General features: G+C 44.3%; 5 protein-coding genes across 6 annotated transcripts; 3 read left to right on the top strand and 2 right to left on the bottom strand.

The window, feature by feature from the left end:
* The first annotated feature begins 11,171 nt into the window (after window positions 1-11,171).
* On the top strand, window positions 11,172-22,400 carry abhd11 (abhydrolase domain containing 11). Of its 2 annotated transcripts, none has more exons than XM_078225031.1 (6): window positions 11,172-11,283; window positions 13,432-13,567; window positions 13,811-13,984; window positions 15,025-15,195; window positions 20,373-20,554; window positions 21,445-22,400. In XM_078225031.1, the coding sequence occupies exons 1-6, from the start codon at window positions 11,198-11,200 to the stop codon at window positions 21,581-21,583; spliced, it is 888 nt and encodes a 295-aa protein (XP_078081157.1). In that variant the 5' UTR covers window positions 11,172-11,197; the 3' UTR covers window positions 21,584-22,400. The 2 variants fall into 2 exon arrangements, with proteins under 2 accessions (XP_078081157.1, XP_078081159.1); XM_078225033.1 differs by having other exon boundaries at window positions 11,275-11,458; window positions 21,445-22,269.
* Window positions 22,401-52,580: 30,180 nt separating this feature from the next.
* Window positions 52,581-88,267, top strand: LOC144501924 (BICD family-like cargo adapter 1). The gene is made up of 10 exons (XM_078225958.1): window positions 52,581-53,059; window positions 58,067-58,282; window positions 71,270-71,386; window positions 74,591-74,737; window positions 75,839-76,024; window positions 76,195-76,353; window positions 78,792-78,914; window positions 80,605-80,735; window positions 82,636-82,756; window positions 87,272-88,267. The coding sequence occupies exons 1-10, from the start codon at window positions 52,820-52,822 to the stop codon at window positions 87,449-87,451; spliced, it is 1,620 nt and encodes a 539-aa protein (XP_078082084.1). The 5' UTR covers window positions 52,581-52,819; the 3' UTR covers window positions 87,452-88,267.
* A 15,233-nt stretch (window positions 88,268-103,500) lies between these two features.
* caspa (caspase a) lies at window positions 103,501-131,300 on the bottom strand. Its single transcript, XM_078225030.1, has 9 exons — window positions 131,255-131,300; window positions 126,404-126,676; window positions 123,962-124,009; window positions 120,177-120,295; window positions 116,923-117,099; window positions 115,607-115,841; window positions 112,539-112,667; window positions 108,534-108,643; window positions 103,501-107,114 (listed from the first exon to the last, which is right to left on the bottom strand). Exons 1-9 carry the CDS (start codon window positions 131,265-131,267, stop codon window positions 107,022-107,024), a joined length of 1,197 nt encoding a protein of 398 aa, XP_078081156.1. The 5' UTR covers window positions 131,268-131,300; the 3' UTR covers window positions 103,501-107,021.
* Window positions 131,301-132,884: 1,584 nt separating this feature from the next.
* Window positions 132,885-162,682, top strand: LOC144501845 (piwi-like protein 2). The gene is made up of 5 exons (XM_078225893.1): window positions 132,885-132,973; window positions 144,600-144,705; window positions 145,837-146,093; window positions 147,171-147,278; window positions 162,547-162,682. The coding sequence occupies exons 1-5, from the start codon at window positions 132,885-132,887 to the stop codon at window positions 162,680-162,682; spliced, it is 696 nt and encodes a 231-aa protein (XP_078082019.1).
* Window positions 162,683-192,260: 29,578 nt separating this feature from the next.
* Window positions 192,261-201,860, bottom strand: LOC144501921 (fibrinogen-like protein 1-like protein). The gene is made up of 3 exons (XM_078225957.1): window positions 201,828-201,860; window positions 195,924-196,003; window positions 192,261-193,664 (listed from the first exon to the last, which is right to left on the bottom strand). The coding sequence occupies exons 2-3, from the start codon at window positions 195,994-195,996 to the stop codon at window positions 193,054-193,056; spliced, it is 684 nt and encodes a 227-aa protein (XP_078082083.1). The 5' UTR covers window positions 195,997-196,003; window positions 201,828-201,860; the 3' UTR covers window positions 192,261-193,053.
* Window positions 201,861-265,198: the final 63,338 nt, after the last annotated feature.

Below are 265,198 nucleotides of genomic sequence, written 5' to 3'. Positions count from 1 at the left end.
ACTGTAGGGATTCTATGATTCTATGCTCTTTGTTCAATGCTGCCCTTAGAGCTTCACAGGTTCTTTGGCACTATGGACAATTTGAAATATGTCTTGGCAAGGGTTTTGTTCACCTTATCAACGTATCTGTTCTCTTTGTATTCTGCCTCCGGAGAGAACGCCTCGCCAGAGTGACAGCAGAATGGACACGGTCAGTTGGGAAAGAAGGCAGAGTCGGCCAAAGAAGACCTGGTGAAATACATTGAAGGAGAACCTGCAAGAGCTGGGAATCCCCTGGGCTGCAGCGAAAGAAGTTGCAAATATCTGGGGCCAGTGACCGAGTCTTCTTGCCCATTGTTCCACATGGGACTGGAGGAACTATGTCTAAGTAAGTTCTCTTTCCAGATGCGTTCTGATGTTGCTGAACATTTCCAACATTTTCTGTTTTAGCTCCTGGGATACTGTTTTGTCAAAGCTTGGGCTACTTCCATAGCACACAGTCAGCACATCAGTGACACAGACCTGAGGAAAACAATGGTTAACAACTCAATATTTATCACCCACCTTAGGGCTCGTCACTACTCAGCACACAACACAGACACTAACGATGATTCTGTTGAAAGTTGTGCCACCTAGTGGCCACACTTTTGAGTGTTTCTGTCTCAAACAAATCAAAACAATAACTTGTGTTTATATAGTTAATGTAATAAAATGTGCTTTACAGGCACATTATAAGATAAGACATCAAGTTACATAAGCAAATATTAAGGCTGATGACCAAATGCTTGCAAATAGAGATCGTTTTATGGAGAAAAGTGAGGTCGAGAGTTGCAGGGAGGGGCTGCCACAGTTTAGAGCCTGAGGGCAGAATCCTCCCAACCTGTCCATGAGGGATTTGTTGGAAGGTGGGAGCGGTGAATCTAGTGGGAGCCAAAAATTCAGAAACCCACGTACAAACATGTTGCAAATCTCCCAGTGGCAGGTTAGTGGCAGTTTGGTTTTCCCTCTGCCTGGTGGCATGAACACCATTTGCATTAATTTACATCTCGTGAATGTGCATTAAAACAGCTGCTTGCTGGAATCTCCTCACATAGAATCCCTACAGTGCAGAAAGGGGCCATTTGGCCCATCGAGCCTGCACCAAAAACAATCCCACCCAGGCCCTATGCCCATAACCCCATGTATTTACCCTGCTAATCCCTCTGACACTAAGGGGCAAGTTAGCATGGCCAATCAACCTAACCCGCACATCTCGCCTTCCTATCTTGCATCGCGCCAGCAGAAATTTATATCAGCCTCAAACCCATCTGAAAAAGATCGGTGAGCACCAGACGGACCTCAATTTACTCGAGACCTTGAGGTGAATGCAACATATATAGCTCTGTCACTCCTGAGCACTGAAAGCCACCATCCTTAGTTTTTTTAAAGTTTATTTATTAGTGTCACAAGTAGGCTTACATTAACACTCAATGAGATTACGGTGAAAATCCCCTGGTCACCACACTCAGGTGCCTGTTCGGGTACACTGAGGGAGAATTTAGCATGGTCAATGCACCTAACCAGTCTTTCGGACTGTGGGAGGAAACTGGAGCACCCGGTGGAAACACACACAGGCACAGGAAGAACATGCAAACTCCACACAGACAGTGACCCAAGCCGGGAATCGAACCCGGGTCCTTTGCACTGTGATGTAGCAATGCTAATCACTGTGCCACTGTGCCGCCCCGGTTAATGGAGATCAGTTTGTGCCCTCCAACTCCACACCGAGCTGGTCTTGATGGACAGCACTGTGCTGCGGAACTCATGGACCTTCCTGTTTCATTGGCTCAGATCAGTACTGTGCCCGAGATTGAGGAGTGCAGGGTTTTGTTTGCTGCCCGTGCCACACACCGTTCTCTGTCTGGACAGCACTGTGTTGTAGGACTCATGCAGTCTCCCGTCCAACAGACTGAAGTTCGACCAGGGGTGAGGGGGAGGCTGGTGAAGACAAGGGGGGCAATGGGGAAGAAAGGCTGAACAGGGGGGAAAGAGTGAGGGGGCACAATGGCAGGCAGAGAGGCAAGGAGGTGGATGAGAGTGATGAGCAATGGAAGGCAGAGGGAAGACAGTGGGCTGGGAGCTGGACACCGGCAAGACTGCATGAAACACTGACAACCAAAGGGATCAAAGGGAAACTACATTCTTTACTGGAAGGGGATACACTCCAGAATTGGGGGCTATGGATCATTAGTGTGGCACACTAGGGATGGTGCGCACCAGCACTCAAAGCCAGGGTTGTAGTAGTTTGGGAGAGTCATAGTTGTTTTCAGTCCTCTTTGGAAATGGAAGCTATGTCCTCAGTTACTGCCACGTGCCTGGGATTTTTGAGTGGCCAGAACATCTGCAGGGCAGGTTGCTGGGGATTAGGGCTATCCACTTAAAAGCTGGCTGATGACTCTGGTGCATCGCCCTCAGACTCAAGCTGAGGAGAGTTGTAATGATGCTCATGATTATCTCTTCCACCTTCCTCCGTCAGGAAAGAGATACAAAAGTCTGAGGTCACAGATCAACTGACTTAAGAACAGCTTCTTCCCTGCTGCCATCAGATTTTTGAATGGACCTACCTCGGATTAAGTTGATCTTTCTCTACACCCTAGCTATGACTGTAACACTACATTCTGCACTCTCTCCTTTCGTTCTCTATGAACAGTATGCTTTGTCAGTATAGTGTGCAAGAAATAATACTTTTCACTGTATGTTAATACATGTGACAATAATAAATCAAATCAACTCCACATGCTCCGTCATAGAGTAGACCATAGCCCTTCTGAAGGTGCGATTCAGATGCCTGGACCACTCAAGTGGCTCTCCGCAATATGCAGCAGACAGGGTTTCCTGCATGATTGCAGTTTGCTGTGTGCTTCACCATCTGGCTATGCAAAGAGTTGAGCCCTTGCCAGAGGATGAACTGAAGGAAGATGAGAGCTCATCGGAAGTTGAAGATGAGGAGGTGCAGGGAGCTCAGGGCTGCTTAGGAACAGTTTGAGCATACTGATGCCATGGAGGAAGATGTGGGAGATGTGCCTATGATATTGTAACAACTGACTAGTTCCATGAGTGGTAAAATTAAGTCAGGTCAGCTAGAAACATCTCCTCTAGCCTCTAAGCCATTTCCTGTCATCGCAGGGTGTCGCCGAACCATCGAAGGAAGAACGAGTCCTGCACGTTCCGAACTTTAAACTCGCTGGGACAAAATCTTAGCTTTAGTCAGCGCTGCCCAGCTATTGCGCTCACTCTGTAAACTTAAGTCCAGTGAGGAACAACAGCTATGTGAGACAAGGCTTGATGTTTTTGATGGCATTTAATGATGCAAACACTGCCACTAATGAGCTGCAGACCAGCATAAGGATCTCATAAGGGCGGCATAGTGGCACAGTGGTTAGCACTGCTGCCTCACAGCACCAGGGACTCGGGTTCAATTCTTGGCTTGGGTCACTGTCCGTGCGGAGTCTGCACATTCTCCCGTGTCTGCATGGGTTTCCTCCAGGTGCTCCAGTTTCCTCCCAACAGTCTGAAAGACACGCTGGTTAGGTGCATTGGCCATGCTAAATTCTCCCTCCATGTACCCGAACAGGCATCGGAGTGTGGAGACTAGGGGATTTTCACAGTAACTTCATTGCATTGTTAATGTAAGCCTACTTGTGGCAATAATAAAATAAACTTTAAACTTTAAAACTCATCTTAAAGTGCATGTCTTGGGTTCAGACGCTAACAGATGCCACGGGTGTATCATTGCTGATAAGATGCCCTCAACCATTGCTGCCCCTGGAGGAATAAGGGATCAAAACTTACCCACCAAGCACTCCTAACCAAGATTTACACATATCTCCCTTACAACACACAAGGGTCCGGAGACTAGGTGCAGTAAGGTTGACAACACATGAACATCATCTTACAATGAGACACTGTCACGAGTGGTAGAATGACTAAATCTCAAGATAAGATGATTTCAAAGTACAAAATCACAATGCCTTCAGTTGACTAGAACATTCACATACCCATCCAATGAGTTTCAACAAGTGTAAATAACAGTAATAGTACACCCGTAAACCAGAAGTGATGTCAATTTTTTACTTTCCTAAACCTACCGCTACACCTCAGTGCATCCCCAACATCTGCAGCAGAGGTGGAGGCAGCCTGCTGACTGCTACATCCTGATGCCTGTGGTGACCTTAGCGGACATTCTCTGGTGGCCCTGAGGCCTGGACGGCCCGGACGTGATAAGGACCTCCTGCTCAGGGCAGAAGCACCTTCAGTGCCCTGCGCTGCGAACAATGACAGAGGGGATTCTGAGTGGCCGCACCTCATTTGAGTGTCCAGAATGGATGCCGCTGAGGTGTTGGTGCCACACAGACCCTGCCAGACTGTTGCAGGAACTGGAGCACCTGGAGGGAGGTCAAGGTGCATTGTCCTCATGTTGCCCACATCCTGATGAGTGTGTGGCCATGGAATGCAGGACCTAGTGCGAATACAGCAAGATCTGCTGGACCAAGGTTTCCATGAAGGTTGCCAACCTTCCCATGGTGGCCTCGAGGTGCTCGCATGTCGGAACCACAACATCAGACAAAACACAGACAGACTCCTCTATCATTTGCTTTAGTCTGTTGAGAAACTCGAACCTCTGCCAATGTTCCGCTGCCTGGCATTGCATCGCCACCATTGATCTGGTGATGCTTCCGGAAGCTCCTCTTCTGACTGGGTCTGAGTAGGTGACTGGTGTCCAGCAGCCTTCCGAATGCCGGAGAGCTTGGCTGTCTCTGCCTCCGAGTGTTGCAGAGACATGTCAGTGAGGTGTACTCCAGAAAGTCACCCCTAGTCCAATCAAGAGCTACTTCCCACAAAAATGTTTGTCGCTCTGTGCAGGTGGAGGGGGCAGGTGAACTCTGTGACAGTTCTTTATGAGGCCCCTCAACCTTGGACATGCTTTGAGGGGTCGGGCTGCTACTCAGCTGCCTTCATGGCCAAGGTCTGCTGGTGCCTGCAAAAAGGAAGAAAGAGTTTTACTGGATAAGCTTAAGCTACGTCTGAATACATGTGCCTCAGTTTGATTGTTAGGATCTAACATAGAAACATAGAAACTAGAAGCAGGAGTAGGCCATTCAGCCCTTTGAGCCTATTCCACCATTCATTTTGATCATGGCTGATCATCAGATTCAATATCTTGATCCCCCCTTCCCCCCATATCCCTTTAGCCTCAAAAGTTATATCTAATTTCTTCTTGAAATCAGACACCGTTTTGGCCTCAACTACTTTCTGCGGTAGTGAATTCCACACAGTCACCACCCTCCGGGTGAAGGAATTTCTGCTCACCTCAGTTCTAAAAGGTTTGCCCCTTATCTTCAAACTATGACCCCTTGTTCTGGACTCCCCCACCATTCGGAACATTCTTTCTGAATCTACCCTATCTAACCCTGTTAGAGATCCCCTCTCACTCTTCTAAACTCCAGTGAATATAATCCTAACCGACTTAGTCTTTCCTCATATGACAGACCTGCCATCCCAAGAATCAGCCTGGCAAACCTTCATTGTATTCCCTCTATAGTAAGGACATCCTTCCTCAGATAAGGACACCAAAACTGCACACAATACTCCAGGTGTTTAAAGTTTATTTATTAGTCGCAAATAAGGCTTACATTAACACTGCAATGAAGTTACTGTGAAACTCCCCTAGAGAAACTCCCTAGTGAGGCTACACCTATTCCAGGTGTGTCCTCACCAACCCCCCTATATAATTGCGGCAGAACAGCCCTATCCCTATACTCAAATGCTCTCGCTATGAAGGCCAACATATCATTTGCCTTTTTTACTGCCTGCTGTACATGTGCACACTTACTTTCAGCGACTGATGCACGAGGACACCAAGATCTCGTTGAGTATCCACCTCTCTCAATTTACACCCTTCAAGTAATAATCTGTCCTCCTATTATTGCTACCAAAGTGGATAACCTCACATTTATCCACATTATACTGCATCTGCCATGCATATGCCCATATACTCAGATCCCTGCAGAGCCCCACGAGTCACTGATTGCCAATCAGAAAAAGACCCGTTTATGCCAACTCTTTGCTTGCTATCTGCTAACCAGCTTTCTATCCATCTCAAGAAATTACCTGCAATCCCACGTGCTTTAACTTTACATAGTAGTCTGTTATGTGAGACCTTATCGAAAGCCTTCTGAAAGTCTAAACAAACTACATCCACTGGTCAACCCTACTAGTTACATCCTCAAAGAATTCCAATAGATTCCTTCAGCTCCTCAATAAAACTTGTTCCTCTCAGAATTTCTGGTACATTATTCATGTCTTCCTTTGTGAAGACTGAAGCAAAGTATGAATTTAATTCCTCGGCCATTTCTTTACTTCCCGTTATGAATTCTCTCGTTTCTGACTGTAAGGGGCCTACATTCATTTTTGTCAATCTTTTTCTCTTTACATACTGATCAACACTTTACAGTCAGTTTTTATGCTCCTCGCTAGCTTACTTTCAAAATCTATTTTTCCCTTCCTAATCAATCCCTTCCTTGGTCCTTGATCTGATGAAGTGCTGGAACTGAGATCTGTACTAGGTTGTTGAGGAGGCCAAGGTCCCCTTCACCACAGGAGTGATCCTGTCCTCCCCCCACAAAGTTAGCTGCATCCTCTCCAAATTCAGTTAATGCGAGTATCTTAGCTGTCCCTTCCCAGCTCTGGGCTCAATCTTGCTTGTATGTAAAGAGAAAAAGATTGACAAAAATGAATGTAGGCCCCTTACAGTCAGAAACGAGAGAATTCATAACAGGAAATAAAGAAATGGCCGAGGAATTAAGTTCATACTTTGCTTCAGTCTTCACAAAGGAAGACATGAATAATGTACCAGAAATTCTGAGAGAGACAAGTTTTATTGAGGAGCTGAAGGAATCTATTGGAATTCTTTGAGGATGTAACTAGTAGGGTTGACCAGTGGATGTAGTTTGTTTAGACTTTCAGAAGGCTTTCGATAAGGTCTCACATAACAGACTACTATGTAAAGTTAAAGCACGTGGGATTGCAGGTAATTTCTTGAGATGGATAGAAAGCTGGTTAGCAGATAGGAAGCAAAGAGTTGGCATAAATGGGTCTTTTTCTGATTGGCAATCAATGACTCGAGGGGCTCTGGAGAGATCTGAGTATATGGGCATATGCATGGCAGATGCAGTATAATGTGGATAAATGTGAGGTTATCCACTTTGGTAGCAATAATAGGAGGACAGATTATTACTTGAAGGGTGTAAATTGAGAGAGGTGGATACTCAACGAGATCTTGGTGTCCTCGTGCATCAGTCGCTGAAAGTAAGTGTGCACATGTACAGCAGGCAGTAAAAAAGGCAAATGATATGTTGGCCTTCATAGCGAGAGCATTTGAGTATAGGGATCATGCATCAGCTTGTCCTAGAACAAAGAATAAAGAACAATACAGCACAGGAACAGGCCCTTCGGCCCTCCAAGCCCGCGCCACTCCCTGGTCCAAACTAGACCATTCTTTTGTATCCCTCCATTCCCACTCCGTTCATGTGGCTATCTAGATAAGTCTTAAACGTTCCCAGTGTGTCCGCCTCCACCACCTTTCCCGGCAGCGCATTCCAGGCCCCCACCCCCCTCTGTGTAAAATACGTCCTTCTGATATCCGTGTTAAACCTCCCCCCCCTCACCTTGAACCTATGACCCCTCGTGAACGTCACCACCGACCTGGGAAAAAGCTTCCCACCGTTCACCCTATCTATGCCTTTCATAATATTATACACCTCTATTAGGTCACCCCTCATCCTCCGTCTTTCCAGTGAGAACAACCCCAGTTTACCCAATCTCTCCTCATAACTAAGCCCTTCCATACCAGGCAACATCCTGGTAAACCTCCTCTGCACTCTCTCTAAAGCCTCCACGTCCTTCTGGTAGTGTGGCGACCAGAACTGGGCGCAGTATTCCAAATGCGGCCGAACCAACGTTCTATACAACTGCAACATCAGACCCCAACTTTTATACTCTATGCCCCTCCTATAAAGGCAAGCATGCATATTCCTTATTCACTACCTTCTCCACCAGTGACGTCACCTTCAAGGATCTGTGGACTTGCACACCCAGGTCCCTCTGCGTATCTACACCCTTTATGGTTCTGCCATTTATCGTATAGCTTCCCCCTACGTTAGTTCTACCAAAATGCATCACTTCGCATTTATCTGGATTGAACTCCATCTGCCATCTGACCTTCCTGTATGAAGGTGAAAGAAAGGCATGTGATCAGAGGATGGAGCAGAGGCTGGATTAAATGCATGTCTCCTTTGTGTGGTGAGCCCGCCCCAAAAGGACCAAAGGATGGAGTGTGAACAACATTACAGATGGGACGATAGTGATGCGAAAGTGTCTGTGAGAGTATGAGTGTTGATATGTGTCCTCTGCTAATGGATGTGAGAGATCTGTGAAAAGAGTAGCTGTTTGAGTACAATTTGGTGGCACGGTAGCACAGTGGTTAGCACTGCTGCTTCACAGCTCCAGGGACCTGGGTTCGATTCCTGGCTTGGGCCACTGTCTGCGTGGAGTTTGCATATTCTCCTTGTGTCTGCGTGGGTTTCTTCCGGGTGCTCCGGTTTCCTCCCACAGTCCAAAGATGTGCGGGTTAGGTTGATTGTCCTGCTAAATTGCCCCTAAGTGTCCCAGGATGTATAGGTTAGAGGAATTAGCGGGTAAAATATGTAGGGATACGGGATGAAGGCCTAGGTGGGATTGTGGTCGGTGCAGACTCGATGGGCCGAATGGCCTCTTTCTGCACTGTAGGGTTTCTATGAAAAAAATGATGCCATTCTGAGAGGTTGATACTGGAGAGAGCTGAGAGAAGGCCTGCTTTCTGCGCTACATTGCATTTTGGGTATGGTTGCCAGCCTTGTTGACCTCCTGGGCAATGTCCTCCCAAGCCAGAGATGGGGGCAAAACTCCATTTGCAAGTTTGCTGATGACACCACTGTAGGTCTCAAACAATGGAGTACAGGAAAGAGATAGAGAATCTGGTGAAATGGTGCGACAACAATAATCTTTCCCTCAATGTCAGTAAAATGAAGAAGACTTCAGGAAGCATAGTGGAGAACATGCCCCTGCCTATATCAATGGGGATGAAGTGAAAATAGTCAAGAGCTTTAGGTTTCTAGGTGTCCAGATCACCAGCAACCTCTCCTGGTCCCTCCATGCTGACACTATATTTAAGAAAGCCCACCAATGTCTCTACTTTCTCAGGAGGCTAAGGAAATTTGGCATGTCCACTACCAATTTTTACAGATGCACCACAAAAAGCATTCTTTCTGGATGTATCACAGCTTAGTATAGCTCCTGCTCTGACCAAGACCACAGGAAACTACAAAGGGTTGTGAACGTAGCACAGTCCATCACGCAAACCAACCTCCCATCCATTGACTCCGTCTACACTTCTCGCTGCCTCGGAAAGGCAGCCAGCATAATCAAGAACCCCATGCACCCCGGACATACTCTCTTCCACCTTCTTCCATCGGGAAAAAGATACAAAAGTGTGAGATCTCATACCAACCGACTCAAGAACAGCTTCTTCCCTACTGCTATCAGACTTTTGAATGGACCTACCTAATATTACACCCTAGCTATGACTATAACACTATATTCTGCATCCTCTCCTTTCCTTCTCCCCGAAGAACGATATGTTTTGTCTGTATAGCGTGCAAGAAACAATACTTTTCACTGTGTCCCAATACATGCGACAATAACAAATCAAATCAAATCAAATCAAAGTGATGTGATGATCAGGTGCTTTCTGAAGCCTTCCCTCAGGTAGAGGACATACCGCTGCATCCGGATTCCACAGATCAAGGTGTCGAGGGCATGGGGTGCTGCCTTCTGCTTGAGGGAGGTAACTTTTTGCGTCTGGCTTCCAGAAATTGTGGATGGTCTCCTGTTGACAGATGGGCTGGAGAGAGTGAGATGTATGTGTTGGACTGGTGTTTAAATATGGTGTGGAGATGCCGGCGTTGGACTGGGGTAAACACAGTAAGAGTTTTAACAACACCAGGTTAAAGTGGACTTTGACCTGGTGTTGTTAAAACTCTTACTGTGTTTAAATATGGTGTCAGGACCTTTGAACCCACCAGCTGATAGCAGGCAGACAAATCATTTCCTGACCTGCCAGCTGATTGAGATACTCGCTCACATGAAATTAATTCGGCTCCAAGCATGGAATCGGGCAGAAGTTCATGCCATTCCCCCAAGCTGGAATGTTGCCACTGGAACCGCCCACCACCACACTTCGACAAAAAAACAAATGGAGAATTCAGCCCCAGGTAATCAAAGACATGACCACCAACGGTGGAGCAATTAAAATCAGGGATGCTAAAGACACCAGAATTAGAGGAGCTCAGATATCTCTGAGGGTTGTGGTACTGGAGGAGATTGTAGAGATAGTGAAGGACAAGATTGTGGAAGGATTTGAAAACAAAATGTTTTTTAAAAAATTGAGGCACTTCTTAATCAGGAGCCAATGAAGTCAGAGAGCACAGCAGTATAGTTGGAGGGGATTTGGTATGAGTTAAGACATAGACAGCAGAGTTTTGGATGACCTCGAGTTTACATTTTGGCATTGTGCCTGGGCTGGTAATAACCTAACTGGACACATTCAAACATAAAGTTTTGGAGAAGGTCAGCATGCATTTGGAAAGTGACAGCACATTTCAAGGGCGTTGGGAAGACTGCATTCTATTGTGTCACCAAAGGAGCACTTCATAATTGTATCCCAATTGCAATTTTTGTTGCAATTAAAAATTTGGGAATTTGGGTTTGAGTTGGATTTGGTCCTGGAGGTGTCTTCAACCATCACTCTCTACATTCATTGTGACTAATCCTGGCCAAGTGGGAAGCAGATAGACTCATCCTCAGCCCTTTCCCCTGGATTATGAGTCACACTGCCTTTTTCCTTGTGTCCTATACTTATTATAACTAATAAACAAAACTGTTTAAAGGGATGCTTAAAAAGCACATAGCAATGTCCTGGAGATGAATCTGTAAGGCAGTGCAATCCTGGATGAATTGGTCTCTCTTGGCGCAGGTTGACATTCTTCATGTTAGCGACAGGTGGCGCTGTCGGGCGGCGGTGACATCATCAAAATGCGCCGGTAACCGCTGGTTACAGTGGGGCTGCTGCTGTGATTGTGCAATGTTGCTGCGAGGTTGGCGCTGGGCCGGGGTGTGCCGGCTGAGTCTGGGTCCGGGCCGAGGAGCCGGCGGGGCATCAGCGGGGAAGTGAGTGAGCGAGAGCGGGGCCCAGTGACATAGCAGTGCCGGATAGGGGGCTTGGCCGCTCGGATAGTGGTGCCTGAATGCGCTCCACTCTCCTCAGTGCGGGGCAGGTTCAGCACAGTTCCGGGGCAATGAGCTTTAGAGGTGTCTGATTGATAAAGCAGCCTGTTTTAGAAGGGTCAGTTTGTACAGGATACTTCAGTGTGATGGGAAATTGGAGTCAGCTTGGGTTTTGTGAAAGGGAAATCATGTTTAACCAATTAGTTGGAATATTTGAAGAAGTCACTTGTGCTGTGGATAAAGGGGAACCAGTGGATGTACTGCATCTGGATTTCCAGAAGGCATTTGATAAGGTGCCACTTCAAAGGCTATTGTGGAAAATGGTGTAAGGGATAATATATTGGTTTGGGTAAAAGATTTGCTAGCCAACTGGAAACAAGGGCAGCCATAAATAGATCTTTTACTGGTTGGCAAGATGTAACAAGTGGTGTGCCGCAGCGATCAGTGCTGGGGCTCAACTTTTTATAATTTATATAAATGACTTGGATGAAGGGATTGAGGTATGGTTGCTAAATTTACTGACGACGCAAAGCTAGGAAAGTAAGTTGTGAAGAGGACATAAGAGGTCGGGATAGGTTAAGTGAGTGGGCAAAGATCTGGCAAATGGAGAACAATGTCCGAAAATGTAACATTATCAATTTTGGCAAGAATATGAAAGAAGCCTAGTTAAGTGGCGAGAGATTGCAGAGTTGTGAGATGCAGAAGGGTTTAGTCGTCCTAGTGCATTAATCACAAAAGGTTAGCATGCTGGTGCAGCTAGCAATTAGGAAAGCAAATAGAATATTATCATTTATTGCAAGGAGAATTGAACACAGAGGTAGGGAAGTTATGTTTTAGTTATACAGGGCATTGGTAAGATGACATCCGGGAAACTGTGTGCAGTATTGGTCTCCTTTTTTAAGGGAGGATGTAAATGCATTGGAAGCAGATCAGAGAAGGTTTACTAGATTAATACCTGGAATGGATAGCTTGTCTTATGAGGAAAGGTTGAGCAGGCTAGGCTTGTATCAGCTGAAGTTTAGAAGAGTAAGAGATGACTTGACCGAAACGTATAAGATCCTGAGGGGTCTTGACAGGGTGGATGTGGAAAGGATGTTCTTCCTTGTGGGAGAATCTAGAACTAGGGGTCACTGTTTAAAAATATGAGTTCGTCCATTTAAGATCATGATGAGGATAATTTTTTTTCTCTGATGGTCATGAGTTTTTGGAGCTCACTTGCTGAAAAGGCAGTGGAAACAGCCTCTGAATATTTTAAAGGCAGGTGTAGGTAGATTCTTGATAAACAAGGGGGTGAAAGGTTATTAGGGTAGGCAGGAATGTGGAGTTGAGATTACAATCAGATCAGCCATGATCTCATTGAATGGCAGAATAGGCACAGGGATTGAGTGGCCTACTCCTGCTCATAGTTTGTCTCCAGGGGAATGGTCAGTGGGATGGATTTTAGGATCAGTTTGCACAAGATTGGTCAGTTGGATGCATTTAGAGGGTCCATTTGTAGGGATTGGTCATTTGGATAGATTTGGAGGGTCAGTTTGCAGGAAATTGGTCCGTGGGATGGGTTTGGAGGGTCTGTTTGTAGAATTGTAATGCATTAGACTTAAAATCTATACCCTATACCCATTTTGTACTGAGCATTCTGTTTTTTAGCTGGTTTGTTCAATACCAGACGTTTTTATGCCTGACATTTCCGGATCATTAATTTTGCAAACAGTTGCTACAGGACCATCCCTGTGCTTCACACTGACCACTCGGCAACAATGAAGCATTGGTAGCAACCTATGTTCTCATTCCTTTCCTCATTGTTTTGCAAGCTCATTACCATTTAGTTGTGGACTACACACATGCTTAGGATGGGAGCCCTAATGTGTCAGCAATGACTTCTTTTCCCCAGCGTCGCAGCACTGCTGGACTGGTATCTGATATTCTTGGATTGCACTAGTGACCACCTAACTGGGAGCTGGAGTTTATTTTTCTGTAACCTAGAACTAGTCATTCGATATCTGTGGCAGTCCAATTTCATTCTGTCATTCCCATTAATGATGAGAGATTTTCTGTGAGTTAACTGGCGAGTCATTCTTTTGCTTCCTTTAGACCAGTGGACCTGGCCTATGATGTAATGGATGGCAAAAATACAGAGACTCCCCTGGTCTTCCTCCATGGTCTCTTTGGCAGTAAATCAAACTTTTATTCGATAGCCAAGGCATTGTCTCAACGGACAGGCAGGATGGTGAGTTATAGGAGAATTGTGAGATTCAGCTACTTTCTTTCCCAAAGCTCCATATTTGAATGCCACCCTTGCTTCTTATTGCTTTAACAACCTCTTTCATGCAGTAAATGTCTGAATAATGCAGAGTCCGTGAATGTGTGAACAAATCCCAGTGCAATCGTTCAGTATGCTTTGTGAAAAGTGTAAAGCTAGATATTCAATCTATTTTAGTAGAATTTTGACTGTGTTCTCTTGTCTAAGTAGGTGGTGACAGTGGATAACCGGAACCATGGTGATAGCGGACACAGTCCAGTGATGACCTATGAAGCAATGAGCTTTGATATTCAGAACTTGATGGACAAGTTACAGCTACCAAAGTGTATTCTGATTGGGCACAGCTTGGGTGGCAAGATTGCTATGACGACGGCACTGCTACGAGTATGTTTGATTGGCAGCAGGGAATATGTCAAGTGAGCTGGTTACGATTAACTTTGGAATAGTGACGATCCTAGTTTGTGTGGAGTTTACACATTCCTGTATGGAGCTTTCACCTTCTCCCTGGGTGTTCCGGTTTCCTCCCACGGTCCAAAGATGTGCGGGTTAGGTTGATTGGCCGTGGCAAATTACCCCTTAGTGGCAGGGGGATTAGCAGGCTAAATAGGGCCTGGGTGGAATTGTTGTTGGTGCAAGTTTGATGGGCCAAATGGCCTCCTTCTGTACTGTAGGGATTCTAGTTTGCCCAACAGCCTGGTGCATGAAGTACTACCCTGTGCAACACTAAGCCACACTATAGTTCCCATGTTTTGATCTCTGATTTGTGCTGATTTTGTTTATCTGAGATGAATCACTATTTGGGGGCTTAGGTGAGTGCTTTACAGGGAGGATGATGGGAAAGATCAGCTAAGGTTCCTAATCATTATAGGTGTGGATGTCAGCTGAAATTAGTGCAATCTTCACCATGTAGACAGGTTATTTGCCCATGGGCATCATAGTCAAACATGTTCCCATCCATGTTTTTTGTTTACTTATCAGTGTCACAAGTAGGCTTACACTAACATTGCAATGAAGTTACTGTGAAACTCCCCTAGTTGCCACGCTCCGGCGCCCATTCGGGTTCACTGAGGGAGAATTTACCATGGTCAATGCACCTATGTCCATGTTCTATCATATTTACATACTCATTTTTATGGCAACGAATATTGATGAACAGTCAGGAGGTGGAACAATTACTTATTTTTCTTCTCCCAACCCAAGGGCGCTGATGCCAATTTTATCAGTCCTTTTGTTGCTCTCATTACAAAATGGACATTCAACTTCAGGACTATTTGGTCTATCTAGCTCAGTGCCACATTAGGCAGTGTATTTACCCATCGAAACATTAAAGGCAAAAGTTTTAAACTTGCTTTATAAAGTGCAGTAATCTTTATCTTTTGATGACAGCCACTGAATGGTGATAATGTTCTGTTGCCTCTGCTTAGCCAGAACTGATAGAAAAGCTCGTTGTGGTGGATGTCACTCCCAGTCAGACCAGCTCGCATACACCTTTCCCAAAATTCATCACTGCCATGAGGGCAGTAACCGTGGATAGTGACTTGTCGAGGTCTGCTGCACGAAACCAAGTTGAACAACAACTCCTACCATACATTGAGGTAAAAGTCTCAATCATATCTGTGTTGGTTTATACAAGCAATATTTGAATGTGAACAACAGAAGAAGGTGGAAGAAAGATGCTCCACAAGCAGAGCAAGGCAGCCATTGTATCTTCTGAACAATTCAGTTCTCTGCTTGGCATGTTGACGCAGAGCTGTCTGCCCTCCTGGGTCTGCGGTAAGTTTTTCTCAAGCTACTGTATCCTCTGGGCATAAATTGGGTTAGTCTCACATCAGTAAGTCTTCTTGGGCCTGGGTGAGTTATTCTTCCCATGATTCTTCCCCTGAGCTTGTGTGCAATTATTCTCTCCTTGTCATATCCCTCTAGAGCATGTGCAGGTTATTCTTGCATTTCTCTGTTTCCCCTGGATCTGTGCCGGTTATTCTTCCAATGCTTTGTCCCTAATATTTAGGATATTGCTTCTCTTATCTCCAACATCTATCATGATGCTCAGTGATTGTCAGGATAAGATTCCATGGGGAGTGTTCTAACTGTTCTTTCCATGTGAGCCCAGGGAGTGACTGTTGACAAGCTAGTTAGAATTTGTAAGTCTTGTATCAGATCTTGCTGTGAATGTCCTGCATAGATGCATAGGATGCCCTAGGCATACTGCCTGGGCTTGTGCATGATGGGTCACTGTGTGGGCAGTGTTTGTAGGATGCCCCCCAGCAGAGCAGTTGTACCTCAATGAATTCCGCTCCATGAACTGTGTCTCAAAGAAAGTCATTGTTTTCAGGAGAGATGGGGAAAAAGAAATTCCACTACCCGAATGGCTGATGGTCAATGATTTTAGTCCAATAGGGAGAGATGGCCTTGGTTCTAAAGATCAAAATGTCGAATCAGTTTGGGTAAAGCTAAGAAATAGTAAACGTAAGAAGTCACTTGGAGTAGTTTATAGTTTGCCCAACGGTAACCACACCGTACGATGGGGTATACAGGAAGAAATAGGACTTATGAGAAAAGTACTATAATAATCATTAATCAACTAATAGATGAGATGAATCAGATTGGCAAAGGAATGAGATCATACAGCGTTTTCAGGACAGTTTCTTAGAGCAGTACATTCCAGAGCCAAATAGAGAGCAGGCTGTTCCAGATCTAGTCATGCGCAATGCGACAGGATTATTTGCTGCAACTGTCCACGGTACTGGTGAGACCACATCTGGAGTACTGTGACTAGTTCTTATTATTTTATTTGAGGCAGCTTTGAGAAGGTCCACTAAGATGATCCCTGTTATGCAGGCGTTGTCTTATGGGGAAAGGTTAAACAGGTTGGGACTTTGCTCAGGAGTTTAGAAGAATGAGAAGTGATCTCCTTGAAACATAGGATTCTTAAGGGGCTTGACAGCGTAAATGCTGAGTGAATGTTTCCCCTCAAGGGAGAGTCTAGGACAAGAGGGCATAGTCTCAAAATAAAAGGGGCCAATTTAAGACTAAGATGAGGAGGAATTTCTTCTCTGAGGGTTGTGAGTCTTTGGAATGCCTTGCCACGGAGAGCTGTGGGGGCAGAGTCATTGTGTATATTTAAGGCTGAGATAGATTTTTGTTCAGTAAGGGAATCAAAGGTTACTGGGAAGTGCAGAAAAGTTGATGTGAGAGGTGTTGGATCAGCCATGATCATATTGAATACCGGGGCAAACAGCCTACTCCTGTTTCTATTTCTTATGGTCTTAATTGCTGACATAATAATGATTACCCAGGTATCAGTGATCACAGCATGATTGAATTTTGCATTTGGTTTGAGGGAAAGAAGAACAAAACAATACAGCACAGGAACAGGCCCTTCGGCCCTCCAAGCCTGCGCCGCTCATGTGCCCAACTAGACCATTCGTTTGCATCCCTCTATTCCCAGTCTGTTCATGTGGCTATCTAGATAAGTCTTAAACGATCCCAGCGTGTCCGCCTCACTCACCTTGCTTGGCAGTGCATTCCAGGCCCCCACCACCCTCTGTGTAAAGTACGTCCCCCTGACATCTGTGTTGAACCTTGCCCCCCCTCACCTTGAACCCATGACCCCTTGTGTTCGTCACCTCCGACTTGGGAAAAAGCTTCCCACTGTTCACTCTATCTATGCCCTTCATAATTTTATACACCTCTATTAGGTCGCCCCTCATCCTCCGTCTTTCCAGGGAGAACAACCCCAGTTTACCCAATCTCTCTTCATAGCTAAGACCCTCTATACCAGGCAACATCCTGGTAAACCTTTTCTGTACTCTTTCCAAAGCCTCCACGTCCTTCTGGTAGTGTGGCGACCAGAACTGGACGCAGTATTCCAAATATGGCCTAACCAACATTCTATACAGCTGCAATATCATATGCCAACTTTTATATTCTATGCCCCATCCAATAAAGGCAAGCATGCCATATGCCTTCTTGACCACCCTCTCCACCTGTGCTGCCACCTTTAAGGATCTGTGGACTTGTACACCCAGGTCCCTCTGTGTGTCTATACTCCTGATGGTTCTGCCATTTATTGTATAGCTCCCCCTTACATTAGATCTACCAAAATGCATCACTTCGCATTTATCTGGATTAAATTCCATCTGCCATTTCTCCGCCCAATGTTCCAGCCTATCTATATCCTGCTATATTCTCTGACAATGTTCATCACTATCCGCAACTCCAGCAATCTTTGTGTCGTCCGCAAACTTACTGATCACACCAGCTACATCTTCCTCCAAATCATTTATATATATCACAAACAGCAGAGGTCCCAGTACAGAGCCCTGCGGAACACCACTAGTCACAGACCTCCAACCGGAAAAAGACCCCTCCATTGTTGCCCTCTGTCTTCTATGGCTAAGCCAGTTCTCCACCCATCTAGCTAGCTCACCTTTTATCCCATGAGATTTAACCTTTTTGCACCAGCCTGCTATGAGGGACCTTGTCAAACGCTTTACTAAAATCCATATAAATGACATCCACGGCCCTTCCCTCGTCAATCATTTTTGTCACCTCCTCAAAAAACTCAACCAAATTTGTGAGGCCTGACCTCCCTCGTACAAAACCGTGCTGTCTATCGCTAATGAGATTATTCAGTTCTAAATGCGCATATATCTAAGAATCTTCTCCAACAATTTCCCTACAATAGACATCAAGCTCACTGGCCTATAATTATCCGGGTTATCCTTGCTACCCTTCTTAAATAACGGGACTACATTTACTATCCTCCAATCCTCTGGGACCTCACCTGTGTCCAGTGAAGAGACAAAGATTTCTGTTAGAGGCCCAGCAATTTCATCTCTTGCCTCCCTGAGGAGTCTAGGATAGATGCCATCCGGCCCTGGGGATTTGTCTGTCTTAATGTTTCCTAAAAAACCTAACACTTCCTCTCTTGTAATTGAGATTTTTTCTAACGGGTCAACACATCTCTCTGAGACACTACCAGTCAACATGTCCCCCTCCTTTGTGAATACTGATGCAAAGTATTCGTTTAGGATCTCTCCTACGTCCTTTGGTTCGAAGCATAATTCCCCTCCTTTGTCCCTGAGAGGTCCGATTCTTTCCCTAACAACCCTCTTGTTCCTAACATCTGTATAAAATGCCTTAGGATTCTCCTTAATCCTATCTGCCAAGGACATTTTGTGACCCTTTTTGGCCCTTCTAACTCCCTGTTTGAGTTCTTTTCTACTTTCTCTGTATTCCTCCAGTGCTCCATCTGTTTTTAGCTGCCTGGACCTCATGTATGCCTCTTTTTTCTTTTTGATTAGACCCACAATTTCACTGGTTATCCACGGCTCCCGAATCCTACCTTTCCTATCCTTCCTCTTTACAGGCACATGCCTGTCCTGCAGTCCTATCAACTGCTCCTTAGAGTGGATCTAAGACTAGTGTTTTAAATTTTGATGAGGGCAATTTTGAGGGTATGAAGACAGAGCTGGGTAATGTGAAATTAGATTAAGGGATAGCTCAGAGATACAGTGGCAAACATTTAAAGAGAAATAAGGGAATAAGCTGTTAATCAGACTTAGAATGTTTATAAACATTGCCCTTAGGAACAATGGGGGTATTTCAGATGCATTCAACCATGAAGGGAAAGATAAGTAAACTGAGTGGAGGCTGAGTAGAAAACAATTAAGCTGTCAATCAAAGCCTATTTCAAAAGACTGCATTATGCAGTTGAATGAAATCAAACCACTTTCAATGAAATAGAGAGCATTTCAAAGGATTTCAGCTTACTAGGAAGGCTCAGAGTCTTCATATAGAAGCTGAAAGAATAGAATGGGATTGAGTGAACAGCTGTGGAGAAGGGAACCCCCCCCCCCCTAGTGAATGTGACATCTCTCTATCAGAGGACTTCAAAGGGGTCTGTTCCCACCTGCAGCTTCTGATAGAAAGGGAAATCACTGATGCAGAATGGAGTGCTGCTGTGATTTGAAACCGTGCCAGGTTTGCAGGTGGCATGGAGATTAAAGTGACCAGGTAACTTCAAGGTTTTCACAGACGAGAGGCAGGAATGAAGATGTTGAGCTGCCTGAAATCACCAAGCTAGGGTTGATCTTCAGGTCTGCAAGGGCTAGAAGGAGCAGTCCAGGGTCCCCTATTCCAGAGGACAGTGCCAAGATCAACCCCTTGACCCAACCCACAGTACTCTTGGTAGACCCTTCTTCTGCAGTCTGGCAGCGGCAGAGGGACAAATGGCCAGTGGACTGACCTCTTTGAACCCCTCGAGCCCAAGGCACCAGGCCATCAGTGCCAGATGGCAGTGCACTATTGGCACTGCCAAGGCGCAGGAGCTGAAGTTGGGGGTTTAAGTGGGGTTCTGAAGGAGAAGGGGGTTGAGTGGGGGTCTGTGGGTTGTGGGGGGCCAGGCAGGTTCTGATTGAGTTACCCTCATGCCTGAGTTTTTCCAGAACTTGCTGTTTTTATTTTGGAATCCACAGTCTTTTGTTTTTGTTTTAGTCTAGGACTAGGGGACACAGTTCTAAAGCTAAGGGGTCTCCCATAATAGATGGAAATGAATGGCCTACTCGTGCTCCTAATTGGTATGTTTGCATGTTATTCCAGTTTGTGTCTGAATTCGTCATCAATTAAGCTTTGAATGGTAGTTATTCTGCCCTTGTTTTTAATATAAATTTAAGTATTGTTTAATGGTTCTTCGGCATTACGAGTGTTGGGAGTAAGTGTATGTCACCAGTAGGTTACCCTTTGTTAACATCACTCTTTTCCTTTACAGGATACCCGCATCAGGCAGTTTCTCTTGACGAATTTTGTGGAACGTGATGGCCAATACGTTTGGAGGGTTAACCTGGAGGCCGTTGCAAACCATATGGATTATATTATGACCTTCCCAAAATTCAACACTCCTTATACTGCCCCCACTGTCTTTCTGGGTGGAGGCAACTCCCCTTACATCAGGTAAGAAATTCCATAACTTCACCTAATTTGCTCATGACCCACTATTCAACCTCATTTTGAGGGCACTGAACCCTGTACCTACTAGCCTTCGCTTGGCTGTATTGGGAAGTGATACTTGAATACAGGAACCTTGGGTCTGTTGAAATAGTGATACAGTCTTTGTATAGAACAGCACTCAATAAACTTCACTGCAGAAAAAAAGCATAGAACATTCCATAATTTGGGATTCTTTAAAATCACCAGTTCGGCATGTCATTTGAGCAATGCTACAAAATTTGGGTTTGAACTAGGTGTTCTCTCAGACTTATCACTAGCAGCTCCCACAAGTGGACCCACATCTCTTACAATCACAAGTCTTTTTTGTCTAATATCTAATTATGTAATAGCAAGACCCAGAGGCTGTAACGATAAGGCCTCCTTGTGTAGTGGATAGAATTTCTTTGTCCCTCTGGGCTTTTTGGAAGCGAGGCTGCTGAGTACTCAGTGAATGAGGTAAGGCCAATTATAAACCAGCAAACTGGTTTATTCTACACAAAATACATGAATGAACAATGAGCTTACTTTTCATAATATTAAAAATAATAAATGATAGAAACCTTCCCCTTGATATTGGCCTGCTTTTAAGATAGCATCACCAACTGCCACAGATTTAGAAAATTAAACTTTCCCCTTCCTAAATCACAGAAACTGTAGCAAGTTATAGTTGACCTCAGCTGGGCTAATGTTTGAGGGTGCTAAATCATCATAAAACAGGAATTAAACCTTCTCGCCTGTATTTCTTAGTGTTATGCAATAGCGTGGAGGTTGTGCTTCAGCTGGTATGTGGAGTGTGTACATCATCGTTAACATTTGCTGCTCTGGTAATTAATTGTTTTGTGTTCTTTTCAAAGCTCCAAAGATTATCCTGAGATCAAGCGGCTATTTCCCAATTCCGTTATCCAACATATTCCTGGAACTGGTCATTGGATCCATGCTGAGAAACCACATGACTTCATGAATGCCATCTGTGCATTTCTGGGAACCAGTTAGCAACCAGTGGTGGGCTAAATAGAAACCCCTGCAGAGAGGTTCACCACTCAGACTCTCAGATTTCTGTCAACTGCTTCTATGGTGTTTGACAAATTGTATGGTTCATTTTGTGAGGTGTACATTTGAGATCAGTTAACTGAGTGCAGATTCATGACTCAATGTCTATACTATATTTTAAATACAATTATAAGTAGTATGTTTGAAATTAAAGTGAGTATATTTTAGTTCCTGAATGCAGGAAGCAGTTAAGGACTGAGACCAGATGCAAGCGATTTTACATAAGTGCTATAAACACATTGGGGGGAAATGAATTTACATAGCGCCGCTTCTAGTTAGGTATTGATGAAGAATGCTGTGAGAGCGGCACAGGTAGCCTGCCGCCAGGGAATTGGTGCAAGTGCGTAGCAGTGCTGCCCAAACAAATTCCCCACTGAGTTTGAAACTGGGATGTGTTGGATAAGCGTATCCTGCAAACAGAGCAAAGCCTTGCTTACTGCAGTTTACTGTCTGCCATCTGCTGCTGTTCTCATTTTCCTGCTTGCTAAAAGATAATTTGCAAAATTCAATCATAGACTGTATGAAAGCCCATGGCTTTAATTTGTACAAGCTCAGTCATTAATGCACTGACCATGGAATTCACTGGAATTCAGTAATTTGTTTCTTAATAAATTTGCAGTAATTACGATAACAACTTGTATTTAAGTGTCTCAAGGCACTTCACAGTAGTGTTATCAAACAAAATTTGATACAGAACTAGGTGGGATATTATGGCAGATCACCAAAAGCTTGGACAAAGAGGTGGGTTTTAAGAACCATCAAAAGGAAGAAAGAGAGCTGGAGAGGTTTACGGAGGGAATTCGGATCTTGCAGCTGAAGGCACAGCCACCAAAGGTGCAACAATTAAATTTGGGGATGCTCAGGAGGCCAGAATTGTAGGATTGAAGACATCTCAGAGGATTGTGCAGCATGATGAGGTTATGGAGGTAGGGAAGGGCAAGGCCAAGGTGGGATATGAAATCCAGGATAAGAATTTTAAAATCAAATTGTTGCTCCACTGGATGCCAATATAGGTCAGCACAGGGTGAATGGGACGGTGCAAATTAGGACATAGGCAGTAGAGTTTTGGATTACCTCAAGTTTACAGAGAGTAGAAAGTGGGAGGCTGTCCAGGGTGTATTGAAATATTCAAACCTAGATGAAAAGGCATGAATGAGAATTGAGGAAGCAGATGAGTTGAGAAAGAGGCAAAACGGAACAATGTCATGGAGAAGGCAGTCTTGATATGATGTGGAGTTGCCATGGTTGGACTGGGGTAGGCATAGTAAGTAGGCTCACAACACCAGGTTAAAGTTCAACAAGTTTATTTGGTAGCACGAGCTTTCAGAACGTTGCTCCTTTATCAGATGAATGCAGGGTTTGTTTCAATTACAAGATAATGGTTGGAATGCAAATCTTAACAGTAATCAAGTCTTTACAGGTGTGGCAGAAGTGTTCCCTTCCTGTCGGAGGATACTTCAGCAGTCAAGGGCATTTGAGTAAGCATTCTCCAAGGTGGCCTTCAAGACGCAGGACAACGGAGAATCCCCGAGCAGAAACTGATAGCCAAGTTCCGCACACATGAGGATGGCCTCAACCGGATCTTGGGTTCATGTCACACAATCTGTAACCCCCATGACTTGCCTGGGCTTGCAAAATCTCACTAACAGTCCTGGCTTGAGACAATTCACACCTCTTATCTGCACCTGTAAAGACTTGATTACCTGTTAAGACTCGCATTCCAACCATTATCTTGTAATTGAGTTTGTGTCTATATATGCCCTGTCTGTGAAACAAATCCTGCATTCACCTGATGAAGGAGCAGCGCTCCAAAAGCTCGTGCCACCAAATAAACCTGTTGGACTTTAACCTGGTGTTGTGAGACTGCTACTGTAGTCTTGATAATATAGATATGTAGTTGGAAGCTGATATCAGTGTTAAGTCTGATACCAAGGTTGCAAACTGTCTGCTTCTGCCTCAGACAGTTGCCAGGCAGAGGGATGGAGTCGGTCAGGGAACAGTGTTTGTAGAGACACTGAAAGGCCATGGCTTCAATTTTCCCAATATTTAATTTAAGGACATTTCTGCACAGGACTGGATATCAACAGTCTGACAACAGTGAGGCAGTCACAAGGTGATGTTGTGATACAGCTGGGTTACACTAGATTACACTGTAATCATTAATGGATCAACTTAAACATAGACCCATATCAACAATGCCACATTCTCAACCATTATCCCCATCAAAAATCCATTCATGGCAAGGGGATATTAGGCAGGGATTTATGGAGTTGGGGTGGAAACTAAAGGCCAAGACTGACAGAGTGGTTATCTCTGGACTCTTGCCTGTACCACGGGATAGTTTAGAGAGGAATAGGGAGAGGGAAGGTTTGAATTCATGGCTGAGGGGATGGTGCAGGAGGGAGGGGTTCAGGTACTTAAGCAATTGGGGCTCGTACTGGGGAAGGTGTGACCTCTATGAGAAGGATGGTCTACACCTTAATCAGAAGGGGACCAATATCCTGGGGGGTAAATTTGCTAAGGCCATGCAGGGAGGTTTAAACTGATTCGGGGGGGGGGAGGGATCCTGAGTAGTGGGGCTGAAAGTGAGGGATGCATGGATGGGGACTGCAATGCACGGCATTGCAGAGGTGGGGTGGAGCAGGGTTTGAAATGTGTATACTTCAATGCCAGGAGTATTCGCAATAAAGTGGGTGAACTTGCAGCGTGGATCAGTACCTGGGACTTCGATGTTGTGGCTATTTCAGAGACATGGATAGAGCAGGGGCAGGAATGGATGCTGCAGGTCCCGGGGTTCAAATGTTTTAGTCGAAGTAGGGAAGGAGGTAGAAGAGGGGGAGGGGTAGCATTATTGGTCAGAGATTGTATCACAGTGTCAGAGAGGAGGTTTGATGAGGACTTATCTGTTGAGGTAGTATGGGCGGAGATTAGAAATAGGAGAGGAGAGGTCACCCTGTTGGGAGTCTTTTATAGACCTCCTAAAAGTTCTAGAGAGGTTGAGGAAAGGATTGCGGAGTCAATCCTGCTTAGGAGTGAAAGTAATAGGGCAATTGTTATGGGGGATTTTAACTTGACTAATATTGACTGGAATTGTTATAGCTCTAGCTCGTTAGAGGGGTCAGTTTTTGTTCAAAGCGTGCAGGAAGGTTTTTTGACTCAGTATGTAGACAGGCCAACTAGAGGTGAGGCTATATTGGATCTGGTGCTGGGAAATGAGCCAGACCAGGTGCTAGACTTGGAAGTTGGTGTGCATTTTGGTGATAGTGACCACAATTCGGTTACGTTCACCTTAGTGATGGAAAGGGATAGGCATGAACCTCGGGCCAGTGGTTTTAGCTGGGGGAAGGGTAATTATGAGGCTATTAGGAGAGAATTAGGAAACATAGGTTGGACTAGGAGATTACAGGGACTGGGAACGTCCGACATGTGGAGTTTTTTCAAGGAGCAGCTACTGCGAGTCTGTGATAGGTATGTCCCTGTCAGGCAAGGAGGAATTGGTAGGGCTAGGGAACCGTGGTGCACCAAAAAAGTTTCTTTGTTGGTTAAAAAGAAAAAGGAGGCTTATGTTCGGATGAGACGTGAGCACTCGGGTAGTGCACTAGAAAGCTTTAGATTGGCTAAGAGGGAGTTGAAGAGCGAGCTTAGAAGGGCTAAAAGGGGACATGAGAAGACTTTGGCGGATAGGGTTAAAGAGAATCCTAAGGCGTTCTATAGGTATGTCAAGAACAGAAGGTTGGTTAGGGCAAGTTTAGGGCCAGTTATAGATGGCAGAGGGAAGTTATGTGTGGAACCGGAGGAGATTGGTGAAGCATTGAACCAATATTTCTCTTCGGTGTTCACGCAAGGGGACATGAATATAGCTGAGGAGGACACTGGGTTGCAAGGGAGTAGAATAGACAGTATTACAGTTGATAAGGAGGATGTGCAGGATATTCTGGAGGGTCTGAAAATAGATAAATCCCCTGGTCCGGATGGGATTTATCCAAGGATTCTCTGGGAGGCAAGAGAAGTGATTGCAGCGCCTCTGGCTCTGATCTTCAGGTCGTCGTTGGCCTCTGGTATAGTACCAGAAGATTGGAGGTTAGCGAATGTTGTCCCATTGTTTAAGAAGGGGAACAGAGACTTCCCCGGGAATTATAGACCGGTGAGTCTCACTTCTGTTGTCGGCAAGATGTTGGAAAAAATTATAAGGGATAGGATTTATAGTTATTTGGAGAGTAATGAATTGATAGGTGATAGTCAGCATGGTTTTGTGGCAGGTAGGTCGTGCCTTACTAACCTTATTGAGTTTTTTGAGAAAGTGACCAAGGAGGTGGATGGGGGCAAGGCAGTGGACGTGGTATATATGGATTTTAGTAAGGCGTTTGATAAGGTTCACCATGGTAGGCTTCTGCAGAAAATGCAGATGTATGGGATTGGGGGTGATCTAGGAAATTGGATCAGGAATTGGCTAGCGGATAGGAAACAGAGGGTGGTGGTTGATAGTAAATATTCATCATGGAGTGCGGTTACAAGTGGTGTACCTCAGGGATCTGTTTTGGGGCCACTGCTGTTTGTAATATTTATTAATGATCTGGATGAGGGTATAGTTGGGTGGATTAGCAAATTTGCTGATGACACCAAAGTCGGTGGTGTGGTAGACAGTGAGGAAGGGTGTCGTAGTCTGCAGGAAGACTTAGACAGGTTGCAAAGTTGGGCCGAGAGGTGGCGGATGGAGTTTAATGCGGAGAAGTGTGAGGTAATTCACTTTGGTAGGAATAACAGTTGTGTTGAGTATAGGGCTAACGGGAGGACTTTGAATAGTGTGGAGGAGCAGAGGGATCTAGGTGTATGTGTGCATAGATCCCTGAAAGTTGGGAATCAAGTAGATAAGGTTGTTAAGAAGGCATATGGTGTCTTGGCGTTTATTGGTAGGGGGATTGAATTTAGGAGTCGTAGCGTTATGTTGCAACTGTACACAACTCTGGTGCGGCCGCACTTGGGAGTACTGTGTGCAGTTCTGGTCCCCACATTACAGGAAGGATGTGGAGGCTTTGGAGAGGGTGCAGAGGAGGTTTACCAGGATGTTGCCTGGTATGGAGGGGAGATCCTATGAGGAGAGGCTGAGGGATTTGGGATTGTTTTCGCTGGAAAGGCGGCGGCTAAGAGGGGATCTTATTGAAACATATAAGATGATTAGAGGTTTAGATAGGGTGGATAGTGATAGCCTTTTTCCTCTGATGGAGAAATCCAGCACGAGGGGGCATGGCTTTAAATTGAGGGGGGGTAGTTATAGAACCGATGTCAGGGGTAGGTTCTTTACCCAGAGGGTGGTGAGGGATTGGAATGCCCTGCCAGCATCAGTAGTAAATGCGCCTAGTTTGGGGGCGTTTAAGAGATCCGTAGATAGGTTCATGGACGAAAAGAAATTGGTTTAGGTTGGAGGGTCACAGTTTTTTTTTTAACTGGTCGGTGCAACATCGTGGGCCGAAGGGCCTGTTCTGCGCTGTAATGTTCTATGTTCTATGTTCTATAAACATCAATCCTAAATTAGTTAAAGCTGCACATCTAATAAGCACCAACATGAGAGGTTCAGGGCTGGGATTTCTCAAAGTGTTAATGTGGCTTGTGGTATTGCTAAACCTCAGGGTTTTAGGGAAAGGATATACTTTTCACTTTTTGTATTCTGTCAGCAACAGAATTGCTGTCGTTGGTGCATGTTCATTGGATAACTGAACGAAGGAATATAAGCCCAGCAGTTTTTCCACGCATAGCATTGCTACAGTGCAGCACAGCAGGAGCGTTCGATTCAATCAACATGAGTTTTTTTTGTAAAATAGTCTTTATTGGTGAGCTCTACAATGAGAACCAAACATCGACAATTGACCACCAGAGGCTATGGTAGCCTAGTGATGGCAACCTACATGATACCATGGAATAAATCTTATAATTTGCAATGCCACAAAATGACCATAAAAGCTGCTTGATTGTCGTAAGAACTTAACTGATTCATTGACTCCAGTGCCACACTATGGTTGCCTCATAATGCCCTCGGGGGAAATAAGGATGGGGGGGGTAAATAGTTCCTTAGCAGTAATGAGCACACCCCAAATGCAAGGATATTTTAAAAATTGACTTACAGTACAATGAAATGGAGCCTTGGGCTAATATTCAGAATGATAGTGTTGTGTCAGTTATGGGATGTCTCAACTTTAAACTGATGTAGTATAGGAATTGTGTGGACTTCACACACTTTGTGCAGTTGTCCTTCCTATGGTGATACTATTGGATTATATTTTAGGCTGTTTGTGATTTTCATGTCAAAAGCACTCATAAAAATCTTAATTCCAAGTGATAAAATGCAATTTAATTTATTCTGCGAGTCACTAAGTTAGTGGGTCTGATTCTAATGCACTGGACTCTTAAATATGCAAAGACCTTTTGCTTTTGTGTTACTGTCATTTGCTGAATGGAGGAGGGAGTGTGTTGTGATAGGAAAATGCAGTATTCCATTTTTCTATCCTTTCCTTCCATGCCAATTATGTTCTTCCCCTGCATGAACATCCCCACCTTGAAAAGCATGGTGAAAAATTAAATACTGAGGTTTTATTATCTTGGTGCTGATGTGCATAGCTGCCAGGAGCAGGGTAAATGGGATGTTCTTATTATGGCTCTTTTGATGCAATGGGTATAATCTTTTAACTTTCCACTTGGTAAACAAAACTGAATGTAGAATGATAAATAATGTAATTCACCTAAAATGTTTAATTCCACTTTATAGATGGCATGATGTTGGGTATTCGCAACTAATGCAAAGCTCACAGCGAGCTCATGTGTAATACAGGACCATTAACTAGACTCGCAGTAGCAAAGAGGAATCAAACACTCATATATAATTCAAATTAATCCACATAAAACAGTTATCTCAATAAGCCCTTAATCACTTTCAATGTTCCATGCACTGTTTCCTTAGGGAGGGCGGTCAGGCGCTGCTGTGCCTTTGCACCCAGGTGATGACCTTCCACCTTTAGACGCTAAAGCGATTCCCCTCCTCGATGCTGTGCCTTGGTGATGTATTTCTTCTGCCAATTGCGCAGTCTAAACGATGATGTTCAGCTCCTGTTCACAGACTTTGGGGCCCCTTGAAGGCACCGCCTGTCTTTTACAAGGACTTCCTTAAAGTCTGGGACACGGTCGCCTTGCGCCACAGTTCTCCTCTGGAGTAGCGGCTGTCATCCAGGATCCCTGCTCCACCAATACCATTTCCAGTGGCTGGCAGAGAGTCAGGCTGTGGTTGTCAGAGTGACCAGGGTCGTGGACGTGCTAGGTGGCGAAGGAGTGGGCTGGATGACACCCCACAAGCTGGCTGAGCACATAGCAGTGGGAATTCAGCTTGCGACCGATGCCATCCATGACCTCAGTCGTGCTCGGACCCAATGTCACACGTGGCCTTGAGGAGGCGCAACTGTATAGTGGAATCCCGTCTAAGTGTACCCTTGCTCGGATGGAATTTCACATTGGCTTTAAACCCAGACCCTCCTTCCCAGAGCTGGGGCCCCACAGTTTGAGCTGCCTCACAGAAATGCTCTCTGTGCCTTTTGCCACTGCATGGAGGGATTTCCTGTATGGGCTGCTGCTTCCACTACCATGCCGTCACCTTGGCTGGCCTTGTTGCCATGCCCAGTGGAGGTCCCCCTATGGAGGGAAAACCTAGGGTGGAGGTTAGTGCATGCAGCAGTACTAAACAACCAGTTGCACCAGTTCATGGGCTCCCCAGAAACTTGCCCCTTTTGCAATTTTGTGGAGTCCGTGGACCACGTCTATGTTCAATATTATTGGCTGCACTCCCTTTGTAGTTATCTAAAAAATTGATTGATGTTGATGTTCTGTTTGCACTTCAGTCCCACACACCTAATTTCTGGGCACCCGGTGCAGAGGGGGGCGAGGAAGGTGGAGGACCTCCTTGTGAACTTGCTCCTGGGCCTAGCCAAACGTGTTATTAACAGGTCCAGGCCGCAGTGACCGAGGGTGTAAAACGATCTGACTGTCTGCCCCTCTACTGCGGCTGCATTCACGGCTGGGTGGCCCGAGAGAGGGAGCATGCAGAGTCTATGAGCAACATCGAGGCCTTGCTCATTGGGCACCCCAGGGATGGGTGTATTATTGACCGCTTTAACCACGTTTTGATTTAATGGTTTAAATTTCCTTTCTGCTTTGTTTTTTTGTTTCGGGTGGTTCCCTTTTTGGGGGCTGCCCTTCTTGCATTGTCCTTGAGTTTGCTTAATTTGGTTTATTTGGTTGGCATCAAAAAGAAATGTACTGGTTCCTGGTCATAGACACAGCATTACAGAAACTGAAGGTCCTAAACTTCAAACTGGAACCAACTACAGCCCATTCCAAACTACACAAATGTTGACTTTGAGTTGTAGCAGACAATTACAGAATGGTTTTTTTGTGCAGTTAATGTAAAAACATTTTATTCCACAAAACAGAATGAGTATGGGGTCAGGGTTGGAGTTAGGGTAATGAGGAGAGTTACAGATAAAGATAATTGAATTCTGCCTTGAGAGAAAAAGTGTGAGGATGGTGGGGGAGGGGGGGATGTTTTGGGAGCACTTGACGTAGGAGGAATTGAGAGGGAGGAAAATGGGTTTTTGGGGCTTGTGGAAGTGACTGGTGATGGAGACCGTTGGAGGGAGGGAATGGGATTGGAGGGAGGGCATTGAGGGAAGAAAGGGAGATTGGGAACAAGGAGAGGGATGAAGGGATTGGAGTTGGGGAAAATAGGATGGTGACATTTGGGGATAGGGACTGCAGATGGAGAGGGATGTGGCAGAGAGTTTGGGGCTGGAAAAATTTGAGATGGAGAAGGAAAAAGATGGAGGCATTAGGGAAGAGTGGAGATAAAAATCCTGGAAAGAAGGGAAATGGGCAGGGTGGGATCAGGGGAGAGAACAAGAAAAAATAGTAAGAGTAGTTTATTCAGTCCCCTGAGCCACCTCCACCATTCAATAAGATCATGGTTGATTAGACCTCATCTCCACATTCCTTGAGGAGAGGTGATGGTGTTATGGTATTCTCACTGGGCTAGTAATCCAGAGACCCAGTGTAGTGCGCTGGGGATGTGGCTTTGCATCCTACCACTGCCGATGGTGAAATTTGAATTCAATTTTTAAAAATTGAATCAAAAGTCTAATGATGATCATGAAACCATTGACCATTGTTGTAAAAAGCAATCTGGCTTTAGTCAACACACAGAGTGGCATGTGTGTCAGAAGGTGGATTTGCAGTTTTGGAGGAAAGTGGAGTGATGACCATCACTATATCATTAAGACAGAAAGGACCAAGTTCAAAAATTTTTGAGATGGAGAGATGTATCTGGGTGAAGGCTGGAGGTGAGTTAGGATTTGTATATTATGTTACAATTTTTTTTCCAATAAGCTACCTTCAGCACTCACTCAGCCACTGCTAACTCCAAGCTCACATCGCAGGCATTCTGCAAGCACAAGTACTGGAGAATTATGGTCGAGAAATCAGCTCTTGCAGCCAAGGCTGAGGCTGCTATACTGAAATGCTGCGTGTGCGGAGCAAATGTCCTAAAAAAAACAAGCACGGCAGTGGTGATCACCAGATGAGGCAACTTCAACCTGAGTAATATAATTAACTCGGTGTCTGAACCCTATAACTGATACTAATGACATTACAACGATAGTGTCGCAAAAAAATCCACGGGCACCATTGAGGCCTTGCGTGTCCATTGGGCCCTGCAGGGACTGGGATATACTATCGACCCTTTTAATCACGTTTTAATGTTTTAATTTTCCTTTGCACTTCGGTTTATTTTGTTTGGGGCGGTTCTCCCTCTTTTTATAAGGGGCTGCCCTTTTTACTTTGTCCCTCAGTTTATTTGATATAGTTTATTTGGTTGGCCATAAAGATGCCTCACAGCATGCTACTTTGTGGTGGGCCATTTGCTTAGTTACCCAGAAGCTTGAGGTGTTTTGGTGAAGCAATTGCCAATTGACAGGAGCCTAATTGTAAATCAGTACGGAGGTGAATTCCTGGATTTATTAAGGTCAACTGGGGCACAGAAGTCCAGGAATAGGACATAGCATTCCACAGCATGTATAGGGAAATGTCAGCCAAAGCCATTGGTGCACTCCTGACCCCTTTGATGAAAAGTTTATATTCTCATGAATCGAAAGAATACTCCATTACGGTTTACTATTTCAAATTCACTCTACTCTTCCTTCCTTTTCTCTGCTCCTCTCCTGAAGAAACTGATTCTTGTTGAAGAGGAAGGCAACCGCTGACACCTAGTTAAAGACAACATTGTTGTTGTCAATCTAGGTAGAGTTAGCAGGCAATTTTACTGTCAGCACATTGTGAGAGAACTTGATCCCGCTGTCTACCAATGATCATAAGCACTTCCAGCTGGAGTCACCAGGTCAGAAGCTGGATCCTGGGTGACTTCCTTCCCACATGGGGCTGCTGAGGCTAATTGTAGCATTGAACTGCTTTCCTGACAGCAGCTTCAGTGATGGGCAAACTAGGCTAGTGAGTGGGCCGCATGACTGGGCCGCATGACTGGCCCTCCACCTCTGGGCCGCATGACTGGCCCTCCACCTCTGGGCCGCATGACTGGCCCTCCACCTCTGGGCCGCATGACTGGCCCTCCACCTCTGGGCCGCATGACTGGCCCTCCACCTCTGGGCCGCATGAATGGCCCTCCACCTCTGGGCCGCATGAATGGCCCTCCACCTCTGGGCCGCATGACTGGCCCTCCACCTCTGGGCCGCATGACTGGCCCTCCACCTCTGGGCCGCATGACTGGCCCTCCACCTCTGGGCCGCATGACTGGCCCTCCACCTCTGGGCCGCATGACTGGCCCTCCACCTCTGGGCCGCATGACTGGCCCTCCACCTCTGGGCCGCATGACTGGCCCTCCACCTCTGGGCCGCATGACTGGCCCTCCACCTCTGGGCCGCATGACTGGCCCTCCACCTCTGGGCCGCATGAATGGCCCTCCACCTCTGGGCCGCATGGATGGCCCTCCACCTCTGGGCCGCATGGATGGCCCTCCACCTCTGGGCCGCATGGATGGCCCTCCACCTCTGGGCCGCATGACTGGCCCTCCACCTCTGGGCCGCATGACTGGCCCTCCACCTCTGGGCCGCATGACTGGCCCTCCACCTCTGGGCCGCATGACTGGCCCTCCACCTCTGGGCCGCATGACTGGCCCTCCACCTCTGGGCCGCATGACTGGCCCTCCACCTCTGGGCCGCATGAATGGCCCTCCACCTCTGGGCCGCATGAATGGCCCTCCACCTCTGGGCCGCATGAATGGCCCTCCACCTCTGGGCCGCATGAATGGCCCTCCACCTCTGGGCCGCATGGATGGCCCTCCACCTCTGGGCCGCATGGATGGCCCTCCACCTCTGGGCCGCATGGATGGCCCTCCACCTCTGGGCCGCATGGATGGCCCTCCACCTCTGGGCCGCATGGATGGCCCTCCACCTCTGGGCCGCATGACTGGCCCTCCACCTCTGGGCCGCATGAATGGCCCTCTACATCTGGGCCACAAGATTGAAATTTGGCATGTTCACTAACTATGACCTATGAATATGAGTGAATACGTTTAATAGATGCCAAATATTTCACAAGTTATAAAAATGCTTTATCTTATATTAATAGAACTGTCATCAACTTCAAGTGATAAAAGCAAAAATATTTGCAATTGGTTGGATGCAGAGGGAGTGCATATCACTTTAGTTATGCCGGTAGAAAAAAAGTTACATGGATGGAACCAGCAGAATGTGGCAACCCTGTGCCTGGGCAACAGTCAACAAAATGTCTCAAAATGCATTCAGAATAATGATGGGCCGCAGGGACGTAGCTGGCCCACCACTGAGCTAACAAATCAATTCTGCAACCATCTTGCCTGTGCGGCCTAGTATCTCAGACAATGATGCCTTTACCTACTGGGACATAAAGGAACTCTCTATACTGGAATAGCTTTTCTCCCCCTCGCCTCTCCTGAAGGCATTTCCCTTTTGCTGAGGTTTAGTCTCTGAATGCTAAACCTCAGTATGTTATTTAACCCTCACTGAGTCTGTCCAATCCTTGCCTGATGTCTACACATTTGCTCTTCAGCACAAGTTCTGGTTTGCAATCGAGAATGGGACACCTGACTGATGCATCACTTGTGTAATCCAAAGATACCAAGGCAAATTGGAATGCTTAGAGATTAAAAGGGAACATGCTCCAGCTAGTAACAGGTTTATATATAAGCAACATGTGAAGAAAAACTACAATAAAAATTGCCCTCTATCTAATAAATGCTGACTGCTCGTATACAGCTGGCTTCTTGATACCAGAATTCCTTATAGAATTTTCATCTATATTTTATTCTTCCTCCTCTTCCACTTGTCGCAGATCCAATCCCAGTTTGTGATGTGCTGTGTGTTCTAACTTGTGCACAACATGTCAAAATGCCAATGTCGTTATTCTGGAGGAAAAGATTTTCATTTCACCCATAGGGGGCAGACTTGATATGTCGGAGTAAATTTTGGTGTGATTAACTTGAATTTACTCCCAGCGGGTGACATATTTGGTCCGAATCCTCTGCATAGATTCGTTTGGAGGTTGGAGGAAAATGACTTTGAATATCTCCAGCTGAGAAGTTGCATTGTCTGCTGCTCATCTTCATTTGTTACCTGGCTGTAATAGATTGAGGGCAATTCAATGCAGCTTCAACTATAAAGACTTTCTTGCCAAAAGAGTATTTATGTACATGTAGAACAAGGAATGACTGGACTACAAGTGCAACTGCTCTTCTAGACTCCCAGGCTCCAATTGCCAGTCCCTCCTTGATCCATGGCCAGCATCCTTCTGCCGATTGGCACAGCTTCCCGCCAAAGCGATCCATAGGGCTCTTGCCGGTCACTTGGCCCTCAGAACACAACATCACCCCCCTTCAAACTGCACTCCTTCCCCCAAAATCCAAAACACACCTCAGGAGAAACAAGAACAGCATTAGTAGGCATAAGTGGAACTGATTCACTTCAGATCAGCCATGATCTTATTGAATGGCGGGGCAGGCTCGAGGGGCTAGATGGCCTACTCCTGCTCCTATTTCTTATGTTCTCACAGGCTCTTACACTTAATTCCCTGAGGAACTGGTGGTGAAGCTACTGTTTGTGACAAAGGAAACGGATTCAGTACATCTGCATGTGATATCTGCATACCTGAGCAATGTTGAAAGGTATGACTGTAGGCTACCGACAAAAGAGCCCATCTCTGCACCCTTGCAGAAGTGATAGGGACAGCACGGTGGCACAGCGGTCAGCACTGCTGCCTCACAGCACCAGGGACCCGGGTTCAATTCCCGGCTTGGGTCATTGTCTGTGTGGAGTTTGCATGTTCTCCCCGTGTCTGTGTGGGTTTCCTCCAGGTGCTCCGGTTTCCTCCACGTTCTGAAAGACGTGCTGATTAGGTGCATTGGCCATGCTAAATTCTCCCTCAGGCGCTGGAGTGTGGCGACTCGGGGATTTTCAAATCATAGAATTCCTACTGTGCAGAAGGAGGCCATTCAGTCCATCGAGTCTGCACCGACCACAATTCCTGTAACCCCATATATTTACCCTGCTAATCCCCCTGACATGGTCAATTTAGCATGGCCAATCAACCTAACCCGCACATCTTTGGACTGTGGGAGGAAACCGGAGCACCCGGAGGAAACCCACACAGACACGGAGAATGTGCACCCAAACTCCAAACAGACAATGGCCCGAGGCCTGAATTGAACCCGGTTCCCTGGTGCTGCCATACTGCCCAGTACAGTAACTGTGCTGTACAATAACTTAATTGCAGTGTTAATGTAAGCCTACTTGTGACAATAAATAGACTGGAGGCACAAGCTCAAAATGACAATGTCATTATTCTGGAGGAAAAGATTTTCATTTCACCCATAGGGGGCAGACTTGATATGTCGGAGTAAATTTTGGTGTGATTAACTTGAATTTACTCCCAGCAGGTGACAGATTTGGTCCGAATCCTCTGCATAGATTCGTTTGGAGGTTGGAGGAAAATGACTTTGAATATCTCCAGCTGAGAAGTTGCATTGTCTGCTGCTCATCTTCATCTGTTACCTGGCTGTAATAGATTGAGGGCAATTCAATGCAGCTTCAACTATAAAGACTTTCTTGCCAAAAGAGTATTTATGTACATGTAGAACAAGGAATGACTGGACTACAAGTGCAACTGCTCTTCTAGACTCCCAGGCTCCAATTGCCAGTCCCTCCTTGATCCATGGCCGGCATCCTTCTGCCGATTGGCACAGCTTCCCGCCAAAGCGATCCATAGGGCTCTTGCCGGTCACTTGGCCCTCAGAACACAACATCACCCCCCTTCAAACTGCACTCCTTCCCCCAAAATCCAAAACACACCTCAGGAGAAACAAGAACAGCATTAGTAGGCATAAGTGGAACTGATTCACTTCAGATCAGCCATGATCTTATTGAATGGCGGGGCAGGCTCGAGGGGCTAGATGGCCTACTCCTGCTCCTATTTCTTATGTTCTCACAGGCTCTTACACTTAATTCCCTGAGGAACTGGTGGTGAAGCTACTGTTTGTGACAAAGGAAACGGATTCAGTACATCTGCATGTGATATCTGCATACCTGAGCAATGTTGAAAGGTATGACTGTAGGCTACCGACAAAAGAGCCCATCTCTGCACCCTTGCAGAAGTGATAGGGACAGCACGGTGGCACAGTGGTTAGCACTGCTGCCTCACAGCACCAGGGACCTGGGTTCAATTCTCGGCTTGGGTCATTGTCTGTGTGGAGTTTGTATGTTCTCCCCGTGTCTGTGTGGGTTTCCTCCAGGTGCTCCGGTTTCCTCCACGTTCTGAAAGACGTGCTGATTAGGTGCATTGGCTATGCTAAATTCTCCCTCAGTGTACCCGAGCAGGCGCTGGAGTGTGGTGACTCGGGGATTTTCAAATCATAGAATCCCTACTGTGCAGAAGGAGGCCATTCAGTCCATCGAGTCTGCACCGACCACAATTCCACACAGGCCCTATTCCTGTAACCCCTTATATTTACCCTGCTAATCCCCCTGACATGGTCAATTTAGCATAGCCAATCAACCTAACCCGCACATCTTTGGACTGTGGGAGGAAACCGGAGCACCCGGAGGAAACCCACACAGACACAGGGAGAATGTGCACCCAAACTCCAAACACACAATGGCCCGAGGCCGGAATTGAACCCGGTTCCCTGGTGCTGTGAGGCAGCAGTGCTAACCACTGTGCCAACATACTGCCCAGTACAGTAACCGTGCTGTACAATAACTTAATTGCAGTGTTAATGTAAGCTTACTTGTGACAATAAATAGACTGGAGGCACAAGCTTATCCTCTATGAAAAGAGCTAACAATGGTTTGTGGTCTGAGATCATTGTAAAATGTCAGCCATAAATATAAAACTTCTTGACCACGTAGATGACAGACAAACTTTCCTTCTCTATTTGGGAGTATTTCCTCTCCGTGTCGGACAATGGTATTGAAGCAAAAGCAATGGTCCTTTCTACTCCCATCAGGTAGCTAACGGGACAAAACAGCTCACACTTCATTCGGTGAAGCATTGCAGGTTACTAATAAGGGGTTGTCTGGGTCAAAATGCACCAACAAGGCAGATGACTGCAGAGCCTGGTTAAGTTTTGCAAAATCTTCCTTTTGTTTTTCTCCCCATTTCCACTTTTGGTGTTTTTTAATAGTTGGTGAAGTGGGGCTAAAATGGCAGAAACATTTTTTAAAAATATGCCATAGTAGTTTACCATCCCAGAAATGATTTCAGCTCGGATATGTCTTTTTGCTGTGGACCTCCTTGATGGCTTTTACCTTTTCTTCCAAAGGATGTAATCCCTTTGAATCGACCCTGAATCCTGCATAGGTAAATCATTCTGATTGAAATGTAGAATTTTCCTGCTTCAGTCTAACCTCTGCTTCCTTAAAATTAATCAATATTTCTTCTAAATTGGATCTGTGCTCTTCAGGCAAGGGACCAGTGATTAGTACGTTGTCCAGATAGACCGTACGTTGGGGATGCCTTGCAAGAGACTCTCCATCACCTGCTGGAAAATGGCACAAGCTGATGAGACTTCAAAAGGCAACCTTGTAAACTGGTACAAACCCTTGTGTGTGTTGATTGTCATCTGCTTTTGCAAGTCCTCATCCAACTCCTGCTGCCAATTGGCATGGCTGAGGTCCAATTTAGCATACTTTAAACCACCAGCTAATTTAGCATAGAGATCTTAAAATCTGGATATGGGGTACCTCCAGCTCCACAATCTGGTCAAATGACTTTGTATCTGGAGCATCTGGCCATGTTAATGTTTTCACTAATCTGTAAGTCTGTGAGCCACAGACTGTTAGCAAAATAACATTTTGCTTTTCTTTCACAGTTATTTCAATTGCAGCAAAGTAATATCGCAGCCTTTCGAAACATTGTTCCCAGTCATCGACCTCTGAGTTGAATGGCTCGATCTTTCCCCTCATAGACATTGTGAAATGAGTGTATCTTACCTCTTCTTACTCTCGGCACTCAAGCCTCCTCCCTCTCTAGCTGGACACTGCGAGCGCTGACAATTGCAATGTTTGCCTTATTGCCAATGTAATAGACTTTATTGCCAATAGAGTATTTATGTACATGTACAACAAGGTAAGACTGGACTACAGTGTGACTGCTCTTCTGGACTCCTGGTCCACGCCCTCCTGCCAATTGGCTCAGCTTCCTGCCGGAACGATCCATTGAGTCCTCTCCGGTCAATTGGCTCTCGCAACAAGCCTCCCCTTCAGGAGCCATACTACTATGCTGGTAGATATCAGAGTCATGTATGGCACATAAGGAGCCCAATCAGCCAATCCAGTCAATCCCACTCGACTCCCATAGCTCTGCAGGTTTACTTCCTTCAAGTGCTCATCCAATTTCCTTTTTAAATTCATTGATTATTTGCACATCCACTACCCATAATGAGCAGTGAATCCTGGGTTATTACCTCTCGCTGTGTGAACAAGTTCTCCCTTACACTCCTCCTGTATCTCTTGCCTAAAATCTTAATTCTGTGTCTCCCAGTCTGTACTATTAGCTAATGGGAATCAACATTTCTTGTCTACCTTGTCCAAGCCTCTCACACAGCAATCAAATCTTCCCTAATCTCCTTTACTTCAAGGAGAATAATCCCAGCTTTTCAAACTTAATCCTGTAACTAAACTCCCCCATGCCTGGAAACATTATGGTAGATTGCCTTTAAAAAGATTTAGTTTGAGCATGTGTTTGTGGTAAATATAGTTTGCCGACCAGCATCCTCTTTACATACGGCTTCATTTTTTATTTTTGTGTGCTTGTGACTTCCTCCATTTGCATTCCTCGCTTTTTGCATCTATCACAAATCATGGAGTGAAAATTACTAATAAAATAATGTCATGACCCAAACCAAACAATGGACCTCTAACTATACTCGAGTACTTTTCAGATGTTTAGCTAATTGTATCTGTCTCGAGTGGAGTTTAATGTCTACTCAATGATTAGGCTTCATTTTATGAGATTAGAACCAATAAGACTGACTGTATAGGACCGAATATCGGGATAGCTGAGTTGCTGCAGTTTCTGGCTTTCCAGTTTTATTCACACGGATCTTTGTTGTTGATTTTTGTTCACTGTTAATATCATTTAAAGATATGTTCAAATCCGCTAAATGCCCAGTTGGACTCTATTGCAGCAACCACCGTAAAGATGCCCCGTCCCATGGTAAATACAAAAATGCTTTAGAGGCCAGGCTGTTGATTAGCTGTTGTGGTTGCTGGCTAATATCATGGCAAGTGTTATTAACATTACACATGGTGATGCTCTGCTTGGTATCTACTGAATTGATCTATACAGAACAGGTACAGACAATATGATATTTTGATGAGTTTATTGAGACTGCACTTCACTGTGCAGAGCTATGTTGGCTGTGCTTTGCATTTTACTCTGGCAAAAGTATCTGCAGAACAGTAGTGACGTGAAAAAGTACATTAATATATAAATACTTCTGTGCTAGACAATGGAAATGTGCCAATAAATGAAGTAGGGTGGTGGCTTTAATGTGGTTGTGTTCACTGGTATGATGAGGTTCTCTGATTGCTCCTTCGACTATTTATTCTAAACCAACGGATCTCAAACATTTTTGATTGAAGGGCCACTTTTCAAATGCATTAGTAATCATCCACCCACGATCTATTTTATAATAGTATGTAATACTCAGAATATGAATGTGCTGCATGAATAGAGTTTGTAAAAGTGTTTCTAAAATAACAGGTAATTAACTAGAGTACTCATTTGAAGACTGTTTCACTGATGTTGCCAGTGGAGATAGACCGGACAAACCAGGGATAAAGAATGTGACTCCACAAACATTGTAGTGCATGCTCCTAGGGAGGCGATGGCCTAGTGATATCATCACTGCGCTATTAATCCAGAAACTCAGCTAATGTTCTGGGATCCCGGGTTCAAATCCCACCACAGCAGATGGTGAAATTTGAATTCAATAAAAAATATCCAGAATTGGGAATCTACCGATGACTGTGAAACTATTGTCGGAAAAACCCATCTGGTTCACTAACATCCCTTAGGGGAGGAAATATCTGCCATCCTTGCCTGGTCTGGCTACATGTGACTCCAGAGCCACAGCAATGTGGTTGACTCCCAGCTGCCCTCTGAACAAGGGCAATTAGGGATGGGTACTGAATGCTAGTCAGCCAGTGACACCCATGTCCTGTGAATAAATTAAAATAAAATGCAAACTGAACTGTTTTTAATATGGTTAAAGATTGGCTGCACATGCAGTTAACAGGCAATCACTTCACTGATCACATCCAATTCAAACAACTATTGGCTATATCACTGTTAACTGCAGTCTCACCATGCTTAGCTGTTTAACAAGGCTCAAAGTAGGTTGCTACTTTATTTTAATAACTTATAAACTTACAAGTTTCCATTCCCTCCAATTCTCTTTCTCAGGAATGTGCCGTAAATCTGTGTGAACTCAGCCAAATTTCCCAGTGTTATTAATCATGCAAGGAATTTACATCATTGCAACATTGTGGAAGATTTAAGTACATCAAACTGACAGCTTTTCCACAATTACAAAACCCTAACTAACAAGAGATTAATATAAGCAGAAAATGCTGGAAATACTCAGCAGGCTAGGCAGTATTATAATGGCACCTGCTCCCTGCATGAGTCCAAATTGAGAAAACCCTGTCACAAGAGCAACTGGACTTTCCCCTCCGCACAACAGTAAATGCAAAGCTCATCACTTTAAACCACTTTTCATTAATTGTGCGGGGCCAACATTGACCATCATTAATTTATACGAAATAGGTGGCTTGCCTATTCTTTTCTTCCTTCCCTTTGTGTTTGTATTCTCTCTCTCTCTCTTACCCACTAAAGAGATTACTTTGTGGACCCCTAGAAAATCTCTGGATGCTGAAGTGTTTGCAGAGCTTAACTTGAAAACCAGTGTCATACAGTTGTTATGACCCATGGAGAATGTCTATGGCAGGTGCCTGGGCATGCAGAGGAAACATTAGTTCCAGTGAAGTCAATCCTGATGCAGGAGTATCAATCCTGGAATTTTTTGAAATGCTGCCGTCTTGCTCAAGAGAACAGACAAACAGTGTTCCCACCAAGTTTCATATTTGTCTCTCAGCAACTTGAGAGCCAACTGGAAAATCCTATCCAGTGCTGCATCCTGTGCTTCTGGGGGACATGGACATATTAGTTGTTTCCCCTTGTGGGAGAGTCTAGGACCAAGAGGGCATAATCTCAGAGTAAGGGGTCACCCATTAATGACAGATGAGGAAGCATTTCTTCTCTTGGAGGGTAGTGAATCTGTGGAATTCTTTACTACAGAGGGCTGTAGAAGCTGGGACATTAAGGATGTTCAAGGCTGAGATAGACATATGTTTAATTAGTAAGGGAATCAAGGATCATGGGGATAAGCTGGGAAAGTGAAGTTGAGGTTCCTGCAGCTTACCGCTCAACAATTACTTGTTAAATTGTGTCACCAGTTGGATTTATTGTATCCCCTACCAAGGATGTCCAGGATTTGAGACTGTCAGAGAATCCAGATCTTGCTTCACTCTATGACTTGCAGAATGAGTTTTTTTTACACTGCGAGTTGTTGTGCTTGAATTCCTTCCCTACATTACATGAGTATCACACAAACATCAACTTCTTCACAAATTTGGACAGAGAAGTCGTTTCCTTAAATAAAGGGAGGAGTAGTATGGGGAAGGGATTTTTCCAAGAGGTCCCAATGTTTGTGACCCAACCACCCAGAAACCTTTCATGATGAGCTACAGAACTTGCATTCAGTACAATGCTTATAGCCTCAAGTCTTAAAGCTCTTTGTAGCCAATGATGAATTTTGAAGTGCAGTTTCCTGTTATGGAAGCAAAAAGCAGTCATTTTGTGCATTGAGAAGTTATGTAAAATGTGAATGAGCTAAATACCAGTTCATCCAACTTTGGGTGGGATTGCTTCAGTGTTGTTTTGAATTATAACCTCTTAGCAGATGCTGCTGAACCACATGTTGTGTCCTTAAAGAAAACCATAGAATGATATAGCACAGAATGAGACCATTCGGCCTATCAAACCTGTGCTGTTTTTTTGAAAGATCCATTTAATAAATTCCAGTCCACAAAGCCCTGAAATTTCTTTCCCTTCAAATATTCAATTTTCAGGTAATGCATTCCAGATCATAGCTACTTGCTAACTTTAAAAACAGACTCCTCACATTGCCTCTGGTTAAGGTGTCCTTTCGGAGAGTTGGTGCAGACTCAAAGGGCCAAATGGCCTCCTTCTGTACAAAGAACAAAGAACAATACAGCACAGGAACAGGTCCTTCGGCCCTCCAAGCCTGCGCCGCTCCCCGGTCCAGGATTGAATCCTGAATCCAGGATCCCCGCCCAATTTTCCAGCCTATCTACATACCAATATCCTATCCACCGAGCTGTCCCTCACAGCTACGATGCTTTGTTCATTACAACCTATTAACTCACCCCCACCCCCCCATTCCAGACCTTGTGATCTCCAGGGAGAGGCGAAAACCCAGAGTGAAAAACCCCAGGGCCAATATGGGGAAAAAAAATCTGGGAAATTCCTCTCCAACCCCCTGAGGCGATCGAAACGAGTCCAGGAGATCACAATGGCCCTGATCGGAAAATGCTTCCCAACCCTAGTCATTTCCACTTCCACGAACACCATATGAATTCCCTGCCCCCGAGACAGGTTCCCAACTATCCGCAGCCTCACTCTGTACTGGCACCAGCAAGATGATCATAGAATGAAGCCTTGAAACGAGAAACCAGGAACAATTAGCCCGCGCCGCTCCCTGGTCCAAACTAGACCACTCTTTTGTATCCCTCCATTCCCACTCCGTTCATATAGCTGTCTAGATAAGTCTTAAACGTTCCCAGTGTGTCCGCCTCCACCACCTTGCCTGGCAACACATTCCAGGCCCCCACGACCCTCTGTGTGAAATATGTCCTTCTGATATCTGTGTTAAACCTCCCCCCCTTCACCTTGAACCTATGACCCCTCGTGAACGTCACCACCGACCCGGGGAAAAGCTTCCCACCGTTCACCCTATCTATGCCTTTCATAATTTTATACACCTCTATTAAGTCTCCCCTCATCCTCCGTCTTTCCAAGGAGAACAACCCCAGTTTCCCCAATCTCTCCTCATAACCAAGCCCCTCCATACCAGGCAACATCCTGGTAAACCTCCTCTGTACTCTCTCCAAAGCCTCCACGTCCTTCTGGTAGTGTGGCGACCAGAATTGGACGCAGTATTCCAAATGCGGCCGAACCAACGTTCTATACATCTGCAACATCAGACCCCAACTTTTATACTCTATGCCCCGTCCTATAAAGGCAAGCATGCCATATGCCTTCTTCACCACCTTCTCCACCTGTGACGTCACCTTCAAAGATCTGTGGACTTGCACACCCAGGTCCCTCTGCGTCTCTACACCCTTTATGGTTCTTCCATTTATCGTGTAGCTCCTCCCTACATTATTCCCACCAAAATGCATCACTTCGCATTTATCAGGATTGAACTCCATCTGCCATTTCCTTGCCCAAATTTCCAGCCTATCTATATCCTTCTGTAGCCTCTGACAATGTTCCTCACTATCTGCAAGTCCTGCCAGTTTTGTGTCGTCCGCAAACTTACTGATCACCCCAGTTACTCCTTCTTCCAGATCATTTATATAAATCACAAACAGCAGAGGTCCCAATACAGAGCCCTGCGGTACACCACTAGTCACAGGCCTCCAGCCGGAAAAAGACCCTTCCACTACCACCCTCTGTCTTCTATGACCAAGCCAGTTCTCCACCCATCTAGCCACCTCCCCCTTTATCCCATGGGATCCAATCTTTTTCACTAGCCTACCATGAGGGACTTTGTCAAATGCTTTACTAAAGTCCATATAGACAACATCCACGGCCCTTCCTTCGTCAACCATTTTGGTCACTTCTTCAAAAAACACCACCAGGTTAGTGAGGCATGACCTCCCTCTCACAAAACCATGTTGACTATCGTTAATGAGTTTATTCCTTTCTAAATGCGCATACATCCTATCTTTAAGAATCTTCTCCAACAACTTCCCCACCACGGACGTCAAGCTCACCGGCCTATAATTACCCGAGTTATCCTTCCTACCCTTCTTAAATAACGGGACCACATTGGCTATCCTCCAATCCTCTGGGACCTCACCTGTGTCCAGTGACGAGACAAAGATTTGCGTCAGAGGCCCAACGATTTCACCTCTCGTCTCCCTGAGCAGCCTTGGATAGATTCCATCAGGCCCTGGGGATTTGTCAGTCTTTATATTCTCTAACAAACCTAACACTTCCTCCTTTGTAATGGAGATTTTCTCCAACGGTTCAACACTCCCCTCCGAGACACTCCCAGTCAACACATCCCTCTCCTTAGTGAATACCGACGCAAAATATTCATTTAGGATCTCCCCTACCTCTTTGGGCTCCAAGCATAAGTCCCCACTTTTGTCCCTGAGAGGTCCGATTTTTTCCCTAACAACCCTTTTGTTCCTAACGTATGAACAAAATGCCTTGGGATTCTCCTTAATCCTGTCTGCCAAGAACATTTCGTGACCCCTTTTTGCTCTTCTAATTCCCCGTTTGAGTATTTTCCTACTTTCATTATACTCCTCCAGAGTTCCCTCCGTTTTTAGCTGCTTGGACCTAACATACGCATCTCTTTTCCTTTTGACCAGTCCCTCAATTTCCCTGGTTATCCACGGTTCTCTAATCCTACCCTTCCTATCCTTCTTTTTTACAGGCACATGCTTGTCCTGTAGCCCTAACAACCGTTCCTTAAAAGACTGCCACATACCAGATGTGGATTTACCCTCAAACAGCCTCTCCCAATCAAGAGCTGCCAATTTCTGCCTGATCCCAATAAAGTTAGCCTTCCCCCAATCCAACACCTTACCCTTGGGACACCACTCATCCTTTTCCATCACTATCCTAAAGCTAACAGAATTGTGGTCACTATTTGCCACATGTTCCCCAACCAAAACTTTGAAGACCTGACCGGGCTCATTCCCCAGTACCAGGTCCAGTATAGCCCCCTCTCTAGTCGGGCTGTCCACATATTGTTCCAACGAACCCTCCTGTACACATTTTACAAATTCCTCCCCATCCAGAGTCCCTGCCCTCAGCGATTTCCAGTCTATACCAGGGAAATTGAAGTCTCCCACTACAACAACCCTATATTTCCTGCACCTATCCAGTATCTCCTGACATATCCATTCTTCCACTTCCCTTGGGCTGTTGGGGGGCCTGTAGTACACCCCCAACATAGTGACTGCGCCTTTCCTGTTTCTAAGCTCCACCCAGAGTGACTCGCTACACGACTCCTCCGAATTGTCCTCCCTCTGCACCGCTGTAATATGCTCTCCAACCAATACCGCTACTCCCCCACCTCTTTTGGCCCCTCCTCTGTCTCGCCTAAAACACTTGTACCCTGGAATATTCAGCTGCCAGTCCTGTCCCTCTTTCAACCAAGTCTCTGTCACCGCAACCACATCCAAATTCCTCGTGCGCATTAAGGCCCCAAGTTCGTCTGTTTTACCTGCTACGCTCCTTGCATTGAAGTATAAGCACTCCAGACCCCCAGGCTCAGTGAGGTCGTCCTCCCCCAGAGTGCTCTTCTTCTTTGCCAGCCTTGTCCCAGCCCCAAGCTCGTCCCCAGCCACCACACTTATAGACCTAATAGTTTGATCCCCACCCCCCTGCCATACTAGTTTAAACCCCCCCGAACTGCATTAGCAAAGCTCCCAGCCAGGATATTTGTGCCCTTCCAACTTAGTTGTGACCCCTCCCTCTTGTACAGGTGCCATCCTCTCCTGAAAACCTCCCATTGGTCTATGAAAATAAAGCCCTCCCTCCTGGACCAGTCCTTTAGCCAGGCATTCATTTGAACCAACTCCCTATTCTTAGCCTCACTGGCACGAGGCATTGGGAGCAGCCCAGAGATGGCCACCCTAGTGACCCTACTTTTTAACCTATTTCCCAACTCCCTGAATTGCTCTCTTAGGACCCCCCTACTCTTCCTATCTACGTCATTTCCACCAATGTGTATAATGACATCCGTTTCTTTATCTTCCCCTTTTAAAATGCCTCCTATCCGCTCGGAGACATCCGTGACCCCAGCACCAGGTAGGCAGACTACCATCCTGGAGTCCCGTTCGCCCCCACAGAATCGCCTGTCTGTGCCTCTAACTGACGCATCCCCCACCACTATCGCTCTCCTAACCCCTCTCTTCCCTTTCCGGGCCACAGAGCCTGACTGTGTGCCAGAGACCTGGTCACTGTGTCTTACCCCTGGAGAGGCACACTCCTCCACACTATCTAAGACAATGTACCTGTTTTGGAGTGGGACAACCACAGGTGACCCTTCTTCTAACTGTCCACTCCCCTCCCCTCTCACACCTGTCACCAAGCCCTTCCTATTTTGAGACACCTCTGGAGTCCTCCCTTGTACTTTACTGTAGGGATTGTATGGTTCTAAATGTTGTTTGCACACTATCTAATACCTGGACATCCTTTCTAAAGTGTCATGCCTGGAATCGAACACAATACCTCAGCTGAGGTCTAACCTGTGTTTTACAATGGTTGAGCATAACTTGCTTGTTTTTGTACTCTCTATGGACTATTTTGAAAGTCAAGGATTCCAGATAAATTTTCAATTGCCTTCTCAACCTGTTCTGCCACCTTCAAAGATTTGTGTACATGAATTCCCTCACCCTCAACATCATCAAGTAACCCACCCTCACCCTGCCGCCTCTCCATTCCTGTATCTCCTTTAAGATTATATAATTGTTTATATTGTCTCTCCACATTCTTTCTATCAAAATCTTATCACTTCACATTCCATTACATTTCTGTGCCCTTCTGATGTTTGCTACTAGCCTTTTCACTGTTTAAGCAATTCCAAATTCTGTCTCATCTTCAGACTTTGAAATGATGCCCTGTACACCAAAGTCACAGGTTGTTAATGTATATCAAAAACAGCAGTGTTCCTAATATACATGCCCGAAAATAACCATTCACCTCTACTCTGCACTTTATATTCCTTGGTCAACTTTATATCTACATTGCGCTGTCCCTTTTATCCCCAAACTTTAACTTTGCTTACTTTAACTCTATGATATAGTTCTTCATCGAACACCTTTTGAAAATCCTTTGACACAAATATCAACTGCACTACTCTCAGCAACCCTTCCCATTATTTCATCAAATAACTCAATTATGTTACTCATACACAACTTGCATTTAACAAATCTGTGCTGACCTTCATTCATTGTCTAACACTTCTCCAAGTCCCAATTAATTAGTCTCTGGTTATTGTCTCTCAAAATTTCTTCACCACTTTTTAATAATGTTTGTTTATTCATTTATTCATGGGATGTGTAAGTCATGGACAAGACAAAAATTCATTGCTCTGGAGAAGGTGGTGATGAGGTCACCTTCTTGTATGGCTAGGGTCTGTAAGGTGAAGGTACTGTTAGGTCAGGCATAACAGAATTTTCACCTAACAACATTGAAGATATTTCCAAGTCAGAATGGTGTTTGGCATGGGGGGAAATTTAGAGGTGGTGGTGTTCTGATTGTCTGAAGCCCTTGTTCTTCTCGGTGGCAGAGTCTGCAGGTTTGGGATATACTTTCAAAGAAGCCTGGGTGAGTTTCTGCAGTCCATCTCGTAAAGGATTTGGAGACCAAATTGAATAAGGATTTAGATATCCATTCAGGTATCAGTTGAGTTTCTATGACAGTCGAAAGCTTAATGGTCACCATTGCTGATGCTAACTTTTTACTTTGATTTGTTTAATTAACTGAATTCATTGACACTAATCCATTGGTACTAAGATGACTGGCCTTTAATTATTAGGCTTATCCCTCTTCTATTGAATCAGATTGTAACATTTGCAATCCTCTGCCATCATCCCCACATATAAAGATAATTGGAAGATTGTAGTCAGAGTCTCAGCAATTTTCATCTTTTTTTGCCTTTGTAACCTGGGATGCATTCCATCTATTTTGTGTACTATCCCCTTTATTCCTCTTTTCAGACTTTCTCTAGATTTTTTTGTTTTCAGATTGATTTTCTACTGTATTTTGAACCTTATCATTGATATAATCCTCCTTTTCCTGTTTCATGTTAATTTACATATCTACTGTCATTCAGGGACCACCAGCTTTGAGTGAGTTTCCTTATTCCCTTATGAGAATATGTCTTCTTTGTGCCAGAGTGATTTTCTCTTTGAAATCTGCCCATTATTCAAATACTATTTTGCCCAGATATTTTTGATTCTAATCCAGCTGGAGATTCCTAATTAGCTCAATGATATGAGCCATTCTCCTGTTAAATATTTTTAAGTTTGATTCTCCCTTGCCCTTTCCCATAACTATTTTAAAGCTCAAGATATTATGATCACTGTTCTCCAAATGCTCCCTCATTGAAATACACGGCCCACCCCATTCCCAGAATTAGACACGGCACTGCTTCCTTCCTCATTGGATCGAAACACACTTGATCAAGTAAATTCTCCTGTACACATTTCAGGAACTCTCCCACACAACTTCGCCCAATCCCTTTACATTGTTACTATCCCAGTCTAAATTAGGTTAATTAAAGTCTCCCATTGTCACGTCTGTACAAGTCTTGCAAATTTGCTCCTCTACCTTCTTCTGAGTAAAAATTTCTTGGTCTGCTGTATACATTCAGTCGTGTAATACCTTCTTAATTCTAACCAAACAGACTCTGTCACTGACCTCTCAACTTACAAAATCCCTCCCTAGTATTGCTTTTTGATCAATTCTGCCAGCTTTTTTCCATCTCCTATCTTTTTTGGATATCTTGCAGCCAAGAATGTTACGTGCGCAGTTTTCCCCTTCTTTGATGCATGATAATGTGGCCTAGAAGAAGAAAATACAGATCCATAAGTTGTTGGTGATGGTGAAAAGTAAGCAGATGGAGCTGCTTTATATGCATTGGTGAGTCAGGGGTAGCACTTCACATTCAGAGGACAGCATGTGCCATTTATACCCTGCTGTGCAAAATCATATGTACACATTCACTCCGAATTTATGTGAATGGCAGCACACACGTATACAACATACTGATAAAAAGCTGTCTCTCAGAAAGTCGTAAGAACTCTCACAACACCAGGTTAAAGTCCAACAGGTTTATTTGGTAGCAAATCTCCACATCTCAGAAAGTCACCAGCCTTTATATGGCACTTAGTCGTTTTTCACAAATACGATGGGTTGACATGCCTAATAAGTAGAACGCAGTTGTTTTGTATAATATTTACATGTTAATGAACTATTTTATAGCATGCAGCTTATTTGTAATGTTAACAGGAAGCTTCCATTACAACTACTTTCCAATATATCTTTTCTCAAACTCAAGTTATACTTTTATTCTTCCTTCAGCTGTTGTTAGATTCTCTTGGTGGCATTCCAAAGGTCATTGAATTTTTTTGCAGACCTAATTTTGTGTCCAAAAGGTTGGAAAAGAAAGGTTTTGTCCCACCTGCAGCATCTTTCCAGAGGCACAGTTTTGAAGACACAGTGCATATCCATATAACCTTGGAATATAGTCATGTAATGTCTGTCAGTTCACGGAAATCTTTCCACAGCCACTGAGCACCATGGGATAATGTCTACCCCTCTAATGATGAGCAGAAATCACTATCTAAAGAATGGATTTTACTTTGTCTGGGCCACTTATTCTATCCCAGATTCGGAAGAAAGGCAGAATTTTGGTGTTTTCCTTTGCAATGGTAATTCCTGCTTTTCAAATATCACACCCTCATGGAGCTGCATTGATAGATGGAGCTTTCTCTTGGACAGATACTTCATATTCTATTGAGGAATTGTACTGCCCACTAGCTCTGTTCCGTGAAGTTGCGACTTGAATTAATTAAATGGCTGTTGGGCTGATGTAGAAATGAGAGACTGGCAAAGGCCAGAAATTGTGAGATTTCCATGTTAGCTTGAACTCCTGTATGGATAGATTTTGGTCCCAGCAGACAGCATGAAAAAAATTCAAGAGCAAAACTTTCTGGGTTCATTAACCCAGAGAATAAGGATTATTTGCCATGGGAAAAAATATAGGCAGAAACCTAACTGTTGTCAGTGCTTCATTTCAGACATGTTTTACAGATGTTTTTCTTTCCATTAATTTTCTCTCCTCACTGTGATACATTTCCACAGGAGTTTCAAACCGACAAGTACCTCAACAAAGGACAACTTTACACATGGGAGACTGGACAATGAGCTTTGGTTGATTGAGAAAGGCAAGAGGTGCATGTGCCCTTTCCAGCAACACTCACTGGCTAATAATTAGAAGTAAAAACAATGCTGAATCCCACCCCCTCGTGTTCTTAGCTCATGGATCCTGAGGACTGCCCAATTTAATTTTAAATAAAATGATGAACTAAAGTAGCAAATTTAAAGGATAATATCAGGCAGTCACAACAAACGGACCGTGCGATACCAATCAGTCATGCATGTGAGCCAGCAGAGATCAAGTGTTCATACTTCAAAATAAGCCAGGCGTAAACGATGTATTACATGAAGGAATTTTACTTCAATCGGCTGCTGGACTCCACTGGGATTGGAACGCTTTATCAGAACAACATCAGTAAAATTCCAAAGAGCGACAGACACAAAGAGACGGGCACAGAAACTGCTGCCAATAACTCAATGTTTCTCCAAAGAGAGCACTGTTGAAGAACAACACCTCTGCCCATTGGCAGAGTGGATTCCCTAAGCGACCAGAGCATCAACATTTTTATGATGTTAAAACCTTTGAAAAAGCTACACCTTATTAAATGAGGTATGCCTCAGCTTTCAACTGAGTACTAACCTCATAATTACTGCTGAACACACTTTTCAAGAATAATCTGAATGGAGGAAAGGGAGGTATGGGGTCAGAGAGGTTCAGGGAAGGGAAATCCAAAGTTTAGACCCTCCTTTACAATAATGGAGGCTGCAGATAGCATCATGCCATCATTACAGCACAGAAAGAGACCATTCTGCCCATTGTGTCCCTGCAAGCTTTCTGGAGAACATGTCAGTCAGTTCCATTCCCCACTCCATCACCTGATTTCTACAAATGTATTTCCCTCGAGCACACATCCAACTTCCATTTCAAATCATTGATTACCATTGCTTCTGTCATCCTTGCAGACAGAGAGTGAGATAGAGAATCTGGTGAACTGGTGCAACAACAATAATCTCTTCCTCAATGTCAACAAAATGAAGGCGATTGTCATCGACTTCAGGAAGCATAGTGGAGAAAATGTCCCTGTCTAAATCAATGAGGACAAAATAGAAATGGTTGAGAGCTTCAGGTTTTTAGGTGTCCAGATCACCAACAACCTGTCCTGGTCCCCCCCTTGCTGACACTATAGTTAAGAAAGCTCACCAACGCCTCTACTTTCTCAGAAGACTAAGGAAATTTGGCACGTCAGCTATGACTCTCACCAATGTTTACAGATGCACCATAGAAAGCATTCTTTCTGGTTGCATCGCAGCTTGGTACGGCTCCTGCTCTGCCCAAGACCACAAGAAACTACAAACGGTCGTGAACGTAGCCCAATCCATCATGCAAACCAGCCTCCCATCCATTAACTCTGTCTACACTCCCTGCTGCCATCAGACTTTTGAATGGACTTACTTTGCACGAAAGTTGATCTTTCTCTACACCCTAGCTATGACTGTAACACTACATTCTGCACTGTCTCGTTTCCTTCTCTATGAATGGTATGCTTTGTATAGCGTGCAAGAAACAATACTTAACACATGTGACAATAAATCAAATCAAATAAATCTGCTACTTCCAACAGACCTCCCCTCAATCTCCTTTCGTTCCAAGGAGAACAACCCCAGTTCCTCCAACCAAATCTTGGAGCTAAAATCTCTCATCCCGGAACCATTCTGGTAAATCTCCCCTGCACCTCCCAATGATCCGCAGATGTGTATTGGGGTTTGAGCGGCGGATAAACAGGAGGTTGGGGGAATGTTCTGGGGCTGGAGGTTAGTGTGGAGAGGGTTTTGATAACTAATGGACGTTGCTTATCCATACTGATTGTTGAGGAGTTGTGTTATTTGATTTGAGATTTAAACTCAGGTCACTGCTGTTAGACTCGCTCCCTGTGTTTTGGACGCTATCCTGGGCGTGTCTGGATTTCACATCAAGCTCTGTAATGTGCTTGTGTTGTTGCAGGTGAGTGGCAGCGCCGAGTCCTGGCTCTGATTCATTTCTTTCAGTCCCTCCCAGCAACGCGGAACTCCCTATTGAAAGGTGCGAGGAGCTGATCCTCTCACTCCCTCCATCTCTCATTTCACCATCTGCCCCCCCCCCCCCCCCCTGGGGAAGACGCCGATACAGCGACGCTCATTTCCATTCGCCCTACTCCATAAAACCAAAGCCCCCCTCCCACAAACATCCCAGAACCCGGGAACAGCAAACTCTGGGGGAACTTTTCAGCGACTCCACTTTGGGAGGATGCCTGCCTGGCTCTGAGGCTCAGCACCCTGACCGCTTGCTCCTGGATGAGCACTGGGGCTTTGGAGATGAAAACTGCCCCAGAGGAGGATTTGTTCCCCTTCACTCGGGAGCATTCTGGCGATGTGTCTGCTCTGCTGGAGCCAAGCGAGTTGCTGTCTCTCCTCAGACAGAGGGAGCAAGAGGTACATGTGGCGGCAGAGCTGGGGAAAGCTCTGCTTGCTGATAACAAGGACCTGAAGAGAGAAAACCAGAAACTCCGGGAGGAATTCACTCAGAAACTGGAGGTGAGTGGCCCGGGAAAGGGACCCAGCAGTGGCAAGTATTCTACCTATATATATATATATATATATCACTGAATCTCACTAGAATAATTCATCCTATTCTCCATATCTATTAAAACATTGGCAGGAGAAAGTGTTGTATTTACATTATGGAAGAGTTAGTTACAGCAGCACTAGTATATAAAACTCTCACCCTGCAGTCTGCTAGTGTTCTGTACAGTCAGCTATACCATTATTAAAGTCTTTCTGGATCATTGGAGGTTAATCGCTTTGCTACCAGCTTAATAATTGAGGGACTCTCTCCCTCCCCTCCGCCACAGATGGGAGATCTCTCAGTCACCTCCTTTTGGTTTGAATGTTATTTTGTTTTAACCTCCCGAGGGGATGAAGTGAATACAGAATTCAGCGGCCGGGCGAGCTGATGTGGCGATAAAAGAGGCTTGGGGTGAGTAGGTTAATTGTGTTGAGTTGTTACAGAAATCCAAAGCAGCTGCCTGAGTCCCAGTCAAGCCCAGTCAGCCTCCAAAGAGAGACCCGGCTAAACTTCAATAGTGCGCTGTATTGACAGAGAGACTGATGGTGAAAGAATGTCTGGACAGATCGAGTGGCCAAGTCCATCCCTTTCTCTGAGGCTGTTTAAGTTTATTTATTAGTGTCACAAGTAGATTTACACTGCAATGAAGTTGCTGTGAAAATCCCCTAGTCGCCACACTCTGGTGCCTGTTCCAGTACACTGAGGGAGAATTTAGCATGGCCAAGGCGCCCAACCAGCACGTCTTTTGGACTATGGGAGGAAATCGGAGCACCCGGAGGAAACCCACGCAGACACAGGGAGAACGTGCAGACTCTCACAGACTGTGACCCAAGCCGGGAATCAAACCCGGGTCCATGGTGTTGTAAGACAGCAATGCTAACCACTGTGCCGCCCTGCAAAGTCCATGAGGGGCCGAATGGCCTCCTTCTGCACCATAACCACGTCCCTTCACCTGGACAAGTATTAGGATCCCGATACCATAAATCTATCCTGCATATTTTAATCTCAGATTTCCAAACCTTTAGTTTTCACCATTTTTTGTTGGTTAGACTTATATAAGACTTGACACAAGTCTCTTTGGAGAATAGAAAGAAATATTTTCTTTGTCCCAGTGAAGGACATGGAGGTGATTCTGAAATCCAACTGGGAGCATTGAGCACTCAGCATTTGATTTGATAAAAGGTGATGAGTGTGCAGTGGAAGCATTAGCAAGAGGCTAGTTGTTTAATAGTTTATGTGCATTTTCGAAAAGTATTTTTTCCCTTACTGGATTTAGAATAGTTAACAATCAAACTAATGTCTTTAGTCAGTTCGAGTATTTTATTATTTTTTTGTAAAATCCTTGTTAGAATCAGTTCTCTGTTGATGTTTGTGGGGTATTTTGTGAGGCTATGCTCCTCCTGTAGCCCAGACTGGCACAGGCCTCACCTGCCTTGACTGGTTCAGTTAGTGCTATCTCTAACTGGGTCTCCTCACAGTTGCACTGGATTGATTACCTAATGGTCCTGCTTTGGAACAGCTAACTGCAAAATATCAGATGTATCCTGAACAACACAGCACGGGGAAGCATGCTGTAATATTACCATTCTGCTGCTTGAGTCTCTTCTGCCAGAAGATGCTTCCAAGGTCTTTGCAATTTTACCAACTACATTTAAATTCCGACAAGTGATGTTAGTGTTGAGCATTGGGCTAATTGAAAGTGATATCTAGGTTTTCTGTGCTACTAGTGTGCAGATTCATGGAAAATAATTTCACGGTGGCTATTTTATTACGAGAATTAACTTTTGTACAGATGTGACTCATTTTAATTCTTCTTCCTCTAAGTTAGAGCCAGGGAGAGGAGGTGGGCACGTATAATGGTTCAAACTGCTGCACTGTCTGTCATGTGTATAATGAGGTTGATTCACAAAGCTGGACTCAGAGTATTTCTCTTCCTGGGACATGGAATATCTTGAGAGGGAAACATTCAGACTATATCACCATACCTGAGGCATAGCTTTTTCTGGTTGGCCTGACGAGTCATGGAGAAGTGCAAGCCTGTCTGATAGAATCTGTAAGCAGCTTCAATAAATAAAAATGTATTTATTGAGCCATTTAATTACCTAACTTCCAGACATTCAAATTTAAGAACTATTTGCAGTAAAAAGGTAATCAGATCCAACAAGTCCATCCATTTTCCTAGATTTCCTCACTTCTTATCATATCCCCCCTATCCCTTCACTCCAGAAAAATAATCAATTATTAATATATTTGTATCTTTTAGTTTTGATGTCTTTTTCATATATCAGAATTTGTGACTAATTTGTCACAGAAAGAATTTGGAGGAAATGAATTACTGTTAAGTGTTTTTTTTTAAGTAAGCATGTTCACCCAAATTTTAAAACATGACACAGACATGTACTTAAGATAGCAAAGCTTTAATTTTGTTTCCCCATGAGGAGGCAAGTTATTAGCCAATGAAGGCAATTGATAAATACACACACATGCATTGTTTTGGCAAGTCTCGGGTATGTTATGGTAGTGAGGAGGGGAAGGAAAATAAAAGATGGAGACATAGCATGCCAGTGAGATCCAGCAAACATTGTAATGTCAGCTAGTGTTTAAGCTGGCAAGAACAAACTTTGGCCAGGTTCAGAAGGGGAATGAATTGTTGTATTTAAGTGAAGTTAGATGGCTTACTGATGTGGGGAAGGTTAGCATGTTTATTATTTTTGTATTATTATGCAATGACAAGTTGCACTATTTGAACCAAATGAATCTGATTATTACTGTTGTTCAATATGTTCACTTTCTATAAAATAAAGCATCTTATACTTTTGAACGTAGCATCTTCCAACTAAGTGTTCTTTTAATCCTCCCCAGAGATTGGAAAGACACATGTCGGAAAACATAAATTTAAAATTCAGACCATAAAGTGAACTATTGTTACAACCTTTGATCACAATATAATATAGTCAGATATTGGGCAATATGGACACACGTAAATTTTAAGAAGCTCAAATCAGTTACAAGAGTGACTGTTACTATTGTACACAAGAGGATATCTAAGAAAAGATCCTTGCAGAACTCTTACCCTTTAGGTAATGTATCTTCTTATTCCTAACTTGCTTATTTTCAATTGGTTTCCCCGCAATAGGAGCTCTTCCTCACAGTGAGCAACTCGCCTGGATTAGTTTCATCAGCCCATCATAGTCTGGAGAATGTCAAGAAATAATTATTGACTTCTTTCGACTTTTCCTGGAATCCCCATAGGTTTGAACCCAGCCAGTAGTCTTATTTGACATCTTAGAAAGCCAGAATACCACTAGTGCTCCAAGAATTATACTATGAGGAGAGAAAACATGAAAGAGATTTGTTTTCCCAGGAATATAGATGGGTAAGAGATTATTTGATTGTTAGGACAAATCGAGAGAAACCCTTTTCTGCTGTTGCGACAGAGGGATATAACTTTAAAAATGAGAGAACTGAGGAAATTCATCTTTTCACAAAGCATGGGGGAAGTGTGGAACTTACTTCCACTAAAAGCAGTAGATGCAAGTCCACTTATAAGTTAAAACCTGAAATCCACATTTTTTGCCAGCCAAGGTTATTAAAGGTCATGTATGGAGGCAAAGTAGGCAGATGGAGTAAAGAAACAGATCAGCTATGATTTCACTGAATTGTGGAATAGACTGGAGGCTCAATGGTTTACCCCGGTCCCCATTCTCCTAAACCGTATTATAGATTTCCCATAGTTAATCTGGTTTACAGCTTCCACACAAAAAGTCTTGGAGGTTTATCATGCACAATCTTCCTATACCAAAGCCATATTGGCTCCAACTTACTCATTTATTATTATACAGATAATCTTCAAGTTTGATCCTCATAACTGATCCATCACTTTACATAAAATTGAAGGCAGGGCTAGATGGCAACAATCTAATGAGTACTGCTGCATTACTCACACATGCAATATTGCCTGGACTTTGGGGGAATGAGTGGATGTTTTGAAAATGTGCATTATCGAATGAACCGAGTAAAAAGCCAGGGAATTTAAAAGGCATTGATTAGTTGCCAGCTGGAGTTCCACGTGCAGTTTGGCACAACGTGGAGTACAGGGCACAACGTGGAGTACAGAGCACAACCTCAAAGCTGATTCTTAGTCATGATGTGGAGATGCCGGCGTTGGACTGGGGTGAACACAGTAAGAAGTCTCACAACACCAGGTTAAAGTCCAACAGGTTTATTTGGTAGCAAATACCATAAGCTTTCGGAGCACTGCTCCTTCGTCAGATGGAGCAGTGCTCCGAAAGCTTATGGTATTTGCTACCAAATAAACCTGTTGGACTTTAACCTGGTGTTGTGAGACTTCTTACTGATTCTTAGTGCCAGAGGTTGAGTCATGAAGAAAGGCAGGGCAATTTGTTTTGTGGAGTCTGAGTGAGAGGTATCTGAGAGATGATCTTACAGGTGTATAATATGGTGAAGGGAAATCCAGAATTAAATTGCACAAATTGGACAAGGTTGACAATAAAAGGGATTTTAAAGATACAAGGAAGTTCTTCACACAAAGTACAATCACTATCCAGATACAACAGTTGGCTTTGAAATGAATAAATATAAATTGGCTACTGAAAAGGGAGGACAATCTGGTCTTTCTGGATAGATGTGTTATGATGGGTCAAATTGTTTTCCTTATCCATAATTATCTCATAATTAATATGATGTGGAGATGCCAGCATTGGACTGAGGTGGGCACAGTAAGAAGTCACCAGCAACCTGGTGTTCTGAGACAGCAATAAAAATAGAAGTTCACGTTCACAGTTTGTTCACATGATCACTTATTGTTCTGGTGAAAGTAGTTCCTAGTAACTCATGTGGATCTGATAAAATGCATTCTTTCAGTACCAATCCTTGCATTTAATATGTGATGACAGTAGTAATGTAATCTTATGTCATTTGGTTAAACATCCATATTGTGAAAATATTTCCTTCAGGAACTGGAACAGGAGAAATATGCATCACGTCTGAAACATGAGGGGAGGAAGAGCGAGTGGGAGGCTCAAGTAACAGAACTGGAAACTGATGTGCAGCGTTTACAGCTCGAGCTCCAGAAGAAGCAACAAGACCTACGGGAAGTTGAAAAGGTCAAAATAGACGTGGAATGCGATCTAAGTGAACAAAACCAGAGACTGGTGGAGCAACTGAACAAAGTAAGACTTGGGTGCATTAAACAGGAGTCCTTTAATCTTCAGGTTAATTACCTTGAATTTGAACAACTGGTTTTCCAGTGAGTTCAGCCAGTTGCTGGGCAGGGCTGTGTGGGATGTCTTGAGGAGAGGTACCTCTTCTTTGCCACTCTCTTTGTTTTTTCTTATCCTTCCTAAAACTGTGTCTATCTCTATTAGAGTGGGTGTACTGAGGCTGTAAGGTGAACATGTAAAAGTCTTTAGGCACAGAATAATCATGCAAGCCTATGACTTGCTGCCAGCAGCACTAGATGGAGTAACATGGTCAGGGTGGACTGGAAAGATCATAACTGACAGAGAACATTTATCAGAAGTATAGCCAGCTTATTGGGCAGTCAAGACTTGAGGTCTATTGTCAGATTTCTATTAAATGAACATCTGAGGAAAACAGAGACTTCACAGGTAAAGAGAATAAGCAACAAGATTCAATCTTGTAATACTGAGATCTGTTAGCCACTGAGTGAAACAATCTTGGCTTTGTTTCAAGGGTTGGGAGTAGAATGGCCAATTTTATTCATTTTGCTGTGAACTGTACTTCTAAGGAATCCTTTCGTCCAAGGGCTGAGTGAGCTCACTAAATAATCCTGCCATACTTGCGCCCTAAGCAGAGGGATTACTTAATAACCGGCCTGCATTCAGGTATTCAAGTTTCACCAGGTCTTCAAAATGTATTATTTTAATGAGTAGTGCAATAAGTGATTCTAACATAGGAACAGGCATAAATCATTCAGCCATTAGACTTGTTCCGCTACGCGTCTAATCTGCAGCTTAAATCAATTTACCAACTCTTAAACCATATCCCCTGATACCCTTACTTAATGAAAGTCTACCCATCTCCCTCCTGAAGATGTCAATTGGCCCCCAGCAACCATAATTTTTTGTGGGATATTTCCACTGGCCTTTATGTGATAAGTGTTTTCTGATAGTGGCTGCATTTAACACCAGTATTCTCAACTGGTCATTATTTGAATCCAAAATAAAGCTGATCTAATTATTGTGTTTACTAACAAAATACCTCGTGTCATTAGTGGGACTAATTGAAACAAACATTTCCTGGATTCAAAGACCATTAACTGACCAGCAGCAGTTTCCTTGAGAGCTTAAAATAACAGAATTAACAGTGCCATCTCTTCATGTTTCAGTACTTCAATGCAATTGTCTTCTTTTAAATGTTTCAGCTAACTCAAATAACCAAGTTCTTTCCATGTCTCTGTAATCGATAGACTCACAATGCCACTGTCGCCCTGTCCGGCTTCCTATCTTCATTCTCTATAAACTTCAACTCATTAAAAACTGTATTTCCTATACATTATCTTTCACCAACTCCTGATTTATCAGCGTTGTCCTACATTGGTTTCTGGTCCCTCAGCATTTGCAGCTAAAATTCTCATCTTTGTGTTTCAGTCCCTTTGTGGCCTGATCCTTCCACATCTCTGTAATGTCTTTCAGTAACGTAACCCCCCCCCCCCCCCACCCCTCCCTTCTCAACAAGATTCTGTTTCACTGAATCCCCCTGTCCCTTCACCCTATGAGTGTCCAAGCTTTCAACCATCTGGGACCATGTTTTGACTCTCCCTAAACCCATCTGCATTTGCAAGACTCTCCCTCCTTGACCAAACTTATGGTCACCTCTCTTATTATCTCCTTATTTAACTTGGCTTCATTTTTTTTTTAAACTGCTGTGGGCACCTCAGGACATTTCTTGCATTAAAAGCATTATGTAAATGCAAGTTGTTTTATACTTCAAATAGCTTGATGACTGCATTGTCCACTTTAGAAGGTGGCTCCCACTTTGAAATTTATTGGTGAACAGCAGGTAGCTCAGTGCCATTTGTTTTTCAATGCCAATGACAATAACCTATCTCTCTTCAATTCAATCAGTCTCACTTGTCCTCAAATGTCATCCTATATGTAGACTTAGAAAAATATCTTAATTGATGTGTTTGATCGAAATCATATTCTAACTGAGGAGGTAGACTTGTTCTGATGACAGACTGTAGCTAATTATTCTGTACTGGCTTTGGGATATTTTGCGCACATTTCAAGGGGCAGAGAGAGGTCCATCTAGTCAGCTACAGGAGAAGATGTGGGGTGCACATGCAGAAAAGGGTAACTGCTTCCTGTGCTTTCATGTCCAGCTTGATCCTAAACTGTCTGAATGGGTGCAATCGTGCATTGCTGGAGTAACAGGAACATAAGGAAATGAGTTTTAATTAAGTGCATTCCAGTGGAGATTCCATCATTAACTCCCATTAGGGAATGGACACTTTGAAGTGAATCATTTTGCTCTCATGCTGGCATTTTCCTGGCAGCCCTGTCTGGGTAACCAGTCTCTCACGAGTTTCTATGTTGGCTTCGCTCATGAGTTTTTATTGATGTCAAGTCCACCGTGCGTGGGTTGCACAATATGTTATTGTGCTGAAAAATCTTCAGTAACGTCATCGTGTTAAATACTTTTTGGCCTTGATTAATTCTGTGAACGTCATTGCACAAAGCTGCTAGCATTGCATTCCCCACCCAGTGCTGTAATGTAAACTGTCTTCAGGCAAGACTCTGACCTGCTTCTTTTTGTTATTTAAGTTTAAAATAGTACAGGTGTGGCTGCTGGGGCAATTTTGCGTGTTCCAAAAAATCATGCGTTTGAATAATAAAGAACCTAATGGTGACAGCAGGGACAGCAGAGTGATTAACTCTCTCACAAACAGCTGTATAATCCAGACTTTGTTTAAATTTAATTTACAATTTAGAAGAAATGCACAATTTCCTCGAGTCTCTTCACTTTTTAGTGGTTTGACACAACTGAGTGGCTTGCTGGGCCATTTATGAGTCAACCAGATAAGGATGACAGATATCTCTAAAGGGTTATTACCCTGAGTTTCTGGATTACTAGTCCAGTGACAATACCACTACACCCCTGCCTCCTTTAAATGCACTGCAGGAACTCACCAAGTCTCCTTGGACAGCATCTTCCAAATCCACAACCACTACTGTCTCGAAGGACAAGAGCAGCAAACACATGGGAACACCACCACCACCGATAAGTTCCCCTCCAAGCCACACACCATCCTGACTTGGAAATATATCACCATTGCTTCGTAGTTGTTGAATCAAAATCTTGGAACTACTTCCCTAACAGCACTGTGGGTGTACCGACATCACACGGACTGTAACAACAAGTCAAGAAGGCAGCTCACCATCTTCTCAAGGGCAATTAGGGCTGGGCAATAAATCCTGGCCTAGCCAGAAAGGGCCACATTCCATGAACGAACTAAACAAAACCCTTTTTATGCTTGAATTTAAATTTCAATTGAGCCCCTTCTGTAGAATATGAGCAAATGGAAAGTGGGATTGGCAAAAGACACAGCTGAGTGATTCAAAACCCAACATATTCAGAAACATAGGGTGGGATTTTACAGCTTTGCTCGTCCTGAAACCAAAAAATCCTGCCCAAGGTCAACGGACCTTCCCATTGTGTGCCCCTTGCCGCCCTGATTCCCGTAGCGGAAGGGGTGGTAACATTCCAGCAATTGTGTTGGGACAATGCTAACCACTGTGCCCCTGTATATGTAAATAGTGAATGTTAAAAAGTAGAATGAAAGACTTGAGGAGACATAATATGAATGGTTAATAGCTATTATACTAATAGCTAATATACATCATTATTGATGTCAGATTATATGCCTCTCGAACTCAGAAGGAGGTACCTCTGAAAGGAGTCTTGTTCTTAACTGTACATAGTTGGGGATAGTTAAGAAGTGTATATAAGTTGATGGATGTCTTATTTCCAATAGTCAAACACAGCCTGGACAATGTCTTCTATTTCTGATATTGCTTCTCACACAGGAGTAGAGTACAGGGATATAAATGAAATTGCACCACCATATAGTGCCAAAGTTACCATAGCCCATTGAAGGAGGGCAATCTGTACATGGTGCCAAAATTATCAGAGCCCATTGAATGAGAGTCCATAATCATATAATGTTGGAGTTATCAGACCCCCTTGCACTCATACTCATCTCTTTAATTTGTTGGTTGTGTACATACCAATGGTTCCCAACCTTTTATATGTCATGGCAGATGTCTCTACTGTAAAAAATGTTAAGGCATACTAACTATTTTCTCTGAACTGCCCTCTAGCAAAAATACTTATTTGGGGCGCTCTTCAGCCTCTGTTCTCACGGGCCCACTTCATTTAAGGTCTGCTTCTTGCAGCACATTCAGACTTTCTTCTTTTCTTAATCTGGTTGGTTCCTGTCTCACACCTCTATCTTCTTCCCTTACTGGGAGTTTTTTAACTTCTCCCTGTTCTCTCTCCTGGATTTTTTTTTACCTCCCTCTGTGTCTCTCGCTTCTCCCAGGGTTTTTGAGCCGTTTTTGAGTTTTTCTTGTGCAGGTGCATGGGACCTTTGTCCTCAGCTCCAAGATCCATTGGTCATGTGCATGGGCCTGACCGATGTAAAAACCTAATGTGTGCACGGACAGCTCTTTCCCAGCTGGTGCATGCACGGGAGGTCTAAGATTCATTGGGTCTTGGAGTGCCGACCATAGAGCTAAAGATGAAGTTTTAGTTTAATTACATGAATTTTGAATCTTTTTGAATTTTTTTTAGTGGCACATTTAGTGTTGGGGGTGCTGGGGGTGGTCTTCAGGGCACAGCAGTGTGTTGCGGCACACTGGTTGGGTACCACTGGCATACACCATGGCTTCCTGTAAGTAACCCTGAAGCTGAATCCAAAATAGCAGCCAGAACTGTATCTTATTTGCCAACGCCAAGTTGTGCCCAAGTATCCTTCCAATCATATTAGAATATGCTCCAACTTAAAATGGGAATAAATGGGCATAAATTAGGTAAGCAATTGGAGCCAAGGAAATACTAAATTCAATCCAATATATTTCTTCCCTTGAGGTTTAAGATTTTTTTCAACTCACTTCACAACCTACTGTTAACAATGATACTATCTGTATCGCGCAAGAAACAATACTTTTCACTGTATACTAATACATGTGACAATAAATCAAATACTGCACCCCCTGTGGGCGCTGCACCTGCTATATCCTGTATGTGAAGCAATATCAGAAATAGAAGACATTGTCCAGGCTGTGTTTAACTATTGGAAATAAGACATCCAGCAACACTTCTTAACTATCTCCAACTATGTACAGTTAAGAACAAGGCTCCTTCTGGAGGCACCTCCTTCTGAGTTCGAGAGGCATATAATCTGACATCAGTGATGATGTATATTAGCTTTTAGCATAATAGCTATTAACCATTTATACTATATGTTCCCTCAAGTCTTTCATTCTACTCGTTAACATTCACTATTTACATATACTGGGGCACAGTGGTTAGCACTGCTGCCTCACAGTGCCAGGGACCTGGGTTCAATTCCTGGCTTGGGTCACTGTCTGTGTGGAGTTTACACATTTTCCCGTGTCTGTGAGGGTCTCCTCTGGGTTCTCTGGTTTCCTCTCACTGACCAAAGATGTGTGGGTTAGTTGGATTGGCCATGCTAAATTGCCCCTTAGTGTCAGGGGGACTAGCTACAGTAAATGCGTGGGGTTATGGGGATAGGGTCTGGATGGGCGAGGGGCGGGGGGGGGGGGCGGTGGTGGTGACATGGTGGCACAGTGGTTTGCACTGCTGCCCCACAGTACCAGTGACCCGGGGTTCATTTCCCGGCTTGGGTCACTGTCTGTGCAGAATCTGTGTAGGTTTCCTCCAGGTGCCCCAGTTTCCTCCCACAGTCCGAAAGATGTGCTGGTTAGGTGCATCAGCCATGCTAAATTCTCCCTCGGTGAACCCGAACAGGCGCCAGAGAGTGGCAAATAGGAAATTTTCGCAGTAACTTCATTGCAGTATTATCATAGAATCCCAGTAAGAGTTTTAACAACACCAGGTTAAAGTCCAACAGGTTTATTTGGTAGCAAATACCATTCGCTTTCGGAGCGCTGCTCCTTCGTCAGATGGAGTGGAAATGTGCTCTCAAACAGGGCACAGAGACACAAAATCAAGTTACAGAATACTGATTAGAATGCGAATTCCTACAGCCAACCAGATCTTAAAGATACAGACAATGTGGGTGGAGGGAGCATTAAGCACAGGTTATAGAGATGTGTATTGTCTCCAGACAGGACAGCCCGCAAGTCCAGGAGGCAAGCTGTGGGGGTTACTGATAATGTGACATAAATCCAACATCCTGGTTTAGGCCGTCCTCATGTGTGCGGAACTTGGCTATCAGTTTCTGCTCAGCGACTCTGCGCTGTCGTGTGTCGTGAAGGCCGCCTTGGAGAACGCTTACCTGAAGATCACGGTAGCACAGTGGTTAGCACTGCTGCTTCACAGCTCCAGGGACCTGGGTTCGATTCCCGGCTTGGGTCACTGTCTGTGTGGAGTTTGCACATTCTTCCTGTGTCTGCGTGAGTTTCCTCCGGGTGCTCCGGTTTCCTTCCACAGTCCAAAGATGTGCGGGTTAGGTTAATTGGCCATGCTAAATTGCCCCTTAGTGTCCCGGGATGCGTAGGTTAGAGGGATTAGCGGGTAAAATATGTAGGGATCTGGGGATAGGGCCTGGGTGGGATCGTGGTCGGTGCAGACCCGATGGGCCGAATGGCCTCTTTCTGCACTGTAGGGTTTCTATGATTTCTATGATCAGAGGCTGAAGATCAGAGGCAGTCACGGGCATTCAGCCTCTGATCTTCAGGTAAGTGTTCTCCAAGGCGGCCTTCACGACACACAACAGCGCAGAGTCGGTGAGCAGAAACTGATAGCCAAGTTCCGCACACATGAGGACGGCCTAAACCGGGATGTTGGATTTATGTCACATTATCAGTAACCCACACAGCTTGCCTCCTGGACTTGCAGGCTGTCCTGTCTGGAGACAATACACATCTCTATAACCTGTGCTTAATGTTCCCTCCACCCACATTGTCTGTATCTTTAAGATCTGGTTGGTTGTAGGGATTCGCATTCTAATCAGTATTCTGTAAATTGATTTTGTGTCTCTGTGCCCTGTTTGAGAGCACATTTCCACTCCATCTGACGAAGGAGCAGCGCTCCGAAAGCTAATGGTATTTGCTACCAAATAAACCTGTTGGACTTTAACTTGGTGTTGTTAAAACTCTTACTGTGTTCACCCCAGTCCAACGCCGGCATCTCCACATCATCATAGAATCATGAAGTGCAGAAGGAGGCCATTCAGCCCATCAAGTCTGCACCAACAATCCCACCCAGGCCCTATCCCCATAACCCAGCATTTATCCTAGCTAGCCCCCCTGACACCAAGGGGCAATTTAGCATACCCAATGCACCTAACTCGCACATTTTTGGACTGTGGGAGGAAACCCACACAGACATGGGGAGAATGTGTAAACTCCTCACAGATAGTGACCCAAGCTGGGATTTGAACCCGGGACCCTAACCACTGTGTCATCATGCCGCCCTACCACTGTGTCATCATGCCGCCCTATATTAATTTAAGCCTATTTGTGACGATAATAAATTAACTTAAAACTTGAGCCAGTGGCGTCAAGCTCCAACTGTTCTTGACACTCTTTAAGGATGTGTAGGATGTATGTCCTCCCTTGTTTTTCCTGAAGCACATGAATCAGTAGACAGAGATTCCAGTTTCTTGGGTACAGTATAAAGGTGATGAACAGACGTTCTCTGTTTCTTCTTCTTATTTGTGGCTATGTTACTGACTCCCCCTTTTTGAAGAAATGAGGTTTCGTTAGCGTCTGCTAAGATATGCATAACTGTGGTGGGTCTGCAATCTTCTGAACCAGCCAATGTCGTTACTTGCTGAAAGTAGATGTTGCTTAAGTAAACAGTATCATAGAATCCTTACAGTGCAGAAGAAGGCCATTCAGCCCATCGAGTCTACATTGACTCTCTCTAACAGATTACCTTACTCAGGCCCTTTCCATTACCCCATCCCGGTAACCCCACACATCCACCATGGCTAATACACCTAACCTACACATCTTAGGACACTAAGGGACAATTCAGCATGGCCATCCACCTAGCCGGCACATCTTTGGAGTGTGGGAGGAAACCGGAGCACCCAGAGGAAACTCACACAGACACAGGGAGAACATACAAACTCCACACAAACAGTGACCTAAGGCTGGAATTGAACCCAGGTGCCTGGGGCTGCGTGGCAGCAATGCTAACCACTGTGCCATTGTGCCACCTGCTCTCTGAATGAAATTACACTCAAGAATGTCTTCAATGAACGCACGTAAGAATGAAGATAATTCTCAAGTGGAGTTACTGGTCTGTCTGTCAATACTGTGAGCTTTTGTCTTTCTGTTTGTGGTTGTTTGACCAGTGCACACTCTGCATTCATGTCAGTGAGAGTTTATTGTTCATTGGGATTGGCGTTCCCAGAGTTTCAGCAGCGAAGATCACAGCTGGGATAGAGCTGGATGTCATCTCAGGTTCTGAGATTATACCAGATCTTCCTGGGTCAAATTGTTGTTCTGCTATTTTTAGTGGATTCAGAAAAGTTCCACTTGCTGGTACATCTGAAGTGAGTGTGAGACCAAGAACTAACAGATCAGCAGTTTCAGTCACTTCCTCTTTAGCTTCATAGCAGAGTTTGGGAGTGAGCTTTATGTTCTGCACTTCTCTGATTGGCCAAGATCAGAACTTCTGGTTTCGCTTGGTGAAAGTCAGTCCCTGCACCAGGTTGTTTGATGTTTTTGATGTTTTTACCAGAATAGTCAAGTGGATTAGAACCCTGGTCACATTCATTAGTAATGTTCTGATTACCCTCATTGCTAGTATCTTGGTTATGACTGTCATCCACTTTCTCTTCAAAATGTAGTGCACCATCCAGAATATCTTCCTCCAGCGACATGGTCATTGTGGTAGTCTGGTCTCCTTCTTTATCCACTGCTCCTCAAACAGTAGTGCAAGTGGCAGAATGTTTTCCTCTGTCGGCACGGTAGCACAGTGGTTAGCACTGCAGCTTCACAGCTCCAGGGTCCCGGGTTCGATTCCCGGCTCGGGTCACTGTCTGTGTGGAGTTTGCATATTCTCCTCGTGGGTTTCTTCCGGGTGCTCTGGTTTCCTCCCACAGTCCAAAGATGTGTGGGTTAGGTTGATTGGCCAGGTTTAAAATTGCCCCTTACAGTCCTGAGATGCGTAGGTTAGAGAGATTAGTGGGTAAAATATGTGGGGGTAGGGCCTGGGTGGGATTGTGGTCGGTGCAGACTCGATGGGCCGAATGGCCTCCTTCTGCACTGTAGGGATTCTATGATTCTATTCTATGACTACAGTTGTAGTGCTTTTTCTATGGTGACTAGTTCAAACTATTCAGTGTTGACTTTGGTTTCTACTGCATCAGGTGCCTAAAGAAGTTGCAAATCCACACACTTCTCTGCTTAATAAAGAGCAATTTTGATTATGAATAATGCAGAGTGTTAGTAAGTTTTCTTCCATTACATTGAAGTATAATAGCCATCTGCCCTCGCAGTTTGAGTGGACCGTCCCCAGACTGTGCAGTCGAGAAGGTTGTAAAAACTCAGGTTTCAGCCACTGTACTGTATCAGAAAGATTGGATACTCCTGCACCCGTGTCCAACTTAAAACTGTTTCTGTGACCATTGACAATGATGTCCACATGCCAAAAGGTGCCCTTAGATTTTGCAACTTCACCCTAGAAAGAAACGTTTTGTATCTTCTATCTCCTGGATACTTATTGGTCTTTGAAGTAATTTGTCATTTCTAAACAATGAAGAATACTAGCACATAAAAAAAAAACTGCTTCTGAACTGAACTGCCCACCAAAATAGAAAAGCGTCTTTTATTCTTTTCTACACAACGGAGAAACGGATCAGGGATTGTTGTGTATGTGGTGTCTATCTGTTTAAGACACTCCAATAGTTGGGAAACATAAAAAAGCTGCAGAAACTGTTGAAGAAATCTTCCACCAGCTAAAAAGAGAAATGACAGAGTTTACAAAGGGTCCAAAAGGAGAAGCTAGTTTGCTGCCAAAACTTCAGAAGCACAGGAAAAGCACAGAAAAAGACACAAAGAGAGAGAGAGAAACAGCAGCTGTAATAGTTTTTTAAAAAAAGTAATGTGTCTTTTTCAACAACCTGTTTATTTTCATGTACAACTTGTCTGTGTGCTCTTTATGATGCCATTTCCCTGGAGGTGCTGCTTTACTGTGATCAGCCTTAGATCCGTACTGACTTGGCACGATATGGTGTCCACTCTAGTTCTGAAATGGGACATGAAGCCTCAACCTTTTGACTCAGTGAGAGTGATAGTAACTGTGAAAAGCTGACACCCTTAAGTAAATCTGGGTATTCCTGAAGTAATTCTGTCTGGAACATTAAATCAACTAAACTTACGCAGTGGGGTCCTATATGGAAGGATTTGACCACTGTCAATCCAATTCTGAATTTATCACTGCACAAATTTCTCCAGAGCAACATTAGTTTGCATTTATTGACAACTTCAACTACAAAACCACAGGGTGATTGGCATGGGGAAAGGAAAAATACCACACTGGTCCGATAGGATACTGGTTTAAAACTTAGGCAAAGGACAGGGAATTTATTTTGTATTCAAGCTTGCTACGTTTGGTCTAAGATGTAACAATATTTAAATGGGATGATCTCCAGTAAAATGTTCTTCAGCTTAATAAACACAAAATTAACACCGGGGCCACCACCTGCAGAGATGTGCTTTAGGGGCAGGTACCCATAGAGGTGTGATAGTGACACACGTACCCATAGAGGTGTGATATAGGGGCAGATACCCATAAAGGTGTGATATTGGGGCAGGTATCTATAGAAGTGTGATAATAGGGACAGGTACCCCTAAAGGTGTGATATAGGGGCGGGTGCCCATGGAGGTGTGATATAGGGGTGGGTGCCCACGGAGGTGTGATATAGGGGTGGGTGCCCATGGAGGTGTGACATAGGGGTGGGTGCCCATGGAGGTGTGATATAGGGGCAGGTACCCATAGAAGTGTGATATACGGCAGGTCCCACAGGGGTGCGATAGAGACGCAGGTACCCACAGAGGGGCGATAGAGGGGCAGGTACTCATAGAGGAGTGATATAGAGATAGGTACCCATAGAGGTGTGATATAGGGACAGATAAATGTAAAAATGTTATTTATGGGCAGACACTTGTTTAGCTGTGGTGTTGGGATTGGAACATGTTGAGAAATGGTGTAAGGGCAGTTACCTGTGAATGGCTACTCTGTAAATATAAGCACAGATGGTGATCCTTTGAACGTATATACTGGCTGCAGATATAAATGTGCTGGCAAGGCCTCTATGACAGAAGCACCACTTGGTTAGGGAATATTACAGAACAAGATAAACTGGAAACTACTGAAGGAATGAAAATTACTTCCTTTCTTGGTGTTGATCAGCCGGTTTTAAGCACATTCAGCCCTTCTCTCCATTCGAGACTGTGTATATAAAACACACAGATTTTTCCTTCCTGCTTTCCTGAAACGTTTCCCTGATATCTGCTCAGTACAGGACACACTGTCCTGGTGATAACATTAATTGTGTTTGATCTAAGAAGTAGCCGCCTCTGTCGGGTGCTGTTGTTTTTGAAATGGGACCTACACAGAGATAACAATAACATCAGTCCAACAGAAATCTTTGTGTTGAGTCATGAAATGGAGATACTGCCTGGGGGATAAAAGGGGAGGGCTGGCACTTTGTAAAGAGGCTGAGAAAACATAGAAACCAATTATATTCACAGCTACGGAGTTCTTTCCTGTGTGGTCACTGCCTCATTCCCCGCGTGGTCACTGCCTCATTCCCCGCGTGGTCACTGCCTCATTCCCCGCGTGGTCACTGCCTCATTCCCCGCGTGGTCACTGCCTCATTCCCCGCGTGGTCACTGCCTCATTCCCCGCGTGGTCACTGCCTCATTCCCCGCGTGGTCACTGCCTCATTCCCCGCGTGGTCACTGCCTCATTCCCCGCGTGGTCACTGCCTCATTCCCCGCGTGGTCACTGCCTCATTCCCCGCGTGGTCACTGCCTCATTCCCCGCGTGGTCACTGCCTCATTCCCCGCGTGGTCACTGCCTCATTCCCCGCGTGGTCACTGCCTCATTCCCCGCGTGGTCACTGCCTCATTCCCCGCGTGGTCACTGCCTCATTCCCCGCCTGGTCACTGCCTCATTCCCCGCCTGGTCACTGCCTCATTCCCCGCCTGGTCACTGCCTCATTCCCCGCCTGGTCACTGCCTCATTCCCCGCGTGGTCACTGCCTCATTCCCCGCCTGGTCACTGTATCCATTCCCCGCCTGGTCACTGTATCCATTCCCTGTTGGCTATGTATTTTTTTTCCAATTTTCTCTCTCTACTGAATGTGCTGATTCATGTTGAGTTATGGTTCTGCTCATGCTAGGAGCATCTCAAATATCCTCATTCACCAGAGGTGACTTCACAGTAAGCATTGACAGGCCAGGATGCATAGCCAACACTGACCTAGCCGTTACCTGACTCCCTACTCTTCCCAGTAAGAGTTATTTACTCGGGATCCATCATTCTGGATGATATTTTTAACACTTTCTCGTCCAGGAATACTGAGGTTAGTTGAGGTCCTTCAGTTGCTATCCAATTGAAATCAGTTAATTCAACACAGGTTAGAAAGTGGCCCTGAAGCCTTCACTCTACATGGCTCAATGTTACAGAAAACAATGCCTTTACAAACAAGTAATCAAGCAAATCTGTTCCATTATCTTTTGTAAATTTTAATATTGTTTATTGATAACTACAAACACAATAATGGGAAATGTGAGCTAGGATCATGTAACTAAGGCTATGTATGTAATGAAAAACATTCATAACGTATTTGAATTTCTTTTAAATAACTTTTGTATACAAATGAAACTGTGTTGATTTTGTGAATTGCGTATGAAGGAATGGATGTGATAGCCAAACCCGAGTAACTGATTTATCTCTTTATCCAGGCAGCAAAGGTGGAGCAGACCCTCAATCACGAGATCCATACTTTGAGAGACAGGTTTATGGGAAAGGAATTTCTGTGGAATGAGAATGCAACGAGGGCACAGAGACTCCATGCTGAGGTGGGTATGAAACCTGAGTCAGAGACTGCACCACAGCTGACTACAGAGCCAGCAGCCCTGGCGGGGACAGAGCCAGCAGCCCTGGCGGGGACAGAGCCAGCAGCCCTGGCGGGGACAGAGCCAGCAGCCCTGGCGGGGACAGAGCCAGCAGCCCTGGCGGGGACAGAGCCAGCAGCCCTGGCGGGGACAGAGCCAGTAGTCCACTGCCATATCCAGTCCTGTTGCCAAGTGAACCCACATGCCTGGGCTTCACAAGTGCCTGTCCAAGTCACCACAACCTTCAGGTTTTCTTTCTCAGGTTCCTACCAGGCTCTGCTGTAGACAATGAAATCTCACAATCAGCCACCCATAGATGCAGAAGACAGGTGACTTATACTTTGTTTGCCAGGGCAGGTAATTAAATCAACTTTTCTACAAATGAAGCCATTCAGAGTGAGTCTTCACTTGAACAGCAACCCTAGCCATCATTCGAGTGTCAGCAATGCACACACATGACAACCAAGGCACCCACACATCACCCAGTGTGTTCCTCAACCAGACTACTTCTGGTCCATCAATGCGTAGCTGGTGTCCAATCAAAAAAAGATTGTTTGTGCAGGGGTGTGCAAGATTCCCGGGCAGCTACCATGATGCTTTAATTTTGCACCCCCATCCTTCTTAACCTTCTCATACCTTGAAGCAGACTTACTGTCTGGCTGTTTGGAAATAAGGGGTATCCACTTAGAAAATGGCCAGTGGCACTTACGAGTAGCCTGAGTTCCCTCAGTTGGAACTTTAATAATCTACACGTTGAAGTGTTCAAAGTTTCAGATGCATCAAAGAAAGAACTTGTCTTTGTATAGCACCTGTCACATTCTCAGGCCTATCCAATTAAATACTTTAAGGATGGTCTGTTATTTTAAGTTTATTTATTAGTGTCACAAGTAGACTTACATTAACACTGCAATGAAGTTACTGTGAAAATCCCCTAGTCGCCACACTCCAGTGCTTGTTCGGATACACTGAGGGAGAATTTATCACGGCCAATGCACCTAACCAGCACAACGTTTGGACTGTGGGAGGAAACCGGAGCACCCAGAGGAAACCCACACAGACACAGGGAGAACGTGCAGACTCCACACAGGCAATGACCCAAGTGGGAATTGAACCTGGGTTCCTGGCGCTGTGAGGCAGCAGTGCTAATCACTTTGCCACTGTGCCACCTGTTTTGCAAACAAATGTGAATTTGCGCCCAGCAAGATCATGCAGGCAGCAATGAGATGATTGATATTTTAATATGTAGGTTAAGGGATGAATATTGGCCTAGCCACTGTAAAAATCACCTGCTGTTCTTTGGAAAGAGCATTGCTGTCAGATCTCAAAATGATTACTTGAATAGAAACAAAGTGCAGGGTCACGGGAGAAAGGCAGGGGGATGGCACTAAGTCATAATGCTTGTTTGGAGAGCCAGTGCAGACATGATGGGCCAAATGGCCTTCTGCATCATAACAATTCTGATCCTGTCAATGATCTTTAAAATCTATCTGCACAAGAAGACAAACACTCCGTTTAAGGACTGATCTAAAAGATGCCTCCTCTGCACAGCATTGTCAGCCTAGACACATTTGCCCTGTAAATCACGACTTCCCTATTAATATTTTAATACTCTTGCATATTTAATAGACTATCTGCTCCAAGACATTATTCAGCAATACTGAGGAATCCGGCTACTCAAAGGCTCAGTCTGGGTATAGGAACAATGATATAATCACATGCACTAACTTTGAAAGCATAATGCTGATTTCAAATTCAGATGCATCAAAGGGGCGGCACAGTGATTAGCTGCCTCACAACTCCAGGGACCTGGGTTTGATTCCTGGCTTAGGTCACTGTCTGCGCAGAGTCTGCATGTTCTCCCCATGTCTGTGTGGGTTTCCTCCGGGTGCTCCGTTTTCCTCCCACAGTCCGAAAGACGCGCGGGTTAGGTGCATTGGCCATGCTAAATTCTCCCTTGGTGTACCCGAACAGGCGCCAGAGTGTGGCAATTTTCACAGTCACTTCATTGCAGTGTTAATGTAAGCCTACTTGTGACATTAATAAATGAACTTTAACTTTAAATTGAGAATCCATGCCCTGAACTATTTCAGTTTACAAGTTCAGAAGGTTTATCTATCTGTCAACTGGGACTCAGTGGGTAACATTGTTGCCTCTAGTTTAGAAGTTGTGGGTTTAAGTGCTGCTCCAAACAATTGTTCACAAAGTCTATGTTGACTCTTCAGTGAGGTACTAAGTGAGTGCTGCACTGTTGGAGGTGTTGTTCTACTGATGAGGTGTTTAACTCACATCGTGTTTTCCGGATGTGAAAGATCCCAGTGCTCTGTATGAACAAGGGTGTCCTGGCCAATACTTATCACTCCATCAACATTATATTGTTGTTTGTGGAAATTTTCTGTTTGCAAATTGCAAAAAGTATTTCATTGTCTGTCAATCACTTAGTGACTTCCTGGGATGGTAAAAGATGCTATTTAAATGCAAGTCTTTCTTAAATAGATTCATCGAATTGAGTTATAGAGAACTGTTGGCGATATTAAATTGTGGACCACCAAGAGTTGATGTTAGGGCAAGTGATAAAAACTCATCAGTCAACTGTTCCTGTGGCCACTGGCTTTACTGAGAAGGTTTTGTGACACATTAAGTTTCTGAGCCAGGAGCACTGGGTTCAAGTCCTACTTTAGGACTTGATAAGCACAGGAGGTGTGTTCATAACTTGGCCAAACAGCTTGATTGTCAACCTGTAAAAATCCTTCCATTATACTGATGGCAGGAGATAAGAGTGGTCAAGTCTCCTGGTCAGCCATGCTTGAAGCAAAGTGGTGCCCCCTCAAGCTATAGCTTCTGGTGACAGGTTAGCGACCTGTTCCATGAAAAACTAGCTATAGCAACCGATGTACGCTTGTGCTTTGTCTGCCTCAGAGGACAAAGAACAGCACAGCTCTGAAACATGCCCTTCGGCCCATTAAGCCTGCACCTCTTCCCCCTGGGAAGAGAGAGAAAGGAAAGAATGTTTTACTGACAGTCATTTTTAGAAAGTGAATGGAAATACAGACCAGAGAACACATTTATGATCTTGCTGCACAGGGTTTATTGAGTAGTATCTTAATGAGGCTCTTTTAAGGTGGGCACATATTTGGAATGTTGATTAATTTCTTCTTTGTCTTTTGGTAGTTAGCTGTGCTGTCTGAGCAGAAACACAGTCTGGAGCAGCAGGCAGTCACACTGCAGAAGGAGAACTTCTCACTGAAAAGCTGCATTGACGCAATGCAAGAAAAATTCTCACAGCTGCAGCAAAAGAACACTGAGCAGCAACTGCAGGTGAGATCCATGAGATAGACGTGTAGGGTGGGATTTTCCAGCTATTCCCATTGGCGGGATTCTCCAGTCCCGCCGATGGTGAACTCCCAGGACTGCAAGATCCCGCCACCGGTCAATGGAGGGGCACTTCCGCCATCGCAATACACACCATGGGGGGGGGAGGGGTACAGAAATTCACACACGACACACACAAATACATAATATTATGCACACACAAACACACACACATAATATACACACACATAAAATTAAATTATGCACACACACACAAAATTAAATTATACATGCATAATATTACATACACACAATTAATTATGCACACACAAACACAGCTTTCCGCTGGTGTTGCCAATTAGTTAGATCCAGCTAATTCTCTAGAGAGGAAGTGGGACTTTAGGAAGTTTCTGCATTTGGGATAGTTGGCTGTACTGAGTGCATTTATTCACGTTCTAGACGGCCCTTCATAGTGCTTCTGTGAGCAAGAACAGTCGGCATCCAGAGCTCAAAGGTGAGGCCAACAGACTTCTCACTTACTCATGTGACTATGTGGAGTTGCTGTTTAATCAGCAGGTTAACACTTACTTTCAATGTGGCTGTACTCAACTCTTGTTTGTGCCATAGTTCCGGTGCTTACTGAGTGCGGGTGTGTGTGTGTTGCTAGCTGATCTCTGTGCTGTAATTTATCTTGGTTCCCCTGGCCTTGGGAAAGAGAGTGAGAATTCTGAACTGATCCTAGTAATTATCCAGTAATGCCTACTGGAATGCCAGTGTTGATTGAGTAAAGCTTTGGGCCTCATATGATGCCATTTATAGTTGAATAATCTGGTGATGATAGTAGCCTTGAACATCGAGAATGGCCATTTGACTCAGATGCCATCTAAATGTGTCCCCAGGAAGAGTCAGCAGCTTCAGGAGGAGGGCAGTAGAGTTGGAGGAAAAGGGAACATTTTGGTTGCAGTTCAGGAGTGGTCTTGATAGGCTAGATGGTCTTTTCTTGTCCAATCTGTCTCAGCTTTTGTAATCTCTACAATAATGCCATCTATTGCAAAGATCTTCTTTCTGAATATGCTTGATGTGTTTACTGTTCTTTTCTACCTGTAGCTAAACCTGTCACGGGAGAATGGCGCCCAAGTCCAGACTCTGAATCGGCAGTTACGGAGCCGAATACAGGAGCTACGCGAGCAGCTGATGATGCAGGAATCTACAAGTCACAATGACTCCCTTCATTCAGAAATTGAGCAGAGTCTGGAGACCCAGTCTGAGATCTGGGAGGCTGAGAAAGATCAGGTATAGCTAACTACTGGAGCCAATGTACTGGAATTGGCCTTTCATATTGCACTTTACATTTTGTAGTAATTTGGAGCTGAGATGAATGACCCTTTCTCCAGAGAGGAGATTTGCTGAACTTGCTGTTTCTAAACCACCTATCTGATGTACTTTTCTGCAACTTGTCTCAGGTAAAAAATGAAATTGTGAAGATCCACCAGCAGTTACTCAGCCTGGCAGCTGGGAAGCATGCTGACAGTTTGATGGGATGTCAGGTGTACAGTCTGCAGGAAGCCCTTTCCCACCTAAAAAGTCTGGTACACAGCCTGGTACATGGCCCAACTACACAGGTAAAAAACGCTCTCCACTTACGGACCATTAACTTCAGTGGGGGGACTGAATGGACCATTGGGAGTGTTGGACAGGGTTCACAGTGAGTGGCCACTTCTGGGATCTGATTTCAAATCGAACCTGGGTTGAGAGAATGAATGTCTCCTACTGGATCAAAGAGAATTTCATCAATCCTCTGACTTGGAGAGGAAGATATTAAAATCACTTCACAATAGCAGAAAGATAGATATTAAATAGTCCTTTTCAACACTCAGGGCAGCCCAAAGCACTTTACAATTAAGTAATTTTGAAGTGTAGTCACTGTTGTAATTCAGCAGCCAATTAGGATACTGTAGGTTCGTAGAATCATAGAACCCCTACAGTGCAGAAGGAGGCCATTCAGCCCCTTCAACCTGCACCGACCACAATCCCACCCAGGCCTTATCCCCACAATTCCATGCATTTACCCTAGCTAGACCCCCTGACACTAAGGGTCAGTTTAGCATGGTCAATCCACCTAACCCGCACATCTTTGGCTGTGGGAGGAAACTGGAGCACCCAGAGGAAACCCACGCAGACACGGGGAGAACGTGCAAACTCCACACAGACAGTGACCCAAGTTGGCAATCGAACCCGGGTCCCTGGCGCTGTGAGGCAGCAGTGCTAACAACTGTGCCACCGTGCCGCCATTCAGTTCCCTGTTTATTTTTTGTTAGTATACATTCACTCACGTAGGCTAGGCCAACATTCATCGTCCATCCCTAGTCGCCCTTTAGAAAGTGGTGGTGAGCTGCCGCCTTAAACCGCTGCATCCATGTGGTGTAGGTCCACCAGTGCTGCTAAGGAGGGAGTTCCAGGATTTTGACTCAGCGACAGTGAAGGAACAGCGATATATTTCCAAGTCAGCATTATGAGTGACTTGGAGAGAAACCTCCGGGTGTGGTGCCCTAGGTATCTGCTGCTCTGCTCCTCCTAGGTGGTAGAGGTCCAAGGTTCTCAAGGTGATGTCGAAGGAGCCTCCACCCGTGGTGGAGGGAGCGAATTTTTGTGGATGTGTTGCCAATCAAGCAGACTGCTTTGTCCTGGATGGTGTCGGGGATCTTGAGTGTTGTTGGAGCTGCACTCATCCAGGCATTACAATCAGGTAACATTACACTTGAAAGACGACATCTCTTGCAGTGTAGCACTCACTAAGTTCTGCACTGGAGTGTCAGCCATTTTTGTGCTCAACCACTGACTTGGAGGCCAGAGTGCCTGCCACTGAATCATAGCAGACACCATAAGGCTAGTCTGCTGAGGGGCTGAGGAACAGAAGAACTTTACTTCAGCATCTTGTTGCTCCATGTGAGATCTGGAAATGCCTCATTCAGACATTAGGTAATTGCAGTGGAAACTTTCAACAAATCTCCCTCTTCACCTTTCCACTGTTGTACCTGTTAGGTAGGCTTGTTCATTGAAAAATGGCAAGTCCAGTTATCCTACCCGGAGCTCTGCCAGTTTCATAAGTTTCTCACTCATTCTGCCTTTGCTCTGATCTGTCAGCTCTGAGAGTAAGGTGTTAGCTTGTCTCTGTCAATGGGAGAGTTAAGTACTGGTTTCCATGGTGTCCCGTTAGATAGGAAGGGAAAAGGTGCTGCAACAAGATTTGGACACTTTTTCATTGTCACATCATCCCCAGAAACACCACCTCCCTCACATTATCCCTGTCCAAGATGGTGACACGGCCCGTCCTCCCATTCCCCCCCCCCCCGAGGGAAGGTTCTGTTAGGCATGTTTGTGCCTAACCAACAATGGCTGGGCTTGCTAATTGCTTCAAAGTGTTACCTCAGCCAGGGCAGCACGGTGACAGTTTGGACTTATAGGAACAACATAGGAATTAGGAACGGAAGAAGGCAATTCAGTCCTTTGAGCCTGCAACGCCATTCAATCAGATCAGGGCTGATCTCTCCCTGGTCTCAAATCCACCTCCCTCATGTCTGACTGACACACGGGAAGGATCCAAGCCAGCAGCAGGTTATGGGCAGGTTGCAAACACAGCCATCATCTGCTGGTAATGGTGGCTCCAAAGGTGTATACATCCTGAAGATCGGCAATCAGGGGCCTATTTGGCAGAGTCAATGCAGCATGAAGATGAAGATGCAGCCAGCAGCACCCTGGAGGTGAAGGATGGGTACTGTGGGGAACTGTGAACCAGAAAAAGAGCTGACCCGTCAACTCAGAAGCCGGAACTCACCTGCCAGTGAGATTGGCAAGTGTAAGCACGGGTTGTCTCACCAGCCGCCTTTGTGGTTGAGGATCCATCTGATGATATTGGAGATCCTAAGCGAACACTCCAGAAATATAATCAGACTGAATAAGATTGATGTCCTGGAACAAGCTCACTGATACTCTTGTGACACTTGTTGGGATAAATGCCTCTTTTTATAGTTGTTTAACTATTTTCCAACATTTTAATAAGATTCTCAAGGAAGGCGATCAGAAGGAACTGCAGCAAGAGCTGAAGAGGGAAGAGCCACAATTCCAACAGGAACAGGCAATGAATGAAGAGAAGCAGCAGACGCTTGAGGAGCTTCAGAGACAGGTAATGCTTCATGGTGCCCCACATCACAGACCGGTTCCCTGGTCACCCTGTAAGCAAGTATATAAACCACCTGGTATAGTGAAAAGATAGGCAAAGTCCCAGAGTCAATGCCTAGACAGTGTAGGTGTAAAATAGACTCTGGGAATGGGAGAGCAAAACTATCCTGGGTTCCTATTCTCCCTTGCTGCTCTGCAAAAAAGCTAGAATCTACCGGTAAGACACTGGGGATGATTTTGAGCCCGCACTCTGCATCTGTAGGAATGGCAGTGCACACTCAAAGTCCGGAAAGCACAATTTGCGTCGGCAAGTTCCCGAGTTCCAATCTTCTGGCCTCTCACCGGTGGAGTGGCCTGAAACATGCCACAGGACCGCAGACAGCTCATTTTAATACATCAGCATGTCTTTAGTGAGTGCTCTGTCTGGGAATCCCCACCCCGCTGGATAGTCAGTGGGTGCAGGCATGACGACGTGTGGGCACTATTTATAACAGGTTCACAGTGAATCTGTCGTGGTGGTCTCCCTAGGGGTTGGTAAGGTGAGTATAGCCCCCAGGGGAGAGGGACATAGCCAGGCAATAGCCTGGCAATGCCCTTGGCACAGGTTGGCACCATGCCCATACCAATCTGGCACTGCCAAACTGACAGTGCCAACATGTGTCATAGAGGCAGAGCTCAGTGGGAGCCTCATAAGGGAGGATTCATTCAGATTTATATGTGGGCCAAGAGCCGATAAAGGAGCAGGTGATGGCCATTTGGAGGGAAGGGAAGTGGGTGCCGGCTTCAACTGTTGGGGGAGGGTGCGGAAAGGAGTCAATGATCGGGGGGAAAGCGGGGGAAGGGGCCGATGATTGGAAGAGGGGTGAGAAGTGCCCACTCCAATTGGGGGTGGGGAAGGGAGCCCCGAGACCTCCATGGTGGGCTTAGGGGGAGGTCTACGTTATGTTTCCTGTTATGATTGGGGCATCCTTTAAAGATAGCCCCGATCTCTGTGCAGCTGGGTTTGCCAGTGTGTTGAGGCCCCACCCCCTGCATGACGGCATGACACACGCCCCCTTGGTTTTTTTAGGCAGATTGTCATAAGATCTGGAGAGAAACACATTGGTGTTTCTGCCATTTCATGGTAAGATTCCCCTCGCTGTTTGGGATATTTCTTGCTGCTATGTGGTTTCTGGTGGAATTGTAACTGTTGTAAAAGAATGGATTTATATTTTCTGCCTGAAATACTAAACCACACATTGAGCAATGTAATTGGAGCTTTAATCAATGTGCTTTAATGTCAGAAGAGAACCCTCTCTTGCATCAGTGTGACAATTTTCCATCTCTGATACCAACCTACCAATGAGATTGGTGAATTCATTCTTTTGTTAATTTTGTGTTTTGGGCATGGAACTGGATTATGATTGCTTCACGCCATTTAACACAGGGCTCATAATATCCAGTTAGCCTCAAGGTCCTTGTCTGAAATGTCCCTCTAACTAGGTGACCACGCCCATTTAAAACTCAATCGCAGCCGCAATTTCTGATTGGATTGAGGATGAGTCGCGGTGAGTAGTGTGTGTTTGGCACAATGTACAGTCCAGGTCAAGGCTCCCACGAACTAGTTTGGGATGGATTTAGTGAGATAGTTTTTGCTGCTTGAAGAGTCCAGGTTGTGTTTTCACTTGACAATGTGATGTGAATGAATCCTTTAGTTGCAGTTGCAAAGCACGGATCTGGTGAATCTCAGGAAAGAAAATGATGGATTGAGGAGCAGTCTGGAGAATGATTCTGTTCAGCGGCACCTTCAACAAGCAATCCATGAACGGGACACAGCGATAATGAAGTGAGTGATGAGTTTGTTTTATCAGATTCCAATCAGATTCTCTATTATCTGGGATGTTTCTAGGACGTTTCTTAGTAAACTTGGTGTTGTATTTGACCCTGAGATGTGCTTCTGATCACATATGTTACATGGGAGAGCAGGCTTGAAGGGCCAAATGGCCTCCTCCTACTTCTATGTTCTATGTTTCTTCTATATCCATGCCACCATTAAGACCACCTATTTCCAACCCCATAACACTTCCCACTGCAACTGATCTGCTGCTGAAACCCCCATTCATGCTTTTGTTCCAGTGGACTTCATTATTCCGAGCACTCCTTTTTAAAGTTAAAGTTTATTTATTAGTCACAAGTAAGGCTTACATTAACAGTGCAATGAAGTTACTGTGAAAGTCCCCTAGTCGCCACACTCCGGCACCTGTTCAGGTCAATGCACCTAACCAGCACGTCTTTCAGAATGTGGGAGGAAACCGGAGCACCCGGTGGAAACCCACGCAGTCACGGGGAGAACGGGCAAACTCCACACAGACAGTGACCCAAGCCGGGACTCGAACCTGGGTCCCTGGCGTTGTGAAGCAGCAGTGCTAACCACTGTGCTACCGTGCCTCATGGCGAACCTCCCACCTTCTACCCTTCATTAACCTGACGTCATTCAAAATTCTGCAGCCTGGTTCTTAACTTCATTAAGCCCTTGGGCTCCTTTGCTTACTGACCTACATTGACTCCCAGTTAAGCAACACCTCAATTTTAAAATTCCCATCCTTATTTTCCAGTGCCTTCCTATCTCTGTAACATTTCCCAGCCCTACGGCATCTGAGATATTTGCGCCTCTTGCATAGACCTGATTTGAATTGCTTTAGCATTGGTGGCTGCATCTGTAGCTGGTGGGAATTCCCTCCTGAAGTCTCTCCACCTCACTACCCCACTTTCCTCCTTTAAGATGCTCCCCTCAACCTCTTTGATCGAACTTTTGATCACATATGCGAATATCTCCGTAAGTGGCTTAGTGTCAGATTTTGTTTGATAATGCTCCTGTGAAGTGTCTTGAGATGTTTTACTACATTAAAGGCTCAATATAGATACAAGATGTCGTTAACTGATATTATCTTAGCCATTGCCGTTCCTGCACTGGGGCTGATTTTATTGGATTTTAGTTGCGTGGCCGTGCTGTTTTTAAGTCATAATGTCGATATTGATGTGACCAATAGAATAGGTGAAAGAAAAAATACTTTTCATTTTTATATAGGGTTTCTCACAGTGACTAGATGAGCAGAATTTTCCTGTTCTGCCCACCGTGGGAATTGTAACAGGCGAAACGGACTATGCACATTGACCTCGAGTGGGATTTTCCGACCTTGGGGCGAGTGTGACCGAAAATCCCACCCAATGTCTCAAAAGTGCTTTACAGCCAATGAAGTCGTTTTGAAATGTAATCATGGTGTAAGATAGGAAATGCAGCAAATAACATGCACACAGAAAGCTCCCACAAATAGCAATATGATAATGATGAGATAATGAGTTTTAGTGATTTTTGACTGAGGGATAAATATTGGCCAGGACACTGGGGATATCTTCCCTGCCCTTCTTTGAAATAGGGATCTTTTATTCACCTGAGAGGTCAGACCTCAGTTTAATATTTCATCTTAAAGACAGCACCTCCACAGCACTGCACTCCTTCAGTACTGCACTGGAACGGCAACCTCGATTCCTGTGCTTCAGTCCAGTGGGACTTGAACATGGAATCAAATGTTTCGAGGTAAGAGCGCTCCAAACTGAACCACAGCCATCATTGGAAGGGTAAAGGAGGAGAGGCCTATTTAATTGAACACTGGAATGAATGAGAAACTTGAACTTGTAACAGTCAATCCAGAAAAAGCAACAAGAAATGGCTCTTGCTTTTACAGGAAGAATGCTGTGGAAGTGGAGCTGCTCAAGTGTCAAATGGATATGAAGTCATTGAACTCCCAGCTTCTGGAGACCATTCAACAGAAAGTGTGCCTATCACAGGAGCTAGAAGCTTGGCAGGTATGTCTTCAGCTAATACAAGGCATGATCTAATTGATGTCTTCAAGAAGTGAAGGATTGTGACAAAGTAACTAGTGATGTAAAGTTTCCACTAGCTATTAGAGCAACAACAAGAGGGTAGATGTTAGGATGAGGAGGTATTTTGGCAAAGTGGGTAGCTTCCCTGCCTCTGAAACTGAAGTTCCAAGTTCGAGTCCCACCCCAGGGCTTGATGGCCAAAGAAGGTGCATTCATAACACAGTCAAACAGGCAGTGTCAATGTGAAAATCCTTCTAAACACATGAGAGTGGAAGAGATTCCTGGTCAATCACACTTGATGTAGAGTGGTGCCCCTCATGCTATAAGCCTCTGGTGACAGACTAGTGACCTGTTCCAGGAATAACTAGCTATGGAAACAGATGGAAATCTGCCTTAGAGCATTACCAGGTGAATTGGAATGGAGATGTTAGGATAATCATAAAGGAGTTCAAAGGAGAGGTTAGAAAACACTTTTTCCCCTCACAGAGGATGGGTAGAATGTGGAATTCTTGGCCACAAACCACTGGGGAATGATCGTCCATAAATTCTTTCTCAAAAAAGAGAAATATTAATAGTTATGGTAAATGAGCAAGAGAGTGAGACTAGAGTTGGTGTCTTGTGGAGAAAAATGCTGCCCCAGACCTGATAGAAAAATTCTCTTCAACTCATCAATTACCAAAACCTATCTCAATGGTTGTTCATATTCCATGACCGGTAAAATAGTCTTGTGATGTACTGAACACATGGGTATAGAATTGTAACATGAATTAACATGTTAGAACAAGAAATGGGTCAAAGAATGAGATCACATTTCACAACATTGATTTGGAGAGAGTAGGAGGAGGAATGGACAGCAGTGTGGTTGGTGGGAATGGAAAAGATAGTGATTAGGGCGAGGGGACCAGCCAGGGTTACAATGGAAAGGCAAAGCTGAGCAGAGCAATACAGTGCAAAACAGTAGCGTAGAGCAGAAAAAGTACAATGATAGTGGGACAATTGAGAAAAGAGGGAAAGTAGGATTCAGCAGTGGAAACTTAACCAGGGTAGAATCTTTGGGAAATGCCAGTAAAATGCTACTGTCTTTATTTTGCCTCACAACTGCACTGTGACTTCACTCTCCAAGGCTTAGTCTCAATCAACCCTTGAAGGAAAGAATAAAATATGCCTTTGTCTCAATCACTCTGAATTTAGAACAGTAAACAGAAGAAAGTAAGATTAAATAATGAATAATCTGGCCACTATCTGCAACACGTCACAGAATCAGAATTGTTATGGTGTGAAAGGAGGCCATTTGGCCTATCGTGTCTGCACCAAACAAGCATCATGGATTAGTGCCATTTGCTTGCCATTTCCCATACCACTGCACATTGTTTCTATTCAAGTTATCATCAAATGCCTTCTTGAATGCTTCCACTACACTTCCAGGCAGCATGTTCCAGATGCAAACCACTCGTTGTGTGAAAAAGCCTTTTCTCACATCACACTTGATCTTTTGTAAATCACTTTAAATCTGTGCCCACTCATTCTTGATCCTTTTATGAATAGGAACAGTTTCTCGCTATCTACTCTGTCCAGCTCCCTTGTGATTTTGAACATCTCTATCAAATCTCCTCTTAGCCTTTTTCTCTGCTAGAACAGTCTAACCTCTACAATCTATCCTTAGGACTGAAGTTTCTCATCCCTAGAACAATTCTTGTAAATCTCTTCTGCTCTCTCTCCAATCTGTTCACAACCTTCCTATAGTGTGGTGCCCAGAACTGTACACAATATTCCAGCTGAGGTCTAACTAGTATAAGTTCAGCATAACCTCCTTGCTCTTGCACTTTATGCCCCGATTAATAAAACCCAGAGTACTATATGCTTTATTAACTGTTCTCTCCTCTTGTCTTGCCACCTTCAATGATCTATGCACCCAGGTCCCTCTGCTCCTGTACCCCTTTATGTATTTTGCCCCATATTTTATATTGTCTCTCCATGTTCTTCCTTCCAAAATGCATCACCTCACACTTCCCCGCATTGAACTTTATCTGTCACCTCTCAGCCCACTCCACCAACTTGTCCATGTCCTTTTGAAGTGCTGCACTGTCTTCTTCACCATTTACAATGCTTCCAAGTTTTGTGTCATCCACCAACTTTGAAACTGTCTCTTGCACACCAAGATCTAGATCATGAATATATATCAGGAAAAGCAAGAGTCCCAGTACTGTGCTCTGGGGGACACCACTACAAACCTTCCTCCAGCTCAAAAAATATCCATTGACCATTCCTCTCTGCTTTCTATTATTCAGCCAATTTTGTATCCATGTTGCTACTGCCCCTTTTACTCCATGAGCTATAACTTTTCTCACAAATCTGTTGTGTGGCACTGTATCAAATGCCTTCTGAAAGTCCATGTCCACCACATCAATAGCAATAACCTCATCGACCCTTTCTGTTACCTCCTCAAAAAAACTCAAGTTAGTTAAACATGATTTTCCCCTTTAGAAATCCATACAAGCTCTTCCTAATCAACTCACATTTTTCTATGGGACTACTAATTCTATTCCAAATAATTGTTTCTGGAAGCTTGCTGATAGTAAACTGTAATTGCTGGGGCTATCCTTACGTATGCACCTATGTATTGTGTAAATAGAGTAATGGTTTACCACTAATTAGAGCTATTCATGTCATGGAGGAACAGAAGATAACCTGTGGTTCTGGCCCCCATCTTACATAACCAACGTCACATGTTGTACGGCTAGTAATATTTTTGATGCAAGTGGAGCCACTTGTGCTCTGTAGCTCATACTTGCGTTATATAATCACTATCACTTGTGTTAAATAGCCTGTACTACTCGTGACATGAACTGTACCATTTGGTGGTTTATTTTCTATAAAACCATAAACCATCAGGCTACAATCTCAGCCTCTGTTTGCAGCAGTAGAATTAACCTTCTAGTCACTCTTGTTCCAGACTTGATCTTAAAGAGAAAGATAATGATGATTGGTGGTGTGTGAATGGAGGGATGATGAGAGGGCTAAGTGGATTGATTCCTTCATGTCTGAACAGTGCAGTGGAATATGTGATGATAAATAAAATAAGATAGATTCATAAATTGAATTATTGATTTGGTAACTAAACAAACAGATTGATAGAGTAACAATTGATAGGTGAACCAGTGTTAACATTGACTGTTAAGTGAAGAAATAGATTGAAACAAAATTGCTTGATTGGTTCAAAGAAGTAGCAGGCTGGTATTTGTTGTTGTTTCTCTTCCTGCACCTAATGGTAAGAAGTCTCACAACACCAGGTTAAAATCCAACAGATTTATTTGGTATCACGAGCTTTCGGAGTGCTGCTCCTTCATCAGGTGACCGGCAATGGTGCACAAGGCAAACTTTCATTTGTTCCCATAGTGAGGATTTTCCTGGAACAGGTACCTAGTCTGTCTCTGGAGGTTTATAGCTTGAGGGGCACCACTCCACATCAAGACCAGGAGTCTTTCCTACTCTTACCATCTGCCATTGGCATGTGAAAAAGATTTTGCAGGTTGATACTCAACATGTTTGGTCACATTATGAACACACCTTCCTTACTACCTAGTCCTGGGATGGGGCCCGAACCCAGAGTTTCAGGTTCAGAGGCAGGAAGGCTACCCATTGCGTCACACGACCTCCCTGGCATTTACACAGCACCGTTTATGAGCTTTTGTTCATTTATTCATTTTACAGTTGGGCATCACTGGCTGGGACAGCATTTATTGCCCACCCCTAACTACCCTCCATTTCAGAAGGCATTTGAGAGTCAACCACATTGCTGTGGGTCAGGAATCACATGTAGGCCAGACCAGGCAAGGACAGCAGATTTCCCTCTCTAAAAGACATTTGAGAACCAGATGGGTTTTTATGGCAATCATCAATGATTTTATGATCATCATTAGACTTTTAATTCCAGATATTTTTATTGAATTCAAATTTCACCATCTGCCATGGTGGGATTCAAACCCAGGTCCCCAGATCATTAACTGAGTTTCTGAATTGCTAGTCCAGTGATAATACCACTACTACCCCCCCTACTGCAGTATGTCGCAATGTAGTTCATAGCTGATGATCTTTTGAAATGCAATTTACTTTTGTTTGAGGCAAACACAGCAGCCAGCTTGTACATAACAAGCCCCCATGAACAGTAAAAAGATAAATGGCCAGTTTTATGTAGTGGGTCAGGAGTGAACCCCCTGCACTTATTAAAAGTCCTTCAGGATCTTACATGCCCACCTGACGGGGACCTTGGTTTAATGTCCCATTTGAAATACTGAGAAGATGAATTGATGCCTAATGATGGCTTCGGGGATAGGTAGCTGGATAGACTGATAGATGATTTGATAGATAAACATGTAAATGGACTGTTAAAAAATGGATTCACAGACCTTATAAACTGGTAGATGCACATGATTGGATTGTTGGCTTTCTGATGGGCAAAAGGATTTACTATTGCCTTTTCTGTTGTATCATTGAAAGGATGACATGCAGTTTGTGATAAGTCAGCAACTCAAAACCCAGCAGCAGACTGAAAAGGCCTGGAATGCATCCTCCCAAAACCATGAGTACAGGGATTCCAAACGTCGCCATTCCTTTCTTCACAGGACCAGGAGTCCGATTCCCGAAGGAAAAGGCTTCCTGTCATTGTTTAAGAGGTGAGCAGTGGTTGCCTCGGACATCTTTCCTTATTATAATCTTTATCAGCCTCTCCTGAACACTTGTATGTTATGTGACTGAGAGACTGGAAGATTGTTCTTCAGTATGTAATAAAACTCCAGCGGCTGTCTCCAAGATTGGTATATAGAATGTGTCATTAAATTTCTCGTCATAAATTATTGGTCAAGAGAAAATCTGAAGCCAGGGATGTAGGCTGCTGGTCAAATAATTATTTTGAAAAGAGGAAATGAGAAAAAAAATCAACAAAAATGTAAAAAGACTTGAAGCTGAATAAAAGTGAAACGTTAGTGTTGCAGAGATTCTGCAGGCTGGAATCTGCAGAAGTCGCAAAACAAACTATCAAGGAATGCTGTTAAACAGCAGGAGGCGGAGGAGCTGCTAAGACAGCAATGGATATGAAAAGCTTTCATTTTACACAATGTAACACTATCTACCCAGCTTCATGAGAGGCTGGAAGAAACTGATGAGGTGCTCAATTCTTAATTCCATAATTGGAGCTTAATTAAGGTTTCGTTAAAAAAAATAAAGAAGTGGCTTTCCTAATTGGCAATGTGTAGTAAGATACACACAGCTGATGATGGACAGAAGTTTCATCGGCATCTGTAGAAAGACTGGTTCAGATTTCAGGTGAAGAACCTTAATAAGAACCCAAGTGTTATACAGGGAGGTTAGTGCCCAAATGACTAACCTATCTTGCTTTTTACAGGTGTAATAAATTTGTTATGTATTTTTAGCCTTTTCTGTTTTTTTATTTCCAGCATATGAAGTTTTTTGTTTTTATTTAAACTGTAATATATATATATATATATATATATATACTTGATAAGAGTTGAGAGCACACTTTGCAAGTTCTCCAATGATTGGATGGTGCCATGTAATGTTTGTTGAATAAAATATTATTTATTACTTCATAATGAAGTGTGATTATTAAATTCTTAAGTGATGGGTACAAATACAAACATATTAATTGTTTCTGGTATGTGTACATATCCACTGTCAATAATGGATGGGCAGCCATATACACAAGAATATAATGTAAAGACACTCATACACACTCTAAATTTGTCATCATATGCACGGTAATAAATATTGGTGTAGAAAGAAAGAACTTAACAGTTATATCTACACTAAAAGACACTGTTTGCGGTGTTGGTCTTTTACATTGACTATAATTGCAAACCCATATATCCTGCCTATAAGAAAAATAATTTACTGCATCTAAAATGGTCACGTGCATTGTCTATAAGAGGTAGTCACAGTCACGTACATTGCCTTTTCAAAAAAGTTAAGACAATGACAAGTATGAGGAAGTCAGCATGTAAAATCTTTGGAGTGGAGCCAGGTTTCCATGACAAGGTTTTGACGTATACAACAGGGTGAGATTAGACTCCGTCAGACTGATTAGGTCACCACAAATTCAACATAACAAAGCACTGCAAAAGCCACAAACATTGAAGCCAGATGCTTACATGATTCAGGAATGTCAGCCATGTTGTTTTAATTTGTTCACGGGATGCGTGCATTGCTGGCAGGATCAGAATTTATTGCCCACCCCTAATTGTCCTTGAGAGGGTGGTGGTGAGTTGCCGCCTTGAACTGCTGCAGTGTAGAAACACCCAGAATACTATTAGGCAGAGTGTTTCAGGGGTTTGACCCAATGCTAATAAAGGAAAGACAATATATTTTCAAGTCAGAATGGTATGTAAATTGGAGAAGAACCTGCAGCTGGTGGTTTACCATGTGCCTGCTGCCCTAGTTCTTTTAGGTGGTAGAGGATGCAGGTTTGGGAGGTCCTGTATGAAGGCGCCGTGACAAATTGCTGCAATGCATATTGAAGTTGGTACACACTGCTGCCACTGTGTCAGTGGTAGAGGGAGTGAATGCTTTAGGTGATGGATGGGGCACGTGAGCTGCATTATCTTGGCTTGTGTCAAGCTCTGTCTTTTCCCCTTACCACCACTGCTTGTCCCATTTCTACCAGCAATTGTCTGTTTGTGCCTGTCACCATTCTCTACTGTACACCATCTGCCCCATGTCTCTATCAGGCATCTGTCCCATTTATGGACCAACTGTTCTGCTTCTTAGAGCTGCAATCTCCATCATACCTGGTACACTTTGTTCAACATTGGTGCATTCTTCAGGCAATAACAGTCACTGTAAGAAGTTTTTGTTTCATATGACAAACTAATGAGTTTAGACTGCTAGGGAACATTGTTTAACTTTCTTAGTGTGCTGCAAATAGCGGAACCTTAAAAAGAAAGAATGCATCTGGAGGAAACAGCGCAATGTATCAACACTGGGTAGCACAGTGACACAGTGGTTAGCACTGCTGCCTCACAGCGCCAGGGACCCGTATTCGATTCCCGGCTTGGGTCACTGTCTGTGTGGAGTTTGCACATTCTCCCTGTGTCTGTGTGGGTTTCCTCCGGGTGCTCCGGTTTCCTCCCACAGTCCAAAGATGTGCGGGTTAGGTGGATTGGCCATGTTAAATTACCCCTTAATGTCAGAGGGACTAGCTAGGGTAAATGCATGGGGTTATGGGGATGGGGCCGGGTGGGATTGTGGCTGGTGTGGGCTCGATGGGCTGAATGGCCTCCTTCTGCACTGTGGGATTCTATGATGATCTCTGAAAGCAGTTAATGTGAAAACAGCAAATTCTATTTATATGGAATGTAAAGAATATTTAAGGTGCTTTTCATAAATATCACAATCATGCATTTTCCTTCCAAACCCAGGGCACTATCGCCTATTGTAGGATTTTAATTGGTAGATATCGGTTAACTCCACAAAGACCAGAGATTGAGTGAGTGGCCTATTAATCTGCATTAGGCCTCAACTAACTTCCACTTCTGTTTCCTCATAATATGTTCACACTGTGAACATGGCAGCAGCTTCTTCTGCTGTGAAATGTGTTAATTGAAGCTTTGCTAAGATGGAAATACAGCAGAACTTAGTGTATAAGATTGGGAGTTACATCATTGAATTCATGTTTCACTGTGAGGTGAATGTGTACATTCCAGACTTTGGAGATACCACAGTCTGAAAGTTGTGGCTCTATGATCAGTGCACAAACCAAATTAACTATGCTCAGTTGTGAGGAAAGAGAGGTGAGGTACAGGGAGCTGTCATAAAACAATTGAGTTCTGATAAATAATTATCTATTTAAAGTTAGCCAGAGTTCTCTGACCTCACCCACGGCTGGGATTCTCCGGCCTCGTCCCGCGGCTGGGATTCTCCGGCCTCGCCCCGCGGCTGGGATTCTCCGGCCTCACCCCGCGGCTGGGATTCTCCGGCCTCGCCCCGCGGCTGGGATTCTCCGGCCTCCCCCCGCGGCTGGGATTCTCCGGCCTCCCCCCGCGGCTGGGATTCTCCGGCCTCCCCCCGCGGCTGGGATTCTCCGGCCTCCCCCCGCGGCTGGGATTCTCCGGCCTCCCCCCGCGGCTGGGATTCTCCGGCCTCCCCCCGCGGCTGGGATTCTCCGGCCTCCCCCCGCGGCTGGGATTCTCCGGCCTCCCCCCGCGGCTGGGATTCTCCGGCCTCCCCCCGCGGCTGGGATTCTCCGGCCTCCCCCCGCGGCTGGGATTCTCCGGCCTCCCCCCGCGGCTGGGATTCTCCGGCCTCCCCCCGCGGCTGGGATTCTCCGGCCTCCCCCCGCGGCTGGGATTCTCCGGCCTCCCCCCGCGGCTGGGATTCTCCGGCCTCCCCCCGCGGCTGGGATTCTCCGGCCTCCCCCCGCGGCTGGGATTCTCCGGCCTCCCCCCGCGGCTGGGATTCTCCGGCCTCCCCCCGCGGCTGGGATTCTCCGGCCTCCCCCCGCGGCTGGGATTCTCCGGCCTCCCCCCGCGGCTGGGATTCTCCGGCCTCCCCCCGCGGCTGGGATTCTCCGGCCTCCCCCCGCGGCTGGGATTCTCCGGCCTCCCCCCGCGGCTGGGATTCTCCGGCCTCCCCCCGCGGCTGGGATTCTCCGGCCTCCCCCCGCGGCTGGGATTCTCCGGCCTCCCCCCGCGGCTGGGATTCTCCGGCCTCCCCCCGCGGCTGGGATTCTCCGGCCTCCCCCCGCGGCTGGGATTCTCCGGCCTCCCCCCGCGGCTGGGATTCTCCGGCCTCCCCCCGCGGCTGGGATTCTCCGGCCTCCCCCCGCGGCTGGGATTCTCCGGCCTCCCCCCGCGGCTGGGATTCTCCGGCCTCCCCCCGCGGCTGGGATTCTCCGGCCTCCCCCCGCGGCTGGGATTCTCCGGCCTCCCCCCGCGGCTGGGATTCTCCGGCCTCCCCCCGCGGCTGGGATTCTCCGGCCTCCCCCCGCGGCTGGGATTCTCCGGCCTCCCCCCGCGGCTGGGATTCTCCGGCCTCCCCCCGCGGCTGGGATTCTCCGGCCTCCCCCCGCGGCTGGGATTCTCCGGCCTCCCCCCGCGGCTGGGATTCTCCGGCCTCCCCCCGCGGCTGGGATTCTCCGGCCTCCCCCCGCGGCTGGGATTCTCCGGCCTCCCCCCGCGGCTGGGATTCTCCGGCCTCCCCCCGCGGCTGGGATTCTCCGGCCTCCCCCCGCGGCTGGGATTCTCCGGCCTCCCCCCGCGGCTGGGATTCTCCGGCCTCCCCCCGCGGCTGGGATTCTCCGGCCTCCCCCCGCGGCTGGGATTCTCCGGCCTCCCCCCGCGGCTGGGATTCTCCGGCCTCCCCCCGCGGCTGGGATTCTCCGGCCTCCCCCCGCGGCTGGGATTCTCCGGCCTCCCCCCGCGGCTGGGATTCTCCGGCCTCCCCCCGCGGCTGGGATTCTCCGGCCTCCCCCCGCGGCTGGGATTCTCCGGCCTCCCCCCGCGGCTGGGATTCTCCGGCCTCCCCCCGCGGCTGGGATTCTCCGGCCTCCCCCCGCGGCTGGGATTCTCCGGCCTCCCCCCGCGGCTGGGATTCTCCGGCCTCCCCCCGCGGCTGGGATTCTCCGGCCTCCCCCCGCGGCTGGGATTCTCCGGCCTCCCCCCGCGGCTGGGATTCTCCGGCCTCCCCCCGCGGCTGGGATTCTCCGGCCTCCCCCCGCGGCTGGGATTCTCCGGCCTCCCCCCGCGGCTGGGATTCTCCGGCCTCCCCCCGCGGCTGGGATTCTCCGGCCTCCCCCCGCGGCTGGGATTCTCCGGCCTCCCCCCGCGGCTGGGATTCTCCGGCCTCGCCCGCGGCTCGGATTCTCCGGCCTCGCCCCGCGGCTGGGATTCTCCGGCCTCGCCCCGCGGCTGGGATTCTCCGGCCTCGCCCCGCGGCTGGGATTCTCCGGCCTCGCCCCGCGGCTGGGATTCTCCGGTCTCGCCCCGCGGCTGGGATTCTCCGGTCTCGCCCCGCGGCTGGGATTCTCCGGTCTCGCCCCGCGGCTGGGATTCTCCGATCTCGCCGCGGCTGGGATTCTCCGGCCTCCCCCCGCGGCTGGGATTCTCCGGCCTCCCCCCGCGGCTGGGATTCTCCGGTCTCGCCCCGCGGCTGGGATTCTCCGGTCTCGCCCATGGCTGGGATTTGAATGGAGATTTAGCTGCATGCCAAATTCTCCTTTCTTACTGGCAGCGGTGGCAGGGGGTACGAAATCAGAGAATTCCGGCCATTAACTTTTTTTCTCTCTTCACAAATGTTGTCTGATATTTTCCAGTATTTTCTGGGGTTTTTTTATATTCCCAACGACTATATTATTTTGCTTGTGTTTTTATTGTTAAACAATTTGATTTTCAGTTGCATTTCTGGGCAAGAAATGTTGTGATGATGAGATTCCAGTACAATAGAATGACTCTAGGGTCATTGATGCAGAGAAGCTGAGAGAAAGGGGCAAGAACATTTACAGATGAAGACTAAAAGGGGAAGAGAAGACTGAGGGGATTTTCAGGCTCTGGATAAAATGTATTAAAGTGTAAGATATTGTGAAGACATCAGTCCAACCAAGACAAAATGGTTAAAAAGACACCTAGAGTGAGCAAACTATCAAGGCTGGTGGAGCAAGTGAGTATTACCAAAACAACTGCTTCAGGTCAGAATAATACCAGAGGAACAGCCCTATGACCTCATGCAGTCAATCACCCTTTGAACCACCCTCCTAGGTATTGCCTTCATTACTGTGACTGGTTTCAGAAGGTGGCTCAAAGTGTAATCTGCAATCTGCTTACATAGCTGCTAATGAATTCCTGCTGAGTTTGGATAGTGAATGATGCATGAGATAACTGGAGCGAGCACACAAGGCAGGAGTGCCAGGTTTAGTGATCTTTGTTCTGATTTATTTCTGTGCTGTGTCTAGTCACAGTTTTACTGTACTGACACATTGTTCTGCATTAAAAGTGAATCTGATCCCCCTGACACTCCAGTGATTGTCTTTTAGAGACAATCCGTTTTAGATCCCTTTTAAAAGGATGAGGGGGGATTTTACTGAAACTTACAGGATACTGCGAGGCCTGGATAAAATGGATGTGGGGAGGATGTTTCCACTAGTAGGAAAAGCTAGAACCAGAGGGCCCAACCTCAGGTTAAAGGGACGATCCTTTAAAACAGAGATGAGGAGGAATTTCTTCAGCCAGAGAGTGGTGAATCTGTGGATTTCTTTGCCACAGAAGGCTGTGGAGGCCAGGTCATTTGAAGTCTTTAAGACAGAGATAGTTAGGTTCTTGATTAATAAGGGGATCAGGGGTTATGGGGAAAAGGCAGGAGAATGGGGATGAGAAAAATATCATCCATGATTGAATGGCAGAGCAGACTTGATGGGCCGAGTGGCCTAATTCTGCTCCTTTGTCTTATGGTCTTATTTTAAAGATTGAGATTTCAAGGCTTTGATGCTGCCTGTGTATTTCCTGACATCTTTGAATAATATGAACACAGGATGGGCGGCTCCAGTCTGACCCCCCACATTCTGAAGCAGTCCAAGTCCACCAGTACCGATGCTCAGTGGCAGCAGTGTGTACCATCTAAAAGATTCCCTGCAGCAACTTGCCCAGGCGCCTTCAAGAGCACCTTCCTAAGCCCATTACCTCTATCAGTAGAAGGACTTGGGCAACATATGAATAGAAAATCTCATGGTAATTGAGGTTTTGTGAAAGGAAGATCATGTTTCACCAATTAGAGATCTTTGAAGGAGTAACATGTACTGTGGGTGGAGGGGAGCCTGTAGACCTACTATACTTGGATTTCCAGAAGCCATTTGATAAGGTGCAACATCAAAGATAATTGCGAAATAAAAGCTCACAGTGTAGGAGGTAAAAAATCAGCCTGGATATAAGATTGACTGGCAGAAATTAGAAAGAATATTTATTATTTTAAAGGTGCTATATAGATGAAAGTTTATTGTTGGAATAGAGGTGATAAGTCTCATTGGGTCCAAACCATGTACCATGTAGTATCATTCTAGGGCTAAGATGATTTGCCGCCAACAACCACAACCATTCACCTTTGCACTAGATGTGATACCAATCAGTGAGAGCTTCACTATGATTCCCATGGACTTCAGTTTTGCTGGGGCTCCTTGATGCCACACTTGGAGAAAGGCGGCTTTGATGATAAGAACAGTGACTATCACCTTCCCTCAGAAATTCAGCTCTTTCAAAAGCCTCTAAGTAACTCCAAATGTAGTACTCTACTTCAGAAAAGAAGGGGACAGAAAACAGGAAACGATAAGCCAGTTAGCCGAACATCTTTCATTGGGAAAATACTGGAAGCAGTAATAAGGAAATAGAAGCAGAATATTTAGAAAATCAAAACACAATCAAGCAGAATCAACATAGTTTCATAAAAGGGAAATCATGTGAGATGTAAGAATATAAGAAAAAGGAGCAGGAGGTCATACAGCACATTGAGTCTACTCCACCATTTAATATAATCATGGCCGATCTTCTGCCTCAACTTCACTTTCTCGCTCACTCCCCTATCCCATGATTCCCTGAGAGACCAAACATCTGTCCATCTCAGCATTAAATATATTCAATGATGGAGCATTGACAACCATCTGAAGTAGAGAATTTCAAAGATTCACAAGCTTGAGAGTGAAGAAATTTCTCTTCATCTCAGTCCTAAATGGCCAACAATTTGTTCCGGGTTCTATCCCCATGTTTTGGAAGGAAAACAACCCCTCAGTGTCTATCCTGTCAAGCCCCTTCAGAATCTAGTATATTTCAATGAGATCACCTCTTGTTCTCTGAAACTGCAGAGAATATAAACCCAATTTGCTCAGCCTCTCATCATAGGACAACCTCTCATCCCATGGACCAATCAAATGAAACTTCACTGTACTGCCTCCAGTACATGCATATTCCCCCTTAAGTATGAACACTTAACCTGCACACAGTATCCCAGGTGTAGTCTCACCAATATCTTGTACAATTGAAGCAAAACTTCTTTATTCTTGTATTCCAAGCTCCTTGCAATAAAGGCCAGCATGCCATTTGTCTTCTTAATTACTTGTTGCACCTGCATGCTAACTTTCTGTGTTCTATGTATGAGCAATCCAAGTCTAATGTTTATATGACTTGTGGGTGACACGGTGGTACAATGGTTAGCACTGTTGCCTCACAGCGCCAGGGACCAGGTTCAAATCCAGCCTTGGGTCACTGTCTGTGTGGAGGTTGCATGTTCTCTCCGTGTCTTCATGGGTTTCCACCGGATTTTCCAGTTTCCTCCCACAGTCCAAAGATGTGCGGGTTAGGTTGATTGACCATGCTAAATTGTCCCGAGTGTCAGGGGATTAGCAGGGTAAATGTGTGGGGTTACCGGAATAGGACCTGGGTGGGATTGTGGTTGGTGCAGACTCAATGGGCCAAATGACCTCCTTCTGAACTGTAGGGATTCTATGATTCATATATGAACATATGAAATAAGAGCAGGAGTAGTCCACTCAGCCCCTCGAGCCTGCTGCACCATTCAATAAGATCATAGCTGATCAGTTCGTGTTTGTGTTGCACATTTCCCATCTTTGATTCCCTTGCCTAACAAGAATCTATCTACCTCCACCATAAAAATATTCAATGACCCCGCTTCCACCGCCTTCTAAGGCAGAGAGTTGCAAGGTTGCATAACATTCTGAAAGAAAAGATTTCTCCTCGTCTCTGTCCTAAGAGGATGACCCCCAATTTTATAACAGTGCCCCCTTGTTCTGGATTCACCCACAAGAGGAAGCATCCTCTCAGCATCCACCTTGTCAATACCGTTCAGGATCTTATATACTCCAATCAAGTCACCCCTCAATCTTCTCAACTCGAGTGGAAACTAGCCCAGTTTGTCTAACATTTCCTGATAAGACAATCTGCTCATTCCAGGTATCAGTCAAGTAAAGTCCAAAATCCTTCCTTAAATAAGGAGACCAATACTGCGTATAATATTCAAGGTTAAGTCTCACAAATTCCCTGTACAATTGAAGCATAACATCCTTACTTTTATATTCAATTCATCTTGTAATAAAGGATAGCATTGCGTTAGGCTTCTTGATTACCTGCTGCACCTGCATACTAACGTTTTGTTACTCATGCACGAGAACACTTAAATCTCTCTGAACCGTGGCATTCTGCAGTTCTCCAGTTAGATAACACTTTTTTTAATTCTTCCTGCCAAATAAGTAATTCACAATTCCTGACATTATACCACATCTGCAAGATTTTTGCCCACTCACTCATTCAACCTATCAAATCTATCTGTAAAATTTGTGGCCTGAATTTTATGTTTGGGCGCAGATGTGAAACCCACTCGCACCCGAGATTGCATTGTTAATGGGATATTACGCTAGGTGGCCAATTAAGGCCCATCCTGTGTATAACGCACCTGTTGTTTGGGTGCCTGTGCTAGTGGGCGTGGGAATGTGTCAGGCCCCGGGTCCAATGCAGATCCAGCAGGATGAGGCGGAGGGGTTAAAAGGAAAGCTGAAGGCCAGGGGTTGTGGAGGAGGCTGAGGAATGTCATCAGTGCCAAGTGCGACCTTCGACCTGAGATCTTGTCCCCCTCCTGCCTTGCCTCCCTGCTGGCTATGTACTAACTGAGCCCGTATCTTCTCTCTTACAGATCAATGATAGGGAAACTGCCTGCACTCACCTTGCCTCCTCTCCCTCCTGCCCCTCTTGACCTTTTCAGAGCAGGTCCCACCATTGAAGCAGATGCAGAGGACCCATGCTTTTCAAATGATGGAACACTGTTCTCCAAACCTCAGGAAAACCTTCCAGTGAGGATTGGAGGACAGTGTTCCATCATTTGAAAGGTATTGGTCCTCTGCATCTGCTTCAATGGTGGGACCTGCTTCCAGTAAGTCCTGAAATGCTGAAAGTAACGCCTCAAATGCTAATCAGTAACCAGGAAAATCAAGCTAAACTCTATACTCACACAGCTACAAATCACCACAGATAAACTGCCACTGCTCCGAGGGCCTTTAGTCCCGCCCTTGGGTGAGGAAATGCAATATTGTAATCAGCTTCCACCTGTGTGATGAGCTAAAAATCATGTGACTTTTTAATGGCCTTAGTTGGCCCTTTAATTGTCGGCGTGGCATATTCAATTCACACACGCGCTTGCTGACCTCAAAATCGGGCACATTCCTGATGAGATCCGGAAACACTCCTGACATCCTTTCACAAGAATTTACACACTTCTGAGTCGGGCGCAGACCCAGACCAAACACGCAAAATTCTGACCCATATGCCTTTTTCACAACATACTATTTTTGCGTCATGTGCAAATTTGGCTACCATGTCTTTGCTTCCCCCCCCCTTTTCAGTCACTGATATAAATTTTGTAAAGTTGAGGTCCCAGCACAGATGCCTGCGGGACACTACTCATCACGTCCTGTCAATCAGACAAAGACCCATTTATGCATACACTCTGTTTCCTGCCAGCCAGCCAATCTTCCATCCAGACTAATATGTTATCCAGTACACCATGAGCATTTGTGGCACCTTTAACGTGGCCCCTGATCAATTGCTTTCTAGAAATCCAAATACCATTTCCCTAGTGATAGTAATTTGCCAAGTTCCTCTCACCTTCCACTTCCCAGTTTGCAGTTATTACTGGAATGTCTCTTGTTTCCTGCATTGTGAATATAAGAGCAAAATATCAGTTCATTTCATCCACCATTTCCTTATTTTCTACTATAAACTCCCAAGAGGACTAATCCTCACTTTACTTACTCTTTTCCTGTTTAAGTACCTGCAGAATTTCTTGCTATCTGTTTTTGCATTCCTAACTAGCTTCCACTTGAATTCTAATTTCTTTCTCCTGATTAACATTTTACTCATTCTCTGCTGTTCTTTATATTCTGACCAATCACCTGACCTGACACTCATCTTTGAGCAGTTATATGCTTTTCCCTTAAATTTAATAATTTCTTTTATTCCTCTGACCATCAACATTTAAAAGTTTCACACCTTTCAAAAATATTCTTTTCTATTCTTAGGACCAAAGATAATAACATCACTTTTCCCTATAATATACTCCATCTGCCACATTGTTGCTCACTCATTTAACCTGTTTTTTCCTCCTTACAACCTCTTTGTGTCCTCCTCACAGCTTCCATTCCCACCTAGCTTTGAACTATCAACAAACTTGGCATATTACACTATGGGCAGAATTTTCCCGTCCTGCCCACCACAGGAATCATAGCAGGCAGGATGTGGACCATGCAAAAGTCAGCTGACCTCAGGCGGGATTTTCCGGCATTGGGGCGAGCGCAGTCGGAAAATCCTGCCCTCTGTCTCTTCATCTAAGTAATTAGCATAGGTTGGAAATAGCCAAGGCCCCAGCACTGATCCTTGCAGCACACCATTAGTCACAGTCTGCCAACTTGTTTCCTGTCCATTAACCTATGCTCCATCCATAAAAATATATTACCTCCAATTTCATGAGCCCTTATCTTGTCTTGTATTAACCCTTTGTATGGGCACTTATCAAATGAATTTTTTTTTGGCAATTCCAGTACACTGCAGCTACTGGTTCCCCATTATCAACCCTACTAGTTACATCCCCAAAATAACTAATGTTTGTCAAACATGATTTCCCTTTCATAAAGCCATGGTGACTTTGTCTGATTATATTATGATTTTCTAAATGTGTTGTTAAGACTTTCCTAAAAATAGATTCCAGTTCTTTTCCGGTGACTGATATCAGACTAACTGATCTGTAGTTTCCTGATTCTCTCTCCCTCCTTTCTTGCATAGCACTGTTACATTTGCTAACTTCCAATCTGCTGGGACTGTTCCAGAATCTAAAGAATTTTCGAAAATCATAACCAGTGAATCCACTTTCTCCGCAGCTATCTCTTTTTAGAACTCTTGGATGTAGGCCTTCAGGTTCTGAAAATGTGTTGGATTTCTCTCTAGTATTTTTTTCTGCTGATATTACCTTCATTTCCTTGCTCCTTGTAGCCCTTAAGCTACCCCCTCCTTCTGATACGCAACTTTTATCTTTCACTATCAAAACTGACACAAAGTATTTGTTCAATGTCATTGCCATTTACTCATTCACCGTAAGTTTTTATGTCTCTGCTTCCAAGGGCCCTACATTTATTTGAGCTACTCTCTTCCTTTTCAACCCTTGTAAAATTTCCTAAATCATTTGTAAAATATTCCTGATTAGTTTACTCTCATATTCTATTTTTCTCTTTATTGTCAACTTTTTGCTGGCCTCTAAAGCATTTCTAATGCTCAGACACACTGCTTTTCTTTGCAACAATATACGTCCTTTCTTTTAATTAAAAACCATCCTTAACCTACTTAGCAATTTGCAAATGCATGTTTTTTGCTGCATTTTTGTTTTTCAATGGAATGTATTTTTGTTGAACATTTTGAATTGTTTCTTTAAGTGTTTCCCACTATTTATTTATGGCCATAGCTTTTAGTCTATTTATCTAATCAACCATAGCCAGCTCTCCCCTCATACCTGTGCAATTTTTGTTGGTGATTTGAGTATGTCACTTTCAAACTTAAGATGAATTCAGTTGCACTTTGATCACTATTTCCCAGCCATCTTTTACTTTGAGCTTACTAATTAACCCTGCTCAAGTACACAATGTTATCGGATCAAAAACAGCTTTATCCCTAGCTGCTTCTGCAACATGTTATGATGAAAGTGAGGAGGTGTGGGATAGAGGGAAAGTTGGCCGATTGGATAGGTAACTGGCTCTCTGATCGAAGACAGAGGGTGGGGGTGGATGGAAAATTTTCGGATTGGAGGCAGGTTGCTAGCGGAGTGCCACAGGGATCAGTGCTTGGTCCTCTGCTCTTTGTGATTTTTATTAATGACTTAGAGGAGGGGGCTGAAGGGTGGATCAGTAAATTTGCTGATGACACCAAGATTGGTGGAGTAGTGGATGAGGTGGAGGGCTGTTGTAGGCTGCAAAGAGACATAGATAGGATGCAAAGCTGGGCTGAAAAATGGCAAATGGAGTTTAACCCTGATAAATGTGAGGTGATTCATTTTGGTAGGACTAATTTAAATGTGGATTACAGGGTCAAAGGTAGGGTTCTGAAGACTGTGGAGGAACAGAGAGATCTTGGGGTCCATATCCACAGATCTCTAAAGGTTGCCACTCAAGTGGATAGAGCTGTGAAGAAGGCCTATAGTGTGTTAGCTTTTATTAACAGGGGGTTGGAGTTTAAGAGCCGTGGGGTTATGTTGCAACTGTACAGGACCTTGGTGAGACCACATTTGGAATATTGTGTGCAGGTCTGGTCACCTCACTATAAGAAGGATGTGGAAGCGCTGGAAAGAGTGCAGAGGAGATTTACCAGGATGCTGCCTGGTTTGGAGGGTAGGTCTTATGAGGAAAGGTTGAGGGAGCTAGGGCTGTTCTCTCTGGAGCGGAGGAGGCTGAGGAGAGACTTAATAGAGGTTTATAAAATGATGAAGGGGATAGATAGAGTGAACGTTCAAAGACTATTTCCTCGGGTGGATGGAGCTATTACAAGGGGGCATAACTATAGGGTTCATGGTGGGAGATGTAGGAAGGATATCAGAGGTAGGTTCCTTACGCAGAGAGTGGTTGGGGTGTGGAATGGACTGCCTCCAGTGATAGTGGAGTCAGACACTTTAGGAACATTTAAGCGGTTATTGGATAGGCACATGGAGCACACCAGGATGATAGGGAGTGGGATAGCTTGATCTTGGTTTCTGATAAAGCTCAGCACAACATCGTGGGCCGAAGGGCCTGTTCTGTGCTGTACTGTTCTATGTTATGTTGTTCCAGGAAATAGTTACAAAAGCATTCTACAAACTCACCTTCCAGGCTGCCTTTACCAATTTGACTGGTCCAGTCTATACGAGGATAGAAGATGTACCCACAATTATTACATTGTCTTTGTGACAACAATTTCTTGTTTAGTACTCTGTCCAATGGTATATTGTTAGGATGTTTATGAATTACTCCCATCAGCATTTTCTGACTTATTATTCCTGATGTCTATCTATGCTGATCCTACCTCCTGATCTTCTGAGCCAAGATCCTTTCTCAGCAATGTCCTTAATGTCATCCTTTACAATTCCTTCATCCACATCATTAATTCTATTCTGCCCATCTTACAAAAATGAGAGATTTTACAGTGTTCTTTGGGGTGTAATACCCAGGTGGATAAAAGGGAACCAATAGATGTTGTGTAGTTGGATTTCCAAAAGGTATTCAATAAGATTCCACATAAAAGGTCATGGTACAAGATAAAAGCTCATGGTGTTGGATGTAATCTATTAGCATGCATAGAGGGTTGGCTAACCAAAAGCAAACAGCGAGTCGGGATATTTTCATCTTGGAAAACTAACTAGTGGAGTGCCACAGGGATCAGTGCTTGGACCTCAACTATTTATAATTTGAATTAATGATGTGGATGAAGTGATTGTGTGTACTGTAGCAAATTTGCTGACAAAAAAAGTAGGAAACAAGTTGAGAGGGGGACGCAAAGGGGCGAATTTTCCTGTCCCGCCTGCCACGGGAATCGTAGCGGGCGGGGGGCTGACCATGCAAAGGTCCGTTGACCTTTGATGGGATTTTAAAGTTTTGGGGCGACCACAGCTGAAAAGTCCCACCCAAAACCGTTATGAATAGGTTTAATGAGTTGGCAAAAAACTGGCAGCTGGAGTATAAATGTGAGAAAATGTGTGGTTGCTCACTTCGGCAGCAAGAATTGAAAAATAGAATATTATTTAAATAGAGAGCAACTACAAAATACAGCAGTATAGAGGGACTAGGGTGTCATTGTGCATGAATCACAAGAACGTTAATACATAGATATACCAAACAATGAGGAAGGCAAATGGAGTGTTGGTCTTTACTGCAAAGGGGATGGAGTACAACTGTACAGGGCATCGGTGAGACCAGACCTCATAGGATTCTGTTCAAATCCATCCCATTTAGCCCGATGGTAATATGACACAATATGGGTGCCCTTGGTGTGAAGATGGGACTTTGTCACAAGGACTGCATGATGGTCACTGCTAACAATATTGCCATGGACAGTTGCGTCTGTGACAGGTAGATTGCGGATGAGTTGGTCAAGTAAGTTTTTCCCTCTTCTTCCTGCTACAGGTGTGGTCTGGCAGATAAGTCCTTCAGGACTTGGCCAATAGTGGTCCTTCTGAGCCACTCTTGGTGATGAACATTGAAGTCTCCCACCCAGAGTACATTCTGTGCCCTTGTTGGCCTTAGTATTTCTTCAAGATGAAGGAGCACTATTTGAGCACTATCTGCCTTGTACTTACTATTTTCCGGATGGAGCATTAAACTGATGCTGTGTCCATGTACAAGTGTAAAAAATCCATCGGTAGCCATGAGCCCCAGGCAGCAAAGAATCCCACCCTTGACTCTGGAGTAGCCCCACGATAAAACTGTGTAACATGACATTCAATTACTACACCTGACAGTATGGTGCAGTCCGTAATATAGTTTACAATTTGTACCAAATTATGTGCTCAAAAATGCAGATTCTTTGTACAAGACCATAAAGTACACTTTTGAGAAAAGAAAAATTAACAAACGTTTTAGCCAGTTTTATTCTCCAAGAATATGGCTGATTTCTGAATCTTCTCTAACAGCATTAACATTAAAACAACCAACACTGTGATTAATGGAATTGAAATAATAGGTTTATTATAAAACAGAAACATTTTTTAAAAAATCAGTCAAGTTCACAGCGTTTTTCAACATTCAGATAAAAAAGTGAGAATACTGCACCTGCTGGATTTAATAATTTGGGATTTGTTGAAAAGGTTTTGGATAGAGTGAGTTTCACTGAACAGAATAATGAGGCTGGGGTCTTCAGCAGAAGACAGCAATGCAAACAGGGACAATGGCAAACTTCACTTCATGAGTGACCCCAAACATGCAAAAACCTGGCAGTGACTGCCCTCTGCTGCCCAGGGTTGGCATTGACACCAAACTACTTTAATTCCACAAGAGTTATTGCTGTGTCCTCATGTAAATATTGATCATACACTAACATTGCAAATGACATGTTGTACAGAACCTTGGTCTGACCTCACCTGCATTTAGTTTCGTGCACTGTACCTTAGGAAGGATATACCAGCCTTAGATGTGCTGCAGTGCAGATTCACCAGATTGACTTCAGAGGGTTAAACATTAGACCTGTTACATAAATTGGCTTGTACTCCCTTCAGTACCAGGAGATTGAGGGGGCTAATGTGATTCAGATGTTTAAAATGATAAAATAATTCAACAGGATAGGTAGGGAGAAACTATTTGCTTTGGTGGGACAATTGAGAATGAGAACTCATAATCTTAAAATGAGAGTTAGGCCACTTTTCCACCACAGGGTTGTAAAAATCAGGGAGCTTTCATGCCCAGATGGCTGTGGTTGCTGGACCTACTGGAGCTTTCAATGCCGAGAATTTTGTTAGACAAGGGTACCGAGAGATCAGGCAAGTAAATGGAATTCAGGTACAGACCATTCATGGTTTAACTAAAACATAAGAACTTAAGAAATAGGAGCAAGATTAAAACATGTGGTGCCTCAAGCCTGCTCTTCTATTCAATATGATTGTGGATGAACTTCTACATCAACTCCATTTTCCCACCCTGTCCTCATATTCCTTAATTTCTAAAGTCAATCAATCTCAGTTTTAAATATTATCAACTGACCATCTATGACCCTCTGGGGTTGAGAATTCCAAAAGTTCATAGTTCTTTGAATAAAGAAATTCCTCATCTCAGTTGACCCTTTATCCTGAAACATTGCCTTGTAGTTGTCTATTCCCCAGCCAGAGGAAATGGCCTCTCGGCATCTACTCAGTCAAACCCTGAAAAGAATTCTATGCATTTCAAAGGGGTGATCAATTGGGCGGCATATTGGCACAGTGGTTAGCACTGCTGCCTCTCAACGCCAGGGACCTGGGTTCAATTCCGGCCTTAGGTCACTGTCTGTGTGGAGTTTGTACATTCTCCCCATGTCTGCGTGGGTTTCCTTCAGGTGCTCCGGTTTCCTCCCACAGTTCAAAGATTAGGTTCGGTTGATCGGCCATGATAAATTGCCCCCTAGTGTCAGGGGATTAGTAGGGTAAATACATGGGGTTACAGGGATAGGGCCTGGATGGGATTGTTGTCGGTGCAGGCTCGATGGGCCGAATGGCCTCCTTCTGCACTGTAGGGATTCTATGATTGGATTGAGGATTGTCTGACTGTTAGAAAGCAGAAGGTTGGGATAAATGGGTCATTCTCTTGGCGATCTGTAACTAGTGGGGTCCTGCAGGGTTCAGTTCTCAGACCACAATTATTTACAATCTATATCAATGATCTATAAGCAGGAACATAATATAACATAGTGAACTTTGCTGATGACACTAAGATAGGTGGGAAAGCAGGCTGTGATGAGGAGATAAAAAGTTTACAAATGGATATTGACAGACTAGGGGAATGGGCCAGAATCTGGCAGATGGGAGTTTAATGGATAAATGCGAGGTTATACATTTTGGCCAGAAAAATAAAAGAGCAAATTAGTATTTAAATAGGAAACAGATTCAAAAGGCGTCTGCGCAGAGGGATCTGGGTGTCCTTGTGCATGAGTCTCAGAAAGTGGGTATGCAGATGCAGAACGTTATAAGGAAGGCAAATGGAACTTGGCATTTCTTGCAAATGGTCCAGAATATAAAAGTAGGAAAGTGTTGTTACATTTCTACAAGGCATTGGTGAAACCACATTTGAAATATTGTGTTCAGTTTTGGTCACCTTCTTTGAGGAAGGATGTGGTGGCGCTGGAGACGGTTCAGAAGAGGTTCACTAGATTCCAGGTTTGAAGGGGCTGTCGTATGAGGAGCGGTTGAGTAGCTTGGGCTTGTACTCGCTGGAGTACAGAAGAATGAGAATTTGATTGAGGTATATAAAATACTCAACAGGATTGATAAAGTAAAGGCTAATTGAATGTTCCCCTTTCTAGAACAGTCTAGGACACGAGGCCATAACTGTAGTGTAAGAGCGGGGATCAGCCATGATCATATAGAATGGCGGAGTGGGCTCAGAGAGCTGAATTACCTACTCTAGCTCCTAATTCCTATAATTTCTCATTCTCCTAAACTCCAAAGAATGCATACTCAATCTCTCCTCAGAGCAGAGTTCTCTCATCCCAGGAATCGATCTAGTGAACTTTTGTTGCACATATTCCAAGGCACGTACATCTTTCTTTAGCTAACGGAATTGTGGAACAGGCTTGAGTTGCTGAATGCCTATTCCTCTTCCTATGATGCAGTGGAAGTACAGAGGCTGGGGATTCCTGGGAAGACTCAAAAATGTAATTGTGCTACTTCTTGAAGTGGCATCAGCATTCCCCGCTGGCGTCAAAGCTTGAAAGTGGGCATTTTCTGCATCATTCTGTGCTGCATGTGGCAAGATGGGATAAGCAGTACAATGAGCAAGGTCCCCTAAATGGCAACATGGAAAGTGGAAAGCTAACAAAGGAAAACAAATAAACATCCGGTCCCAGGAAAAGTAACAAGAGACCAAGAAAAGGACAATCTCCCGCAAAAATAAAATTAATCTTTATAGTCTTAAAGCTAGTAGTACCTCCTGTGAGGAGATATATCACACCTGAGTGGAAAGGTGAACAGCTGAGGTTAGATGGATGACCTTTAACCTCAATTTTGGATTAACTTAGGGACAAAGAAGGTTCTCAAATAGTATGTTTCTCAATCGACCGAGTACAGCAGCATGTTTGATTGTCCAGCAGTGATATAGGTGACAGTAAATTACATACTTGAACAATGCACTGATCTACTGTGACCCTATTTTAGACTTGGTGAAGGAATACACTAATCCATTAGCAAAGCAAATAAAAGCACTAACGTTTTCAAAAATTAGGATCTGAAGCAACTGGTACTTGTATCCTTAGGCACCAAATATAATTTTTAGCTTATTCAGTGAAGCATAGCCTCCTTCCTCTATCACACAATTTCCCTCGCACCAGCGAAAGCTTGGAAAAATTACTCTCTAAAAAGCACTGAATCTTCTAGCATGCAAGTCGCAGATCTGAAGGTTAATTTTGATCTAAAGACTAATTTTCATCTATAGGCACTCTCTGCAATTCTGCTGCTGGGACCCAGGGTCACAGGTTGAGATTCGCTTCTGGGAATTGATGTGTTAAAAGCCAGGGAACAGGTAAAATTTCTTCATCAGCGTGCCTCTCTCCTTCACAGGTAGTTGTCTGGCAAAGCTCTGGAATGCCTGCTGGACCTGAAGGGGGAGACGTCACACAGTTCCAGTTACCAACTAAAGTTAACAGCAATAGTTCTCAGCAGAGCTAACCAACCTTTGGATGGGCTTCCCTGCTGCTTAGCATGGCATCATAATATAGTCCTCATTTCAAACACTTTCCTATTCCTAATAGTAATACTAGTGCAAAAACAGAAAATGCTGGAAACCTCAGCAGTACAATGAGCAAGGTGCTCTAAATGCCAGAATGGAAAGCTGAAAGCTTACAAGGGAAAACAAATAGATTTGGATGATCCAGACTTGAAATGTTGGCACTATTCTCTCTCCATAGATGCTGTCAGACCTGCACAAATTTTCCGGCATTTTCTGTTTTTGTTTCCGATTTCAGCATCCGCAATAATTTGCTTTTATCTTAGTAATACTGGTGCCCTTTTTCCATACCTCCCCCATCTTTTAATATCTTATTCTAGATTGTTCACACTTCTTCATTCATACTTCGCCACACACTGCACTTCCCCTACTGTAACCCTCATATTGCTGTTTAAATCTTCATGGGTGGAGAATAAGACTGAAGTCACATTTCTCAGTGACTTTGAGGAAGACCAGACAAGTGAAGGACTGCACAAGCTGCTCTGTCTGGGTGTCCCAGACATGATACACATGAGAAAACTTCCAATTTAAAAAAAAAAATTTAACTGAAGCTGTCACTCGCTGAAAAACTGCTTTTGAAGAGACAAAGTTCCATATAACACACATAATAGGCGGCAGTATTGCAGTCAAGGGGAGACAGGCCCCAATGAAAGTGTGACGTTCTTATAGTAAAAAGGGGGAAGTTGTGTGTCAATAATGCAGTGTATGGAATCATTCCTGCTGGCAGTCAGGAAACCTCCTGATTTCCTGTATAGCCACTGCACCCAGGTTCACAATTATCCATCTGTGGAACACAGAGATAACGCAACTCATTAAATATTAACTTGTATTCCCACCTAAAGTCAGGTGATGACTCACAATAATTTGGACCACTTTATCAGCAAACTCAGGCATTAAGATTCCAGTGTTGGACTCTGGAGGGTTCAGATTTGATTATTGGACTCTGGACACAGTGTGGTGTAAAGATAATTTCTTTAATGGTCTCTTTTTTTCTGGTATTCAGGAAACGTTGGGTAGGGAGTGGTGGTTGAAGGTTCACATATTTGGTTTTCCTCCCAAAATTGCTCTCTGTCTCTGCAACCCGGTCAGTGGTTGTGAGATGACGTGAGAAAAGCAGAGACAAGTCCCGTTACATCCCACATATGAAGGGAAACTCTTACAGACTTTCTGGCAAATTATTAGACAACAGCACTAGCAGAGTCTCTGAAGCAAGGACCTGTCCATGCTCCAGGGTAAGGGGTTGGCAAAGGGATCCCTTCAATCGCTGCAATAGTCGTCTTGCTGCCTTACCTTGAAGAAAAGCTCCTCAATGTCAAATTTCGATGCATTTTGCCTCATTACCTCGACTAACTTCTGGATAAATATGGTTCCTGCTTCAACATGCCTAAGAGATACATTTTCTGCAAAATGAAAAGGACACTAGTGTTAGCGAAGGATTCCTGTCACCCATAAGAGAGGAAGCAAAGCTGCCACGACATTCAACTGACACCCGAATTGTGCCACTTTCTAGCTGCTGTTCAGATTATTGGGGAATTAGTCGATCCTGTAGATTTAACATTACTGCTCGTGGCTTTGACTAGTACATTTGCCACGCCTGCTGCAATGCACTGTACCCAAAACCCATCTGCCTGGAAGCTGGAATTGTCTGCAAACCGGACATTTTTCTCTCAGCCCAGGGAATATGGTAAATGGAGAAAGAAAATGAATAATTACAAACTCTTTGAAATGCAATACGTGGTTATATGGGTGCTCACACAAATCACTATCTTAAATTCATTGTAACTACTGAACAGTATTTCTGGCACCCTCGCTCTCAACCCTGTATATAAAACACCGGGATTAAATACCAGGAACTTGCCTCAACGAGAATGTACCGCAGGTTAATATGGGTGTCCAGGAGGGATTGTCAACCTCAGAAACAAAAGATGAACAACCTCAGGCCAGTTCAGAAATTTGAAATTAACATGTTATCTTTATCATCTGCTGGCTCTCATCTGATCCATGGGTAACCCAAAATTCGGGAAAATCCAAAATCTGGCACAATCTCAGTCCTGAAAGTGTTGGATTTCAGAAACCAGACCTGTCATGCTAAATAAGACTAGGCGCTCCAGTCTGCAATTTTTCAAATTTACAATGCACTTTCCAAACTTATACCACCTCCTAAGGAAGATAAGGCATATCCCTCTAAATATATTTGAAATTTCTTTCTGATCAAGAAAAAAATTAAACACTCCCAGACTATTAACTGATCATTATAATTAAACTAAACAGCTCCATCTCATAAAAAAGACTTGTATTTCTACATCTTTCATTGTCTCAAAGCATATCAGAGCCCTTTACAGCCAATTAAATACTTTTAAAAGTGTAGTCACTATTGTAATGTAGAAAACGTAGCAGCTAATTTACACACCATAAGGTCCCACAAACAGAAATAAGATAAATGACCAATTAAATAGTTTTAGTGATGTTCAAATCATGCCTTGAGAGGGAAGACAGGATCTCACATTAACATGCTTTCCAAAAGGCAGCACTCCCTCAGGACTGCGCTTACAATGTCAGCATATATTTAATGCTCAAGTCCAAATCATCTGTCAGTGAAATAAGCAAAATACTGCGGATGCTAGAATCTGAAGAAAGAACAGACTATGCTGGAAAAATTCAGCAGGTCTGGCAGCATTTATTAGGAGAGAAAGCAGAATTAATGTTTAGAGTCCTTTGACTCTTCATCAGAACTGAAATAAGGGAGAACGTGCAAGAGCTTTAAGAAATTGAAACAAAAAGTAGCAACTTTCAGAACAAAAGATAGATGGCCTGGTGTTGCTTCATGCTCTCGTCTGGACCTAGAAAAATTACTTCCAATTTCCACCCCTCTCTCACTTTCACATGTCCATCTCTGACACTTCACTTCCCTTGCGTAACCTCTCTGTCTCCATTTCCGGTGATAGACTGACAACCAATATAATTATAAACTTATCGATTCCCACTGCTACCTCAACTACAGCTCCTCACACCCTACTTCCTGCAAGGACTCCATCGTATTCTCTCAGTTTCTGCACCTCCATTGCATCTGTTCTGAAGATGACACCCTTTGAAAGTGGTGCTTCTGACATTTTTGTCTTTTTCCTTAACCAAGGTTTCCCTCCCACTGCAGTTAACAGGGCATTCAACCAGATTCGACCAATCTCCCACATGTCTGCCCTCACCCCTTCCCCTCCCTCCCAGAACCATGATTGGGTTCCCCTGGTCTTCACTTATCACCCCTTTAGCCTCTGCATTCAAAAGCATCATCCTCTGCCCCCCCACCTCAGTCAGCATTCTATAGGGACCACTCCCTCGGTGACACCCTGCTAAACTTCTCCATCACTCCCAACTTCCCATCCCCTTCTTTTACAATCGGAGAAGGTGCTACTCCTGCTCCTTTACCGCCTCTCTCCTCACTGTTCAAGGCTTCAAACACTCCTTTCAGGTTAAGCGGCGTTTCACCTGCACTTCCTTCAGTTTGGTTTATTGTATTCACTGCTCCCAACGTGGTGGTCTCTACATTGGGGAAACTAAACACAGACTGGTGACCGCTTTGAGAAACACCTTTGCTCAGTCCACAAGCATGACCCCAGCTTTCTTGATGCGTGCCATTTTAACTCAGCACCTTGCTCTCAAGGACATGTCTGTCCTTGGCCTGCTGCAATGTTTCACTGAAATCGGCGCAAACTGGAGTAGCAGCATCTCATCTTCCGATTGGTCACGTTACAGCCCTCAGGACTTTAGACTGACATTTCTCCTCCATCTTAAACCACCTTTTTTCTTAATATTTCATACATGTCTTCCCTTCCCCCCCACATACACACACCAGACCATCTTTTGTTCTTAAAGTTGCTACTTTTTGTTGCAACTTCTTAAAGTTCTTGCACATTCTCCCTCCCTTCAGTTCTGACAAAGAGTCAAAGGTCTAGAAACGTTAACTCTGTTTTCTCTCCTAATAGATGCTGCCAGATCAATGAGCTGGTTGAGGGATAAATATTGGCTAGGGAGAACCCACTGACTTTTCTTCAAAAGAGTGCCATGCAACTTTTAAAATTGACTTGAGAGATTCAGCATCATGCCCTTGCTACAGGTCTAACCTTGTGGTATGGGTCTTCTCCCCTCCCTTTCTCTCCAAGTAACAGACCCATTTCAATCTCAAAAATGGCTGCTGGAAATCAAGGCATATCATGAATAAACATGAATCAATCTCTCAGATCCTTTTCATTTCTCTTGGAAAATTGCTGTTGCTCTCTGACTTCTGCTGTCTCTCCCAGATTGTTAGTGCCTCAAGAACTTGTATTTATTTGGCAACTTTAATGTAATAAAACGCCCAAACATACTTAACAGGAACATTATAAAACAAAATATGGCACCAAGTCACTTAAGGAGATATTGGGGCAGGTAACCAAAAGGTTAAAGAGAAGGTTTTATGGAGCGTCTTAAAGGAAGAAAGCCAGGTAGAGAGGTCCAGGGTGGGATTTCCCGGGCTTAAAGCTTTGGTGGCTGAAGATACCAATGACACAGCAAATAACATCAAGGATGAATCAGAGGAATGCAGGTATCTTGAGGAGATGTAGGCAGGAGGAGATTACAGAGATTGAGAGGTTTGAGGCCACAAAGGGATTTGGAAACAAGAATGACGATTTTAAAATCAGGATATTGTGTATTTGGGAGCCAATGTAGGTCAGTAGTGACAGGGGTGATGGGTGAATGGGACTGGTTGGACAGAAGTCTGGACAACGTCAAGTTTATGATGGGTAGAAGATGGAAAGCCAGTCAGGAGTGTGTTGGAATAGTAAAGTCTCGAGGTAACAAAGACAAAGATGAGGATTTCAGCAGCAGATAAACTGAGACAGGGACAGAGTAAGGAGGTATTACAGAAGTACAAACAGTGGGATTTGAGGTTGTATGGGGTAAGTGGTTATTGGGGGTCAAATTTGACACCAAGATTACAAACAGCCTGTTGCCAGGGAGAAGTGGATGGATATTGAGTAAAGCTTGTGGCAGGGACTTAAAAGACAACAATTTTGGTCTTCCCAATACATGGTTGAAGGAAGTTTCTACTTAGCCACTGCTGAGCACTCTGACAGTTTAGAGACAGTGGAAGGGTTCAGAGAACTGGTGGTGAGGTAGAGCTGTGTGTCCTCAGAATACAGGTGGAAAACAATGCTATATTTTCTTAATAACTGCACCACATTAGACTACTCTCAGAAATGAACTGCCAGCCATGCCACTGAGAAGCAGAACTTGCTCATATTAATAATGCGCAGTTACCTGGGGTAGTAGAACAGAAACAGATAAAATCACTTTCTTTGTGTATCTGGTAAAAAGGGCCATCTTCTTCATAATCAGCGGTGGGTGCTGGGCTTACAGAATCACTGACATAAACATAACCCTGGTTTGCTGCAAAGAAACCACACAAATTACTCAAGGATGTTAACCCATTTCAACTGAACAACACCCAACTTATCACTGACTGGATCATTTATTATTCTTCCACTCAATTAAGTTGCTTACTAAATAACACATCAGTTGCAGTTCTTGTGTGATAATTTGACTGATTACCTTTCCTTGTCTGCGTTTGATTGATGTGCCCTTGAATATAAAAGAAAGTGTGGAATATTTGCAAAGGAAGCGATATTTTTGAATTCACAGCAATGAAATTCTAATCAACAGTCAATACAAAGCAGACTCTGTCTGAAATGAAAAGCATTTGTGGTCTTGGAGGTCAGTACTATGATTGCTATCTGAGATAGAAAATAATTAAATACCAGGAATTCAAGCTTATCTCTGGATAGCATGACAATCTGAAACTAAGCTTTATATTGCCAATCACTTTCAATTCAACACATCGGAGGACATAAAATTTATCAACAAAAGATCTGAAATCACATTTAGTGGAGATTTGGGGAGGCAGTGGCGTAGTGGTATTGTCGCTCCGGGGACCCAGGTTTGAATCCTACCAAGGCAGATAGTGAAATTTGAATTCAATAAAAAACGTGGTATTAAAAGTCTAATGATGGTCATGAAAACATTGCCGATTGCTGTAAAAACCCATCTGGCTCACCAATGTCCTTTAGGGAAGGAAATCTGCTGCCCTCACCTGGTCTTGTCTACCTGTGACTCCAGACCCACAGCAATGTGATTGACTCTTAACTGCCCTTTGAAATGGCCTAGCAATCCACTCAGTTGAAGGGAAATTCGGGCTGAGCAACAAATGCTGGCCTTGCCTATCAAAGAATAAATAAATAAATACAGGAGCTTTTATTGTCTATAATGTATGCTGAATTTATTCTGTAAAATATACATGGCAGGGAGGAATGATATAGACAAAGGAGGGCAGCCTTCGGCCCTATGTTCAGGTACTAAAGATCCTCCAAGATGGAGTCTTGAGCTGAAATGCCAATTTAGTCTACATACCATGCAATATGCCATCTTCATAAAGAAGTCGAAACACATGATAGGAATGGCTGTCAGTCTGCTCATCATTAAAATATCTGCCTTCACTAATTAAGGAGGCTCCCTTGAGAGTAACCGGTTGTCTGGGGGTAAAAAGGTGTTGATGGAGATTTTTTAACACTACTTAAAGGGATGTCACCATTTCATGGTCACTTGCTGCTGGCATTGTGAAATGAACCTCTGAAAACATCAGGAGGCTTTCTGGGACTTCACTAACATTCTCGCAACATTTTAACCCAGAAATTCTTTGAGGCCTGTAACTAGAAAAGAAGTGTTGTGCTAGATGGATATCTGGGACGGAGACCCTTAGACTGGATGAGGAACGGGAAGGAGGACATGAGGGTAGGAAGAGCAGCAGCTGCTGCAAGAGAGGGATACGGGTGTGAGAGAAGGCATCCTTCTTCCTGAGGTACAAGATATTCTTCCTTCCCTGGACCTCCTCCACCAGGACCTCTAGTACTGCAACCAAGAACCCGTGTGTCCCCTCCATCTGATCCTGAGCCACCCTGCACATGTTTCTGTATGTAAACCAGAGCACTCCACACCTTCAGTGAAAGTGAGTGCAAGGAGCACACATATATGGCTGTCACTTTGACAACTGTGTCTAATCAGTATTGAATGTTAAACCTGGTTCAGTAACTGGAGACAAGTTCAAATTCTTCTAATCAGCAATTAGGACCAAAATTGAGTGCTAAATCCAGACTTTCAAACAGGCTAATCTTATTTGCACGACATGTACTTAGTACCTGTATTCGACTTCTGGAAAAATAACCTTCCTGGTCTTTTAATCCCTCCACTGTATTATGCACTAGAGCTGCTACTCTCTATAATAACACAGGCCTGTTATTCTCTGGAATGTAAATATGATCTGCTATTCCTTTACATATACACACGTAGGTTATTCTCTAATATACACAAGAGTTCTTATATGTATATCACTTACTATAATGTAGGAATGGCGTATTGGTTTGTGATTTAAATTCAACATACAAACAAATGAATTAGGAGGAGGAGTAGGCCACTCAGCCCCTCGAACTTGCTCCTCCATTCAATCAGACCATGGTGATCTGATGCAACTTCAACCCCATGTTCCTGCCTTTCCCTAATAACCTTTTATCCCCTTGTTAATCAAAAAATTTAAACATTGTCCATCCTACCCACCACTTCCCTGTACCTGCTGAAATGTCTGTTTTTGTCACTGAAAGATTGTTTCGTGCCTGCATTTCTTTAACCGAATTACTTAGTCTGTATATGAATTTTTAGATGAAAATACACTAAATTTTAGCCTTCAGTTTACTTATTTATTTATTAGTGTCACAAATAGGCTTAGATTAGAAGTTAAATCCCCTAGTCGCCACACTCCAGCGCCTGTTCGGGTACACTGAGGGAGAATTTAGCATGGCCAATGCACCTAATCAGCATGTTTTTCAGACTGTGTGAGGAAATCGGAGCACCCGGAAGAAACCCACACAGACATGGGGAGAATGTGCAGACTCCGCACAAACAGCGAACCATGCTTGGAATCGAACCCGTGTCCCTGGCACTGAGAGGCAGCAGTGCTAACCACTGTGCCACAGCTTGTGAATGTGTTTATTGAATAAATCACCATGATATGAAAATAACATTATTTTATTTTATTAAAATATATTACTGTCTAATATACACAGGATCTGATTCTCTCTCATAGAGGGATTTCTATCCATATTATATAAATTGGATGTATCTTTATACTATACTAGGGCTTCTCTTCTCAATAACATACTTTGGGGCAGCTATTCTTTTTCAAATATGCTATTTAATCTATTTGTTATTTTATATCCCAATCGATTGTGTACCCCATCAGCATGTGTGCAGATTGTAAAAGGTTTTAGAAGAACACTCACTTCCGCGACAGGCCTGGATGATGACAATTTTGGGCTTTCCTCTCAGTCCTCTGCAGTTCTTGTTGTTTAAAATATTGAAGACATTGTCAATGTGAAAAGTATCTTGTGTCTCTTTATTGTGGCGTTTGCCACAGATTTTATCTCGGAGTCCGTGGGACATGAGAACAACAAAGGTGCTGTCAGACTGCATGTGTTCCTCTCGATTTGAAAATGCCATCAGTACTTTCTCCATTTCCTGAAACACAGTTCATGGTATATCAATGCGTTTGAACAGGGTTTTTGCACCCTGAATTCAAATGGGTCCTATTTGCAATAAAGGTACAAGTTCAAATACATGATAATAACTAACTTTTAAGAACTCATGCAATTCAAATATATGACTTTTATAGTGTACTAACTGTAACGTGAATTCCTGTGCTATATGGAATTCTGTCAGGACATTTGGTAAGTGAATTGCAAGAATAATCCAGTTTAATAATTCAATGTCAAAAGTTAGTCTATTGTACGTATCAAACTGTTCTGTATCTGGGTAGCAAGATTCTATGTGGTGCAGTTTTTCACAATTAGAAAGGTAATGCCTATTACAGTCTACACTACTGGAAGGTAGAATTTATGTAGCAAAGGTTTATGCAATAACTATCTTAAGTACTTAGTTACCCAAAGTGGGACAATTATCAGATGTCCTGCAGAGAAGTGCTGTCTATGGATATTTGGTCCATGAGCTAAGACAGTGATGGAAGATACAGCTACTTGTTCTGAAGAAGAGGGTCTCAATTTAGCTATCATATATATTGAATTAGACTTTCCAATGTCATATTTGCTCACAGGTAATATTTTCCAATTATATTTGGTTTGTGCAATGAAGCACTGCATTACCGACAAATGAGATAATTTTTGACTGTTTGGCATGAAGTGTTTTTTCTCCAGGAGGCAGTAGAGTCCAGGAGAGTCCTCACTACCTGAATGAAACCAATACGATGCTGTGGATTCTGTGGAGCAATTCATTCTACATGTAAAACATTTTTATCTATTCTGTAGAGCACAGATTTTCTTGTGTTTTTTTTTAAATCATGAAGTTAACTCAACACAATGCAAAGGGAAAATAAAATAATTAATCCTGAGCTAGTATGGTTAGCAAATCCACTTTAACAGACAATGTAATTCAGTCATCACAACAAAGAACTGAAATGGCCTATTCTGGCCTACATCTGAGAGAAGAAAAGAAAGGATATTGTGGAACACAGTCAAGCCAAATACAAATGGGAATTTACTATGAACACTGAATTGAGTAGAACATTTCAAACATTAAACTTTACCTCTGCTGTTAAATTGTTGTGCGTTTCCACTTGGTATCCAAAACCATTCAACAATTTCTGCATTTGTTTTTCATCTACCTCTGCACCACTCCTCTTCATTTTAGGTTCCTCAAACTCGATATTATTAATCAACAAAGCCAAGCGTTTTCTGCCTTGTTTTGGCAATGTCATGTATACCTAGAAAAAAAGGTTATAGCTGTTATTTTCACTATTACTAATGTTCAATTACTCAAAGACATTGGAATGCTAGCTACACCACAATCCAATCAGGTAACCCAATCTAAAATTGAGGCAATTCAGTCACAAATCTCAAATATCCAACAGATTTAGATCCATAATTTAAAGCGTCAATTACATCCAATCACATATTTCAAACACCTGAGTAATCCAACCACAGGTTCCAGATATTGAACCAGTCACATAAACCAAGCATCTAATCAATCCAGTCACACACCCCAAGCAATGACCAATTATGTCATACATCCCCAACATCTAACCAATCAATGCACACTTTCCTGAAACTCAACCAATCAATGCACACTTTTCTGAAACCCAGCCAATCAATGCACACTTTTCTGAAACCCAACCAATCAGGAGGCACATTTCAGACACCCAACCAATCAAGAGGCACATTTCAGACACCCAACCAATCAAGAGGCACATTTCAGACACCTAACCAATCAGGAGGCACATTTCAGACAATCAAGAGACAAATTTCAGACATCTAACCAATCACGACACACATGTCAGACACCTAACCAATCAAGAGATACATTTCAGACATCTAACCAATCAAGACACAAATTCCAGACATCTAACCAATCAAGACACACATTCCAGGCATCTAACCAATCACGACACACATTTCAAACACCTAACCAATCAAGACACTGATCTAGCCTGTGATGCATCCCAAATATGGAATCAATCCAGTCACATTACCCAGTGCAATTTTAGAATTTCCTCTTGATGTGCTAGCAAAAAACTCAAAAATCAGAAGGATCAAAGTTGTATAATAGCCTTCATAAAGTCACTTCTAAGAAATCTCACAACACCAGGTTAAAGTCCAACAGGTTTATTTGGAATCACGAGCTTTCGGAGCGCTGCTCCTTCCTCAGGTGAGTGAGGAAGGAGCACTCACCTGAGGAAGGAGCAGTGCTCTGAAAGCTCATGATTCCAAATAAAGCTGTCGGACTTTAACCTGGTGTTGTGAGACTTCTTCCTGTGCCCACCCCAGTCCAACACCGGCATCTCCATGTTAAAGTCATTTGGACAGAGGACAGATTAGTTTTTTTCTGTTTCATTAAATCACATAAACTACAGCACAGAAGGTATCATAGAATCATAGAGTCTGCACCGACCACAATCCCACCCAGGCCCTACCCCCATATCCCTACACATTTACCCACTAATCCCTCTAACCGACGCATCTCAGGACACTAAGGGCAATTTTAGCATGGCCAATCAACCTAACCTGCACATCTTTGGACTGCAAAGGTAGCATCTGTACTGGTGCTAACTCATCAATCGCAGCAACCACTAGACTCCCATTTCTTGTCCTTTTTCTGTCTCCTTTTGTGGTCTTTCTTTTCAAAGACTACTCTTTCTGCCTCAATAACCATATGTAATAAAGCATTTTTTGTTTGTTTTACCTTGTTTAATATATAGATTGTGTTATGAGTACATGAGTTATGTGTCTCTCAGATATTTAATGATTGGCTTTGTCGAGAAAGACTAAAATCTATGTAGCATCTGAAAAGCCTTGAACTTCAGTGCATCTGCGATCTACTTTTTTTATTAACTCATGGGTCATGGGCATCACTGGCTGGCTAGCATTTATTGCCCATCCCTCATTGCCCGAGGGCAGTTGAGAGTCAACCATATTGCCGTCGCTCTGGAGTCCCATGTAGATCAGACCAGGTAAGATCAGCAGATTGCCTTCCCTAAAGGACATCAGTGAACCAGATGGGTTTTTCTGACAATCGACAATAGTTTCACAATCATCAGTAGACTTCTAATTCCAGATTTTTATTACTGAATTCCAATTCCGCCATCTGCCGTGGCGGGATTCAAATCAGGGTTCCCAGAATATTAGCTGAGTTTCTGGATCAATAGTCTAGCAATAATACTACTGGGCCATCACCTCCTCTAAACTTTTGGGCACTAGAAATGAGCAAGTTAGCATGCTGGGTGAAACAGAGGCAGTGCCCTGTCCCCAGAAACAATTTCATACAGTCCAAAGATGTGTAGGTTAGGTGGATTGGCCATGGTAAATCTGCGGTGTCATGGGGATTGGGGGGGGTGAGGAGGGGTGGTGGTGGTGGTGTTTGCAGGTCTTATTGATTGAATAGCTGAGGTACGTTTCAGCCTCACCTCCCACAAGTCATACTTCACCAAAATGTCTCAGGATTTTCAAACTAAGTAGAAAAGGCTTTATCCAAGGGATGGACATCCAGTGCTATCTTCTGGATCTCCATACCTGCCTCATTCATTCCCTTCTTTCCCTAACCATGGACCAAATCTGAAGTATTTAACCTAAGTGGTGTGACTGTCTCCTGGAAACTTTCTCCCTCCCTGAAGCTCGGACTACAGCTCACCAATTCTAAGCTGACGTTACTTGCGCTGCGGGCACTTATTCCAGAAATGGTTGTTGTGGATCACACTGATGTGTCCCAATTCTCACATGCTACAGCTGCAATAAGCCAGCCACTCTACCATCTCTATTGTATTTTATTTAACTAATTAGGTTTTTCAGTTTTGAATTTTGACCCAACTGTATTTATAGTTTCTAATCTTGATAATAACCTTGTTCAAAGTTGTTAAATTTAGTTGTATACTTTAGGTCTTGAATAGGACTTAACCTAGTCCTAATTAAACCTCTATTTGTTTGTTTTATCAGTTCTGACATGATACTAGAGGCAAGATGAGCCCAATGGATTCTTCTGTGTGGAAACTCTTATATATGGGATTTGATTTTAACTCACCCTGAATCCATTCGCTTTGACCAAATTAAAATCAGGCCCCATGGTTCTAAAGAGGCAATGCAACTCAGTGTCACGGGATGCTTTAATGTTACTGTACAATGGAGATTTACCTCAATCATCAAACAGAACTGGGCCCAAGTGCTCTTTAATTTGTTTTCATTAAGCTCAGGAGCCAATTCTCAAATTGTGTGGGCTTCAGTAATCAACTCCAGCACATTTAAGCGCCTCCCTGTCTACAACATTACACAAGCTCAGGGTGTCAGTACATACCTCACTCGTCTTCTGGGAAATTGCATCATAGTCCTGCTGTGTACATGGAGTTATCCACTCCTCAGACAGGGATATTTCTGGTGCTGCTGGAGTGGAAGTGGTTGGGATTGATGCAATGCCTGTAGAGCACAGAAATGGAATGAGAGATTCTGTGTTTCTGCAATTTCCTAACAGGCAGTGCACATACACTAAGAATGGTTCAGCGATTGTTTCAAATGGAATATATTAATATCAGCACTGTATTTGCAATACTAAAAGATTTTGGACGAAGAAATCCGCTGATGGATATCATGTCAGATGTGTAATTTACACATGCAGATTTTATGGCTCATTAGGTAGTGCCCTTGCCTCTAAGACAGAAGCTCTGGGTTTAAGACCAGGACTATGGAAGGAATTTTCATGATGCCAATTAACCTCCTAATCCTTCCAACATGCCCATGGCAGGCAGTAAGAGCGCGGAGATTCCTGGTCGGCCATGCTAGACGTGGAGTGGTCCCCCTCAAGCTTTAACCACATGTTGCTCTCTAAACAGAGAGAGATGCTTACTGGTTGCTCATGGACTAAGGCTAATTATAAATAAAATGCACTGTGCCTCACTCAGTTGTTTAACTTACACAGTTGACACGTAGAGGGCTTTATCTCACTAATGGTCATCAACCACTGCAAACACACAATGCTTGGAAGGAGAAAATTTAGCAACGTGTACAAGAGATTTACAACTGTGTGCAGCAGCAAAGGCAGTAGTACTTTGGACAGAACTCACTGTAATGAGGATTTTGAGTGGAGTGAAACAATAATCTTGCCTGGAAGAGACAAGCAACTGCAGTGGGCAAACACCATCAGAGATCAACAACTCAAAAGGTCCAGGACCTGAAACTAGTGGTGTTGCGCAGGGATCAGTGCTGGGGCCTCTGCTGTTTGTAATATATATATAATTGACTTGGAAGAAAACATAGCTGGTCTGATTAGCAAGTTTGCAGTTGATAAGAAGATTGGCGGAGTTGCAGATAGTGATAAAGATTGTCAGAGAATACAGCAGGATATAGATAGGCTGGAAAATTGGGTGGAGAAATGGCAGATGGAATTTAATCAGGACAAATGTGAGGTGATGCATTTTGGGAGATCCAATTCAGGTGGGAGCTATAAGATAAATGGCAGAACCATCAGGAGCATAGAAACACAGAGAGATCTGGGAGCACAGGTTCCTTAAAAGTGGCAGCATAGGTGAAAGGTGGTGAAGAAAGCATATGGCATGCTTGCCTTCATCGGACAGGGCATTGGGTATAAAAGTTGGCAAATTATGTTACAGTAAAATAAAACTTTGGTTAGACCACATTTGGAATACTGTGTCCAATTCTGGTCACCACACTATCAGAAGGACATGGAAGGTTTGGAGAGAGTACAGAAAAGGTTTACCAGGATGTTGCCTGGTATGGGTATTAGCTATGAGGAGAGATCAGGTTAACTGGGATTGTTCTCCCTGGAAAGACGGAGGTTGAGAGGCGACCTGACAGGAGTTTATAAAATTATGGGAGGTATGGATAGGGTGAACAGTTGGAAGCTTTTTCCCAGGGCAGAAATTACAATTGCAAAGGGGCACAAGTTCAAGATAAGGGGGGAAATGTTCAGTGGAGATGTGTGGGGGAAGCTTTTTTACACAGAGGGTGGTGGGGGCCTAGAATGCACTGTCAAGTGAGGTGGTTGAGGCAGTTACATTAGCGACATTTAAGATTTATCTGGATAGACACATGAACAGACAGGGAATAGAGAGACATAAGCGGTTAGTCTCGATAGGACGTGATCGGCGCACGCTTGGAGGGCCGAAGGGCCTGTTCCTGTGCTGTACTGTTTTTTGTTCTTTCTTTGAGGGATTATTGTTGGTGATGACTGACTGCTAGATGGCTCAAGATTTAGGAGTGACCAGTGGCTGCATGGGTCACAGTCTAGGGGTGACATGAAAACTGGATGAGTCAAGGCTTGATGGTGAGAAAGTGGTGGACAGGTCCTGGCCTGGGAGCGACTGGTTACTGGACATGTCAAGGACTGGGACTGGCCGTCTACTGGACGTGTCAAAGACTGGAAGTGACTGCATGCTGGACAAGCAATGGCCTGGTGGATGGATCGTGGCCGGCAAGTAATCAAGTGCTGGAAGGATTGGGGATAGAATGCTGCCCACTAAGGGCTGCAGAATGCAGAATGGTCAGATTCTTAAATCAGGCATTAATCCAGACAATGTGGTTTTATTCTGCTGCTTTGTTATTTGTACACAGTGCATAGAAGTCCCTTAAAAAGAATTAAATACAAATTAAACCAATTGATAAGTTCTGTCCGACTCATGAGATCTGGTGTGATAATATTACAAGTTTTAAGATTTCAGTTCCTATGAGTAATTTGCACTCAGTTACTTTCCAAGTTTACTAGTTGTTCTCAATGGGTGTGACAATATGCAGATTCTTACTTTTTTTAAAAATGGAATAAATAGTGGCATTAAATGATCAGATCAGCCCCATGATAGCGGGGAGAGAGAGATAGGAATAATTACCAGAAGATTTACTATCCAGGGACAGCTAGGAAACATCACACCACTGCTGATATTTTTCCCACAACACCAGATTAAAGTCCAACAGGTTTATTTGGTAGCACAAGCCACTAGCTTTCGGAGCGCTGCCCCTTCATCCACTCACCTGACGAAGGAGCAGCGCTTCGAAAGCTAGTGGCTTGTGCTACCAAATAAACCTGTTGGACTTTAACCTGGTGTTGTGAGACTTCTTACGATATTTTTCCCCACAGAGGATGGACACTTTGCCATGTGGGGTTATACCCTGGCAGTCTCCTTACAGGTTCGGAGTTGGGGGTCGCAGGGGTGGGAGGCTCCTGATCAGGAAGACTGTGTCCACAAAAGGCCCCCCCAGCAGCAAGGACCTCCTCTGCTGGAAGAACTGCCCTCATAATTGACACTCCACCCGCCCACCCACCTCCCCCCACCTCAGCAAAGCCTTGATCTTCCCCTCTCCCAAGGGCCTCCTCCACCTTGGCTGCTCTGGGGCTGCTGCAGTCCCAGCAGTGACCAGCACTCCCAGTGGCACTACTGGACTGAGCTAGCTACCAGGCATACCAAGGCTGGGCGATGTCTGTTCCAGATACTGTCTGACCTACTGAGTATTTGCAGCATTTCCTGATTTTGTTTCAGTTTTTGAGCATCTGCAGTACTCACTTTAGTCAAATAGAACGGAGATATCTAGGCAATGTACAGTGATACAAGGATTTTTTAAAAACTCTTCTCATGGGATGTAGATGTCACTTGCAGGACCAACATTTGTCTTCCACCTTTACTTGCCCTCAAGAGGGTGTGAGTGAACCATCTTGAACCTCTGCGGCTCACTTGTTTCAGCTTTTTTTAGCAGTTGGGTACAACTGAGTGCCTTCCTAGGCCACCTCAGAGAGTATTTAAGAGTCAATAACATTGGATCTGGAGTCACATGTAAGCCAGACTAGGTAAGGACAGCAGATTTCCCAAAGGACATTAGTGGACCAGGTGGGGTTTTACAAACATTGACGGCTGCATCGTCACCATTATTAGACTTGCTTTCCATTGTACATTTATTAATTAATTGAATTTAAATTTCACTCGCTGGTGGGATTTGAACCCATGTCACTGGAGCATTAGCCTGGGTCTCTAAATTAATTGCCCAGTGACATTACTGCTGGACCACCTAGTTCCACACACACACATAGGTAATACATCAACAAAGGCACAAATAAAATTCAAAAAGAAGATACAGCACCTGCTGAAGTCATGGACGTTTGCTTTGGAACAGTGGCTGATGCGTCTGCTAGAAGAACAGAAATACTATCATTACAGAATTCACAAATTACCCACAGCACAGACAAAAGCACTGAATACAGCTGTGTATGAGCTATTTTTAGATACAATGGACTTCCCAGATAAGGAGCTAACCCATGCATTTCTGCCAACAGACACATTTTATGTGGTTTCATGTGCATAGGTCAGTATATGATAACTATCCTATCATCATTTCCTCAATGTGAACCAAGCCAATGTCAGTACCTGTCCAATCAATGGGAAATATAACCAATCCTGATCCCATGCTTACCTGAGGTTTACACGTTCTCTTTTTGTAAATGGTAATCAGCATTGTGCTTATCTTTCCTTCTGAATTCCAATCATCATTTATGGCACAAAAAGAGGCTATTTAGTCCATCGAGTACATACAGTTCCCAGTGAAACAATCCAGCCAGTCTCACTGCCACTCGGTTCCTGTAATCCTGCAAATGTATTTCCTTCAAATTCCCATCCAATTTCCTTCTAGAATGGTTGAGTGTTTCTGCTTCCACCACCTTCATGGCCAGCAAGTTCCAGGTTATTAACATTCGCTGTGTTAAAATGTTCTTCCTCTCATTCTCCTGCAAACTCTCATCCAAAATCTTAAATCTGTGTCCCCTAGTCCTTGTACAATGAATTACTGGGGAGGAATTTTCTTTGTCCACCATACCTAAGCCTGTCATAATCCTGTACAACTCTTCAAATCGCCCCTCAATCTTCTTTGCTCCAAGCAGAATAACTCTAACCTTTCCGATCTAACATTGTAACTAAAACCTCCCTAATCCTCAAACCATTTGGGTAAATCTCCTCTACAATCTCTCAAGGAACCTCACATCTTTCCTAAAGTATGGTGACCGGGACCGAATACAATAGTCTAGTTGGATCCTAACCAGAGCTTTATAAAGATTCAGCATATCTTGTCTGCTTTTGTACTCAATATTTCTATTTATGAAGTCCAAGATCCCATATGCTTTGTTAACCACTTTCTCAACACGCCTCTCAATTAAAATCGATAATTCTGCCCCCGGTCCCTCTGTTCCTGCACTCTTTAGAATTATGCCATTAAGTCAAAATTGCCCCACACAATCCCTTCAGCCGAAATGCATCACCTCACACTTCTCACAGATGTGAGGAAATTCACTAAAGGACCATGTGGTTTGCCTTTTGGAAATGACAGGAAGGACTTCCTGTCCTTCTGTATTTTGCATATGCCTATTGTTGAGAACATGACCTGAATGTTCTCCCTGTGTAGCTGCACGTGGAAGCTGTATTGTTCTCTGTATTGTTTGACAAAAGCTTGAGAACCGAAATAGAGACAGAAATGCTGGTTCTAGCAGTACTTTTGGGAGGGAACAGATAATGGGCGGAATGTAATGCCCTTCCTCGAGGCATATTTGGAGGCGGGGAACATTAAGTCTGGTGAGAGGGTGCTGGTAGGAACCTGTGGCCTTCCCACCTTTGCCCTGATTAAATTCATGTGAATGGCCTTCCTGTCCTTCTGCCACTTGAGGCTGTTAAGTGGGTAATTAACACTCATACGCTGGTAGGAATTTGCCACAAGGGAAGCCCCGAGGCCTTCTGGGAGCTGTAAGGGGGGTAAAAGCTCAAAGGCACTCAGTGCCTGATCGAGGGAGCCCACATCAGGAAGAGGGGAACCAATGAGAGCCACCCCCTGCCCTTTCTACCAGCCCCCTTGCCCACCCCACAAGCTAGCTCTGCTCTCTCTCACCCACATTTACCATTTCACTGAGCATGGGCCTCAGGCCGACAACTACTGACAGTGCCAATGGCACTGACAAGAATGAGGGATGCTGGCTTCTGGCTGGCTGGCAGCTCTTAGGGCAGGATTTCCACCCGACTGACACTTAATATGATGGGCCTTCCCCAAAGAGGGCAACTTGGGGCATCGGCCAGCTCTCCAACCAGCAGCTGGGAATCCTCCCCATCGACTGCACTAACTTCTGCCCAATGCTTCAGGTCAGTGAAGTGTCACTGAAATGAAATGTTAACACTATTTCTCACTGCAGAGAGGCTGCCAAACCTGCTGAGTATTTCCAGCATTTTCTGTGTTTACTTCTATTCTGTTTGAACTTGTCTTTCCAGCAGCTGTAATTATAGGAGATTTTCTCCATGACTTCCAGGTTTCAGTGCATTTCACATCTGCAACCAATATGCAACCAATAGCGTGAGCACACAACCCCCCTGGTTTGGGGACAGTACGAGCACACAGGCCCCTTGGTTTGGGGATAGATAGTGGAAGCACACAGTTCCTCTGTGGGTTGAATGCACCTTCCCTTGTTACATGATAACCTCTTCCGCTTCAGAATGCTTTGCTGATACTTGGTCATCGCTCCCACATTCATTATATTTTTCTGTCACTTACTTTTCACCAGATAGAGGTCCAATTTTCTGCACAGTTCTTTGTCTGCTCCATTTAGACTCTCAATGAATTTTTCACTGGCTCCTGCTCCCTTTCTGGAAACAATGTCTACAAGACTTCTGGCTTTGTTTTTCGTTGTTGAGTTTGCCTGAAGTATATCTTCAGATTCGGAGGTATTGATCACACCTGCCCCTTGCATTTCGTCCACCAGATCAGCAATGACACCACTGCTGAGGCTATTCAGTAATTCCGTTCTCAGCCGCTTCAGTCTCTGGTCTGAAATGAAGACAATAAACTTAGTTGTTTGTTCTACTTGCAGATGACTTCGATACAGGTAGGTTGGATACAAGTTTAAAGGGTCATTGCTGGAGTATTACAAAACTGTTGCTTAGCTTACACAATCAGTGAATAAAGTATTATCTGTAATACTGTAGTACAGGATCAGTGAGTGGAGGATTTATATAATGTTACTGTGCAGAATCAGTGAACAGAGCATTTGTAAAGTGTTATTGCACAATGGGCAGTGAATGGAATATAACTAATTGTATTAATGTATGGGTTCAGGGAACAGGCTATTACCAACAGTATTACTGTGCAGGTTCAATGAGCAGCTTATTACAGATGATTAATAAGAATGTAGGTGGCTGTGTGTACACTACAGTTTGTGTCCATAGTAATGGCATATTTTTTAAGAATACACTCTCAGCAGAGTATCCCAGCCACCAGATCGAAATTCGGGTGCACATTTTCTAAGCATTGAAGCAGTACATGCCTGAGTTTCCAATATGACACCAAAGGTTGATGCCAGACATTACACTTCATAAAACAAAAATGAACAAAATGTTATCTCTGGATTAATGGAATAAAATAATAAACTAATTTGAAAGGGAACTTCAACATAGTGGTTATGACACGAGACTAATGGCCCAAATACGTGGTAGTGGGGAATTTAAATTCAATAAATACAATATGGAAAAAAGTTAATATTAGTAGTGGTGACCATTAAACTATCAGATTGTCAAGCACATTCAGCTGGTTGACTAATGTTCTTCATGGAAGGAAATCTGCCAACCTCACCCAGTCCATCTGTGTGTAACTCCAGACTCGTAGTAGATGATTCTTAACAACTGTCTGAAATAGCCTAGCAAGTTATTTAGTTGTATTCAGGAAAGTGACTCACCATTGCCTTTTCAATGGCAATAGGATTGAACAATAAATGCTAACGATGTCAGCTACATTTCATCCCTTGACTAAAAAGGATGAAACTTAGGGGACCTTAAAAAAAACTACAATGGAGTTCAGCAAATTATGCTAAAGTCTTAAATCGTGAGTGTGAAAGTACTTAATAACCAAGATATTTTGTAAATCAACATGACAGAAAAATCATAAAATGTAGACAACCATTAAACTAAAATAGAGCCTGTATATAGTTTCTGTTTTGTGATTAACATTAACCAGAATAAGTCAGCACAAAACAGAGGACAGCATATTACAGAGAGCAACATAACACCTTTATAAAGGAGTTTCCAGCTTATTGCATGTTGGGACATGTAATGTTTCACCAAAAAATGTCACTAAAGGTTTATCTGAAATGCCGATTAAACAGAGGCATGTTGTAAAGGAGGATGTTATCCATTCATCTGATTTGACACTCACTGCTCACAACCAGCCTCTAGTCACAATGTTGATTGCATTTTTTGGCACTGACTTTGGAGTATCAAGGCTGTATTTTGCAGACCATAGCCCCACTCACATAGCAAGTATCTTAGTCATGCTCTTTTGCTCGGGACTTTTGCTTAGCTCCAAATTTCTAAGTTTACTCCATCCTTCTCTATGTATAAATATCTCTGGGAAAGTTATGCCTTGCTAACAAGTTGTAACTGGGATTTGAATAGCATATCAAGTCAGAACTTCTGCTGAATAAATTCTTTGCCCCAAAAAACTAATTTTATCTTCGTGCAACACCAAATTTTTCAACTGATAAAAATTCCATAGATTTTTAAAAGTAATTTTTCAAAGTTTGTTAATGATATTTCAGCTTCTAATTTACATATCCCATTCTTTATTTTGTTCCAAAAACAAATTCTGAAAGTGAAGGATAATCAGGAGATTTTAAATCCATTAAATTTGGTTTGTAGTCTGGGAATTCCTGCTTGATGACACCATTGTTACTGGATGGCCAGAAATCCCCTTGACTCCAGATTCAACTTAACATGGGGAAAGGGGGAGTCCACACCACAGAGATAATCAGATCATTGGGGATAGCTTACTTCTAGCACCATTACTTTGCTGCTGACCTCAAAATCCAAGTCTTTGTTTTAAGTAATTAACTAACACAACTCGGTACGTGCCTTTTCTTTGATTTGATTCCTGAATGTGATCCCCTCTAACCCACTCCTTTAATATGATTTCCTCCAACCTGCTCACAGTGATCATTTCACCCATCTTCAGAAAATCCTTCTGGGCCTCCTTTCTCAATACAAATAATCCAGGTCTACACTAAACAATCTCTTTAAACACAATAAATCTCCTTCATTTATTCACTTAATGAGAACCCTTTGGACCCAAACACTTAAACACAATTCATATCAATGAACGTGGACTATTAATGTGGCTGGCAAATTATGAAAAGGACAATCAGATTTCAAAGACAGTTCAGACAAAAAGGTTCTAAATTTGAGAGGAAACTTTCTCTGGATTACTGATGATACCCGACATTGAAGGAAATAGTAAAATTGAATATTTTTTTCAATGTTCTATGACTTCGCTCTTTGTATCATATACAGATGGGACCAATAAAGAAAGATCTGATTTCCTCCATAGACAGACTTGAGGCTTATTTATTTAAAACCAACAAATCCGAAAGGAAGAAAAAGGACATGAGTGAACCAGATGGATTTTTAATGACAATCAACTATGGTTTCACGGTCATCATTAAGACTTTTTAAATCAGAGCTGCATTCTCACCCGGAGACTGACCCAATGAATAAAAACCCCACAGAAAACTTTCAAAATGAGTTCTCTATCTCAGATCACTCTCGCACAAGATCCTTCACAGCAGTGCTGAATTAGTTCCCCTCTAAACCACTCTCTCTGAGATCCCCTTAGATTTACTCACTCAATGTAAACTCCTCAGACTCTATGCCACAGTTTGGAATTGTTTTATTCTAATGGAAATAGTGACAAAAGCAGTTTTCCAATATTGCAATTTGAGCAGAAACATGACTCAAAAGGATTAGTTTCCTGAGACAGCTCCATTGTAAGTGACGCATGAAATATTTAAAATTCCCTCCCATAATCATTGCAGAGAATTTCCTGATTATCATCTTCCACTCCACAGGTCTCTGTATTTGACAGATTATTCTTGTCATTTCTGCTACCTTCACTTGATTAACAAGGGGGGGTGGGGGGAATTGAAAAGTTATCCGGGGAAGGCAGGAATGTGGGATTGAGGTAACAATCAAATCAGCCATGATCTTTACTGAATGGTGGAGCAGGCTCAAGAGGCCGAGTGGCCTAATTCTGCTCCTAACCCGTATGTACCGCAATTCCATCATCAAACACATCTTTTCCTTCCCCTTTCCGTACCTTTTCTCCCCCTTTGCTTTCCCTCCCTCCCCTTTTCTCAATTTTACCTCTCTCCCACCTATTCCCACCCCTCCCCATTTTCATCTGTCACAGCTTACTCTCTGATTTCAGCTTCTCTGCCATTTGGCCAATCACACCTTGTATTCTCTCTATGGATTGCCATTAGCAGTCTTTCCCCTTGATTTTGTGGTTATGACTCATCTTTCATTCCCTCACCTTGCAGTATAAATATCTCCCACTTTCTATGCCTTTTAGCTTTGACAAGGGATCAAAGCTAAAAGGCACAGAATCCCCTCCAATATCTGTTCCTTTCCCATTTGATTGTAGGAAAAACAACCCCTGTCCTTTCATCTCCTGCCATTCCACCTTTCAGGGCTCCTAACACCTTCTGGGTGAGACAGGGATTAAACTGTACTTCTCCTTACCCTGTATACCGTGCATGCTGCTCACAATATGTTTTTTATGGTGGATTAGGGGGATCACTGTGCTGAACATCTGTATTCTCTTTATAGGAACGACCCCCAACTCCAGTCATCTGGCACTTACCTGACCCACTTCCAATCTAGAGAAAATGTTGGAAAATCTCAGCAGGTCTGGTAGCATCTGCAAGGGCTTTGACAAAGGGTCATCTGGACTCGAAACGTCAGCTCTTTTCTCTCCTTACAGATGCTGCCAGACCTACTGAGGTTTTCCAGCATTTTCTCTTCTGGTTTCAGATTCCAGCATCCGCAATAATTTGCTTTTATCCACTTCCAATCTAGCCTTCCTATCCTTGGCATCTTAGTCAGGGTTCTGACAAAAGGTGTGGGATCATATTCCTTCAAATTTAAAACTATTTTTGGCGATTTAAAATAAAGGTTTATCTCTCTCTCGCTTGCATGCTATCTTTCCTTCTCTTTCTGTGCATAATTGACATTGAATTAACAAGACTCATTTACACTTTGTGGTTTAGACTCTGCTGGTCTTCAGGCTGAATGGTAAATCACACCGTTGTTCTGTTCACACAGGAACTCTGTGGAGGACACCACTTTTTAAGTAGAACGTGTTGGAGCAACTGTTAGCGGAATGAACAACCAGCAATGGCCAACTGAGGTGAGGGCCATTACTAACACCCAGTTTCTCAGTGAGCCAGTGACTCAGTGCGAAGCGGGTCCGGGTCTCCCAGCGAAGCAGGAAGAGAAGGAGCACAACTGGGCAAAGAGGCCGATCGGCGAGCAGACCACTCAGAGCTTTCCCTACACAGTGCACTCACACTCACACATTTACCTGCTGCCTCCATCCTGCCGCCTCACTCGCTCAGATAGAGAACCCCGATCGCTCAGCTTCCGCTTCCAGCCAACTTTCGATTTTGCTTCATTTCTGATTGGACATAAGTTTCAACTTTGCGCCAGATAGGAAAAGGAAGGAGACAAGATTCCTCCCGGAAAAGAGGAGCAAGCAGCTTCCACACTGGATTGGGGGGGGGTTACAGGATGGGGGTGAGGGACTGACACCTGGTCCCCTGGCCGCTCGGTGCTGAGCAGGAGGCCGGAGCAGCTGCGGGGGAGCCTGTCCTCCATCATCACCACATCCACTCGCTTCAGTCACTCAGCTCTTGTTGTAACCCCCACCCTGCCCACAGTGTGCCCCAGTCCACCACTCCCCCCTCTCGTGCCCCAACCGAAATCCCCGCGCCCCAGCCCCCGCGCCCCCGCTCACCTCCCCCCCCGGGCCCCAACGCAAATCCCCGCGCCCCTGCCCCCCCTCCCCCCCGCGCCTCTGCTCGCCAGTGTGTTGTAGCCCCCACTCTGCTCGTCAGTGTGCTGTAGCCCCAAGTAATTATTGCATGAATTGACAGTATTCTCAAACATACTGGCTGTAGCGCCCACCCTGCTCGCCAGTGTGCTGTAGCGCCCACCCTGCTCGCCAGTGTGCTGTAGCACCCACCCTGCTCACCAGTGTGCTGTAGCACCCACCCTGCTCGCCAGTGTGCTGTTGCACCCACCCTGCTCGCCAGTGTGCTGTAGCACCCATCCTGCTCGCCAGTGTGCTGTAGCCCCCACCCTGCTCGCCAGTGGTGCTGTAGCCCCCACCCTGCTCGCCAGTGTGCTGTAGCACCCACCCTGCTCGCCAGTGTGCTGTAGCACCCACCCTGCTCGCCAGTGTGCTGTTGCACCCACCCTGCTCACCAGTGTGCTGTAGCACCCATCCTGCTCGCCAGTGTGCTGTAGCCCCCACCCTGCTCGCCAGTGGTGCTGTAGCCCCCACCCTGCTCGCCAGTGTGCTGTAGCACCCACCCTGCTCACCAGTGTGCTGTAGCACCCATCCTGCTCGCCAGTGTGCAGTAGCCCCCACCCTGCTCGCCAGTGGTGCTGTAGCACCCACCCTGCTCGCCAGTGTGCTGTAGCACCCACCCTGCTCACCAGTGTGCTGTAGCACCCATCCTGCTCGCTAGTGTGCTGTAGCCCCCACCCTGCTCGCCAGTGTGCTGTAGCACCCACCCTGCTCACCAGTGTGCTGTAGCACCCATCCTGCTCGCCAGTGTGCTGTAGCCCCCACCCTGCTCGCCAGTGGTGCTGTAGCCCCACCCTGCCCGTCAATGTGCTGTAGCCCCAAGTAATTATTGCGTGAATTGACAGTATTCTCAAACATACTGGCATACTTCTGGTGCAGGGAATCCACTGAGTTGCCGTGATTCTCTATTTGAACCTGGTTATCTGTTGACACGAAAGTTTCAATTTCTTATTTACAAGGATGAGTTTTTATTCCCCGCCCCCCATTATTTCCATGGTTGAATTCTTCAACATTGCCCTGAGGAATGAACTTTAGGGCAAAGGGGCATATTGGTCGCCCATTGCTGGTTCGCGAAGTCAAGGGAAGCACAAAGAAGCAGGGTGGTGGGTGGGTATGATCCAGGATGTGGGAGACCAGTCAGAAGTGTGTTGGAATAATTGAGTCCAGACGTAAGAAGGAATGGCTGATGGTTTCAGCATCAACCGAGCTGAGGTTAGACCAAAAGAAATAGGAACAGGAGTAGGCTGTTCGGACCCTCTGGCCTGCTCTGCCATTCAATAGGACTATGGCTGATCCAACATTCCTCACGTCTACTTTCCTGCCCTTTCCTCATAATCCTTGATTTCCTTACTGGTCAATAATCTATCTATCTCAGCTTTAAATATACATAATGACTCTCCCTCCTCAGCTATCTGTGGTGAGGAGTTCCGAAGACTCTTAACCCTCTAGAGAAGAAATTTCTCCTCATCTCAGTTTTAAATTGTGCCTTTATTCTGAGACTATGCCCTCTGGTCCTAGCCTCTCCCATGAAGAAAACACCCTCTCAGCATTTATCCTGTTAAGCCCCTTAAGAATCCTATATGTTTCAATGAGATCACCTCTCATTCTTCTAAACTCCAATGAGTAGAGTCCCAACCTGTTTAACCTTTCCTCATAAGACAATCCCTTCATACTGGGGTTCATCCTAGTGAACTTTCTCTGAACTGCCTCAAATTAAATCATATCCTCCCACAGCACCAGCAACCTGAGTTTGATTGCAGCGTTGGGTGACTATGTGGAGTTTGCACATTCTCTCCGTATCTGCATGGGTTTCCTCTGGGTGCTTTGGTTTCCTCCTACAGTCCAAAGATGTGCAGGTTAGGTGGATTGGCCATGCCAAATTGTCCCCAAAATGTGTAGGTTAGGGGGATTAGTGGACTAAATGTGTGGAGTTATGGGGTTAGGGCAGAGGGTGGGCCTGGGTAAGAAGCTCTGTTGGAATGTCAGTGCAGATTTAATGGACCAAATGGCCTCCTTCTGCACTGTAGGGAGTCTATTGTAAAACTGTTCACAGTAATCCAGATGTGGTTTCACCAGTACCTTGTACAGTTGCAGCAAGACTTCCCTACTCTTATACTCCAACCCCTTTGAAATACAGGCCAACATTCCATTAGCCTTCCTGATTACCTGCTGCCCCGTGCTTGCTTCTGTGTTTCGTGCACAAGTACCCCCAAGTCCCTTTGTGTTGCAGCTTTCTTCAGTTTTTCTCCATTTAAATAACACTCCGTTCTTTTGTTATCCCTTCCAAAATGAACTACTTCACGTTTTCCCACATTATACACCACTTGCCAACTTTTTTGCCCACTTATTTAACCTATCAATTTCTCTTTGTAAACTGTTTGTATCCTTCTCGCAACTTGTCTTTCCACTTATTTTTGTGTCATCTGCAAATTTGGTTACAGTACATTCGCTTCCGTCCTCCAAGTCATTAAATATATTGTAAACAGTTAGACCATAAGACATAAGAGCAGAATTAGGCCACTCGGCCCATCTAATCTGTTCCGCCATTCAATCATGGCTGATTGCATCAGTGTTGCGGTCCCAACACTGATCCCTGTGGAACCCCACTGGTTACAGGTTGCTGTTTCCTGTTCATTAGTCAAATCTCTATCCATGCCAATATACTATTGGTGTGGAGATGCCAGCGTTGGACTGGGGTGAGCACGGTAAGAAGTCTCACAACACCAGGTTAAAGTCCAACAGGTTTATTTGGTAGCAAATACCATAAGCTTTCGGAGCACTGCTCCTTCGTCAGATGGAGTGGAAATGTGGAAATTTCCACTCCATCTGACGAAGGAGCAGTGCTCCGAAAGCTTATGGTATTTGCTACCAAATAAACCTGTTGGACTTTAACCTGGTGTTGTGAGACTTCTTACAATATACTATTGGCACATGGTTAGCACTGTTGCCTCACAGCGCCATGGACACAGGTTCAATTCCAGCCTCGGGTCACTGTGTGTGTGGAGTTTGCACATTCTCTCCGTGTCTGCGTGGGTTTCCTCTCACAGTCCAAAGATGTGCAGGATAGGTTGATTGGCCATGCTAAATTGACCCTAGTGTCAGGGGGATTAGCAGGGTAAATATGTAGGGTTATGGAAATAGGGGCTGGGTGGGATTGTGGTCGGTGCAGACTCAATGGGTCGAATGGCCTCCTTCTGCACTGTAGGAATTCTATGATTCTACTACCTCCAACACATGGGCTCTTATCTTATGACTTAAACTTTTGTGAGGTACAAAGAACAGGAAGAACAAAGAACATTACAGCACAGGAAACAGGCCCTTCGGCCCTCCAAGCCTGTGCCGCTCCTTGGTCCAACTAGACCAATCATTTGTATCCCTCCATTCCCAGGCTGCTCATGTGACTATCCAGGTAAGTCTTAAACGATGTCAGCGTGTCTGCCTCCACCACCCTACTTGGCAGCGCATTCCAGGCCCCCACCACCCTCTGTGTAAAAAACATCCCTCTAATATCTGAGTTATACTTCGCCCCTCTCACCTTGAGCCCGTGACCCCTCGTGATCGTCACTTCTGATCTGGGAAAAAGCTTCCCACCGTTCACCCTATCTATCCCCTTCATAAACTTGTACACCTCTATTAGATCTCCCCTCATTCTCCGTCTTTCCAGGGAGAACAACCCCAGTTTACCCAATCTCTCCTCATAGCTAAGACCCTCCATACCAGGCAACATCCTGGTAAACCTTCTCTGCACTCTCTCTAACGCCTCCACGTCCTTCTGATAGTGCGGCGACCAGAACTGGACGCAGTACTCCAAATGTGGCCTAACCAGCGTTCTATACAGCTGCATCATCAGACTCCAGCTTTTATACTCTATACCCCGTCCTATAAAGGCAAGCGTACCACATGCCTTCTTCACCACCTTCTCCACCTGTGTTGCCACCTTCAAGGATTTGTGGACTTGCACACCTAGGTCCCTCTGTGTTTCTATACTCTTGATGGCTCTGCCATTTATTGTATAACTCCTCCCTACATTATTTCTTTCAAAATGCATCACTTCGCATTTATCTGGATTAAATTCCATCTGCCACCTCTCCACCCAATATTCCAGCAAATCTATATCCTGCTGTATTGCCCGACAATGCTCATCGCTATCCGCAAGTCCAGCCGTCTTCGTGTCATCCGCAAACTTGCTGATTACACCAGTTACACCTTCTTCCAAATCATTTATATATATCACAAATAGCAGAGGTCCCAGTACAGAGCCCTGCGGAACACCACTGGACACAGACCTCCAGCCGGAAAAAGGCCCTTTGACCAGTACCCTCTGTCTCCTCTGGCTAGTTAACCCTCTGGCTAGTTAACTGAAACAGAATAGACATGGGTGGCACAGTGCTTAGCACTGCTGCCTCACAGCGCCAGGGACCTGGGTTCAATTCCTGGCTTGGGTCACTGTCTGTGTGGAGTCTGCACGTTCTCCCCGTGTCTGCGTGGGTTTCCTCCAGTTTCCTCCCACATTCTGAAAGGCGTGCTGGTTAGGGTGCATTGACCCGAACAGATGCCGGAGTGTGGCAACTAGGGGAATTTCACAGTAACTTCTTTGCAGTGTTAATGTAAGCCTTACTTGTGACTAATAAATTAACTTCAACTTTAACTTATTTTCTGGTTGGCAGGATGTGGTGACTGATGTGCCACAGGGATCAGTGCTGGGGCCTCAACTCTTAATTTCTGTAAATTATTTGGATGAAGGGCTCAAAAGTATGTTGTTAAATTTGTTGATGATGCGAAGATAGTTAGGAAAGGGGCTGCACAGTGGTTAGCACTGATGCCTCACAATGCCAGGGACCTGGGTTCAATTCCCGGTTTGGGTCACTGTCTGTGCGGAGTCTGCACCTTCTCCCCATGTCTGTGTGGGTTTCCTCCGGGTGCTCCAGTTTCCTCCCACAGTCCGAAAGATGTGCTGGTTAGGTGCATTGGCCATGCTAAATTCCCACTCAGTGTACCCGAACAGGCAAAGGAGTGTGGCGACTAGGGAATTTTCACAGTAACTTTATTGCAGTGTTAATGTAGCCTACTTGTGACACTAATAAATAAACTAAACTGAAACTAAAAACCACTTCTGCCTCTCAGCACCAAGGACCTGAGTTCAATTCCGGCTTTGGGTGACTGTTTGTGCGGATTCTGCATGTTCTCCCTATTTCGGCGTGCATGAGTGCTGCACTTCATTCCCACACTCCAAAGATGTGCATGTTAGGTAGATTGGCCATGCTAAATTGCCTCTCAATGTCCAAAGATGAACTGGATAGGTGGATTAGCCATGGTAAATGTGCATGGTTACAGGGAGGGAGAGCCTGGGTGAGATGCTCTTTCAGAGAGTTTCTGTGTTGTAGGGATTCTATAGAAAATAAGTTCAGGACATAAAGAGGCTACAAAAGGATATAGATAGGTGAGTGGGCAAAGATCTGGCAAATAGAGTATAATTTGGCATGACAAATAAATGGTAAGAGATTACAGAGCTCTGAGATCCAGAGGGATCTGGATGTGCTACACATGAATCACAAAAGACTAGTATACAGGTACAGAAAGTAGTCAGGAAAGCTCATCAAATGTTATTAATTATTGTGGAGAGGGATTGATTATAGAGGTAGGAAGTTTATGCATCTGTTACACAGGGCATTGGTGAGACCACATCTGGAGGGCATTGGTGAGAACACATCTGGAGGACATTGGTGAGACCACATCTGGAGTACAGTATTGGTCTCCTTACTTCAGGAAAGGTGTAAATGCATTGAAAGCAGTTCAGCGAAGGTTTACTAGATTATCACCTGGAATGGACAGGTTATCGGGACAGGCTAGACTTGTATCTGCTGGAATATAGAAAAGTATGATGAACTTGATAGAAAGACCTGAGAGGCCTTGACAGAGTGGATGTGGAGAGGATGTTTGCTCTTGTGGGAGAATCTAGAACTGGGGGGCCACTGTTTAAAAATATTGTGTCACCCATTTAAGACAGAGATGTGAAAAAGTGATTTCACTGAGGGTTGTGAGACGTTGGCATTCTCTTTGTCGAAAGGCAGAGTCTTTGATTATGTTTAAAGCAGAGCTGGACAGATTATTGATAAACATGGAGGCGCGAGGTTTTCACCGATAATCAGGAATGCAGAGTTGAGGTTAAAATCAGATGAGCCATGATCTGACTGAATGTGGAACAGGCTCGAGGGGCCGAGTGGCCTTCCCCTGCTTGTCATTCCTTTGTTTGTAAAACTATTTTTCTGTTGCCACTGTCAAGTTGTAAGTGGCTCATGACATAACACACCCTGAACCTGTTCCAGCACACTGACTGGAGTTCTTCCTGGTTGTTTTATTCTCCACTGCAAAGTTTCACCAAACAGTGTGATAAATCATCTCGGTGCTGCCGTATGTATAAATTCTGTATGTTTGCCCATGGGGGCACATCTGTTCTAGAACATTTTGTGGGAGATCGGTCTACATGTACCAGATTTCACGTGTAGGATTGGTTACACAGCTGATGTGACCTTGTCCTTGAGAGTGAGCTGCCTTCCAGCATTACTGCAGTCCATGTGGTGTAATACTCCCAGGTGAACCTGGCTGGCTAGCTAACACAAATGTTGTTAGAGAGTATTTGATTTTCTTATCTAAAGAAGAGGTCAGCGCCTTCCCATCAGCCAGTACTGAACTGAGAAAGGGAAAATTCTGTTGCATTTCACACACAGCTGGGAGTGATCGGAATTTTGATAAAATCTGAGGCCGATCTCTTTGACCAGACATTCAGTGAGTGTTTTTATTTCTCCACTAGCTCATGGCAGCTTTTGTTTGATTCCACTCCTGTAATAAAAATAGAAACTTGCTTTTATATCATGCCTTTCACAGCTTCACCTCACAAAGTGCTTTCCAGTTAAAGAAGGCATTTTGGAGTGTGTACACAGTTGTCATAAGAACAAAGAACAATACAGCACAGGAACAGGCCCTTTGGCCCTCCAAGCCCGCACCACTCCCTGGTCCAAACTAGACCATTCTTTTGTATCCCTCCATTCCCACTCCGTTCATGTGGCTATCTAGATAAGTCTTAAACGTTCCCAGAGTGTCCGCCTCCACCACCTTGCCCGGCAGCGCATTCCAGGCCCCCACCACCCTCTGCATAAAATACGTCCTTCTGATATCCGTGTTAAACCTCCCCCCCCTCACCTTGAACCTATGACCCCTTGTGAACGTCACCACCGACCTGGGAAAAAGCTTCCCACCGTTCACCCTATCTATGCCTTTCATAATTTTATACACCTCTATTAGGTCACCCCTCATCCTCCGTCTTTCCAGTGAGAACATCCCCAGTTTACCCAATCTCTCCTCATAACTAAGCCCTTCTATACCAGGCAACATCCTGGTAAACCTCCTCTGCACTCTCTCTAAAGCCTCCACGTCCTTCCGGTAGTGTGGCGACCAGAACTGGGCACAGTATTCCAAATGCGGCCGAACCAACGTACTATACAACTGCAACATCAGACCCCAACTTTTATACTCTATGCCCCGTCCTATAAAGGCAAGCATGCCATATGCCTTCTTCACTACCTTCTCCACCTGTGACGTCACCTTCAAGGATCTGTGGACTTGCACACCCAGGTCCCTCTGCGTATCTACACCCTTTATGGTTCTGCCATTTATCGTATAGCTCCCCCCTACGTTAGTTCTACCAAAATGCATCACTTTGCATTTATCTGGATTGAACTCCATCTGCCATTTTTTTGCCCAAGTATCAAGCCTATCTATATCTATGGGCGGCACGGTAGCACAGTGGTTAGCACTGCTGCTTCACAGCTCCAGGGTCCCGGGTTCGATTCCCGGCTCGGGTCACTGTCTGTGTGGAGTTTGCACATTCTCCTCGTGTCTGCGTGGGTTTACTCTGGGTGCTCCGGTTTCCTCCCACAGTCCAAAGATGTGCGGGTTAGGTTGATTGGCCAGGTTAAAAATTGCCCCTTAGAGTCCTGGGATGCGTGGATTAGCGGGTAAATATGTGGGGGTAGGGCCTGGGTGGGATTGTGGTCGGTGCAGACTCGATGGGCCGAATGGCCTCCTTCTGCACTGTAGGGTTTCTATGATTCTATATCCATCTGTAGCCTCTGACAATGTTCCTCACTATCTGCAAGCCCAGCCATTTTCATGTTGTCCGCAAACTTACTGATCACCCCAGTTACACCTTCTTCCAGATCGTTTATATAAATCACAAACGGCAGAGGTCCCAATACAGAGCCCTGCGGAACACCACTAGTCACAGGCATCCAGCCGGAAAAAGACCCTTCCACTACCACCCTCTGTCTTCTGTGACAAAGCCAGTTCTCCACCCATCTAGCCACCTCCCCCTTTATCCCATGAGATCCAACCTTTTGCACCAACCTAGCATGAGGGACTTTGTCAAACGCTTTACTAAAGTCCATATAGACGACATCCACGACCCTTCCCTCGTCAACCATTCTAGTCACTTCTTCAAAAAACTCCACCAGGTTAGTGAGGCATGACCTCCCTCTCACAAAACCATGCTGACTATCGTTAATGAGTTTATTCCTTTCTAAATGCACATACATCCTATCTCTAAGAATCCTCTCCAACAACTTCCCGACCACGGACGTCAAGCTCACCGGCCTATAATTTCCCGGGTTATCCTTCCTATCCTTCTTAAATAACAGGACCACATTAGCTATCCTCCAATCCTCTGGGACCTCACCTGTGCAGTAAGAAGTCTCACAACACCAGGTTAAAGTCCAACAGGTTTATAAACTTGTTGGACTTTAACCTAGTGTTGTGAGACTTCTTACTGTGCTTACCCCAGTCCAACGCCGGCATCTCCACATCATGACCTCACCTGTGTCCAGTGACGAGACAAAGATTTGCGTCAGAGGCCCAGCGATTTCATCTCTCGTCTCCCTGAGCAGCCTTGGATAGATTCCATCAGGCCCTGGGGATTTGTCAGTCTTTATATTCCCTAAAAAACCTAACACTTCCTCCCTTGTAATGGAGATTTTCTCTAACGGGTCAACACTCCCCTCCAAGACCTCCCTGTCAACACATCCCTCTCCTTTGTGAATACCGACGCAAAGTATTCATTTAGGATCTCCCCTACTTCTTTGGGCTCTAAGCATAATTCCCCACTTTTGTCCCTGAGAGGTCTGATTTTTTCCCCGACAATCCTTTTGTTCCTAACGTATGAATAAAATGCCTTGGGATTCTCCTTAATCCTGTCTGCCAAGGACATTTCGTGACCCCTTTTTACCCTTCTAATTCCTCGTTTGAGTTCTTTCCTACTTTCTTTGTATTCCTCCAGAGCTCCCTCCGTTTTCAGCTGCCTGGACCGAACGTACGCCTCTCTTTTCTTTTTGACCAATCCCTCAATTTCCCTGGTTATCCACGGTTCTCGAATCCTACCCTTCCTATCTTTCTTTTTTACAGGAACATACCTATCCTGCAGCCTTAACAACTGTTCCTTAAAAGACTCCCACGTGCCAGATGTGGATTTACCCTCAAACAGCCCCTCCCAATCAACAACTGCCAATTTCTGCCTAATCCCACTAAAATTAGCCTTGCCCCAATCCAACACCTTACCCTTGGGACACCACTCATCCTTTTCCATCACTATCCTAAAGCTAACAGAACTGTGGTCACTACTTGCCACATGTTCCCCGACCGAAACTTTGAAGACCTGACCGGGCTCATTCCCCAGTACTAGGTCCAGTATAGCCCCCTCTCTAGTCGGGCTATCTACATATTGTTCCAAAGAACCTTCCTGTACGCATTTTACAAATTCCTCCCCATTCAGACTGCCAGCCCTACGCGATTTCCAGTCTATACCAGGGAAATTGAAGTCTCCCACTACAACAACCCTATTTTTCCTGCACCTATCCATTATCTCCTGACATATCCGTTCTTCCACTTCCCTTGGGCTGTTGGGGGGCCTGTAGTATGCCCCAAACATAGTGACTGCGCCCTTCCTGTTTCTGAGCTCCACCCACAGTGACTCGTTACACGACCCCTCTGAATTGTCCTCCCTCTGCACCGCTGTAATATGCTCTCTAACTAATACTGCTACTCCCCCACCTCTTTTGGCCCCTCCTCTGTCTCGCCTAAAACACTGGTACCCCGGAATATTCAGTTGCCAGTCCTGTCCCTCTTTCAACCAAGTCTCCGTCACCGCAACCACATCCAAATTCCTCATAAGCATTAAGGCCCTAAGTTCGTCTGTCTTACCTGCTACGCTCCTTGCATTGAAGTAGATGCACTCCAGACCTCCAGGCCCAGTGAGGTCATCATCCCCCAGAGTGCTCTTCTTCTTTGCCAGCCTTGTCCTGGCCCCAAGCTCGTCCCCAGCCTCTACACTTGTAGACATAATTTTTTGATCCCCACCCCCCTGCCATATTAGTTTAAACCCACTCGAACTGCACGAGCAAAACTCCCAGCCAGGATATTCATGCCCTTCCAATTTAGTTGTGACCCGTCCTTCTTGTACATGTGCCCTCCTCTCTTGAAAACTTCCCAGTGATCCAGGAATATGATGCCCTCCCTCATGGACCAGTCCTTTAGCCAAGCGTTCAATTGTACTATCTCCCTATTCCTAGCCTCACTGGCCCTAGGTATTGGGAGCAGCCCAGAGATTGCCACCCTGGAGGCCCTACTTTTCAGCCTATTTCCCAACTCCCTGAATTGCTCTCGTAGGATCCCCCTGCTCTTCCTATCTACATCATTTGCACCAATGTGTACAATGACATCCGTATCTTTATCCTCCCCTTTTAATATGCCTCCTATCCGCTCGGAGACATCCAGTACCCCAGCACCAGGTAGGCAGACTACCATCCTGGAGACCCGTTCGCACCCACAGAATCGCCTGTCCGTGCCTCTAACCGACACGTCCCCCACCACTATTGCTCTCCTAATCCCTCTCTTTCCTTTCCGGGCCACAGAGCCTGACTGTGTGCCAGTGACCTGGTCACTATGGCTTACCCCTGGAGAGTCATCCTCCTCCACACTATCCAAAACAATATACTTGTTTTGGAGGGGGACAACCACAGGTGACCCCACCACTAATTGCTCACTCCCCTCCCCTCTCAAACCTGTCGCCGAGCCCTTCCTATTATGAGAGACAGCCACTGGAATACACTCTGGTATGTTACCCTTATGACCTTTACTCCTCCTAACTGTGACCCTCGTGTCTTCCCTCTGAGGCCCCGATGTAACCACTTGCCTATAACTCATGTCTATTTGTCTCTCATTCTCCCTGATTAGACTAAGGTCATCAAGCCGCTGCTCCAGTTCCGTGACGCGGTCCCTCACGAGCTGCAGTTCCACGCACCTGGCGCAAATGTGAACCTCCGGGTGGCTAGGTGTTTCCAGGAACTCCCACATCCCACACCGAAAGCAGCAAACTGGCCTATCACTCATAGCTACCCTTTTCCTTTATAGGAATGGAAAAAAAAACCTACCCCGCTTCGCCCTTTCCCCCGAAGCCCTGTGAGCCAAAGCCCTTACAGCTCTCACTCTGCTTCCCACTCACTCCACTGCCCACTCCCGACACTGCTCACTCAAAAGTGCGGCCTGCTTTTAATCCCTCCAAAAACCTTCCCAGGCTTCTCCTGGGCCTACTTCCTGTTTTGGAAAAAAAAACCTCCGATTTTTAACACAAATTTAACGGAAAAATAAATAAATAAATCAAATGCAGAAACACACTCCCTTACCCTCAGCCTGCACCTGTGGAACAATGATAGCGATTTGCATGCAGTGAGGTCCCACAATCAGAATAATCAGATAATGTATATTTGAAATGTTCGTTGTGGGATAAGTATTAGTAAAGACACCAGGGAAAATCTCCCCTGCTGTTGAAAATAGTGCATTGCAATCTAGAGTAGCAACAACCTCGGTCTGGTGTCTCATCTGGTTCATTAATGTCCTTTAGGGAAGGAAATCTACCATCCTTACCCAGTCTGGCCTACATGTGGCTCCAAAGTGACAGCAATGTGGTTGACTCTCAATTGCCCTTGGGCAACTAAGGATAGGCAATAAATGCTGGCCAGCCAGTGACTCCCATGTCCCACGAATGAATTTAAAAAGTGAATACATTTAAGTCTGAATTATTAATCGTGGACAATACAGCGCACTCTCACCACTGTGCTGGAATCATAGAATCCCTACAGTGCAGAAGGAAGCCATTCAGCCCATCGAGTCTGCACTGTCCACAATCCCACCCAGGCCCCATCCCACAACCCTGCTTATTTACCCTACTAACCTCCTGACATTAAGGGACAATTTAGCATGGCCAATCTCACCCACACATCTTTGGAGAGTGGGAGGAAACCAGAGCACCTGGAGGAAACCCACTCAGACTCGAGGGCGGGGGGGGGGGACACGGGACTGGATGCGCAAACTCCACACAGAATGCTGGATTATTGATACAAGTCTGTGGAGTGGGATATGAGCCCATGACTTCCTGAGAGTGCCAAGAATTCTGCCATTGATCCAAGACTAATTCCTGTTCAGATCATTTTATGACAAAAATGTGTCATGTTGTTGCGGGTAAAGTCAGCAATCCCACATTCTCAAGCAGAATCCTCTTAAAACATTGGTCCTAATTTCCTCCAGTTGCCCATCACATGATAAGATGTGGTGAGGCATACAGGAGCTTGATCCAGACCACCTCTCCATATAGCTGAAAACTCTGAGACTACACAATGAGATTACAGCAGAATAAATCTGCAGTTACATTACCGCGGGTAAGAGCGTGGAGTAAGATTGGATGCTGAGATGAAGGGGCTGCAATTTCTCTCTCATTCTGTGTTTCTTTTACCAGGTCAATGACCAAATGGTTCTCGAAGGTGGCACTTCAGATGCCCAATCAGGAAATCATTGACGGCTTAAAGATTTGTATGGTGGCATCCCTGAAGAAATATTATGAGGTAGCCAGCAAAGGAATCACAAGTCAACAAGCTGCGTACCTTTCAGTATTTCTGTATTGTAACCGACATTCTCTCACACAATAGGTTGGAGATAAGCTAGTCTCAATCAGAGGGTTCTCCCATCTGCCTTTGTCTCTATCCTCTTTCAATCCTTGTTCAGAATCAGTCTGCTCAGCTAGTCTTTCTGTGCAGAGTTTGCTCCCAATCAGAATGTCTTTTATTTCTCTGTCACCGTAAGCCGCCTTCAAATTAAACATGGTGAAACCAGAGCCTGTAGATGTGGGAGAATCTACCGGCCTCCCTGGGGTCGGAGAAGGGTTCTCTTTTGCCTCTGTCAGAAAGGAAGGTAGTCAGTGCTGACATTTTTTAAATTCATCCGTGGGACATCGATGTCACTGGCTGGCCAGCATTTATTGTCCATCCCTAGTTGCCCTTGGAAGGCAGTTGAGAATCAACCACATTGCTATGGCTCTGGAGTCACAGGTAGACCAGACTGGGTAAGAACAGCAGATTTCCTTCCCTAAAGGATATTAGTGAACCAGATGGGTTTTTCCGACAATCGACAATGGTTTCATGGTCATCAGTAGATTCTTAATTCCAGGTATTTTTTACTGAATTCAAATTCCACCATCTGCCATGGTTGGATTCAAACCCGGGTCCCCAGAACATTCGCTGAGTTTCTGGATTATACTAGTGATTGTACCACTAGGCCATCACCTCCCCCTCTGAAGGAAATAGTCTGGTGACGGAAGATTCACAGGCAATAGCTATGGTGACAGCAAGGAAATAGTTCTGAAATATAAAAGGGGCGTAAATGGCACATGGCACCATGAATTATTCAGACAGTGTACCCTTCCCTACATTTACAGTGGGTATGGGTACAAGGCATCTGCTTAGAATGGGCAGGGGTAGAAGCCACCAACTCTCTGCTGTTCCTCTAGTTCCAGTGTACAGTATCTCTCTCTTCTTGTCCCTTTTTCTCTGTTTTTTTTTCACCTCCCTCTCGTGTTCAACATGGGCAGGATGTGGCCCTGGATTGAAGTGGGTGAATGCTGGTGGCCTTGATTGGCTGCAGTGAGCAGAATGGCTGGGGTCTGACATACGCTGACACACTGTCTCTTCACCCTTCAGATGAACCACTGTCTCCCAGAGAAGGTAGCCATGTACCGGGATGGAGTATCTGATGGCCAGCTGAATACAGTAACAGACTACGAACTGCCTCAACTTTTGAAGTGTTTTGAGGTGTTCAGCAATTATCACCCAAAAATGATGGTGATTGTGGTGCAGAAGAGGATCAGCACCAATTTGTATGCACAGGCGGGCTCAGGCAGGCTAGAGATGCCACCTCCTGGAACTGTGATGGACCACACTGTCACCCACAAGGAATGGTGAGCTACAGTCACTCGTGACTAGATTTGGCATCAGTGTTTTCAGGGACTGTTAACACAGGGTAGGCCTCACCTCCTGCAGCTGATTCTGCACTTGCATCAGTGGAGCCCTGGGATCTGCTGCCTGGCTTGCTGTGTGAACTGCCCTCTGGTCTGGTCATGCACAGTGCAAGGTGTAAGAGGCAGAGCTCTGGAGAGTGAAATCATAGAAACCCTACAGTGCAGAAGGAGGCCATTCGGCCCATCGAGTCTGCACCGACCACAATCCCACCCAGGCCCTACCCCCACATATTTTACCCGCTAATCCCTCTAACCTACACATCCCAGGACTCTAAGGGGCAATTTTTTAACCTGGCCAATCAACCTAACCCGCACATCTTTGGACTGTGGGAGGAAACCGGAGCACCCGGAGGAAACCCACGCAGACACGAGGAGAATGTGCAAACTCCACACAGACAGTGACCCAAGCCGGGAATCGAACCCGGGACCCTGGAGCTGTGAAGCAGCAGTGCTAACCACTGTGCTACCGTGCCGCCGTGAAGCACAGGCATTAAACACGAGTTTTACTTGTGTAGCCGATGCTGACTGCAGATCTCACTGATGTGTTAAAACAAGGCCCCTGTACCTTGTGGTCATGGGAGAAACCTGGTGTTCAGAGTAATAACCTTTCCATTTCAAGCTGTATCCAAGATCTGGCAGTAACCGTTACTGACCAGCAGCAGAAAGTAAGATGTGAATCCAAAAATCAATTCTGTCAAACCTACCAAACCATTATCTCACACCCCGCTTTATGCTAGCCTTGTTGTCCAGCATGTGTTGTTGGGGTTCAAATCTGATCTATTGAAGTCTCTTTTCTTTGGCTTAATTTGTCTTCCTGTGTGTTCCAGTCTCAGAACCACTTCACCAACCTGAGAAGCAGCTGCAAGTTTCCCATACCATGGATTAGGCACACTTTCTGTCTTTGTATTCTCGTGCTATTAGCATTCTTCACTGCCTGACCAGTTCCATTGTGCATGAAGCAGTGTCTGTGTGAGCTTAGTTCCTCTCAGCACTGGTTGTGCTTTTCCTGTTTTTAAGGACCGACTTCTTCCTGTTGGCCCATACTGTTCGTCAAGGTTGTGGAATCCCAACGCACTACATCTGTGTATTCAACAGCCTGAAGCTCAGCCCTGACCACGTGCAGAGGTAAGGTGGGCAGGACAGAGCACGGCATAGAAAACATTAAAAAAGCTTTACATTTTACAAAGAAAAGTTTGAGGATGTGAGATTTCCACATTTATGTACAGGCTATCTCATTCTGTACTTCATAATTCTGGTTATGGAGAGAATGAAGACCACAAGTAGTGAAGTGGGTTTAAAAGACACTGCGTAACTGAACCACAGCACAAAGCCTTGTTAAACAAATTATAGTAAGAAGTCTCACAACACCAGGTTAAAGTCTAACAGGTTTATTTGGTAGCACAAGCTTTCGGAGTGTCGCTCCTTCGTCAGGTGATTATAGGTAGCTTTAATTATAGGTAGGTATAAATTATAGGTAGGTATAAATTATAGGTAGGTATAAAATGCAGAAACAATCAGCCTCCATTTTAAAGTTGTACATGCCATCTTTATCTTTTGTATGATTAATTACAAATTAACCAAACATCAGTGAAATCTGGGAAGCAGAGTTTATTCAATCAAAGGAATTTTTCTGACCAAGGAGTTGGTGAATGCACTTTAGAATTGTCAGTCTCAAAAATGTGAGACTCGGATACTCCATTACGCCTGGGTACAGGGAGTTAAAATGGGAGAAGTGAAGGCAAAGGGAGTCAGGTTTGTTGAAGTGAGATTTATGTATATGTTAGATTTTTCCTGGATTAAATGCAGTTCTACATTTGTGATGTAAAATTTTGTATAAACTGTGGAATGCAAATCTAAGTTGTATAATTTCATCACTTGCACTTGAGCTCATCTGTGTTTAAAATAACAAATGATGACAAAATGACATTTCACTTGTGGCACAGCTACAGGCCATAAAATGTCGCCTAACAGTTAGACTTTCATACCAGCTTCGAGGAATCTATTTCCATTTCAGTTATACTGAAGCCCCGAATCTTCTTACAATATTTTCACCAGTAGCCACTGTTGCTGCAGTATTATATCCCCAAATACTCGTCAGGTTTCCTAGGCACAAGTAATAAAGGAAAGGCTGCCTCCCAAGTTAGAGTAAGTTTGGATTTGTACATTGTCTTTAACATCCTCAGGATACCCTAAAGTACATGACCAGACTGCAGGGGGTACCTGTACCTGTAGCTGTGTCTGTGTCGGGCCCGGCCGCTCTCCACTGGGATTCCGCTCCTGGGGATTCCCTTTCCGCCGATACAATGTGTCATTGAACGCTTGGCTAAAGGACTGGTCCAGGAGGGAGGGCTTCATATTCCTGGATCACTGGGAAATTTTCAAGAGAGGAGGGCACCTGTACAAGAAGGATGGGTCACAACTAAATTGAAAGGGCACGAATATCCTGGCTGGGAGTTTTGCTCATGCAGTTCGGGTGGGTTTAAACTAATATGGCAGGGGGGTGGGGATCAAAAAATTATGTCTACAAGTGTAGAGGCTGGGGACGAGCTTGGGGCCAGGATAAGGCTGGCAAAGAAGAAGAGCACTCTGGGGGATGATGACCTCACTGGGCCTGGAGGTCTGGAGTGCATCTACTTCAATGCAAGGAGCGTAGCAGGTAAGACAGACGAACTTAGGGCCTTAATGCTTGCGAGGAATTTGGATGTGGTTGCGGTGACGGAGACTTGGTTGAAAGAGGGACAGGACTGGCAACTGAATATTCCGGGGTACAAGAGTTTTAGGCGAGACAGAGGAGGGGCCAAAAGAGGTGGGGGAGTAGCAGTATTAGTTAGAGAGCATATTACAGCGGTGCAGAGGGAGGACAATTCAGAGGGGTCGTGTAACGAGTCACTGTGGGTGGAGCTCAGAAACAGGAAGGGCGCAGTCACTATGTTGGGGGTATACTACAGGCCCCCCAACAGCCCAAGGGAAGTGGAAGAACGGATATGTCAGGAGATAATGGATAGGTGCAGGAAAAATAGGGTTGTTGTAGTGGGAGACTTCAATTTCCCTGGTATAGACTGGAAATCGCGTAGGGCTGGCAGTCTGAATGGGGAGGAATTTGTAAAATGCGTACAGGAAGGTTCTTTGGAACAATATGTAGATAGCCCGACTAGAGAGGGGGCTATACTTGACCTAGTACTGGGGAATGAGCCCGGTCAGGTCTTCAAAGTTTCGGTAGGGGAACATGTGGCAAATAGTGACCACAATTCTGTTAGCTTTAGGATAGTGATGGAAAAGGATGAGTGGTGTCCCAAGGGTAAGGTGTTGGATTGGGGCAAGGCTAATTTTAGTGGGATTAGGCAGAAATTGGCAGTTGTTGATTGGGAGAGGCTGTTTGAGGGGAAATCCACATCTGGCACGTGGGAGTCTTTTAAGGAACAGTTGTTAGGGCTGCAGGATAGGCATGTTCCTGTAAAAAAGAAAGATAGGAAGGGTAGGATTCGAGAACCGTGGATAACCAGGGAAATTGAGGGATTGGTCAAAAAGAAAAGAGAGGCGTACATTAGGTCCAGGCAGCTAAAAACGGAGGGAGCTCTGGAGGAATACAAAGAAAGTAGATAAGAACTCAAATGAGGAATTATAAGGGCAAAAAGGGGTCACGAAATGTCCTTGGCAGACAGGATTAAGGAGAATCCCAAGGCATTTTATTCATACGTTAGGAACAAAAGGGTTGTCGGGGAAAAAATCAGACCTCTCAGGGACAAAAGTGGGGAAATATGCTTAGAGCCCAAAGAAGTAGGGGAGATCCTAAATGAATACTTTGCGTCGGTATTCACAAAGGAGAGGGATGTGTTGACTGGGAGTGTCTCGGAGGAGTGTGTTGACCCGTTAGAGAAAATCTCCATTACAAGGGAGGAAGTGTTAGGTTTTTTAGGGAAGACTGACAAATCCCCAGGGCCTGATGGAATCTATCCAAGGCTGCTCAGGGAGACGAGAGATGAAATCGCTGGGCCTCTGACGCAAATCTTCATCTCGTCACTGGACACAGGTGAGGTCCCAGAGGATTGGAGGATAGCTAATGTGGTCCCGTTATTTAAGAAGGATAGGAAGGATAACCCGGGAAATTATAGGCCGGTGAGCTTGACGTCTGTGGTAGGGAAGTTGTTGGAGAGGATTCTTAGAGATAGGATGTATGCGCATTTAGAAAGGAATAAACTCATTAACGATAGTCAGCATGGTTTTGTGAGAGGGAGGGGCCGTGGATGTCGTCTATATGGACTTTAGTAAAGCGTTTGACAAAGTCCCTCATGGTAGGTTGGTGCAAAAGGTTGGATCGCATGGGATAAAGGGGGAGGTGGCTAGATGGGTGGAGAACTGGCTTGGTCACAGAAGACAGAGGGTGGTAGTGGAAGAGTCTTTTTCTGGCTGGATGCCTGTGACTAGTGGTGTTCCGCAGGGCTCTGTATTGGGACCTCTGCTGTTTGTGATTTATATAAATGATCTGGAAGAAGGTGTAACTGGGGTGATCAGTAAGTTTGCGGATGACATGAAAATCGCTGGACTTGCAGATAGTGAGGAACATTGTCAGAGGCTACAGAGGATATAGATAGGCTGGAAATTTGGGCAAAGAAATGGCAGATGGAGTTCAATCCAGATAAATGAGAAGTGATGCATTTTGGTAGGGGGGAGCTATACGATAAATGGCAGAACCATAAAGGGTGTAGATACGCAGAGGGACCTGGGTGTGCAAGTCCACAGATCCTTGAAGGTGACGTCACAGGTGGAGAAGGTAGTGAATAAGGCGTATGGCATGCTTGCCTTTATAGGATGGGGCATCAAGTATAAAAGTTGGGGTCTGATGTTGCAGTTGTATAGAACGTTGGTTCGGCCGCATTTGGAATACTGCGCCCAGTTCTGGTCGCCACACTACCAGAAGGACGTGGAGGCTTTAGAGAGAGTGCAGAGGAGGTTTACCAGGATGTTGCCTGGTATGAAAGGGCTTAGTTATGAGGGGAGATTGGGTAAACTGGGGTTGTTCTCACTGGAAAGATGGAGGATGAGGGGTGACCTAATAGAGGTGTATAAAATTATGAAAGGCATAGATAGGGTGAACGGTGGGAAGCTTTCTCCCAGGTCGGTGGTGACGTTCACGAGGGGTCATAGGTTCAAGGTGAGGGGGGGGGAGGTTTAACATGGATATCAGAAGGACGTATTTTACACAGAGGGTGGTGGGGGCCTGGAATGCGCTGCTGGGCAAGGTGGTGGAGGCAGACACACTGGGAACGTTTAAGACTTATCTAGATAGCCACATGAACGGAGTGGAATGGAGGTATACAAAAGAATGGTCTAGTTTGGACCAGGGAGCGGCACGGGTTTGGAGGGCCTAAAGGCCTGTTCCTGTGCTGTATTGTTCTTTGTTCTTTGTTAATTCCCGGCAATGTCACCAGAGCCGCGTCACCCGACCAATCACAGGCCGCCTGGCTTGTCCCGCCCCTTAAAGGGGCAGTGCCCCCAAACTGGGTCCCATCCATTCAGATTGGACACCTCTAAACCAGCCACCCTGGGGTGTGCTGAGTGCCCAGGCAGGAGGGCACAGGGACAGGGGTGGACCATGCAGCAACTTGCATTTACAGCAAACTTATCAAACAAAATGTGAGGCTGGATACTGAATCCTGAAAGGCCTAGATAGAGGACGCGGGGAAGATGTTTCCATCGGCAGGAGAGACCAGGATCCGACGGCACAGCCTCAGAGTAGAGAGACGACCCTTTAGAACAGGGATGAGGAGGAATTTCTTCAGCCAGAGTGTGGCGAATCTGTGGAACTCTTTGCCGCAGAAGGTTATGGAGGCCAGGTCTTTGAGTGTCTTTAAGACAGAGATAGATAGGTTCTTGATTAATAAGGGGATCAGGGGTTATGGGGAAAAGGCAGGAGAATGGGAATGAGAAAAATATCAGCCACGATTGAATGGTGGAGCAGACTCGATGGGCCGAATGGCCTAATTCTTCTTTTTATTCCTTTCATAGAAACCCTACAGTGCAGAAGGAGGCCATTCGGCCCATCGAGTCCGCACCGACCACAATCCCACCCAGGCCCTACCCCCACATATTTACCCGCTAATCCCTCTAACCTACGCATCCCAGGACACTAAGGGGCAATTTAACATGGCCAATCAACCTAATCCGCACATCTTTGGACTGTGGGAGGAAACCGGAGCACCCGGAGGAAACCCACGCAGACACAAGGAGAATGTGCAAACTCCACACAGACAGTGACCCGAGCCGGGAATCGAACCCGGGACCCTGGAGCTGTGAAGCAGCAGTGCTAACCACTGTGCTACCGTGCCGCCCTTTGTGGGACATGGGCGTCACTGGCTGGCCAGCATTTATTGCCCATCCCTAGTTTGCCCTTGTTTGGAGGGCAATTGAGAGTCAACCACATTGCTGTGGCTCTGGAGTCACATGTAGGCCAGACTGGGTAAGGACGGCAGATTTCCTTCCCTGAAGGACATTAGTGAACCAGATTGGATTTTCCGACAATCAACAATGGTTTCATGGTCATCAGTTGATTCCTAATTCTAGATTTTTTATTGAATTCAAATTCTGCCATCTGCCGTGGCGGGATTCGAACCCGAGTCCCCCAGAACATTCGCTGAGTTTCTGGATTAATAGTCGAGTGATAATACCACTAGGCCATCACCTTCCCCAAATTCTGCTCCGATATCTCTTATGGAGTCCTATCAGGAGGTAACAGGTTAGTGAGCAAGCTCTCAATTAAGGAGGGAGGTTTTAATGAGAGTCTCCAAGGAGAAGAGAGGGGGCGAGGTGTTTTAGGGGAGATTCTAGAGCAGGGTTGAATTCGCAGCCATCCAATCGTGGACCAGTTTAAATCAGAGGAAGCCCCAGATGGAAAAGTGCAGAGATGGCGAATACGACAGGACTGGAAGAGATCACAATGCGAGGAAAAGGGATAGACCATGGAAGGATTTGAGCTAGAGGATGGGAATGCAAAAGTCAACATGTTGTTGGACCAGGAGCAAGTTAAGAAATGGGTAGCAAAGTTCAGAGCAGGTTGGTAAACAGATCATTGGAACAGTCAGGGAGATGCGAGTTAAGAGGAATTGCTGAGGACAGGTTAGGAAGGGTGATGGGTAAGCCAGGTCAAAGGGACAGTGCAGTCCAGTCCACAAGCTGTTTAAAAAGGCACTGCTGTCAATTCATGTCCCCAGCCAAACTCGATCACAATGTTGGAATGTTCGTCATCTCCAAAGTGACAAGACCTTTCAGTCACAATGAAAACAATGCTGATGGTTGGCATTTCTGAATGTCATAGAACATAGAAAAACTACAGCACAAACAGGCCCTTCGACCCACAAGTTGTGCCAGTCGTGTCCCTACCTACCTAGTCTTATAAATAGACTTACCTATAACCCTCAATCCTATTAAGTCCCATGTACTCATCCAGAAGTCTCTTAAAAGACCCTATCGAGTTTGCCTCCACCACCACTGACGGCAGCCGATTCCACTCACCCACCACCCTCTGAGTGAAAAGCTTACCCCTGACATCTCCTCTGTACCTACTCCCCAGCACCTTAAACCGGTGTCCTCTCATAGCAGCCATTTCAGCCCTGGGAAAAAGCCTCCGAGAATCCACCCGATCTATACCTCTCAACATCTTGTAAACCTCTATCAGGTCACCTCTCATCCTTCGTCTCTCCAAGGAGAAAAGACCGAGCTCCCTCAACCTATCCTCATAAGGCATGCCACCCAATCCAGGCAACATCCTTGTAAATCTCCTCTGCACCCTTTCTATGGCTTTCACATCCTTTCTGTAATGAGGCGACCAGAACTGGGCACAGTACTCCCAGGTGGTGTCTGACAAGGGTCTTATAATGTTTTCCCTCTCTCTCTGTTTTTTTCCTTTGGAAATTTTCTTGTTTTCCTGAAGGGTGAAAATCTGCTGTTGTTGGGGCTGGACCAGAATCTCTTTGGTGCTTTGAGAAGCTGCCTTGTCTTCAAACTGTTCGGAGTGAATCCAGAGAACTACAGATTTCAGAATATAGTTAACATATAAAGAAAGAAAATGCATGGGTTTACTTTGGGTGCTCTGGTTTCCTCCCACAGTCCAAAAGACATGCTGGTTAGGTGCATTGGCCACACTAAATTCTCCCTCAATGTACCCAAAGAGGCGCCGGAGTGTGGCGACTAGGGGATTTTGACAGTAACTTAATTGCAGTGGTAATGTAAGCCTACTTGTGACACTAATAAACTGAAAAAAATAGCAATGGGAAGCCCTATATACAGTAAGTCTTATGTAGCTTTATTTGGTGGTATCGTTTCACTTCAGCATTGTGGATATAACGGGACTGACATTGCACTTGCATCCTTCTTTAGATAAGGAGTATTGTGTACATAGTACACGATACTCCCGATGCAGTCTCACCAAGGCTCTATATAATTGCAACAAGACATCTTTATGTCTGTACATGTAGCAGGATTTTTGTTTTTGTGCAACCCAATAGTATCACTTTGGAACAGTTTCTCCAGCTTCCTGAATCTCTCCTGCTCCCAGCTTAACTCTTTCCTGTCCCCAACTCTCCTCCTGTCGACGCTTTCTCGCTCCACAACTCTCCTCTGCTTCCCCTTCTCCTCCTCACCTGCCTGACTCTCTCCAGCTCCTCAACTCTCTCCTGCCTCTGACTCTCTCTCGAGTAGGGGTCCTCCACTTCTCCAAGCTGGACTTAAATGATTGTCATAAACGTTTTGCCCATTGGTTGAGAGTCTATGGGAGCCCTCAGTGTCATTTAGAAAAAATTAGACATAGCAAGTCTTCAGTGTGATTGAGAATCCCAGGGAGTGGAAGTCCTGCTTGCTGAGATCTACTGGTCAGAGATTGGCAGTAATATTGAACAAAAGTACCACCGGTGAGGTGGTGGCTGTTGTCAGTAGCACACACAACAGAGGCTTAATACTGTTACTGGACCTCAGGCCACAGCTGAGTGATGCAGGAGTGGGCCATGGGAGAGGGGGTCAGGAGCAAAGGCAGGTGGTTGTCCCTCAGTGTGCCCCTCCTTTCCTGATACTGGGTCCCTCAATCAGGCATTCAGTGCCTTTGAATGAGGGAGATTTCCTGCGAATCCACAAGCAATTCCGCTCAGGTTTGCTTGTCCTGTCCCCTACATAGTGGGACCCCCCCTCCCCCCACCCACCATTGGGTAAATACCAATGGAGGAAGGATGAGGCCTTCAAGTGGGCATTAATTGCCCAGTTAAGAGCCTCAATTGGCAGCAGGCTGTTGATGAGCCTTTGTGTCTCAGACATAATTGTGGTAGAAGTGGGAAGGCAGCATTCTCGCGTTATTAAATGAACTCCCACCACCAAACTCGCCTGGGAGAGGACAGTAAATTTCAGTGCCCTCTCCTAATTGTCGACTCTCTTCTGCTGGTTGCCTCTCCTGCTTGCCATTCCTCCCACTCACCACTTTTCTTCCTGACCTCTTCCCACTCTCGGTTCCATTTGCTCCCTTAGTCATTCTCTCTCGCAACATTTCTCCTGAGCCCTCACTCACAGTAGGAGAGGGAAGCAGTGAGCAGGAATCAGCAAATGGGAGAGACCAGGGTAGTGTGCGTCGAGGAGCAGGGGAGTGACAGAGGCCATTAATCGGGGGAATAGTCAGGAGTGGGAGATTTGAATGGGCGGAGGGGTGCAAGTGGAATGGGAGTAGGAGAATTTTAAAAATATTTTACAATTTATTTTACTTCAATAGTTATTTTGTTGAACATAGGAATTTGGGAATGTACAGTATTTCAACTTACAGGATATAATGTTTTAATGCTTTTTTCTGATGAGAAATGTCCTTCAAAGCCCAACTACTTCTACATTTGATTGTAATAGGAAAATCTGATTCACTTAAAGTTGCACTTTCCAGGAAAATTACTGCACTCAAGGTCCCAATGCTGAGACGGGGGAAGGATTTCAAAAAAAAAATTGTTGATATTTCAAACACTCAAAAGGTAACGATATGGTTTATTTAACTTTTTTGTTGTGAATGAAAAAGTGTTCATGTTTGTTGCCAAACTTATTTTTGGATGACCTGACAACACAAAATGGCAGTTAAAAGGATTGTCTGGATATATTTTATATGATTTCATTGGTTCCATGCCTCTTTGCTGACTGGTGCTTCTTGATTGGTAGTTTCAGTATCTTGGTACTTCATTGGTAGTTTTCGTTCCCGTTTTCCACCTGTTGATTTCTTTCTTCTTCATTCAAAAATTTCAGTCTTGAGATGTGACCATCATTTGCCAGGATGGCATTTATCGTTGATCCCTAATTGCCATGATAATATGGTAGTGAAACGTCACATCCCTTTTGAAATGCTATTCTTTGATACAACCAAGTGACTTCCTAAAACACTTATGAATCAACCACATTGTAAGGGGTTGGAGTCACATATATATATGCCAGATTGGGTAAATATAGCAGTCTAAAGAATATTGAAGGACAATCTGACAGTTTTAATGTCACTTTCACTGATGCCATCTTTTTATTTCCAATGTTAAAAGAACTTAACTCAAACTTTCACGGTGTGATCTGAACTCATTTTCTCTGACTCATTAATCCAGTAACATAATCACAACACAAATGCACTTAGCTGTGATTTGTTGCTATTTTGTAAATGGTATTCAACACATTTAAGTGAGATGCACTTAAAATAGACAAATGCCACGCACAGGTGTGGACAGGTCTTCATATATGTTTTTCATTCACCTTTGCTCCTGCCAGAACTCGTTACAACATTCAGACGATCTTTACACTGCAAGTTAACAACTCTGATGTTATTACTTAGTACTTACTAACTAAATGATATCAAGTCAGATTGCAGGATCCCACCATCCTGTTCCACCAACAGAGGACTATACTTGCAAGCAGGATTCTGACTCATTCAGCTTGCAAGTGCAGCTTTCTTGCTTAACATGTAGAATTACAGAATTAACCTTATCATGCACATGAATAGATTTCTGCCATATTTCTACCCATGTATATTGATCTCAGATTTCTAAAATGTGATCAGTTGGAGGGACATTTTCTTCTGTAGATTTGAAATTAAGGACCCTTAAACTTCTCATGTACACAACTCCAGATGCGAGTGTGTTTAAGATCACACTCAAATCCAAATGCATTAAAAGTGACCAGTTCACTAGTATAAAACAGAACTTAAACTATAAATTTAAACTGTATAACTAAGAAACTCAAATGGAGACATGTAGAAATCTTTATTTCCTCTTATTTCTTTTAGGTAGATACTGTATGGACAAATTACATTTTGAACATCTGACAAAGCAATGGACCATGAGTGTTGTAACTAACGCACATAGTCATCAATATCCCTGGCAAATTTCCCACGAGAATAATACTCATACTCTCTTTTCTCCCTTTGTTCATCTAATGCTTTTCTGGTTCTGTGCACTTGCCGCTTAGTTTTGATTTTTGAGTCCCCATAATCAATATCGGAATCTTCATCATCATCATCCTCATCCTCATCATAGTCCTCATCCTCATCTAGACTCCTCTTTACCTTCTCGTAGTAACCACCAGCAGGAATTCTTCCATCAATAGATCTCTTTGTCTTCTCATAATAGTCTTCAATATCTTTTATAGCTTTCACCTGGAATACTAGAAAACAAAACACTAATCTAAAAATAATTTAAACAAAGCTTAAATGTATTTTATAATTTAAAACCAATTCCTTGAATGATTTCCTGTATACATGATGCTGAACGTATTTCCCAAGATGCTTTAACAATATATTTTAATTGAGGGCTTACAGTTTGTTGTAAATGAAGTGTTTCCCCACCCCCATTTTCTGATTTTCCCTCTTTCTCTTCTGAAGATGAAGATTTTGGCAGATTTTTACAGGTACTAATCATATTCCAATTCCATGTTTAAATGGCTATTTTTGATGTCTGAGCCTAGATACTAAGTGTGGGCTGGCTATTTAACTGGGAAGCATCACAGCAAACATCAATCCTTCCATCATCCAACATTCATACTTTCTAACAAACATGACACAGATGCCGGCATTGGACCGGGGTGGGCACAGTAAGAACTCTCACAACATCAAGTTAAAGTCCAACAAGTTTATTTGGTATCACGAGCTTTCGGAGCGCTGCTCCTTCTTCATTCACCTGTTGGTCTTTAACCTGGTGTTGTGAGACTTCTAACAAGCAATATTAGAATATCTAGAAAGCAATACTGCTCAAAAGGTTATCCAAAATTGTTAATACATTTTATCCCTTTATCTATGCTTTTTGACTTGTTGTGCATTTTGTTTTTTGCTAGAGTTCAGTGTACTTGTTGAAAGATATATCACTCTGCAAATTTCTCAAATGCAAATGATACAAGGTCCTGCTGCCACATAGTCATGAATGATGGTGGACAACTAAACAAAAAAACCGAGAAGGGATGGGGAGGTTCCATGAATATCCTCACCCACAATGATGGTGAAAGCCAACATTTGAGTACAAAAGAGGCTGAAGTACTTGCAACTATTTTCAGCCAGAACTGCCAAGCTGATGATCCTTCTTAGCAGGCTCCAGTAGTCTTCACCATTACAGATATCCATTTTTAGTAAGTTTGATTTATTCCAGGGTACATTAAGAAATGGCTGAGTGTATGGGATGAGGAAACAATGGGCCCTAACAATATCTCAACGGCCTGTATTCCAAAACAAACCACATCTTGAGTTAAGCTGTTCTGGTGGAGATACAACTCTGACGTCAAACAGAGCAGGTGGAAATATCAGCCAGTTATTTTCTGTCCAGGCAGGACAAATCCAATCAGGTCAATGGTGGGGTGAGGGGAGGGGGTGGTGGGGGCTCAACACTGACCAGAAATTGAGCTTCTTAGATATTGTGACTAAAAGAGCAGATTGGAGACTGAGTATTCTGTCGGGTTCTCTCAACTCCTCAAAGTTTCTCTACCAGCTACAAGGGAGTATTATGGAATCATAGAATCCCTACAGTGCAAAAGAAAGCCATTCAGCCCATCAAGTCTGCATCGACTCTCCAACATCACATCTTATCCAGGCCCACCCTATCCCTGTAACCTCACGTATTTACCCCGCTAATCCCCCTAACCTACATATCTTTGGACTGTCGGAAGAAACTGGAGCACCTGGAAGAAACCCATGCAGACATGGGAAAAATATGCAAAATTCACACAGTCAGCCAAGGCTGGAATTGATTCCGGGTCCCTGGTGGTGTGAAGCAGCAGTGTTAACCACGGTGTCACTTTATTCTTCACTTGTTTGGATGGGTGCAGCTCCATTATGCTGGACAAAGTTATGAATGATCTCCTATTCCTGCATTGTACAATATGCAAAAATGATCTAATCATGGCACAATGAAATTCCAGGCAAATCAAAAACATCACCTGATAGATATCTACTGCTCCTTCACCTCTTGTTCTGTGCCTTCCAGCTTCCCTGCCTGGGCCTTACATTCCTCTTAGCCCATCCCAACTAACTGACTCCAGCTTTCAATGCTTGCTAAATCCACTCGCTGCTACTTCCCCATTCCAGTCCATCATCATTGGAGATGTTTTGAGGAAGCCATTGTTTATAGTGAAGGAGAATGGTCATAAAAGCTAAGGGGGTATTATGTTCTAAACAATATTCCCCAGTGACGAGGTAAGCATTGCTTTTGTTTGTTCTAATGTAATCATATAAAATCTGTTCCAAGGTTGGTGAGGCCAATTTGATTTTTGTTTGTTTGTATTCACCTGTACAATGTGAGGTGACTGAAGCTGCAGAATTCTGATTACTACTCTGCTTTTCTCTTCCCTATGGAGAGAATTTGGCTGCTGAAACTGAGCATTCACTTATCATAGGTTCAGTGTTTGGGATTCCACATTGTCTTCCAATGAGTGACATGCAATGTTGGTCATCTGTACTCTTAATATTCCGGACTGAAGGCTACTTGAGTACTTTCAGCTCTACTCTTTGAAAGGTCCAAGCAAACCACAGGTAGTAAAATTTGACAGGAATAACTTTTAGCTACCTTTCAGAGGCTCTGCTTCATTTTTAACTGCTATTCTGAAGCTTCAGAATCCAATGTAACAGCTGGACCATACATTGAAGAAACAAAGTTTAACAACTGTCATATCTACTTGCATGAAAGCTTGTTGCACTTATGTTGTTTGTAGCTATACTCTTTTTACAATGAATACAGATTGGTGTACCATATGAGCAGCACAGATATACTGCAAAGTGACCCCATTCAACATCTAAGGGTGTCTGGATTGCTTCTCTTTCTGCAGACAATATTTATTGTTGAATGTCCCAGATCTGACTGTGTAAAGGTATACCAGGACCCACATCTTTTTGAATTGATATGCCATTTTTAAATGATCTAAGGACTCTGCCAAGATATAATGCTCTGCACTATTTTGAGCCAAGGCCTTTTGTTTTGCTGGATGACATAAATACAAACAGGTGCTGGGTATTTATTATTGAGGGAAGCCTTTCTTTCTTCATAACCCCATTGCCTGCTGCAACCCTTCTAGTTCTCTGAAATGCTCAATTCAGCAATGTATGGATATTTGCCAGTTTTTAAACAAATAAACAATTGGCTGTTTTGCACCATGCAAAGACAGTTTTTTCCTTTTTGAGATTGACAATCCATGAAAATTTGTATTGAGTTTCAATGTGAAGAATCATGTGGCTGGAAGAAAATATAAGAGTGCTGATTTTAACTCCATAACAGGAGGCATATATTCAGGGACCAAGGCAAATGTCAAGGAAAGTGCTAGCTGGCCAGTGCTAGCGGGATTTCAGGTGATAGGAAGCTGCCACTGAAAACCCAAAGGAACAATCCCCTACATTCAAGCAGGTGGTTGGGAGAGGAGTTAGAGGATGTTATTCAAGGTGGGGATGGATAAAGGAGTCGAGGAGGCTCCTTTTCGGGCCGACTGGATTTTCTTCATCCAGCCATTCATTGTACACTGTAGGAATTCAATTTCTCTAGAACCAATAGACCATAAGCTAAGATATAGGAATGGAATTAGGTCATTCGACCCATTGAGTCTGCTCTGCCATTCAACAATGGCTGATACATTTCTCAATCCCACTCTCCTGCTCTTTCCCCGTAACCTTGATCCCTTACCAATCAAGAACCTATCTCTGTCTTAAATACACTCAATGACCTGGCCTCCACAGCCTTCTGTGGCAATGAATTCCATAGATTCACACCCTTTGGCTGAAGGAATTCCTCCTCATCTCGGTTCTGAAGGGCTTTACTCTGAGTCTGTGCCCTCCCATTGTCGTCTCTCCCGCTAATGGAAACATCTTCCCCATGTCCACTCTATCCAGGCCTTTCAGTATCCTGTAAGTTTCAATGAGATCACCCCTCATCCTTCTAAACTCCATCGAGTACAGACCCAGAGTCCCAGATGTCAAGCCTTTCATTCCGGCATCATTCTCATAAACCTCCTCTGGATCCTCTCCAAGGTTAACACATCCTTCCTTAGATAGGGGGCCCAAAATTGCTCACGATATTCCAAATGTCATCTGACCAGAGCCTCACTAAGCCTCAGCAGTACATCTCTGCTGCCGATGGCAGTAAGTACTTTTCTACAGCTAGCCAATCATTCTGTTTGACTGTGGCTGGTGACTGCAATACTTGTTTACAGGTGGGACATAAAAAGAAAATGATTGGCTCCACTGATGGGACCTTCATTTTAATGCATCACCTACATGACCTCATGTAACATAAATGCATATTCTCCACACTGCAGATTGAGATGGAAACCTGTTGTTATGATGTGTTGCCTATAAATTTGGCCTGCTAGTGAAGGCTGTAATAAAAACAGTAGTAAAAGAGAATTATTTCAGAATAATGTCCTAAATATGTAGAAGTGCATAGTGAATAAATACATCCCTAATTTGAGCACATTCTTGCCGCCAGGTTTAAAGCAAAACTGACAACACAGAATCGTGAAAATTTTGTAAACAATTTTTGCCAGGTAAAGGAATATTTATTTACTTGCCTGGTAAAGGTGCTTCGTAGAGAATTGGGCTTCATTAATCCCATGTCACATTCTTTGTCGTAGATGGATGCCGGACCCCAGCCTGAGAAAGCAGGCAGTTAAGTTTGAGGACCTCACCAATTGGTTTCCCATTGTGGTTTGTTCATGCACCATCCTCGAACCTTTCTGCAGCAGTTCAGTTAGTGATCTAGAAACCAGACAAAATAATCTAGGAAGGAAATATTAGGCCAACCAGAAGAAAGAATATTGTAGGGAAGGGTCGAGAGGGTGTATAAGGAATCGTGACCAGCAAAATTAAAAATGGTGTACTTCAGTGAGGAACTGTTTCTTTTATGTTGGTGCTTCACTAATTCTGTAACATTCTCTTCAGTAGGGGATGCAAGAAACCAATAAGACAATCAGGCTTGGGTAAAGGACAAAGGGATTCAACAGCGGAGATGCAGGTGAATGAAATCTATCTGAATGGAAAAGTGCCTGCTCGGATGCCTCAGAACTCTTCAGTTTGAATAAAAACAAATCTTCAGAATATCAAAACAATTGTTTGAAAAGCAAATCACAAGCCTAGATTGAAACTTGAATTATTAGCTGGTTTGTGAGACAAACAGAAGATGGGTGTCAAAATATGAAAGAACCACACTAATATGAGGTGCACAGGAAAGCCTTTTACCTAAAGGGTTGGAAATAAAGAAATTTGATTAAAATCACTCCCATCTCAAAACTGGGGTGAAAACTGGTTTAAGCTCCTTTTTGAGTGTCAAATGGATGAAGCGATATCTGTGTCTAGATAGACCCAATGAGTCCTCACCCTCAATAACAAAGATGGTGCTTACCACGAAAACCCACCCAAATTTAATCTGATTTGGATGCTATACCAATCTAAAATATCAATGTGGAAGCAGAAGAAGCACTCCTGCATCTTCAGCCATCAAATTGAGATAAATATAAATAAACTTGGTTTCTTTAATGGTCTCAAGCAGTCCCTTTAAGGACTTTTGGTTACGTTGCTGTAGAACTGGAAATACTAGTCAGAACTTGTACAGTGCAAGCTCAAATTAGTCTTTATGAATTTAGCAAACAAAACCTGAAAGAGGAGCAGGATTCTCACTTGGACATTGGGCATGAACTGTTCCACTGCAAAATTCATCACTTTCTGCATCCAAAAACTGGATAAAGTATATTCTAATTTCTAGCTCAGTGTCTCAGTGTAGTCTGTTAGCTAAACTATAGAAGGCACTGAGAACTCAATTAATATCCCTCACGAAGAGGTTGCTAGATTCTATATAGCATGGAAAAATGGCAAGCAGATATATGCCAATTGATATCTATCTATTGATATTTAAAGAATTGAAAAAGAAAAGTTTTTTAAGAATCTCCTAAAAGGAAATTGTCACTGCACAACTTTTTTAAACTTACAGCTTTATAACCAATGTTTATCAGACTGGACAAGGTTGTTGATTTCTACAAAAAACCAGGACAAGGTTGTCGTTTTCAATATTATACCAAGTGGAGCTTCATTTAAGTAAGAAGAAGCCTCAGCAAGGTCAAACACTTTTGGGGAAGTGGTTCTTACAACGATAACTACATTATTACAATATCAATGCAAAGGGAACAACTAGTAACCATTGTAAGTACTGTGGCTTTGCCCCTGGGTGGAAGAGAAAACGTAGAGGTAAAAAGAGAGAAAAAAGCATTCATGGTGAGCTCTACCTACTCAGTTGACAGTTAAGATTTACTAACAATCGAGAATCAGCAGTAGATATTATCAGGAAAGATAGTTTTTAAAAAATTCATTTGTGGGACATGGGCGTCATTGGCCAGCCAACATTTATTGTCCATCCCTAGTTACCCTTGAGAAGGTGGTGGTGAGCTGCCTTCTTGAAACGCTGCAGTCCACATGCTGTGAGTTGACCACAATGTCTTTAGGGAGGGAATTCCAGGATTTTGAGCTAGCGATAGCGAAGAAACGGCAATTTCCAAGTCTGGATGGTGAGTGGCTTGGAGGGGAACTTGCAAGTGGTGGTGTTTCCATGTATCTGCTGCCCTTGTCCTTCTAGATGGAAGCGGTTGTGGGTTTGGAAGGTGTTGTCTGAGGATCTTTGGTGTATATCTGCAGTGCATTCTGTAGATAGTACACACTGCTGTTACTGAGCATCGGTGGTGGAGGGAGTGGATGTTTGTGGGTGTGGTCCCAATCAAGCAGGCTGCTTTGTTCTGGATGGTGTCAAGTTTCTTGAGTGTTGTTGGATCTGCACCCATCCAGGCAAGTGGGGAGTATTCCATCACACTTCTGACTTGTGCCTTGTAGATGGTGGACAGGCTTTAGGCAGTCACTCGCCGCAGTATTCCTGCTCTTGCAGCCACTGTGTTTATGTGATGAGTCCAATTGAGTTTCTGGTCAATGGTAACCCCAAGGAAATTGATAGTGGGGGATTCAGTGTTGGTAACACCATTGAATGTCAAAGGGCGGTGGTTAGAATGTCTCTTATTGGTGATGGTCATTGCCTGGTATTTGTATGGCGGGAATGTTACTTGCCACTTGTCAGCCAAGCCTCAATATTGTCCCACAAATATCCCCATCTTCAATGGTGGGGGAGACCTGCACATTCGTGCAAAAAACAAGGCTGAAGCATTTGCAAACCTCTTCAGCCAGAAGTGCCAAGGGAATGATCCAGCTCAGCTTTCATCTTTAAGACCCCACCTTCTCAAGGGCAATTAGGAGTGAGCAACAAATGTTGACCTTGCCAGCATCACCCGCAAAATGTGACAATGAAAGAATATATAGAAAGCTGATACAACAAATAAATGGCATACTTATGCTGAGAGGATTTTTTTGGTGTCTATACTTTATCTGAGAATCTAATATTTAGGCTTTTCTTGAAGAATTATAGTACATGGAAAAATGAATTGAAAGTACATCAAATGCAGAGGCTTCCTGGTTGTGGTGCTGGTTCTAAGGTTAGAGAAATTAAAAAGAATGACACTGCCAATAGCTATATTACACAGCATTATTGCACAGGATTTGCTGTTAAGATGCAACTAAAGGGCTCTATGTGTGGAGGGGTAGGGAAGGGAGTAAGAGAGAAGTGTGACATTTCTCTAAAGGAGACAGAGTGCCACAATAAAACATTATGGGACAGGTATTTATGATGTAATCAAGCTCTTCAACTGCCTTCTGTCTCTGGTGGGTCGAGCATCCATCTACTGTAAAGAATAGGACAGGATTAGTGAGGCACCAATATGAATACCAAACAGAAATGGCAGTGGTAGTGGTTTACAGGGTCTTCTATTGAAATGTTTCCGGAAGTTCCTATATATATTTAAATATCTATGTACTTTTGCTGTTTATCTTTTTGCAAAAGGCTGGACAAAGCCAGAGAATTGATAACTTTGGTGATAATTTGCTAAATAAATAAATGCCATCATTAACAATCTCAAAAGTAAATTATTAAAACATTAGATACATATTAAAACACATTTAATCTAGCACAAAATATCTAGAACAATCTAGTAACATAAAACATTTGCTTTATAGTCCAGGTTGGCAATTACTCATCTGGAAGCAGATGTAATTAGTTAAATTAGAAATAAACAAGACATTTTAACAATAATCCCAGAAATTAAGAAAAACTAACTTCAATGTAACATATAGGGTGGAATTTTCCAAGTGTCATAAAGGTGAGAAACATGAGGTGAACCGCGCCGGTCTCTCTGGTGCATTCCACATCGCAATCTTTCGACATTTGGTCACTTTTTGGAGAATTGGAGCTTGGCACCAGTACTAAAGGGGAATGGAGCCTCAACGTGCTGGTGAAACGTGCTTCACAGCACTTGGCCACCATTTCACAAGGGTGCCCCGATCTCATGGTGCACTGGGAGACCCCCTTCCACACCCCAAAGGCATCGAAGTGCCCCCCCCCGCTCCCCCACTTCATCGGCAGCATATTCTTCCCCCACACAGGTTGCTGACATCGGGCATCAGGGCCCTCCTGATGGGTGTCCGACTGAATTCCGTCATGCTCCCCTCTATCATGACCCCCTTCGCGATCCACACCTGCACAGCCCTTCTGCTTAGCCAACCCCGTCATTGCCCCCACCCAGGCCCCAGCCCCCTCAGCACATTGGCAGTGCCTGATGCCCATTGCCGGAGTGTCTGGTGAGCACCAGGTGGACACTGCCCAACGGCCATGCCCCCCACCACCTATGGGCTTCGATGGTCTCCGAGCCCCTCCCTGGCGTGACCAGGTTGTCAGGTCTGCGCTAGTGCAGACCAGTAGACTAGCGTGTCATTTCACCGGAGAGGTGGGAAGCATCAGGGAGGCGGGGAAGCATATGTGCTGAACTCCCTAATGATATGGAAATCCAGTCATTCTCATGCTAATTAGCTTTGTGCCCGAAGCAGTTCGCGCCACTCGGAAGGAGCAGGGAACATTGGAAACCGTTTCGCACTGGGCATAAATTGGATTTTTAGCTTTGCACGCTATTTTCCAAGCTCAAGGTGTTAAAATCGCGCCCATAGTGCTTTGCACTCCCCTTTAGTAGTAACTGAGCATCTATCGCAGCATTACCAAGATCCCAACCATTTGAATTCTCCACCTATCCAAGTGCTCTGTCGTCCTCCTGGTGTATCTTGGCCAATACTGCTCTTCACTTCACTTCTCCATCCCCGACTACCTGCTGAACCCAGGTTGTTAACAATTGTTATCTCAAAACAATGGGGATTTGATTTTCCTATACCTGATATGTCAGTCATTGTTTTTTTCTAAGTTTATTTATTTTACATTAATTTAAAAAGCACTGTAGAGCACTTTGTTCATTGAAAGTTATTAAAGTAAAATACTTTTAAAACATTGTTATAACTTTACAAATATTCTCATAATCTAGGAAAAGTTCTCCAGATATGTAACTGACAGCCTCAACTGTATCGACAGCATTAGAACTTTATACATTTTTAAAAAGTGAAATTGTTTTTATCCTTCAAATCAAATTGGATGTGTTTGGATAGTGAGACATAATTGCTGTTTTCAATAACTGGACTTGCTGGTTAATGCCGAATAATTAGTACTGATGATACATTTAGTCTATTCTGTTAAACCAATAAGAATAAATTACACTGGTCATTGAATTAAACTGGTGCAGATTCTCATGTTGAATATTATGTTTCAAAGGAAGGGGGATAGTTTGTAACTGAACATAAAGATGAGTAAATTAAACACCTACATTGTTTTAGAAAACTTAATTACAGTTATTGATCCCAAATTTCTATTCTCAACTCCAATGCCTGTTTAAACTTGGGTTTTAAGTAAATCTGAGATATCTGCTGCTCACCATATTGACTGTTAACTGATTAAAACGTTACAATTACAAACTCCCAATTTCCCAAAATGTAGCATATATGACTTAATCTGCCGTCTTTAATTAACTGATAGATATTATCTCAAGGTTTACAAATCTGTTAATTAAATAAAGAACATAGATTCACACAGGGAACTACCCCTCATTCAAAATAAGATCCAACCAGTGTAAGGTTGATATGTTGGATAATAGATGTAATTAAGGTTAATGGAATGGTGTATTTCTTGCTTTGTCATGATACATTTCTTTAATCTGCAATCAGATTGACCATAACCATTCAAATTTTCCAGTTGTTTTCTGAAAGGATGATGGAGCTGTATACAGTACTTACATCATATTTTCTTGGAGGTGGCTTGGGAAACTTCAATAGCTGCTACAAGAACACTAATTAAAATAAAAGCCCATGTCCAGAGTGAGACCAGGACATTTAACCCATTAACTACAACAGTAAATCAAAATTAGCAACAGAAACCTAAACCCCTCACCTGTGCCATGGTTTCATGCCCTTTGCATGAAACCATGCAACATTGATGGATAGGGTATAATAAACATTATTTCAGCCAGTGCTTTATCTTAATATTAAAGAGGAACTTCCAAGTTTGGGTTCACATAAGATTAATTATTTGTTCTTTTATACCTATTTTTCAAGAGCTAATCTATTTGCGATTCACAAAATAAAATTCTCCATGAGTTATAAAATGTTTGCATGAAGTTATGTGTTTCTCACAGGCTGTCTGCCAGCAACCAACAATTTTAGTTATATGGAAGACCATAGTGGCATTGTGGCTAATGGAAGATTATGCAAGTTGTTCATCAAAAATAGAGGTTCATACTTCAGTTAGGATAATACAGACACACATACACAAGAGTCCCAAAACTGTTTAATTCATTTCCAGGTTCAAGACAGAAACCATCTAGCACATCCAGAATTAAATTCAATATGTGGATGAAGGAAAAGAGGATGAAGGATATGGGAACATGATTAGAACTGTTTGCTTGCACTGTTGAATAAACAATAACATGAACTGACTAAATTACCTATTTCCGTGCTGTTTATTTCTGCATTACACCTAACCTATTACATCTAACTTGACATAAATGTTGAGTCCTAATTTCAGCATCTTCTAAAAGAAGTCCCACTGCCCAGCACTAATATTCTTAAAATTGATAGACAAAATTCACCAAAACAAAAGATAACTTTGTTTCCAAATGGGCTATTCCACCCTGATCTATGAAGGCAAATACATCAGTTACAACCTTTAATTACTGAAGAGGTGGAAGAACAGGAGTAATTTATTTCACATTCCACGAGATCCGCTTACGACACAGCCCCTAATGGGCATTGGCCAACTCTGAACAGTTGGCCAATGCCCATTAGGGGCTGAACAGTTGGCATTGGCCAACTGTTCAGAGCAGTGTCTTGGAAGTTGACAATATAAATGACTGTATAAATGTAAATGTAACCTTTCCCAAAGATTGATGGCCTGTTAAACTATTTATATTTTTTAACAAAAGGATTAAAACTTGAGGTTGTGCAAATTCATCACAATAATAAATGTTTTGTCACTTTTGAAGATGTATTTTGAAGGAGTTGTAGAGAAAAAAAATACTGTACAATTAAAATTACTTCCATACATAATTATAAAACTATAATAGAACTCCAAACTGACCTACCTGCTATAAGTAGCTGCATTGTCAAAAGGAATTTCACATGTTTCATCATCACTTTCAAAGGTGGATTGAAACTGTGGATATAAATGCATAGTTGACAAATGTTAATGCTCAAACTGCTTTCAAAATCAAATGTTCTCATTTCTACATTTATTACCTCAAAGACTCCCATGCACTGTGGAGTCTAAATCTTTTGTCATTTGTTAAATACCATTACTACTAGAACAAAATTGTATTAGAACTGTAGCTTTTCCTCATAGTAGTCTGTTACACATAAATACACATATCTGTCGCTCACCAACAGAACTTCCTGTATAGTATGTTGAAATATTTCTGCACCCATACTTAGATCTTGTGCTCTATAATGCAAACAATGTCAATGTGGAGGAGTTGAATACAAGGGTCCTTTTAGCATCAGTGTCAGCAATAAGTGTCTCCAAGTTTAATGGAGCATAGGCCAAGTGCAGCTCTTCCTAATAGTATCCATTAATGTCCTTTACACTTCCAAACTCAGGAGTGTATCTTCCATTGTGCCATTTTCATCCCAAAGTATTGGAAGTGAAAATGATAATTTTGTGACAATTGTGGCTAATTAATAGAGGTCTGCTGCTATGATCACTGGGTTCCTGATACTGATTGTCAAGCTCATTTCATGTGGCAGCTGCCGGGGGTACACTTTCATCTATCGTCTATAATTTAAGCTGAATTTAAGCCCATACATACAAACATACTGTGTTAAGTTATCCTTATACTCTCAACGTGAAACCAGTCCCCAATCCAAGAAGTGACATTTTTGCTTGTGGTGAGGAAGGGGAAGAGAGAATATGCAAATAACTAAAAGTTAGGTTTTTACATGGAGGCTGCAACACCAATAGCTTGAATCAGCACGTATGTGTGCCATAGATCTAGCAGCAAAACAAACTGCGGCAAAGAAGATGCACTATTCATTTCATCGTTTTTGTTTTGTAGCAATTTTTCAGATTCGCTATAACAAAACATATTGCATTTAACATTTCCAAATTGTAGTCTAGTATTTACAAGATTTACAATTCTTCCTAGCTATAAACTAACATTAAGATACAAAACAAGAAATATCCTCTAGCCTCCCCTAACTCCACGGAGCAGCAAGGATCACCAGCTAAAGCCAGGCGGATCAAGAGACACGCTCCACCAGGAAGAAATGGGCAGGGAGTGTTCTCATGACAAGCAACTTGCACTGTGATGAAGACCACCTTGAGGGTGCAATCGGGGGTGATTTGAGCTGCTCAAAGGAGTGAAGCCAGAAGTAGCAGCAGCGGACATTTCCCCACAGGCCCCCTCTTCACAGGGTGGGGGGGGGCACGGTGGCTAGCACTGCTGCCTCACAGCGCTAGGGACCCGGGTTCAATTCTGACCTCAGGTCACTGTGTGGAGTTTGCACATTCTCGCTATGTCTGCGTGGGTTTCCTCCCGGCGCTCCAAAGACATGTGGGTTAGGTTGATTGGCCATGATAAGTTGCCCCTCAGTGTCAGGGAGACGAGGAGAGTAAATATGTGGGGGATACGGGAATAGGACCTGGGTGGGATTGTTGTCGGTGCAGGCTCGATGGGCCAAATGGCCTCCTTCTGCACTGTAGATTCAATGATTCTATTCTATGATTCTATCAACCTTCTTCCTTTCACAGGTCATTACAATTTGTCACCCAATGGTTTCATTGATTGAAGGTGACAAAACACAAATTTTCCCACAAGACAACGTTCCGAAATGTTTCCATAGCTGACAAGGCAAAACAGCTAAACTTCAAAATATCTGAAATCAATCTTCTACTCAAACTTTCATCCATGGTTTTATCATTTCCAAACGTGACTATACTCTCATGGCTGACTTCCAGGCTTCCTCGCTCCATAACCTTAAGTTTATTCCTGTATGCCGACTAGTACAAAATCCCATTCATCCATCACTCTTGTGCTTGCTAACCTACATTAGACGCCAGTTGGCAAAGTCTTGATTTTAAAATGCTCACATGTTCAATTCCGTCCATGGACTTGCCTCTCCCTTTCTCAGTTACTGTTAAACTCCTGACTGCTAGTTGAAGGATGAGAGGAGAGCCAACCTTTACTCGGTTCAGATTTATTCAGAGTGAAACACACCTCCTAACTCAACCCTCATGCCAATGTCAGTAAGTGCCTCTTTGCATTCAAGTAACGACCTGATCAATGCCCTCCACCTTCATAGTTAATCACACTGATATACAATTAACAGTAACCTCATCCAGCCCCACCATCCTCCAAAAAAAGATTTGCACTTATATACACCCTTCAGAACTTCAAGAGCTCCCAAAGTGCTTTACAGCCAATGGCAACACGCCAAGGCTTTTGCAACAGCACCCTCCAAACCATGGCTTCTGCCACTTAAAAGTGTAAGGGCAGCAGAAGTATGGAAAAACCAAGACTTGCAAGTTCTCCTCTAAATCACACACCACCCTGACATGGATATATTGTAGTTCCTTCACTGGATCAAACTCCTTCCCTGTAAGTACTGTGGCTGTATTTACACCACATGCACTGCTGCAGTTCATGAAGGCAGCTCATCACCATCTCCTTAGGGCAATTGGGGATGGCCAATAATTACTCGCCTTGTCAACGACGCTCACATACTAAGAACAAATAAAAAAAGGCTGATTTGCTTCAATAAGCAAAATACTACTGATGCTGGAAATCTGAAATAAAAACAGAAAATGCTGGGTAAACTCAGCAGGTCTGGCAGCATCTGTGAAGAGAAACAGAGTTAACTTTTTGGATCTAAATGATCGTTCAAGGACCTGCTCAGTTTTCCCAGCAAATTCTGATTTTATTTCTGTTTTCCTCCAATATTGATTTGGTCGTTTTCCAATTCTATCACCTTAATATTGACAGATATGCCTTCAGCTGTCTAGACCCTCCCTAGATCTCTCCCATTTCTGCTTAAAATTCTTAAAACCTACCTCTTTTGAATAGTTTACTATATTAAAAGTACTATAGTTAACTGACTACCCTCTCCTACTTGCAAATGGTTTCTGCTAAGTTTGAGTGACAGAATTGCAGAAATAGCAATGTACGTGAATGGTCACATTTATCACAGAATCCCTACAGTACAGAAAAAGACCATTCGATCCATCGAGTCTGTAGCGACCACAATCCCACCCAGGCCCTATTCCCGCAACCCCATGCATTTACCCTCTCAATCCCCCTGACACTAGGGTCAATTTAACATAGCCAATCAACTTAATCTGCACATCTTTGCACTGAGAGGGGAAACCAGAGCACCCAGAGGAAATCCACGCTGACACGGGGTGAAAGTGCAAATTCCACACAGACAGTGACCCGAGGCCAGAATTGAACCTGGACTCTGGCGCCGTGAGGCAGTAGTGCTAACCACTGTGCCACCATGCTGCCCTAAATGTTAAATTATCTTTCATTGTTTCCGGTATACTGGTTTCAAAATTCATGTCTCCGCACTCCAGAAATTTTAACCCATATAAAATCTCATTCAGAAATAATTTGGGTATAGGCCCTTTTTCCAGAAGAATATGAAAAATGACAAGGAACATGACAAATCACCATCATCGACCCTAGGCAAGTCCATCATCTATTGAAACAAAAATGAATGCAAAAGCGAAGACATTTTTGTTCACCGCAACGGATTCCTTCCATAATCATTGCTTTGCTGCTGAACCTCCAGGTACAATTTTCAGAAGCCATATTCTACCTACCGACTGTTGCAAAGATCCATGATATTGCTTCCCCTCAATGGCTGTAGGGGAGGCAATGGCCGAGTGGTATTACCATTCGACTATTAATCCGGAAACTCAGCTAATGTTCTGGGGTTGAATTCCGCCACAGCAGATATTGGAATCGAATTCAATAAAAAAATATCTGGAATTAAAAATCTATTGATGCCCATGAAACCATTCTCAATTGTCAGAAAAACCCATCTGGTTCACTAAGGTCCTTTAGGGAAGAAAATCTGCTGTCCTTACTCCAGAGCCACAGCAATGTGGTTGACTCTCAACTGCCCTTGGCAATTAGGGATAGGCAATAAATTTTGGCCAGCCCAGCGATGCCCATGTCCCATGAATAGATATAAAAAAGATCACCCCAGCTCAGCCAATTGCAAGATCATAATTCCATCCCACTATATCCTCAAGGATCACCCTTTCAGAGTAGAACTTACATAATCGGAATACCTCCTTGTAGTGTAGTATTCAAATGATAAGTATAGCTTAATACAGAAATCAGTATCAAAATCTCACTCACTGGCTGTTAAAGCCAGAATCCTTAGTTAAATCAGAACTTGAATACCTGTTCAAATAGTAAATGCCTATTGGGATTTAGCGGCACAGGGGAGTCCCACTTGCCTTCAAGTCCACCCATTTGAAACTGGAAGAGGGTAGGATGATGTCAAGATCCCAATGCAAAATCATTTTTAGGGAACTTATCTCTGGATTCACCCAAACACACGTGTCCTTGTTTGTAAAATTTCCACCCAGTGTAGGTTCACATTCTATTTGTTTTTAAATATAAAGAACCGGGGCGGGGGGGGGGGGGTATTCAGCAGGTTGTTCAAAGGTAGTGATGGGAGTGAAGAGGGAGAGGATACAATGGGACCAAAGAGAATCATGAGTAATTGGAACAAGAGATGAGAAAGGAAGCTGCTGAGGACCTCATTTTTCTTAAAACCATCACTCCAACTACAGCTGCAAAGATTAGTAGTTCCTTCCTTGTTCTCATTACAGCATGTTCTCACTTGAAAGGGAACAGGAAGAGAACGGTGCGCAGAAAGAGGAAGGAAGAGCTAATTGAGCAACAATGTAAAGACAACAGAGACAGGTAGATAAGGAGACCATATTCTCATTATCATGTCTAATGGCAGAGTAAATCAACTGGTAACTGATAGACTAAATTTAAAATTAAATATTGATGACATAAAAATTGAAAGATTATTTAAAATATATTTTAAAAAGTGAAACTACCAGTGTAATTTGGAGATGACTATTCTCCATAGGCAGACATTTATCCCACTGTTTTGCTTTTCCCCCCCACTGGTATTCTCTCCTCCCCATTAATGTGTTGGCTGCTGCACTGGAACAGATGTACCATACTCATGTAAAGCCAATTCTGTGTACAGGTTAACTCCATTAACTTTGGCCTAAAAAAAAATCATATACTTCATGTAAACGTTGACCCCAGTTTTCCAGGGATGAAAACACAATCACTATTAACCACCTTACTGATCTTGGTGTCATCTGCAAACTTGCTTATCATAGTTTACATGGATTTCAACAAAGCCTTTGACAAGGTCCCACATGGGAGACTTGTAAAGAAGATAAATTCACATGGGATACAGAGTAATTTGATAAAGTAGATTCAAAATTGGTTCAGTGTAGGAGACAGAGGGTGATGACAGAAGGCTGTTTTAGTGCCAGTTTCCAGTGGCGTACCACAGGGATCTGTGCTGAACCCCCTATTAATTGTCATTTATACAAATGACATAGGTGACTATGTGGGAGGTAGGATTAGTAAATTTGTGGTTGACACAAAGATTGGACGGGTGGTTAACTGTGAGGCGGACTGTCTTGGGCTACAAGAAAATATAGACGTAATGGTCAAATGGTCAGATAAGTGGCAGATGGAATTTAACCCCGAAAAGTGTGTGGTGATACACTTTGGAAGGAGTAATTTGATAAGAAAGTACTCAATGAATGGTAAGACACTAGGAAGTTCGGTGGAACAAAGGGACCTTGGCATGTTTGTCCATAGATCTCTGAAGGCGGAAGGGCATGTTAGTAGGGTGGTGAAAAAGGCATATGGGACACTTGCCTTTATCAATCGAGGCATAAATTACAAAAGCAGGGATGACATGTTGGAGTTGTATAGAACTTTGATGAGGCCACAGCTAGAGTAATGTGTGCAGTTATGGTCGCCACATTATTGGAAGGATGTGATTGTATTGGAGGGGGAGAGGAGATTCACCAGGATGCTTCCTGAGAGGGAACATTTAAGTTATGAAGAGCGGCTACATAGGCTTGGGTTGTTTTCGTTGGAGCAGAAAAGGCTGAGGGGCAACCTGATTGGGTATACAAGATTATGAGAGACGTGGACAGAGCGGTTGTTCCTCTCAGTTGAAGGGTCAGTCATGAGAGGACATAGGTTCAAGGTGAGGGGCAGGAAGTTTAGGGGGATGTGAGGAAAAACATTTTTACCCAGAGGGTGGTGACCATCTGGAATGTGCTGCCTGGGAGGGTGGTGGAGGCAGGTTGCCTCGCATCCATTAAAAAGTTCCTAGAGGAGCACTTAGCACATCATAACATTCAAGTCTATGGGCTAAAAGCTGGTAAATGTGATTAGATAAGTCAGGTGTTTCTCATGTCAGTGCAGACTCGATGGGCGAAGGGCTTCTTCTGCACTGTGAGATTCTGTGATTGTCACACCTCATCTTAGTGAGTATTTTAAAAAATATTCACTCCTCATTGCTCCTTCAAAAACAAAATCCTGAAACAATATTTGAGAATGTATGTAAAACTACAGACTGCTCCAGCTTCACTTCGGAAATACACATCAGCCAATATTGACGTCCAGCCTTTGCATGCCATCTAGTACACAATCCTTTTTTGGCATGATTTCCTGTTGACACTGTTAGTTAATGAATTAAAATGCTAAAATGATATCAATTTTACATTCTTCTAAATTCATATTCTCAATTGAAATATACTGGGAGAATCGACAACATCGTAAATTAGCAAATAATAAGTTAGAAAAAATATATTTTACTGAATTACCTTATAACCATAATGTTTGTATAAATGACCTACCTTTGCACTTATTGATAATAATTATCGTTTTTTACTTGCTGACTAGTGGTTGGAGACAGTTTGGAAGCACACTTCTGAGAAAAACTCTTCCTTTGTGAATCATCGAAGAGAACAATTGATTGTGGGTTGCACTCCCACTGTGGCATCATGAATAAGGACAGAACATCCCATTCACGATGTCAGAGTGGAAGAAATCCCTGCTTGTAAAAACTGCCTGCAGCCAACATAAGTCAGAATGCATGTGCACAAATATATGTAAGCGTATCACTCTGAAATATTTTGGATTATGTGGCAAATCAGTAGAATATACTGCTCTATAAATTGTGGGGAATAAAATTATCAACGCAGAGGAAAACTTCTTCACCTAAGGTGTAACTCCTCAGAGTATCAGAAAAATGGTGTGCAAATGTATGAACACATAACTATATGGCAATATCACAGGTTTCTTCAGGATGTAATCAGGCCATTCTTCTGGCAGAACGTCTTTTGATCTGGATAAAGCAGGACTAATTTCAATAGTATCAGCTTTGGCATTGTTTGTGACACTGAAGAGTAAAGTCAATTTAGCTTCCAAAGAAGCAACAGGAAATTGGTATGATGCACTGCAAAGAAGCCATGATACCTGCACTCATTCCAATGGAAGAAATGTTCATCATTTTGAAGAGGCAATTAATGCACATTTGAGGAATTTCATTGTATAATGATCTAGTTGAATCAACAGGTTATTATGATAGCTGACCACATTTTATTCATGGGTTTGTTCATGTCGACCTTCTGGGATCTGATTGTTAACTGCTAACCACATCATCATTATTGAGCAGAGATCCATTAAATACAGGAATTTAAATGTAGGAGCCAATTAACTCCTGATGATATTGCACCGTTGAGATTTCAATAGTAGTTGATATTTTTGTTTTTATACAAAATTTCTGGTGCTTGAGTAAGTAAAGTAAGTTGGGAAAATATGCTACTTAGTATTAATTGGTAGAGAGTCCTTGTTATACAAGTATGTCCAAACGGTAGGATCACTTCTGTGGATCCTCTCACAACTGAAGAGCCCAATGCGAGATTGGCATGGATGGCCACAGAACTGACGATTAATGTTGTCATTGTTGGTATCTGGGAGAGCAGGTTGGTCATTTCTGGACATTGAGTGTTCGAGTTTGCCTTAAGATACTCAAAGCATGCTGAACCAAGTTTATTGCTCGTCTCCACATAGGTTAGCAAGACACAGTGTTTCCCAAAGAGACGTGGTCTGCAATGCATACCTTTGTAACACTCCTTTTTTAGGCTGTCATTTGTACAGACCACATTAACGTTGTATGCCCGAGACATTCCCACAGGAGATCTGCTTGGTTATTCAGCAGTCCTCCATGTAAGAGACATGGCCTGCCCATCTGAGTTGAATTTTCTGGAGGCTGGTCCCCGTGCTATTAAGCCCAGCACAGTGTGGAGCCTCCCTGTTTGTGATTTTGTCCTACAATCAAATTCTTATGAAGGACTAGGATGTTTTTGGTGGAAGTATGCGAAAGCTTTGATATGTCACCAAAAGCAGAGCCAGGATTCCACCCAATATAGAGGATTGATAAGGACAGTGGCCAGACACAGCTTGATTTTAGTCTTCAGATAAATGTCATTCTGCTTCCAGACACAATCATGGATCAGCCATAGGAACAATTTGCTCTCTCGATATTTTCAGCAACGAATAATGCCATCAATGGTTTGTTTGCTGTTTCAAAGTGTGTGCCTGGTCCTGGCTGAAACAGAATCTTGGTCTTAGAGACACTGATTTGGAGACCAATGCTTTTTGTTGCACTTGAAAATTTGTTTGCCATAGGCTGGATGGGCAGCTAAGGCACAGTCATCTGCATAGAGACATTCTCCCATTATTGCCTTTGGTGAAAGCACATTGTCTGGAGAGATTGAAGAGCTTTTCTGAACAGAACCAAATGCCTACTGGCATGACTCTGGTGGTTTCTTTAAGCGTTTGAGAGAGCCATGGCACATCCTTGTTTTACCTCCACTGAGTACTACAAAGGCATCAGATATCTTGTCACAAGCACAAATGTGTCCAGCCATGTTGTAGTGGATATTTTGATCAGGTATTATTGAAGATCACAGTCTTGCATTTGAAGAGAGAATGGATGCTCTGGTTGCATTTTGTGTTGCCAATATACCTGTTGATTTTGGGGGCTCAAGGAATGGTGGTTAGTGTTTAGGTGTGGTGTTTAGGTCTGAGAGGGTTTGAGACATAAATGAGAGACATTGGGGACAGGAAAGCAATTCCTTGCCAGGAAGGTCAGTAAAGGTATATTACTTGATACAGAATATGATACATGCAGCAGAGTTTTAGATTAGCGTAAGTTTACAGGGGTGGTGGATGAGAGTTTCGTTCAGAGAATTTTGAAATAGTCAAATTTTGAGTTATTAAATGGACTGATGTCAAGGCTGGCAGTATTCTGCATGTTAAAATAAACATTTTTTTTGCTGATCAGGGCATGCACTAAGAAGCTCAGCCTGGGATCAGTTAGAATTGTGAGGTTTTCAGCAGTCTGGCTCAGCCTGCGATAGTTGCCAGGAAGTAAAATACAGTCAGTGTCATAGCAGCTTGTGGCTACATATAGTGTGTTGGGGACAAAGTTTTCAGTTTTCCCATTGTTCTGCTGGGAAACTGCTGATCATTCTAGACTAAATGTTGGAGAAGAAAGTTGGCAGCACAGAAAAGTTAAGGAATCGAGAATCAAGTTCATCGGCATACATGAGGAAGTTGATCTCATGTCAGTACATAATGTATCTAAAGGACAATACACAGATGAACAATACATCAAGACTGGATATTTGGAAGCCTCTTGAGGTGGCAGGTTGGGAAGAAAAGCTTTCGTTGAAATGTTCTGGCTACAGCTGGGCCGATAAGGTTGGAACCAAGCAGACATAGAAACATTCAACTGGATGAGAAAAAAACAAAATTAACTCCTTCTATTGCAAGTCTGATATAGTAAAGTGCTCCTAGGTGGTTTACACAGGTTACTTCATAAATGCTCGTCAGACAGGCAATCAAACAACATAACAATAGTCCTGAAGTCCAGGGTGGTGGTGTAGTAAATGTGCGTGTGTGCGCGTGTGTATTTATATTTTATGTCTCATACTTGCAGATAAATCTACAAATTCTACACAGATTTCATTTGGGACAAAGTTGGAGGAGGAAGGGGTGGGACATTGAAAAACAAATGCAAGAATTATATCAAAAAGCTTTTAAATCTATATTCAGCAAGGACAGGCAAAAGTGTGCTTTTTAAAAATTATAAAACCTTTGTTAAAGGCCAATTGTGAGCAGAGAATAAAATGAAAAGTAAATTCTAAATCTCCATTCAGAATGGTATTGGCCAGATAAAGGAACGTCAAAGACTGTAAGTGGGAATGTAGTTCATTATTATTAAAACCTAATTAGTGACAAATCTGTAGAAATGCAACCAATTAGTCACATTCCTTTGTCTTACTTTGGTTGGCAGCTCCAACTCAATTCAGCTTTCATCATGATTGCCAAGCATATTATGTTACACACAAAAAGAAAAATGAAGTTGAGAATGCACCTTAACATGAAAAGTATGTCCTAAATTTTATGCTTTATTTTGAAAGGACAAAATGAGCATTTTAAACATGTAGTTTGAGTTGGTAGTTACAACACACAGAAGGCAATAGAATAAAGAAGCCCATATTCTTGACCATGACAAAGGGCATCAAAACTTGTAGATTGAGGACGTCAGCAACAAATGAATGATTCTTTCATTCTGCTACAGCTCACTCATTACAACCAACTGGCACTCTGAATTTCAATACCATGTATTGTGAACTGCAGAACATGGAGAACTGGAATCACTGATTCTGAATCATCTAAAATATCTTAGCTCAGTGCCAAATTCTGTTTGCTACACTCCTGTGAAGCACCTTGAGATGTATTTCTACATTAAAGGCACCATATAAATACTAATAACTGTTGATAGTGCTCTCTTGCATACAGCTCTGAATTCCAGCTTGATTTCTCAATTTAAAAGAAACGCAATGTGAAGTCCATAAATGAACATCTTTGTTTGGCTCATTTTCTTGTATTGATATATTTGCCACAATAGCATGTAGTCTTATACAAAGCTCTTTTGCAATCAATTATCTGAAGAACCCTAGCACAGCCACATCAAGGGTAATTGAGCATATTCCACTAATATTTAGCATGAACTGATCTGTCAACTGTTATTTCAGCAGCTTACTTCCATGTTTCTTTCAAAATCCGCACCTAGTTAATGACCTTTCTAATTTCCACATTTTCCCCATGCTGCTCTCTGTAGTCTATGTGGCAGCTCCAATGCTGTTGTAAGAAGGAAAAGAGGTGGGTTTGTAGCAGCTCTAACAAGATTAACTGATATCCATGAGAGTTGTTCTGGCCAGCAGATGGCATTGCTAAACTTTCTAAAAAAAGAATTCCAAATGAACTTCTAAAATCCAAGGAATGTAGAACCAGACTATTTAGTCTCTCTTAATAGGACAACCCACTCATCCCAGGAATTAGCCTGGTGAATCTCCTTTGGGCTACCTCTAATGTTATCATATCTCTTTTAAGATAAGGGGACCAAAACTGTGCACAGTATTCCAGGTGAGACCAACACCCTGTACATTTGCAACAAAACCTCCCTATTTTTAAATTTCAACCCCATTGCAATAAAGGCCAAAATTTTATATATCATGGAATCATGATATATGCGGGGCGGCATGGTGGCGCAGTGGTTAGCACTACTGCCTCACAGCGCCAGGGATCAGGGTTCAATTCTGGCTTCAGGTCACTGTCTGTGAAGAGTTTGCAGATTCTCCTCAGGTCTGCGTCGGTTTCCTCCTGGCGCTCCGGTTTCCTCAAACAGTCCAAAGATGTGCAGGTTTAGGTTGATTGGCCATGGTAAATTGACCCTAGTGTCAGAGATTAACAGGGTAAATATGTGGGGTTACAGGAATAGTGCCTGGGTGGGATTGTGGTCAGTACAGACTCGATGGGCCGAATGGTCTCCTTCTGCACTGTAGGGATTCTATTGTTATGTGGCAGTTGCTATGAAGTTTTTCTTTAAATCTTTTAATTGCTGAGTTTTGTGAAGTGTACATTGGGTCATGAAATTCTTGTCCATTTATACAGACAATATCCCTTTGTTTTACATTGTTGAAATTTCAGTGTTTACATTGAAAATTGTCTTGAATGTGAGAGTTTGCTTTAAACATCAAATTTAGTACGTTTGAAAAACTCAGCTACTGACGGTCCATATGTATTTTTAAATGGTTCTGTCATGTGCTCAGGCTGCAGTGCCCGGGAATCTACCACACTTACAATGAATATTTGAACTTGCTTTGTTAAGAAACTATGGCTCAGCAGCACAGAAATTGAAAAATGAATTTCCTGAAGCATGTCCGTCTGGTTCTGTGCACACTGGCAGCCGCAGGTTTCCCACTACCCAGGTAAGTTGCTATTTACTCAACTTTGCATTTTGCTCTGATCGATTGAATTTCAATTGTATGCTGCAAAGCTCCCGAGTAAGACTGTAACCATAATAAATGGAAGTAGATGTGACAATTACGAGCAATTGATTCAACTAAAAAGCAGGAGGGCCATGGAATTGTTTGTCTCGTTGAAGAGTGCCTTGTTACTGAAAAGATCAGGAACCACTGGTCTAATAAACCTTCCCTGAACTGCTTCCAATACAGTTACACCTTTCCTTAAATAAGGCGACTAATACTGTACACAGTACTCCAAGGATCTATTTGGTTCGAGTTGAGAAGCAAGAAAGGTGCGATCATACGACTGGGGGTATTCCATATGCCTCCAAATAGTGAGGGAGCAAATCTGTGGGAAAATCATAGAGATGTGCAAGAACTATAGATTGGTGATACCAAGAGACTTTAATTACCCAAATGCCAATTAGAACAACTTGAAGGGGGTGGAATTTTTGAAGTGTGTTCAGGAAAACTTGTTTACCAGCATGTTCGTGGTCCACCTAGGAAGGAGTCATTGGTGGATCTGATGCTGGGGAATGAGGTGGACATGTGTCTGTGTGGGGACTCTTTGATAAGAGTAATCATCATATCATGAGGTTTAGATTATGGGAAGAGAGCAAGGAACAATCTAAAGTAGAACATCCAAATTGGAAGAGGGCTAACTTCAATGGGATGACAGGGGATTGACCAAGGCAAAATCGAACCAAAGACTGATATGAAAAGCTATAACAGAACAATAGGCGATCTTAAAAGAGATGACGATTCAAGTGCGGGCTAGATATATTCCAACCAGGGAGAAAGATGGAGGAACCGTTCATCCTTGCATGAAAAGGTTGCTGGTGAACAGGATTAAACAAAAGGGTCGATGATGCATGCCAAGTGAATTCTTCAAGTGAGAAATAGGCCAAATACAATATTGAGAGGGGAAATGAAGAGAAAATTAAGATTGGCAAAGAGAGATTATGTGGTTAGAATAACAGGTAATATTAAAGAGAACGGAAAAGTCTTCAAAAAGCATGTTGACAGTCAAGAGTCGGGTGAGTCTTATTAGGGATAAAGGTGATATGCGTAGAGATGTAGGACAAGGCGTTTAATAAGTACTTTGTATTAGTGTTTATTAAGGAAGTGGATGCTGACAAAACATTGGTGGAAATGGCAATGGTAGAGGTAATGGATGGCTGGATGTGCTCAGAATGGATAAGTTACTGGGTCTATATGGCCCACATCCAAGGTTGCCACAGAAAATGGGCTGAAATAGCAGAAGGGTTTTCCATATCCTTCCCATCTTACCCAGGTACGGGGAAGTGCGAGAGGATTGAAGAGTGGCAAATGTGACACCCTTATTCATGAAACAGTACAAGGACATTCCTAGTAACAACAGGCTGGTTAATTTAACATTGATGGTGGGTATGGCTTTTGAAACAAAAATCGGGGAAAATATATCAACAAGTCCTTGGAGAGGTTTTGAGCTAATTAATGACAGCCAGCACAGATTTGTAAAAGGCAGATCATGCATGACTAATTTAATTGAATCTTAAGTGACAGACAAAGTTGATGAAGTGAAGAAATGGATGCTGTCTAGATGGATTTTAAGAAAGTGTTTGACAAAGTACAACATAAAAGGCTGATTACCAAAGTTAACGTTCATGGAATAGGAGGATGTTTGGATAAAGAAAATGGCTTAGGAAAGAAAACCGAGTCAAAGTAAATGGTTGTTTTGAAGACTTCAGGATGATAGATAGTGGTGTTCCCCAAGAGTCAGTATAGGACCACTGCTTTGCTGATGTATATAAATAACTGGAATACAAAGTAAACATTTGCCCTGATACTAAACTTGGAGATGTGTCAAACAGTGAGGGTGATGCCAATCAACTGCAACAGTTAAGCTAGCAGAATGGGCAGATAAGTAGCGGATAAAATTTAATGCAAGGAGGTGTGAGGTGATGCATTTGGCGGAAGGGAGAGGGAAAGGCAGTATAAACCTAAAGGAATTTGGCGGAAGGGAGAGAGAAAGGCAGTATAAACCTAATGGCACAGTTCTAAAGAGGGTGCAAGGAGAGGGATATGGGGTTCAAGTGAACTAGAGTTTAGAAGGATGAAGGGAGATCTAATTGAGGTATATCAGATGCTAAAGGGAATTGACAGGGTAGACATAGGGATGCTTCCTTTTGTGGGGCAATCTAGAACGAGAGATCATAGTTTCAGGATAAAGGGTAGTAGATTTGTAACTGAGAGGAGAAATTACTTCTCACAAAGGATCATGAATCTATGAAATTCATTGCCTCAGATGCTGCGGATGCCGGGATATTGAGTAATTTTGATGAGATAGACAGATTTTTAATTAGTAATGGATTGAAGGGTTATGGAGTGGGCAGGAAAGTGGAGTTGAGGCCGAGACAAGATCAGCCACAATCGTATTGAATGGCAGAGCAGACACGGTGGGCTGACTTGCCTATTCCTGCTCCTAGTTCTTACGCTCTTAATCCTTGAAGGTGGCAGGACATAGAAGCTTAGGCTTCATACAGAGTTATTAAGTACAAGAGCAGGGAAGTTAAGCTGGACGTGTATTAAGTTCTGGTGCGGCCACAACAAAATATTGCATCCGCTTCTGGTCTTCACACTTTTAGGGTAGGTGTGAGGGATCTTGAGAAGATGAAGAGGACCTTTACCAAAATGGTTCCAGAGTTATGGGATTTTAGCAGCAATGTTAAGTTGGAAAGCTGGGATTGTTCTCCTTAGAACAAAGGAGATTGAGACATGATTTGAGAGCTGTGGCAAGTTTACATAAGTCGTATAAGAACCATGGGCACAAGTTTACGATTTTGGGTAAGAGATGCAGGGTGAATGTGAGGAAGAATTCTTTTAATGCAATAAATAATAATAACCCAGAATTTGCTGTCTACAAGGGTGCTGGAAGCAGTGACAATTAATGATTTCAAAAGGGAATTGGATGGATACAAAGGAAATAAATTTGTTGAACCATGGGGGGAAAAAAAGGGAGAATGGGACGGATTGGAATGCTCTACAGAGAGTTGACTCGATGGGCCAAACAGCCACCTTCTGTACAGTAATTATTCAATAAGAACAATAACTTAAAATTGGAGTAACACTAAAGAAGTGAAACCAGAAAACATTTCTTTTTCAGACAAGTAGTGAAAATTTGGAACTTTCGAAGGTTGTGGATATGGCTTCAGCTGACTTGAGATTAATACAGTTTTGTTAGTCAAAGGTATTAAGAGAGCCAAGGTAGGTAGATGGAGTTGGGATAGAGTTCAACTATGATCTCACTTAATGGCAGCCAAATCTTAAAGGGGCCTTTTGTACAGTGAATCATTACATTAAGGATAATTTGCATATGAAACCCAACTGATGTGAGTAGTTAAGAATCAGCTGAGTTGTAGAAGGTGCATTAAAAACCTGGCAAAACCAATTAACCACCAGTAGTCCAGGGGTCTGGTGGAAGGAAATGGAAAGTCACCACCATCGACAGAAGAAGTGTACATATCCTACTCTATCAGCATCAACCGTAAAGGGGAGTAGGAGCTGTGATCTAGCCTGAAGTTGTTTAATTCAATAGCAGAGTGCCAACCTTACGCTGAACTTCAATGGAACAGTGTTGAAGGATAGAACACAGTAAGAAGTCTCACAACACCAGGTTAAAGTCCAACAGGTTTATTTGGTAGCAAATACCATAAGCTTTCGGAGTGCTGCTCCTTCGTCAGATGGAGTGGAAATGGAAATTACATTTCTTAAAGCTTATGGTATTTGCTACCAAATAAACCTGTTGGACTTTAACCTGGTGTTGTGAGACTTCTTACTGTGTTCACCCCAGTCCAACGCCAGCATCTCCACACCTTGAAGGATAGAGACAGAGAAGTCAGAATAGGAGTGGGAGAAAAAAAGCAACAAACACAGGGTTCGGAGTCATATTTGGTTATAGTACAGCACTGAGAAAAGCAATCACTGAATCTACATTTGGCCTTTCCAAAATATCAGAAGCTGCATTGTGTAACATTACGGTGTATTGGTTTGGTCTACATACTGATAGATTGCTGTCTGGTTCCTGAACAATAGCACTGAACGAGGCAAAAGCAAAACACAGCAGATGTTGGAAATCTGAAGTAAAAACAGAAAATGCTGGTAATACTTTGCAGATCTGGCAGCACTTGTGCAGAGGGAAAAAAAGTTGATGTTTCAGGTCAATGAAAGATCACAACGTGAAATCACAACCTCTTATTTCTCTCCACATAAATGCTGCCAGACCTGCCTACTGTTTTCTGTTTTTAGTGTTGGGCAAGGGGATTACATTGGCTGCACTAGAGTGGGAAAGTGCCAGCTGTTTGTGCCTGGACCCAGTTGGAGGAGGAACATGTTGAGTTTTGGTTACAAGCACCTCCCTCTGCACCAACTCGTTGATTTTAAAGGGCTGGGAGTGCAGAGAGAAGTCCAGTCAATGCATCACGTGTCCATCCTCCCAATGTCTCAAAAAGTCACCTGTTTTCAGCATAATTTTGGTAGTGGTTGCACGTATTATGGGGCAAAGGGGAAGGCAATCAGTAGGTAGACCACACATCTCCTGACAGCCATTTACTGAGCGTGGGGGGGGGGGGGGCAGAGTGGAAAGAGTAGGGAGACCTTCAGTTAGGGACCTGATTTCTGCTATTCCCACCATGCCGGCATTTCCAGAACTTGCCACTTAGCATTCACGTGTTTGTCATTTCTCCACATTATGATACTTACGTCATTCTCTCCTTGTCCCGGGTACTCACAGGTGCACTTCTACCCTCGGTAAATGTGCTATTCCGGGCGTCCCTTCAGCCCAGGCTCGACTCCCACTCACTTCAACCGTCTCCCAGCGCAGCCGCGGTATTCAAACACCGCTCGAGACCGGCTTCACACGCGGGAAACACCGCCCCCAGTGGCAAACTCCAGAAACACCGCCCCCAGTGGCAAACTCCAGAAACACCGCCCCCAGCGGCAAACTCCAGAAACACCGCCCCCAGCGGGAAACTCCAGAAACTCGTATGATTTACTGCTACTTCTACTTTATATGTTCTAATTTCACTTAAAAAAAGACAAATTAGCTAAATTATGAAATAAACAAAGCCTCTTTTTATTTCCTGATCCTAATATATATTCTGATATATATTTTGAATTAGAAAGAGGGGAGGTAGGCTTGGGCTATTTGGAAAGATGAAATTTGGAGGTGTAAGGGGATGGGAAAAGAATCCAGAAGGCCAAGGACAAGCTGTTGTGGGATGCAGGAGAAGGCTGAGGGAAGAAGAGAAACGTTGGAATTGAGAAGGCACAAAGAGAGGACTGCAGAAGAAACTGACATTCAGACTCAACAGGAGCAAAGACTGAAAGGAAATGGATAGGTGGAGGTATTCAGAAGCAGAGGGGAAACTTTAATGGCCCAATCTTTGAGAAATGGTTACCAGAAGACAGACATATAAAGAACAGGCCACAAAAAGTTGTAGATAGTAAGGTTGGATACAAATGTCAGAAAGGAAATGGGAAATCAGATAGTGGGAAGTGAAGCGAATCCATGTGCGAAATATGAGAAGAATTAGTATTAGGGATGCAGAGCCAGGAGGTGGTGGAGTAAAATCCACTTGGTTCCCATTCCCACACTGTTACCCTCTGATGTGCTCTAACAAAGAGTCATCCAGATTTAAAATGTTAGCTCTATTCTCTCTCCACAGATGCTGTCGAACCTGCTGAGACTTTCCAGCATTTTCTGTTTCCAGTAATTTGCTTTTATCTTACTGTTACCTCGGGTGTCCCCCAAGAATCTACCCTTGGCCTATGGCTGTTACTCATCTTAAAGTTTTAAACTTTATTTATTAGTGTCACAAGTAGGCTTACATTAACACTGCAACAAAGTTACTGTGAAAATCCCCGAGTCGCCACACTCTGGTGCCTCTTCGGGTACACTGAAAGAGAATTTAGCATGGCCAATGCACCTAACCAGTACGCCTTTCGGACTGTGGAAAAAAATAGGAGCACCCGGAGACATCCCACGCAGACACGGGGAGAACATGCAGACTCCGCACAGGCAGTGACCCAAGCCAGGAATTGAACCCAGGTCCCTGGCGCTGTGAGGCAGCAGTGCTAACCACTGTGCTGCCCCATCTACATGCTGCCCCTCGACAACATCACCCCCCCCCCCCACCCCCCAGGTAACTGTCTGAGATCAATCCAGACTGTTCGCAGTGTTGGTGTCATATTTGAACCTGAGATGGACTTGTAACCACCTATTCCTGCCATCACCTTATGTGGTTTGTTGTAATTTTTATGGTGTCTCTTTGAAACACCTTAGGATATTTTATTATGTTAAAGGTGCTGTACAAGTTGTTGTTAACCTGGTGATATTATCTATGGGTCCAGCAGAGGGTGGCAATGCAGTATAAGAATGGGCATCGAACTCAAAAGCCAGAAAGAGCACAGGCAAAGGTTACTGTAGTTGATGTGGTTTCAACTTCCCTTTGGGAGAAATAGTGGTAAACCCATGTCACCACCCCAAAGGGCAATCCACACTATTACAATGCAAGCAGGGACATAGGTGGGGAGCATCATGCAAAAGACAGAGCTAAGCGATTCCACAACGAATGGGTCAGATCAATGCTCTGCAGTCCTGCCACATCCAGCCATGAATGGTAGTGGGCAATTAAACAACTCACTGGAGGAGGAAGCTCCACAAATATCAGGGTCGTGAACGAAGCCCAGTCCATCATGCAAACCAGTCTCCCATCCATTGACTCTGTCAACACTTCCCTCTGCCTCGGAAAAGCAGCCAGCATAATCGAGGATCCCACACACTCTGGACATACCCTCTAGCACCTTCCATCAGATGCAGTATAATGTGGATAAATGTGAGGTTATTGACTTTGGTAGCAATAATAGGAAGACAGATTATTACTTGAATGGGTGTAAATTAAGAGAGATGGATACTCAGCGAGACCTTGGTTTCCTTGTGCATCAGTTGCTGAAAGCAAACGCGCAGGTACAGCAGGCAGTAAAGAAGGCTAATGGTATGTTGCTTTCATAGCAAGAGGATTTGAGCATAGGGATAGGGATGTTTTGCTGCAATTGTATAGGGCGTTGGTGAGGCCACACCTGGAGTATTGTGTGGAATTTTGGTGTCCTTATCTGAGGAAGGATGTCCTTACTATAGAGGGAGTACAGTTAATGTTTGCCAGGCTGATTCTTGGGATGGCAGGTCTGTCATATGAGGAGAGGCTAAATTGGATTATATTCACTAAATAGGATTATATTCACTGGAGTTTAGAAGAATCAGAGGGGATCTCATAGGAACTTATAAAATTCTAATAGGATTAGACAGGATAGATTCAGAAAGAATGTTCTGAATGGTGGGGAAGTCCAGAACTAGGGGTCATAGTTTGAGGATAAGGGGTAAACCTTTTAGAACTGAGGTGAAGAGAAACTTCTTCACCAAGAGGGTGGTAAATGTGGGGAATTCACTACCACAGAATGTAGTTGAGACCAAAACGGTGTCTGATTTCAAGAAGAAATTAGATAAAGCTCTTGGGGCTAAAGGGATCAAGGGATATGGGGGGGAAGGAGGAATCAGGATATTGAATTCGATGATCAGCCATGATCAAAATGAATGGCGGAGCAAGCTTGAAGGGCTGAATGCCCTACTCCTGCTTCTAGTTTCTATGTTAGGAAAAAGATACAAAAGTCTGAGGTCGTGTGCTAACCGACTCAAGAACACTTCTTCCCTGCTGCCATCAGACTTTTGAATGGACCTACCTCGTATTAAGTTGATCTTTCTCTACACCCTAGCTACGACTGTAACACTACATTCTGCACTCTCTCCTTTCCTTCTCTATGTACAGTATGCTTTGCCTGCATCACGTGCAAGAAACAATACTTTTCACTGTGTACCAATACATGTGACAATAATAAATCAAATCAAAATCCCCATCCTCAGTGATGGAGGAGCCCAGCACATCAGTGCAAAAGACCAGGCTGATTTGAATATTTCGCAAAAGGTAATTGATTAGCTCATGTCTGAACAGACCTCTGCCTATGCGATCTTTTAAAAATGTTCCAGCCATCCCTTTTGATTGGCCCATTCTTTTGTGATCCACATCCCCAATATAGCTATTGTCTTTGTAGATTTTCTGTCTCTGTCTGATGAAATAGAATGTCACTTTTATAGTAATGCTCATGGTGATAGCCATTTCAGGTTTCAATCCATCTTTGAAGTAATCCTTGACATTAACAGATGTGAAATTCCATAAGAAATTTGACTGGACATGTGCTAATTATAACCTTCATTGGAAACTTTCAAACTTGACCAACTTGCAGTTGCAGACATGTCAGGTGACCTATGGCAGCCATCTTGTCACTTCCGTTGTTTTAACAGCTTTTTAAAAAAGTTTCAGATGTGAGTCCAGCAGATTGAAATTTAGTATTTGACATCAACACATCTCCATAATATATGATTCGTTAAGTCAAATGCTAGCCTGGCTTTATTACTGATTTGTGTGGATCCCTTTACTGCGATCCACTTAGCTTTAACAAACCCCTCATTTACATTTGCCTCTCTACTTTCTTCTATCTTCATCTCTACAGCCTTAATCCGTACCTTTTAGATCAATATTCAATTTTGGTGTCGATTTATCTTTCAGTTGTATCCAGTAATCTCATTCAGAAACTTTGCATTGCAGTTTCTCAGGTTCACTAATAAAGTTTAAAACTTTATTTATTAGTGTCACAAGTAGGCTTAGATTAACAATAAAAGAGAATTGAATGGATATTTGAAAAATGAAAATGAAAAGAGTGTGGGAATGAAGTGAATTTACAGTTGTAAACTTTGACAATTCTGTGGCGATGGCTTCTGCGCAACTCACAGACACAGCTAACTTAGCAAAATGTATTTTTCATCCCTTTCCTGTGTTTATTTCATTTTATTTTCCAGAGAACAACTTTCCCATACTTTATCTTTCCTCAATATTCTTTCTCTCGCTAATTCTCCCTCAGTACAGGAACTGAGTGGCTCTGCTCTTTTGCAGGTAGTTAACATGCTTGTATCAAATACAGGAGCAATATTTAACAACCTCCCCAACAGTAATTCTTCCATGGTTTTGGCATTTAACTGTGTTAAGTTTAAGATTCTTCACTGAGGAAACAATGTTTGCATTGTTCCTGATTCTGCCATTCTTCCTGTTGATGTTGGTGTTTGCTCGGACACATTGGGAGGAATTCTCCCGTCCCACTGCTGTAGGTTTACTGCAGGCAGGAGCAAAGAATCTAATGGGAATTATGAAGTCGGAAAACCACCAGCATAAAATCACGTTGCAATTCTCCAAGTGGCGGGTTAATGGCGGGTCACTCTTCAAGCTGGTTAATGGCATGAACATGATTTCCATTTATTTGAATCTCATGAATGGTCATCAAAACAGCTATCTGCCTGCATCCCATGAGGCCTTCCAATCTTGCGACGCCTATGTCAGACCCATATTCATTGACTACAGCTCAGCCTTCAACACCATTATTCCTACAAAACTCATCTCCAAACTCTGTGGCCTGGGGCTCAGCTCTTCCCTCTGCAACTGGATCCTGAACTTCCTGACCCACAAACCGCAATCAGTAAGGATAGGCAACAACACCTCCTCCATGATCATCATCAACACCGGTGCCCCACAAGGCTGTGTCCTCAGCCCCTTACACCTTACTCCTTATACACCTATGACTGTGTGGCCAAATTCCCCTCCAACTCAATTTTCAAGTTTGCTGATGACACCACCGTAGTGGGTCAGATCTCAAACAATGGTGAATCGGAGTACAGGAAAGAGATAGAGAATCTGGTGAACTGGTGCGATGACAATAATCTTTCCCTCAGTCAACAAAACAAAGGAGATAGTCATCGACTTCAGGAAGCGTAGTAGAGGACATGCCCCTGTCCACATCAGTGGGGGACATAGGAAATAGTCTTGAGCTTCAAGTTTTTAGGTGTCCAAATCACCAACAACCTGTCCTGGTCGCCCCATGCCGATACTATAGTTAAGAAAGCCCACCAATGCCTTTACTTTCTCAGAAGACTAAGGAAATTTGGCATGTCCGCTATGAATCTCACCAACTTTTACAGTTGCATCATAGAAGGCATTCTTTCTAGTTGTATCACAGCTTGGTATGGCTCCTGCTCTGTCCAAGACCGCAAGAAACTACAAAGGGTCGTGAACGAAGCCCAGTCCATCACTCAAGCCAGCCTCCAACCCATTGACACTGTCTCCACTTCCTGCTGCTTTGGAAAAGCAGCTAGCATAATTAAGGACCCCACGCACCCTGGACACACTCTCCTCCAACTTCTTCCATCGGGAAAAAGATACAAAAGTCTGAGGACACATACCAACCGACTCAACAACAGCTTCTTCTCTGCTGCCATCAGACCTTTGAATGGACCTACCTCGCATTAAGCTGAACTTTCTCTACACACTAGCCATGACTGTAACACTACATTCTGCACTCTCTCCTTTCCTTCTCTATGTACAGTATGCTTTGCCTGCATCGCGTGCAAGAAACAATACTTTTCACTGTACACTGATACATATGACAATAATAATCAAATCATCTATGTCAGCACAGACTTGGTAAGCCGAAGGGCCGTTCCTTTACTGTACTGTTCTTTGTTCTTTATTTTATGGCAAAATCAAGCAAGAAATGCTCATAGTTATAAGCATACAATCACAAACTCTTTGTTCGTGTGGATTTATTGAACAAGGTCATAATAATCAAATATACACAGATGATTAAAATACAGCAGCACAGTGAAAACACAGAAGCAGATTTATGGAATTCTATTTGGATTCGAGTGCCATACTATCCCCAGTAGAAACAACCCAAATGGCAGTCAGTGAACTCTCCCAACACAGTTACACATTGTGGTACATTATTTTTCAGAGTATAAACATGTTCACACGTGCTTTGACCAGATCATTTCCCTGCATTAGAATTTTGCAAACGGTGACTGAGGTGTGAGAAATATTGAGATTGTCCCAGAATTATGTAAATCTTTAGCACCCTGAAATAATTGGACATCACCACCACCAGGGTAAGTAATTCCTTTCATTCTGTGGCCATTAATCAGGGGTTAGAGAACTATATAGATGGGAGAAATGATGAATATTGTGAGACCCGGAATTAATAGTTTCTAGGTGAGAGAATCTGTATGAGTTTCTCATAGATTAGTATGAATAGTAACAACTGGGATTAGTAAATATATTTGGTATCAGGGGAGCAGTGAATAATGGGGCAACTGGATAGGGAAAAGAGTATATTTAAGAGTATATCCCTTGTGGGATTGATTATCTAACATACACATGGAGCTAAGAATGGAGTGGGTACTGTGCACTCCTGGCAATTTGCAGTAATGGAAATAATTTGATTGCTTCTATGCGATATGATGATCATGGCCACTGAATAAATAGGTGTGACCAACAAGCAGATATTTTTCCTTGAAGCCCTGGTTAACAGGTTGGTTGAATCATCATGGTAACTTTCTTGATGGAAGTTCCAGACCAGGTTGGATACTTGTAATTAAGATACACATAACCACAAGCATCAAACCACCATCCCCCAAAACGAGCACCACAAGACCTTGAGTAGCTATCATAATCTCGATCCTTTGTGGAAAAAGGCTGGTTATCAACCATTGCAGTCTTTACATTTCGGGTCATTTGGTCACGAACATTCCCAGAAAATGCGCCAAGTCTGATGGTGTATTTCCCCTTCTCAGATTCTAGGTAAAAAGAGGAATATTCTGCATATCTAAATATATTCCTACTGTCTATAAACTCTATTCTCAGTTTGTACCTATTCTGCTTAGTTAGAAGGTAGATGTACTCATTGCCCAGCCAGTGATCACTCAACACATCACCAAAACCATATTTATATGTGGTCCAGCTTTCTTTCCAGGTGATCTTGCTGCCTCTGCTATTTCTTTGAATCACTGTCCAGCCACCATTGCGCTTCATGACACATTTGACCACAAGTAGAGGGGATCGTACAGGCTGAATAACGTAAAGCCCTGAAGTAGCCCTTTTGTTCCTTCGTTTAATCGCTGTGCAGTCACGTGGCACTGAAGACAAACAAAATCATGCCATCAATTTTAATCCATACACAATAATCCTTCATATATATCGGGGAGCTGTGTTTCTAGTCAGTCCCAGCTAATAGCGTTGCCTCTTAAATGAATGCAAAATAAAAGAATCCTAACTATTCATTATTCATAAGAAAAATTAAGGATGAAAAAGACCTCTTGGCTTATTGAAACATGTCATCTGGTTCCAATCTCTCTAGTTACAGTTTCTAATAGATTTTTCCGCACTACTTTATCTGGTAAGCAGTTCCAGGTATTTACTTCTTTTTCTGGAAAGAAACTCATTCTAATAATTGTTTGTAAAACTGTTCCTCACTCATTTAAATGTATTTACTTTTACCCTCAGTACATTGAAGTCATCTGTGTTTAGCTGATATGTAACATTACATTTTTTTTACACCTCAATGAATTTCCCTCTTTACTATCTGATCTTTAGACTGTCGAGCTCTAACCTTCAAAGAACAAAGAACAAAGAACAATACAGCACAGGAACAGGCCCTTCGGCCCTCCAAGCCCGCGCCGCTCCCCGGTCCAGGATTGAATCCTGAATCCAGGATCCCCGCCCAATTTTCCAGCCTATCTACATACCAATATCCTATCCACCGAGCTGTCCCTCACAGCTATGATGCTTTGTTCATCACAACCTATTAACTCACCCCCACCCCCCCATTCCAGACCATGTGATCTCCAGGGAGAGGCGAAAACCCAGAGTGAAAACCCCAGGGCCAATATGGGGGAAAAAGAATCTGGGAAATTCCTCTCCGACCCCCTGAGGCGATCGAAACGAGTCCAGGAGATCACACTGGCCCTGATCGGAAAATGCTTCCCAACCCTATTCATTTCCACTTCCACGAACACCATATGAATTCCCTGCCCCCGAGACAGGTTCCCAACTATCCGCAGTCTCGCTCTGTACTGGCACCAGCAAGATGATCATAGAATGAAGCCTTGAAACGAGAAACAAGGAACAATTAGCCCGCGCCGCTCCCTGGTCCAAACTAGACCACTCTTTTGTATCCCTCCATTCCCACTCCGTTCACATAGCTGTCTAGATAAGTTTTAAACGTTCCCAATGTGTCCGCCTCCACCACCTTGCCCGGCAACACATTCCAGGCCCCCACGACCCTCTGTGTAAAATATGTCCTTCTGATATCTGCGTTAAACCTCCCCCCCTTCACCTTGAACCTATGACCCCTCGTGAACGTCACCACCGACCCGGGGAAAAGCTTCCCACCGTTCACCCTATCTATGCCTTTCATAATTTTATACACCTCTATTAAGTCTCCCCTCATCCTCCGTCTTTCCAAGGAGAACAACCCCAGTTTCCCCAATCTCTCCTCATAACCAAGCCCCTCCATACCAGGCAACATCCTGGTAAACCTCCTCTGTACTCTCTCCAAAGCCTCCACGTCCTTCTGGTAGTGTGGCGACCAGAACTGGACGCAGTATTCCAAATGCGGCCGAACCAACGTTCTATACATCTGCAACATCAGACCCCAACTCTTATACTCTATGCCCCGTCCTATAAAGGCAAGCATGCCATATGCCTTCTTCACCACCTTCTCCACCTGTGACGTCACCTTCAAGGATCTGTGGACTTGCACACCCAGGTCCCTCTGCGTCTCTACACCTTTATGGTTCTTCCATTTATCGTGTAGCTCCTCCCTACATTATTCCCACCAAAATGCATCACTTCGCATTTATCAGGATTGAACTCCATCTGCCATTTCCTTGCCCAAATTTCCAGCCTATCTATATCCTTCTGAAGCCTCTGACAATGTTCCTCACTATCTGCAAGTCCTGCCAGTTTTGTGTCGTCCGCAAACTTACTGATCACCCCAGTTACTCCTTCTTCCAGATCATTTATATAAATCACAAACAGCAGAGGTCCCAATACAAAGCCCTGCGGTACACCTCTAGTCACAGGCCTCCAGCCGGAAAAAGACCCTTCCACTACCACCCTCTGTCTTCTATGACCAAGCCAGTTCTCCACCCATCTAGCCACCTCCCCCTTTATCCCATGGGATCCAACCTTTTTCACTTCTTTCACAGAGCTTTCCTTTTCATTGGAAGCAAGAAGGTTGTTCCTCTCTGCATCCAGTTCAGCAGATGTATTTACTTTTGTGATCTGGGTCTGCAGCTATAGTGCCACTAATATGAACAGAATGATTCTCAGGAGGAGATTTAGGGATCTGACTGAGTGGTCTTAATGTTGATTTTTGCAATAATATTTCTTACCTGCTGAAATTGTTGCCACCATAAGTATGAGGAAGAAACCAATCTGAAAGAAGATTCTTTGCTCCATTTTCATCAATCTCCTGGAAAGTAAAGATCATTTAATAGACCATGGTCACATCCACTTTTTAAAAGACTCAGACAAAAAAGGACTTAAAATCCACCTGTCGCAGTAAGTAACATACATCAACAGCATCCTCCATACCTACTCTCTATCCCTGAATATGTTACTGGAATAATTCAATGCGACTAGTTCCACTTTTTCCTCATGATAGAGCATCTCCAGCAAAGACTTCTCTTTCTGTCGCAGCATTGTTCTCTCTGCAATTCGAAATCTTACATGTGGCAGAAAAATCATACATGCACAAAGTTATAGGATCAAAAGACCATGGTTCTGCTCGCCCTCTCTCACCATACTCCAGCAAAAGTGTGGCAGAAGTGTGTGCAGCCATTGATGCAGGAAGGACTGTGATCTAGCGTTGGAATTTCCACATCTCTGGCTACTCAGTGAACATGTTGAGCAGCACGATAGCTTTAGGCAACCTGGGTACTGAGTGGTGGATTTAGAGTTCATTGTGTGGAGGAGTATCGGGGGTGCCGCAGAATAATGTTCCTGACAAGACCTAGCAACCCTCTCCCACAGCCTAGCAGCTCGTGGCTTTTTAACTATTGTAACACTGTGATGATGGCATCCACCATTTAAATGCCAATTAGGGAACCTTCCTCCGATTCCCAACATCAGCAACAGAAATACTTTGCTGGTGTGATTCTGACATTACCAATGGATCATCGTCCCAATCATTCCCAGCCCCACAATGAGCTCAAATTTCTTTGAGCTCTTCAGCTTTCCAGCTGACTTTCTCCTGGTGCTGAAAATGTTTAAAGGTGGAAGGTGCACGAGCAAGTGTCTGTGTCACCTTCTCTACCGAACAATTTGGATGCAAGGAGATTAACATTAAACAATTGTTCATCAAATGTTTGCTCTGTACTTGCGTTGTCTTTCTGTACAATATTTCATTAATATTTCATTGTTTTGATTATACTTTCAGGAGATGTGAGCGTCAATGGCAAGGCCAGAATTTGTTGCCCATCCCTAATTGTCCTTGAACTGAGTGGCTTACAGCACCATTACAGAGGGTGGTTAACAGTAAACCACATTTCTGTGGATTCTGAGTCACAGGTAGGCAAGACCAGGTAAGGATGACAGATTTCCTTCTCAGTAGTGAACCAGATGGATTTTTACAACACTCATTTAATTATTTGTTGTACAGTCAGGACATATAAGAAAGTGTCACTAACTCCTAGGGGGTAATGTTACCAAACAGCTTCTAATTGCCAAACGAGTGTGAAAATGGGAGAGAATGGCGCTGTTTTTGGGGCCATACAAAAATCGAATCTTATCTGACACTGACAAAAAAATTAGGCCAAACCTGTTTGTCACCAAGTAGGAGGAGGGGGCAGGGTCCAGTTTGCCAGAAAGTTGGCAGATGGCAGCAGAGGACACCATTGTTCAAATCTCATACATATTTTGCCTCAATGCAAACTCCTTCCCTCCCTCTGCACCCCCACCTCCTCTCACATCAGGCCACCTGTCTCTTGTTCTTAAAGTTGCTACTTTTTGTTGCAGTCTATCACATTCTGCCCCCAATCAGTTCTGATGAAGCATCTGTGGATTTGAAACGTTAACTCTGTTTCTCTGCTAAGACACTGACAGACCCGCTGAGTTTTATCAGCGTCCTCTGTTCTTGAATCAAAAGCACTGCCTGACATTTGAACTTCATCTTAAAACAAACATTATGTGTCATCAATGAATAACCTTGATGTTCGATTATGCACCAATGCTTCAAAAATTGAAATAAGAACAGAAATTGCAGGAATAATTTAGCAGGTCTGGCAGGTCTGTGAAGAAAGAAACAGAATTAATGCTTTGAGTTAAATAGATTACTTTCTTCAGAACTGGTGGCATCACATTGGAGGTGGTGGAAATGACAGAGATGATCCTTTGAACAAGATGACTGATGGAGTGGAGGTGAGGACAAGGGGAACTCTATATTGCTTCTGAGAGGGAGGGAAATAAGTGAGAGCAAAAGTACACAAATGGATTGGAGATGTTTGAAGACCCTGTCAACCACAGTGAGTGGAGAGAAATACTCGGGTGAGGAATAAAGAAAAAAGGCTGGAAGTGCTGTTGTGGAAGGTAGCATTAGACCATGTGCAGGTGTTCGAAGAACTTTAAAACTTGTGGTAAACCACTGTCGTGCCTTTGGCACGGTTGAGCTGTATATATTGTTGCCACTACTGTTCGTATATGAGACACTCCCTGACACCTTTAATTTGGCTGCACCTTTAACTGGAGGCTCCGCCCTCAGGGTATAAAGGCTGCAGCCCTCCCCCTCCGGCCTTAGTCGAGAGATCCTCATGGCCAGTATTGTTCTGTTTATTGTCTGTTCCACATCGTTCCTTTTTAGCGAATAAAAGCCTTCTGTTCCTGGCAACATCAGCCTTTTCGTAGAGGCCATCGTAGAGGCCGTGTGACACTGGCGCCACTATCTAGCGGGCAAACGGTTCACCCTTCTTACGGACCAATGGTCCGTTGCCTTCATGTTCAGCAATGAGCAACGAGGCAAGATTAAGAATGATAAGATATTGAGGTGGAGGATCGAACTCTCCACCTACAACTACGATATCTTATACCACCCGGGGAAACTCAATGAACCCCCAGATGCTCTGTCTCGAGGGACCTGTGCCAGCGCGAACTTGGACCGGCTGCAGACGCTCCATAACGATATCTGCCATCCTGGTGTCACTAGGTTCTTTCACTTCGTCAAGGCCCAGAATCTGCCGTTCTCCATTGACGAAGTCAGGTCCGTCACCAGGCATTGCCAGGTGTGCGCGGAGTGCAAACCACACTTCTATCGGCCGGACAGAGCACAGCTCATCAAAGCTACCCGCCCCTTTGAATGCCTCAGTGTCGATTTCAAGGGGCTACTTCCCTCCAACAACCGCAATATTTATTTTCTCAACATCATAGATGAGTATTCGCGGTTCCCTTTTGCTATTCCCTGCCCAGACATGACCTCCGCCACTGTCATTAATGCCCTGCATAGCCTCTTCACCTTGTTCGGGTTCCCCAGCTATATTCATAGCGACCGGGGGTCCTCTTTCATGAGTGACGAGCTGCGGCAGTACCTACTTTCCAAGGGCATAGCCTCGAGTAGGACTACCAGCTATAACCCCAGGGGAAACGGGCAAGTGGAACGAGAGAACGCCACCGTCTGGAAGGCCGTTTTGCTAGCTTTACGGTCTAAGGGCCTTCCAGTCTCCCGTTGGCAAGAAGTCCTCCCCGACGTCCTGCACTCCATTCATTCCTTGCTGTGTACTGCCACGAACGCTACCCCTCACGAACGCATGTTTGTCTTCCCCAGGAAGTCCTCCTCGGGAACCTCGCTACCGTCATGACTGACGACCCCCGGGCCTGTCCTGCTCCGGAAGCACGTGCGGACCCATACGGCAGATCCACTGGTCGAGCCAGTCCGTCTCCTCCATGCAAATCCCCAGTACGCCTATGTGGCGTTCCCCGATGGGCGGGAGGATACGGTTTCCATTCGGGATTTGGCCGCCGCCGGTACCGCACCCTACGGCCCCTCGCCCCTCACCCCCGATGCCCACCCTGACACACCATTCCATCCTGACGCTCCTGTGTGGCACTGTGCTAGTCCAGCCCCTGTGTACGGCACGCCTGAGACCCAGGAGCACCCTCCTCGTACCCAACGACGAGAAGGGACTGTGGACGTCATCAGACCAGACTCGGGATCATCACCACAGCCCCCCGAAACAGCACCCCAGCCCACACTACGGCGATCGCAGCGGACTACCTGCCCACCGGACCATCTGAACTTATGAAAGTATGAACCACTACTGTACCACCTCGCCCTGACGAACTTTTTTAAACAGGGGGTGAATGTGGTAAACCACTGTCGTGCCTTTGGCACGGTTGAGCTGTATATATTGTTGCCACTACTGTTCGTATATGAGACACTCCCTGACACCTTTAATTTGGCTGCACCTTTAACTGGAGGCTCCGCCCTCAGGGTATAAAGGCTGCAGCCCTCGCCCTCCGGCCTCAGTCGAGAGATCCACATGCTCAGTATTGTTCTGTTTATTGTCTGTTCCACATCGTTCCTTTTTAGGGAATAAAAGCCTTCTGTTCCTGGCAACATCAGCCTTGTCTATTTATCAGACGCGCCTCAAAACTTGAACCAGGTTAATGGTATGAAATAATGGCAGTCACACAAATTCACCAATGAGAAGCGTCTTTGTCTTGAAATCCTTAAAGAATGCAACCATTAAGATGAAAGAAAAGCTCCAATAGTCTGTTTGAACACAAGGCACAGTAGCATTTGTAAGATTAGAACAAATTTGATTGTTGCACATTTCACTTAACATTGTCAACGTGAGATAGTGAGTACAGCAACCAACCAATAGAAAGTCATATACATCTTGACTCATTTTGTACCCATGAAACATTGGTATTTTCATTTGCTCCCTTCATTGTTTACACTTTCTTTTTTTGCACTTCCAGTGCAGAGCTGCTGAATACCTTGCTGCACAAAATTGCCTTCTAATGTTAAATGACTTATCAGTGGCACCCTGTCTGTTGGGACGTCATATGTACTGTAGACTTGGCTTTCCTCACATTCAAGAAGTTTGCATCCAAGTACAGCATTACAGAATTGTCAGAGTAACTCAGGATTACTTAGTCATATCAGCCTCCATGCAGCAGCACTCTGCTTTGTAGATGTGCATTCAAACTCATATTCAGAGTCTTGCTCAGGATGTGCTACATTTTGACAGTAAGTGAAGTGTTGACTCACCTGTTGGTTTGATGGATTACATTAAAATTTTTGTTTTTAAAGTTTACCTTTCAAATGATGGCTGTTTACAGGCATCAGATAGCTGCTGAGAAGCCCACATGTTGTCAGACTGTCTCTTCTAGATGATTTCACATTATTTGCTAAAGTTGAATGTTCCATCATTGCCAAGTTTTATACATTGCAACCAATCCAGAAATTATTCTTATTTATACAGCCTAACATCCATAAACTTCAGCTCATCAAAAACTGCTGTCCTCATTTTAATTCACACCACACCTGATTCAACCATCATCAGCCCTGTGCTTGCTGACCTACATTGGCTTATGTTCCAGCACAGCCTCCATTTTACCCCTCACTCTCTCTCCCCCCCTTCCCCATCCCAGGAACTTCCTCCAGTCCCACCACCCTCTGAGATCTCGGCACTGTCTCAATTGCAATCTCCTATTTCCACAATTTGAATTGTTTCAGCACCGGCAGATGTGCCTTCAGCTGCCTAATCCTAAACTTTGGAATTTCCTCGAGAGCTCTCTTTCCTCCTTTAAGATACTTTTAAAACTTCACTTTGGGTAAGTTTTGTCACCTGTCCTAAGATTTTCATGTGTGATCGGGTGACTAAGATGTCAGATTTTGTTTGATAATTTTCCTGTTAAATACTTGTTCCTGTTAAGAATATATTAATACGTTAAAGGCACCACATAAATACAAGTTATTGTTGTTCTTCAGATTAAAGGTTTCTTTAGCACGTTTCCAAATAGTTAAATACCTCATTACCACATATCATGTATGAATTCATTATATTTTAATCATCTCATTCTCATATATGAAATATTGCTGTCAAAGTATAAGCCTATATTGTTTCTTCTTCTGTAAAAAAAAACAAATTTATTCACATCAACAAGCGCAAAGCTATTCAAGAACCATCACAAAGTGTGTGGATCTAAACTTGTTACCTTCAGACTTGTTACCATTCAGCAGATTGTGAATTAACAGTTTAGAACAACAAGCAAGTCTATAAACATACAGACATACTTACAGTGTGGACAGGTTTCCAGTCACAGAGAGTTTGGAAGGCACACTGGTTGGGTTGGGTGATGTATGTTATAGTGATATGCATGTGACGTTTAATAGAGGTGTTGACGTTCTCCCAAACACCTGTCAAACAGGCTTCACTAGAACATGATGTTAACGTAAGCATGTTATTAAATTTTTATAAAGTTAAACTTGGGAGAAGGGTACTAGGAGGAATTGTAAATTGGTGGGGGGAGGGGGGGTGGAATTTCGGGGCTTCCTACTGAATCTGATGTAGAAAGTAACAGTGCATGAAGATTAAATTGGAGCTGGGATTTCTGCAGGGTGTTTGAACCTTGCTGTTATAAAGGCCACAAGGGTTACGGGGGTCATCTATAGATCTTCCCGTGGGCTTCATGGAGTACGAGCTGCCTTATTGAGTTAGTGGAGGCTCGCCCAATGGGAAGCAGTCAGCGGGGATTTTTAAACCTGTCACTCTACCCGGACTGTCATTCTAGTTCCCTCGATGAAGGCTACCTAACTTCAAGCTGCAGGCGTGGCCCTTTCCTTTGGTGCACAATAAAGAGTGTTAGTGATGGGAAACTGCATTTGGATGAATTACTACACTTACTTTCTCTTTTGGTCACAAGGTGTCTAATACATATGGAAATTTTGTTACTTACTTGAAAGTCTCCAAATCTGACGATTAATCTCATAGAATCTCTGGTTACCCACTAACCACCCCCCCCCCCCCCCCCCCGCCCCCAGCCACCCCCCCCCCTCCCCCTTCCATCCAGTATATATTGTACTCTCTCCCTTTAAAGAGCTCATGTAAGTTCACAGAGCTTGGCAATAACCAAGGGTTCAGAGCATGAATTGTGTGCTTGGTACTGCTGGAGTTTAGCAAAAACTGTTATTATCACAGAACATTGGGAAGCTTCTTCATGATGATGCAGCAAGAACCATCTTTAATCAGGTGTTTGGGTTGCAAAATTTTCTGGAACCAGTGAGAAATATCCCCACCCTCAGTGATAGGCCAATTTTCCATTTCCCAAGAGTGAGCTGAGTCACATTGGCTGGTCAATCATCAGCAGTGCCTTTGGAGTGCTGCAGACCTGCCTGGCTCTGGTGTTGGGTAACCTAGTTTGTTACAGAGTTTTGGCTTGATCCATTCATCTATTGGAGATCTTGTTCGTGTGGAACTAATTTGGTTCTGAAAAGGCTGTTTGTTTTCCACTGACTTCTCTCCTTTCCCTAAAGAGTCTGAACTTAGTCTTCCATTTTCCAATATTCATTTCTCATTCAATAGAAATAATGCAAATTTAGATTTTGGCAATAAAACTTATTTGAATTATGATCCCAGTGGAAACTTCTTCTTCACCACTCTACCCTCTTGGTTCATTTATTCCCAGGATGATGTAACAAGTGACAGAAATGTCATCCTACTATAGAATGGGCTCATGGAAGAAACTTGAGGATTGTGGGAATGGTGGATATGAATTTGGTTCACGTCAGAGCTATTTTTCCACAGTATAATAAAAACAAAACCAGTTCTGAAATGCTGGCTGTCTGCAATAACATACCTTTAATAAACTAGCAGTAAGGCAAAGATCCATATTTCCATTTTAAACATCTATCTGGGTGGGCAGGGGGAGGGGGGGGGGGAATTTTGCCAAATAGAGGTAAAGATGTTACCAAGATGGGAGTATTAAGCTAAAATGCTCAGTTTACCATCTTAATTGGCAAAGGAGTTTTTTTTGCAGAGAAATGAACAAATCTTTATTTCGCAGTAGCTATCAGTACAGATCAACCAGTAATTCAAGAAAGGTTACTGAAATATGTGGATTCAGAACTGTCAAGAATGATTATAAATAGAATGTTCTTCAATTATTGATCTAATTGGTTTGACAGTCAGCCCAAGTGACCAGGTAATCTCTTACTGGCTGTCTGGATAACTAAATTTACTGCTTCTAAACTCAAGTTATATGTGGTGAGTGTAATTTAATTGCACAAAGCCAAATTGCCCTACTTTTTAAAGAGAGGACTTCAGAGAGGGCACTCTAGATCAATCTCCTTGTGATGCTGATTACATGTTGTTTTATAAAGGCAACAGTGTTCAGACACAGTTGTAAAATACATTTTAATTCAATATATTCCATTTTGAAAAACAGCTTAGAAGAGAACAAGCTGTAGGCTTGTTAAACAGCTGATTGCCATTTTAAATGCCTGTCTTGTTAAAGAGTCTGTATCGTGTTTTGGTGGATAGCACTTTTTCTAATTTCCTCAGAAAAATGCAAGGGACAGCACCAACTGCTATACATGACCTACCTTTGACTATGTCAAAGCTTCTGGAGTATTCTCCTCAAATTTGGCTGCCCCCCAAAGAAATCGATCCCATACTCCGCCTTCTGCACCATGGCAAGCAAACCATGATCCTCACCAACTGAAGTATCACAGACCCTATCTCAGTGAAGACTGGGGTCAAACAAGGCTATATTATCACACCAATCCTTTTCTCTATCTTTGTTGCTGCAATACTGCATCTCACCTCCAGCAAACTACCCACAGGCCTGGAGTAAATTTACAGAACAGATTGGAAACTCTTCAACCTCTGTCACTTCCTGTCCAAGGCCTTCGGCCAACTAAGGTCCTCTTGCCTTCCTCAATGACCCAATCCTCACTCCTTTCTTGAAGACCTTTAGCACTGAGAAAATCCCTGGGTGGGATTGTTGTCGGTGCAGGCTCGATGGGCTGAATGGCCTCCTACTGCACTTTAGGGATTCTATAATAAAATGCCCCTCACCCATCACCCCCTCACGCCCAAAGTGCTCTTGCCCTTTCAACTCCCCCCCCCCCCCCATCCAAGCTGCCGGTCTCCTGCTCCCTTCACTTGGAACACAGATTTCAACAAAAACAAGTGCTCAGATCCAAGTGTTCCTTAGATCCAAAGAGACAAACTCAACTTGTGCAGGCCACCTTTAAATGACTGTGTACGAGGAAGTACCTGTCTGAGTATTGCTTACAATGTAAATAAATTTAAATTTGGTGAAGAGACACTGATCTTGAAAGAATTATTTCAATAGTGACGAGGTAAAGCATGACCCTGAAGGAATTCACTCAACAGTTTACCTAAATTGGGATAAGCCATTCTTATGCATCATACTTTTGTTAGGAAGACTAGACTCATTCGACCCTGCCATCGAGGACTGGCCTCAATATGTGGAAAGCGTGCATTCCTTTTTTCAGGCAACCGACATTATAGCAGATGAGAAGCAATGGGTAATTCTCCTGACTACCTGTGACGCTTCAGCATTTGCTGTCATTGGGAGTTTAACTTTCCCTAAGGCACTGGATTCTAAAACATTTCAAAAATTGACTGAACTAATTAGAGAATACTATGACCTCAAGCCACCTCTAATTCTGAGACATTATTGTTTTTACATGGCAATCGGAGAATCAAGGAAATCTGTTATGGGTTTCCTAACTAAGATGACTAGTGGAACCATGTGAATTTGGTTTAGCCCTTAACGGGATGCCTACAGAGCGCCTGGTATACAGAATTAATAACGTAACTGTTCAAAAACACCTATTAGCTGAAGCTCAACTGGACTTCAAATAGGCTGGCCTTATCATTGGAAGATGCTGCAAGTGGAGCATATGAGTTGCAAGCTATCCCAATGGAAGTGGACGCCCGTGCCGATTCCACTGAGTTCGGGGACCACCACTTGAGCGCAGGCGATTACATAGCCTCACTCATGAAGTATCCAGATACATGTAACTCCAGCACAGCCCTAAAGCAAAGCCAAATTTCAACCAAACAGTTACAAGTCCCTCCAGAACCCGCCCAGTAGTGCATTGTAATTGTTGCCGGTATGTGGAGGTGAAAGAGCAAAGGAGACCTACAAGACTTAGATTTAGAAAAACAACTTATGGGACCATATCCACGAAAGTTCACATCCTGGAAGGTCCACCTACATCTGATTTAGAGCAATTAAATTGCATAGCAATGTCCAATCAAGATAAATCTATGTTTAAATGGACATCCGGTACTAATGGACGTCAATATCGGTGTCAGCGTATTGGTGGTAGGAGAATCTGTGTTCCATAAAATTCGCTCTGGACTCCAGCCCTTAACTTTACTCAAGACGTCAGCAAGGCTGAGAACCTATACAGGGGAACCTCCCTCCCAGGCAGCTGGTTCAATTACCAATGATTGTAGTGGGGGGCTCAGTCCCAAGTCTAATGAGGCAAAATTGTTTGTGAGAGATCCACCTGGATTGGCTCAACATCTTACAGCTAGAAAATGGCTGCCTTGGCGACATCCTGCTTAAATACCCTTAAGTTTTCCAGGAAGACCTAGGGACCATCAAAGGGACCAAGGTGTCCTTACATGTTGACCAGGGAACAATTCCCCGATATTGTGAGGCCTGCCCAGTATCATTTGCCTTATGGGAAAAATTTGAAGCAAAAATCCAATTCAGGAAGGTGAAGGGATCATCAAACCAATTCAATTTGCGGAATGGGCAGCACCGGTTGTACCAATCTTGAAGCCGAATGTGGAATTTTTAACAAATAATAAATCGTTTCTCACAGCTGGGTAAATACCCAATCACTCGGATTGAGGATTTATACAGGAAGTTGGCAGAACGACTCTCATTTTCAAAACTTAATATGAGCCATGTTTATTTACACTTATAGCTTGATGAGGATTCCCAGAGATATTCAACAATTAATGCTGATAAGGGCCTTTATCAATACACTAGACTGCCATTTGTCAACCTGCTCAATCTTCCAGCAAACGATGGAGAACATTTTACAGGGTCCACCTCAGGTTGCTATTTATCTGGATGACATCCTCATAACAGGGAAAACAAATCAGGAACACCTGGAGAACTTTGAGGAAGTTTTAAGTCAATTTTCCAAGGCAGGCGTCCACCTAAGAAAGGAAAAATGTCTATTCCAAGGCCCCCCCATGTGACCTATCTGGGCTACAGAGAAGACAAATCTGGTCCACATCCCTTGGAGCACAAGTTGTGGGCAATCAAAGGTGCCCCGGCTCCCACGTCCATCCAGGAGTTAAGATCATTTCTGGGGTTGGTAACATATTGGTGAAACTCACCCAACCTTGCTTCTACCCTGGTTCCATTACACCAACCACTAACAAAAGATCAGCCCTCGGATTGGTCTTCCAGTCAATCCTTGGCTTTCAAGAAAGTAAAGCAACAGCTTTCCTCATCGAATGTTCTGGCACGTTATGATCCCAGGAAAGAACTATTACTGACCTGCGACACGTTCCCTTATGGCATCAGGGCAGTATTGGCACATAGATAGCCAAACGGAGAAGAACACCCAATTTCGTATGCTTTCAGGATCTTGTCTATCATGGAACGCAAATACACCCACATCAAAAATGAAGGGTTGGTGTGAAAAAATTCCACCAGTACCTTTTATGGGCAGAAATTTGTCATTATCACAGACCACAAGCCATAACTAGGATTGCTAAGGGAAGACAAGGCGGTGCTGCCCTTTGCAACGGCCCAAATCCAGCAGTGGGCTTTACTACTGGCTGATTACAATTACCAATTGGAACACTATCCAGGAGGCTGAGTCGCTAACACAAGTACCTTGAGTTGGCCACCATTAGCATACAACCCACCAGTGGTGCCCCCAATGGAACAGACGGTAATGACAATTAATTTTTTGGAGACTCATTGGCAGCAAATAATATTCGACTGTGGACTCAAAAAGACCCAATCCTCGCTAAATTGAAACAGCTAGTGCTGACGAGGGAAACCAAAAGGCTGTGACAGCCTGAATTCCACCCTATTGGAGTTGGAGCGAGCAGCTGACCATAGAAAATGACATACTCTTATGGGACTCAAGAGTTGTTGTCCCGAGCCAGGACCACTTGTTATATCCTGGCTGAAGTTCACCATGGTTACCCAGGAGTGACCAAAATGAAGATGTTCACAAGGAGCTATGTCTGGTGGCCAGGCATGAATAAGGTTATAGCTGTGCTCATGGGCCAGTGTCGGCAATGCCAACAAGGACAGAAGCTACCACCAGCAGCTCATCTACACGCTTGGAATGGTCGGGTAGGTCGTGGACCCGACTACACGTCAATAATGCCGGTTCATGGGCTCGATGTTCCTCATAATTGTGGATTCCCATTCCAAATGGATGGACGTACACAGGGTGCATTCAACGAATACGAGAACACCGGTAGAGAAGATTTGCACCTCCTTTTGTGGCTCATGGGATTTCGAAGGTGCTGGTTTCTGATAATGGGCTGTCCTTTGCCAGCCAGGAATTCACCTATTTTATGAAGTCGAATGGAATTCGACACATTAGGACAGTAACATACCATCCATCATTTAAAGGCTTTGCAGAAAGAGCAGTCCAGACCTTGAAAGCAGGCTTAAGGACACAGCATGTAACCTCTTTGGACACCAAACTTTCCAGATTACTGTTCGACTACAGAACAACCCTCCCATGCAATTACAGGAATAGTGCCAATGAGTTGTTCATGGGAACAGAAAACTCTGCACCAGGTTGAGCCTGATCTTCCCGAACCTGAGGCAGGGGGAGAGGGTGGAAAGGCATCAAGAAGTGCAGTACTGAACCCACAACAACACCAGTCGTGAGAGGCACTTAAAGGCTGGTGATAAGATATTGTTAAATAATCATGGGAATGGCCCCGCATAGTTACAAGACAAGGTTAACCCGAGAACAGGACCAGTTTCATGCAAAGTCCATGTGGGGGATGGCATTCTGAGAAGACATCTGGACCATTTGAAAACCGTAAATTCTCAGAGGAGCAAAATGCCCAGCATGTCAGGAGCCTCGGCAAGACTTCTGGGACCTGCCAGCTCCCACTCTCTTTCTCCCGTCATCAGAACCTCTGAGTCCGAAATGGACATGGCGGATGTAGCTGGGTCTACTCCCTTATTACCCGAAGGAGGGAATGAACCTGAGCCTCGGCGCTTTACACCCCACCTACATCAGATGCAAAGCTTGAGGAACTGGACTCGACACTTAAACGCCTCAAGAGGCTCTCGAAGTGAATGAACCGCTGAGGCTCCTTGGATCTAGAAGGGGAGGAATGTAATGACTTTAACAATGCCCATGATGTGGACCTCTTAGAATACGAGCTCCCTGATTAAGGCAATAATGGCTTGTCCAATCAGGGAGTCCTACATTTGTATATCGTGCAGAGTATCAGGGTTACTGATGAATCTAAATTTGGTGAAATTTGGTGAAGGGACACTGGCCTCGGAGGAGTTATTTCAAACAGCACTGTGGGTGTACCTATACCACATGGACTGAATTGCCTTTCAAGAAGGCAATTCGCCACCACCTTCTCAAGGGCAACAAGGGGGGGTAATAAATGCTGTCCTAGCCTGCGATGCCCACAACCTGTAAATGAATTTTTAAAAAGCCTATGAACAAATGACATTCATAGAAACCCTACAGTGCAGAAGGAGGCCATTCAGCCCATCAAGCCTGCACCGACAATAATCCTACCCAAGTCATATCTGTGTAACCCCAAGTATTTACCCTGCTAGTCCCCCGACCCCAAGGGGTAATTTAGCATGGCCAATCCACCTAACCTGCACATCTTTGGAGTGTGGGAGGAAACTGGAGCACTCAGAGGAAACCCACACAGACATGGGGAGAATGTGTAAACTCCACATAGGCAGTCACCCGAACTCAGGTCGTACTGACGCAGCAGTGCTAACCACTGTGCCACTGATATTGGGGCAGAGAACCAAAGCGAACAATTGTAACCGAAGTTTCTGGATGAGAAATGCATGGGATCTGATGGCGCACTGATTTACAACCCCCCCTCCGAGCCCCCCCTTCCCGAGCCCCCCCCTCCCCCCCCCCCCCCCCCCCCCCCCCCCCCCACCCCACCAATATTCCTCTTTGACCCCAATGGAGAGTAAAATCAGGCAGAATGTAAAACTTTCACTCAATCCTGTCAGTTTCCTGATTGGCCAGATAGGTTTAAATTTCCCCCATTTGGAAGCAGTGCAAAACCAGTAACAGCTTCTATCAAACTAAATGTCAGAAATAGGCATTCTCAAAAGCACAATGAAAGACGTTTCCTGTGGATAAGGAAATTACGATAAATAACTATCTAGATAGATAATGTATAGAGAAGAATGCAATGTAATCTATTGATTACAATCCGAAAGAAACAGCAGATGTCCTGGGGCATTTCTTCTTGATATTTCAGGAATGCAAATGCATTTACAGAAAATGATTATGTTGCGTGTGAGTGTAAAGTTGGCAACAGTTCACCGATTGATTGATTTAGTACAAATATTACATGCTCATTGATGCTGAAAATACAGGCCTTATGGATATAATACTTGGAGATAATTTTACAAAACTTGTTTAGCTGCAAATAAATTCTCTCCTGAAGTTCAGAATTTGTGCCGTTTACTAATCTATATCACATGTTAAAGATTTAAAATTTAGGAACTCTCCTGGCTATCTGCATTGGCCAATAAGTATTATCTTCCAGAAGTCTAATAGGTCCATGGGAAGCCCATACATCATTATTCTATTCGTGATCTCATCCTTGCAGGGAAAACATTAAACAATATTTATAGAAACCTATTTGTTCTCCGATAACAATGTAATCTTCAAGATGTTAATCTTGATCATTTTTTTTAACCTCCAGTAAGTGTTGCTTAATCTTTTCCCTTCCTGGTTTACATCTTGAACTCACTAACTCAAAGTTGCAGATGTTCCAATTTGGGGATTTTAGCTGTCAGTCTATTCCTCCCTTCCTTCCTGAGTTAACTACAGTCATCAGTGTGAGCTGTAAAGCGGCAGATCACCCCTGCCCTGGAAGATGGTAGGTGAGCAGCTTCAGTCCTGGCACTCCTCCAGATGTGGCCCACTTCCTCGAGTTCTGTGTCTGCTCCTCCTGCACAACAATGTGCTGAATTAGTGTTATGCCATGTGACACCTTACCTTTTTATCTGTATGCATTCTCATCACACATACTTGCCCATCACTAGTATGTTGGGTCCAAATGCATCCACAAGCTGAACTGTCACAAGCTTTGGCCTCAATTGTAATGTGGTTCTGAGTCTGATAGTGCATTCACAAGCCAGGTCTAGCTGCTCAATCATAAACATACATTACTTGATGACCGTATGAAACCCTTTGGTAACATACATCATGTAATGTGCATCTTACCCTGGCGGATCAGAGCAGATCATAGATCTTTTTTCTGGACTCAGGATCTTTGGAGGACCCCACAATTGTTTTCCTTCTCTGTGACATGTGTCCATGCTGTTCCTGATGACCTGAAGGAGAATCTGCGGGAGGGGTCACTAAACCATGGCTTGGTCTCTGTCTACACTCAGCCATCTTCTAGGGGCTTGGTAATGAAGGGGATACCCTGGACGTGAAAGATAATAAGTTGGGGGAGGGAGGTTAGTGATATGGGCAGAGGTTTGAAAGGGTTGTGGGGGGGGGGGTGGGTGGTGTTGGGTGGCTGAGGATGATGACGGATTGCAACAAGAAATGGACCAACTAACAGAATGGAAGTGGACTGGAATGTTGTGGCCAGGATGCGGAGGATCCCTATTTATCCAGGAGGCTGTTATATAGCCTATTACCTGTTACATTGTCACCTGAGGAGGGATACACCAGTGACTACCTGATCCTGCCGTGTAATTGTGTGTCTTACATCCCTACTGCTGGCCTTCGAAATTTGAATTTGCATTATGTATTTGTCAGCTCCCGACTTGCAAGCAGATGTGGTGCTAACTTACAGGTCAGTTGTTGGGACCAATGTGCTTCTCACTAAATTCCTTCCCTTTGTCATGAGCCAGTGTTTACATCCTCTGTGGAATATCGCACTGTGATATAAATAATGATTGCATTTATAAATTTAACCAACTTCCCACAGGGTACAACAAAGAGGACAGCTTTTCAGGGAGGTGATGATATCACAAAGTTGTAGAAATATCATAGACTGTGTTTTTAACTTTGTGTCAGCACCACAAGATTCCCACAAGTCAACTGACTTGCTCTGAAATCAAAAAGTGACCAGATAGCAGATTATTATAATTGGGATATCATAACAGCATAATAGTAATGGCAATATTTTAAATATTTAGTGACATTTTGTGGCATTTGGAACATAAAGTACAAATGCATAGCACCCATATTTCTGGTGCTAAGGGCACCTTTTTGTGTCGAAAATGGTGTCTGCACCATGTTCATTTCTGATGTGGGCTACGCAAGGTGCCATTTTGGTAAGATCATGGGCACGCGTGATGGGAACATATGCCAAAGTTGGCAGAATAGGCTGATCATGATTTCAGTCAGCAGGTAACACTGATTTGACCATAACGGATCATTTTCAACCTTAATGCTCCAGATAATATCTTCTCTCAGAATAACCTCTGGGTTTCCTCCCAAAGATGTACAGGTTAGGTTGATTGGCCATGATAAATTGCCCCTTAGTGTCAGGGGGTTTAGGAGGGTAAATATGTGGGATTACAGGGATAGGACCTGGGTGGGATTGTTATCAGTGCAGGCGCGATGGGCCAAAGGGTCTCCTGCACTGTAGATTCTATGATTCTATGAACATAATGTCAGAAGGAGGAGAGAAAGGACTATTCAACTTACTCCCAGCTTAATTTTCCAGCTATTGATCCAGAGTCCTGTAGTTTACAGCACTTTAAATGCATATCTAAGTAATTTTTAAATGGGATGAGCATTTCTGACTCTACTGCCTTTTCAGACAGTAAGAAGATGATTCTCCCACCACACTGTGCCAATTTTCTAGCGCAGCGGGCTGGGAGAATCTTGCGGCCGGGCATGCGTGCAATTCGCGCATGCGTTCCTGCCGTGAGTGCATCTCCCAGCGCCGGATATCTGGCGCCATCAGAAGCGCGCTGGAAACCGGCGGGAAGACAGGTAAGTTATTTAAATCTTTATTTAAATATTAATTAAATGTAATTAGCGGGCCTGTGAGTGAATTCTCCAACTCACTAGCCTCTCCCACCCCACCAGAATATTTCACTCTAACACAGTTTACCGTAGGTCCCCACTTTCGGGGATCTACCAGGACGACCCTACTGGAGGGAAGGGGGGTCATTCATGGACCCCCAGGAGTTCAGGCGCTGGGGGATTGGTGCCCCTCGGGCACGCGCACCCTGGCAGTGCTAGCCTGTGCCCACTGGCACTACCCAAGGGGCAATGTGCCCATGCCCGGGGGGCACCTTGGCACTGCTCATTGGGCATGGGACAGTGCCAAGGGGGCTAATAGGGGTGGAGCCGGGGGGGGGGAGGGGTTGGGGGGGGTGGCTGGGGGGTGACTGGACTGTTTGGACTGGCCAGCGATTGAGCTGGCCAATAATCGGGAAACTGACAGTTCAAGGCCACTGCACATGCACGGAGGCCAGCTGGTTTCAGCCTCCTGGGTGGGAATAGGCCCCGTCTCCTGAAATGTACCACGCTTGTGGCCTCTACGTTGCACAGGGTGTGGGAGATTCTAGTGTGAACCCTCACTGAAAAAAACAGCGTGAATTACTCCAGTTTTCCCACAAATTCAGCACTTAGAATTTGTTTGGGAGAATTCCGCCCCTAGTTCCAGACCCCTTCACCAACTGGGTGAAATAATTTCTTCTCAACTCCCCTGTTTCAACAGTTACTTTAAATGTATGGCTCTGATTAGAGGCGGGAAACCTCACAACCTTTAAAATGTACGTAGGTGAGCACCTGAATTCTCATAACATTCAAGGCTATGGGCCAAATGCTTGAAAGTGGGATTAGTGTCGATTTTATGGGTGCAGATTCAATGGGCTGAAGGGCCTCTTCTGTAGTTTATGACTACTTTTTTATTCATTCATGGGGCATTGACATCGCTGGCTGGCCAGCATTTATTGCCCATCCCTAGTTGCCCTTGAGAAGGTGGTGCTGAGCCACCTTCTTGAATTGCTGCCTTCCATGTACTGTGGGTTGAACCACAATGCCGTTAGGGAGGGAATTCCATGGTTTTGACCCAACGACTGTGATAGAATGGCAATATATTTCCAAGTCAGGACGGTGAGTGGCTTGGGGGGAACTTGCAGGTGGTGGTGTTCCCATGTATCTGCTGCCCTTGTCATTCGCGATGGAAGTGGTCGTGGGTTTGGAAGATGCTGTATAAGGATCTTTGATGAATTGCTGCAGTGTATCTTGTAGATAGTACACACTGTTGCTACTGAGCGTCAGTGGTGGAGGGAGTGGATGTTTGTAGATGTGGTGCCAATCAAGCGGGCTGCTTTGTCCCGGATGATGTCAAGCTCCTTGAGTGTTGTTGGAACTGCATCCATCCAGGCAAGTGGGGGGTTATCCATCACACTTCTGATTTGTGCCTTATAGATCGTGGATAGGCTTTGGGGAGTTGGGCTGAGTTACTCGCTGCAGTATTCCTAGCCTCTGACCTGCTCTTGTAGCCACTGTGTTTATGTGGTGAGTCCAGTAAAGTTTCTGGTCAATGGTAAAGGATGTTGACAGTGGGGGATTCAGTGATGGTTACACCATTGAATGTCAAGGGGCGGTGGTTAGAGTGTCTCTTATTAGTGATGTTCATTGCCTGGCATTTGTGTGACTCGAATGTTTCTTGCCACTTGTCAACCCAAGCCTGGATATTGTCCAGGTCTTGTTGCATTTGAACATGGACTGCTTCAGTATCTGAGGAGTTGCGAATGACCTTTGCTGAGGGGAATAGCTCCTTTCTATCGACTATATTCAGGTCCCTCCAATTTAATGCACCTCAGTCTCCTCTGTCCTAAAGAAAACAATTCCAGCCTATCCAGATTGTCCTCATAGTTAACGTTCTCCAGGTCTGGGGACATCCACATACATTATCTCGATACCCTCTCTGGGGGATGATCACAGCCTTCCTGTAATATAGGAAGGCTGTGATCATCCTATTATTATTGCTGCATTAAAAATGTGGCCTAACTCGTATTTTACACAGTTCTAGCATAACTTCCTGCTCTTATATTTTAAAGGAAAGTATCCCATTCACCTTCTTAACCACCTGATCTATTTGATTATCTTCCTTCCTGGATCTTCAGGCATACTCCCCAATATGTCTATACACTTCTCTGTGTTCTACTATTTATTCCTTTGTTCCTTTGTCTTATTTGCCCTCACTAAATGCATTACCTCACAGTTCTCAGGTTGAATTCCATTTGCCACATTTCTATTCACCTGTTCAGTCCAAAGATGTGCGGGTTAGGTTGATTGGCCATGCTAAAAATTGCCCTTAGTGTCCTGAGTTGCATAGGTTAGAGGGATTAGTGGGTAAATATGTACTGATATGGGGGTAGGGCCTGGGTGGGATTGTGGTCGGTGCAGACTCGATGGGCCGAATGGCCTCTTTCTATACTGTAGGGTTTCTATGATTTCTATGATTATTAAAATCCCTGCTTATTGCCCTTGATTAATCTTTGTCTAAATGACAGTTTTTTAAAGGTTCTGCACCACTGAGGTTAGAGTGATGTCCTGTAATTACTCGGTCTATCTATTTCTCTCATTAAAACAACAGTGCAATGTTAGCAGTCATCCAATTCTCCAGCACCACACCATGCCTGCAGCTGGAGAGGATTGGAAAGTGATAGTCAGAGCCTCCTTACACAGTTGAAAATGTGTTCAACAGCAGTAAGAGCCTGCTGATGGCAATGCACACTAATTCTTGGTGTATTGACAGGCCTGCTATAGAGCCTCTTGTTGCTGTCATTCACCAAGATGATGTTCTAGGTGTGGTCACACACCAAATGTAGATTGAGTGATTGATGATCCTTGTACCTTCCATGTCATGATCCTCATGCAGCTGATGGCTCCCTGCACCATGGGTCACTCCACCATCTTGTTTTTCTCTGGTGAATGAGAAGACAATGCCATTCCCTCTCGACACTGTGACCTCCCAGATGCAGCAGTGCATTACAAGCTGTGAAATGTTTCAGCACATCCACTGATATGACCATGGTCACCTTGACAACCATGAGTAGCACCATCCTTGTCCTGCTCTGAGACTGCAGATCCAGATCAAAAAGGTGGCACAATTCTGGGAGCATTCCTTTAGTGAGGTGCAGCCAGTGAATGTGCTACTCTGTTTTAGGTGCAGCTGGAAGTGCTTCCTGTTGACCCTAGACGGGTGAGGCTTTTGCTGAAAATCCACCCTCCATGAACAGCTTGCCTTCTTTCTTGCCTCATTTCTTTCCAATGCTACAAGGAGAATTGGACTCTCTCCAATGCGACAAGGAAGCCTATAGCCTCCATGACTGGGAGCAAATGGTATACTCAGAAGCACACCATGCCTTCTCAACATCCAGAAACGCTTCCTATTGATTTAACGAACCCTCAAAAACCCAATACTTCCTTTAAGCCTGCAACAGCAAGCAGATAATCTAAAGCCATTACCTCCAAGAGTGATGCCTTTATATAGTGCTGGTGAGGGTTCCCTCAAATGATTTCATCCACTGCAGCAAGCTAGGTCCTCTATCAACTCCCTCCAGTATCAAACTCTCAGAATGGCATCATATATAGAAATGGCTACTCTATTCATGGATCCATTAGTGGGAGACGCATATCAACACTCATAATCTCACAGATGCTTGCACATCTGTCATGTTTCTCACACTCCATCCTCTGGCCCTTGTGGAGAGTATTCATCACACACATGGGACATGCATTTCATCTAACTTCTGCTCAAACTGTTTGATCACATGCCTTTCTTTCGTCCTCATTAAAGGCAACCTATCACAGTAAGGCTTTTGACAAGGTCCCACATGGGAGACAGATCAAGAAGGTCACAGTCCATGGGATCCAGGGCAGTTTGGCAAATTGGATCCAAAATGGGCTTTGTGGCAGGAGACAGAGGGTGATGGACGACGATTGTTTTTGTGACTGGAAGCCTGTGTTCAGTGTGTACCGTAGCAATCAGTGCTGGGTCCCTTGCTGTTTGTCGTGTACATTAATGATCTAGATGTGAATGTGGAAGGTATGATCAGTAAGTCCATAGCTGACATGAAAATTGGTGATGTGATGAATAGCGAGGAAGAAAGCATTAGATTACAGGGCTGGTCAGATGAGCAGAACAGTGGCAAATGGAATTTAACCCTGAGAAGTGTGAGGTGATGCATTTTGGGAAGACAAACAATGCAATACATAATGCTCGGAAGTACAGAGGGCCAGAGGGATCTTTGAGTGCATGTCCATAGATCCATGAAGGCAGCCAGACAGACAGATAAGATGGTTAAGAAGGCGTATGGGATACTTGCCTTTATTAGCTGAGGCATAGAATATAACAAAAGGGAGGTCGTGAAAGAGCTGTATAAAACGCTTGTTAGACCACAGTTGAAGTACTCTGTACAGTTCTGGTCGCCACACTATAGGAAGCAGGCTGCCTCCACCTCTGTTGCGGATATTGGGGCTACACCAAAGCATAGTGGTACGGTTGGGAAATATAAAACATTTGGAGATCACAGGTTTGCTATCACTGTAAATAAATTGCTCTTATTGAAACACATTGGATGGGTCTGTGAATGCACTGGTCAACAGAAAGCATTTTGATTTTGCTCTTTTAAATCATTTTATCTCAAGGTTCAGCCATTCTCGCACTCAGTTGGTGTCTCATTTTAAGATGAACATTCAAGTGATATCAACCTCAACGCAGCTAGTCTCCGAACACTTCTGTGTTGCCAGGGAGATGTGTGTAAATCTTTATTAGGAATGCATGATGGATAAATTTTGAATCCTTACTCCCCAAGGGACAGCAATGGTTGAGGACAGCTCATCAGCAATGATACTCCATTGGCATCTGTTAGCATCTGAACCCAAGACATGCACTTCAGGATGAGATCCTTAGGCTGGTCCACATCTCATTAGCAGCAATGTTTGCATCATTAAATGACAACAAAAGCCTCAAGCCTCATCTTACATCACTGTCATTCCCCACTAGACTTTAAGTTGGCAGAATGAATTCATTTGAAAGTGTGAATGCAGGACCCAACCTCTCAGGTTGATTTAGGAAATGGCTTAGAGGCTAGAGGAGATGTTTCTCGCTGACCTGACTTAATTTTACTCCTCATGGAACTTGTCAGCTGTTAAAATATCACAAGCACATCTCCCACATTTTCCTCTATGGCATCAGTATGCTCATACTGTTCCTAAGCAGCCCCTGAGCTCCCTGCACCTCCTCATCTTCATGTTCGCCTTCCGATGAGCTCTCATCTTCTTCCAGTTCATCCTCTGGCAAAGGCTCAACTCTTTGCATAGCCAGATGGTGAAGCACACAGCAAACTGCAATCATGCAGGAAATCCTGTCTGCTGCATATTGCAGAGAACCACTTGAGTGGTCCAGGCATCTGAATCGCATCTTCAGAAGTGCTATGGTCTACTCTGTGATGGAGCATGTGGAGTTGTCTTCGGCTTGATTTGATTTGTTTTATTATTGTCACCTGTATTAACATACAGTGAAAAGTAGTGTTTCTTGCGCGCTATACAGACAAAACATACTGTTGTGGGAAAATTGCCACTTCAGAGTCAGACTTGGAGGTTTCAACAATACAGTTTTATTTAACGAAGCTTCGTGGAGAAAAGGCACTGGCACTCCGCAGTACTTTAGGCAGCTACCTTCTCTCAATGATACAATAGGAGTGTTCATTTTTATACTTTTCAGACAATGGATAGTCCAGACATTAGCCATTTAACACATCATTACAGTTGAGTAGGATCAATAGTTAACACGTCGTTACAGCCAGACATATATCGACATTGGTTTTTAACAGCGCATTGTTTCATAGAATGGATACGTTTCCTCGTTCAGTGATTTATCAATGACTTAGTTTCGGTCTATACATACAGTAATTGGTTTTCCTGCATTTATGTATTCCCGTTCCCAGTTGTGGCTAATCTCTTTATCAGACCTTATTGTTCTTGGTCTGTCCTTATCTCAAAAGTGCCTCAAGCCCTTACTGGTTTCCTGTAGTATCTGATTCCTGCATGTTTAACTTTAAATAACTGTCTGTCCTGCATGTTTTAATTTCAAGTAGCTGTCTGCGCTAAAAGTCAGTGCCTGCTTAATGTCTCTTTCCCAGGTAACCTTTTTATGTGCCAGGCAGCCATTTTATGTGTTAGGTATCCATCTTATGTTTTTCCCCACTTCATCCCCCACTTTTGGTCCGGATTATGACTTTAATAATCCCTAGACTAACAATTATACATTCATACATAAAGGTCAATCTTCTTCTTTCCCTCTTCATTTCTTCTGATGTCTTCGGGGATCTTCATCAAGGGTTCTTCCTCGATGGATACACTGGCTCCTGGCACAATTCTTGTTACCATAACCTTGCAGCAGACCTTTAGGCATCCAACAATTAGACAACAGACAATTACAATTGAAATGAGTATGACCAATCCATGTAATAAGTAAGATTCCCAAGACCCCCCCTACTAGCCATTCCAGCCATTTACTTCCTTTCTTGGGTCCCTGTCTGAAGCTATCAAGTTGTTCTCTGATGTTGTTGATGACTTGTGTAATGTTATAAGACTCGTCTGTGACATGGGTTATGCATTTATTGCCTATAATTGTACACACTCCCCCTTGTTGTGCTAACTGGTAGTCCACTGCGTATCGTGTCTGCTGTGCATATAGTCTCAGTTCAGCCATTCCTTGGTTAATAGCCTCCAGTGCTTTTGAAGTGCTGTTTCCTAGGACTGTTAGTCCACAAACAATGTGATTTCTATTCTTTGCACTAATCACTCCTGCTCCAATCCTGATAAATGCGAAGTGATGCATTTTGGTAGAAATAATGTAGGGAAGAACTATACGATAAATGGCAGAACCATAAAGGGTGTAGATACGCAGAGGGACCTGGGTGTGAAAGTCCACAGATCCTTGAAGGTGACGTCACAGGTGGAGAAGGTGGTGAAGAAGGCATATGGCATGCTTGCCTTTATAGAACGGGGCATAGAGTATAAAAGTTGGGGTCTGATGTTGCAGATGTATAGAACGTTGGTTTGGCCGCATTTGGAATACTGCGTCCAGTTCTGGTCGCCACACTACCAGAAGGATGTGGAGGCTTTGGAGAGAGTACAGAGGAGGTTTACCAGGATATTGCCTGGTATGGAGGGGCTTAGTTATGAGGAGAGACTGGGTAAACTGGGGTTGTTCTTCCTGGAAAGACGGAGGATGAGGGGAGACTTAATAGAGGTGTATAAAATTATGAAAGGCATAGATAGGGTGAACGGTGGGGAGCTTTTCGCCAGGTCGGTGGTGACGTTCACGAGGGGTCACGGGCTCAAGGTGAAGGGGGGGGAGGTTTAACACAGATATCAGAAGGACATATTTTACACAGAGGGTGGTGGGGGCCTGGAATGCGCTGCCAGGCAAGGTGGTGGAGGCAGACACACTGGGAACATTTAAGACTTATCTAGATAGCCATATGAACGGAGTGAGAATGGAGGGATACAAAAGAATGGTCTAGTTTGGACCAGGGAGTGGCACGGGCTTGGAAGGCCGAAGGGCCTGTTCCTGTGCTGTATTGTTCTTTGTTCTTTGCCCCTCCCAGAGATAGGGCTCCAAGGATCCCAAAACCCAGTGAGGATCCCATTGTGCCCGGGGCTTCCCAATCAGCGCAGAATTCTTTGCTGATAACCCAAGTTACTATTCTCCTCCAAATATGCCCCTTCTGAGAGCATGGAACAGTCAGTGGTCCTATTGTCCCTACTGCAAAATGGTTTGGGAGGTTTGGTGTTTCTGTCGTGTAAGTACCATTGAAGAGGAACACATATCCCTTCTTAGCCCGGTAACACTTAGTGTCTTGATTATGAGTTTGTTCATATTGCCAATTGTTCGGTTTACTTGACTCCCCGTTTGATCCCACCACCTGGTAAGTATCAAATGGGTATGTCCATTTGGCTGAGCTTACGTGAGTTCCTTTGCATTGTCCACAAATGAGCTGTCTTCCCGCGGTTATATTTAGACATTTCTGTTCATCACAAGTGCAAGTAAACTGTCCCTTATTAACCCAACAATGTTGATGAACACACTGCGTCTGTACGCAGGAATCATTCTTAGGGACCAAGGCATAGGCACATCCCCATCCCTGCCCCGTAAAACAAAGCGGATAGCTTGCAGTATCTGAACAAGCTTTTCCTCCCACCTGTTGGAGCCCCCTGCACACAGGATCTGTGGGGTTTACAAGTCCCACACATCTCCCCTGTATACTTCTTTTATATTTGTCAATTTGTCCCTTACAGGGTGAATCTGATGCATCTACTGTATATAAGTCATGAGGGGTCCACCCAGGGGTGGCTACAAATAGGGCTTCTACCGATTGTGCTAACGGGTAACATACAGTTCGATTCCCGTGTAAATGTATGTGAGCTTTGTAAAACAAGTTATCCTCCAATCCAGTTAAATTTACAGTCGCGACAATGCAAAGTAGTACAGTTACATACGCGATTACATACATATTCGCAACGATCAAATATCAAACCTAACACTATAATTTATATAATCTTCAAACGTTACATTATCTATTAACCCGCACGTGCCAGTTGTTCTTGCTTGCAGTCTTTGCCTGTGTTGAGGAAAGCAGTTCTGTTAGTTCATTAATTCAGTTACTCATTTGTTCCCTTGTGTAATTTTAGCTGTGTCCAATGTTTCCATATACCTTTCCCTCTTATGTCTATACAGGCACAGGTGTCTCCACTAATTATAATTTCATATGGCCCATTCCATTTTGGTGCAAACCCTGGTTTGTCAGGTAATGTTTTCACTAGGACGCGACTTCCCGCTGTTGGGACGTCAGGGAGCATTTCAAGCTCTCTCTCTGCGTCTTTTATTTCCTGATTGTCTTTTACCAATTTGCCCATCCCTTTTAGTTGGGTGCTTAGTTCCAAAACATATCTCCTGATTTTATCTTTTAGTGGACCTACATCGGTCCCACCTGTTATGATGCTTTCTGTAATTGCATCGCCCGTCCTGTCATTAGCTCATAAGGGGTTAATCCGGTTGTCCGGTTTGTGGTAGCCCTTAGTCTCATTAGTATAGTGGGCAATACCTCTGTCCACATTTTTCCCGATGTTTGTATGGCTTTAGCTAGTGCATTTTTAAGTGTTCTATTCATACGTTCCACCATTCCAGAACTCTGTGGGTGGTAAGGGATGTGAAAGTTTTGTTTTATTCCCATTAATTGGCATACTGTTTTTACCACCTTTCCAGTGAAGTGCGTCCCTTGGTCCGAATCGATTTGTAGGGGTACACCCCATCGAGGGATTATCTCTTCTGCCAATATCCTAGCCACCGTGGTAGCAGTACAATTTGTAGTAGGGAACGCTTCTACCCACCTGGTGAACTGGTCTATAATAACCAGACAATAAGTTTTGCCATGGGATTGTGGTAGTGGCCCTGTGAAATCTATTTGCAGATGTTCCCAGGGTCCCTTTGGTTTCGGCTGGTGTCCCATTTTAATTTTTATGGGTCTACCAGGGTTGTGTTGCGCGCATGTCACGCATCGGTGACAGTGTCAGGCTATGTCTCTTCCCATTCCTTTCCACCACCATTCCTTTCCTACATTGGTTATCATGGCCTCTCTACCCGTATGCGAGCGTCCATGGTGTAGTTCCAATAGGCCGTTTTGTATGCACTCTGGTGCTATTACCTTATCTTCCCGTCTCCAAATGTTATCAGTCCCTTTGACTGCTCCCTGTGCTTCCCATTTCTCCTTTTCCTCTTTTGAGGTATCCTCATGTAAGTCCCGAATATTTATTTCGTTTCCTGTCTGTTCTGTTGCTGCTATTGACAGCTCACCAATTGTCTCCTGTCTTAAGGCTAATTGTGCCGCCCTATCTGCGGCTTGGTTCCCTTTGAAATTTAACCAGTCCGGGTTATCTCTTCCTGGTTCTTTCTGGTGCGCTTTAATTTTGATTATTGCTGCTTCTCTAGGTTTCTCGCTAGCTCTCAACAATGCCTCAATTCTTTGCTGGTGCTTAATAGGGGTCCCTCCCGTGGTTATGAACCTCTTCTTCCCCATGCTGTCATGCAGTCATGTATAACTCCGAATGCATAGCGACTATCTGTATAGATGTTCACCGTTTTACCTTCAGATAACTCTAGTGCCTGTGTGAGGGCCACGAGTTCTGCCACTTGCGCGGATAGACCTCCGTCAATCCTTCCTGACCTTACTGTCTCTAATTTGTCATTCACTACTGCCCACCCTGTCCGGGGTGATCCTTCCACATATTTGCGTGACCATCCAAAAAAAGGGTCTCCTCAGCTGTTATTAAGGGTGTATCCTTTATCCTTCCCTCTCCTTTGTCCATATCTATATCCTCACAATTGTATGGCTCTCCTTCATCTAAAATCCATTCTGCTGGGTTATTCCCTGTATCCCTTATTATTATCATGGACTTGCTTGGAGGTAGGAGGACAGCTTCCCAGTTAGCCCTTCTCATTTCAATAGGGTGTTCAACATTTCCACCAAGGTGTGTTTGGTGTGAAGGATTATATTCCCTGTCATGATTACTGGCTCACTAACCTTTACGGCCCAGGCGGCGCAATCCAAGGTGGCTATGCACCTTGGCAGCCCTTCTGCAGTGGAATAATACCCTATGGGTCTCTTTCTGTCATTCACTACTTCTCTTTCTGTCTCTATGGTCCTGTGTTACCACTGCGGAATAGAACCCTCCCTCATTGCTACAATGGATATGGAACTCCTTATTAGAATTGGGTAATCCTAGTCCAGGGGCTGATATCAGTACTGTTTTTAGTTTATTGTGAGCCTCTTCCTGCTCGGGTCCCCATTCTATGGGATCTAAAGCTGGTTTTCCCCCTTTGACTAGTCTTTGTATGGGTTCTGCTAATTTTGCGAACCCTGGGATGAAACTCCGGCTATAGTTGAATAGTCCGAGCACCTTTCTGACCCCTCTTACGGTGACGGGTCGCGGCATTTGTTGTACCGCCTTCTTTCGGTCCGTTGGCATTTCTTTAAGTCCTTGGGATATAAGGTGTCCTAGGTATAGGACCTGTGTTTTCCCGATTTGTGCCCTTTTGGGGCTCACCTTTAACCCTGCGGTTTTTAATTCATTCAATACTAAATATAAGGCTTCTTGATGTCCTGACTTGGACTCCAAAGCTGTTAGGATATCATCTATGTACTGTAGGATCGTACTACCCTCTGGCAGTTCTACCCTGTTCTGCATGTCACTGATTGCTCGATGGAATATAGCGGGGCTGTTATGGAATCACTGTGGTAAACGAGTCCAAGTGTACTGTCTGTCTCCCACTGTAAAGGCGAATTTGTCTTGGGATTCGGGATCCAATGGTAAGGACCAGAATCCGTTGGCTATGTCCAATACTGTGAATATTTTGTGCTCCTGTGACAGTCCATTCAGGATTGTTGAAGGGCTTGCTACAATGGGGTGCAACTTGGACATGACTTTATTGAGTCCGGTGTAATCGATCGTGAGCCTATAGCTTCTGTCAGGCTTGCTCACTGGCCATGTTGGGGAGTTAGTGGTGCTTGTGGTTTCTCTCAGAATCCCCCTCTCCACTAACCCTTTAACTATCTCCACTGCAGCTTTCTCTGCTTCTGGTTTTATTGGGTATTGTCAGTGTGGCTTATGCTCCAGTCCCGGTACCTTTATTGGGTCCATTTTAGTCAAACCGGTATCTAACTTTGTTTTAGCCCATACTCCGGGGACGGAAGTACAGATGGCTCCAAACCCTCCTGTCTCTAATTCCCAATTTCTGGTGGTGACTGCGGCCTCCTTAATGGTTTCGAGGTGACTTGTAAGTTTCCTTATTCTAGTTTTCCGACCGTCCTGTCTTGGCCAGATTAATTCTCCCTTTCCACAGTCTATCAGAATCTCATATTCTTTCATCAGACTATTTCCCATTATTGTACCCTCGTTATTTTTGCACACATAAAACCTCATTGGTATATACAGATTATTTATCTCTACTAACGTGGTCTTGCTCAGGTAGGCGGGTGTTTTGTTCCCTCCTATCCCGGTCAGGGAAATCATTTTATTTGTAGAGGGTAAGGGTAGGTCGGTGACTGATATGGATGCTCCTGTGTCCATTAGCATCTCACATTGCCTGCCCCCTACTAGTGCTGACATGTAAATCCTTCCATCCTTCTTACCCTTGTGAATGGGGGCTGCAGGCCGTCAATCTTGCTGACCCCGGAGGTCCTGTGGTTCCTCCGGTTCTGCTGTGGTCATGGATCGGGTTGGGGGTCTCCCATGCTTATTCCAACACACTGCTTCGGTGTGTCCATATTTATTACAGTGGCTGCAATGTTTCCCACTGTTCCCAAATCTGTTCTCTTTCCGTGGAGCCCCGCAATCCCTCGCAAAGTGTCCTTGCCGGCCACAATTGTGGCAAGTCAGTTTAGACTTTGTTCCATTCCCGTTACTGTAAGCTGCTACTCTTTCACGCCTTGTTCTTGCCCGGTACGCCGCTAGCCCACTCTCCCAACTCATCGTAATCTTGGGACATAATCACTCCCATTTTTAGGATGACCTGGTGAGCGCTAGAGAGTCCATCCTTAAAAGCCTGGATGAACGCTCGATCTCCTCGACCTGGGTTCCCTTGTGCTGAGCACTCTTGATATAACCATTCCCCGTATTCAGAAGCTCCTTCCACTTTTAACTGTTTTGTTGAGGTAATTCTGCTCCAGTTAGTGGGAGCATTCCCTAATACCCTCTGAATTTCTGCTTTAAACTGGGTGAAGGGTGCCTGTTGGGCATCTATCTCTGATGTTAGGATGACTGCATGTGTCCACCATCCCCCACTATAATCCTGTGTTGGAGGAGCGGTGGGTCCACCTGCTACCTGCCTCCACTTATCCGCTGGACAGGCTGCCCTGACCAGCTGGTGTACGTCTCTCAGGTGTAATTGGTGTCCTACCCAGATTGTGTCTAATTCTTCCCAGAATTTAGTGTTTGCACTTCTAGGTTGTAATTTACCCAGGGAAGCCATTATTTGCTGTCTCTCACCTGGGGTGAAGGGTTTATAATTTGCCTTTGGCTGCCCATCTGTTCCCCCTCGGGTTACTGGTGCTAAGTTGTATTCTAGCACTTCCCACTCCTCTGGAGGAGCAGTTGGTCCCTGTTGTGTGGACTCATAACTGTTTCCCCTCTCCATTGCTTTTCTTCTCATACCTGGTTTTGTTTCTCCAGTTCCCTTACTTGGGATTCTAATTGTCTAATCTTTTCTTTATCTTCACTCCACTTCTTAGTAGAGGTGACTACTTGCTCAATTAGACCAGCTAACTGATGTATTAACAATACTCCTATCTTCTTTGTCTTTGTTTCTCTTTTCTTTATCTATCCACTTTCTCTGCTGCTCTAAGGTCTGAGAAGTATTCCAGCCATCCTTTTGCATCCTGTTTATTAATGCTTGCCTGTCTGTCATGTACACTTCAATGAGAGAACCTGCAGATCCCCTCTTTACTTCATTGCCTGCCATTTCGCAGACTCCACTACCCCCAGTCACTATTGCCACCTTGGCAATATGTTTTAGGCACCGTACGGCCACGATTACTTCCTAGTAAAGTGTGCTCTCTACCGTAGGGACTTCACTACCTCTGGCCACTATTACTACTCTAGCACCGTGTTTCACTACCGTCTCAGGGACTCAGTTTATACTCACGGCTTCCACTGTTACCACCTTGGCAATGTGCTTCTCCACCGGAGTCCGGTTTAGGTCAGAGTTGATCAGGCTCCTTTTCCGCCCTGCTTTTACAACATTGACAGTCCAGTACCCAACTTTACAAACTTTAATGTAATCAGATGGCAGCTCTGCGTTTATTTGCCACTACAGAGTTTGATGTTAACCGACCTCTGCTATTTGTGCTTCACAATCCTAAGTGCCCTTGGTATCTCTTTGCCCACTTCAATTCGTGGCCATTGTGTGGGGGATTTCCCCTCTTAACAACTGGTCTAAGGCTGGGTGTTTGAGACAGGCACTACCTTGACCTCTTGTCGGTCAGCACAAGCAACAGTTACTTATCACTATCAGCAGTCAGTACTTATCACTATACCATATGCAACAATACTTATTACTACAAATACCCCTTAAGTTTAACCCTTTTCAAACTGTATTCTTGACCTTGTCTGACTCCCACAGATTCAGTGATCTCTATCACGGCTTTCCGATCGTGGCCAATTGATCGGAGCTTACCAGCTTACCAGTAATAGGATCCTGCCGACTACGCCAATTGTTGTGGGAAAATTGCCACTTCGGAGTCAGACTTGGAGGTTTCAACAATACAGTTTTATTTAACAAAGCTTCGTGGAGAAAAGGCACTGGCACTCCGCCGTACTTTAGGCAACTACCTTCTCTCAATGATACAGTAGGAGTGGTTCATTTTTATACTTTTCAGACAATGGATAGTCCAGACATTAGCCATTTAACACATCATTACAGTTGAGTAGGATTGATAGTTAACACATCATTACAGCCAGACATATATAGATATTGGTTTTTAACATCGCATTATTTCATAGAATGGATACATTTCCTCCTTCAGTGATTTATCAATGACTTAGTTTCGGTCTATACATACAGTAATTGGTTTTCCTGCATTTATGTATTCCCATTCCCAGTTGTGGTTAATCTCTTTATCAGTCCTTATTGTTCTTGGTCTGTCCTTATCTCAAAAGTGCCTCAAGCCCTTACTGGTTTCCTGTAGTATCTGATTCCTGCATGTTTAACTTTAAATAATTGTCTGTCCTGCATGTTTTAATTTCAAGTAGCTGTCTGCGCTAAAAGTCAGTGCCTGCTTAATGTCTCTTTCCTAGGTAACCTTTTTATGTGCCAGGCAGCCATTTTATGTGTTAGGTATCCACCTTTATGTTTTTCCCCACTTCAATACCATTCATAGAGAAGAGTGCAGAATGTAGTGTTACAGTCATAGCTAGGGTGTAGGGAAAGATCAACTTAATGCAAGGTAAATCTGTTCAAAAGTCTGACAGCAGCAGGGAAGAAGCTGTTCTTGAGTCGGTTGGTACGTAACCTCAAACTTTTGTATCTTTTTCCTGAAGGAAGAAGGTGGAAAAGAGAATGTCCGGGGTGCGTGGGGTCCTGAATTATGCTGGCTGCTTTGCTGAGGCAGCGGGAAGTGCAGACAGAGTCAATGGATGGGAGGCTGGTTTAAGAACATAAGAACTAGGAGCAGGAGTAGGCCGTCCGGCCCCTCGAGCCTGCTCCACCATTCAATAAGATCATGGCTGATCTTTTTGTGGGCTCAGCTCCACTTACCCGCCCGCTGACCATAACCCTTAATTCCTTTACTGTTCAAAAATGTATCTATCCTTGCCTTAAAAACATTCAATGAGGTTGCCTCAACTGCTTCACTGGGCAGGGAATTCCACAGATTCACAACCTTTTGTGTGAAGAAGGTCCCCCTCAACTCAGTCCTAAATCTGCTTTCCCTTATTTTGAAGCTATGCCCCCTAGTTCTAGTTTCACCCACCAGTGGAAACAACTTCCCTGCTTCTATCTTATTTATTCACTTCATAATCTTATATGTTTCTATAAGATCTCCCCTCATTCTTCTGAATTCCAATGAATATAGCCCCAGTCTACTCAGTCTCTCCTCATAAGCCAACCCTCTCAACTCCAGAATCAACCTAGTGAATCTCCTCTGTACCCCCTCCAGTGCCAGTATATCCTTTCTCAAGTAAGGAGACCAAAACTGTACACAGTACTCCAGGTATATCTATATCTCTTTGCAGACTTTCAGCGTCCTCTGCACACTTTGCTCTTCCACCCATCTTAGTGTCATCTGCAAATTTTGACACACTACACTTGGTCCCCAACTCCAAATCATCTATGTAAATCATAAACAATTGCAATCCCAACACTGATCCCTGAGGCACACCACTAGTCACTGATCGCCAACCAGAAAAACACCCATTTACCCCCACTCTTTGCTTTCTGTTAGTTAACCAATCCTCTATCCATGCTAACACATTACCCGTAACACTGTGCACCTTTATCTTATGTAGCAGTCTTTGGTGCGGCACCTTGTCAAATGCTTTCTGGAAATCCAGATACACCACATCCACAGGTTCCCCATTGTCCACTGCACATGTAATGTTCTCAAAGAATTCCACCAAATTAGTCAAACATGACCTGCCCTTCATGAACCCATGCTGCATCTTATCAATGGGCCAATTTATATCCAAATGTCTCACTATTTCTTCTTTGATGATAGATTCAAGCATTTTCCCGAATACAGAAGTTAAGCTAACCGGTCTATAGTTACCTGCCTTTTGTCTACCTCCTTTTTTAAACATTGGCGTCACATTTGCTGTTTTCCAATCTGCTGGAACCACCCCAGAGTCCAGCAAATTTTGGTAAATTACCACTAGTGCATTTGCTATTTCCCCCGCCATCTCTTTCAGTACCCTGGGATGCATTCCATCAGGACCAGGAGACTTGTCTATCTTTAGCCCCATTAACTTGCCCAACACTACCTCTTTTGTGATAATGATGGTTTCTAGGTTCTCACCTGCCATAGCCTTCCTGTCATCAATTTGTGGCATGTTATTTGTGTCCTCCACTGTGAATACCGACACAAAATACCTGTTCAATGCCTCAGCCATTTTCTCATTTCCAGTTATTATATCCCCCTTCTCGTCCTCTAAAGGACCAATGTTTACTTTCGCCACTCTTTTTCGTTTTATATATTTGTAGAAACTTTTGCTATCTGTTTTTATATTCTGAGCTAGTTTACGCTCATAATCCATCTTACTTTTCTTTATAGCTTTTTTCGTGGCTTTCTGCTGATCTTTAAAGATTTCCTAATCCTCTAGGTTCCGACTAATCTTTGCCACTTTGTATGCATTTTCTTTCAATTTGATACCCTCCTTTATTTCCTTAGATATCCATGGCTGATTATCTCTTTTCCTACAGTCCTTCCTTATCACGGTATATACTTTTGCTGAGCACTGTGAAAGATCGTTTTGAAGGTCCTCCACTGTTCCTCAATTGTCCCACCATAAAGTTTTTGCTCCCAGTCTACCTTAGCCAACTCCTCCCTCATCCCTTTATAGTCTCCTTTGTTTAAGCACAAGACACTGGTATTAGATTTTATTTTCTCACGCTTCATCTGTATTTTAAATTCAACCACACTGTGATCACTTCTTCCGCGAGGATCCCTAATTGCAAGATCATTAATTACTCCTGTCTCATTACACAGGACCAGATCTAGGATAGCTTGCTCCCTTATCGGTTCCATTACATACTGTTCAAGGAAGCTATCGCGGATACATTCTATGAACTCCTCCTCAAGGCTGCCTTGACCAATCTGGTTTGACCAATTGATATGTAGATTAAAATCCCCCATGATAATTGCTGTACCATTTTTACATGCATCAGTTATTTCTTTGTTTATTTCTCACCCCACCATGATGTCATTATTTGGTGGCCTATAGACTTCGCCTATCAGTGACTTTTTCTCCTTACTATTTCTAATTTCCACCCAAATGGATTGAACCTTTTTTTCCATAGAACCTATATCATCTCTCACTACCACCCTGATATCATCCTTAAATATCAGAGCTACACCACCTCCCTTACCTTCCTGCCGGTCCCTCCGAACAGTTTGATACCCTTGGATATTCAACTCCCAGTCGTGACCATCCTGCAACCATGTCTCTGTAATGGCCACCAAATCACACTCGTTTGCAATGATTTGTGCTGTCAACTCATTTACCTTGTTTCGAATACTACGAGCATTCAGATAAAGTGCCCTTATGCTAGTTTTTGTACCTTTTTGAATTCTAACACTTCCATTGATAGCATCTCCGGAGTTCTCCTTCCTTTTAACTTTTTTCCTGATTTTTGATGTAGTTGGAACCTTCTTCCCACATTTTGTTCTTGCTCCCTCCTTCTCGGACTCCTTACATAGGTTCCCGTCCCCCTGGCATATTAGTTTAAACCCTCCCCAACCGCTCCAGCAAACACTCCCCCTAGGACATCAGTCCCAGTCCTGCCCACGTGTAACCCGTCCAATTTGTACAGGTCCCACCTCCCCCAGAACCGGTCCCAATGCCCCAGGAATCTGAAACCTTCCCCCTGACACCCTCTCTTCAGCCACGTATTTATCCGAAATATCCTCTCATTTCGACTCTGACTAGCATGTGGCACCGGTAGTAATCCTGAGATCACTACCTTTGAGATCCGATTTCCTAACTTTCTTCCTAGCTCCCTGTATTCTGCTTTTAGGACCTCATCCCTTTTTTTACCTATGTCGTTTGTACCAATGTGTACTACGACCACTGGCTGTTCGCCCTCCCTCTTCAGAATGTCCTGCAGATGCTCCGAGACATCCATGACCCTAGCACCAGGGAGGCAACATACCATCCTGGAGTCTCGTTTGCTTCCACAGAAACACCTATCTATTCCCCTTACAATTGAACCCCCTATAACTATTGCACTGGCACACTTTTTACCTCTCCCCTCTGCAGCAGAACCAACTGTGGTGCTACAAGTTTGGCTGCTGCTGCTTTCCCTAGAGAGGTCGTTCCCCTCAACAGTATCCAAAGCGGTATATCTGTTTTGCAGGGGAATGGCCACAGGAGAGTCCTGCACTACCTGCCTATCTCTCTTGCTCTGTCTGGTGGTCACCCATTCCCTTCCTGCCTGCGGAGTCTAAGCCTGTGGTGTGACCAACTCTCTATACGTGCTATCCACGATACTCTCTGACTTGCGGATGCTCCACAGTGTCTCCAGCCGCCGCTCCAGCTCTGAAACTCGAGCTTCCAGGAGCTGTAGCTGGAGACAGTTCCTGCACACATGCTGACCCAGGGGACTGGAACTGTCCCCAGCCTGCCACATGGAGCAAGAGGAGCAAACCAAGGCTTGGAGCTCTCCTGTCATGTCTTATCCCTTTAAATTAAACTTTTGAAAGGTGGTTTGTTTCAGATATATACAATTTTCTCGGGCCCTTCTTTCCTTCTCCTTGTTACTACCGAGTATAACCTTTTCAAACTATAAACCACAGAAATTACACAGAAACACTATAATAGTGAACAACAACTACAATGCCAAGAGCAAAAAGAAAAAACACTTACCAATCAGCACTCTCACTTGTCGCCTCTGCTGCCTGTTTCACCCAACTCCCTGTGTTCACCCAACTCCAAAAGCACTCCTCTCAGTCAGACAGCACTCACCGTGCAGGCCTGTTTGCGTGACCGTTTGCATGATGGATTGGGCTATGTTCACGATCTTTTGTAGTTCCTTGTGGTCTTGGGCAGAGCAGGAGCCATGTCAAGCTGTGATACAACCAGAAAGAATGCTTTCTATGGTGCATCTGTAAAAGTTGGTGAGAGTCGTAGCTGACATGCCAAATTTCCTTAGTCTTCTGAGAAAGTAGAGGCATTGGTGGGCTTTCTTAACTATAGTGTCAGCATGGGGGGGACCAGGACAGGTTGTTGGTGATCTGAACACCTAAAAGCTTGAAGCTCTCGACCCTTTCTACTTCGTCCCCATTGATGTAGACAGGGGCATGTTCTCCACTCACTTCCTGAAGTCGATGACAATCTCCGTTTTGTTGACATTGAGGGAGATTATTGTTGCTGCACCAGTTCACCAGATTCTCTATCTCATTCCTGTACTCTATCTCATCATTGTTTGAGATCTGACCCACTATGGCAGTGTTGTCAGCAAACTTGAAAATCGAATTGGAGGGGAATTTGGTCGCACAGTCATAGGTGTATAAGGAGTATAGTAGGGGTCTGAGAACACAGCCTTGTGGGGCACCAGTGTTGAGGATGATCATGGAGGAGGTGCTGTGGCCTATCCTTACTGATTGTGGTCTGTGAGTTAGGAAGTTCAGGATCCAATCGCAGAGGGAGGTGCTGAGGCCCAGGCCATGGAGTTTGGAGATGAGTTTCAAGGGAATAATAGTGTTGAAGACTGAGCTATAGTCAATAAATAGGAGTCGGACATAGGTGTCCTTGTTATCTAGGAATTCCAGGGTTGAGTGTAGGGCCAGGGAAATGGCGTCTGCTGTGGACCTGTTGCGACGGTAGGCAAACTGTAGTGGATCCAGGCAGTCCAGGAGGCTGGAATTGATTCGTGCCATGACTAACCTTTCGAAGCACTTCATAACGATGGATGTCAGAGCCATCGGCCGATAGTCATTAAGGCACGCTGCTTGGTTTTTCTTAGGTACTGGGATGATGGTCGTCTTCTTGAAGCAGATAGGACCTCAGATTGTTGTAAAGTGAGGTTGAAGATGTCTGTTAATACCTCCACCAGCTGATCTGCGCAGAATCTGAGTGCACGTCCAGGTACCCCATCCGGGCCAGTTGTTTTCCGTGGGTTGACCTTCAAGAAAGCTGCTCTGACATCTGCAATGGTGACCCTAGATACATCCACGGCTTCCAGTGTGGAGGGCATGCTCTCACTGACCTCTTGCTCAAAACGGGCGTAGAATGCATTGAGCTCATCAGGGAGGGGTGCATTGGAGTCAGCGATTTTACATGCCTTCATCTTGTAGCCTGTTATGTCTTGCAGACCTTGCTATAGTCGGCGGGGGTCGATGTGGCTAGCTTGGGACTCTAGCTTGGTCCGGTATTGTCTTTTGGCATCTTTGATGGATCTCCTTAGATCGTATCTGGCTTTCTGGTATAGGTCAGTGTCGCCTGACTTGAACACCTCAAACCTGGACTTCAGCAAGCAGTGGATATCCCTGTTCATCCATGGTTTCCGGTTGGGGAACACACGGATTTGCTTCTTTGGCACACTGTCTTCTACACACTTACTAATGAAGTCAGTTACTGAGTCTGAGGGTGATGCACCAGAGTCATCAGTCACTTTTTAAGTGGATAGCCCTAATCCCCAGCAACCTGCCCTGCAGATGTTCTGGCCACTTGAAAATCCCATGTGAGAGTTATGCCAATTCCCAGGGTACCATGCACACATGCGCAGGATGGGCTTGCGCTGGTCACACAGTAGTTAGATGTTAATGGAATGGCAGCCCTTGTGGTTTGTAAACATTAAAGGCTGCTGCCAGGGAGTTCATATAGTCACGTGGGTGTGGCCTATAGCATCCTGAACTCTTGGGAAGCCTGAGATGGCTGTAAAGCCCATGAATCATTGAGTCTGACTATCTTTGTCCAGAGTAAACCTGACAGAATGAAGGGCCTTACTATAAAGGGCATCAGAGACCTCCTTTATGCAGCTGAGAAATGATGCACTAATCGTCTGTTACTCCCTGAAAAGACCCAGAGGCAAAGGAACTGAGTGTTGGCTTCACTTTCAAGGCCACTTCCAGGTCTTCACAAAGAGTGTGGTAAATGTGATTTATGAGGTCACTGGACAATTGCGGCCATGCCCGACACTGCTACTCACTTATCTGTACAATGAACTCTTGGTATGGTGAGTTGCCTTCGCTGTCTGTGTTTCTCCTCCTCAGCTCCCAATCTTGCTCAGGCTCCCCCTGGCTATGCCCCCAGGTGGTATCTCCTGCTGGAACTGCACGCGCACCGATGCCTCTCCCTCCTTCATCTTCTCCATTGAATGAGGACTGAGAAACGCAGCCTTGAGTCCTGGATCCATTTGCACTTTTGCCTTCTCTATGAAAACAAACATAGAAGATAAAAATGGCTAAAAGGTGCAGAAAGGGAAGCTGTAACCGAGGGACAATTGAGAGATGTGTGGCTACATAAGTTTGGGGGCCTTGATTGCATTGTGCCTGAGAATAACATTCCATTCCAGAGAGGTGACATCTGTGAGGTGTGATAGGTTTGTGAATTAAAATTATGAAACCAAAGCAGCTCTGTACTCCATTCTTTGAACTGGCACAACAATTGCCTTTCAATTGCTCATGGTCATTGAGTGGAATCTGTTTGGTCACCGATGAATGGCATTCATTGTTAATCTGTGATTCCCCTTCACTGATGGGATGGTACAAATGATGCAACTGTGTCCCCTTCACTATTGTCCTCATTCTGCAAGGCTGCATTCATACCTTCCACTCTGTCGATGTTGAAACTTTGAGGTGAGGTTATTGAGTTCTGCCTATCCCTTTAACAGCACATAATGTTATTGGCTTACTGTTACTTCCTGGCAATGAGGTGTCTGTCCTGTAATTGACCTGGATCCTATCCACTGTAGTGGCACCAACAAGTGAGTGTGTGTCCCAAGAAGGAGCCTCATAACCCACCTTAGTGATCCTCCCACACTTCCTCACATCCCTCCCAAACAGAACCAATCTTACTTTCAGTTTTTGCACAACACCAAATTCTAGTGCTGCTTCACCTATACTTCAGGGCCGAGTTCAACACTTCCTCTCTCGCTGACTGCTTGCCTCCAGTTTACCTGGAGCCACATGATTTGCAGGTACAAATGCCACCTGTTATTCTCTAGCTTCCCCCGTTAATACTGCATCCTATTGTTGTCGTGGTCATTTGCACAATTCCCCCCCTCATCTGAGCCCATGACCTGGGAGGTGCCCACAGCCCACATGAACTTCTAACCACCCCAGCTGGATGCTGTGTGCATCTATATGTGCAGTGATAAAACCCCAGTCCCCCATGAGAGGTTCACATGTCAACAAAATGTCAATAAATGAAGGAAGATAGTCATCGACTTCAGGAAGTGTAGTGGAGAACATGGCCCTGTCTACATCAATGGGGACGAAGTAGAAATGGTCGAGAGCCTCAGGTTTTTAGCTGTCCAGATCACCAACAATCTGTCCTGGTCCCCTCTGTCCTGGTCCCCCTGCTGTTCTGCCCAAAACCTCAAGAAATTACAAAGGGTCGTGACTGAAGCCCAGTCTATCACGCAAACCAGCTTCTCATCCATTGACTCTATCAACACTTCCTGCTGCCTTGGAAAAGCAGCCAGCATAATTAAGGACCCCACGCACCCCGGACATACCTTTTTCCACCTTCTTCCGTCGGGAAAAAGAGACAAAAGTCTGAGGTCACGTACCAACTGACTCAAGAACAACTTCTTCCCTGCTGCCATCAGACTTTTGAATGGACCTACCTCACACTAAGTTGATCTTTCTCTACACCCTAGCTATGGCTGTAATACTACATTCTGTGCTCTCTCCTTTCCTTTGCTATGAACACTATGTGTTGTCTGTAAAGCACGCAAGAAACAATACTTTTCACTGTATGTTAATACATGTGACAATAATAAATCAAATCAAAGATGAGCCCCCTTCCCACCCCCTACCACCCCAACGCTTATATTATTTCTTCCATAGCTACAGACGCAGATGGCCCCAGTAACCATCACCATTCCCTCTGCAGCCCAGTGCAGAACCCATCAAGCCCAAGATTGATTGTAAGACAGTCCTGCGCACAAAGCTGTGCATTTTTCCTTTGGAGCACACAGCCCTTGCTCTTTCCTGCAGCTGGGGTCTACTATGCTTCCAATGATTGCTGCTGAGTGCCCACCACATGGCTGCACTGTCTCCTACACTAAACCACTACAGCCCCAACCTCTGACTGCTGGTGCAATCCTACTGTGTCACACTAAAAGCCCACAGCATATTCTGAAGTCTGTGTGCATTCCCTTGCAGTATACAATGTGGCATCTTTGATTCCCATGTTTGTCAGTGTTTCATGCAGCTTTGTTGGGGTCCAGCTTCCCAGTCCTCTGTCTTCCCTCTGCCTTCCATTGTTCGACATTCTAACCTACCTCCTTGCCCTCATGCCTGCCATCATGCCTCCTCATCCTTCTCCACCCTCCCCAACATAGCCCTCATTCCACATTGTCCCCCTTGTGTCCTCCTAACCCCCTGCTGCCATCCTTGCATAGTCTGTCTACGCTCCACCAAATTGTGGATAAACAGTCTGGCAGGCTGTCCAGTATATCAGCAATTGAAGGTGGATGTCCTTCAATGCTTTTGTGATCCTGGACCACCACAGCCCATATGTGAGTCCTCTGTAGCAGAATTGAAATGCATCTAGCCCTCTAGCAAACTGGCATCTTGTGTGTTATATCCACCTTCCCCAGGCTCCTTCTCTCCACCTCCTACACCAGTGTATTTATTGTTGTATCAGTAAACCTTAGTGTTTGCTCTCTCCCTCTTTCAGCTATTGGAATATGAGGTAACACTACAGCTCTCCCCAGCAGAATGCACATTTCTTTAGGTGCTGTTGGTCTTTAACTGGCCTCCCACTGTTGGGCTTCTCCCTTCTGGCTTGCAACGAATGGGAAGATGGATGCACTCATCAATGATAGGAATAGGCAGACAGAAAGATATGTAAGTGTTGCCTTTGGTGATTTTTACTCGCAGCATGACACCAAGACACACAACCCCTGTGTACATTTTTCCACACAATTAAATTTTGGGTCATTAACTTGTCATTTCTTTACTCATTGCCATTTGTAGTGCCTTTCTGTGTGAAAAGCGACTTTTGAATTTGTTTCCAAAACAACAGAGGCAGAAAGAAAATCCCTCCTAATTGATTTGTACCATTGTAACAAAACTACAAGGTGTGTTCCACAGACTAAAATGGAAACTGATGAGGGTAAGGTGCTGGCCTTGATGAAAAATGTCAACATGTTACATTCCTTAGGAGAATATTGTGAGTATAAAATATTTCTATTTTGTGGGCATGTCAGCTATTTCCAGTAAGGAATGTTTTGAATGGCACGTAGGTTCAAACATACCTCTACTTCATCTGGTATGTTTATTCTAGTTATATATGAGGAAGTAATGTCAACCAAATTTTCTGTTAATACACAAAATCAAAATAATCCCAGACACAGTTCTTCCATGCAATGTATGACTGGTGCAAAACAATGGTCTTCACCACTCATCATATTCATGGCAAAGATCATAACCATCTTCTAGTCATTCTTACATTAGGAAAACAAAATAAATAAACAAGACTGTTAAACCAAAAGAGAAAATACTGGAAAATCTCAGCAGGTCTGACAGCTTCTGTAAGGAGAGAAAAGAGCTGACATTTCGAGTCCAGATGACCTTTTGTCAAAGCTAAAAGGCATAGAAAGTGGGAGATATTTATACTGCAGGGTGAGTGAATGAAAGATGAGTCAGAGCCATAGAAACCAGGGGAAAAGACTGCTAATAGCTGTCCACCGAGTGAATAAAGGTTGTGAATGGCCAAATAGCAGAGAAGCTGTAAGCTGTGACAGATGAAGATGTTGGGGGAGGGTGGAAATGGGACAGAGGTAGAATATAGAAAAGGAAAAGCGGAGGGGAGAAAAGATAAGGGAAGGGGATGAAGTAGGGGGAAGAGTTGATGGCGGGGGGGGAAGAAAAATGAAGAAAGACAATAAAGAAATAAAAGTTAGAGAACAGAGGAATTCCATTTCCGGCAATAGACTATCTACCAATATCCATTACAAGCCCACTGACTCTCACAGCTATCTGGATGGACTACAGCTCTTCACACCCCACATCTTGTAAGGACTCCATCCCTTTCTCTCAGCTCCTTTGCCTCTGTGGCAATGATGCTACTTTCCAAAATGGTGTTTCTAATATGTGCTCCTTTTTCCTCAACCGTGGATTCCTATCTACAGTTTTCGACAGGGCCCTCAACAGCGTGCAGTCCATCTCCCGCGCCATGACCCTCACTCCCTGCCCCCCCCCCCCCCCCCCCCGCCAGAACAAGGATAGGGTCTCCCTTGTTCTCACACTTCACCCCGCCAGTCTCCACATGCAAAGCATAATCCTCTGCCATTTTCGCCAACTCCAGCGTGATGCCACCACCAAACACATCTTCCCTTCACTCCCTCTGTCAGCATTCCACAGAGACTGTTCCCTCCAGCATAACCTAGTCCACTCCTCCACTATACCCAACACCACTCCTGTCACTTTCCCATGTAATCGCAGAAGATGTAACACCTGTCCCTTTACCTCTTCTATGCTCACCATCCAAGGTCCAAAACATTCATTCCAGATTAAGCAGTGTTTCATTTGCACCTCTTTTAATTTGGTGTATTGCATTCGCTGCTCCCAATGTGGTCTCCTCTATATCGGAGAGACCAAGCGTAGACTGGGTGATCGCTTTGCTGAGAACAATCTGTGCGCAATCAGGATCCTGATCTTCCTGTTGCTTGCTTTTAACACACGATCCTGCCCCCATGCCCACATGTCTGTCCTTAGCTTGCTGCAATGTTCCAGTGAAGCTCAACGCAAACTGGAGGAACAGCATCTCATCTTCCGGCTAGGCACTTTACAGCCTTCCGGTCTCAACATCGAATTCAACAACTTCAGATGATTTGCTCTACCCCACCTCGGCCCCCTTTGTTTTCATTTTATTTTATTTTATTTTTTTACTGTTCTCCAACTTTCATTTCTTTATTGTCTTTCTTTATTTTTCATTCCCCCCCACTCTTTCCCCCCACTTCATCCCCCTTCCCTTACCTTTTCTCCCCCCGCTTCCCTTTTTCTACATCTACTTCTGTCCCATTCCCCCCCTCAACATCTTCATCTAGAACAAAGAACAAAGTTCGGCCCTCCAAACCTGCACTGACCATGCTGCCCGACTGAACTAAAACCCCCTACCCTTCCAGGGACCATATCCCTCTATTCCCATCCTATTCATGTATTTGTCCAGACGCCCCTTAAAACTCACTATCGTATCTGCTTCCACCACCTCCCCCAGCAGTGAGTTCCAGGCACCCATCACTCTCTGTGTAAAAAAGACTTGCCTCGTACATCTCCTTTAAACCTGCCCCTCACACCTTAAACTTATGCCCCCTAATAATTGACTCTTCCACCCTGGGAAAAAGGTTCTGACTATCCACTCTGCCCATGCCCCTCATAATCTTGTAGATTTCTATCAGGTCGCCCCTCAACCTCCGTCGTTTCAGTGAGAACAAACCAAGTTTCTCCAACCTCTCCTCATAGCTAATGCAACATCCTGGTAAATTTTTTCTGTACTGTCTCCAAAGCCTCCACATGTTTCTGGAAGTGTGGCGACCAGAATTGAACACTATATTCAAAGTGCGGCCTAACTAAGGTTCTATAAAGCTGCAACATGACTTGCCAACTTTTAAACTCAATGCCCCGGCCGATGAAGCATGCCGTATGCCTTCTTGACTACCTTCTCCACCTGCGTTGCCACTTTCAGTGACCTGTGTACCTGTACACCCAGATCCCTCTGTCTATCAATATTCTTAAGGGTTCTGCCATTTACTGAATATTTCCTATCTGCATTAGACCTTCCAAAATGCATTACCTCACATTTGTCTGGATTAAACTCCATCTGCTATCTTTCCGCCCAAGCCTCCAGCCAATATATATACTGCTGTATCCTCTGATGGTCCTCATCACTATCCGCAAATCCACCAACCTTTGTGTCGTCCGCAAACTTACTAATCAAACCAGTTACAATTTCCTCCAAATCATTTATATATATTACAAACAGCATAGGTCCCAGCACTGATCCCTGAGGAACGCCACTTGTCACAGCCCTCCATTCAGAAACGCACCCTTCCACAGCTACCCTCTGTCTTCTATGACCGAGCCAGTCCTGTATCCACCTTGCCAGCTCACCTCTGATCCCATGCGACCTCACCTTCTGCACCGGTCTGCCATGAGGGACCTTATCAAAGGCCTTACTGAAGTCCATGTAGACAATATCCACTGCCCTACCCTCATCAATCATCTTCGTCACTTCCTCGAAAAACTCGATAAAGTTAGTGAGACATGACCTCCTCTTCACAAAGCCATGTTGCCTCTTGCTAATACGTCCACTTATGTCCAAGTGGGAGTAAATCCTGTCTCAAAGAATCCTCTCCAATAATTTCCCTACCACTGACGTGAGGCTCACTGGCCTGTAATTACCTGAATTATTCTTGCTATCCTTCTTAAACAAAGGAACAGCATTGGCTATTCTTCAATCCTCTGGGACTCCCCTGTAGCCAGTGAGGATACAAAGATTCCTCTCAAGGCCCCAGCAATTTCCTCCCTTGCCTCTCTCAGTATTTTGGGGTATATCCCATCAGGCCCTGGGGCCTTGTCTACCTTAATGTTACTCAAGAACCCCAATACCTCCTCCTTTTTGATGTCAACATGACTCAAACTATCTACACTCCCTTTCCCAGCTTCATCATCCACCAAGTCCTTCTCTTTGGTGAATATGGACGCAAAGTACTCATTTAATACCTCACCCATTTCCTCTGGCTCCATGCATAGATTCTCTCCCCTATCCTTGAGTGGGCCAACCCTCTCCCTTTGCCCTCTTGCTTTTCATATATTTATAGAAAGCCTTGGGATTTTCCTTAATCGTGCTGGCCAATGATTTTTCGTGACCCCTTTTAGCCCTCCTTACTCCTTGCTTAAGTTTCTTTCTGCTTTCCTTGTATTCCACACTTGCTTCGTGTGTTCCCAGCCTCCTGGCCTTGACAAATGCTTCTCTTTGACTAGGCTCACAATATCTCTCGTTAGCCAAGGTTCCCAAAACTTGCCATACTTATCCTTCATCTTTACAGGAATGTGCCGGTCCTGAATCCCTATCAACTTACACTTGAAAGCCTCCCACATGCTAGATGTTGATTTGCCCTCAAACATCTGCCCCCAATCTACATTCTTCAGTTCCTGCCTAATATTGTTGTAATTAGCCTTCCCCCAGTTTAGCACCTTAACTTGAGGACTACATTTTTCCTTATCCATCAGTACCTTAAAGCTTACTGAATTGTGGTCACTGTTCCCGAACTGCTCCCCTACTGAAACGTCGACCACCTGGCCAGGCTCATTCCCCAATACCAGGTCCAGTATGGCCCCTTCCCTAGTTGGACTATCTACATACTGTTTCAAGAAGCCCTTCTGGATGCTCCTTACAAACTCTGTCCCATCCGCGCCCCGAGCACTAAGTGAGTCCCAGTCAATATAGGGGAAGTTAAAATCTCCCACCACAACAACCCTGTTACTTTACACCTTGTCAAAATCTGCCTACATAAATGTTCCTCTATCTACCACTGGTTGTTGGGCGGCCTATGGTAAACCTCCAACATTGTGACTACACCCTTCCAAGATTGCCTTGCTGTATGAGCCTGTCACATCTCTGCCGTTAGGCCATTCACAGCTTTTAGTCTCTCTGTGGACAGCTATTAGCAGTCCTTTCCCCTGGTTTTCTCTTTTGGTTTCAGATTTCAGCATCCGCAATAATTTGCTTTTAACAAAACTGTTAACAAAACTGGCTAGGGTGAATGTTGGACCCTTGGAGGACGAGAGGGGGGAGTTAATAGTGGGAAATGAGGATATGGCTGAGTCTTTAAATAAGTTTTTTGTGTCGGTCTTCACGGTGGAGGACACAAATAGTTTGCCAAATATTAACGATAGAGGGTTGGCAGCAGGAGAAATACTTAATACGATTAATGTTACCAGAGAGGCAGTGCTGGGTAGACTAATGGGACTGAAGGTGGACAAGTCCCCGGGTCCGGATGGAATGCATCCCAGGGTATTGAAAGAAATGTCAGAGGTAATAGTGGATGCGTTAGTGATTATTTATCAAAACTCGTTGCATTCTGGGGTAGTGCCGGTTGATTGGAAAACGGCTAATGTTACGCCGCTGTTTAAAAAAGGAAGGAGACAAAAGGCGGGTAACTATAGGCCGGTCAGCTTAACGTCTGTAGTAGGGAAAATGCTGGAATCCATTATTAAAGAGGAGATAGCAGGGCATCTGGATAGAAATGGTTCGATCAATCAGATGCAGCATGGATTCATGAGGGGAAAGTCGTGCTTGACGAACATGTTGGATTTTTATGAAGATGTGACTAGGGCGGTTGATGGAGGAGAACCGGTGGATGCGGTGTTTTTGGATTTCCAAAAGGCGTTTGATAAGGTGCCCCATAAAAGGCTGCTGAAGAAGATTAGGGCACACGGAGTTGGGGGTAGTGTGTTAAAGTGGATTGGGGACTGGCTATCCGACAGGAAGCAAAGAGTCGGAATAAATGGGTGTTTTTCCGGTTGGAGGAAGGTAACTAGTGGCGTGCCGCAGGGATCGGTACTCGGGCCGCAACTATTTACCATTTATATAGATGATCTGGAGGAGGGGACGGAGTGTAGGGTAACGAAGTTTGCAGACGACACAAAGATAAGTGGAAAAGTGAATCGTGTGGAGGACGGAGAAGATCTGCAGAGAGATTTGGACAGGCTGAGTGAGTGGGCGAGGATATGGCAAATGGAGTATAACGTTGATAAATGCGAGGTTATACACTTTGGAGGAAATAATAACAAATGGGATTACTATCTCAATGGAAACAAATTAAAACATGCTACCGTGCAAAGGGACCTGGGGGTCCTTGTGCATGAGACGCAAAAGCCCAGTCTGCAGGTACAACAGGTGATCAAGAAGGCAAATGGGATGTTGGCCTATATTGCGAGGGGGATAGAATATAAAAGCAGGGATGTCTTGATGCACCTGTACAGGGCATTGGTGAGGCCGCAGCTGGAATACTGTGTGCAGTATTGGTCCCCTTATATGAGGAAGGATATATTGGCATTGGAGGGAGTGCAGAGAAGGTTCACCAGGTTGATACCGGAGATGAGGAGTTTGGATTATGAGGAGAGGCTGAGGAGATTGGGTTTGTACTCGTTGGAGTTTAGAAGGATGAGGGGGGATCTTATGGAGACTTATAAGATAATGCGGGGGCTGGATAGGGTGGAGGCGGAGAGATTCTTTCCACTTAGTAAGGAAGTTAAAACTAGAGGACACAGCCTCAAAATAAAGGGGGGTCGGTTTAAGACAGAGTTGAGGAGGAACTTCTTCTCCCAGAGGGTGGTGAATCTCTGGAATTCTCTGCCCACTGAGGTGGTGGAGGCTACCTCGCTGAATATGTTTAAAGCGCGGATGGATGGATTCCTGATCGGTAAGGGAATTAAGGGTTATGGGGATCAGGCGGGTAAGTGGTACTGATCCACGTCAGATCAGCCATGATCTTATTGAATGGCGGGGCAGGCTCGAGGGGCTAGATGGCCTACTCCTGCTCCTATTTCTTATGTTCTTATGTTCTTAAAGTTGCATTTGGAAAATTTGTCATCAATTGAATGACATCACTATTGAGGAATGTAACATTTTCTGACTTTTCAACCCAATGTCAGCTATGAACACTTTCAAGTTAAATATAATATGGATTTTATTTCGATGAAATCTTTTCCTGAGTATTATAACATTGGCCAAAAGCTACTGGTCTCGGATCTTAACAGACTGGACATACGATCGAAGATGTGTCTCAAGTTCCTGCGTAAGTCCTGACACATCGATACATGTGGGAGTCGCCCAGGAAGTTTAAATTTTCAGTGTGCAATTCCCTGTTGCCCAGAATCCTGTACAGCTGTCTCTGACTCTGAGCTAAGGTCAAAGACTTTGGACAAATATACAGGACTTACCTTGATAGTTCCCCAGAATATGTTGAAAACCTGGTCTGACAGTTGGGTAGCTCCACAATTGACACCCTCTCCCTATCAACAATCCCTCCCACCTGCAAACATCTGGCTATCCCCCGATTACCTGACAAACCTCCAAGCACCTGAATATCTACCCGACTTGATTACCCCTTCATTCATCTACCCATTTCACCCGCCCACCCACCTCACCCACTCAGCACCAATCCGTCTCATCCACCTAACCACCTCACCCACTCACTTATTCACTCACTTACCCCTTCACTCATTCACCCATTCACTCGCACACTCATTTACCATCACACTGAAAAGCTTTGGGACCTTTAAACACTTACCCGAATACGGCAGCTGATGTCATGAACAGGGAATGGTGATGTCTGTGCTGTACTGCTTCACTCATCTCTTCATGGATTCCTGTGCTGAGGGATTCTTTTCTGGATCCTGCATTGGATGTTTTCCCTTTTTAAGGGTCTCCGGGTAAGTGGGAAGTTTTCTGACTGATCATTATCAGATGCAATGGTTCCAATGTCAATTGGAAGATTTGGGCCAATGTTTCTCAATGCCAATGTGAGAAAAGTACTTCCATTGCACTACTGTGACAGTACCACTTACCCCACCTGCCAACTTAATGGTGTCGCTGAATGAAACCTTCATCATTAATTATGTTTTTAGATTTATACTGCACATCCACAGAAACTGTGTTGAGAAAGCACACATTCCTCTCAATTGGAGACCTTCCAGTTTAAAGATTGGAAAGGAGCAACAGCCAGCATGCAACAGAGAGTAAAAGCTACACATATTTGTTTACAGACCTTTATAAATAGAGACAAGAGTGCAAAGATTTGGATGTTATGCTAAACCTAAGTAAATCACCAGTTTGTCCCCAGCTGGAGTATCATATCCAATCCTGCTCACCACAATTTCGGAACGCTATGGTGACTTTGAAGAGGATACGGAAGAGATTTACTATAATAGTTCCAGGGATGAGATTTCACAAGTTATATGAATAGATTGGAGAAGCTGGGACTATAATCCATAGAGCAGAGAAGACTAAGAGATGATTGATGTTGAAAATCAAGCCCTCAAGCTCCAAGGCCTCCATAATCAGCACCTGCAAAGAGACACTTGGTCCCAACCAGAAAGCATCAAGACTGGTTTGATGAGAATGAACAGGAGATCTAGGAGCTGATAAGCTGCAAGCGCAAGGCCTTTCTGAACCTGAAATTGAAACCTAACTCAAGAGCAAGAAAGCAGCTCTGCAGATGGCAAAAAGTCCACAATCTAAACAACAGATGGTGGGTAGGGAAAGTGCAGGAGATCCAGAAGTTAGCTGACAACCATAATGTGCAAGGTTTCTTTAGCTAGGTCAAGACTATCTAAGACCCAAGGACCCATCCCACTGCTGGCCAAGAAAGGAGAGGTGCTCATCAAGAACAAAAAGGCAGTCAGTGCCCACTGGAAAGCGCACTTCAAAGACCTCCTTAACAGTGACTCTGGGTGGGATTTTCCAACCGCACTCGCCCCAAGACCGGAGATTCCGGCCCGAGGTCAATGCACCTTTGTATGGTCTGTGTCCCACCGCTGCGATTCCCGTGGTGGATGGGACAGGAAAATTCCACTCTCTGTCTTGAATGTGTGCCCTCGACTCTATCCCACTGCATGCTACCTGCCACCATTTCGAGAGAACCCCAACCCAGCGCAAGGTCAGAAAGGCCATCCAAAAGCTAAAGAACAACAGGCATCAGGAACAGATGGAATCCTTGCCGGAGAACAAAAACATAGCGGAGAAGCACTATTTCCACTAATACTTGACCTAATTTCCCTTCTCTAAAAGGAGGAGAACATACCAGACGATCTCAGAGACACTGTAATTGTGCCATCTTCAGGAAAGGTGACAAGTCCGACTACAGTAACAACAGAGGAATTTTCGTGTTGTTGGCCACAGGGAAGGTCAGCGCAAGAGTCCATCTTTTCCCTGTGGCTGAAGGGCTCCTTCCAAAGTTGAAAAGCAGATTCTGCCCACTAAGAGCCACAAGGGACATGACCTTAATCGGAAGACAACTCCAAGAGAAGTGCAGAGAATAGCACCAAAGGCATTCAACACTGTCAACCATGAGTGATTATGGAGCATCCTCCTCCATTTCAGCTGCCCCCAAATGTTCGCCATTCTCTGCTTGTTCCACAATGGCATGCAAGCCATGATCCTAACCAATGGATTTACCACAGACCCAACTCGCATTTGGACTGGGGTCAAGCAAGGCTTTGTCATCCCACTGAAACTATTCTCGATCTTCCTTGTTGCAATGCTCCATCTCACCCTCAGCAAGCTCCACACTGGAGTGGAGCTAAACTCTAGAACAAACGGGAATCTGTTCAACCTCTGCTGCCTGCAGGCCAGATCCAAATCTTCTGTCATTAAGCTACAGAATGCAGGTGATGCTGTGTTTGCGCACACACAGGCTGAGCTCCGAGCCATCGTCAACATCTTCACCGAATGTACAAGAGCATGGGTCTTATGCTAAACATCTGCAAGGCAAAGATCCTCCACCAACTTGCCCCCACCATGCAGCATTGCACCGCCCCCCCCCCCCACCCCCCCCACCCCGCCCCCCGCTTCCACCAGTTATCAGCCTTCAGTCACCTGGGGAAGAGAGTGTTTGAAGACCGGGACCCCAGACCAGGTGCCAAGCTTACGGTCTACAGAACAGGAGTGGTACCTGGCTCCAATGTGGCTCAGAGACATGGACAATGTATAGCAGGCACCTCAAAATTCTGGAAAAGTACCACCAGCGCTGTCTCTGCAAGATCCTGCAAATCCATTGGCAGGATAGATGCACCAACATCAGTGTTCTCACTCAGGCCAAAATCCCCAGCATTGAAACATTGACCATGGTCAGTCAGCTCTGTTGGGCAGGCCACATCGTCCACATGCCTGACACGAGACTCCTGAAACAAGAACTTAACTCGGAGCTTCGACACAACGACCGAGCCCCAGTTCAGCAGCCCAGACACTTCAAGGACACTCTTAAAGCTTCCTTGAAAAATTGCAACAGCCCCACCAATACCAAGGAATTCCTGGCCCAAGACCATCCAAGGTGAAAGAAAAGCATCTGAGAAGGAGCTGAAGACCTTGAGTTTCATCGCTGAGAGCAAGCCGAAGCCAAGCATTGACAGCAAAAAGACCGTATGATGACCCGGGCACCCCACCCACCCGCTCCTCCAACCACCATCTGTCCCACCTGTGACAGAGACTGTTGGTCGCACATTGGATTGGTCGTACATTGGACCCCTCATTCACCTGAGAACTCATTTTTAGTGTGGAAATAAATCATCTTTGACACTGAGGGACTGCCTAAGAAGGAGATGGAAAAATCATGAAGGCTGTAGGTAGAGCAATTAAAGAGGAACTGTTTCCAGTGGCAGAATGGTCGCGAACCAGAGGGCATGGATTTAAGGTGATTGGCAAAAGAACTAGAGGGGAGGTGAGGCAAAACCTTTTTATGCAAAATTGGTTAGAATTAAGAAACCAGTTCATGAGAGGGTAGTGAATACAGATTGAATAGCAGCCTTTAAAAGAGTATTGTATAACTTCTAGAAGCAGCAAAAAGTGCAAGGATACGGGGAAGAGTGTGAAGTGGAATTTCTCTGTTGATTCCGACTATAATTGACCAAGTGGTCTCCTTTCATGATTGTATTATTCAATTATTCTATATATTTATATTGAGTATTCACTTTTTAACTTTGAATGAAGCAGGAGGAGGCTGGGGTCTAAAGAGTGTGTTATAATCCCAGTAGAGACCGACAAGTGCATGGATCGCAAAAGGCTAGAATGCAGGTACACCAAGTAATTAGGAAAGCTATAGAATGTTTGTTTATTGAATACAAAAGTGGACAGGTTATGTTTCAGTTACACAGAGCACTAGTGAGACCACATGTGGAGCACTGTGTAAAGCAGTTCAGCCATCTGACAATCCTTTTTTCTCCTCACTCAACTCTTCTTCACACATTCTGTATAACCTGCCACTCATCTGTTCCTGTTTTCATTACTATTGTTAGCGGGAGAGAATCTCAAAGAAATCACTCAACACTCAGGGTTGGTCCTCGCATCAAATGGTTTATTTTCGCCGGCAGGGAGATGGCTTCTGTTAAACCCAGTGCCTCTCTCCGACGAACAAAGGAAAAACATCCATTCTTATACATTTTTCAAACATCTACATAGCCCATCACGGCTGGACCTTGTCCAATAATATTGATTACAGATTACATACAGCAGTCACATATCCAATGAAAAAGGCATTACGTAAGGTGGGCTTGTGCATGATCAGCCCGTGGTCTCATGGACACGACTCATGGTACCTCAGTCAATATTATCTTTCTTTCTCCCATCTGGAGTCCTTGAGTGTACAATACTCCTTGTCCAGTGGGCCTCCTTATCATCTCCCATGACTGTCCTCCCTAATCCTCCGTGTCTGGTTTTCATCTGAGGCCTCAGATCATAGACTGGTACTAGTCACCAGTATCTGTGGTCTGTTGTACACAAGCTTATGCCCAAGCCAGCTAATGGTGTTCAGGAATGTGGCTAAAAGCTAGCATCCATCTTGTGTCGTTTTACTATCCTGAGCTCCTGTTAACATGGTGGAGTTTTCATGCATGCCCTTTGTGATCGTATAACGGTAAATTCATACATATTTATTATATACTATTTATTCCTATTAATATAAATTGCTATACAGGTACCTTTGAATATAAATTGTTATACAGGCACCTAAACTAAAGATATTGTTCCCTCTAAACCTATTCTTTAAATCTCCCTTCAACATTATTAACTTTTAATTCTAACCACTCTCTTCTGACCCATTGTGTCACAGGCCCAGTTGAAGCAGAAGAAGGCAAAGACAATTCTCCCAAAGATGCATAGTCACTTGAAGTTACATTGCAAGCCCCAACTTGGAAATTGGCACTGGAACTGGAGCTTCTGTTCCATCCCCAGACATAATTTATTTTTGTCTGAATGTTTATGAATCTGGCTTCAAGAAACTATATTGTTTCTTCGATGGTTCTACTGCTGAACCTGCAGGATGTAGCAGAGGTCTTGCTGATGGAATTTCCCTCGCACTCTCTTCTGTCACTTTTCCCAGGTCCAGATCTTACTGCAGTTCAGATATATGTTGACAACTGTTCTGTCAACTAGGATATTTGTTAACTTGTTGAGGTCTTTGTCGTTCAACACTCACTGCCACAGTTTGTAGAAGGTTGAGCCAATTCAGATGACCTGATGTTGGATCTCCTTGTCAATGGTGGCCTTTTAAGAGAGGGGCTTCCAGGGCATAGGGACTGCTCAACATATTCCAGAGCCTTCAATATATATGGGAGGTAGAATATCTGGCTGACCAGAACTGGACACTAATTCCAAAGGCCAAAAACCATCTCTCCCACCAGGTCCTGTTTTCTCAACTCCCAAATGGCCAGTATTCACTTCAGAACACTCTGCAGTTCTCCTTGAATAATGGCAGTATTGACATTGATGACAGGGAGGAACTTGTTACACATCATTCAAAATGGTGACAACTTAGTGCTTTGAGTCCAAATTACCTAATGATGAGGAAGAGTGGCAGCAGAGAAGGAAGGAAACGGAAGCAGATCCTATACTCTGATCCAACAATCTCATGTGATGTCCTGCCCCTTGTATCCAAAGATCTGCAGGTTGAGAATTGCCCATTCAGTCACAAAAAGACCCATGGCAGAATTTTGTTACCCTGAGTAGACTCATATTTGAATCAAGGGGCAGCCACCACCATCAACAATGATTGGACATAGTTGGAGGCTCCCAGAGCCTAACCTACAAAATTAACAGCCACCTGAAGTCATCATGTGCAGCATTTGAATCAATGCAGTCAACCATGAAGAGTGTGCTGACCTCCATACACACAGGTTCCTCAGTTATGGAATTGGTGTAAACGGATCTATTGGAAGCACAGGCTGTCATCATTCAGATTGTAGGGTCCAACATTCTGGGATCAAAATAGCACCCAGCCAGTTAAGAAAAGCATGGCTGGCGCTACTTGTGGCACACCCTTCAGTACCCAGATTTGTCATTGCAAGCTGCATGGTCAACAACTTCACTATCATCAGTGTTTAGTACTTACAACCACCAACAAAGCAAGAAATTCAGGAAGAGAAACAGAAAGAAGAGGAAAAGAGTAAGAAGAAGAGGGAGAAATTCAGCAATCAAGAAAGCCCCTATTTACTGAATTCTCAGATGCCAACTCATCAAGGCGCTGATTCACGATCAAATCACATGTTCCCCATTCACCGAGTCCCATCCGTAGCTTCTCACAATCTCCATCACATTAACTTCTTTCACAGTTGATGTGTGCATCACTTAGTTCACAGACTGAAGGCAGTGGATGATGTTTCATTAAGTATATTCAAGATTGAGATCAGTAGATCTTTAAAAAATTTCTCAGGGAATAAAGTAGCATGGGGATAGAGCAGGAAAGTGCAGTTCGAGGAAGAAGATCAGCCTTGATCTTGTTGAATGACAGAGGAAGTTTGAAGTGCCAAAGTTGGAGATTAACTCTTCCATGCTCCAGCACATTGTGGGCAAACAGTCTGGAGGCTGTCCAGTGTACCACCAAACCCTTGTTGACATCCATTAGCGCATTTGGCATCTTGGTCCATCATCATCCGTATTTGAGTCCTCTGCTGCAGCAGAATTAGAATGCAACCCCACCCTTCTGCAAAATGGCACTTGTGTGTCATATCTGCCTTCCCCAAGCTTCTTGCAAGAGGAGATGATCGTCCTCCTCTCCACTTCCTACACCAGTGTATTCATTGTTGTATCAGTAAACCTTGGTGTTTTCTCCCTGCCTACTTCAGTTATTGGAATATGAGATAACGCTGCAGCTTTCCCTAGCAGAATGCACCTCCCTGTCGGTGTTGTGGTCTTTAACTGGCCTCCCACTGTTGGGCCTCCGCCTTTGTGCTTACAACCAATAGTAAGATGGATGCACACATCAATGATATGAATAGGCAGAAAGAAAGATATGTAAGTGTTGCCTTTAGTGCTATCACACGCACCATAACGCCAAGGCAACACAACTCCTATGTACATTTAGCAACATCATTAAATTTTGGGCCATAAACTGTTCAGTGCTCTTTGCCATTTGTAGTGCCTTTCTGTGTGAAAAATGACTTTTGAATTTGTTTCCAAAACAACAAACAGAGAGAAAATTCCTCCTAATTGATCAGTATCATCGTCACAAAAATACAAGGTGTGTTCCACATATTACAGTGGAAACGAATGAGGGGGAAATGATGGACTTGATTAAAACTCTCAACATTTTACATTCCTAAAATTGTGAGAGCATAAAAGATTTTATCCGTTTCCAGGACAGGGCAAGGCTCGCAGAACATCATTCTCCTTTGGCCTCGAGCGCGATCTTACGAGCCTCGGGTGGGCATGCCGCTAAATTCCAGCCGTCATGTTCAGACACACTTTGATTTCATCAGTTGTGTTAATTATAGTTCTACTTGAAGTAAAGCCAACAGAACTTCTAAGAAGGAAATTGTTGTAATCTCGCTGGGGCCAGTCTTCTGTCACCTTCATTTACATAGTGAATTAGTGTCGCTTCTGCAGCTACAGTGCACAGGTCAAGCCCAGGAGTCCTCTGGGTGCCTGCTCAGGCAGATGCAGCTAATTTTAAACTCTTGCTGCTCCTTTCCTTTTGGGAAACAGGGGAATTCATGCTCCATGAGGCCCACAGGGAGATCTCCTGTGGACGTCATAACAGAAATGTTTCATTTCATCAGCATTGAACTGGAGCCCATTAGAAACATTTTGACTTTTTGGCAGTCTATTTTACACCTTTCTGATCACTATCACCCATTCTACATTATCACGCAAAGTGAAATCATCCCAGCTCAGTATCCAGGTTACAGTTGGTCCATGAAGTACAAAACAATGGTCTTCACCAGTCTATATTCAATGGGGGAAGTACAACAAAGAATAATGCTAGAAAGTTCCATCACAATCAATCTTCTGTCAGTTTTACATTAGGAAAGCTGTTAAGTAAGTAAATAAAATTGTTAAATTTGTGTGTTTGGAGAATTTGTCCTCAATTGAGTGACACCAATGCTGTGAAATGTACCATTTTTCCACTTTCCAACCCTGCGTCAGACATGAACGCATCAAGTCAAATGTAGCAGATTTGATTTCTACTAAAGCTTCGCCTGAGTAACACGACAAGATTTCTTAATTCCAGTGTCAGAAAAGTTCTTCCTATATGACACTACCCTTTTCCTCACCAACCAACTCAATGACATCTCTGAGTGAAACCTTTATCATTAACCATGTTTGTAGATTTCTACTGGACATCCACAAGAACTGTGTTGAGAATGCACACATTCCTTTTAACATGAGTCCTTGCTGTTGAAAGTCAGAAAGGAGAAACTGAGCTAGGACACAACAAAGAGGAAACCCCCACATATTTGTTCACACGAATATCCAAATTTGGCCACCACACTTCAGGAAGGACATGAAGACTTTGGGAAGGATAAGGGATTTGAGGAGGAGAAGGGATTTACTAGAATAATTCCAGGGATGAGGGATTACATAATGTGGATGAATTGTAAATGCTGGGGCTGTGATAGATGTATTTAAAATCATGAAGGCTTTAGCTAAAGGAAATAAAGAGAAACTCTTTCCAGTGGCAGAATGGTCACTAATAAGAAGTCATAGGACAGGATTCTCCAGCCGTTCACACCAGCCAGGAGGCTCCCATCGCGCTGCAGCGAACAGAGATTTGGCCAAGTGCCAAATTCTCGATCCTCCCTGGCAGCGGCATCAGGCCATGAACAGCCAGAGATTTCCAGCTATAGATTTAAGATGCTTGACAAAAGATGCTTGACAAAAAGAAGGCAATGTAAGGAGTAACCTTTTTATGCAAAAGTAATTAGGATTTGGAATCCAACACAAGATAGGTTCGTGGATACAGATTGATTTCAATAATGTATGCTCTGCCTGAAGGCAGGTCCTTGGTTCATCATCTGCTGATGCTTCATCCTGAGTCATTTCTTGGCAGTTTTTTTGGTGGTGGTTTGCCATTGTTCTTAGGGAGAGGGTCAGGAGGTAGATCTGAAGTCTACCACAACCAGAACTGGAATTGATTATAGATGTTAGCCAACTGAGCTACAGTAACACTACATTAATCCCTCCCTCCCTCCTTCCTCCTCTAACCTAAAAAAAAGGTCACTGTGAGGAGGACAACCAAGGTAAAAGTAAGGTGTGGTCTTGCCCTGCTGCAGTAGTGGAGGACATGAGGGAAAGAGCTGATTGGTAAGTAGAAAGGTTGGGTAAGTATTTAATAATTTTATCACCTATAGTCTCAGAGGTAATTTCTGTGGTTCATAGTTTGTAAAGATTGTGGGGGTGATTCTCCCATCCCGCTGAGCTGCTTTTGTAGTGCAGCAGGCTGGAAGGTTTGAGTGGAGGCTGTTTTGCGGGCTCCCCACTGGGCGCCACGGCCTTCGCAATTCTCTGACAGATGGATTTCCAGCGCCATTAGCTCTGCACCAGAAGTTGGCGGGGAGCTAAATAGTTCATGCAAATTCTCATTTAAATGCTAGCGTCTCCCCTCCCGCCAGGAGTGATTCACTCCAGTGGGATTTAGTATAGCTCCCCACTTGCGGAGCCAGACCCCGCTGGAGTGAAGAGGTCATTGAGGCTCCCCAGAGGTCAGGCGCAGAGGGGTGCCCCCTGGGCATTGCCACCTTGGCAGTGCCAGCCTTGGCCCTGGCACTGCCCAAGGGGCAAAGTGCCAATACCCAGGGGGCACCTTGGCACTGCCCACCAGGCATTGGGCAGTCATTGGATGACATCGAGGTGGGTTGGGGGGTTGTCGAGTCTGGCCCGGGCATGTTCGGGGGGCCAGCAATCGGGCTGTGGGGGTTGAGAGGGCTGGTGATGTGGGGGTCGAGGGGCTGGCCTATGATTGAGCTGGCCAGCGATCGGGAGGCCGGCAATGCGGAGCCACTGCGCATGTACCAAATATGGCGCTGACAGATTGGCATGCGTGGCCCGCTCAGCGCTATGCTGCTGGCCTCTTTAGCGGGAATAGGCCCCACCCCCTGATTTTCAGCATGATTCATGCTCAGGCCCCTGCAGAGCACCAAGTGTGAGAGATTCATTTTGAAACTCCTGCTGAAAAATTTTTTACACGAATTCGACACTAGAATGTTTTTGGGAGAATTGCCCCCTATATTCAGTAGTAACAAGGAGCAGGAAAGAAGAGCCCTAGAGAATTGGGTATAATCTGAAACAAAACATCTTTCAAAAGTTTAATTTAAAGGGGTAAGACATGACAGGAGAGCTCCAAGCCGTGGTCTGCTCTTCATGCTCCATGTGGGAGGTCGGGAACATTTTCCAGTGCCTGGGGCCAGCATGTGTGCAAGAAGTGCCTCTAGCTGCAGCTCTTGGAAGCCCGCGTTTCAGAGCTTGAGCGGTGGCTGGGACACTGTGGAGCGTCCGCAAGGCAGAAGAGTACCGTGGATAGCACGTATAGAGAAGTGATCACACCGCAGGCTCAGACTCCACAAGCAGGAAGGGAATGGATGACCACCAGGCAGAGTAAGAGAGCTAGGCAGGCAGTTCAGGAATCTCGTGTGGCTATTCCCTTGCAAAACAGATATACCATTTTGGATACTGTTAAGAGGAATGACCTTTCAGGGGAAAACAGCAACAGCCAAATCCGTTGCACCACGGTTGGTTCTGCTGCAGATAGGAGGAGTAAAAAGTGGGAATGCAATAGTTATAGGGGATTCAACTGTAAGGGGATTAGATAGGTGGTTCTGCGGCCACAAACACAGGATAGGGAATGCAAGGCCTAGTGGTATTATCGCTAGACTATTAATCCAGAAACTCAGCTAATGTTCTGGGAACTCGGGTTCAAATCCCGCTATCAGATGATGGAATTTGAATTCAATAAAAAATGTCTGGAATGAAGAATCTACTGATGACCATGAAACCCCTGTCCATTGTTGGAAAAGCCCATCTGGTTCACTAATGTCCTTTAGGGAAGGAAATCTGCCATCCTTACCTTGCCTGGCCTACATGTGACTCCAGAGCCACAACAATGTGGTTGGCTCTCAACTGCGCTCGGGCAAATTGGGATGGGCAATAAATGGTGGCCAGCCAGCGATGCCCACGTCCCATGAATGAATGAAAAAAAGGATGGTACGTTGACTCCCTGGTGCTGGGTCAAGGATGTCTTGGAGCGGCTGCAGAACATTCTGAAGGGGGGAGGGCGAACAGCCAGTGGTCGCAGTACACTTTGGTAAAAACAACATAAGTAAAAAAAGAGATGAGTTTCTAAAAGCAGAATATAGAGAGCTCGGAAGCAAGCTGGAGAGTAGGACCTGAAAGGTAGTGATCTCAGGATTACTACCTGTGCCACGTGCTAGTCAGAGTAGAAACAGTATGATACATAGGATGAATACGTGGTTGAAAAGATCGTCTGAGTGGGAATGTTTCAAATTCCTAGGACACTGGGACAGTTTCTGGGAGAGGTGATACGAGTAGAAACTGGAAGGGTTACACCTGGGCAGGATCGGGTCTGATGTCCTTTGGGGGGGTACTTGCTAGGGTGGTTGGGGAGGGTTTTAACTAATGTGGCAGGGGGATGGGATCCTTTACAAGGATACATAGCAGGGGGAGTTAAGAACAAGAGGAAAAGACAGAAAGGAGAATAAGGAAAGTGATAGGCAGCAAAATCAAGAGCCAGGGTCAGATAAGGACCGAACATAAAATAGTAGGAAAGGGAAAAGAAATGGTAAAAGTGCCCACCTTAAGGATTTGTACTTGAATACGCAGAGCATTCAAAACAAAATGGATGAATTAGATGTAAAGGAGTATGGTATAGTTGGCATTATGGAGACGTGGCTCCAAGGTGACCAAGGCTGGGAACTAAACATTGAGGACTATTCAGTGTTTGGGAAGGACAGACAGAAAGGAAAAGGTGGTGAAGTTGCATTGTTGATTAAAGATGATATTGATATGATATTGAGGAAACATATTAGTATAGATTATGTGGAATCTGTATGGGTCACGTTAAGAAACACCAAGAGGCAAAAAACATTGGTGGGGGTGATATTTAGACTGCCAAACTGTAGTGGTAATGTTGGGAAAAGCATTAGACAGGAAATGAGAGATGCATGTGTTAAAGGAACATCTGTGATTATGGGCAACTTTAATCTGCATATAGATTGGGAGAGTCAAATTAGTCACAGTATAATAGAGGAGGAATTTCTGGAGTGCATACGGGATGGTTTTCTGGAGCAATACGTTGAGGAATCAACAAGGGAACAGACTATCTTGGACTGGGTGTTGTGCAATGAGAAAGGATTAGTTGGCAATCTAGTTGTGAGCGAACCCTTGGGGACGAGTGATCATAATATGGTAGAATTCTTTGTCAAGGTTGATAGTGATGTAGTTAATTCTGAGATTCTGAATCTCAATAAAGGTAACTATGATGGTATGAGGCATGAATTGGCCATGATGGACTGGGAAACATTACTGAAAAGAAAGACAGTGAATAAACAATGGCAGACATTTAAAGAACGAAGAGGTAAACTCCAGAAGTTGTTGGCGCAAAAGTGATAAGGGAATTGTGGCCAAACCACGGCTCACTAGGGAAATTAAAGGCAGTTTTAGATTCAAGGAAGAAGCACACAAATTGGCAAAAAGCAATAGGCCTGAGAATTGGGAGCAGTTTAAAATTCAGCAAAGGAGGACCAAGGGATTGATAATGAAGGGAAAAATAGAGTACAAAAGTAAGCTAGGGGAGAACATAAAAACTGACTAAATGTTTCTACAGGTATGTAAGAGAAAAAGATCGACAAAAACAAATGCAGGCCCCTTTCAGTCAGAAATGGGAGAATTCATAACGGGGAATAAAGAATTGGCTGCGGAATTAAATTTGTACTTTGCTTCAGTCTTCACAAAGGAAAACATGAATAATGTACCAGAAGTGTTGAGAGAAACATGTTTTAGTGAGGAGCTGAAGGAAATTAGCATTAGTAGAGAAATGGTTTGGGGGAAATTGATGGAATTGAAATCTCCAGGTCCTGATAACCTTCATCCCAGAGTACTTAAGGAAGTGAACCTGAGTAGTAGGTCCATTGATGGTTATTTTCCAAAATTCTTTGTACCCTGGAATAGTTCCTACAGATTGGAGGGAAGGTAATGTAAGCCTGCTATTCAAAAAGGGAGGGAGAGAGAAAACAATGAACTATAGACCAGTGAGCCTAACTTCGGTACTGGGGAAGTTGCTAGAGTTTATTATCAAGAATTTCATAACTTGGCATTTGGAAGGCAGTAGTATAATCAGACAAAGTCGGCATGGATTTACAAAAGGGAAATCATGCTTGACGAATCTATTGGAATTCTTTGAGGATGTAACTAGTAGAGTTGACCGAGGAGAACTAGTGGATGTGGTTTATTTAGATTTTCAGAAGGCTTTCAACAAGGTCTAACATAACAGACTATTATTTAAAGTTAAAGCACATGGGATAGCAGGTAATGTCTTGAGATGGATAGAAAGCTGGTTAGCAGATAGGAAGTAAAATGTTAGCATAAATGGTCTTTTTCTGATTGGCAGTCAGTGACTCGTGGGGTTCCTCAGGGATCTGTGCTAGGACCCCCACTGTCCACATTATATATTAATGATTTGGAAGAGGCAACTGAATATTATTTCCAAATTTGCAGATGACACAAAGTTGAATGATTTGATTTGATTTGATTTATTGTTGTGCAACATACAGCGAAAAGTATTGTTTCTTGTGCGCTATACAGACAAAACATACCATTCATAGAGAAGGAAGCGAGAGAGTGCAGAATGTAGTGTTACAGTCATAACTAGGATGTAGAGAAAGATCAACTTAATGCAAGGTAAGTCCATTCAAAAGTCTGACAGCAGCAGGGAAGAAGTTGTTCTTGAGTTGGTCGGTACGTGACCTCAGACTTTTGAATCTTTTTCCTGAAGGAAGAAGGTGGAAGAGAGAATGTCTGGGGTGTGTGGGGTCTTTAATTATGCTGGCTGCTTTGCTCAGGCAGCGGGAAGTGTAGACAGACTCAATGGATGGGAGGCTGGTTTGCGTGCTGGATTGGGCTACATTCACGACCTTTTGTTGTTCCTTGCAGTCTTGGGCAGAGCAGGAGCCATACCAAGCTGTGATACAACCAGAAAGAATTATTTTCTATGATGCATCTGTAAAAGTTGGTGAGAGTCGTAGTTGACATGCCAAATTTCCTTAGTCTTCTGAGAAAGTAGAGTGAGCTGTGAGGAGGATGCTGTTGTGCCTGCTGCACAGTCTGTTTTAACCCTTATACGGTGGACAAAGAATTGCGAGTAGACTTCTTGTTAGTGCAACAATATTTATTTAAACACACAATCAATAATCACCCACTCAACCAACAATAAGTTATCTTACAGAAATACTAAAGTTCAAGTCCAATACTAGACCTTGACTTAACTTTTGCATGACTGGCAAGTACCCAGGCAGATATTGGCCTTTATCTGTGTGCTGGCCTCTGTAGTCCTCTGCGTAGTCTGGTCCTTTGGTCTGGTCTGATACTCTGGCTCTGGTCTTCCTTCCTTCTTGGGTGTGGTGGCTCTCCTCATGCTGGTTATTGCTGGCGATGGTCACCATTGTTGTCGCTCATTCGTGGGGTCAGAGCGAGTGAGAGATTCTTTTGTTGCGCAGCACCCTTTATACCCCGTTGGTTTTCATGCACCTTTTGGCCATTGCCAATCAATCGATCAGGACTTGATCACCCTGATCGATAAAGTCTAATCAGGTGCTGCCACACCAATCTCTGGGTGTGTCCCCAATGGCCATGTCTGTAGGTGCCGGGGGCACGTAGGACACACACCTCCCTCCCAAATAAAGGGTTACGGCACCCCTATGTCTGGTAAACAACCCAGTTTGACCAGAAAGTCCCCTTTGTCCTGGAGATAGCCCATATCCTGTGTATTCAGTCATCCGAGCTGCAGCCTGTTTATCTCTGTCTTTTAGGCTGCAGCCTGCTGTTTTAGTCCTTGCCCAATTATCCCAGAGTTCTCTGTAAATCGCCATTTTAGGTGGCCCATTTGACCACAGTCCCTCCTGTCGATCTTGAACTCGAAGTGTGATGGATCACAAACTCAGGAGCAATATCTGTCAAGAATTCCCCAGTCACTCAACAGTCAAGCAAGGCCCAGGCATTGGCATGTACAGTAATAATACATCCTTATAATATATTTAAACTCCAGAAGCTACAGACAGCAACACTCTACAAATACAAACAACCACGTATTTTAAACACCATCGTTACAATAAGCCAATTACAAACCAAAACATTCAAACAAACATTACAATAAAGTATTTGCGAATCCAAGACACATTTCGATACTCGGATTTCCAACTGTTCATTAGTACAAATCGCAAAATGGCGGGTTTCCTGTAAACATTGCTCTACTGAATTAGAGGGGACCATGGTTCAAGGGCGAACCCTACGTCCTGCCTCCGGGTGATCCTCTTTTTCCATCGGCTGAATTGGACTGTGAGGATGATTAGATATACCAGGGTGAACAAAATCAGTAATACCGCCAGATGTGACATTATGCGGACGAATGGGTAGATTTGGATGTTTGAGCCCCAGTTCCAAAGATCATTCCACCATGAGGTGACTTTAATTTCTTTAATTTCCCTTTTCACCTCTTGGGTCTGCTGTATTACTTTGGTGAAGGTTCTGTGGGCTGTAGCCAATTTTATCCGAATCTGGTACAACTTCTCCGGTAGGGGTTTTAGGCTTGTGTCATATTTCTCATGGTACTCCCCTAGAGTCTGTCGGAGCTCGTCAGTGGCGTTCAAATCCACCCTCTCCCTCGTGTGAATGTCTATTAGTTGAATGAGACCCACCCTGGCTGTTATGTCTGGTTTGATGCAGAATGTAATGTTAGTAATGTCACAATGTGTCGTGCCATACTGATATTGCTTCAGGGAAGTGGTGAGACAGTATCTCCCTGCTCCCTTGTAAGCCACCGAGTTATGTCTGTGTCCAGGCTACAAGCTTCTACTGAGCAATTTAGACTCGTGTTTTTTCTGAAGCCACATAGTACATGCTCATTTCAGTAAACTGGGTGCGGGCAGGTGATTATTTTGTCAGTTTGCTGACATCTGTCCAGAGTAGTGCCTATGAGTCTCCCTTGCTTCTCCACTGTGTATGAAGTGCCATCGTACCCGATCCAGATATCCTCATGGATAGTCCCTATATTTTCCACTTCAAAGACCCTCAGTCTGACCTGGTCGTCAGTGATTATGGGGAATCCTAACATCATTCCCAGGGCTTTACCTGGAGCCCCTTTGCAGTCGTCATTGAACCAGACTTTGGTCAACTGTCGCATCTGGCAGCCAGATAACTTTGGGTGTTATTTACCCGTAAATAGGTGTTCCATCTGTTTGTCACTAATCCAAGACAGAACCTGTCCACTGCGTACCTGCTCTAGGTTTTCCCTTAGCTGCTCTATCATCCACTGGCCAAATGCACTACGTAAAGTCCGGTTCTGTTGTCGGTCATCATCCTCCAATTTTTCCGTAATAATTTGATTGATTGTCTTGGTGTGTCCTTCTAATACAGCGACCATTTGGCTGCTGGTGGCGTTCCCAGTCAGTTTCCCTTCAGCATCTTGCTGATTGTCCTCATTAATGGAATTTAGTGTCTGTTTAACCTGTTGGGTCAGAACCCTAAGTTTATTGTCCAGGTCGGCTAAATCAAGGGTGTTGATGGTTGCTACCCCTGCCCCGTATGCTGTGGCCATGTCATTCACTAACTCCCTCCTGGATCTTTCCTGTCTTTCGTCCATTCCTATCTTGCGTCCTGACAGTCTGTGAGTCAGATGGAGGTATAATCTCTTAAGTTGGGGAGAGCACCACTCTGGCAGTTGGGTCCCAGCTATATCCACCACCACAGGTACCAATTCGTGGTGGATGTTGTCATACAGGGTTTTCCCTGTGTGTTTTAGTATCAATCCATTCTGTGGTCTGAGGGTGGCTTCAGGAAAAATCGAATGGGATGGTTTTGGGGTTGGTTTCGGCCCATTTCTTATTTCGTACAATGCAAAGTTCCCCTCTATGAGCGTCCCGGGGCACTGCTGCCCGAGCTCCAATACTTTTTCTGGGCTGTTGGCCAGACATCCAATTTCGGGGCACCCATTATTTGAAAATCCCCACCAATCCCCTTCTATGGTGACACTCAGATAACATTCAGCTGAACTGCCATTTGGTTTTTTGTATATCAGCTGCTGGTTGTTACACCCAAACATTATACTCTTATCGGGATGCACCCGTAACATATCATCCTCACATTCCCCCGTGTCCGGTGGGGCAAATCATAAATAGCCGGGATACCAAAAGTTCATCTTGCTTGGGGTGTCCTGCGTGCTTATCCCAATGATGACTCTGATGAGGTAGATCCTAGGTTGCATCTTTTGTCGTCGTCCGTCGCTGTCCTGAGGAGATCAATGTAATTTCTGCTGTTATCGTGTCTAATTGATGTATATACATGTATTTACTGTCCATGCCCCCCCCCCCCCTTTATTTTTGAACACTATCGACAGTGGTGTGGTCAGGAGGATCCGGGTATATCGATTGCCACTTGCATTTTGTAGTTTTGTTTTTCTAATTGTGAACCAATGCCGAGCAAACTTTTGTTCAGATCGATAAATGGACAAGTCGTGGAGTGGTCAGAAAAGGGTTTGTTTAAACTGGCCAGATCAAGGCAGCCTGTTTTATTCTAGCAGCAGTCACCATTAGCCCTGGGGATTCGAATAGCACTGGAGTTGGTCTGTAATGACCTGAAGAGTTTGGCATCGGTACATCTTGCGAGACATGGGTCGGACAAGATGCCCGTTCCATGAGTGTCTTGGAGTTTGAAGGCAAAACAAATTTAAAATTTAGCACAAGTGCTTCGAAGAATATAAAATGTAGCACAGTCACCTTGATCATCTTAAAATTTAGCACAAGTGCCTCTAAGAATATAAAATGTAGCACAGTCACCTTGATCATCTTAAAATTTAGCACAGTCACCTCGATGATTTTAAAGTTTGGCACAGTTGCGTTGATTTGTCTCAACTGAAGAAAGGTGACCAAAGAGCATGGCATCGGACTGTGTAGATAACCCGGTTAATCGTACTGGCAGTATACAGATGGTATGGGAATGAGTTGGTTGTATTTAACCGTGGACATTTTACTGTCGGTCGGTCATGGTGGACCTGCAGGTTGAGGGATTCTGAGTGGGTGTTTCCATCAGAGATTCTTGTACCTTGCATTGGTCTGCATTGTAGGCTGAATTTCATCATTTAGAGCACCTTAGATTCCTTCATTCAGCATTTCCGTTAACAAATTGCCCAACAAGTGTCATCCTCCCCTATCTCTAATGTGAGATGGTGGAAGTGATTATTCTGAGTCCCATAAGCTCATCCTCTGAATCATTTGTCTCATGGGGCTCCATCATTACCTCCTCACCTGGCCTCCATACCCGTATCTGTTCATTGGACTGCACTGTGGGGTCTGTGTTTGGATCTCGGTTCTTTATCCTCGGCTCCCATTCTAATCAATCTGTGGGTCTGGTCCCTTACCCAGGTAGGGGATGCAGCATTGGGTGTCCCCACCAAAATAACTCGGTATCGTTTAGTCAGGGCCTCACTGTTGGGTCTGAGGCTAGTAAGGCTTATGTTTATAGGGGAATCCATAATGCTGCGAGGGCCAATATCTAGCAAGTCGCGCCAGTCCTCTAGGGTGCGCAAGTCTCCTGTTATGTCCGGATCGATCAGTACCCCTAGGGGCACTTCAGGTGTGGACGAGGCTCTGGGCTGTGGCGTGGTAGAGGTAAGGGTCTGGTCTGAACCTGAAAGTGGATGAGAAGGTGTCCGGGGAAATACGTTTCCTGGGTGAGGCGACTCCGGTTGCCTAGTGTCATCCTCCCCTATCTCTAATGAGAGATGGTGGAAGTGATTATTCTGAGTCCCATAAGCTTTCAGTTGATTGATGTGGGACCAACTGGTTTTCCCTTTGGCGATCAGGACCTTATACACTGAGGGGCTTATTTTGTCGGTGATGGTGTGCAGGCCTGCATATCTCGGGGACGAGAAAGAACTGGGATTGTAGAGGGAAATCATTACCTGCTGGCCAACTGTATATTCCACCGGGTGTACCCTTTTATCGAAATATGCCTTGCTCTGTTTCTTTTTAACTCCTAATCGGACAGCCGCGGCTAACTGGGCTGCTTTAATGTTTTCGGTTACCTGCTGGACGGCTTTCTCGTGGGTGAGCGCTGTGATAGCAGGCTCAGTTAAATCAAACCCCAATAAATATTCAGCTTCCCTCATAGGTCGGCCAGTCATTAATGTGTGGGGGGGTGAACCCATTAGAACTGGAAACGGTGTTTCGTACCATCATGAGGGCAAAGGGAAGTACTGTATCTCATCTTGTGTTGTTTTGCTGCACCATCTTTCTAATGATCCTTTTTAGCATTCAGTTCATGCGCTCTACGATTCCACTGGATTGTGGATGGTAGGCAATGTGGAATTTCTTCTTGATGCCAAACATAGCCATAACGTTCTGCATCACCCGCCCGGTGTCCCTTGGTTGGACTCTATGCTGCGGGGAAGACCCCATCGTGTAAACACCTGTTGGGCTAATATCTTTGCAGTGGCCTTAGCTCTCCTACAGGTGGCTGCCAAAACTGTCCCGTACGGGCACCGGCCTTGGCTAATGCATCGGCCTTACAGTTGCCAGGTGGGGAGGTCCAGTGGTGGCTTCTAACTTTAATAATTCCATATGCACGCCCTTTGGTGGCCTGCAGAACATATTTTAATAAGGGGGCTGATGGTAGGGGCTTTCCATCCGCAGATACGAAACCTCTGGCTTCCCATAATGGTAGTGTGGTAAACCACTGTTAAGTTTATTGCCTGTGTGTGTGTGTGACATGCCTGGGCATGCCCCTGCGGCCCTGCCTGAGACTCCTCCCCCGCTGCCTCAGTCTCCGGACCAGTTCATCAGCATGGGTGTGCTCCAAGTCTTTTGCGAATAAAAGCCTATTTGTCCTTGCATACAAACTAGTCTTTGCTTGATTGATAGTGCATCAGGTAGGAACTTAGTCAAGCTGTTGCACACATACATGCTATCGGAATGTATGTTGGCAGGGGTTGGAAATACTACGTATGCGACTGCTGCTAGTTCGGCAGCTTGAGCACTCAAATGGCTGGGTAGTTAGTGGCTGTTAGTGACCATTAGTGGCTGTCCCTGTTGACTTTCCACATAGATGCCACATCCTGTGAATCTAGTCCCATCCTCTATGGTGGATGAACAGTCTACATAAATTCTCATGGCTGAGTCTGGGCATTGGGTGGCTGTCTGTTTTGTCCCTGACCATGCTTCCTGTTGTTTCGGGACCTGTGGGGTCCTTTGTGGCTATAACCTGACACTCATGCGGATCTCCCCCATAATTTAAATTATCTACCAGGAACGTGGGCACTTTGGTTCACTTTACGGATGTAATGTCCAACGGGCAGCGCAGACATGGCTTACCGAGCCGTCTTTAAGGCAGCCATCCAGCAGAAGCTGGGTTGGGGTGTGTTTGGTGAGAACTGTTATTGGGTTTAGTCCGGTGATATAGGCAAAATGCTGCACAGCCCAAAATACCACGAGCAGATGTCATTCGCACCCCGAGAAGCCCAGTTCAACTGGGTCTAATACTTATGAGGCTTAGGCTACTGGGCCTGGTCTGCCATGTCTTTCTTGTAATAATACTGCCAAAGTGTGTGGTAAGTGACTGCAACCTCTAAGGCGTATGGTAGATCTGGGTCAGGGACTAATGAGGCTGGCGCTGTGGCGAGGGCGCGCTTTAAATCAGTTACTGCAGCTGTGTGCTGCTCAGTCCACTCCCAGGTCATGTTTTTCTTTAGCA

This window comes from Mustelus asterias, chromosome 12 (genome assembly GCF_964213995.1).
Source record: "Mustelus asterias chromosome 12, sMusAst1.hap1.1, whole genome shotgun sequence".
Lineage (NCBI taxonomy): Eukaryota > Metazoa > Chordata > Chondrichthyes > Carcharhiniformes > Triakidae > Mustelus > Mustelus asterias.
This window is presented reverse-complemented; position numbering and strand designations above follow the sequence as displayed.

Excerpts from the sequence above, each read along its gene's own strand:
- caspa (XM_078225030.1), bottom strand. Across the intron at positions 112,668-115,606 it reads CATCCAGGCCTGTCGCGGAA|CAAACCAGGGTTATGTTTAT; the intron begins GTGAGTGTTCTT and ends GTTTCTTTGCAG. Across the intron at positions 108,644-112,538 it reads TTTCTGTTCTACTACCCCAG|AAAATGTATCTCTTAGGCAT; the intron begins GTAACTGCGCAT and ends TTCATTTTGCAG.
- LOC144501845 (XM_078225893.1), top strand. The coding sequence starts at position 132,885 with ATGTGGGAGACCAGTCAGAAGTGTGTTGGAATAATTGAGTCCAGACGT. Across the intron at positions 144,706-145,836 it reads CCCTGAAGAAATATTATGAG|ATGAACCACTGTCTCCCAGA; the intron begins GTAGCCAGCAAA and ends TTCACCCTTCAG. Across the intron at positions 147,279-162,546 it reads AGCCCTGACCACGTGCAGAG|TAGGGGATGCAAGAAACCAA; the intron begins GTAAGGTGGGCA and ends CATTCTCTTCAG.
- LOC144501924 (XM_078225958.1), top strand. The coding sequence starts at position 52,820 with ATGAGCACTGGGGCTTTGGAGATGAAAACTGCCCCAGAGGAGGATTTG. Across the intron at positions 71,387-74,590 it reads CACAGAGACTCCATGCTGAG|TTAGCTGTGCTGTCTGAGCA; the intron begins GTGGGTATGAAA and ends GTCTTTTGGTAG. Across the intron at positions 80,736-82,635 it reads CGGGACACAGCGATAATGAA|GAAGAATGCTGTGGAAGTGG; the intron begins GTGAGTGATGAG and ends TTGCTTTTACAG.
- abhd11 (XM_078225031.1), top strand. The coding sequence starts at position 11,198 with ATGTTGCTGCGAGGTTGGCGCTGGGCCGGGGTGTGCCGGCTGAGTCTG. Across the intron at positions 13,985-15,024 it reads TGACGACGGCACTGCTACGA|CCAGAACTGATAGAAAAGCT; the intron begins GTATGTTTGATT and ends GCCTCTGCTTAG. Across the intron at positions 20,555-21,444 it reads GGCAACTCCCCTTACATCAG|CTCCAAAGATTATCCTGAGA; the intron begins GTAAGAAATTCC and ends TTCTTTTCAAAG.
- LOC144501921 (XM_078225957.1), bottom strand. The coding sequence starts at position 195,996 with ATGAAAATGGAGCAAAGAATCTTCTTTCAGATTGGTTTCTTCCTCATA. Across the intron at positions 193,665-195,923 it reads GGTGGCAACAATTTCAGCAG|TGCCACGTGACTGCACAGCG; the intron begins GTAAGAAATATT and ends GTTTGTCTTCAG.